General features: G+C 45.0%; 5 protein-coding genes, 2 long non-coding RNA genes and 1 other non-coding gene across 23 annotated transcripts; 2 read left to right on the forward strand and 6 right to left on the reverse strand.

Moving 5' to 3' along the window:
* Nucleotides 1-310: 310 nt before the first annotated feature.
* On the reverse strand, nt 311-43686 carry LOC116976727 (serine/threonine-protein kinase PAK 5-like). The gene is made up of 9 exons (XM_033026599.1): nt 42823-43686; nt 35843-36084; nt 23137-23814; nt 18229-18648; nt 17325-17458; nt 8913-9039; nt 5665-5790; nt 2680-2814; nt 311-1037 (listed from the first exon to the last, which is right to left on the reverse strand). The coding sequence occupies exons 2-9, from the start codon at nt 36047-36049 to the stop codon at nt 882-884; spliced, it is 1983 nt and encodes a 660-aa protein (XP_032882490.1). The 5' UTR covers nt 36050-36084; nt 42823-43686; the 3' UTR covers nt 311-881.
* A 5115-nt stretch (nt 43687-48801) lies between these two features.
* Nucleotides 48802-48883, reverse strand: trnas-gcu. The gene has a single exon. It is a non-coding gene; the product is annotated as a tRNA-Ser (tRNA).
* A 3848-nt stretch (nt 48884-52731) lies between these two features.
* Nucleotides 52732-69071, reverse strand: oip5 (Opa interacting protein 5). Its single transcript, XM_033027786.1, has 6 exons — nt 68820-69071; nt 63923-64070; nt 62446-62512; nt 61447-61569; nt 55394-55475; nt 52732-55150 (listed from the first exon to the last, which is right to left on the reverse strand). Exons 1-6 carry the CDS (start codon nt 69069-69071, stop codon nt 55004-55006), a joined length of 819 nt encoding a protein of 272 aa, XP_032883677.1. The 3' UTR covers nt 52732-55003.
* A 1870-nt stretch (nt 69072-70941) lies between these two features.
* nusap1 (nucleolar and spindle associated protein 1) lies at nt 70942-92585 on the forward strand. Its single transcript, XM_033026600.1, has 11 exons — nt 70942-71145; nt 71850-71918; nt 76313-76486; nt 76581-76767; nt 79467-79592; nt 80580-80692; nt 82157-82311; nt 82583-82770; nt 84955-85059; nt 89563-89677; nt 91485-92585. The coding sequence occupies exons 1-11, from the start codon at nt 71053-71055 to the stop codon at nt 91570-91572; spliced, it is 1413 nt and encodes a 470-aa protein (XP_032882491.1). The 5' UTR covers nt 70942-71052; the 3' UTR covers nt 91573-92585.
* On the reverse strand, nt 71055-72258 carry LOC116976730. Its single transcript, XR_004413030.1, has 3 exons — nt 71848-72258; nt 71171-71175; nt 71055-71138 (listed from the first exon to the last, which is right to left on the reverse strand). It is a non-coding gene; the product is annotated as an uncharacterized LOC116976730 (long non-coding RNA).
* Nucleotides 92586-95239: 2654 nt separating the features above from the next.
* Nucleotides 95240-107278, reverse strand: ndufaf1 (NADH:ubiquinone oxidoreductase complex assembly factor 1). Its single transcript, XM_033026601.1, has 4 exons — nt 106781-107278; nt 105166-105351; nt 102932-103006; nt 95240-95588 (listed from the first exon to the last, which is right to left on the reverse strand). The coding sequence occupies exons 1-4, from the start codon at nt 107258-107260 to the stop codon at nt 95448-95450; spliced, it is 882 nt and encodes a 293-aa protein (XP_032882492.1). The 5' UTR covers nt 107261-107278; the 3' UTR covers nt 95240-95447.
* On the forward strand, nt 101614-115909 carry LOC116976731. The gene is made up of 3 exons (XR_004413031.1): nt 101614-101624; nt 101918-101923; nt 115562-115909. It is a non-coding gene; the product is annotated as an uncharacterized LOC116976731 (long non-coding RNA).
* A 16395-nt stretch (nt 115910-132304) lies between these two features.
* Nucleotides 132305-200149, reverse strand: rbm25 (RNA binding motif protein 25). 16 transcript variants are annotated; one of them, XM_033026605.1, is made up of 23 exons: nt 200010-200143; nt 188531-188566; nt 184390-184634; nt 184082-184199; nt 183322-183384; nt 181853-181902; nt 179287-179316; nt 174658-174705; nt 169746-169928; nt 166416-166473; nt 164334-164494; nt 162416-162592; nt 161246-161329; nt 158448-158776; nt 155005-155146; nt 153574-153663; nt 151365-151438; nt 151119-151269; nt 149033-149351; nt 148241-148515; nt 144331-144429; nt 141723-141770; nt 132305-133713 (listed from the first exon to the last, which is right to left on the reverse strand). In XM_033026605.1, exons 3-23 carry the CDS (start codon nt 184432-184434, stop codon nt 133621-133623), a joined length of 2637 nt encoding a protein of 878 aa, XP_032882496.1. In that variant the 5' UTR covers nt 184435-184634; nt 188531-188566; nt 200010-200143; the 3' UTR covers nt 132305-133620. The 16 variants fall into 16 exon arrangements, with proteins under 16 accessions (XP_032882496.1, XP_032882500.1, XP_032882501.1 ...); XM_033026609.1 differs by having other exon boundaries at nt 169746-169916; nt 188519-188566; XM_033026610.1 differs by having other exon boundaries at nt 155005-155119; nt 188519-188566.
* Between the last annotated feature and the right edge of the window lie 45773 nt (nt 200150-245922).

Below are 245922 nucleotides of genomic sequence, written 5' to 3' on the forward strand. Positions count from 1 at the left end.
GCCGCTAAGGGACGTCCCCGAGCTCCGACGTACCCGCTACGTTCATTCTCCGTGCTTACCGCGAGTTTGATTTTCTTTTAAAACTCGGAAGAGCTCTTGGAATGAACTCGTACCGTGGGACAGGGGTATAACTCAGCGGGTCCAACAGCATTTCTGGAGAAAAGGAATGGGCGACGTTTCAGGTCGAGACCCTTCTTCAGCAGTGAGGCAGCTGACAAACAAGAAACTCATGATAAACCTACATCCACCTCTATGAGATGGCAGCAATCCTACCAACGCCAAAGTAACACCGCAAGGTTTTTTTCAGCAATTTAATTAAATACACAATTTATTATTAGAAAGATGATATTTGGGGCAAAGTGTCCAGAGGTCTGAGCCCCAGTGGTGCTATACACCAGTGACAGTCCCAGAGGTGTTGTACCCGTGACAGTGATAGACACCATCTCCGTGGAAGTCTCCAAGTATTGGCGTCCACCACAAACGAGGCAGTTCCAATATAATCAGTCCTCATAGAGCGTTCACTTCCAGAGCATCTGCATTATTCACTGTAACAGCTTACTGCCAATGCAAATGGCCTCCAGTAAAGGTTGCAACTTTCCAGTCACCTGGTGGTCTCCACTGCCTTGCATCTCCTGGAGTGAGATGGTCTCCCACCGTATTCCACATGGACCAAGCTCAGGAAAGACCAGGAGGTTCACTCTACCTTCCCCCGGCCTGTGGAACACGGTTTCTTGTGCTTGGACTCATCCCAACCCAGACGTGGAGTCCCTGGTCATCTCTCGCAGGGCCGGGAGCTGGGCTGCTCACATCCTCCGTCTCAGGGTCGCGCCCGGGGGCTGTTGGCGGCACCGTGGAGCTCCACCGTGTGCTCCTCCACCACGTCACCACTGATCACACTGCTGGATCAGAGGCATCATGCAGTCAGGAGGCCCAGCCTGCAGCAGGAAGAGGTGGTCCAGGAGATCCACCGACGTCGCTCTTTGCTCCACTTCATGGATCAGCATCCGGCCCAGGAAATCACGAAGGATCGGAGATACCTGCAACAGGACAACCTCCGGTCAAAGTCATTCCCAAATTGCGGGCCGACTGTTACGGCCAACTGTTTGGGACATCGATTACATTTCACAGCCCCTCCCTCTCTGGCACTCTTCAGGCCACCAGCTGAGACCTCTTCTGATCCACAGCCACACTCTCGCACATCACTGCCCACCACCTCAACTGTGCTCTCGAGTTGTTCTTTAAGTGGAAGGTGGTGGACAAATTGCATCTCCCCTCTGTCTGATGATCCCATGACTTTCCTGAGGTTTGTCAAATCCTTCAAGCCTAGTACTAGTTGAGGAAGGACATTCTTGCTATTGAAGGAGTACAGCATAGGTTCACAAGGTTAATTCCCGGGATGGCTGGACTGTCATATGCTGTGAGAATGGAGTGGCTGGGCTTGCACACTCTGGAGTTTAGAAGGATGAGAGGGTATCTTATTGAAACATTGTTAAGGGTTTGGGCATGCTAGAGGCAGGAATCATGTTCCTGATGTTGGGGGAGTTCAGAACCAGGGGCCACAGTTTAAGAATAAGGGTTAAGCCATTTAGAACGGAGACGAGGAAACACTTTTTCACGCAGAAAGTTGTGAATCTGTGGAATTCTCTGACTCAGAGGGCGGTGGAGGCCAGTTCTCTGGATGCTTTCAAGAGAGAGCTCGATAGGGCTCTGAAAGATAGCGGAGTCAGGGGATATGGGGAGAAGGCAGGAACGGGGTACTGATTGTGGATGATCAGCCATGATCACATTGAATGGTGGTGCTGAATGAACGAAGGGCTGAATGGCCTCCTCCTGCACCTATTGTCTATTGTCGATAGTTACTGGGCTCTCAGTACTTCACATAGCTGACAATGGATATCCTCTAGTGTAATAAACCTGTTAAGAGCAGTTAACATGGGAAAGCTTAAGAACCATAATTTACTGACAAAGTAACAGAGGCAGATGGTGCTCCCTGTTATTGTGCTGCAGAGGGCACATAAAACTTCAGGTAAATCCTGGTATCTGAAGAGGGCTAAAGGAATCAAGGGATATGGGGAAAAGGCAGAAACGGGGCACTGATTTTAGATGATCAGCCATGATCATATTGAATGCCGGTGCTGGCTCGAAGGGCTGAAGGGCCTACTCCTGGACCTATTTTTCTATGTTTCTATGGAAAGGCAGAAGTTCATGAATTCATCAATGATAGGAGCAGAATTAGGCCATTCGCCCATCAAGTCTACTCTGCCGTTCAATCATGGCTGATCTACCTTCCACTCCTAACCCCATTCTCCTGCCTTCTCCCCACAATCCCTGACACCCGTACTTATCAAGAACCCATTTATTTCCGCCTTGGTGAAAATACCCATTGACGTGGCCTCCACAGCCTTCAGTGGCAAACAATTCCACAGATTCACCACCCTCTGATTAAAGAAATTCCTTCTCATCATCTTCCTAAAGGAACATCCTTGACTCCTGAGGGCAGCAGCTGTGCACTTGCTAATATTCTGGAGAACATCCAGCCTGCCCTGATGTCCTCAGGGATTGTCCACCTCAGGCCAGAGATCGAGGCCTCGTGTGGACCCAGGTCTGGAGCGTAGGGTTGGATTCTCGGGACTGCTCCATCCACTGCGACAAAGCTGTAACCCCACACAGAGTACTGACCATGTGATCCAGCCTCAGCCTGGGAGCAGGGTAGTCTCGGAGCATTTTCATGGCGTCCACGGGGTTATCGCTGAAGTAGGGAGGTTCTCCGTCGACCATTTCCATCACCATAATCCCCAGTGACCAGATATCCACCTGCAACATGAAGGGACAGTCTCACGCTCCACTCCCGGCCTGAACGCTCGGTGCACTGTTGCTCAACAGGACCATGCTTCCTTCTAACGCTCACCCCCCACACGTCTCCCTGCTGCAAGGGCGCTCGGACTGACTCCACCACAAAGCCCAGAGCCTCTTTGGCTGCCACCTCCCTGCTCCCCACTCGACTCAGCCTCTGTCAGGCCTGTGATGCCCGCAAACCCTCTTTGCACATTAGTTCACATCAGTCTGAAGAAGGGTCCAGTCCCGAAACATCACCTGTCCATTCCCTCTACTGATGCACTAAGTTCAACCGCTAGAATTTGCTGTGGTTCCAAAGATAGTGAATCTATTGGCTCTACTGTGTAGACATTTAGTTTAGTTTAGAGATACAGCGCAGAAACCGAGTCTGCACCAACCTCGATCACTGCACATTAACCCTATCCTACTCAAACTGGGGGCATTTTATACTTATGCCAAGCCAATTAACCTACAAACCTGTATATCTTTGGAGTGTGGGAGGAAACCAAAGATCTCGGAGAAAACCAACGCGGGTCACGGGGAGAACGTACAAACTCCGTACAGACAGTAGCCGCAGTCAGGATCGAACTCTGGGTCTCCGGCGCTGCAAGTGCCGTAAGGAAGCAACTCTACCGCTCTGCAAGCATCAAGCATTTGGTGCCTTGCTCGAGATTCCAGCATCTGCAGCTCCTTGTGTCTCCTGTTTACACCCTGACCCGCTGGAGAGCAGAAACCATTCACTCCACCCCTTGTCCCTGTGGCCTAATGTCTCAGAGCCTCCATCTTCCACCCGCTCACATCATCCTACACTCCAGCTCTGTCCCCCTCCACAGCCCATCATTACCCATCCCAGTTTGAACAGAATGGAGTTTAACCCTTCTGTCTTTTACTTTTTCAGTTCAGTTTATTGTCACGTGTACCGAGATACAGTGAAAAGCTTTTGTTGCGCGCTAACCAGTTAGCAGAAAGACAATACATGATTACAATCGAGCCATTTACAGTGTGCCGACACATGTTAAGGGAATAGCGTTTAGTGCAAGGTAAAGCCAGTAAAGTCCGATCAAGGATTGTCCGAGGGACATCAAAGAGGTAGATAGTAGTTCAGCACTGCACTCTGGTTGTGGTAGGATGATTCATCCGAATACATTATTCTCTTCAACTTTCCCATTTCCCTTCATGCTGCTATCCTCTCCCTCACCTTCCTCCAAGCACACAGACTATAACATCTGATTACTATCTAAATGGCGTCAGGTTGGGAAAAGGGGAAGTACAACGGGATCTAGGGGTCCTTGTTCATCAGTCTATGAAAGTAAGCATGCAGGTACAAAGAAGTGAAGAAAGCGAATGGCATGTTGGCCTTTATAACAAGAGGAATCGAATATAGGAGCAAAGAAGTCCTTCTGCAGTTGTACAGGGCCCTAGTGAGACCACATCTGGAGCATTGTGTGCAGATTTGGTCCCCTAATTTGAGGAAGGACATTCTTGCTATTGAGGGAGTGCAGAGTAGGTTTACAAGGTTAATTCCCGGGATGGCGGGACTGTCATATGCTGAGAGAATGGAGCAACTGGGCTTGTACACTCTGGAGTTTAGAAGGATGAGAGGATATCTCATTGAAACATATAAGATTGTTAAGGGCTTGGACACACTAGAGGCAGGAAACATGTTCCCAATGTTGAGGGAGTCCAGAACCAGGGGCCACAGTTTAAGAATAAGGAGTAAGCCATTTAGAACGGAGATGAGGAAACACTTTTTCACACAGAGAGTGGTGAATCTGTTGAATTCTCTGCCTCAGAGGGCGGTGGAGGCAGGTTCTCTGGATGCTTTCAAGCGAGAGCTAGATAGGGCTCTTAAAAATAGCGGAATCAGGGGATATGGGGAGAAGGCAGGAACGGGGTACTGATTGGGGATGATCAGCCATGATCACATTGAATGGCGGGTGCTGGCTCGAAGGGACAAATGGCCTACTCCTGCACGTATTGTCTATTGTCTATCTATCCACCCAATACCACTCCATTTCGATAAGCAATCTATGAGGTTCTATCTACCTCATTGGCGACCCTCAGACTATCCTTGTTTGGACTTTCCTGGCTTTACCTTGCACTAAACGTTATTCCCTTATAGTGTATCCATAAGCTGTGATCATGTATTGTCTTTCCACTGACTGGATAGCAGGCAACAAAAGCTTTTCACCGTACCTCGGTACACGTGGCAATAAACTAAACCATAATGACTCCTCTCTGACTTTTCATGTAGAGCACACATGAACTGGCAACTCAATAAGGGACAAAAGGACAAAATAAGGGACAAATTCCCGACGGCAATTCGTTGACCGACTGGGCCGTGTCTGAGTGAATGATAGGTTGTCCCGGGTGCTGGACTGCACACAAAGCCCAGCCGGCGGGCCAGCTGAGGAGTTTTGGCCCGGCACCCCGTCCAACTCGTGAACCGATGATCGGCCGTGAGAAGGAGGGGTGGAGGTGTCGGCGGTATGCGAAGGTCCGAAGGTCGGACAGCTGGCCGGGCTGCCGACCGACGGGACAATGGGCGAGGCGCTGCTGCTGCACTCCATGGGCTGCACTACGTCGGGACGGGTGAGGCGGGGCTAGATTCGGCGCTCCGACCTGACAGTCCCCTCGACCTGAGTCGTAGCGTCAAATATGGGACAAGGGCGGTCCCGTATGGGACAAACCAATTTAGCCCAATGTATGGGATGTCCCAGATAATACGGAACAGGTGGCAACCCTATTAGTTACGCTACCCACTTCCGCTAAGGATCGCCAGCCCCTGTAGTACATCACCGCCAACATCTGCAACATAGCGTGGGATACCTCTGGCCCATACGGTAACCGGGCAATCACTTCCGGAGCCATCCAGTACGGTGTTCCAACTAAAGATCTCCGCCTCGGGATCTCCTCGCTTACTTGCGCACAGAATCCAAAATCTGAAAGCTTAACCTGAGAGGGAGAAAAGATAGAATGAGAACAAGCCAAAGAAAATGTCACAGCAGATTTAGATGAAAGGGAAAGGGTACATGGATAGGACAGGCTTGGAGGGACATGGGCCAGACACAGGCAGGTGGGACGAGTGTGGATGGGATATGTTGGCCGGTGTGGGCAAGTTGGGCCGAAGGGACTGTTTCCACACTGTATCACTCTATGACTCTATGATTCTATGAAAGAATGAGGAGAACACGAGCAAGGGAGGGTGAGAGAGCGCTGATATAAGAGCGCGGATATGAGAGCGAGGATATGAGAGTGAGGATATGAGAACACGGATATGAGAGTGAGGATATGAGAACACGGATATGAGAGTGCGGATATGAGAACACGGATATGAGAGTGAGGATATGAGAGTGCGGATATGAGAGTGAGGATATGAGAGTGCGGATATGAGAGTGAGGATATGAGAGTGCGGATATGAGAGTGAGGATATGAGAGTGTGGATATGAGAGTGTGGATATGAGAGTGAGGATATGAGAGTGTGGATTTGAGAGTGTGGATATGAGAGTGTGGATTTGAGAGTGAGGATATGAGTGCGGATATGAGAGTGAGGATATGAGAGTGAGGATATGAGAGTGAGGATATGAGAGTGTGGATATGAGAGTGAGGATATGAGAGTGAGGATATGAGTGTGGATATGAGAGTGAGGATATGAGAGTGAGGATATGAGAGTGTGGATATGAGAGTGAGGATATGAGAGTGAGGATATGAGAGTGAGGATATGAGAGTGTGGATATGAGAGTGTGGATATGAGAGTGAGGATATGAGAGTGTGGATATGAGTGTGGATATGAGAGTGAGGATATGAGAGTGAGGATATGAGAGTGTGGATATGAGAGTGAGGATATGAGAGTGAGGATATGAGAGTGAGGATATGAGTGCGGATATGAGAGTGAGGATATGAGAGTGAGGATATGAGAGTGAGGATATGAGAGTGTGGATATGAGAGTGCGGATATGAGAGTGCGGATATGAGAGTGAGGATATGAGAGTGCGGATATGAGAGTGAGGATATGAGAGTGACAGAGCAAGGGAGCAATACAGAGCGGGTTCTACAAAACAATGGATAAAGCTGCTATCAATGTGTGTGCAGAAATCCATTCCATTTCCCTCACGGGGCCAGTGGAGGGACTGGTGGGGACTTGATTCTCTTCTCCCAATGCCCTCCACCCCAAACCATGGCTGGGTCTTTGCCCAGACTGATGCAGCACTGATGGGCAGATGGCTGCCTGCCTTGCCACTGTTGTAAGTGAACAAAGCTCAAAGCCTCAATGCAAAGCAGGGCGGCGCAGTGGCACAGCGGGAGAGCTACGACTGCCTTACTGCGCCAGAGACCCGGGTTCCATCCTGACCACGAGTGCTGCCTGTGTGGAGTTTGCACGTTCTGCCTGGGTCACTGGGTGGGTTTTCTCTGAGATCTTCGGTTTCCTCCCACACTGCAAAGACGTACAGATGTGTGGGTAAATATGGCTTGGTAGATATGTAAAAATTGTCCCTACTGTGTGTAGGATGGTGTAAATGTGCGGGGATCGCTGGTCGGTGCGGACTCGGTGGGCCGAAGGGCCTGTTTCCGCGCTGTATCTCTAAACTAAACTAAAGTTAAAGTGCCCTCGTCTGCCTGTCACAATCCATATCCCACTACTAGAGTGATAGTCATACAATGTGCAAACAGGCCCTTCGGCCCAGCTTGCCCATGCCCTCCAAGGTGCCCATATATACTCTTCCCCCTGTCTGCATTTGGTCCATACATTTGGTCCTCTAAACCTTTCCTATCCATGTAACTGCTTTTTAAAAGTTGTTATAGTTTCTGCCCCCACTACTTCCTCCGGCAGCTCGTTCTGTACACCTACATATTCTCTGCACTTCCATGTGTCTATCTAAAAGCCTCTTAAATGCCACTATCATATCTGCTTCCACCACCACCCCTGGCAATGTGTTCCAGGCCCCCACCCCTTCTGTGTAAAAAAACTTCCCGGCACATCTCCATTAAACTAACCCCCTCTCATCTTTTAACTATGCCATGTTCTGTTCGATATTTCCACCTTAGGAGAAATGTTCTGATTGTCTACCCTATCTACGCCTCTCATAATTTTATATACTTCTTTCAAGTTTCCCTCAACTTCCGACGTTCCACAGAAAACAATCCAGGTTTTCCCTCTCTTTGTAGCTGAAATCCTGGCAGCATTTTGGTAAACTTCCCTGTCTAAAGCCTCAATATACTTCCTGCAAAGGGGCGACCAGAAATGCAAACAATACTTCAAACGTGGTCTACCAAAGTCCCATGGAGCTGCATCATGACTTCCTGACTTTATAAAGCCCTGAGTAATACAGGCAAGTACACCATTCACTTTCTCTATCTACTTGGGGTTTTTTTTGTTTGGTTTTTTTTTTAGTCTTTTTATTAGAGGCAGGTACATGTCATATTAAAAACATTTCATGTATATCATTCCTACGGCTTCTAGTATTTTTTTTTATATAGATAGAAAATAAGAAAGAGAAATTTAAAAAAAAAGGAAAAAGCATGATAAAGAAGAATGGAATAATTTACTAAAAATACAACATTGGAAATAAGTTCGTAAATTATAAAGTATAACTTTTCATCTAATCCTTAATTCGAGTTTCAGTCAGGTTCACCCTATCTACTTGTGCTGCCACCTTCAACGAGCTATGAATTTGAACACCAAGATCCCTCTGCACATCAATGCTGTTAAGGGTCTTGTTAAGAGTGGGCCGAAGGGTCTGTTCCTATGCTGTTCCATGTTCTATGGAGACTGGAGGCTGGCCTCTTGGTAATCTGTACCTCACCTGACCACTAACACCATTGCACTCTGTGTAGGAAGGAACTGCAGATGCTGGTTTACACCGAAGATAGACACAAAAAGCTGGAGAAATTCAACTGGACAGGCAGCATCTCTGGAGCGAAGGGATGGGCGACGTTTCGGGTCGGGTCTGAGGAAAGGTCGGGACCAGAAACGTCACCCATTCCTTCTCTCCAGCGATGCTGCCTGTCTGTCCCGCTGAGTTACTCCTGCGTTTTGTGTCCGTCCGCTGCCCTTGGCCCAGGGCCGCTGGTCCTTACCCTCCCATCAAGTGTCAGCAGAATGGAGGAGCTCTTGATGTCCCTGTGGATCACACCCTGGGAATGCAGGTAAGCCAACGCCTTCAATACGGACAGGCAAACGGTCGCGATCTGCTGCTCGTTCAACCTGTACCAGTGATTTAATGCAGAAAAATGAGAGGGCAGTGAGTGTGTGTGGCATTATCAGCCGTAGACAGAAAACCACAGTGTGCAGTGTGCCTGCAATAAGAACAGAAAACGCTGCCAACACTCAGCAGGCCGGGCGGTATCTGTGGAGAGAGAAACAATACACAATAGACAATAGGTGCAGGAGGAGGCCATTCAGCCAGGAACGGGGTACTGATTGTGGATGATCACATTGAATGATCACTTTGAATTGCGGTGCTGGCTTGAAGGGCCGAATGGCCTACTCCACGACAGTAGAGGGAGGAGTAATACAGCTTGGCAGCCACAGGGAAGAAGGATCTCCTGTGACGTTCTGTCCTGCATCTTGGTGGAACCAGTAAAACGACAAAACCATCACAAGTCTTTTCTGTGTAGGAAGGAACTGCAGATGCTGGTTTACACCGAAGATAGACACAAAATGTTGGAGTAACTCAGCGGGATAGGCAGCATCTCTAGAGAGAAGGAATCAGGCTGAAGAAGGGTGTCGGCCCGAAACGTCAGACATTCCTTCTCTCCAGAGATGCTGCCTGTCCGATTCTTTCCTTGTCTCTATGTGCATGAACTCATTGCAAAACCACCTCTCTCGGATTGACAATGGTGTTGGTGGTAATGATAGGGTCGGCTCTGTGCTGTTAGAAAGCTGGCGGGCGGGACTGGGTGACAGTCTGTCTGTTCGGGAGCTGATAATCCAGGGACAAGGAGGTGATTATAAGAAATGTCTGGGATGTGGAATAAACGCTGACTGAAGGTCCTGCCTGGCTGCTGAAAGATGCACGATGTCTGGAACACACAAACACCTCAAGCCACAGCAGGCAAATTGTCTGTGAGATTCCTGGCAATCATTCCACTCATTTTACATACTCAACTGAAATTAACATGAAGGGATGTCGGAAGTTTCAGTGCCTGGTTCTCAGTTCCCTGGCATCAAGCTATCTATCTTGCAGTGTGTGCCCTGCTATATTTCAATTGATTTTCAGTTGATAAAGATTACTCATCTGACAACTCTCAATTCAACAGCTAGAATTTGCTATGGTTCCAAAGATGGTGAATCTATCAGCTGTACTGTATCAACATTTAGTTTAGTTTAGAGATACGGCGCGGAAACAGGCCCTTCAGCCCACCGAGTCCGCACCGAGCCCGCGATCCCCGCACACTGACACCATCCCACACACACCAGGGACAATTTTACATTTACACCAAGCCAATTAACCTACAAACCTGTACGTCTTTGGAGTGTGGGAGGAAACCGAAGATCTCAGAGAAAAACCCACGCAGGTCACGGGGAGAACGTACAAACTCCGTACAGACAGCACCCGTGGTCGGGATCAAACCCGGGTCTCCTGTACTGTTAGGCTGTAGCTCTACCTCTATGCTACCGTGCCACCCCAACATATTTTCTATATTGGAATAATCAAACCCATACGGTAGGTATGTTGCAAAACTTACCTTCAGCGGCGCTGCAGTTCTGCAGCTGCCCGTGTGCGCGACTTTGGCGCCTTTGAGAGGGGGGCGGGTTTAAAACGCGATTTTCTCTAGGCTGTTGAAATCGATGTTGTTCAGCCTACTTAATTGCTGACGAAAAATCGCTGCAAAATTCGTTCGCTGAAGGTATTTTTAAACTAAATTGGGTTATTTAATTGTTATAGTAAATTAAAAATCATCCTCTAAAGCCGCGAACCCCGACAACGGGACGGATCTCATGTAGGGGACAACGCATGGTAGGTTGTTTATTTTTACATTAAAAAGGGCTTCTTAAGATCCCTTTATACAACATTTTATGTTGCGAGTAGCTGACTTGGGGGCCCATTTGAACCGGCAGTATCTTTCATGCCGACATGGGGTACAAATTCACCACAATGGCAGCGTTCTAAACCAGCACGTTCCACAGAATCCCATTTAATGGCTGATTTAAATGGCCATTAATTTACAGCAATTGAACACTAAATCCCTTCCATTTGGCCTATAAATTAATGTCAATGAGATTTAAAAATCATGTTTTATTGTGAATTCTTGTGTGAATGTTCTTTGGACACTTAGGCTATTTAAAAATGTTAATATTTCCTTAAGAAATGGATAGATGTTTAGATCTAGTAATTGAATTTTGGAATTAGCTACAATTGGGTAACTAACTAATTATATACTTTAATTTCAGGTCATCCAAGTAAGATTGTTTAATATTTGTTTCAGAATGCTTCAATCTATAATAACTGAACATTTCTTTCAGTTCTCTTAATTTTTAATAAAGTTATGGGCTTTTGACTGTCCTCGATCACAGCTTTTGTGTTAAGTCAATGGAAAAGCAATAGGGAACAAGATGCTAATTTCCGAGTATGAAAATGGTCATAACTGAAGATATGAAAGTGAATTAGGTGTCGAATTAAACTTCTTTTTATGCTTTATCTGATGAGATAAATTGCAGACTTGATTTTTTAAATCTCAAAATTTTGTAACATTGCTACATACAGTACTCCACGATGGTCACTTCCATGTTCATGTTAAACATTATAAAGTTATATATTAAATAATGTTTGCTGCACGGCAGTAAGTAGTGGAACTCAATTATTTCAGGCCCTTTGAGGTCACACAATCCAAGACCCTGAAGCTGCGAATACTCAGTTCAGTTTCAGTTTAGTTTCACAAGTTCACAAGTTATAGGAGTAGAATTGGGCCATTCGACCCATCGAGTCCACTCCGCCATTCAATCATGGCTGATCTCTGCCTTCTAATCCCATTTTCCTGCCTTCTCCCCATAACCCTTGACACCCGTTCTAATCTAGAACTTGTCTATCTCTGCCTTAAAAATATCCACTGTCTTGGACTCCACAGCCCTCTGTGGCAATGTGTTCCAAACAGGTTAACTACCCTCTGACTAAAGAAGTTCTTCCTCACCTCCTTTCTAAAAGAGCGCCCTTTAATTCTGAGGCTGTGGAGGCCAAGTCAGCGAATATTTTTTTCAGGCAGAGATAGACAAGTTCTTGATGAGAATGGGTGTCAAGGGTTATGGGGGAGAAGGCAGGAAAATGGGATTAGGAGGCGGAGACCAGCAATGCTTGAATAGCAGAGTAGACTCGATGGGCCGAATGGCCTAATTTTGAAGCTATGACCCCCCACAGTACTCCAAATGCAGCCAGTGCCTTGAAGACCCTCCGCACTCTTGAGCATTACAATCTCTGTTTTTGATTTCCAGTCCTCTTGATATAAATGCTAGCATTGAATTTGCCTTCCTTACTACCCATTCGATTTACGAATTAACTTTTTGGGAATCCTGTACCAGCATTCCCAAGTCCCTTTACTGTCACGTGTACAGAGGTACTGTGAAAAGCTTTTGTTGTGTGCAAACCAGCCAACGGAAAGACAATACATGATTACAATCGAGCCAGTATACAGATACATGATATGGGAATAACGTTTAGTGCAAGGTAAAGCCAGTAAAATCCGATCAAAGATATTCCGAGGGTCCCCGATGAGGTAGATAGTAGTTCAGGACTGCTCTCTGGTTGTGGTAGGATGATTCAGTTGCCTGATATCAGCTGGGAAAAACTGTCCCTGAAACTGCCCCGGAATCACACTTCTGTACCTTTTCCCTGATGGGAGAGGGGAGACGAGGTAGTGGTCGGGATGTGACGCTTCCTTGATTATGCTGCTGGCCTTGCAAAGGCAGCGTGAGGTATAAATGGAGTCCATGGAAGGGAGGTCGGTTTGTGTGATGGTCTGGGCTCCATCCACAATTTGCTGCAATTTCTTGCGGTCTTGGATGGAGCTGTTCCCAAACCAATGCATCTGCTTTGGTGCCACCTCCTGCACCCACACACAACTGACTGACTTCATCCACTTCACCACCAACTTCCATCCGGCACTCCAATACACCTGGACGATTTCCGACACTTCCCTACCATTCCTTGACCTCACCATCTCCATCGCAGGGGACAGACTCCTGACCGACATACATTACAAACCCACTGACTCACATGGCTATCTGGACTACACGTCTTCCCACCCTGCCCCCTGCAAAGACTCCATCCCCTACTCCCAATTCCTCCGCCTACGCCGCATCTGTTCCCAGGACGAGACATTTCATACCAGGGCATCGGAAATGTCCTCGTTCTTCAGGGAACGGGGATTCCCCTCCGCCACCATAGATGAGGCTCACACCAGGGTCTCATCCATACCCCGCAACACTGCTCTCTCTCCCCATCCCCGCACACGCAACAAGGGCAGAGTCCCTCTGGTCCTCACCTTTCACCCCACCAGCCGGCAAATACAACACATAATCCTCCGCCATTTCCGCCACCTCCAACGTGACCCCACCACTCGCCACATCTTCCCATCTCCCCCAATGTCTGCCTTCCGCAAAGACCGCTCCCTCCGCAACTCCCTCGTCAATTCTTCCCTTCCCTCCCGCACCACCCCCTCCCCGGGCACTTTCCGTTGCAACCGCAAGAAATGCAACACCTGTCCCTTCACCTCCCCCCTCGACTCCATTCAAGGTCCCAAGCAGTCGTTCCAGGTGCGACAAAGGTTCACCTGTATCTCCTCCAACCTCATCTACTGCATCCGCTGCTCTAGATGTCAGCTCATTTACATCGGTGAGACCAAGCGTAGGTTGGGCGATCGTTTCGCCGAACACCTCCGCTCAGTCCGCAATAACCTACCTGACCTCCCGGTGGCTCAGCACTTCAACTCCCCCTCCCAGTCCCAATCCGACCTCTCTGTCCTGGGTCTCCTCCATTGCCAGAGTGAGCAACAGCGGAAATTGGAGGAACAGCACCTCATATTCCGTCTGGGGTCCTTGCGTCCTTATGGCATTAACATTGAATTCTCCCAATTTGGCTAGCCCGTGCTGTCTCCTCCCCTTCCTTAACCCTCTAGCTGTCTCCTCCCACCCTCCCATCCGCCCGCCCTCGGGCTCCTCCTCCTCCTCCCCTTTTCCTTCTTTCTTTCCCCACCCCCCATCAGTCTAAAGAAGGGTTTCGGCCCGAAACGTCGCCTATTTCCTTCGCTCCATAGATGCTGCTGCACCCGCTGAGTTTCCCCAGCAATTGTGTGTACCTTCGATATTCCAGCATCTGCAGTTCCCTTTTGAACACATCTGCATTTCTGCATTGCCCTGAGTCATCCCATTACATTTGTACTTGTAAATGCCACAATGCTGATTATGCAGGGAAACAGATTGTGACTGCTTATCTGATACATCTACCAACAGAGACACAAGAGACTGCCAAGTTCCTCCAGTAATTTGTTTTACAGCATCCATACAGCTATCTGTCCATCTGCAGTCAACAATTGTGAATTTAAACAAGGATTTGGCCACGGAGTCAAATGGGCGTCACGGTGGCGCAGCGGTAGAGTTGCTGCCTTAAAGCACTTGCAGCGCCGGAGACCCGGGTTCGATCCCGACTACGGATGCTGTCTGTACGGAGTTTGTACATTCTCAACCGTAATCTGTGTGGATTTTCTCCGAGATCTTCGGTTTCCTCCCACACTCCCAAGACGTACAGGTTTGTAGGTTAATTGACTATACATATAAATGTAAAAATAGTTCCTAGTGTGTGCAGGATAGTGTTAATGTGCGGGGATCATTGGTCGGCACGGACTCAGTGGGCCGAAGGGCCTGTTTCCGCACTGTATCTCTAATCTAAACATTACAAGCTTGTAAATGGCAAACAGTAATGTTAAACCTACAGCGTGTGGGAAACCTAACGTTGAAGGCCACCTAACCACAAACGCAGAGCAGGACCATTGGCCTTGGTACCTTCTGGACAAATGATAGTGTAATGAAGAAGTGGGCTCCTGCCTTCACTATCACAAAGCTGAGGGAAGGGGTGTTTACAGATCATAAGTGATAGGAGCAGAATTAGGCCATTCGGCCCATCGTCTACTCCGCCAGTCAATCATGGCTGATCTATCTCTCCCTCTCAACCCCATTCTCCTGCCTTCTCCCCATAACCCCGACACCCGTACTAATCAAGAATCTAGAGCAGAGGGGGAAGGCATATATCTTTGTTGCCTCTCACAGCCCTGCTGGTTGTGGGGACTGAGAGGGTGGAAAGCTGCTTTGTTCTGTGCACACACACGCACGCACACACGCACACACGCTCACACGTGAAATTTAAACCTTCACACCACCAAAAATGTGGTGGATGCAAATGTGTTTGTGCTTTCAAAAGGGAACAGGGCAGGACACAAAATGGTGCAGTAACTCAGCGGGACAGGCAGCATTCCCATTCCCACCCTGACCTTTCTGTCCTGGGCCTCCTCCACTGTCAGAGTGAGGCCCAACACAAATTGGAGGAACAGCACCTCATATTTCTCTTGGGCAATTTACAACTCAGTGGTATGAATATTGATTTCTCTAACTTCAAGTAACCCTTCCATCCCCTCACTCTCCATCCCTCCTCCAACTAAGTAATTGGGCTAAGTTCAAAGTTGTCTTGTTGAGTCTCATTGGCTGTAACTCATTTTCATTTAGGCCACAACTAACAATGGCCTGTTTCCTTTATCATCATTACTTTTTGCATATCTTTCATTCATTTGTTCTAAATCTCTCGATATCACCGTCTATATTTCCCGTTTCGATGACAATAGACAATAGGTACAGGAGTAGGCCATTCGGCCCTTCGAGGCAGAGAATTCCCCAGACCCACAACTCTCTGTGAGAAAAAGTGTTTCCTCGTCTCTGTTCTAAATGGCTTACCCCATATTCTTAAACTGTGGCCCCTGGTTCTGGACTCCCCCAACATCGGGAACATGTTTCCTGCGTCTAGCGTGTCCAAACCCTTAATAATCTTACGCGTTTCAATAAGATCCTCTCTCATCCTTCCAAACTCCAGAGTGTACAAGCCCAGCCGCTCCATTCTCTCAGAATATGACAGTCCCGCCATCCCGGGAATTAACCTTGTAAACCTACGCTGCACTCCCTCAATAGTAAGAATGTCCTTCCTCAAATTAGGGGACCAAAACGGCAAACAATACTCCAAGTGTGGTCTCACTAGGGCTCTGTACAACTGCAGAAGGACCTCTTTGCTCCTATACTCAACTCCTCTTGTTATAAAGGCCAACATGCCATTCGCTTTCTTCACTGCCTGCTGCACCAACAGACCCCCAAACCCCCAGATCCCGTTCTACTTCCCCTTTTCCCAACTTGACGCCATTTAGATAGTAATCTGCCTTCCTATTTTTGATATCAGCCTGAAGAAGGGTCTTGACCCGAAACATCACCAATTCCTTCTCTCCAGAGATGCTGCCTGACCTGTTGAGTTACTCCAGCTTTTTATATCTATCTTAGCTCCGTGTTTCGATCCTCACTGCTCATAGTTACCATTCACCCTCCTGCTCAACAATTTTCTAAATCTGAGAAAAGTCCTAAGGATTCACCATTCTCAATGAGAAAAAAATAATCTCAAACCTGCGTTAAATGGACAGCCCATTAGTTTTAAACAGCGATTCTTAATTCCGCAAGAGAGAATCATCTCTCCACAATGGTAGTGGGGAAGGGAAAGCAATGCTGGTATTTATTTCAAGAAGGCTAGAATACAAAAACAGGGATGTAATGCTGGTTCTATAAGGCGCTGGTCAGGCCACATTTGGACTATTTTCAGCAATTATGGGCACCATATCTGAGGAAGGATGTGCTGGCTCTGGAGAGGGTCCAGAGGAGGTTAACAAGAATTATCACAGGAATGAGTGGGTTAACATATAATGAGCATTTGACGGCACTGGGCCTCTACTCACTGGAGATTAGAAGGATGAGGGGGTACATCATTGAAACTTACCGAATAGTGAAAGGCCTGGATAGAGTGGATGTGGAGAAGATGTTTCCACTAGTGGGAGCGTCTAGGACTAGAGGTCATTTAGATATAATTTAGATATAATTTAGATATAATTTTTAGATATAAAAAGAGGTCATAGCCTCAAATTTAAAGGATAGTCCTTTTGGAAGAAGATTAGGAGGAATTTATTTAGTCAGAGGGTGGTGAATCTGTGGAATTCATTGCCACAGAAGGCTGTGGAGGCCAAGTCAATGGATATTTTTAAGGCAGAGATAGATAGATTCTTGATTAGAACAGGTGTCAGTGGTTATGGGGAGAAGGCAGGAGAATGGGGTTAGGAGGGAGAGATAGATCATCATGATTGAATGGTAGAATAGACTTGATGGGCTGAATGGCCTAATTCTGCTCCTATCACTTATGGAAATGCTCAATAAGACGGTTCTCTATTCAGTTTGTATGCTGGGCTGGGCAGGGTTACCTGGTGCGTAGGATGATGTCGGTGAGGTCTCCACCCTGCAGTAGCTCCATCACAACCCATAGCTGGTCGCCCACGAGATGGCTGCTGTACATGTTGACCACATGCTCATGCCGGTAATCTCTCATAATCACCACCTGATGAACCAGGACATACAGCTGCTCAGTGACTACACCCACGGAACATCACTCTACCCCGAAACAGAGGACCCTCACCTCACTTACATACTCCCCTGATACATATCAATCCTCCCTCACCAACCTCTCAACCCACTGATCCCCCCTCATCACTGAATCCCTCCCCCATCATTTACCTGAACCTCACTGTCCTAACTGACCCAAACCAATGACCCCCTACACTGACCCGTGAACCCACTGACATTCCCATCGCTGACCCCCAGACCCACTTGTGCAACCCCTGAACCCACTCATGCTCCACCACTGGCCCAACACGCTGGCCTGTCAGTGACCCCCCTAACACAGTGACCCTCCCATCACTGACCCCTCACCGACCCCTCACTCATTGATTCCTCACTCACCCCCTTATTGACCCCCACTGACTCCTCACTCATTGACCTCTCACTGACCCCTCACTGACCCTCCCATCACCGACCCCTCATTGACCCCTCACCGACCCCCACTGACCCTCACCGACCCCTCATTGACCCTCCCCTCACCCATCCTCCCCTCTTGACCCTCTGAGCCCCCTGCCTCTCCCGCTACTGTATTGGGAGCTGGCTGTCATCCCGACCACCATGATGTGCCGTGTCTCCACTCTCCGGACTCTGTTTCAGCCTCACCCCGTGGTCGATCCCTTGCTCCCCCCCCCCCCCATCCCTCCCACCCCTCATTTAGCCCAGCGGCCCCACTGCCAGGAGGCAGATAGACCCCCCCCCCTCCGCCCTCACCTCGTTGAAAAGCAGCTCCCGCCTCTGCTGTGTGCGCAGGTCCATCATTTTCACAGCCACCCTTCGCCCGGTTAGTCTCTCCGTGGCTGCACACACGATGCCTGTGGAGCCCTCTCCGATTTTACAGAACAACTCCAGCTGGTCGGTGGGATCGGTCTGGTCGACCACCGTTACCATGGCTGCCCTGAACTGCCCGTGGGTGACCCTGCTGGTAGGCCCGGCCTGGCCTTGCTCCAGGGGAGCTGGGTTGTGCTGAAGGGAACTGTATGTGCGCGGAGACTCTTCCCTCAGGCCCGGCAGTTCCCGGCTGAAGCTCTCCCTCGCCGACGCAGTTTCAGGCTTCTCTTTTCTGCTTCCCCTCCTCTTGCTTTGTTCTGGGCTCCATGTTATTCCTCCATTCCTCCTGCACTGGTGGTTTGCCTTGACGGAAGAGACAGAGATGCTCAGATCCCCCTGCAGAGACACCCCAATAAGACAACCAACCCCACCACCCTCTGGAATTTGTGTGATCGTTCGAGGGCACACTGGGGCCTGTCCCACTGTATGAGGTCAATCAAGAGTTCTCCCGAGTTTTCCCATGATTCGAACTCGGAGAATGTCCGTAGCGGGTCTGTATGAGTTTCTGGATGTCTCGTAGAGGCTCGTACTAGTAACGGTAGGTACTCGGGAAATCCGGTAAACTCGTGACTTTTTTTCAACACTGTGAAAAATGTCCGTGAGTAGAAAAATACTTGTGATGAAAAAAATTGTTAATTTTTACTCGAACGAGCCGCTACGAGGCATCCACAAACTCCTACTTTAATTTCATGTTTCATCTACTTTGTTGTGTTTTATGACTGATGACAGACCAACCTCCTTCCTGGGAGAAATCCCATTCCTTCTCTCCAAAGATGCTTCCTGTCCCGCTGAGTTACTCCAGCATTTTGTGTCTTTCTTTGATTTAAACAGCATCTGCAGTTCCCTCCTATCTCCTTTCTATCTCCGTCCTAACTCACATCTTATTTTCCGTCACCTGTTAGGGTTGCTAACTGTCCCGTATTAGCCGGTACATCCCGTATATTGGGCTAAATTGGCGTGTTCCGTACGGAACCGCCCTTGTCCCGTATTTGACTGCTGCTACTCATGTCGAGGGGACTGCCGGGTCAGAGCGCCGCATCTGACCCCGCCTCACCCGTCCCGACGTAGTGCAGCCCATGGAGTGCAGCAGCAGCTCCTCGCCCGTGGCCCCGTCGGTCGGCAGCCCGGCCAGCTGTCCGACCTTCGGACCTTCGCTTACCGCCGACACCACCACCCTTCCTTCTCATGGCCGATCATAGGTTCATGAGTTGGACGGGGCGCCGGGCCAAAACTCATCAGCTGGCCCGCCGGCTGGGCTTTGTGTGCAGTCCAGCACCCGGGACAACTCATCATTCACCCAGCCACGGCCCAGTCGGTCAACGAATTGCCGTCGGGAATCTGGGTGAGAAAGTTGGCAACCCTCCCTGCAGCCCACCAATGGTTTCTGGTCTGCCGAGACCTTTATGCCCCGTGTCCCACTTAGGAAACCTGAATGGAAACCTCTGGGGACTTTGTGCCTCACCCAAGGTTTCCGTGCGGTTCCTGGAGGTTTTTGTCAGTCTCCCTACCTGCTTCCACTACCTGCAACCTCCAGCAACCACCTCAACCTCCGGGAACCGCATGGAAACCTTGGGCGGGGCGCAAAGTCTCCAGAGGTTTCCGTTCAGGTTTCCTAAGTGGGTCAGGGGCATTACAGTACGATTCTCATCCCTCTGCTCTGCAACCTTGCTCTGCAACCACCTCCAGTCCTGCATCCTTCCAACATTACTTGCATCCATTTCATTCTGATCGCTTCTGCAACCTCAAACCCCACCCCAATATCAGACGTCATGGACAAGCACTGGAATAACCTTCCCAAACGTTTGACCTGTGCCTCTCATCCCTTTTACTTAATTTGTAAAAGCCTATCACTACTAATATTTTACAGTAATATTTCATGATATCTTATAGACAATAGACAATAGGTGCAGGAGTAGACCATATGGCCCTTCGAGCCAGCACCGCCATTCAATGTGATCATGGCTGATCATCCACATTCATTATATTAATGTTTTAATTCCCTACCCAATTTGGGTGGCACACTGACACAGATGGTGGAATCGTTACCTCACAGTGCCAGAGACCCGGGTTCAATCTTGATCTCTATGTGGAGTTTGCACGTTCTCCCTGTGACCGCATGCATTTCCCAAGGGTGCACCAGTTTCCTCCCACGTTCTAAAGACGTGCGGGTTTGTAGGTTAATTGGCCTCCATGATTTGCCCCCTAGTGCGCAGAAGTGGGATAGCATAGTGCTATTATGAACGGGTAATCAGTGGTCAATATGGACTCGATGGGCCGAAGGGCCTGTTTCCAAGCTATATCTTTCAATCAATCAAAAGTAAATTTCTTCCGCTTGCTGCCCACGTCTTGAAAGATCTTGGGGGCACTTCCTGTATCAAATGTGCTTCAATATAGCAGTGCAGATTGCTCCCATTAGTTGTCATGTTACGCTGTCTCCTGCGGCATTATATCCTGTCTTTACCCCTATCATTTCATGTTTCAACACTTCCTCTTCATGTATTGTCCCATTTGCTTACATTATCTTCCGTTTATCCGGGCTAAATGAATTGCTTCCTTAGGGTATTTACTTTCCACTCAACGTTTCCATTTTATAATTTACTCATCGTATGTTATGCCAGAGTAACATTCTTCCCTGCATTCAACATCATCTCTCATTGCCCTGACTTTTCTACTAACCTATCCCCTCTGGCAGCGTTCTGCAGGTTGCCACACCTTAATTTGGCAATATTTGCAAACCTGATTCATAATCTTGGGAGGCAGCCAACAGCATCATATATCACATTAGCTGGCTATACCTGGCCCCTCCCAGAAAGGAAAGGTCTCCTGCAAGAATTGGTTACAACTGAGTAGGCCGTTCACCCTACCTCGCAGCATGGGGCTGGGTTTACATGGGGACCTCATTGAACCTTACCGACTAGTGAAAGGCCTGGATAGAGTGGATGTGGAGAGGATGTTTCCACTAGTGGGAGAGTCCAGAACCAGAGGTCACAGCCTCAGAATTTATTTTAGGAAGATGAAGAAGGATTTCTTTGATCAGTTGGTGAATCAGTGGAATTAACTGCCACAGTGGTGGCCAAATCAATGGATATTTTTAAGGCAGAGACGGATAGATTCTTGATTAGTACAGGCGTCAGGAGTTACAGGGAGAAGGAAGGAGAATGGGGTTGAGTGGGAGAGATAGATCAGCCATGACTTGATGGGCCGAATGGCTTCATTCTCCTCCTATCACTTATACACATAAACATATCCGGAGAGACTGGATAGGCTGGGTTTATTCTCACTGGAACATAGGAGGCTGAGTGACCGTATAGATTTATGACATTGTGAGACGTGTAGATATGGTAGCCGGTTAGTATTTTTTTACTAGGGATGAGAAGTCCAAATCAAAAGTGCATAGTTTAGTTCAGAGAAACAGCGCGGAAACAGGCCCTTCGGCCCACCGAGTCCTCACTGACCACCGATCCCCATACATTAACACTATCCTGCACACACTAGGGACATTTTACATTCACACCAAGCCAATAGACCTACAAATCTGCATGCCTTTGGAGTGTGGGAGGAAACCGAGGATTTTGGAGAAAGGCCACACAGGTCACGGGGAGAATGTATTACCTCCATATAGACAAGCACCCGTGGTCAGGATCGAACCCGGGTCTCTGGCGCTGTGAGGCAGTAGCTCTAACGCGACGCCACGGTGCCGCCCTTGAAGGTTTAAGATGAGAGGGGAGAAGTTTGAAGAGATGCGAGGGGCAAGGGTTTAGGTGGTGGGTATATGATGTAGCAGGTGGGTGCAATTAGACCATTGAAAAGACATTTGGACAGGTTCATAGATAGGAACGGGGTAGAGGGGAATGGGCCTAAAGGGCCTGTCCCACTTTCACAACCTAATTCACGACCTTTTTTACTCGTGGACATCAGGCTAGAAAAACGCCCCGACCTACTTGATGCCACGAGTACCTACGACAAGCATCACGACCTGCTACGGCCTACCTACGACCTCCTACGACCATGCTGCGAGTACGAGTCAAGGGCAAACTCGGCAGAGGTCGTGAAAGTGGGACAGGCCCTTAACACAGGCAAATGGGATTAGCTTGGATGACATCACAGTCGGCATGATGTTGAGCTGTGGGGGTTGTTTCCAAATGCAAATCTATGATGATGTTCTTTAGCAAGTGTGTTGATAAACCAGTTAGGAAGAAGAGTCTTGAACCGAAAACGTCACCCTCCTGAGATGCTGCCTGTCCCGCTGAGTTGCTCCAGCATTTTGTGTCTATTTTAGGATTCCATAATGGTTTTGTCCAGATTACCAGACTTTATATATATTCAAATTGCTACAAAAAACCCATCCACTGAGCTCACACAATCTCTTCCAGTGCTAATGACTAAATAGATGGAAGCGGTAGAGTTGCTGCCTTACAGTGCCAGACATTCAGGTTCGATCCCGACTACGGGTGCTGTCTGTACGGAGTTTGTACGTTCTCCCCTTGACCTGCGTGGGTTTTCTCCGGGATCTCTTGTTTCCTCCCACACTCCAAAGACGTACAGGTTTGCAGATTAATTGGCTTGGTACAAATGTAAATTGTCCCCAGTGTGTGTGTGTGTAGGATAGTGTTAGTGTGCGGGGATCGCTGGCCGGCACGGACTCGGTGGGGCGAAGGGCCTGTTTCCGTGCCGTATCTCTAAACTAAACTAAAAATATGGGGGGCTTGCGGACTTTGGCATCTCTATATATGTATCGCCCCAATGTGTGTAAATGGGGCCAGTGATTCAAATCAAGTCCCAGCTACATACCTGATTCTGGCTGGTTGGTGGTACTGGTCCTGAGGTGTCCAGTGAGGGGCTTGTTGTTATAGTGGCATTGTGTTGGTTCCCCTGACTGTCGCATAGCACAGGTGAGTTGCCTAAGCCCGAGTCCTGATCTCTTTGCTGCTTCGAGCTCGACCGAATAAAAAAGCAGGATATGGGTCTCCAGCCCACACTGTTTCGTCTCCCCGATTTCGCCCTGATCACTCCCTGCGGAGAGCCAGGTGCTCCTTTGTCTGGGGATGGAGTGGAGTTCTGTGGTTCAAGTGAATGACCGGTGGACTTTGTCTTCTGCCGCTCATATTCCAGTGAAGGGATGGTCAGGTTCTTGGTCGGCTTGGTCTCGTGAATCCCATTGCCATTTTGCTGCCGATGTGAACTCTTTGGAAGATGCAGCCGAGCAGTGAAACTTCCACTCTCCCCTCTGCACCTCCCTTTCTGGTCCCCGAACAAGAAGTTATTGGTCCAACGCCGCCCGGAATTAGGGCGTAGCATTTCTTGGGTCTTGGCCTCCGCGATTTTCTTCAGAGGCCACTCTTTCCCCTGAGACAAGCAAATGGTGTTTCTCCGTAAAGAGTTGGATCTTGCAACCGATAGCTCCTGCAGATCAGACACCAGCCCCGGGAGATTATTATTCACTCCAGATGAATTTCCGCGAACAATGGGCTGTGCAATAAAAGAAACAAGTGACAAAATGAAAGGAGATAAACGTGCATGGTAATTACAATCAAAGGACAGGATATGGTTGGTGGTTTTTTTTTTTAATGTGTTCTTACCACAGAGGCCATTGAATCTATGTTGCAGAGTTAAGGGCCTTTACAGGCGACTGCCGGCACCCGTGATAGGTCGTCGACATATTGAAACATGTTGAAAATTCAGCGGCGACCAGAAAGACGCTACGACTCTTTGGAGACCTCTCACGACTATATAGGCTGTATGGTCGTGAGAGGTCTCCTACGGTCGTGAGTGGTCACCCGCGACATGTCACCAGGGGTCGCCTGTACGGTCGTGAGAGGTCTCCTATGGTCATGAGAGGTCTCCAAAGAGTCGTAGCGTCTTTCTGGTCGCCGCTGAATTTTCAACATGTTGACAATTTCGACGACCTATCACGGGTGCCAGCAGTCGCCTGTAAAGATCGCGTAAGTGGGACAGGCCCTTTAGAGCCTTCTTACCAGCACATTCCCCTGTTCTCTCTCACCCTTCCATCATCTCCCCCAGTTTTCCAACTAACCACCTACTTAGTTTAGAGGGGCCAATTTACTTGCCAACACGAAGAAGGAATCTTTCTTCAGTCTCGACCCCGAACGTCACCCATTCCTTCTCTCCAGAGGTACTGCCTGTCCCGCTGAGTTACTCCAGCTTTAGCGTCTCTCTTCAGTGTAAAGCAGCATCTGCAGTTCCCTCCTACAACTTACCAAGCCGCCTGGCTTTGGAGCATGACAGGAAATCAGGGCACCAAGCAGTCACAGGGAGAATGCATAAACTCTGCACAAGACAGAAGCAGAGGACAGGTTCGAACCCAGGTCATTGGAACTGCAAGGTGGCAGTACTATGTGCAGTACCATCCTAATTATCAATCCAGTATAGGTCAGGTCGGGGGGAGGTTCTTCGGACCTGACTGAATTGGATTAGACCCTCTCTCCCCACACTGATACACACCAGTTATTTTAACGCTCTAATACCTGATCTGCACACTTACATTTTTTAAACCTACACAAAAACTTTTTTCATCTTTTTTTTTTAGGTGGAAGAGAGTATCAGTGAAAACACTTATTTGGAGGTTGTAGTATTTAATAGCCTGATGGTTGTTGGGAAGAAACTGCTTCTGAACCTGGACGTTACAGTTTTCAGGCTCCCGATGGCAGGAGTGAAATTAGTTTCTCCAATATTTTCTGGTTTTATTACAGAACCTCACAGGAAGTCAGACACAAAGTGCTGGAGTAACTCAGCGGGATAGGCAGCATCTCTGGAGAGAAGGAATGGGTGATGTTCTGGGTCGAGATCCTTCTTCGGACCTGACTGAATTGGATTAGACCCTCTCTCCCCACACTGATACACACCAGTTATTTTAACGCTCTAATACCTGATCTGCACACTTACATTTTTCAAACCTACACAAAGATTTCAAAGGTCTTTTATTGTCACGTGTACCAATTAAGATGCGTATTACCATACAGCCATACTAAAAAAAGCAAGAAGACACACACTACATAAAAGTTAACATAAACATCCACCACAGCCAATTCCCCACGTTCCTGGGGGAATCTCTGTGATGGAAGGCAATAAAGTCTATTCTTCTTCCCTCATTTTATACAATAGACAATAGGTGCAGGAGTAGGCCATTCGGCCCTTCGAGCCAGCACCGCCATTCAATGTGATCATGGCTGATCATCCACAATCAGTACCCCGTTCCTGCCTTCTCCCCCAGCTTCCCTGACTCTGCTTTCTTTAAGAGCCCTATCTAGCTCTCTCTTGAAAACATCCAGAGAACCGGCCTCCACCACCCTCTGAGGGACGATCGAATCTCCCACGTCGGGGCGGTCGAAGCTCCTGTGGCTTGGAGCTCCCGAAGTCGGACCCTAACCTGAGACCACGAGCTCCACGAAGGTAAGTCCTGCAGGCTCCCGCGGTTGGAGCTCCCGAAGTTGGTCTCCAACAGATGTTAGGCTGCAGTGTGGATGGAGATACGATAGGGGGGGGAAAAAAATGCATCTCCATCGAGGTAGGAGATTAGAAAAAGTTTCCTTCAACCTCCACCCCCCTCCCACTCCCTACGTAATAAAACAAGCTAAAGAACACTAAAAACATACATTCAACGCAGACTAAAGAAACAACAGAGAAGGAAAGGGCAGACTGTTGGCGAGGCAGCCAACATACTTTAACATACACATATACGTTATCTCACTCTAGTACTCACTCTCTCCTGAGCCGCACATCAGTCGCGCACTGTGTTCAGAACAGAAATGAGACATTGACCTCAGCAATGCTCCTTAATGAGGGTTTGCTTCCTGGACTAGGTAATGTGGCTCATGACACACTCATGACACAGTCCACACTGAGTAATGAGGTTCACATACCTGTGCGTTAGTTCCTGCAGCCCTTGGCTAATTGTCCCGCCACAGGCATGAAACACGGGGGTGAAAAGACTATGAGTCACAGCAGACACCTGGGATGCTGCTCAATAAAAAACAGCATCCAAATAAGGAAGAAATCCCTTCCAAGGAAGGAGATCTCTCATTGTCTAGTCGAAAAAGTCAAATGTACATGGCAGTGTACTCAAACACCAAACTACAGTGGCGAAACCATCTGGGTCAGACAACACAGAAACAGTCGTTCAGCCTACAGTGTGCTTGCTGATCTATACTAATCCTATTCACCAGCATTTAGTCCTTCTATGCCTTGACATTCACATGCTTCTTTAATGCTGTAAAACTATCTACCTTCATTATCTTTTCAGGCACTACAAATCAGTTTGTAACTACCAATGGCGGAAAACATAATTCCTCAAATCCCCACTAAACCGTTACCACATCTGTAACCGATGCCCTCTGGTCTGAGACAGGTCAGTCATGGCGAAAGGCTTTTTACTATTTATTGCATGTTTAATATTTTATGTGTCATTCCTAACTGTCACTATATGTCATGTTGTCACTTGCGGGCAGAGCACCAAGGCAAATTCCTTGTATGTGAATACTTGGCCAATAAACTTATTCATTTCATTCATTTCATAACCTATCTGTGCTTCTTATACTTCTGCATACCTCCAAGATAGACACAAATGGCTGGAGTAACTCAGCGGGTCAGGCAACATCTCCGGAGAGAAGGATGGATGACATTTCGGGCCGAGACCTTTCTTCAGACTGAAAGTCAAGGGAGAGGGACACATAGAGATGTTGAAGATTAAGGTGTGAAAACGAGAGATCAAAGGGAACGATGATAAAGCAAAATGTAGAATTGTTCATTGTTCAGGGGGCAGTGTTAGCTGTGAGGAGGATGCTAGGAGGCTGCAAGGTGACTTGGATAGGCTGGGTGAGTGACCAAATGCATGGCAGATGCCGTATAATGTGGATAAATGTGAGGTTCTCCACTTTGGTGGCAAAAACAGGAAAGTAGACTTTTATCTGAATGGTGGCCGATTAGGAAAAGGGGAGATGCAACGAGACCTGGGTGTCATGGTACACCAGTCATTAAAAGTAGGCATGCAGGTGCAGCAGGCAGTGAAGAAAGCGAATGGTATGTTAGCATTCATAGCAAAAGGATTTGAGTATAGGAGCAGGGAGGTTCTACTGCAGTTGTACAGGGTCTTGGTGAGACCACACCTAGAGTATTGCGTACAGTTTTGGTCTCCTAATCTGAGGAAAGACATTCTTGCCATAGAGGGAGTGCAGAGAAGGTTCACCAGACTGATTCCTGGGATGTCAGGACTTTCATATGAAGAAAGACTGGATAGACTTTCTAGGTCGCTACCTGGTCGGTGAGGCAGCTTTTTCTCCGGGCTGCCCCGTCGACCCGTCCTCGTGGCCTACCAGCGGGCGTGGAGCGCCGTTTCTGGCGGGGAACGACCAGCACCTCGGCTTCGGTGGCGGCACAGCGCTGGAGCGCTATCGCGGAGCGGGCGATGCTTTGCCTGGGTCGCCGCGCTGGAGCTCTGGTGAGCTGTGACTGCCGAGTTCAACACCTCCGGGCTGCGGGTCTGCGGAGCGGAGCGGCGGCGCCGACTTCAACATCGGGAGCCTGGGAGCTCCAAACCGGCGCGGCCTTGTCGGCTTCGGAAGCCGCGGTCTCCGGTAAGGAAACGGCCGTTCCACGAGGCCCAGCCGCTTAGAGGTCTCTCCCGACGCCGGGGCAACAGCACCCGGCCAGAACGGCCAGGAACATCGGGCCTCCGTAGAGGCAATAGCGGAGGCCTCAATAGGCCTGACTTTGGGAGAACTGGGGATGGGGACTGGACATTGTGCCTTCCCCCACAGTGGTAACCATTGTGGGGGGATGATTTTTGTGTGTAAGTGATTATATTAGTCTGTGTCCAAGATGGCTGCCGGAAGGGAGAGTGGACGCTGGCGCGGTTTAGTTGCCGCTGCTCTCTCTTCACATTGTGTTTTTGATTTTTTTGTCTTTGGATCGAATTCTGTCTTTAATTCGTGTATTGATGTCTTTATTATTTATTTTACTCCGATTATATGTTTTTTAATTTTGTTAAAATCTGTAAGGTGTCCTTGAGACTTTTGAAAGGCGCCCACAAATAAAATGTATTATTATTATTATTATTAGAATCGGCTTGTACTCGATAGAATTTAGAAGATTGAGAAATCTTATAGAAACTTACAAAATTCTTAAGGGGTTGGACAGGCTAGATGCAGGAAGATTGTTCCCGATGTTGGGGAAGTCCATAACAAGGGGTCACAGTTTAAGGATAAGGGGGAAATCTTTTAGAACCGAGATGAGAAAAACATTTTTCACACAGAGAGTGGTGAATCTGTGGAATTCTCTGCCACAGAAGGTAGTTGAGGCCAGTTCATTGGCTATATTTAAGAGGGAGTTAGAACCTTCAAAACCTTCATAACTTTTGTATTATTTCACAGATCGGAATAAAACTTATTTGACTTGCAGCAGAGGAGAATGGTGAGTAAGGTGGCAAAAAATCGTATCGCTACGGCGGATCAATTTTGCACAAATTTAATTATGAACAACTAATGATGAGTAGATACCGGTATACCAGAACTAAACACAGTCAAGCAATGAGGAAAAATATGTAGAAATTTACCCCAGCTTGAGAACCCTTGACCTACTACTGGAAATCAGAGGCACCACTGGAAATCAAACCACAAGCACAAGAGGTTTGCATGAGGCCAAGATCATGCACAAAATATTGGGCATCCCGATCTTCCTGATGCAGCTTAATGTCCGGCAATCAGGACCAACTCCCTTCTGTGGGCCCACGCTGACAAGGTTACCACTGCTCCAAGTCACACGCTGCAGGTTACATGCACTCTCGGCTGCCACAGGATACAGCAATCTGGAGGAAACACAGCAAAGGTGCAGCAGGCCAGGCAGCATCTGCAAGCCTCGACTCAAGACGTCCACTTTTCTCTCTCCACAGGTGCTGCCCAACCGCTGGGTTCCTACAGCAGCTCTCCTTGTGTTTTGCGCTGCACAATTAATTTAATTTAGTTTAGTTTCGTTTAGAGATACAGCGCGGTAACAGTCCCACAGAGTCTGCGCCGACCAGCGATCCCCGCACATTAACACTATCCAACACACACTTTGGACAATTTACACATACACCAAGCCAATTAACCTACAAACCTGTACGCCTTTGGAGTGTGGGAGGAAACCGAAGATCTCTGAGAAAATCCACGCAGGTCACGAGGAGAACGTACAAACTCCGTACAGACAGCACCCGTAGTCAGGATCAAACCCGGGTCTCTGCCGCTGCAAGGCAGCAACTCTACCGCTGCGCCACCATGACCGCATTTGTTCACCATTCCACTTACATGGTTAGATGGCCCTAATTCAGTACATGCATATGACAGGTTTGTGCCCCTCAGCTCAGAGTTCAGCAAGGGTGCTCATCATCATGGACTGAGCTCCATGGAGTCCATGGCTGGTTTAAATCACATCCATTTTCTCCCATTCCACTCCTCGCCCCTCCCTCCACCATCACTGCCCTTGCACTCTCCCCAAGATGGCGCCAAACCCAGGCGACTATTTGCGTGCAGATCTCCAATCACTCATTACAATCGCTCCACACTTTTAAATCTCTCGACACACTGTCAATGGCTTGATTGCAATCTTGTATTGTCTTTCCGCTGACTGGTTAGCATGCAACAAAAGCTTTTCACTGTATCCAACAACGTGACAATAAACTAAACTAAACTTCTTCTTTCCGAGAGCTTTTGTTTCCGTGACCTGAGACAGGCTACGGAGCAAGAAATGTAGAGAGGCAGCTGGAGTGGAACTATACCAGAAGCAAAAAAACACAACGTGCTGGAGTAGCTCAGCGGCTCAGGCAGCTTCTCTGGAGAACATGGATAGGTGACGTTTTGGGTTGGAATCCTTCTTCATACTGACCTGGGGACTTCTGTGCTTGAAGCTCCTTACTCAGTGCACCTATCAGGATGGTCAAGATGATGGATCACAGGACTGGACAGTGGTCCCATGACTGAGGGAAGATCTGGCAGAGGATGCTGCTCTGCTGCCTATTTCCAGAGGTGTAAGGTCGCGCACAGCGTGTTCTGGAGAACTTGGACAAAGGGCTGGTGTAGTGGTCATTTGGCTTCAGTTTAGTTTAGGACCAGCATGGGGAAGGTCTACCCTTTGACCATGCGAAGTGTAACGGAGACACAAGGAGTTTTCTAACGTTTAAAGCAATAAGCTGGAGTTCGATGAAGATTACAGTAACCAGTCGGAAGAAGTTTGGATGGACCTTATTGTTTTGCATCAACAATAAAGAATTTATTTAATCAAAAAACTGTGTTTTGGAAGAATTGTCTGTGAAGAAGCTCTGAAGGTCTCTGATGGAGAGCTTGCATGCATATAAAGACATTCCCCTTAACCTTAGAGGCTAGAGGGAGTAATCTCTTAAACAATGTAAAAATCTGCCGCTACAGCTGGTGGGGCGCTCTGCAGACTGACTACTGGGGTAACAAACAGGTTTCATTTTTACAGAGGTCCACAAGATGATTTTGTTCACTAAGCTAGAAAATACGGAACAACAACAAAAATCACTCAATATGGTAACCATTCCTCCTCTATATTGCAATGAACGACATCAAAAGCACACAAAACAATTGGTAAACGAGGAGAGGAGGAAACTAGAACTGTCGCTGGTACGAACAAATGCATCTCTGTGCACTGGACACTTCACACAGATGATACTTTTGTGTACGAGGTGTTCGGAAGTCACCGTTCCTTATCCAGAGACAATCTGCAATAAAGATGCTCATCCCAATCCCCTGGGCATAAGCAGCCCTAACGGAAAACCTGCATGCCTTGCCTGTAACTTGGAGGGTTTCATGCATGGAAACAGGCCCTTTGACCTATCGATCTATTCCCATGTCCCATGCCCCATGGCCCATAGCCCTCTAAACCCTTCCGATCCATATATCTGTCCAAATGTCTTTTAAAAATCATTATTATCTTTAATCTTAAACACTACCAATACCCCCTCTTTCTTCTTACTTCTTAAGCCCTTTGCTCCTCTAGGGAGCATGGGCCATTGACAAATGTATTCCACCTCACTCGGTTGTTGGCAGTTCTTTCGAGATCTCCCCAGTTGAGCCCACTCCCAGACATTTCTGTCTGGACACCTCTTCTCCAGTTGTTCCTGGGGCAACCTCTTTTCCTTTCTCCTCGGGGGTTCCATTACATGCTGGGTGATGTTTGTGGCAGGTTTCCTGAGGGTGTGTCCAATCCCTGTATCTTTGGTCATTCATATATGATCCTAGACATCACAACTTCTATGCCTCAACTCCTCAGCATCCATGATACCCCTCTCAGTAAAACAGAGGAGGTATTCATGTAATATCTCCCTCATCTTCTGCGGTTTTTAGTTTAGTTTAGATATACAGCGCGGAAACAGGCCCTTCGGCCCATCAAGTCTACACCGACCAGCGATCCCCGCACATTAGCACCACCCTACACACACTAGGGACAATTTACACTTATACCAAGTCAATTAACCTACAAACTTGTACGTCTTTGGAGTGTGGGGGGGGGGGGGGGGGGACCGAAGATCTCTGAGAAAACCCACGTGGTCACAGGGAGAACGTACAAACTCCGTACAGAATCTTTGCTGGAATTCTTTGAAGAAGTAAATAGCAGGACAGACAAAGGAGAGTCAGTAGATGTTGTTTACTTAGGTTTTCAGAAAGCCTTTGATAAGGAGCCACATAAGGCTGCTAAGGAAGGTGAGAGCCCTCGGTATCAAAGAGCAGATACTAGCATGGATAGCAGGTTGGCTGGATGGCAGAAGGCAAAGAGTGGCAATAAAGGGGGCTTTATCTGGTTGGCTGCCAGTGACTAGCGGAGTTCCACAGGGGTCGGTGTTGGGGCCGCTACTCTTCACGTTGTATATTAATGATTTGGACGAGGGGATTGAAGGCTTTGTGGCCAAGTTTGCAGATGATACGAAAATAGGTGGAGGGGCAGGTGGGACTTGGGAGTGCTGGTGCAGGATTCCCAAAAAGTTAATCTGCAAGTCGAATCAGTGGTAAAGAAAGCAAACTCAATGCTAGCATTTATTTCAAGAGGGCTTGTATACAAAAACAGGGAAATAATGTTGAGGCTCTATAAGGCACTGGTAAGGTCACATTTGGAATATTGTGAGCAAATCTGGGCACCATATCTGAGGAAGGATGTGCTGGCTCTGGAGAGGGTCCAGAGGAGGTTTACAAAAATAATCCCAGGAATTAGTAGATTAATCAATGATGAGCGTTTGTTGGCACTGGGCCTGTACTCGCTGGAGCCTAGAAATATAAGGGGGTCCTCGTTGAAACATATAGAATAGTGGAAGGCTTGGATAGAGTGGATGTGGAGAGGATGTTTCCACTAGTGGGAAAGTCTAGGACTAGAGGTCATATCCTCAGAATTAAAGGACGTTCTTTTTGGAAGGGGAAATTTGTTTAGTCAGAGGGTGGTGAATCTGTGGAATTCATTGCCACAGAAGGCTGTGGAGACCAAGTCAGTGAATATTTTTAAGGCAGAGATAGAAAGATAGATTCTTGATTAGTACGGGTGCCAGAGGATATGGGGAGAAGGCAGGAGAATGGAGTTGGGAGGGAGAGATGGATCAACCATGATTGAATGGTGGAGTAAACTTGATGGGCCGAATGGCCTAATTCTACTACTCCTTTATGACCTTATGACCATATGACCTTCTGAAACCTGGTCTCTGGCGCTGCAAGTGCTGCAAGGCAGAAAATCTACCACTGTGCTCAAGACGGCCATGCTGGTCTTCAAGGGGACTTATTCTTCCCCTCAACACCATTTTACCCTTTATACAACTGTAGAATCTCTGGGGATGTTATTTTACCTTGCCTGTAAGCTTCACTTCATGTCCTCGTTCTGCCCACCTGATTTCCTTCTCGTGGAGGTATTCCCTCGATCCTGACCGCCTCAATCTGACGTTTTGCGTGATGTGATTTGGGCCCCATACGAACCGGCAGTGATTCTTTCACTTGACTGGAGTCTCAACATCTTTCATCAAGCAGAGTTCCCTGAACTTGCCAGCGTTGCCCTTCACCCTAACAGGAACATATTTCCTCTGTACTCTTCAAAGGGGTTGTACATGGAGACTGATACCCAACCTTCCCTGTGGTGGTAACTCCACTTGAATGATTACAAACTCCCAAGCAGCGAATGGTCTCAATTTCCACTGCAGCACAAAGTGATAGGCCTACGATTGTCATTAGACAATAGGTGCAGGAGTAGGCCATTCGGCCCTTCGAGCCAGCACCGCCATTCAATGTGATCATGGCTGATCATCCCCAAACAGTATCCCGTTCCTGCCTTCTCCCCATAACCCCTGACTCCACTATTTTTAATAGCGCTATCTAGCTCTCTCTTGAATCCAGAGAACCTGTCTCCTCTGAGGCAGAGACTTCCACAGACTCATCACTCTCTGTGAGAAAAAGTGTTTCCTCGTCTCCGTTCTAAATGGCTTGCTCCTTATTCTTAAACAGTGGCCCCTGGTTCTGGACTCCCCCAACATCGGGAACACATTTCCTGCCTCTAGCGTGTCCAAACCCTTAACAATCTTATATGCTTCAATGAGATTCCCTCTCATCCTTCCAAACTCCAGTGTGTACAAGCCCAGCCGCTCCATTCTCTCAGCATATGACAGTCCCGCCATCCCGGGAATTAACCTTGTAAATCTACGCTGCACTCCCTCAATAGCAATAATGTCTTTCCTCAAATGAGGGGTCCTGGAGACAACCATCATGTCTGGGTACATAAGCTCAACATGTCGGGTGCAAATGCCCAACGCTACACTTCCAACCACTCCACTGCTATCGACAGTATCGTTTATTGACTGATTGAAAGATACAGCATGGAAACAGGCCTTTCAGCCCACCGTGTCCACGCCAACCATTCACACTAAATAGGTATGTTACAAAACTTACCTTCAGCGGCGCTGCAGTTCTGTCACTGGTCGTGTGCGCGACTTTGGCGCCTTTGAGGGGGGCGGGATTGAAATGCCGTTTTCTCCTGCCTGTCCGAGATATATGTTCTCGGGCTTTTACCTGATGCTGAAAAATCATTCCGACTGCCGTACTCGGAATTAAAAAAACAAAACTGCGGGACAATTTCTGCGCTGGAGTAAAATAAAAAGCGACTTCTAACGCCGTCTACGCAGGCAACGGACCGGATCTCACGTATGGGACAAAGCAAGGTAAGTCGTTTATTTTACATATAAACTTGCTTCTTAGGATTACTTTAATCAAAATTTCACGTTGCAAAAATGTGAATTGGGCCCCATACGAACCGGCAGTGATTTTCCTGCCGATATGGAGTTTAAATTCACCGCAAATCGCAACGTTCCAGTTGATCGCGTTCCACAAATACCCACTCGCAAGATGATTAAAATGGCTATTAATTTACAGGAACTAAACACTAAATTCCTTCCATTTGGCCTATAAATTCATGACAATGAGATTTAAAAATCATGTTATATTGTGAATTCTTGTGTGAATGTTATTTGGACACTTAGGCTATTTAAAAATGTTAACCTTTTCTTAAGAAATGGATAGATGTTTAGATCTAGTAATTGAATTTTGTAATTAGCTACAATTAGGTAAATAACTAATTAGATGCTTCAATCTTAAATAACTGAAAATTTCATTCAGTTCTCTTAATTTTTAAGAAAGTTATGACTGTCCTCGATCACTGCTTTTGTGTTAAGTCAATGGAAAAGCAATAGGGAACAAGATGCTAATTTCAGAGTATGAAAATGGCCATAACTTTTTTAATACTGAAGATATGAAAGTGAATTAGGTGTCAAATTAAACTTCTTTTTATGCTTTATCTGATGGGATAAATTGCAGACTTGATTTTTAAAATCTCAAAATTTTGTAACGTAATCCCACGTAGTCCTGTTAGGACTGAGGTGAGGAAAAATCTGTGGGACTCTCTGCCACAGAAGGCAGTGGAGGCCAATTCACTGGATGTTTTCAAGAGAGAGTTAGATTTAGCTCTTACGGCTAAAGGAATTAAGTGATATGGGGGAAAAGCAGAAAGGAAGGATACCGATTTTAGATGATCAGCCATGATCATGTTGAATGGCAGTGCTGGCTCGAAGGGCCGAATGACCTACTCCTGCGCTTACTTTTCTATGTTTTTATGTTTCTATGTTATTAGGGACAGTATCGGGTCGTTATACTATCGGACAGTACGGGCGACGTTTCGGGTCGAGACCCTTCGTCACTGAAGAAGGATCTTGACCCGAGATGTCACCCATTTCTTCTCTCCAGAGATGCTGCCCGGCCTGAACTGTAGTTATGTACTACAGCCCTCGCCATCACCCCCTAAGTTGCTCCATGCTCCACAAAAGGATCTCAATGCTCTAATGCGCTCAGAGTGGGCATCTCCCTCCCTCAGTAGCTCTGGACATTGGCTTCAATACCCTTCACCCTAGATGGCCGCAGCCCCCATCCCAGGCCAGCCTTGACCTTTACCCACACGGTGAGCAAGTTACCTTCAACGGTGTGGTGTCCACGGGCGTGATGGCGGTCCGATCCACCAGGGGCTTTGGGCGTTTCAGGACGTCTGCCACAAGCCCCTGCCACTGCTTGGGCAGGCCCACAAACCGCTGGCCTTGCGGGTCAAAGGAGGTGTGAACCTTGTGTTGGAAGTTGACCGGGGCCGAGATTTCCACCCGATGGCCTTTCCTCTTCTTCCACATCTCGAGCTGAAGCAGCAGAGCTCCGGGAAGCAGACCTGCAGCGAGAGGCGAGAGTTAGCCACGTACGGGGAGGTATCGACAAACTGTGGCTGTGAAAGTCAGTGTGAGGCCTAGCCCAAAGTGGAGGAACACCACCTCATAGTTCACTTGGGCAGCTCACACCCCAGCTGTATGAACATTGACTTCTCTAACTTCAAGTATCCCTTGCTTTCCCTCTCTCTCCATCCCCTCCCCACCCTAGTTCTCTGACTGGTTCTACTGTCCTCCTGATTAATTTTACTGAGTGTAGGCCTCTTTGTCACCTTCCCCTCAGCTAACGATGAACCAATCAACATTTGCTTGATCGTCGTTGGCTTTCATCTGTCGTTTTCACAACTTACACTTCAATATCTCTAGTCTCCCTCTCCTCTGACTCTCACGACTGAAGAAGAGTCTCGATCCGAAGCGTCACCCATTCCTTCCCTCCAGAGATGCTGCCTGTCCCGCCGAGTTACTCCAGCATTTTGTGTCAACCTTCACTGGGAAAGGCATGACAAGGTGCTCAGGCAATTGCATTCCTCACACTGCCGGCACCTGCCTGCAGCCAATGGGTAGCACGAAGGCACAGCACGAGCTGGCAGGGACCTGCACCCTCTCCGTAAAGAAGAGGGGGACTATGTGGGCATCATAGATCCACCATCTCCTGGATGTCAGAACCTCTCTCAAAAATCATGTCAGGGGCTCCAAACCGAAGCACAGCTGGAGATGGAAGTGGCCTAAAAGACTTCCCTCTTATCCTTAAACTTTAACCCCTAGTTCTGGACTTCCCCAACATCGGGAATAATCTTCCTGCATCTAGCCTGTCCAACCCCTTAAGAATTTTGTAAGTTTCTATAAGATCCCCCCTCAATCTTTTAAATTCTAGCGAGTACAAGCCGAGTCTATCCAGTCTTTCTTCATATGAAAGTCCTGCATCCCAGGAAACAGTCTGGTGAACCTTCTCTGTACTCCCTCTATGGCAAGAATGTCTTTCCTCAGATTAGGAGACCAAAACTGTACGCAATACTCCAGGTGTGGTCTCACCAATACCCTGTACAACTGCAGTAGAACCTCCCTGCTCTTATACTCAAATCCTTTTGCTATGAATGCTAACATTTGCTATGAATGCTAACATAAAACAGATACGTTCTCGGGGACCCCCATAAACACTGACACACTCCTGGGGTACCCCACATAAGGGATCTTGGAGGGGAGGATGCTCATCAAACTGCAGAGCATCTTGGACAATACAGCTCGCCCTCCATGACACACTAGTCAACCTGAGGAGCATCTTCAGCAACAGACTGGTTCCACCAAGATGCAGCACAGAATGCCACAGGAGATCCTTCTTCCCCGTCGCTATCAAACTCCACCCCCCTTCTGTCGTGGGGTAGACTGACTTCCCCCCCCCCCCCCCCAAATCTTTGCACATCCCCAATCCTGGACTTTCCACTTTAATGTTTAAGAAGGAACTGCAGATGCTGGGAAATTAAAGGTAGACAAAAATGCTGGAGAAACTCAGCAGGTGAGGCAGCATCTATGGAGGGTCTGAAGAAGGGTTTCGACCCGAAGCGTTGCCTATTTCCTTCGCTCCATAGATGCTGCCTCACCCGCTGAGTTTCTCCAGCATTTTTGCCTACCTTCCACTTTAATGTCATGTTTCATGAATCTTGTTGTGTTTTATGACTGCTGGTAGACCAATTTCCCTCCTGAGACGAATAAAGTTCTATCGTATCGTACATACTGTAAATACAGACACACAGCAATCCCCCACAAGACACATTCCTGGGGACCCTCCCCTGTAAACACAAACACTCCCCTGGAGACTCCCTGTAAACGCTCACCATCTTTTGGGGACAGTTCAAAATGCCAACACATTCACAAGCGACACCCCCACTAAGTACTACTCCAGCCTCTGGGACCCCCCCCAAAAAACAGTGACATTTCACCAAATGATGCCCTCCAAGCACTGATACACCCCCAGGGAATGCCTGTGATTAATGACCATCACACACACTGCCCTCACCAATCCATGCCTCAAAAACATTCAATCCAACCCATCAGACAGGGTCTCTTCTTAACATCATGCTGAGGCTCCATAAGGCACTGGTTTGGCCGCATTTGGAGCATTGTAACCAGTTTTGGGCACCGTATCTGAGGAAGGATGTGCTGGCACTGGAGAAGGTCCAGAGGAAATTTACAATAATTATCCCAGAAATGAGTGGGTTAACATATGATGAGCGTTTGACGGCACTGGGCTTGTACTCGTTGCAGTTTAGAAGGGTGAGGGGAGACCCGATTGAAACTTACAGAATAGTGAAAGGCTTGGATAGAGTGGATGTGGAGAGGATGTTTTCACTAGTGGGAGAGTCTAGGACTAGAGGTCCCAGCCTCAGAATTAACGGATGTTCCTTTAGGAAGGAGATGAGAAGGAATTTCTTTAGTCAGAAGGTGATGAATCTGTGGAATTCTTTGCCACAGAAGGCTGTGGAGGCCACGTCAATGGATATTTTTAAGGCAGAGAAATATAGGTTCTTGATTAGCACGTGTTGTGGGGAGAAGGCAGGAGAATGGGGTTAGGAGGGAAAGATAGATCAGCCATGATTGAATGGCGGAGTAGACTTGATGGGCCGAATGATCTAATTCTAATCCTATCACTTATGACCTGATGATATCTGATGAGACTCAACAAGACGACTTTAAGGTGTACCAGCCTACTCTAGGAGCTTCACTCCTGACACTCCCAGGCCTTTCATCCATCCACTCTCCACTTGTCTGGATGCACGCAACACCAACAACACTCAAGAAGCTCACCAATTTCCAGAACCAAACAGCCTAACTGGCACCTCATCAACCCATTCATTCTCTCCGCCACCATGCACACCTGCCTACAAGACACTAGCCTTACTTGCCCAGGCCGCTGCAATAGCATCTCCCAGATGTACAGGCTCTACCAAAGATCCTATAGCGAAGCATCTTTGGGCTCTACCAACAAGCGGCCAGGAAATAAGGTGCATGGGAACACTACCCCCTGCAGGTTGACTTGAAAATGGCGCCAAACCGGAGACCCTGTATAGGAAAGGAACTGCAGATGCTGGTTGAGTGATTAGCAGAGTGATTTTGGGGGGAGGTTGGAAGAGCACAAATAAATGAAGAGGTGGGAAAGGTTGGGATGGGGAGGGGAGGCACTTATAAAAAGGGGGAAATGGAATACAGCAGTGGAAGAGGTGACACACACACACACCATCCCGGCAATCCCCCCGTGAATAGAGACTGAAGAAGGGTCTCGATCCGAAACATTGCCTATTTCCTTCGCTCCATGGATGCTGCCTCACCCACTGAGTTTCTCCAGCATTTTTGTCTACCCTGTGAATAGACACCCCGGTGACCCCCTGCAAACACAAAGACGCACACAATCTTGGGACCGCTTCTTAAACAGACACAATCCCTTGGAAACATCAACATATTCCTGGGACCGAAGATAGACACAAAAAGCTGGAGTAACTCAGCGGGACAAGCAGCATCTCTGGAGAGAAGGAATGGGTGACGTTTCGGGTTGAGACCCTTCTTCAGACTGAGAGTCAGGGGAAAGGAAAACGAGAGATATAGACAGTGATATAGAGAAATATGGAACAAATGAATGAAAGATATGTCTGACCCATTGGGTTGTGAGATGTCCAAGCGAAATATGAGGTGCTGTTGGAGGAACAGCGGTATGAATATTGATTTCTATAACTTCGTAAACCTTGCATCCCCCTCTCCTCTCTCCAACCCTCCCCCACCCAAATCGAAGGTAGACAAAAGAGCTGGAGAAACTCAGCGGGTGCAGCAGCATCTATGGAGCGAAGGAAATAGGCAACTTTTCGGGCCAAAACCACCCAAATCGTACCCGCTTAAAGTCGTCTTGTTGAGTCTCATTGTCTGTAACTCGTTTTCAACTAGAACACAGCTAACAATGGCCTGTTTCCTTTATCGTCGCTACTTTTTTGCACATCTTTAATTCATTTGTTCTATATCTCTCTGCATCACCGTCTATATCTCTCATTTCCCTTTCCCCTCAGTCTGAAGAAGGGTCTCGACCCGAAACGTCGCCCATTCCTTCTCTCCAGAGATACCGCCTGTCCCGATGAGTTACTCCAGCACTTTGTGTCTGTCTGAGGCATCGGTAAATGTAGAAACAGAGGGTGGGGTTGGGGGGGGGGGTTGGGCACGAGTGAAGAGACAGCCTAAAATTGTTGGACAACTTGTTCTATTTGATCTTCCGTTTGTGCACGTTGAGTTGATTGCATTAGTCAAAACAGGGCGGACCACGTGAAGGTTGCAACCTTCCACCCCACTTGTCGGGTCGAGAGCCATCTTCAACCCGAAACGTCACCTATTCCTTTTCTCCAGAGATGCTGCCCATCCCGCTGGGTTACTCCAGCTTTTTGTGTCTATCTTCAGTTTAAACCAGCATCTGCAGTTCCTTCCTGACAGGGACCTCTGTGTACACCGACACAATCCTGGGACCTCCCCATAAACAGACATATGTCCAGGAACACCTTGTAAACATAGAGATGCTTCTGGAGACGCCCTGTAAAAGCTGACAATACTCCTTGGGACCTCCTGTGACCACATACAGGATCCTGGACTCCCCAGGCAAACACAGACATAGCCACACACGGGCACCCCCTGTAAATACAGACACACACCTGAAGAGCCCCCTCTATACACAGACTCCCCTGCAAACACAGACACACCTCCGGAAGCATCGTGCCCCTGTGGATTCTCTGTAAACAGCAGCGGTAGAGTTGCCAGGTTCATTCTGCCCTACTTTGATAAAAGGAAGCAACTGACAGAAAGGCGTTTTCTTGTAAATGAGGAAAAACGTGTTTTTCTTTCAGCTCTCTGTGATGGAATTTCTTACTCCCCTGGTATAAATATTTTCAAATTGTACTCAGAGAAGGACTTATTTTGTTCACCATTGTGTAAAGCACATCTCAAATACCCTAAAACAAGCAATAACTACATTTTGACAAAATTGTCAGTTGCTTCCTTTTGTCAAAGTAGGGCAGAATTTGGCCTCTGTTAAGGGCCTGTCCCACGAGCATGCGACTCCATGCTTGCATGTAACTCGCATGCTCGTGGGACAGGCCCTTAAAGTTGCCCCGAGCGTGTAGTGTACGGGTGATTATAGGTAGGTTTGCGGACTCGGTGGGCCAAAGGGCCTGTTTCCACGCTGTATCTCGAAACTAAACTAAACCGACACTCTCCAGAGACTGGTGGACACAACATGCAAGAGTAACTCGGCGGGTGAGGAGGCAGCATCTCTGGAGAACATCTCGAGGCCCGAAACGTCGCCCATTCCTTTTCTCCAGAGATGCTGCCTCAACTGCTGAGTTACTCCAGCATTTTTGTGTCTACCTTCGATTTTAAACCAGCATCTGCAGTTCTTTCTTCCACTTTACAGAGAGTCCCATAGCGCAAACACCAACACACTCCCGCACACCTCAGCACAGTAAGCACTGCCTCGCTCTCGGGAACCCCTTGTAAATACCCACACAATCCCGGGACCCCCCCTCAAAAGACCAAAACTATCTGGGGACCCCTTATAATATGGAGACGCTTCCGGGGGACCCCCTGTACACACCAACACATTCCTGGGGACCCCGTGTACACACTGACACATTCCTGCGGACCCCATGTAAACACTGACACATTCCTGGGGACCCCCTGTAAACACTGACACATTCCTGGGGACCCCCTGTACACACTGACACATTCCTGGGGACCCCCTGTACACACTGACACATTTCTGGGGTCCCCCTGTAAACACTGACACATTCCTGGGGATCCCCTGTAAAACGTTATCCCAAGGACCCTTTCATAAACAGAAACCCCTGGGGATCCCCTGGTACGTTACACAAACATACCCCCCCATAGATCCCCTGCAAACACCGACACACTTCCAGGGAATCCCTCTCAGCGCAGACCCCCTCTCAGGGATAGACACAAAACTCAGCGGGTCAGACAGCATCTCTGGGGGGGGAAGTAACGTTTCGGGTCGAGTCCCTTCTGAAACGTCACTTATTATTTTTCTCCAGAGAGGCTTTCTGACCCGCCGAGTTAATCCAGATTTTTGTGCCTATCTTCGGTTTTAAACCAGCACCTGCAATTCCTCCCTATACTTCCCCCCACCCGCGGGACCCCTGTATATACCGATATACTCCCTGCAAACACGAACACACGCCCAGAGACTCCTGTAAACACGGGTGCGTACGCTCCTGGGACATGCTGTAAACACTGACTAATCCGAGGTCGAGGACCCCCTTGTAAATACAAGCACACTCCCGACACTCTCCCACAAAATCCTATGCGATAGCTGGATATAAAACGCATCGGCAGTTGCCTGTCTGGAGATGCAATGTTAGCAAACCTGTTCCTAGCAAACCTCCACTTCCGCACCCCCTCCCACTCCCCACAGCCCATTTCTCTGATGCTTTTCCAAACACAGATCCTAACCCTGCAATCCCATCCCGATGCAACAGCATTGGGAGGGCCCTTCCACGAAATCTATGTCTATACTCTCATATCAAACAAGGTAGGCGGATTCTTGTAACAAAAAACACCCTGCAAACTGCAACACAAGGATTTAATGTGGCCTTGGAACTTTAATCCCATTCCTCCCACACTGCGCTCATGTTACTTTTGGAACCTGTCATTAATATTTTTCCTTTTTCTTGCTTGGAATTTCAGGGGAAAGAAAATGTACTTACCACGAGACACCTGGCTGTAGGAGTGTTTCTGGAGCCGTGTGCAGGCCCAATGTAGTTATCCTGAAGCATGCCTTTGCTTGTTCAGACACTGGGACAAGTAGGAGGCTGTTTCCAGGTGGGACGACTTGGCAACTGATTCACCAATAGACAGTTTATTTGCAAGTCCTGTTTGTCTTTTCTTCAGGCAGGGAGTGAGTCAACTGGCATTCCTGTGGTTTTTAACCTGTTTGAATCTTTCTTCTTCCCGCCTCTTTAGAGCCCCTCAAGCTCAGCACGCCTCAAGTAACATTTCCTACTTGCAAGGAGAATCAACATCGAGGTACATCAACCCGAGCAGTCTTTTATCAACATCAGCACACTGCAGCAGTACAGCGGATCCTGCTGCAACCCTAAACCAGGAGATACCGAGGCCACCGGCTAGTTCCAAGAAAGGAAAAATGGTCAGCTAATAGCTTCAAGCCACAACAAAATGACCAGGAGAATTATGGATTACAAGGGTTTTAACTTTAAAGACTTGCAGGGGGACTTTCCTGCATTGTTTGTTGTTTTCCCTGATGCTCCCCGCCTTTTAACTCTGGGAAACAAGTGATGACCGAGGAGATTATTATCCCAAAAATAGAACGCAGGAAGGAAATGGAGAAAATTACAAATATTTCCTGCATTCAGACAACAAATTGATACCAATTCTTCTCGTTAACTTTCCACGCCAGCTCACACCATTAATATTTTGAGTACACGTGAAAACGGCTCAGTGTGACTTGCAGCCGACAAGGAGGTCCTCCCCCAATGAGTTCAACTTCAATGTATTCTATATGGGTTTATTTTGAACAGAAGGTCGGTGGAATGAGATTACCTGCCCCAGCAGCATGGGGTTCACCCCAACCCATGGTCATCACGGTGTCGCAGCGGTAGAGACCCGGGTTCGATCCTGGCTACGGGTGCTGTCTGCACGGAATTTGTACGTTCTCCCCGTGCAGATTTGTTGGGTAATTGGTCTCTGTATATTGCCCCTGGTGTGTAGGGAGTGGATGAGAAAGTGAAATAATATAGAACTAGTGTGAACAGGTGATTGATGGTCGGTGTGGACTCGGTGGGACGAAAGGCCTGTGTCCATGCTGTAACTTTCAATCAGTTCAAATGCTGCACAACACTAATCCCCAGCTCAACAATACAACATTGTAGCCCAACCCCTCCACCTCCATGGATATCTTTCTTCCCAATTGTATTTTGCACTGTCTTGTTTTTCTCTAGATATGTTATGTGTAATTTATGTATCATTTTATGATTGATTTGTTTTTGTGTGTGTTGTCCGTGTCTCTGCGCCTATGATGCTGCTGCAAGAAAGATTTTTCATTGTGCCTGTACCTCAGCGTACTAGTGAGCATGGCAATAAACTTGACTCGATAAACTCAATTCAATTCAATTTATTGTCATTTCAATTCAATTCAATTTATTGTCATTTGGACCCCTTGAGGTCCAAACGAAATGTCGTTTCTGCAGCCATACATTACAAACAAATAGACCCAAGACACAACATATTTTACATAAACATCCATCACATTGCTGTGATGGAAGGCCAAAAAAACTTTTCTCTCCACTGCACTCTCCCCCCCCCCCATGTCAGAGTCAAAGTCAAAGCCCCCGGCGGGCGATGGCGATTGTCCCGTGGCCATTTAAGCCACGCCGGGTGATGCAAGGTCGCGCACCGGGTCTTGATGTTAGAGCCCCCGGCGTGCGCTCGCAAACTCCCGCGGCCATTCCCAGCCGCGCGGGGCGGTGATGTAAGGCCCCGCTCCAGGTGCTCTTCAACCCCGCATCTCGGGCGGGAGAAGTCGCCGCTGCGGAAGCCCCGAAAAGCGGTCTCCCTCCAAGGACCCGCGGGCTCCCGGTGCCGTCTGCCAAACCCGCAGTTGCAGCCACCGAAACTCCGGGGGTCGGGTCGCAGCAGCGTCCACAACAGCTCCACCCGCTCTGGACTCGGCCAGCTCCGCGACGGTGAGGTGAGTAGTCGGCACCACAGCCCCCGGTCTTCCTGTTGGAGGCCACTCCTCGTTGCAGCCCCAACGACAACGGAGACCCGACAAAGAAAAGGTCGGGTCTCCCGTGCAGGGAGAGATTTAAAAGTTACCCCCAACCCCCCCACACCACCCCCACCCCCCCACACACATACCCCAACAAAAATAACAAAAACTACATTAAAACATAGACATAAAATAATAAAAACGCAGACGGACTGCAGAGGCCGCTGCAGACGAGAGTCGAGTCGAGACTGCAGATGTTGGAATTGTGAGTAAAACATAACTCAGCTGGCCAGGCAGCATCTATGGAGGGAATGAACAGGTACAATTTTGGTTTGGGACCAAGGTTGCCGTATTAGCCGGGACATCCCGTATATATTGGGCTAAATTGGTTTGTCCCGTACGGGACCGCCCTTGTCCCGTATTTGACTGCTACTACTTGGGTCGAAGGGACTGTCGGGTCGCAGCGCCGCGTCCTGCCCCGCCTCACCCGTCCCGACGTAGTGCAGCCCATGGAGTGCAGCAGCAGCGCCTCGCCCGTGGCCCCGTCGGTCGGCAGCCCGGCCAGCTGTCCGACCTTCGGACCTTTGCTTACCGCCGACACCACCACTCCTCCTTCTCACAGCCGATCATCGGTTCATGAGTTGGTGTGGACAACTCATCATTCAACCAGCCACGGCCCAGTTCTGTCAACGAATTGCCGTTGGGAATTTGACCCCTATTTTGACCTTTTGTCCCTTATTTGGAAGTGGGAAAGTTGGTGACCCTATTCGGAACCCTTCTTCAGACTGATTATAGTAGCGGGGAGAAATGGAGAGTTAGGGTCAGCACAAAGCATGTTGACTGATAGATGGGTACAGGTGGCAGGGTGGGGGTGGAGAAGGATGGGATAAAAGGAAATATGGGACTAGGGGATGGGAGAAGAGCATATGGTGGGGGGGGGGGGGGGAAAGGAGCTAGGTGACCGGGGAGGTGGGGGTGAGGGGGCAGTGAATGGGTGGGCACCGGGGGTGGGGGGTGGGGGGTGAGAGGGCAGTGAAAGAAGGCTTGTATGGGGGGGTATTACTTACAATTGGAGCCTTCAATGTTCACACCATTGGGTTGTAAACTACCCAAGTGGAATACGAGGTGCTGTTCCTCCAGTTTGTATGTCTTACTGTGGCAATGCAGGGACAGAAAGGTCAGTATGGGAATGCGAAGGGGTGTTAACATGGTTGGTAACCAGGCATTCCAGCAGGCCTTGGTCGACCGAGCGGGCAAGTGTTCAGCGAAGCGGTCACCTAGTCTGTGCTTGGTCTCACCCATGTAAAGGAAGGCATAGCGGAGGCATCAAATACGGTAGATAAGGTTAGGTGAGGTGCACATGAACCCGACCTGACTTGAGCTGCACATCTATTTCAGGAGGCGAGATGTTGTACAGACTCCCATCTGTATCAATTGCGCTGAAGATGAAATAGAGTCTCAGTCACACAGCACATAGACAGGGCCTGTGTCCCAACTTGGCCTTCATTGATTTAAATGTAAACAACTCCAATCATTTGTCTTTGTCCAAGCACAGTGACACTACAGCCAAGAATGCATAACAACGCCTCTACTTCCTCAGAAGGCTAAGGGAGTTTGGCATATCTCCAATGACTTTAACCAATTTCTACAGATGTATCATAGACGGATGTATCACAGCTTGGTTTAGCAACAACTCTGTACACGACCACAGAAAATGACAGAGAATTGTGAACGCAGCCCAGACATCAGGCAAACCAGCCACCCAACAACTATAATCGACTCCATCTACACTTCACCTTCCAAAAAAAACAAACTCCTTGGGTCAGGCAGCATCTGTGGAAGGAGATTGTCGACAGATGCTGCTTTAGGTCGGGATTGGGTTCAAACTGATGGAACAATGGGGAGAGGATATCTCAAACTGCCTCGGGAAAGTAGCCAACATGATCAAGGGCCGCTCACACTCATGTCATTCCTTCTTCTCGCATCTCCCATCAAGTAGAAGGTACAATGGTTTGAAAGCACGTACCATTAGATTCAGGAACAGCTTCTTCCCAGCTGTTATCAGTCTTTAGTTTTTTCGTTTAGTTTACAGCACGGAAACAGGCCCTTTCAGCCCACCAGGTCCGCGCTGACCAGCGATCCCCGCACACTAACACTATCCTACACCCACTGGGGATAATTTTTACATTTACCAAGCCAATTAACCTACAAACCTGCATGTCTTTGGAGACTGGGAGGAAACCAAAGATCTCGGAGAAAACCCACGCAGGTCACAGGGAGAATGTACAAACCCCGTACAGACAGCACCCGTAGTCGGGATCGAACCCGGGTCTTCGGCGCTGCATTCGCTGCAAGGCAGCAACTCTACTGCTGTGCCACCATGCTGCGCTAACTATTCATATATGTTCAGATTTGCCTGGAAAGGACGCAAAGCAACGTTTTTCACTGTAACTTGGTACACATAATCTAGAACCAATGCCGATGACAATGTGGAACCTCAGGCACATGGCCTCCCGCTGCTGATTATAACGACAGCAATTCCCAGCTGGACTGGCCTCTGTTCCTGGTTATCCATGCAGCAACTCCCTAGGTCAATCTGGACTCAACTCCTAGTCACCTCCCATGACTGGTCCTCACACTGAACCCCGTGATCCTGGGTCTGGTCACCTCATTGACCTCCACAGTAACATTGGGTCTAGTCATCTCACACTGACCCCCACTGTAGTGACCCTGGATCTGGTCTCCTAATTGACCCCATTGACCCGGGATCTGGTCACCTAATTGACCCCATTGACCCGGGATCTGGTCACCTAATTGACCCCATTGACCTTGATCTGGTCACCTAATTGACCCCCAGTAACCCTGGGTCTGGTCACCTCACGCTGACCCCCACTGTGACCTCATTGACCTCAAGTGACCCTGTATAGATACAAAAAGCGGGACAGGCAGCATCTCTGGAGGAAGGAATCAGGCTGAAGAAGGGTCTCTGCCTAAAACATCAGACATTCCTTCTCTCCAGAGATGCTGCCTGTCCAATTCTTCTCTTGTCTTTATGTGCATGGACTCATTACTAACCACCCCTCTCGGATTGACAATGGTGTTAGTGGTAATGATAGGGTCGGCTCTGTGCTGTTAGAAAGCTGGCGGACAGGGTGGGTAACGTCACGGGTCGAGACTCTTATTGGTGTCAATGTCATTTAGATGAGTTAGTGTTATTTATTGGATGGGATACACATCATAAAATAGAATCAGACATGTTCAATAGGGAACAGGGAGAGTCAGTAATGCCACTTTAATTAATTTGTTTCTGTATGTAGATGCTACCTGACCTGCTGGTTTTAGCATTCTTTTATTTCAGATTTCCAGCAAATGCTGTATTCTGTTTCACAGTTCCAGCGTTGTTTTTAATTTCTCTCCTCTCGTTTGGCATATCTCGTGCATACCTCCAGGTAGATCATCTCCAATTTACAAGCTGCTGCCTCCAGCCCATCACAGTCATTCTCTCTGAAGGTAGACACAAAGAGCTGGAGTAACTCAGTGGGACAGGCAGCACCTCTGGAGAGAAGTTTCTGGTCGCGACCCTTCTTCAGACCTTGACCTTGGGTGTAGTCACCCACACTGACCCCCACATTGACCCTGGGTGTGGACACCTCATTGTCCAGTGACCCTGGGCCTGGTCACCCCACACTGACCAAATGACCCTATGCCTGGTCACCCCACATTGACCCCCACACTGACCCTGGGTGTGGACACCTCATTGTCCAGTGACCCTGGGCTTGGTCACCCCTCTCTGACCAAATGACCCTATGCCTGGCCACCTCACACTGACCCCCCTCCCCCAGCGTCAAAAAGAGCATAAAGATTTAAACCAGCATCTGCAGTCCTTTCATAAGTACACATAAAGATGTTGGGCCGCGCTTCCCAGCCAAAAGCGGGCGCCCGCCAGTCCCGCCAGTCCCGACGAGGATGGGATTCGAACCCACGCGTGCAGAGCACAATGGATTAGCAGTCCATCGCCTTAACCACTCGGCCACCTCGTCCGCGGTGCCCAGGCGCCGAGTGCGCGCCTCATCACCGCCGCCCCGGGACTGGGGCCGGGGCCGCGCGTGCGCAGTGGGTGGCGCCATCGCACCTCCACTCGCCCTCCTGCAGCCATGCAGAGTGAGAGAGAGACAGGGAGTTCACTGCTAATGCTCTGTTTCACACACACACACAGCCAATGCACCACGGGCACAAATAAGCAATGCATGCACATTGTGCTGCAGCTGCACGTCCAATAAAACCGGATAAAAATACACAAATGGTGGAAGCACTTAGCAGCTGGGGGGAGGCTGAAGGGTTTAGGAAGGAACTGCAGGTGCTGGTTTACACTGAAGATAGACTCAGAATGCTGGAATAAGTCAGGCAGCACATCTGGAGAGAAGGAATGGGTGACGTTTCAGGTCGAGACCTGGTTCACTGCTGTATCGCTCCTGGAGAGGGAGTGAACTGGGGCCCCATAAGGGGAAAGGTTATGAGCGAACTTTAGAGATACGGCACGTAGACAGGCCCTTCGGCCCACTTAGTGCACGCCTACCGCCACGTCACTGTGGCAGACCTGTCACTGTATAGGGAGGTTTCACGGCACTCGGGTCACGACCCATAACCCGTACTGTTGCTACACTACTCCAAATGGATTACACGCGATTAACTGCAGGTAGGCACTTACCATTGTTTCCATCGTAGCGGGCCCATTAAAACCCGCTGAAATTGTCAATTTTTGCGCTGTAAATAATTATGGAAATCGGGATAAGCGTGTGAGACATTTATCCTACTTCAGAATTCCAAAAGTGAGGAGAAATGACGGTAGATAAAAACAAGAACTGAAGGGACAACAACAGACAGAGTGCTTGGCGAACATTGGCCGTTTGCTCACTGCATTTCATCAACTAAGGCATTATTTGTGTTTTTTCTTGATTCCTTTGGCATCTAAAAAGTTTCAGAAGTGATAAATCTGGCTGTAATTTTTTTTAATCACCCACGGTTCTCGTGGGTTTTTACATACAAAATGAAAACGCATCTGAAGAAAAATTTAGCCAGATTTATCACTTCTGAGAATTTTTAGATACCAAAACGTAAGGTCTCCGGGTGAAAGGGCTTGACGCACAAAGCCGCTCAATCCATCTGGAGGACATCGCAGCCTCCGTTATAGGGGGGTTGCACGAAAGGTCACTGGGTCATAGGGCTCGATGCACTGAGCCGCTAAATCCAATTGGAAGACACCGCCACTTCCGGTATTGGTTATTAATGCTAGAAACACCTACTTTCCTACCTGTTAAAAACCGCCAAAATGTTGAATTTTTGCGCTGAAATAAATTGTGGGAGTCGGGGTAAGTGTGAGCGACATGTACCATATAACCATATAACAATTACAGCATGGAAACAGGCCATCTCGACCCTTCTAGTCCGTGCCGAACACGTATCCTCCCCTAGTCCCATATACCTGCGCTCAGACCATAACCCTCCATTCCTTTCCCGTCCATATAACTATCCAATTTATTTTTAAATTATAAAAACGAACCTGCCTCCACCACCTTCACTGGAAGCTCATTCCACACAGCCACCACTCTGAGTAAAGAAGTTCCCCCTCATGTTACCCCTAAACTTCTGTCCCTTAATTCTCAAGTCATGTCCCCTTGTTTACAATTCCAAACGTGAAGCGAAATGAAGGTAAAGAGAAACGAGAACTGAAGGGACTACAGCAGCTAAAGTGCTTGGTAAACATTGAAAATATTGTGAATTATCGCGTTTGCTCATTGCATTTCATCAAGTAAGGCATTATTTGCGTTTTTTCTTGATTCCTTTGGTATCTAAAAATTCTCAGAATTGATAAATCTGGCTGTAAATTTTTCTTCAGATGCGTTTTCATTTTGTATGTAAAACCCAACGAGATGGGCGATTTAAAATAATTACAGCCAGATTTATCACTTCTGAAACTTTTTAGATGCCAAAGGAATCAAGAAAAAACACAAATAATGCCTTAGTTGATGAAATGTAGTGAGCAAACGGCCAATGTTCGCTAAGCACTTTGGCTGTTGTTGTCCCTTCAGCTCTTGTTTTTATCTACCGTCATTTCTCCTCACTTTTGGAATTCTGAAGTAGGATAAATGTCTCACACGCTTATCCATTTCCATAATTATTTACAGCGCAAAAATTGACAATTTCAGCGGGTGTTAACGGGCCCGCTACGCTGGAAACAATGGTAAGTGCCTACCTGCAGTTCATCGCGTGTAATCCATTTGGAGTAGCGTAGCAACAGTACGGGTCATGGGTCGTGACCCGACTGCCGTGAAACCTCCCTATATGTTGTTAATACACGAAACGCGTACATTCCTACCTGTCAAAATCCGCCAAAATGTTGAATTTTTGCGCTGTAAAAGAATTGTGGAAATCGGGGTAAGCGTGAGAGACATGTACCCAACGTCATAATTCCAAAAGTGAAGCGAAATGAAGGTAAAGAGAAGCAAGAGCTGAAGGGACAACAGCTAAAGTGCTTGGTAAACATTGACCGTGCATCTTTAATAATTGACTCCAGCATCTTTCACACCACCAAAGTCAGGCTAACTGGTCTGTAATTCCCTGTTTTCTCTCACGCTCCTTTCTTGAAAAGTGGGATAGTATTAGCTACCCTCCAATCCACAGGAACTGATCGTAAATCTATTGATCGTTGGAAAATGATCATATGTATAAATATATATGTATGTGTATATATGCATGTATATGTATATATATGCATGTAAATGTATATGTGTGTATATATGTATGTATATATATATATGTATGTATGCATATAAATGTATCCATATGTATGTGTGCATATGTATGTATATACGTGTGTATGTATGTGTATATATGTATGTGTATATATATGTATGTGTATAAATATATATATATATGCATATATTTATTATTACTATATAATTATATATATAATTGCCTTTATGGTTTATGTATATCATCTTACAAGACAAATGAATTAATAATGATTATTTAAATCAAAGTTGCTTCTGATCCATGAGAATAAGCTTTATTATCTCTAACTTGCCTCTCACACACAGACACACATTCATATAAATATATAAAATATAGATACGTTAAATTTAATTTTGTGCAGTGTGTGTTAAAGCAATACAAGGGAAACTGCACAATACAATGCAAGGGAAACTACGCAAAGGAGGGGGCTGTTCCCGCTACAAGATACTCGAGGATCGTTGCTTTGGATCAAAGATTATAGAGGAGCTCCATAATCTTTGCTTTGGATCACAGCGGGTGGCATACCGGAAGTCGCGTGTCGCATTAAGAAATGGCGGCCGTGACGTTCAGTCACGTACTACACGTCAGTCCATTGGATTTCGGAGGAGTGGTCTATCTTGCTCCTCTATGATCTTTGGTTATAGTCAGGAAATTCTTTAGCCAATCCTAATTAAGATAGAAACGAAATTTTGCATACAAATTACAACTTTAACTCAAATGATCCCATTCCAAATATTACTACTGCCTATAGCTACTGGCTTACAGCGCCAAAGACCCGGGTTACGATCCTGGCTACAAGTGCTATCTGTACAGAGTTTGTACGTTCTCACTGTGTCCTGCGTGGGTTTTCTCAGATATCTTTGGTTTCCTCCCACACTGCAAAGACATACAGGTCTGTAGGCTAATTGGGTTGTTTAAATGTAAATTGTCCCTAGTGTGTATAGGACCAATGTTAGTGTGCGGAGATCACTGGTCAGTGCCGATTCGGTGGGCTGAAAGGCCTGTTTCCACGCTGTATCAAACTAAACTAATTACTGGATCATCAGTAGGCTTTTTATGTTAATAATGTAAACAATTAGTTCCAATATTGTAAGAATTTATTTGCAAACATAAATAAAAACAACTTCAATTTGAATTCTTCCATTTAACTTGCTTATTTTGTCTGGTATTCTGTAAATGAATAATCCAGCCAAAAATGATTTTTGCAAAGTAAATACAGAACAAGACAGGTTTAAAAAGGAAAATGCTGTAGATACTGTGAAAAATGTTGCAGAGTCAGGTCAGGCAACACCTAAATGGAGCAAGAAACAGTGAACATTGCTCTTAGGCCATTGACCTGAAACATTATCTGTTGCAAAAGGAGCAGATACTTCTTAAACTAAGGTTTCGGATTATTTTCTGCCCTTACATGGTTTAAGACATTTGTCATTAAGAAATGATGGAATAGGGACAGAAACAGGCAGATAACAAGGTAAACAAAGGTGTGGATTAGAGGTGCAAGAGATTGCAGCTGCTGGAATCGGGACTAAAAGTGCAGTCTAGTTGGGTCCAATGGCTTCTCTGCAAGGCAGAGCTTTGACCCCAGGCAATGCACAAATTAAATTCTAGTCAAATCTTTTCCATTGCAACCACCCCACTGCATCTTCACACTGGATCTTTAAAATCTGAAACTACATCTAACATTAATTTTGCCTGGGAATCATTCCTCCTGGCTTTCTGCGCAATAGGTCTAGAATATGACAAATATCCTGGACAAATATGGAGTTGGAGGCTAGGATTTCCATTAGCACAAAAAATAAAATTCAGAAACTAGACCCCTCAAGTCATCACCAGCAGAGTATTGGAAGAAAAATCGACCTTAGAAATTTACAGACAAGTTGCTGTTAAACTACACCAGCAACATTGCTATCATAGTTAAACCAAACTTTGTGATCTTTCTCAGGAAATAAATATCCAGCAAGAAATGGGTGAAGTTTAATAAATGTTTATTTAGATCAATATACATTATATCATTTAATAAACTCAACATTAGAAAGTGTCATAGTCTGCAGTCACAAGCACAAATAGGTTGGTAGTATTAGACACTTAATTATTTATTATAAATTCAAACCTGTCTAGGAACCAAATGGAAGGACTCATCCAGTTATTCTACAAAATGTCAAAAACATCAATAATGAGACAGAAAATATATAAGATCATTGAATTTGTTCAAAACCACGTCTTGTATGACCTGTTCACAATGCAATTCAAACCAAAACAAAATTCCACAAAGCAGTTCACTAATTTGGACAAAGCACAAAACTCCACATTTGGACTAATCCAAGATAATGGAATTCTGTTTTGTGTCCATTTCAGGCAACTGGTAACCAATTGTTGAAGATATTAAAAGTTAGCACCATCTGTTGTTTATTGCACGAGTAACATTCACCAACACTTCCAACTGTGGCATGAACGATTAACGTTGGAATACATGTAAACAGCACTCGCCTTGTTTTTTGATCAGTATCAAAGCTGATCATTACCTCTCTATTTTAAGTGTTAGAAAGCAGCACGTGGTAAGGCATAGCCTCTCCTCCGACGCTTAAAGCTAGAATCAGTTTGGATAGTTAGCTGTTCGTGAAAGTTAACGACTCAGCCAATGGCCATTCTGCAACGCTAATCGAGCACATTGCCCCGTGACCTATAACCACAACCATGGGTGGAGCTTGGACAAATATTTAAATTATTGTTCATAGTAGAATTGTATGGTGAACTAAGATAATTAGGCACCTAATGTACAATTTAAGTACACAAACATAATTGCTGATCAAGAAACGACTGTGCAGATACATTACAGCTCAATGTCAGAAAGCAGGACTGAGTCAGGACTGGGGTGTACTGTACATCTGTAATATAATCTGAAATAATCTATATCGAATGATGTGGACGATCAAACCAAGTGAACACTGAAAGAAGGTGCTTTTGAATGTTAAATATCAGGTGTCACTGAAGTAGATTTGATCTGGCAAAGCACTTGTGTAAGAGTCCATAATCAAAGAGAAAGTTACACAAACCAAATCTCACAACAACCAACAGCAAAGGCGTTCACATGTAGTAAAGAAATTAGTGCTGCTTCCTCCACTAGACCCTCTTTGATCAAACACGGCCAGAATTCCTTCAGAGAAGGCAAAATGCCCTTTCGAATACCGTTAACAGTTCAGCCGATGAACAGTGGTTCTGATTGTCTAAATTGAAGCAGACGTGAAACCTTGCAGTTCATAAACTCAAATGCTGGAGTAACTCAAGGGGCCAGGCAGCTGCCTGTCTGGCTGAGTTACTCCAGCATTTTGTGTCCATCTTCGATGTATACCAGCAGCCGCAGTTCCTTCCTACACCTTGCGTTTCTTCTCTGGTTTAGACACATGTTGCAGGTCAATGGTGCTTGTCCCAAGCCCATCCTTGACCCCGATAATTTCCTCCAACGCCTTCATTGCTGTCATCAGGCGACAGTGAGCCACCACAATCTGCCTTTTCAACTGCAAGTTAGAGAGAAATCAGTCAGAATGATGTGCAAAATACATATAGCGTGTAAAGTACAAGTACCCGGCAGTCTCACTCACTGGCTGGTGCCAAGCCAGGTGAAGAAAACTCACAATTCTAGACATATCCCAAAAGCTACACAGGATTAACGAGAAAAACAATTCACAGCCAACCCCAGCTCCACCCACCAGTCTTCCCTTCCCAAGATCTAGGGTAGGAGTTATTGAACTCAACATTACCTCTCCTATGTGCTGGGTTAAGCTCTGTGGTTCAAGATTCAGGGATGAGGCTTCCACGACAGAATTGCTTTGCAACTGGTAGCTGAAAGGTAACATATGGATTGATGAATTTGCAGATTTGTTTCTAAGAATAAATATTTGGATTATTATCGGTGTAGTTAAAATATGCATAGGATACAATGTCATAAATCTTTCTCTTTAATAGGATTTCTACAACCAGCCAAATAAGCTGTTAGGCCTTTACTTTTAAATATAATATAATACCTCACTCGGAAGAATGACACCCCAGCACTCAATATCCTATTGAAATGTTAAGAGTCTCAATATGAATCTGGAACACACAAACTACGATACTAAAGTGACTCTCAATCCTTAAAATTGGCCATTGAGACACAAATCCAATCTAAACTAGCTATACCGGTGACACAAGGGACTGCAGAAGATGGAATGTTGATCAAAGTGCTGGAGGATCTCAGTGGGTCAAGGTAGCATCTGTGGTGGAAATGGACAGATGACCCTTCGTCTTTGGCAGAAGAGATAAAGCCGGTAAAAAAATAACTACCAAGTGATAGTTGATACAGATGAGGGGTTTTTGATTGGGAGATGGGTGGTACAAGTGACAAAGGCTGGAAGTGAAAAGGAGATAAGTAAAGAAAAGGAGTGAAATGTGAAGCCAGAGGTAGGGATATAGATGGAAGGGGACAGAAGGAGGGGAAAGAGGAGTATAAAGAGGAAAGGGAGATGAGTGTACGGAGGAGGGGAAGGATCAGGGTAAGTACCAGTATCTACAGATCAACTCTCGCTACATCACATCCCCACCATCAATGTTCACAGCTAAAAAAGTACCAATAGGAAGGAATGGAAAATACATAGACATATGCTCAGCAGAAAGTACAGGAGTCTGCTGAAAGCACCTTGGCTGCTAAATAGGTCCAGTCTAATGAAGGATCCCAGACCAATATGTCACTTGGATTAGCGTCAACTACTTTTTATGGGAGAGTATCCACAATTTTCACCTAAAATATATTGGATACATGAGACACACAAAATGCTGGAGTAACTCAGCAGGACAGGCAGCATCTCTGGGGAGAAGGAATGGGTGACGTTTCGGGTCGAGACCCTTCTTCATTCAAGAGTTTCCTAACATATCTGAATGATTTCCAAATTATTTCCTTGGAACCAGACCCCCACCAGTGGATAACATTTCTCTCTAAACCCTCAGCTTTCAAATTTGTTACAATAATTTCTCTAAAATTGGACATCATGGTCATCTCTTAAATTTTCTCTTTCCTTTATTCTAAGGAATACAATTACATTATATCCAGTTTCACAAAAAAGTTTGCAATAGTACATAGAATGAAACGTCAATAATAGCAGCTGGCTTGCCCTAGAGAGCAGACAAGTCGCAGAAACTCTGAAGAAGGGTCTCGACCCGAAACGTCGCCCATTCCTTCTCTCCAGAGATGCTGCCTCACCCGCTGAATTACTCCAGCATTTTGTGTCTACAAACAATACACTCCCCGACTTGCGTAATAGGCGACTTATCTAAGCTTGCACTAGCATGAACAGTTCTATACTCCATCCCTAGTGCAACCAAGGCAAATTATAATTTCAGGTTGACAGCCGGTAATGGCAGCAGTGCTTTCCCAAAAGGCCTCGCAGCAGAAAGGGCCTCAAGTTGGCGATATGCAGAGTACTGCCCTGCTGACTACAAATTCAGAAGGTTCAATGGCGAGATGGAACTCAAGCCGACAATGCTTACCCAAAAGGGCGCATGCCACAGAAAGTAGCCATTGCATAAGTTGGGGAGTGCCTGCATATTATACAACACACTGCTGTGAGACCACAAAATGATACTCAAATTGTTATTCCAGAAACATCACTTGGTTACAGATCTGATGCATTCAAACACTGAAGCAACTTGGTTGCCTACTTGGTCTTTAGTAAGGTATTTGAAACGTTTGGTCATGGTAGGCTGATCCAGAAGATTAGGACAGATGGGATGCATGGTGAGTTGGTGTATTTGGATTCAAAATAATGATTTGTTTACAGAATACAGAGAGTATTGGAGGCTGTCTCACTGACTGAAGGTATGTAGCCACTGGTGTTCTGTATAAATCAGTGCTGGGATCTCCGTTGCTTGCAATAATTCACTGCCTCGAGTATGAATTTCATTCTTCCGTTTCAGGATATTTGACAATAAAACACTCTTGACATATTTTATTTATATATACTATATACATGTACACACACACACACACACACAATCACAAAATATACATAGAGAAATGGCAGATGGAACTTAATCCAGACAAGTGAGAGAGGTTGTACTGTCAGAGATCAAGTGTAAGGGAAAGGCATACAATAACTGGCAGTACCATGAGGGGCAATGATGTACAAAGGGATCTTGGGGTACAAGTCCACAGCCCCCTGAAAGTGGAAATACAAGGATATAAGATGACAAAGTTGTTCGGCAGGTAGCCTATATTATGGATGTTGAGTGTAAAAGTTGGGAAGTCAAGCTGCAGCTGTGCAAAATCTTGGTTAGGCCACATTTGGAGTAATTGTGTGTAGTTCCGGTTACATTACAGGAAGGATGTGGATTAGCTATCAGAAGAGGTTGGATTTGGTTTCTTTGGAGCATCAGTGATTGAGTTAGACTTGATAACATTAAAAACATTATGAGAATCATTGATCGGATCAATTTATTGTCTCCAAGTCTTTTTCCCAGCAAGGAAATCTCAAATACTAGAAGGTATAGTTGTGGCGTGACAGAGGAAAGTTTAAAGGAAATCTGTGAGGCAAGTTTTTTTTTTTTTTAATACTCAGAGTGTGGTAAGTGCTTGGAACACACTGCCAAGAGAGTATTGGTAGTGGCAGATACAATGGTGACATTTAGAAGGCATTTGTACACGCACGTGAGCATTTAGGGAACGGAGGCATGTGGATCATTTATAGACAGATATTGTAAAGGTTTTTGTCGGAGGCAATGCTCTGTTGTGACCAGCACAAGAAGACACGTCCACCACTGAGTTAGAGTGGAGGCTTTCTGGAGTGCTGGTATGGGTGTTGTTGGCTGCAAGGACTACTGGTCTCCAGAGGGCTAGTATGGACATTGTGGGCCAAATGGATTCTTGGGGTGGCAGCTCAGTCTCTCAAGCCTGATGTGCTGGCAGCTCACTCACGGCTGGTGGGCTGGCAGTTGACTCACGGCTATCTCTTAAAAGTCCATTTCAAGCAGGGTGCAAGGCCACCAAATACATCTAAAATCAATGTAGTGCATACAGGAAGTTGTCAAGTTTAGCCAAACAACCATTTGCACTGCCTTTTTACTTCAAACCAACCATATTTTCATTTTCAAACCACATTAAGGGCACTCACAGTTGAGTAGACGTGTGTTCAGTGTTATTCAGAGCTCAGAGAGACGTTAACCTCTCACTTCCTCCATCTTGCAGAGACTGAGTGAGGCACACCACTTCCGGGTTTTATATTCCCGCCCCCCTCCCACCAGCGGGGGCAGCAGAGAGAATGGCACAATTTTGTAAAACATTAAGATATCTCTGATTTTTCATCGATGGGAAAAATCCTCCAGTCCAGGCAGGTGGAGGGGGCCTCTGAGCGAGGTGGCCAAAAATGACGGCCGTAGGTGGCGGCGTTCTCTCGGAAATCACAGCACAGCGAGCCAAAAGTGGTCAAGATCAGACTTTTAGTAATATAGATATTACATTTCATGCCCAGACATCACATCTCCCTCTTTACCTTACAGACATCACCGGCACTGACATTTACAGTATATACATGTTCCATATTGTACCAAGACATTACATCTTCCTCTTCACTTTAAAGATGTTACATCTTCCCCTTTTTACTTTAATTCTCATCTCCCCTGATATCCACTTTAAATTTAAACTCTAGCAAAGGGCCTCTCTCAATTGCCTTCTGCGGCGACTGACGTCTGGCTCCCACCTCTCGCTTTATCTCGGCTTCTGAGGACTAATTCTGGCTTCTGAGAGACTGGCTCCTCTGTCCATTTCTCACCCCTGGGAGACTGGCTCCTCTGTCTAGGTTTCTCACACTTAAAGACCCTTCTGAGAGACTACTACTGGCTTCTGGGAGACTGGCTCCTCTGTCCAGGTTTCTCCCATCTGGGCGTCTGACTACAGATGGTCCATCCACGGCTATCCAGGAGTTTCTCACACTGCTACACGGGGGTCCACAGGTATACACGCGTCTATCCACGGCTATAGGGCTCTACCCTGGGCCACAGGTCTCTATCCTGGGCTACAGGGCTCTATCCTGGATCAGATGCTTCGATGTATCCTGACCTTACTCCCCCTTTATACGGAAAAAAAAAAGACTCAAAGTTTGGCCTCGATGAGGGAGAAAAGAGAAAACAAACTGCGGCAATCACCTGCAGCTATTGAAGACAAAAAACAGACACAAAAGTATGTTTGGCCTCGATGAGGGAGAAGAGAAGAGATAACAAACAGCCTGTCCAGACAAAACACTGATTACCCCATAATTAGGAAACACAAATCACCTGTGCAGACAGAACACTAATAACCCCAAGATATGGACACCCAGTTCTGTATTACTCTTACATCCATTCCCCCCTTCTAATGGAAGAAATGATCATTTATCATAACAGTACATAGTAGTAGAAAGGACCTAAGGAACAAAATAACATCAGGAGTGCGGCTGCCATTACTCCCTCTGGGAGAAGCCCATTTCTTACAGGTAGCATTTGATCAGCATGTCATCAGCATTTCAATATCAATTCTACAGCATTTCCACACTTGTGTCTGTGTCCTGCTGTTTTGCTCTTCGCTGGCTCTCCTTTGCTGCTGGTCCCGCTGCTCTGCTCACCGTTGGCTCTCCGGCTCACCTGGTTGCTGCCAGGCATCGCTGCTCCTTGAGACCGCACCAGCCGTCGGGGCTTGGTATGTGCGCTGTGCCCCGTTCGCGACCGTCTCTCTTTCCATCTCTCTCTCGCGGGCTCTTTTTTTTTCTCTCGGGGCCGGTCCCGCTGCTCTTTTGGACCGCTCCCCGCCGTCGGGGCTGGGTATATGCGCTGTGCCCCGTTCGCGGCCGTCTTTTTCTCTCTCTCTCTCTTTTTTTTCGCGGCCGGTCCACCTTTTTATCTCGCGGCCGGCTTTTTTCCTCTCGTCAGTTTCCTTCACGGCGGTCCGCCTCTATATCTCGCGGCCGGCTTCCTTTTTTTCCCCTCTCGTGGCCTGTCCACCTCTGTATCTCGTGGCCGTTCCGCCTTCTTATCACGCGGCCGACTTTCTCTTCCGGGCTTTTTTCTCTCTGCCGGTCCGCTTCTCTCACACGGCCGGGCTGACACTTCTTCTGATCGGGCTCGCTCCGTTTCGTCGGTATTGGCTACTGGCCCTGGCACTCACCCGATGCCGGCGGTGGCTCCACAGTCCTGTTGCGACCTTCCTCTACCTTTTCTCTCTCATCCATGGAGGCTTGAGGCTTGATTTCCTCTACTTCTTTCGTTTTTTTTACTTTGACACCATGTAAAGGTTTTTGTCGGAGGCAAGGCTCTGTTGTGACCAGCACAAGAAGACACATCCACCACTGAGTTAGAGTTAAAGAGCATCTTTATTCAGCAATCACTGCTTTTTATAATTAAAGGTCACCTGGTCTCAGTCTTGAGGCTCAGGCACGGGTTTCCACTTTAGATTACACAATCTAATTACTTGGCCTCCATCACGAGGCTCAGGCACGAGTTTCACAAGCTTCTACTTTAGATTACACCTATATTTATATTACATACATTACATTTCGTGCCCAGACATCACATCTCCCTCTTTACCTTACAGATGTCACCGGCACTGACATTTACAGTATATACATGTTCCATATTGTACCAAGACATTACAGATATGATTAGATTAATTTGGCATCATGTTCGGCACAAATATCATGGACTGAAGGGCCTGTTCCCGAGTTCTATGTTCTAATAGAAAGAAAGGGTCAATGACGTGCACGTATTGTTCAAAAATATGCATAGATCTCAAACAATGCTGCTGCTCTCTACTCACCAGTGAAACATTTCCTTGTCCAAACAGTACAGTCCACGCAGGCAAGACAACACATCTGTTGTAGAGAAAGGAACAATGCCCACATTGGTCTTGCAGCATCTGCAGTACAAGCACTTGTAAAGGCTACAAACAAAGAACACATAGTAATGGAAAGTAAGCCATCAAACATATTTCCGATTTTGTTAACATCACAATTGCAAAGTCTCATCCACTGCATTCCAACCACACCCCATCAAAGTTATACATAATTTTATTTCAAATAAATCGCTCAATTCTAACCATATGGACACTTATGTACCGTAGGACTGTGACTATCTGGACCAACCACACGAAAACCATGGCCAAGAAAACACACCAACACCTCTACTTCCTCAGAAGATTGAGACATTTTGGCATGTCTCCAATAACTCTGACCAACTTCTACAGATGCACAATAGAAACAACATTGGGATACATCACAGTTTAGTTTGGAAAGAGCTCTGTCCAAGACCACAAGAAATTACAGAGATTTGTGGATGTAGCTCTGTTCATCACCCAAACCTGTCCCCCCTCCGCCCAAATCAACTCCATCTAAACTTTACCCTGCCTCAGGAAAGAAGGCAATATGATCAAGGACCATTTACATCCCGGTCATTCCATCTGCCCAGGATGTAAATCGGGCCGAAGGGCCTGATTCCATGCTGTATCTCTGAATCAAACTAATATTTAACTGAACTTTTCCTCCTTTCAAATTCTCTCTCTTGGACAGAAGTCCCATTGTAAATTGGGAAATCCTCTGTTCCCTCCTCTTTCACCATAGCTCAGAAAATGATTGAAAATGATATTGGCTCCCTTTTATGCAGAATCCTTGTAGACTCTTGTAATTCCAATAAGGAATAAAACAGGTGAAATTTGACATCACTACTTGAGAACTATCAGACACAGAATTTGGTGCATCACCTCAGTGTCGAAAGCAGTCCTGAAAGTTAATTTTTTTACAGCTCACTCATTCACACTCACCATTCAGACAGCGGCCCTTCACATTCTATTAAAATAGTAGGATCCAGTTCCACATTCTCAGTCACCCCTGAAAGCAAAACAGCAGAAAGTCTTGATTAATATGGGACCTCTGACTGAAACTTTATTTCCACGAGAAAAATTTAAAAAAAATTCAACTGCAACATAATCCTGGGATATTGTGTGTTCACCTGTACTCAGGAATGGCTATCTGGAATTCTGCCACAGTACTTAAGAATTAAGCTCCTGCAATGAGGTAGAGGTTATAATTTGCAGTACACAAAGACGAGGTGCCTAATCCAAATCTTAAATTTAGAGACCATTACAATGGACAATGCCAATATTTAAGCTCGTCATTATTTTTAGGTATCATGTCCTGATGAAGCATCAAGATAAGGAACAGGTTGCAATACACCAATATCATTCAATATAATTGGCATATATGGATATGAATAGCAGATATGAACTGCAGTGTTGTTTGTCACCCAAGATTAGTCCATTCTGCCCCCACAACTGCTCGTTCAATAAGATTTTTGATTCCCTCAGGTCAACTCTGTCGCACTAACCCCCCCCCCCCCCCCCCGATTTCCTTAATACTTAAAAATCTATGCACATGCCGCGAATATGCTTGGTGACTGAACCTTTACAGCTGTCTTTGGAGGGAAATTCCAAAGATTCTAGGTAGATACATTTCTCCTCATCTGTCTTGAATAGCCAGCCCCTCATCTTGAGATTGTGATTGAGGTTCTGCTCAGTCCGGCTGGGGGACACATCATCCTGCATCAATTGCGTTGGCATTAGCTATGTTTCAATTAGATCGCCTCTTGTTCTTCTAAACTTGTGGAAGTTAGAGTGTAGCATCAATATTTGAAAGCCAGATATCCATAGGCCTAGCAGTCACTCAACACCCACCCTACATCAAGTCTGAGATCTACATGCAAGAGTGCACCATCCATAATTGTATCTATGTATGATATATCTCAGATTCTTGGGAGAAAGCATGCAAAACAAAGCTTTTCACAGTACTTTGGTACATGTGACAAGAATAAACCTCTTGTTCTTCTAAACTTGTGAGTATTATCCAAGTCTACATCATCTTGTGTCATGCAACAAATCAACCCTTACCAGACACAAGAATATTTAATGCTCTCAATCTATAAATCACATTTATGCACAGAAAATGCATAAAAGGAAAGATCAGGCATTAAATAAATGTCAACTTGGAACAACTATATTTCTTTATGAATTTCTGCACTAGTGTGTACACACCTTCCCTATATCCTTAAATCTCCAAGAAAGAAGTTGGTGACCACCTACTTTAAATGCCACCAATCCCAGAAACGTGTGGAAGTTAGAGTGTAGCATCAATATTTGAAAGCCAGATATCCATAGGCCTAGCAGTCACTCAACACCCACCCTACATCAAGTCTGAGATCTACATGCAAGAGTGCACCATCCATAATTCAAACCCAAACCTTACTTAAACATATCAGCACATTGAGCGTTGCGTTGGAACCACAGCATTGCAGAGAATCTCCCAGTACAGTGTGGCACTTCTTGCATTGGAATATCACACAATCGTTCACCTTCAGGCATCCAGTCACCATTTTATCCATCTGGAAAGGATACTACATGTAGAAAGATTGGGAGAATGATCAGAACAGTCATTTTAACAAAAATTTGCAAATTGAACAATTTTTAAATGAGTATTCACAACTTCGACAGACTTTTATTGCACAACATGAATGCAAGAGGCCAAATAGTTGCTAGCTATGTTTAAAATGTTGAATTCTATAAGCACAGTAAAGCTTATTAGCGATTACATATTGGGACATAATACCTAGAAAGCGTCAAGTATACACTGAGCTTCAAATAAGATGAGATGACAGCTTGTTTTGACCAATTTGTCAACATTTCACATATCTCTTTCTAGTTTGAATAACATGACTTGGGATCAGGAAACAAAAGTGCTTAGAATCATAGTCATACAGGCCCTTCTGCCGAATTTTCCCATGTTGACCAAGATGCCCCATCCAGCAGAGTCCTATCTGCCTGTCAATATCAAACGTTTCCTATCCACATACCTGTCCAAATGTCTTTTAAAGATTGTTATAGTACCTGCCTCAACTACTTCCTCTGGCAGCTCATTACATATACCCTACCATCCTCTGTTTAAAAAAGTTACCCCTCAAGTTCCTATTAAAATCTTTCTCCTCTCACTTAAAACCCATGTCCTTTGGTTCTTGGTTCCTTAATTCTGGGTAAAAGACCCAGTGCTTCTATTACTCGCTCCCGTGAGGACGGCCCGGCTCGGGGCTGGAACAGGGCTTTCGTGAGGGGCTGTGACGGCCGGCCCGAGGAAGGAACGGTGCTCCCGTCGGAGTAGCCGAGCTCGGGGAGGTACGGCGTTCCCAGCCCGAGGGAGGAGCGGCGCCCGGTCGGGGCGGCCCAGCCCGAGGGAGGAGCGGCGCCCGGTCGGGGCGGCCCAGCCCGAGGGAGGAGCGGCGCCCAGTCGGGGCGGCCCAGCCCGAGGGAGGAGCGGTGCCCGGTCGGGGCGGCCCAGCCCGAGGGAGGAGCGGCGCCCAGTCGGGGCGGCCTGGCGCGAGGGAGGAGCGGCGGCCTGGCGCGAGGCTGAGACGGTGGCAGTACTCACGTGAGGGCGATCCGGCTCGGGGCTGGAACGATGCTCCGGGGGCTGGGACGGCAGTTCTGGTGGCGGTGGCCTGAGACCGGGGGTTCGGCCGCGGGCCAGCGGCTGCGTCAGCAGGTCTGGTGAGCGGCAGCTTCGACTACCCCGGGCCGCGGTGTTTGAGCCGCAGGACAGGTTTTAACATCGCCCGGGGGGTATCGCCTCAGCGCAGAAGGAGAAGAGGAGGGAAGAGACTGCAGCCCTAAGACTTTTGCCTCCATCACAGTGAGGAGATGTTGGGTGGACTCACTGTGGTGGATGTTAATATGTGTTTATTGTTGTTTTTTATTGTATTGTATTGTATGTATGACTGCTTAAATTTCGTTCAGACTTCGGTCTGGATGACAATAAAAGGCTATTCTATTCTATTCTATTCTACTCTCATGATCTTATAAACCTCTATTCTTCTTAAATAGAGGCACAACATTATCCACCCTCTAGTCTTCTAGCACCTCACCCATGTCTAGCGATGATTAGTTTATCAGCCAGGGTGCCTACACTAAATCTTCCCCTTCGCTCTTCTTTTATGCTTGAGTTTGAATGGATTGTATCTATGTATGATATATCTCAGATTCTTGGGAGAAAGCATGCAAAACAAAGCTTTTCACAGTACTTTGGTACATGTGACAAGAATAAACCTCAGACATAGTGCTCTTTGGTATATCCGATCAGGCCCAGGAGATTTATCAACCTTCATGCATCTTAGGATGTCCAGCATCACCTCGACATCAATAAACCATCCGCATGGTAGGCTGCTCTGGAAGGCTAGAGTGCATGGGATCTAGGGAGAACTAGCTGAACTGGCTAGAAAATTGGCTTCATGAAAGGAAGCAGAGGGTGATGGTGGAAGATTATTTACCAGACTGGAGGCTTGTAAATAGTGGTCTGCCTCAGGGGTCAGTGTTGGACCCACTGCTTTTGTGGTTTATATCAATAATTTGTTTGAGAATGTAGAAGGCATGATTAGTAAGTTTACAGGTGACACGAATGTGGATGGTATTGTAAATAGCGAAGATGGTTATCAAAAATTGCAGCAGGATCTCATTCAGTTGCCCAGCCCAGATGGGCTGAGGAATAGTTAATAGAGTTTCATGCAGAGAAGTGCAAGGTTAGGAAGTCAAACCAGGCAGGATCTTTGCAGCAAATGGCAAGATTCTGGGGAGTGTTGTAGAGGGATCTAAGAGTGCAGGTACATAGTTGTGTAGGAAGAAACTGCAGATGCTGGTTTAAACAAAAGATAGACACAAAAAGCTGGAGTAACTCAGTGTGTCAGACAGCATGTCTGGAGAAAAGGAATAGGTGACGTTTCGGGTCGAGACCCTTTTTCAGACTGAGAGTCAGGGGAAAGGGAAACGAGGTACATCATTCCTTGAAAGTGGCATGATAGGTGGATAAGACAGGCAAGAAGGCACATTGGCCATCAGTATTGTATTCAGTCTTGGTCATCCTGTTATGGGAAAGATGATGTTAAGCTGGAAAGGGTGCTGAGAAGATTTACAAGTGTGTTACCATGATTCGAGGGCCTCAGGTGTAGGGAGAGGTTGGGCAGGCTAGGACTTTATTCCTTGGAGTGCAGGAAGATGAGGAGTGACAATAGGTGCAGGAGTAGACCATTCGAGCCAGTGTGCAGTATTCAATGTGATCATTCCCAATCAGTACCCCGTTCCTGCCTTCTCCCCATATCCCCTGACTCCACTATCTTTAAGAGCCCTATCTAGATCTCTTGAAAGTATCCAGAGACTCGACCTCCACCGCCCTCTGAGGCAGCGAATTCCACAGACTCACAACTCTGTGGAAAAGTGTCTTCTCATCTCCGTTCTAAATGGCTTACCTCTTATTCTTAAACAGTGGCCCCTGGTTCTGGACTCCCCCAACATCGGGAACATGTTTCCTGCCTCTAGCGTGTCCAAACCCTTAATAATCTTTTATGTTTCAATAAGATCCCTTCTCATCCTTCTAAACTCCAGAGTGTACAAGCCCAGCCGCTCCATTCTCACAGCATATGACTGTCCAGCCATCCCGGGAATTAACCTTGTAAACCTATGCTGCACTCCCACAATAGCAAGAATGTCCTTCCTTAAATTAGGGGACCAAAACTGCACACAACACTCCAGGTGTGGTCTTACTTTGGCCCTATACAACTGCAGAAGGACCTCTTTGCTCCTATATTCAACTCCTCTTGTTATGAAACTCAACTCCTCTTGTTATGAATCTTTGATCTTATGGAGCTGTACAAGATTAGGAGGGGAATAAATGCAGTATTTTACCCAGAACCAGACAACATAAGTTTAAGGTGAGAGGGGAAAGATTTAATACCAAATTGAAGGGCAACTTTTTCCACACAATGGACGGTGGGTGTATGGAACGAATTGCCAGAGGAGATAGTTGAGGCAGGTAATATCACAAAATTTAAAAAGACATTTGGACAAGTACATGGATAGGAAAGATTAGTAAGATATGGGCCAAAAGCAGGCAGTTGGGATTAGTGTAGATGGGACATGTTGGTTGGCGTGGTCAAGTTGGGCCAAAGGGCCTGTTTCCATGTTCTATAATACTGTCCTCAAGCCATCTTCATTATCTGTCCCCAATTTCCACAGACTTCATTCTTTCTCCACAGCAAAAACAGAGGAGACATACTTGAGAATTTTTCCCCCTTCTTACCTTGTTAACATCTTCTCCTTAATATATATAAAATCTCTTTGGACTTTCCTTACTTATTATCTGCCGGCGCTATCTCCCATCACCTTTTAGCTGAGTTGACATGTGCACTGGAGCAGGATCTATGACATTCTTATTTGCCACAGTTTCACATTAATGCAAAACCAGAAATAATAAATATACAATAAACAATAACAGCCTCTCAAACATTTGATGTGTGCATTGTTCCAAGACAAAACCTGAGTGGCATTGATGCCTTGTACAAGTATGTATTGGAAGCATAATGCATATGCTGGAATGTGGACCAAACTCAAACTGCTAGAGTGTAGGAAGGAACTGCAAATGCTGGTATTAAACTCAAGATAGACACAAAAAGCTGGAGTAACTCAGCACCTCTGGGGAAAACGTTACAGGTCGAGAGCCTTTTTCAGCTCCTAGAGACTCTACAGCACGATTATACACTGATTTGGTTGGCACATGAAACATCAGGGGATTGCATTAGGTGCGCTGCATGTATTACTTTGAGTGAACATATATTGTACACATATTGGAAATATATATATGTATACACAAACACACAACCGTTGGTGCTGGGATACTTTTGTCGTCACCAGACGACCCTAAAAGCAAAGATGTACCTTCTACAGACAGGCACAAGAAGCTGGAGTAACTCAGCGGGACAGGCAGCATCTCTGCAGAGAAGGAATGGCGGACGTTTCGGAACTTCGGGTCCGAAGAAGGGTCTCGACCCGAAACATGAAACATCACCCATTCCATCTCTGTCGCGATGTTTTTGTGTCTGTCTTCGGTTTAAACCAGCATCTGCAGCTCCTTCCTTCTACACGTGTACTTCCTGCACTCAGGTGAAACCTATCGCACCAAGCCCTCGCGTCGCACCAAGCCCCCCTCCCTCCCTCTGAGAGAGTCCACCTTTGGCAGGAGAGCCTCCTGGCCCAGCCGTCCACACCTAGCATTTCCCCCTTTTATTTTTAGACTGAGCACATCAAGAGATGACCGACTAGTTACTTACTCGGCGCCGGCTCTGCCCGCAACACCGGCCGTTACTCAGCTCCCGCCCTCCCGCGCCATTCAAACATAAACAGCCCCGCTCACGTGACCTGCCTCCGCCCGCCCGCCCACTGGCTACCGCGCCTGCGCAGCTTTCACAGCCAACACCAAAGATCATAGAAGATCTATGATCTTTGGCCAACACCTTCAGAGCCCCATCAATGTCCAGCCCGCCCAGACCTTCCTGATCAAACACTTTAACTCCCCCTCCCATTCCCACACTGACTCTTCTGTCCTAGGCCTCATCCACTGTCAGAGTGAGGTCCAGATCTTTGGTCCAGAGCGAATTAGAGGAACAGCGACAAAAGACACAAAAAGCTTCTTCCCTGCGGCTGTCACACTACTCAACAACAATGTACCTCGGTGACTGCCAATCACCCCCCCCCTCCCGAACACTCCTCCCACAGGAAAAACACTATGTCTGTATACATGTAAATAGCTTTATTTATTGAAATCATATTCTATGTCGCTCTTCCAGGGAGATGCTAACTGCATTTCGTTGTCTCTGTACTGTACACTGACAATGACAATTAAAGTTGAATCTGAATCTGAATCATTAGAGGAACAGCGCCTCATATTTCGCTTGGGCAGCTTACACCCCAGCGGTATGAACATTGACTTCTCTAAAGTAGTCCTTGCTCCCCCTCTCTCTCCATCCCCTCCCCCGTCCCAGTTCTCCCACCAGTCTGACTGCCCCCGATTACATTTTATGTTTGTTTTGTTGTTACATTCTCCATAACTATAAATGATCTAATCTATATTTTCCTTGATATCTACCCCCTTATATGTCTCGTTCTCACACCTTCCGCTTCCTAATCTTCATATCCCCCTCACCTGACCCTCAGACTGAAGAAGGGTATCGTCCCGAAAGGTCCCTCATTCATTCTCTCCTGAGATGCTGCCTGTCCTGCTGAATTACTCCAGCACTTTGTGTCTATCTAACTATATTTACAGTCCGGGTATATTTACATATATTTATTTACCATAAACTATATTTACTATGTAAACTACATTTACATATCTGTGTGCAGCTGCAAGTAAGAATTTCACTGTTCGATTTTAGGACATATAGAAATCTCTCTCTTTTCTTCAGGCTGATGTCAGTCCCCAAAAAAATGCCTGTCCTTCCCCTTAACAGATGCTGCCTGTCCCGCTGAGTTACTCCAGTACTTTGTGTCTATCCTCGATGTAACTCTGGAACTCTGCAGTTCCTTCCTACACAAAACATTCTCCCCGTCCAGAGCCTCTCGCACCCCTTAGAATCACGAATGATCTTGGTAAAAGAGGAAAAACAGTTTTTGGTAATGGAAGGGTTGACAACCAGGACATATAAATCGCATGTCAACATAAAGAAAGTTTTGGACAGTGGTTGGGAAAGTGCTGCTTGAAAAGATGGTGTAAGGAGTCAAGAGTGTTTTATTGTCATGTGTTCCAGATAGAACAATGAAATTCTTACTAGCAGCAGCACATCAGAATATGTAATCACAGTACACTGTAAACAATATAAAAAACGAAAGAGAAAACGTTCAGAGTGTGTGTGTGTGTGTGCCTATATACACATACTCACAAATACACATCAACACAAATCAAAAATAACTTGCCAAAGCTCATTGAATAAGTAATGAATGAGCCTGCCCCGCTGTTACCAAAGATCCTTGCTATAGGATCTTTGGCTGTTCCTCCGGCACTTTATAGGAGCACACACTATAGCTCCACTTATAAGCGGAGTTATAGGATCTTAGGTACACAAACATGCTGGAGAAACTCAGCGGGTGCAGCAGCATCTATGGAGCGAAGGAAATAGGCAACGTTTCGGGCCGAAACCCTTCGACCCGCAACGTTTACCCTTCGGTTTCGGCCCGAAACGTTGCCTGTTTCCTTCGCTCCATAGATGCTGCTGCACCCGCTGAGTTTCTCCAGCATTTCTGTGCAGCTTCGATTTTCCAGCATCTGCAGTTCCTTCTTAAACGCTGTAGGATCTTTGCTTTGCTTTGCGTCCTGGAGTTTCCCCCTGCACGTGATCTCGCCCCGCCCCCCCACCTTGTTGGCGATCGGCGGTCACGTGACGGGGGCTGCGCGTCGCCGCTGCAGCCAATGGGCGGCGTGCGGGTGAGAATTCAAACGGGCGCGGGGCGGTTGGTTGGCGGGTGAAAGCAAGAGCGCGAGCTGAGCTGAGACAGGCATCAAAGTTCCTAATGGAGTCGAGCGGAGACAAGGAGCTGCAGCAGCTGAGGTACAGCGACCTGCAGCAGCTCGCCAAGCAGTGTGGCGTGAAGGCCAACTTGAAGGTGAGCCCGGGGAGCGCCAGGTCACCATCACTGTCGTTGCATGTACGGGAAGGAACGGCAGATGCTGGTTTACACCGAACATCGACACAAAATCATGCAGGACAGGCAGCATCTCTCTGCAGAGCAGCAATAATGGCGGGGCCACGTTTCGGGTCGAGACCCTTAGTCTGAAGAAGGGTTTCGGCCCGAAACGTTGCCCGTTTCCTTCGCTCCATAGATCAGCCATGATCGTATTGAATGGCGGTGCAGGGCCGAATGGCCTACTCCTGCACCTATTGTCTATGTTTCTAATCTATAATGCTGCCTCACCCGCTGAGTTTCTCCAGCATTTTTGTCATCCTTCTACATCGGTCCTGGAATACAGACAAAATGGTGGTGTAACTCAGCGGGACAGGCAGCATCCCTGGAGAGAAATAAATGGGGTGAGACCTTAATCTGTCTGAAGCAAAGATCATAGAATCTCCGCTCTATAATCTTTGGTCTGAAGAAAGATCTCGACCCGTAATGTCGCCCATTCATTCTCACCAGAGATGCTGTCTGTCCCGCTGAGATTCTCCAGCATTTTTGTGTCTATTCTCGGTTTAAACCAGCATCTGTAGTTCCTTCCTACACAGCGCGGCATTACTGTTGCTTGAATGTTGTGGGCTACCGTGGGTTGTGGCGAATCTTCCATTAATCTTTTGTATCTTTTTTTTAAAACACAGGCCGATAAGCTGTGTAAGCTCTTGCAAGATTATTACAAAAAACATCCGAAAGACATCGCTGATGTGCAGGTAGAAACTTGGGATATGATAAAGCAAAACGTGTTTTGGTTAATTATAAACAAACATGCTCTTAAAATTGCAAAATGATCCGAGACATTACAAACAGCGTTGTACAGTGTGCGCCAGAAATGGAATTAGAACATAGAACAAAGCTGTAACAAATAAATTGGTGCATTTGACAATTAAACACTACGTCTGTTAAACACTCTATGTTGTTTTCATCAACTTCCTTTAAATTCGTAGTCATTTGGAAGCTTGAGTGATTTAGTACAACTTGTCACTCTGCCGATATTCTAATCTGTTGCTGAGGCCGATGTCAAATGATCCTTCATGAGGGTGTACACGCGGAAAATGTCCAACCCCCATGGTTGTCATTGGCTGCATTCTTAAAATCTACGTAGACTATCTGGCTGGAGATATTGTAGATGTTATAGACATCTTCAAACTCTGTATTAAGGTTCAGACTTGCTTTCAATTATACCAATGTCCAAGAAGGGTACAGTGACATTCCTCAACCACTATAGACTGGTCATTAACATCCATGGTGATAAAGTGCGTTGAGGGGCTAATTATGGTGCAACTCCTGCCTTAGAAAGGACCTGGGCCCACTGGAATTCACCTATTGCCACAATAGATCACCAGGAAATGTAATCTTGTTGGCTCTCCACTCTGTTCTGGACCACTTGGAGAATAAGAACATGGTCAGGTTATTCATCAAGTGTATCATCCCCTCCAAACTTATTGAACTTGAAGAACAGGGTCTCTCCTCGTTCCTGTGTAGTTGTATCCTTGACTTCCTTGTCAGCAGACTGCAATGAGTATGAATTGGCAACACTCCTCTTCCTCTAACCATCAACACAGGAGCATTTCAAGCCTGGGTTCAATCCCCTATTCTGCACTCTATATGTATAACTCTAATCAGATACTGCTCCTATACCATCTTCAAATAGGCTGATGAATTACATTTAATGATGAGTACGAGGGAGATTGAAAATCTGATTGTCTATGCAACAACCCTCCAATAGCAAGACCAAAGAGCTGAGGATTCATGAGCTTGTTCACATTGAGACTGCAATGGTGAGAGTAAACACTTCAAGTTCAAGTGCCTAGCACATCCATACAATCACAAATAAACCTAAATAACACTTCTAAGGAAAAACATCCTCTAAGGAAACATTGATAGTTTGGCATCTTTGGGTAATCTATCTGCACATATGTTCATCTATCTCTTGCTTTTTTGGGGGGGAGGGGGGGCTTATAGTACATTCCTATTAAAATGCTTGCACATTCCTTATTACCAAGCTCTTCCCATCATGCCTCAATGGACGAACCAGTAAGTCTCTGACAGTCTCTCTGATCAGTAGCACAACTCCTCCACCTCTTTGCCTCCCATTGCAACCCTGGACAATTGAGTTGCCAGCCATGTCCCTCTCGCACTTCTGGCAAGGGGCACTGATTTTGGATGATCAGCCAAGATCATATTGAATGGTGGTGGTGGCTTGAAGGGCCAAAGACCTACTCCTACACCTATTTTACTAACCATGGTTCCATAATAACCTCAACATCACAGACCCAAGCATCAATCCAGGCTCTGTGTTCATCTGCATTATTCACAATTCTCCTTGCATTGAAATAAACACATTTCAGCCCAACAGTGTCACCATATTCATTTACCTCTCCTTGCCTGTCCTTCCTTTAACACGTTCTGGTCCTAACCTCTGCCTTCCCATCACTCCTTCCAATTTCTGACGGACTACTCTGGTTCCCCTCCAGTTCAGGTTAACAACCCCTACACAACTGTCAGCTGTTTTGGCTCTACTTCCGCACAGTATATTTGTCAGATTTCCCTTCTATCTGTTTCTCCTGTTCTGCTGAACTTGCAACAGTGGCACTTTTCATGCTGCCTTTTCCTCAGTTGTGGTTCCCTCATTTATCTTAGTTACCTTATTTCTGCTTCAAAAACAATGCTGGGGGAACTCAGCGGGTTAGGCAGCATCTGTGGGGGAATGGACAATTCCCCTTTTCGATTGGGACGTTTCTCCAACAGTTTTTTTTTTTTTTTGCTTGGGATTCCAGTATGTTTAGTTTATTATCAAGTGTACCGAGGTACAGTAAAAACCATATAACCATATAACAATTACAGCACGGAAACAGGCCATCTCGACCCTTCTAGTCCGTGCCGAACACATAGTCTCCCCTAGTCCCATATACCTGCGCTCAGACCATAACCCTCCATTCCTTTCCCATCCATATAACTATCCAATTTATTTTTAAATGATAAAAACGAACCTGCCTCCACCACCTTCACTGGAAGCTCATTCCACACAGCTACCACTCTCTGAGTAAGATGTTGTGTGCTATCCAGTCAGCAGCAAGACAATACATGATTACAATCAAACCATTTACAGTGTATAGATACATAAGGGAATAACGTTTAGTGCAAGGTAAAGCCTGCAAAGTCTGATCCAGGATAGTCCGAAGGTCACCAATGAGATTGATAGTAGTTAGGACTGCTCTCTGGTTGTGGTAGGATGATTCAGTTGCCTGATAACAATTGGGAAGAAACTGTCCTTGAATCTGTAAGTGTGCGTTTTGACACTTCTATACCTTTTGCCTGAGGGGAGAAGAGGGAGTGCCAGGGTGCAACTCATCCTTGATTATGCTGCTGGCCTTGCCGAGGCAACGTGAGGTATAAATGGAGTCAATGGAAGGGAGGTTGGTTTCTGTGATGGTCTGGGCTGCATCTATAATTTGCTGTAATTTCTTGCGGTCTTGGATAGAACTGCTCCCAAACCAAGCTGTGATGCATCCTGATAAAATGCTTTCTATGGTGCATCTGTAGAAGTTGGTGAGAGTTGTAGGAGACATGCCGAACTTTATAAGCATTCTAAGGAAGTAGAGGTGTCGGTCTGTTTTTTTTTGGTTGTTGCAGGAGAAGTTGTAGGTGATATTGACTCCATCTCTGCTTCAGCACCGTCAATGCAAACTGGAGTATGCTTCCTGAAGTCGATCAATATCTCCTTTGTCTTGCTGACATTGAGGGAAAGGTTGTTGTCATGCATTGTATGGCATTTACATTGCTTCTTGTAAATATCAAATTTTAAAACCTGATCAATTGTGTCATGAAACTCCCAGGGATGATTACCTGGACATGTTATACAGCCCGAATGTGACGTGACCTACAGGATTGGGGTAACGTGTCCCAATTATAAATGATGAAGCGCGAGAAGTAGCGGAGTCCCAGAATCTTGTGGCTTAGCTTTAATAGGATACGTCATCTCGTGGAATGGTGCTCATGGGTTTAAATACAAGGAGATAGGTTATGCTAGTTATACAGAGTATTGTTTGGACCAAAGCTGAGCTAATGTGAACCAATCTACAATACACATTTTAGGAATATCTTATTAGCTGTGGAGAAGAAATTACTAAAACTAGGGCTATAGTCCCTGAAATGTAGAAATTATTTTTTATTTTAAGTTATCAGGGAGAAGTGATGGGATCAGCCTTGGGTGGAAACAGAAACCTTCACAAATGGTCAGATGTATATTTTATCAGAGATTCGTGTTTTATTCCCCCCAAAAGTTGCTAAAATGGTTACCGTATATGAAGGTAGCAAGGAGTCTGAAGAAGGGTATCGGCCCGAAACGTTGCCTATTTCCTTCGCTCCATACATGCTGCTGCACCCGCTGAGTTTCTTCAGCACTTTTGTCTACCAAGGAATATATAATTCTGACATAGTAGATAAGTTAATGCATTCGGAATAGAGGCTAGAGTTTTATTGATCTAGAACTAACAGTTTAAGTTCTATCAACTTGAGAAGTTTTAAATCGGTGGTTTTATAGTGTATATCAATCTTGTATACTGTAATTATATTTAACCTTTGTCCCAAATAGGACTTTTGAACTCTCGAGTGTTCTTTGTAACATAGAAGCAAACTGGCCAGTTTAGAGCAATTAAGATTGGACAATGAAACACTGACATTACAGTCATGTTATTATCCCATGAACAAATGTTTTGAAAATGGTGAAAAGCTAGGTGTGTGGACCAAGTCACTAGATCAGTCATGAACATTTGTATAATGCATAGGTGCAGTGAACCAAATGGTCTGTGCTGTCCTTGTATTTATAATAATAAACCTGATTGTAACCAAATTGGTGAACTATTATTTTTTTGACAGTGAGCAGCTTGATTGGTGTGGACATATTTGGGCCGAGGGTCCTGTTACCTTACTGTATAACTGTCTCCCAGGAATGGAACAGCAATTGCACTAAGGAGTGACTACGTAGCTTTGACGAAAATGATGTAAAATCTACATTTGATATTTTTGTGAAACAAGAAACTATTTGCTTTTGTGAACAAGCATGAAGTTTATTTGAACATACAGTATGCCCAATTGTTTCTAGGCTTCAGAAGATGATAAGAGTATTACACCAGTTTTGGAAAAAGGAGAAGACTCTTATGTGACTAAACGACGGGGCAAGGGAAGGCTGTCAAATGAAAGCAAAGAAGGGCAGAAAGAAAATCAGAATGAATCTGGACATCAGCAGGAATGTTCTGCCATTGAGCAGCCTTCACAGGTAACATTTCAGAGCTAGCGTTTAATCTACTACCTAACTTGGAAGTTAACAGTTCAACTGTTTCATATTTTACTTTTATTATTAAATATTTTAGGAGGTTTCTCCTCTTTCTGAAAGTTATCAAAACACAGAGGGGTCAGGCTCCAAAAGGAAACCAAGAAAGCGACATGCAGAATTTGAAGATTTTGTGGAAACTGGAGATGAAAGAAGTAATACTGAGAATGCTGCTGTGACCCAGTGCAAACCTTTACCATCAGAAGAAACAACTGCCACATCCAAAGGTAGTGCTGTACAATTGTTTAACCTTAATCTCACACACTTGAAATGATTCTTTGGGATGGCATTATTTAAATGGGTTTTAGAATATACTTTATGGATAACACACAAATGCTGGAGAAACTCAGCGGGTGCAGCAGCATCTATGGAGCGAAGGAAGTGGGCAACGTTTCGGGCCGAAACCCTTCTTCAGACTGGTGGGGGGGGGGGGGGGGGGGGGGAGGGCGAAGAAAGAAAAAAGGAGGAGGAGCCTGAGGGCTGAGGGAGAGTTAGGAAGGGGAGGAGACAGCAAGGATAGGTTACTAAACCCATATTTGTTATTTTATTTGGAAAAAAGATTTGCAAGTGACTTTAAATCTCATGCAGAAATAAAACTTAATCAACCATCCAGGACTTAATCCTTAACTAAAGCAGAAATGCATTTTCAAGATTCTAATTCAACATTAGCCAAAGTTCAATTTGAACATTGCTGTTCTGTTCGACTCAACACTTCCGTGCTGGTTCCATGTAGTTCTCAATTCTCTGATCTTTCCTTCAAAACTGTATCTGCCTTTCCTTTAAATACTTCCTAGTGATCTAACCACAACCATCTAGAATGGAGAATTCCAGAAATCTGCATCCTTCTGCAAGAATTTTTTTTCTATGCACCAGTGCTTTAAATAACTTGTAACTTGTTGCTTTTATTAGCTCTTTGGAGATTAAAATAGGTCTCGTAGTTTAAAAAAAATCTGAAATACAGAATAACATTTTCGCTGTCAGTATTTATGTGGGAGGAATTTATGCATTTTCCAAATTTTTTTTACGATGCGGCTTTGTGGCAAACTCTGATGCTGACCTTTTGTAGGTATACAGCTACCCCTCTAAGGCGTGGGTCACCGTTGTAGATCTACGGGTTCCAGACAATTGAGTGTTGCATTTCTTGCCTCTTAAACAAGTGTAGCCTGACGTTGAGGAGACTTAGTTATTCAGCACAGGGAACCAGGGCAAACTAGTCAATTGGATATAAAATAGTTTTGAAGTTAGGAGATGGCAGTGATAGAAGGATGTTTCTCAGACTGGAGGCCTCTAATGTGTGGTGCTGAGTCCGTAGTTATTTTAATAGCTATTTGGATGGTTAGTAAGTTTATGGATGGCATTAAATTGGTGATTTAGTGGACAGTGAAGGTTATCTATGATTACAGGATCTTGATCAATGGCCTGAGGAATACAGATTTAGACAAGTATGAGATGTTATATTTTGCTATGGCAAACCAGGGCAGGATTTGCATGGTATTTGGTAGATCCTTGAGCAGTGTTGTAGAACAGACCTAGTGGTGCAGGTACGCACTGGTATACCATGAAGGTGGTAGCTCAGAGTAGTGAATATGTTTGGCAAATATAACTTCATTGACCAGGATATTGGGTACAGGAGTTGGAATGTCAGGTTCCAACTGGACAAGATGCTGTACAACACGTTGGTACGATCACCTTTGGAATTTTTTGTACAGTTTTGATCATCCTGCTATAATTAAACTGGAAAGAGTGAAAACAAAAAATTAACGATGTTGTCATAATCGGGGTTTGAGTTATAAGGAAAGGCTAGAATGGCCAGGATTTTTTTTTCTATTCCTTGAGAATAGGAGGCTGAGATATAGATAAAGTTAAAAGGTACAATCTTTTCTCCATGGTAGGGGAGCCTAAAACCAGAGGGCATAGGTTTAAGTGGAGAGGGGAAGGATTTAAAGGGGATTTGAGGGACAACGAGCTGTCAGAGAAAGTGCTAGAGAAGGTACATTTAAGACTTGAATAGGTATGTGGACAGAAGGTTTGGAGGGATATGGGCAAGGCATAGGCAAGTGGAACTAGCCGTGGGACTGACATTACTTACCATCACCGGGCGGGGTCACAACACCCGAAGCCTGGATCGCCTCGGCGCAGAGGAAGAATAAGAAGGGAAGAGACAAAGACTTAAGACTTTTGCCTTCCATCACAGTGAGGAGGTGCCTGGTGAACTCACTGTGGTGGATGTTAATTTGTGTTTATTGTGTGTTTTTTCATTTTTACTATATGTACGACTGCAAGGCAATTAAATTTCGTTCAGACCGCAAGGTCTGAATGACAATAAAGGATACTTTGACTTTGACTTGGGCTGAAGGGCTCTCTAACACTGGATGGTCTTAATTGTGAGGAGAAAGATGAGTTTAAAAACTTCAAATTAAAACAATAGTTTGAATAATCTGTCCATCTAAACTATTGTGTCCAGGAGCCGCCAGAAATGTGTTTCTTTGACAAATCCGACGTAGGGTTATTTAGTACCAAAACAAGCCCTTCGGCCATGAGAACAATCAAGTGTCCAATTGCATTCATCTACACTAATCCATTTTATTTGCTGTGTAGTCAGATTTGTGTTTCACCTTTTGACATAGTGGTGTGCTTCAATGCTTCTCTCAGTAAGCTTATTTAATAGATAATGGAGCAATGTTTTCAAGATTTTAGAAGGTCTTGAAAGAAGAGGCAGAATGTTTTGAAATCAAAATTGTAGGATTTGGTGCTGTGACAGCTAAATGCTTCGCTCCCCGGAGTGATTTTATTTTTCAAACATTGAGTTTTGGGAGACAAGATTGGATGAGTGCATGTGCAAGTTGTTGCTTTGGGAGATGGGTTGCAGCATGTCCCTGCAGCAAATATTGTTTGGGCTTAGCAGTTGGTTTTGTTTCAACTTCAGGAACTGTTGGTCAATCAAAAACACTTGTGCAGGGTGGCAAAATTCCACGTTACATTGGAGGAGCCAGGAAAACAGGTCCAAAGACACCTGTTGGTGGAAAGACTGGACTAATGCTTGTTACTCCTGGTAAGAAAATATCTGATTCCTCATAGTACTAATGTTCGGATTCACACACTTTGTGTGTCTGATAATAGAAATTGTGAGATTGACAACAATGCAAAGATCTAAATGTTCCTGTACTAGCACCTACGACTTTATCATATAGCCAATTGTCTTAAGGCAAATTTAAGTTCTGTACATGCAACTGTCAACCACTGATAGATGAAATGTATTAAACATTGTTCCTACTATTTTTAGTGAACTGATTACAAATGGGAAATTGCAGAGCAAAGTTAAGGGTCTGTCCCACTTGCCGATTTTCGGCGACTGCCGGCATCATTGACTGACGTATCAGGTCATCGAAAAATTTGCGGCAGTATATGCGCGGTATTTTTTCATGAGTCGCAACATTTTTGTCGCCGCTGGATTTTGAAATGTTCAAAATCTTTTGGCGACACTGATATGTGACTGAAAACATTGCCAAATGGGACAGGCCCTTTAGGAGAAATCTACAACAATTTAGGAAGAAATAAAGGAGATAACTAGCCAAACAATCTGGAAAGGTGCAGTCTAAGAGGATTGCAGAAACAGATCAGCAAAAGTTGTCAGTTGCATTCTTGTGTATAAAAAATCTCTAAAGAAAATGGGGCCAAAAATTGGAAAGCACAAAATATAATTCCTGGCTATTTTTAAAGAGACAGTTGTGGACCAATTAGCTTAAGATCACTGGTAGAATAGGTATGAGTGCCAAAATCTGAGCGTGAGACTTTGAGATAGGGAATATAATACAAAAGTAAGTGTTCTCAAAAGCATGGTTATGTTTACCGAACAGTGAATTATTTTGAAAATAGCAGCAGATATATAATACCGTCCTTAAAATATTTGTAATTCCTGATCTTTATCTTGATAATGAAGTACAATATTTTTGAACTAATATCCATTTAGATTAATACCCACACATTAACGTTATCTGGGAACATTTGACTAATGTGGTATGGTATTTTGAATTTTTAGACTGGAAGAAGATTCATGAAGCAAATTTCAACAAGATGGAATCAATTGACTTGTATGTTGAACGGAAAAAAAAACGCCTTGAAGCTTTTGGTAACTGTGTCAAACCAGTGAAGGTATTGGTTTATTTATTATTGTCACGTGTACCAAGATGCAGTGAAAATTTTGTTTAATGTTCTATCCAGGCAAATCTTGCATTACATGAGCACATCGGCTCTTTCAAAAGAGAAAATAAACAGATGGTAGAATAAAGTGTTACAGCTACAGAGAGAGTGCATATCTAACAAAAGTGTCAGGGCGGCAACAAGGTAGATTGGAAATTATCCCTAGCATATGAGGTCCATTCTAGAGGTAGACACAATGCTGGAGTAACTCGGCGGGTGAGGCAGCATCTCTGGAGAGAAGAATGGGTGACGTTTTGGGTCGAGACCCTTCTTCAGACTGATGTCAGGGGAGGGGGCGGGACAAAGATAGAATGTAGTCGGAGACAGTAAGACTAGTGGGAGAACTGGGAAGGGGATGGAGAGAGAAAGCGAGGGCTATCTGCAGTTAGAGAAGTCAAATGTTCATTCCGCTGGGATGTAAACTACCCAAGCGAAATATGAGGTGCTGTCCCTCCAGGACAGATTAGGAATGGGAATTGATCGCCGAGCCTGAGCTTGTTCTTGCCGATGTAGAGAAGTTGACACCTGGAACAGTAGATGAGGTTGGAGGAGGTGCAAGTGAACCTCTGCCTCACCTGGAAAGTCTGTTTAGGTCCTTGGATGGAGTCGAGGGAGGAGGTAAAGGGACAGGTGTTGCATCTCCTGCAGTTGCAGGGGAAAGTACCTGGGGAGGGGGCGGTTTGGATGGGAAGGGATGAGTTGACCAGGGAGTTTCAGAGGGAATGGTCTATGCGGAAAGCAGAAAGCGGTGGAGATGGGAAGATGTGGCCAGTAGTGGGATCCCGTTGGAGGTGGCGAAAATGTTGGAGGAGTGTATGTGACAGCTGATGGAGTGGAAGTTGAGGACAAGGGGGACTCTGTCCTTGTTACGCATGGGAGGGAAATGGGAATAAGAGTGGAGCTGCGGGATATCGAGGAGATCCTAGTGACGGCCTCATCTATAATGGAAGAGGGGAACCCCCGTTTCCTAAAGAATGAGGACATCTCCGATGCCCTGGTATGGAAAACCTCATCCTGGGCGCAGATGTGGCATAGACTGAGGAATTGGGATAGAGGCGATAGAGTCTTTACAGGAAGCAGGGTGGGAAGAAGTGTAGTCAAGATAGCTATGGGAGTCTAAAGGAGATTATTGTTGGAACTGATTAAATTGAGTCTGGGCAAAGTTCAATTGACAGAGCAATAAAGTGGCGAATGGAAAACAATATTCTTGTCTGCTATCATCATGTTCTATCGTGCTTCCTTTTAATTCTGGAACGTTGTCTCCAAATATTGGTCTTGAGTTTAAAAGATTTTATGCTGTTATAGATAAGATTGAAGCTGTGTTTGATCCAAAATCAAATTGACTGTTAGTTTCTTGAATTTCATATTATATTAGAAACTTGTACTTAACATATCATCTCTCTCTCTTTGCTTTAGAAACCACTAAATGGACCTCAGAGTATGTCTTTACTCAGCCCAGTGCAACAGACAACAAAAAATACTCCATTAACTACACCAGCCAGCCAATTTAAATTGCCACGCACCTCTGTTTTCAAGCCATCTGTGCACTCTGTTACCAAAATGAGTGTTCGGTAATAGCTTTTATCGCTTTTTTAAGCAGCATTCAGATAGTTTCTTTCTGTCAATTCTGTCCTCTTCTGTCTCATTCTATGTGCTATTCCTTGAATATTGCACCAAATTAATATTTAAAATCTAACATTTAAGTAAAAATTATTATTAAAATGTTGTTTAAGAGTAACTTCAGTGTTGTTCTTTCACATTTTTACTCCACTTATTATTCTTAAATATATTTTACCTGTAGTGAACTTATACTTGATGCTGATTATATTTGATGCTGTTCAGGTTTTCAAAGGCTACCAGAGACAATGAGGAAAAGGAAACTGCAGCAAAAACGCCTGCCAAAATGTCACCTTACACAGAAATATCCAGTGATCTTGGGACAGAAGAGGTGAAAATAAACAAGTCGTCACAACCCATGACATCCAAAGACCAAGGAGATACCAGTACTATGGAACGTGCCCAGACCAAAGGTAATGTGTAAATTTAATTGCATGTAACATCTCAGCAGTGTTAAATATCTCAGCACTTGCTATTTAAGACTTATTGACGACGTTAGGTTCCCATATCACTCCCTTTTGGGCAACATTGGACAAAGTCAGCATGGATTTATGAAAGGTAAATCATGTCTGACGAATCTTATAGAATTTTCGAGGATGTAACTAGTAGAGTGGGTAAGGGAGAACCAGTGGATGTGTTATATCTGGACTTTCAGAAGGCTTTCGACAAGGTCCCACATAAGAGATTAGTATGCAAACTTAAAGCACACAGTATTGGGGGTTCAGTATTGATGTGGATAGAGAACTGGCTGGCAGACAGGAAGCAAAGAGTAGGAGTAAACGGGTCCTTTTCACAATGGCAGGCAGCGACTAGTGGGGTACCGCAAGGCTCAGTGCTGGGACCCCAGCTATTTACAATATATATTAATGATCTGGATGAGGGAATTGAAGGCAACATCTCCAAGTTTGCGGATGACACAAAGCTGGGGGGCAGTGTTAGCTGTGAGGAGGATGCTAGGAGGCTGCAAGGTGACTTGGACAGGCTGGGTGAGTGGGCAAATGCATGGCAGATGCAGTATAATGTGGATAAATGTGAGGTTATCCACTTTGGTGGCAAAAACAGGAAAGTAGACTTTTATCTGAATGGTGGCCGATTAGGAAAGGGGGAGATGCAACGAGACCTGGGTGTCATGGTACACCAGTCATTAAAAGTAGGCATGCAGGTGCAGCAGGCAGTGAAGAAGGCGAATGGTATGTTAGCATTCATAGCAAAAGGATTTGAGTATAGGAGCAGGGAGGTTCTACTACAGTTGTACAGGGTCTTGGTGAGACCACACCTGGAGTATTGCGTACAGTTTTGGTCTCCTAATCTGAGGAAATACATTCTTGCCATAGAGAGAGTACAGATAAGGTTCACCAGACTGATTCCTGGGATGTCAGGACTTTCATATGAAGAAAGACTGGATAGACTCGGTTTGTACTCGCTAGAATTTAGAAGATTGAGGGGGGATCTTATAGAAACTTACAAAATTCTTAAGGGGTTGGACAGGCTAGATGCAGGAAGATTGTTTCCGATGTTGGGGAAGTCCAGGATAAGGGGGAAATCTTTTAGGACCAAGATGAGGAAAACATTTTTCACACAGAGTGTTGAATCTCTGGAATTCTCTGCCACAGAAGGTAGTTGAGGCCAGTTCGTTGGCTATATTTAAGAGTGAGTTAGATGTAGCCCTTGTGGCTAAAGGGATCAGGGGGTATGGAGAGAAGGCAGGTACAGGATACTGAGTTGGATGATCAGCCATGATCATATTGAATGGCGGTGCAGGCTCGAAGGGCCGAATGGCCTACTCCTGCACCTATTTTCTATGTTTCTATCTTGAAAAGGGAAATGAGCAGTTGGACCTGCCTTTATCTACGACAGTAATTTCAGCGGAGAGGGTAGACTGGAGTCAAGTCGTCACTTTTATTTCTATAGCACATTTAAAAAAACAACTCTCGTTGACCAAAGTGCTTTACATTGGTGGAGGTACTAACATTATACAACAGTGGTTCATAGATTAAGTACATAAATACATACATATAGCCCTCCCTCAGAGGACGTCAAGAAAGGCTTGAGAGTAAAGATGAGTTTTAAGGCTCGACTTAAAGGAGTCGATGGAGGGGGCAGTTCTGATGGGACGAGGGATGCTGTTCCATAGTCTAGGAGCTGCAACCGCAAAGGCACGGTCGCCCCTGAGCTTATGCCTAGACCGAGGGATATTCAGTAACCCCAAGTCGGCCGATCTGAGGGACCTGGAGGTGGTGTGGTGGCGAAGCAGACTTTTGATGTAGGTCGGGGCAAGCGCGTTAAGGGTTTGTAAACATAAAGAAGGATCTTGAAATTTATTCGGAATGGCACAGGGAGCCAGTAGAGAGAGGCCAGGATCGGGCTGATGTGGTCCCTTTTTCGGGTGCCCGTCAGGAGTCTTGCTGCGGCGTGACTCTCTCCTGTGGAGGATCAGCTGCAGCATTGTGGAATAACCTATTACAGATACTAGGCCTCTTTTAAGTGATTTTAGTCCAGAATTTAGCAATAAAACACTTCTGTTAAAAGAGTAAAAACTTGAAAGATTATGTTGCACTGTGCCATTTAACTTTTTTGTTTTCATGGCTTGTTTTCAGTGGTTACTCCATACAAGTTCTCTGGTAATGCTACTCCTGGATCCAATAAGAGGTTTGACTTGCAAGCCAGCTTGTCTCAGCCACTTCGATACAAGCCACACAAAGGTTGGTATGCATTGCTATAGGTGACCCTTTGGGTGGATTATCTTGAGGTTGGGGAGTAAGTGTATTGCTTAGGTGGGTCTTTATTTAGGATTCTAGAATCCTGCATAGGGCACCACAAACTCAAAATCAATTAATTCAATGTCATTACCACTTTCTAAATTATTCACTTCCTTTAGTTAAAAGGCTATAATGGAATCTGCTTTGAAACAATATTTCTAAGGCATTTGAACGTATTTACCCTTTTCCAGTAATCACTGTTACTTTTGGTGGGGGGGTTAGATTTTGTGTGTTGGCATCGTCCCAGAGGGGACCGAGGGCCAGCAGAGCCTTCTGAAGAGCAGTGTAATCAAGAGGCAGATTCCATCTGCAATAGGTAAGTAAGCTGCCAGAGAATTGTATATGAAAGTGTGGGTGGCAAGCTCCAAGCGCCACCAGCAGGAGGCGCTGGTGCTATTACCACCAGCGCTGGGGTGCTGCAGCACGGCAATGCCGCCAGCAGTGCACGTTCTCGGGAAATGCCTGGGCCGGCTGCCAATAGTCCCCGAGGTGGCCGGCCAGATTCACCGTCTCTTCGCCTGGGATCGGCGCTCCGGGACCCGCTTCCTCGTCGATACCGGAGCTGAGCGTCCTACCCCCTTCGCTGGCCGACATTCGTTCCGGTAAGCGGGGGCCCGTTCTCACCGCGGCGAATGGCAGCCCCATCCACACGTATGGGGTTCGCATGGTTCCAATCGTGTTCGGCTCCTGCCATTTCTTGTGGCGGTTCACCATTGCTGATGTCTCCCAGCTGTTGCTGGGGTCCGACTTCATCCGGGCGCATTCCCTCCTGGTGGACGTCAGGCGTCCGCGCTTGGTCCACGCCACCACGATGGAGCCGATCACGTTGCGATTGGATGAGCCGGTGGGACGCCCCCCCCCCCCCCCGTCGTCTGTGCAATCCCGCTTCGCTCGGATTTTGGCCGCGTTCCCGATATCCTGACCCCACAGTTTCGGTTATCAGCCCCCAGTCACGGGATGGTTCATTTCATACCAACTATCGGCCCACCTCTCCACGCACGAGCACGCCGACTGCCGCCGGATAAACTACGTCTGGCACGGCAGGTGTTCCACACGATGGAGTCCTTGGGGTTCGTCCGCCCTTCAAACAGCCCATGGGCGTCCCCACTCCACATGGTCCCTAAGGCAAGCAGGGGGCTGGCGACCTTGCAGGGATTATCAGCGGCTGAACGCCGCAACAACCACAGACTGATGCCCCGTACCCCACATCCAGGACTTCACCGCCCATTTGGCTGGGGCTACTTTATTCTCCAAAGTGGATCTGGTACGGGGTTATAACCAGATCCCAGTCCACCCGGAGGCAATCATTCAATTCAATTCAATTCAATTCAACTTTAATGTCATTGCACAAATACTGAGTATGGGTACAACGAAATGCAGTTTTGCGTCAGTCCGTAGTAGTGCAATATAGAAATTAAAAAAAAAAAAGAGGATACAGAATAATAAAAAATACAGAATAATTAAACAATGGGGACGGAGGGACCGGAGGAATCTATCGGCGGGACTCCGAGTTCAGCAATGCGACGGTATGATTGTAGAAGCTGTTCCTCATCCTACTGGTACGAGACCTGAGGCTCCTGTACCGCCTCCCTGATGGGAGGAGGGCAAACAGTCCATGGTTGGGGTGGGAGGGGTCTTTAATGATCTTCCCAGCTCGTTTCAGACATCGTTTTCAGTGGAGGGCATCCATGGCAGGGAGCGGGGCACCGATGATGTGCTGCGCGGTTTTCACCACCCGTTGTAGTGCCTTCCTGTCCGCAACAGTGCAGCTGCTGTACCATACCGTGAAGCAGGCGGTCAGGATGCTCTCGATGGTACACCTGTAGAAGTTGGTCAGGATCTGGGGGGACAGGTGGGCTTTCTTGAGCCTCCTCAGGAAGTAAAGGCGCTGCTGTGCCTTTTTGATCAGCTTGGAGGTGTTGAGGGACCAGGACAAATCCTCCGAGATGTGTACCCCGAGGAATTTGTAGCTGGAGACGCGCTCCACCTCAGTCCCGTTTATGTGGATGGGGGTATGTCTGCCCCCTCTGACCTTCCTGAAGTCGACAATAAGTTCCTTCGTCTTCTTGGAGTTGAGGACTGTATCATCATGCCGTTCGGGCTGTATGAATTTGTGCTGATGCCGTTCGGCCTCAAGAACGCTGCGCAGGCCTTCCAACGATTGATGGACGGGGTGTGTCGCGGCCTTGAGTTTGTTTTTGTCTACCTCTACGACATCCTGGTGGCCAGCCGCTCGCAGCAGGAGCACTGCGCCCACCTCCAGCGGCTCATCGAGCATGGCTTGGCTGTCAACCTCGCTAAGTGCTGTTTTGGGGTAACTGAAATCGACTTCCTCGGCCACCGCGTGACTTCGCAAGGCGTGGGTCCCCTGCCGGAAAGGGTCGCCATCCGTCGGTTTCCCCGTCCATACACGCCTGCAGGAGTTTGTCGGGATGGTGACGTTTTATCATCGTTTTGTGCAATCCGTGGCACACATCATGCGGCCGCTGTATCAACTTCTGGCGGGTGGGCGTAAGGACATCGAGTGGACCAACGAGACGGTGGCAGCATTTGACGGCGCGAAAGAGGCCCTTGCTCGGACCGTACTGCTGGTGCACCCACGGGATGATGCCCCGACTGCCCTTCGGTGGACGCCTCTGAGTCGGCGGTTGGTGTCGTGCTAGAACTACTGACGGACGGAGATTGGCAGCCCCTGGCCTTCTTCAGCCGGCACCTCAACCGCGCTCAGACTAAGTACAACGCATTCGATTGCAAGCTCCTGGCTCTGTACCTGGCAGAGCGCCACTTCCACTACTTCCTGGAGGGCCGCCCGTTCACCGCCTACACAGACCACAAGCCGCTCACTTTCGCCCTGGCGAAAGTTTCCGACCCCTGGTACGCACGACAGCAGCGTCAGTTGGCGTACTTCTCCGAATACACCACCTCCATCCGATACGTCGAGGGGAAAGAGAACCGGGTGGCGCTAGTGGCCGCTCGGTTCATGTGGCACGGTCTGCGCAAGCAGGTTGGCCACTGGGCTCGCACCTGCATTTCGTGCCAGACGGGGACAATCCAGCGCCATGTCCGGGCGCCCCTCCAGGAGTTCGGCCTACCTCACCGGCGATTCAACCATCTCCACGTAGACATTGTGGGGCCTCTCCCGCCGTCCCGGGACATCACCCACCTCCTCACGATGGTGGACCGCTTCACGCGGTGGCCGGAGGCCATAGCCTTGGCCGACACGTCAATGGCTACATGCGCTCGTGCATTGTCCGCGCACTGGATTGCTCGCTTTGGGGTGCCGGCGCACATCTCCTCGGACCGGGGGCCACAGTTCACCTCCGAGCTGTGGTCGGCCATGGCTCACTTGCTGGGTGTGCGGCTGCACCACACCACGGCCTATCACCCGCAAGCTAACGGATGGTGGAGAGGTTCCACCGGCAGCTCAGGCGCGACTCTCCGGACTGGATGGACGAGTTGCCGAGGGTCTTGCTGGGCATCCGGACTGCTCCTAAAGAGGACTTGGCCTCATCTTTAGCGGAGCTCGTTTACGGGTCGCCACTCATGGTGCTCGGGTAGTTCGTGCTGTCGGCGCTGGGGCAACAGGGAACTCCCTCATCCACCCTACAGCGACTTCGTGAGCGAGTTGGCAGGCTTGCGCCCGTCCCGCCATGGGACATTTCGCCCGCACGTGCCATCAGCCCTCCGGGACTGGCCCTACGTTTTTTCTGCGCCGGATTGACCAGTTGAAGCCGGCACATCTGGACATTGACCAGCCGGTGCTGGTTGCCCGACATCGGCCTCGAGAGCGCCCCCCTTCACGGCTCCCTCCGCCTGTCACTCAACCTGTCCTCCCGCCGGTCCCTCGACCTGTGCCTCCGCCAGCCCATCGGTCGGCTGATTTCCGCACGCAGTCCAGCCGGGTTGTGCGCCCACCGGTGTGTTTTGTGCCTCCGGTTCGGGGGGGGGGTCCTGTGGTGGCTCCCAAGGGTCGGGCCATCTCAACTATCAAACCCCTCGGCACGGGAATGGGTGAGTCCAGAGGCGGCCCTTAGCAAGAGGGATTAAAGGCAAGGGTTTGGGAGCTATCTTTCTCTCTCGGGACTTCCCTGCTACCTGGAAGGACATAATAAAAGGTACCTCCCAAAACACCTGGCTCCTCGCTTTCATTTCGGGACATTGGCAACATTCCTGAATTCCACTTGTTAGTAAATTCATTTAAATTTATAGACTCGTGATGACACATTTACCAATGGTAAGTTTATCTTGATCTGAATACTTATAATTATGAGCATCAAGTCTCCTTAAAACCTTTTGTTTCTGTTAAGGACGTATTAAAAATCATATGACAGTAATCTGTTAGTACCTGGTATTCACAATTAATGTTTTTAATTTTGATTACAGCTGCATTAGAAAACATTCACGTTGCCTATGCCTCCTTATTAAAGTACTCATTTTGTTTTATAGGAAAATTAAAACCTTGGGAGGAGGAGGAGGAGAAGAAGGAGATTGTGGTGGCTCAAAATCCACAGAATTCAAGGTTCTCTGTGCAGAATTATAAACTGCCCAAATTGCAGACAAGGTAAGATTTACAAATCAGTGGCATTTGACTTGAGGGCATGAATGAACCTTCTGCCCTTGTACTTTACGGTGATGCTATTGAAGCTTCAGTGAGTTGCTGTTGTGAATCTTGGGTTGGACGTCTGGCTGTGACTCTGATACTTTGTGGCTGAACCCTGCTCAATTTGACGTTTGTCAGCCTGTGGAGGTCATCACAAGACCAACACACATACCACCAAGGCCATTTTGTATCACTGGTGATCATCAAAAGCCTTTGATGTTTCTTTTGGGATGGTTAGTGGCTTCATACCATCCCAGCTACAATATGTCACTCTCGTCTCAAATTCACAAAAGTTTAAAACACAAATTTCAGTAGGAATCAAAAATCTGGGTGGTGCTGGAGCACTGAATAGTGGGGTGCAGGGACTCTGCAGAAGGACTTGGATAGGTGGGAGAGTTGGCAGAGAAGTGGCAGATGGAATATAGTGTAGCAAAGTGTGGAGTCATGCATTTTGGTAGTAGGAATAAAGGTGTAGACTGTTTTCTAAATGTGGAGAGAATCCAGAAATCGGATATGCAAAGGGACTCTGTAGTGCTGATGCAGGATTCCCAAAGAGTTAACTTGCAAGTTGAATTGGTAGAAATTAAGGCAAATGCATTGCTAGCATTTATTTCATGAGGGCTAGAATACAAAACCATGAGGCTCGAAGGCCTCGAACAAAATGCTTAGGTTCGAAGGCGCTGGTCAGGCTGCATTTGGAATATTGTGTGCCATTTTGGGCACCATATCTGAGGAAGGATGTGCTGGCTCTGGAGAGGGTCCAGAGAGGTTTACAAGAATGATCCCAGGAATTAGTAGGTTAACATGATGAGCATTTTGCAGCACTAGGCCTGTACTCGCTGGAATTTAGAAGGATGAGGGAGGACCTCATTGAAATATACCGAATAGTGAAAGGCCTGGGTAGAGTGAATGTGGAGAGGATGTTTCCACTGAGGGGAGTCTAGGACTAGAATTCATGGCCTCAGAATTAAAGGACGTTCCTTTAGGAAGGAGATGAGGAGGAATTTCTGCAGTCAGTGTGGTATATCTGTGGAATTCTTTGCCACAGAAGGCTGTGGAGGCCAAGTCAATAGATATTTTTACGGCATAGAGATTCTTGATTAGTACGGGTGTCGGGGTTATGGGGTTAGAAGGGAGAGATAGATCAGCCATGATTGAATGGCGGAGTAGAATTGATGGGCTGAATGGCCTAATTCTGCTTCTATCACTTATGACCTTATAAACACACCTCCCAGCAGCCTGGCAAGACACCTACATCAGCAAGAAGGCAGTCGGAAGGTGACCGGCATGGCGAAGTGAGAGCTTCTGCTGATTCAACCTGTTTCCAAATAGAAATTAATGGAAGTTATTTACTGAAGGAACTCTAGGATAGACAGTCCAGCCCCTTGTGGATTATACAGGCCATCCAGGTGTGAAGAAACGTCACCTATTCTTTTAATCAGCGATGCTGCCTGCATACACCAGCAATACACCAGCAATTTGAGTATGTCTTCAGCTGTAGGTTAACTTGTTATCCATAACGCACTTTTCCCCTGTCAGTGATGGAAAGTGTTTAATGATACTTTGTTCACTTTCTTCTAACCCAGAGGTTCTGAAACATATCTTTTCTGTTCTATGGCCTGAATGATTAATTTTGCTAGAGTATAGATCTGATGTCTGTTGTGAATTGTGCTTATTCTTGCATTGGTGTCAGCTGATGCGGAAATGCCTTGCTGATGCATTCAGACATCTTTATTGCTGCGTGGTTTTACACTCTGTTCTGTTGCAGGAAAAATCGACGGGAGAAGTTTATAGAAAAGAGGAAAGAGATAAAGAACCATGTGATGGGAACAAGGCGAGGCTTGGTCATGCATTGAAATAAACAAACTCACTGTACTGTTCATTCTGATATTTTTATGTTTCGGTCACGTAAGATCTGTTTTGCTTTTTCTTCTGTGTGTAGTACTTCGAGCTTTGTTTGGTTGATGTCATTTGTCTTGAACTTTAATGTATTTTGTTGTTCAACATTTCCCAAAGCAGCATGAGATGAGGCTGCTTTTCAATAATCCCTGTATACAAATAACCCCAATTAGTTGACGGTAGGATGTGCTGGATTCCATTTACTTAAAATTTCTATCATGCTCCACAAAATCCTCAGGTCTAGGCTCTAAACTACAGCCCCCAGCATGGGTATTACTGTGCATATTGTAGCACCTTCCTATAATGGGGATCAAGTAAATGTTGTAATGCTACTTACATGATCTGTTTGGCTTTAGACAGGAACATTTGTTTTTAATGCTGTAATGCCTTTCCTAAAGGAAACTAACTAAACCAAATTATGGTACTTTACCTCAATGCTTCCCTCTTGTGTTTAGACTCCATTCCTACGTAAAATCTACACAGAAGGCCAAACCCGCTGCTGTGGGAATTTTGAACTGCATTTTCTTTTCATTCTGTTGAAAACTGCTCTTTTTTGTGGGGGGAGAGGGGGGGGGGGGGGAGGAGGAGGAAGAAGAAGCGAGTGTTCATTTTCAGTTTTTAACAACAAAACCGCAATCTGAAATGAGAAAAAAATACTGCGCACATTTAAGGTTCAGGCAGCAATTCTCTCAAAGGAGTATCCAGCTATTTAGCGATGCCTAGTTTGCTTAAAAGCTCAGCGTAGACTTAAAATAATAAGATTGTAGAGATAATGCAGCGGACATAGCATCTTCTGGAAGAAAAAAAGAAAGACTAATGGCAGTGGAGACAATACGACTGTTTTGAAGTTCTTTAGAATTGATGCTTTTGATTTTTTTCAAAATCTGTGCCTCTTAATGAATATAGTCTAGTATATTTGTATGAATACAATGAAAATTGATTTAATAAAAATAAAATGTTCTATACTTAATTGTGAAGGTTGGATTTCAATGGTTGCTCCACTCATCCTATAGTCTACAACTTCTGTGTTTGATGTAAAATTTCAGAGGGGTTGTCAAAGGTAATGGTGTGCGCCTAGCAAGACCATGGCCAAAGATTTAGGTTTTAGGTCGCCCTAATCTTTGACTCTTATTTGCGCTTAAATGCTGCAGTGGTTCCATATCCAGGGTTCTCGCTTAACTTTTTTTCCCTGTTGCCAGCCGGGCAACCTTGGCAGCTTTTTAGGTTGCCAAATGACAGTTTAGGTGGTCATTTAAGATGGCTTGCATGACGCGTGCTCGGACGAAGTGCGTAGTTACCCGTCGGAATTATGCTCAATTAAGCATTCACATATTATTTCTGCTTCAAATAAAGTCACAAACTAACAAATTCACCAATCAAGACATGATATATACCACAATTACATGCAGCAAAATTATAATACAGTATCTCAACTCTTTTTACACATTGCAATTAATGCAATTTTTATTATCTTTTCACTTCCAAACAAAAATGTGGTTGGATTATTCATCGTATGATCAACCTGTGTCAATAAATCCTGGACCTTGATAGCATATATGCTTAACCATGCACACTACAGATTGATGCAAGCATGTTTTCTGTGAAGGACCGAAAATTATCATGACATGGCCATATCATAGGTCGTTATTGCTATTGGTACAGAAACACTCTCGCTTCCCACATAATTTATCCATAACAAAATATACAGGTTGCAAGGAATTTTTTAAAGGCATTTTATGGTAATAGCTGTTAAAACTGACTATACCCATCTGACAGGTTAAACATTACACTAACTAACAAGAGATGGCCAAAGGACATAAATGCAGCAAATGTTCTTTTGGTAATATATTTAAAGGTGTCAAGACGCCACATTACTGGACATTCAGATTAGATGTATGTGTTGTGAACAGCAATGAAGATACCCAGTTTGTAAGCACCATTTAAAAAAAATTGTTGATAAATGCTTTTTCCATCATTCCCACTTCAGAATTAACTTTAACATTTCAACTGAAATAACTCCTGACCAAATTTGTGATGTATATGACTGACTGTAGAAGTAAAACCTGGATAAATCCAACATATAGTTGAGAATGTTGTTCAATAAATAACTACAGTACTGACAATCCATATTAAGAGCATTGATTCGCCATCAAAATGAATTCTGTAATAACGTGTCAGTGACAATCGAACACTGCGGTTTTAATGTTTCACGTGTTCACAATTTAATTAATCCATCTTTGTGGATTAAAACAAATAATAACATAGGGAATTAAAACATATTTGATTGCATTCCATTAACAAACATAGTCGATGTTAGCTCTGAAGACATTTCCAGCACAATAGGGTCGGGAGGGGGTGTGTGTGAATCAGTGCAGGAAGGATAGGTGGTGGTGGTGGTGGGGGGGGGGGGGGGGCTTGAGAAGGCAATCGGTGGATTGGATGGATTGAGGCAGGGGAATTAGTGCATGGTGGTTGGAGTAGGTAAAATTGTGAGGGGATGACAGTGGGTTGAATGGGGGGATCTGTGCAGGATGGATGGGGGGAGCAATGCTGGATGCAGTCCTAAAATTCTTAAGGGGTTGGATAGGCTAGATGCAGGAAGATTATTCCCAATGTTGGGGAAGTCCAGACCTAGGGGTCACAATTTAAGGATAAGAGGGAAGTCTTTTGGGACCGAGATGAGAAAATCATTTTTTACACAGGGAGTGGTGAATCTGTGGAATTCTCTGCAACAGAAGGTAGTTGAGGCCAGTTCATTGGCTATATTTAAGAGGGAGTTAGATGTGGCTAAAGGGATCAGGGGCTATGGAGAGAAGGCAGGGATGGGATACTGAGTTGGATGATCAGCCATGATCATATCTAATGGCGGTGCAGGCTCGAAGGGCCGAATGGCCTACTCCTGCACCTATTTTCTATGTTTCTATAAAGGGGAGGAGCAGTGCAGGATGGATGGGAAGGGGGGGGGGTCAGTACAGGATCAATTGGGGGGACCAGTGTAAGATTGATGGGGAGTGGCAGGATAATCAATGTGAGGTGGATAGGGAGATCAGAGCAGGATGAATAGATGGGGTGGGGAGTAGATGAGGAGGGGAGCACAGGGGATGTCAGTGAGGACTGAATAGAGGCAGGAATGGGGATCAGTGCGGGATGGAGAGGAGGTGTCTCAGGATAAGGGGAGTGGAGGGGGGCGTACAAGAGAGAGAGAGAGAGGAAGGGGGCAGAGGATGTGGGAAGGAAGGCCAGCGCTCCTTGGACTGCACCGGCATCATCGCTCCCACCCGCCCCTTCCGCCTCTGACCGACACCTCCCTCCTCCAAGGGTTTGCTTTGGCAGAGTGGCAGCAGCGGCCGTTATCAGGCAGGGCGAGGTGCAGGAGGAGGGGGAGAATCCGCGGCCGCTGCTGCGTGGGGCCCGTCATTCGCTCCGACCCTCCGTCACACCACACTTCGGTCTACGGTATAAACCAAGTTGCCAAGCCGGGCAAAATGACTCGCCGTTTAGGTTGCCCGGCGGCACTTTGAGTGGTCAGTGGCACCCGGGCAACCGTGAATTTCGAGCCCCGATATCCCTACAGCTAATTTTAAGTTAAATTCTCATTGCTACATTAATCAGTTCACTTCAGCATCAAGTTTGAGTTCATTTTAAATGAGACTCTTCTGTAGGACAACGATTAGAAAATATACTATAATTATAAGTTAACTTAATACCTTTTGCTCCTTCAAGGCCAGGTGACATGGTACAGATTTGAGTAATGCTTTCTAGACTCAGCAAAAAGTCAGTTTACCAGAAAGGATTGTTGCTAATCATCTGCACTTTCGTTGATGCACCCTATTTACACCTCAGGGTTCCTCTTGTATTTCTCGTAGGCAAACTCCTCAGTGTGAGCTCGGTCATTGCACACTGCAATGAAATCAATTTCCAGTTGAAACGGTCCATTCACTTTATCGCCCAGGGTGAATCCAATGGTGCTCACCTGTAATCAAAACAATGTCGCTGTTTTCTATGGTGAGCAGACTATATGACTAGTTAATCTAAACATTTCAATTCGGGGACCTCTATAGTCAAATATGATCAGCCCATAGTTTTGTGCCAACAATTAGTGTTACGTTATGATAACCAAGCAGTCAGTCTACAATTCTCACCCCTTATACTAACAAAGTACAGAAAGATGCTTTTCGAGACAACCTTCTCCATGCAATGACAATGCTCTGCAGGTGCCATCAATGTAAGAGACTCAAATAATGGCTATTGACATTGTAAACTATCAGAGGGGCAATGTTGAGAAAGTTTAACAAATGTAAAATTATAAATTGCTGCATCAGCAGAGGTATGTTCCAGATGCTCATGTGCTGGAAACGAGACATAATGGTCACCCCAAACACATTCTTGCTCTACGTAGAGCCTTCAGCCCAACTTGCCCACACCGACTAACATGTCCCAACTACACCAGTCCCACCTGCCTGCGTTTGGTCCATCTCCCTCCAAACCTGTCCTACCCATGTACCTGTCTAACTGTTTCTTAAATGTTGGGATAGTCCCTGCCTCAACTACCTCCTCTACAGCTTAAACACAAAATGCTGGAGTAACTCAGCGGGTCAGGCTGCATCTCTGGAGAGAAGGAATGGGCTTGTTCCATGCACCCACTACCATTTGTGAGAAAAAGTTACCCATCTGATTCCTATTAAATCTTTCCCCTGCACCATACACCTGCCCTCTGGTCCTCGATTTGCCTACACTGGGGAAGAGACTGTGCGTCTACCTGATCTATTCTTCTCATGATTTTACACACCTCAATAAGATCACCCCTCATCCTGTGCTCCAAGGAATAAAGTCCCAGCCTACTCAACCTCTTTCTATAATTCAGACCCTCTCGGCCTGGCAACATCCTTGTAAATCTTCTCTATACCCTTTCCAGCTTGACATCTTTCCTATAACATGGTACCCAGAACTGAACACAATACTCGAAATGCGGCCTCACCAATGTCTTGTACAACTGCAGCATGACCTCCCAACTTCTATACTCAATACTCTGACTGCTGAAGGCCAATGTGCCAAATGCCTTTTTGACTACCCTACTTGCGACTCCACCTTCAAGGAACCATGCACCTGCACTCCTCGGTCCCTCTGTTCCACAATACTCCCCGGAGCACTACCATTTACTGTGTAGGTCCTGCCCATGTTAGACTTTCCAACTTGCAACACCTCACATTTCTCTGTATTAAATTCCATCAACCCTTCCTCAGCGCTCCTGGCCAATCGATCACGATCATGCTACCGTTTTTCACATCTCAGCTTGTTACAGATCCACCACCAATTTTCTGGCATCCTCAATTCTAGAGTCTTTCTGGATTATCCATTTTGTCGGACCAACAGGACGCGGCCTCCGAGAAGAACCATAACAATCCTTGGCAGTCGAGGAGCTGAGATATTGGCCTGTAATGTTGGCCTCAGAAGTCGCCTCTAGAAATGGGACTGCCAGTTCCGGCAGGGCCTGATTTTCTGAGCCTCAGCCGCGGAAGAGGCAACGGGAACGGATCTGCTGAGACTAATCAGAGGCTTCCAGTCCCCCAAAAAATCGACCTACCACCACCACCCTCTGCTTCCGATTATTAAGCCAATTCTGTATCCAATCAGCCACTTCTCCATAGATCCCATGCAATCCCACCTTCCAGAGCAGCAGATCATGTGGAACCTTATCAAAGATCTTACTGCAGTCTATATAGACTGTCTCTGGCCTTGCCCTCTTTTACCTTCTCGGTCACTTCTTCACATACTGTCAAATTTGTGAGACACAAACTCCCCCACACAAAACAATGCTGATTATCTTTAATCAACGTGTCTTTCCAAATGCAATATATGTTTTAGACTTACCAAAATGCATCACCTTGCACTAGCGCCAATCTGATACCATCTGATCTGTAGCCTTAGACAACTTTCCTCTCTGTCCATAACACCAGCAATCTTTACATCATTCACAAAGTTATTAATCGTTCATCTAAGTGATGTTGTATATCATTATAAAGTTTAATGAAAGGTCATCAGCTTGAAGTGTTAATTATTTCTCCTTCTGTGGATGAAACCTGATATATTCTTATTTCACAGTTCCAGCATCAATTATTTCCTTTCGTGGACTCTGGAAGACACTAGGAACTGAATGCATGAGGTTTCCCTGCAATGGATCACATTTTTGTTTGTATTGCTGCCCACAATTCCACTGGCCTGGGTCAGATCTGTCCCTGGGTGCTGTTCATATGGTGTTTGCACACTCTTAGTGGCTGCCTGGGTCTCCCCTGAACTCTACTTTCACTCAAAGACTTCCACATTGGTGGGGTAATTGACCACTGTAATCTGCCCTTGCTTTTTAGTTTAACTGTCTACAGTCAACTGCCTCTGGTGTAAGTGGCTAAGAAACAAAAATAAGTTAACAGGCAAGTGAGAGACGGTATGTAACAAGACAAAGAACAAGGTGGGAATGGGACTGATGGGATATCGCTACTGGGAACTGGCATGGACTGCGTGGGCCAAATGGTCTTGTGTCATCCAAAGTGTGCCTGAATCACCCACTTGCTGCGAACATCATTGGCTGCCTCACCTCAATTGCTGCCAGCCTACTAAGTGATCAGCAGAATGGCGTAGTGGGTAGAGCAGTTGCCTCGCGGTCCAGAGACCTGGGTTTGATCCTGACGTCGGGTTATTCTGTGTAGAGTTTGCATGTTCCCCATGTGGCCACCACACAGGTGCTCTGGTTTCCTCTCACACCCCAACAACATGCTGATTAATTGACCACTAACATGCAGATGAGTGGTGGAACTTGGGTGAGAGCTGACGGGAATGTGGGGAGAATGGTATATTGATGGGTTAGTGTCAATGGGCGATGGTCAGCGCAGACTCGATGGGCCAAAGGACCTGTTATCCATTCATTGCATGACTGCATTGCCCTGAAGGCCCAAACTTTTCAGTATAGAGCTACATTTCACACAAGCCTCCACCTTATCTACTTAAAAATAGAAAATATATGAAATGTCTGACTAATCTAAGCAATGAATCCTGGTTCATCAGTGCTTATGGGCCCAAAAGGGCAGTCCAACCACCATTTCACAAGGCTCAGAACTTGGTCCCTTTTAGTACATGAAAAAGGGACCAAGTCCCTTGGTCCCTAAATTGGCTAAATGATTGAAAATGAAGAGAAAAGACTCCTGGTTTGTTGATTAAAATGAAGACAAATGGCACATAATCCATGTAAGTGTGTGTGACACAATGTAGCTGGAGAGGAGCAGCAATCAGTGGAAGGAAAAAAGGAAATGCCTAGTGATTAAAAATAATTTAAAAATGTATGCAAAATGCTTGCCTTTATCTGTCCTGCTGTAAAGTATAAGACCATGAAAGTTATCCAACAACTAAGGTGGCACGGTGGCGTAGCGGTAGAGCTATTGTCTTACTGCGCCAAAGACCCGGGTTTGATCCCGCGTACAGGTGCTTGTCTGTACGGAGTTTGTATGTTCTCCCTGTGACCTGTGTGGGTTTTCTCCGAGATATTTGGTTTCCTCTCACACTCCAAAGACCTGAAGGTTTGTAGGTTAATTGGTTTTGTATATATGTAAAATTGTCGCTAGTGTGTGTGTAGGGTAGTGTTAATGTGTGGGGATCGCTAGTCGGTGCGGACTTGATGAGCCGAAGGGCCTGTTTCCGCGCTGTATCTCTAAAACAATATCTCTAAAATTATCCCTAGTGTGTGTGTAGGGTAGAATGATGAGGGTCTTAGCTAATGGGAGGCACTATTTATGTTAGCCGAGGGTCAGAATGCAGGGGACTTTCATTTAAAGTGATTGCTAGAAAAATCAGTGAGGAGATGAGGACAAAAGCATCTAAAGTCTAAAGTATGGGTGGCACGTTGGTGCAGCGGTAGAGTTGCTGCCTTGCAGTGCCAGAGATCTGGGTTCCATCCTGACTTATGAGTGCTGTCAGTATAGAGTTTGTACGTTCTCTCTGTGGCCTGCATGGGTTTTCTTCGGGAGCTCCGGTTTCCTCCCTCGCTCCAAAGAGGTACAGGCTTGTAGGCTAATTGGCTTGGTAAAATTGTAAATTGTCCCTCATGCATGTAAGATAGTGTTAATGTGCGGGGATCGCTGGTCGGCGCGGACCCGGTGGGCTGGAGGGCCTGTATCTCTAAACTAAACTGAAGTCTACATGTTATTAATCAGACGGTCTTTGGGATCTGGAACACATATTGGAGACAATCCAAAGGAGATTCACCACGCTAATTCCAGAGAGGAGAGGGTTGTCCTATCAAGAGAGGCTGAACAGTTTGGATCTGTATTTGGACTTTAGATGAACGAGGGAAGATCTTCCTGAAATATGCAAGATCCAAAACGGACAAGAGAGGGTGAATGGGAGATTTCAATATGCAGGTAGACTGGGAAAATCTGATTGGTACTGGACCCCAAGAAAGGGAATTTGTAGAGTGCCCACAAGATGGATTCTTAGAGCCTACCAGGGAAAAGGCAATTCTGGATTTAGTGTTATGTAATGAACCGAATTTGACAAGGGATCTCAAGGTAAAGAAACCATTAGGAGGTAGCGACCACAACATGATAAGTTTTAATCTGTAATTTGAGAGGGAGAAGGTGAAATTGGATCTATCGGTATTGTAGCTGAGCAAAGGGGACTACAGAGGCGTGAGGGAGGAGCTGGCCAAAGTCGACTGGAAAGGGACCCTAGCAGGGGTGATGGTGGAACAGCAAAGGCAGGAATTTCTGGGAATAATCCGGAAGATGCAGGATCTTTTCATTCGTAAAAGGAAGTAAGATTCTAGGGGGAGAAAGAGGCGGCCGTGGCTGACAAGGGGCAAGGGCAGATGGAATATAGTGTAGCAAAGTGTGGAGTCATGCATTTTGGTAGCAGGAATAAAGAGTTCAGTATAAAACTAAAAGAAGATGTACAACATAGCAAAGATTAATGGAAAGCCAGAGAATTGGGAAGCTTTTAAAGAACAACAGAAGGTAACTAAAAATGCAATACCGGGAGAAAAGATGAAATAGGAAGATAAGTTAGCCACTAATATAAAAGAGGAAAGCAAGAGTTTCTTCAGTTATATAAAGAGTAAGAAAGAGGCAAGAGTGGACGTTGGATCACTGGAGAATCATGCAGGAGAAGTGATAATGGGGAATAAAGAAATGGCAGAGGAGTTGAATAACTTTTTTACATCAGTCTTCACAATGGAAGAGACCAGTAACGTGCCTGTAATTCGAGAGGGTCAAGGGGTGGAAGTTAGTGGAGTGGCTATTACCAGGGAGAAGGTGCTTGGGAAGCTGAAAGGGCTGAAGGTGGATAAGTCACCTGGGCTGGATGGATTGCACCCTGGGGTTCTGAAAGAGGTGGCTTTAGAGATTGTGGAGGCATTAATAGTGATATTTCAGGAATCACTAGTCAGGAGATGTCGCAGATGATAGGAAAATTGCCAATATTACCCTGCTGTACAAGAATGGATCAAAGCAGAATAGTGGGAACTATACGCTGGTTAGTCTGACTTCGGTAGTTGGTAAAATTTTAAGAGTCCATTATAAAGGATGAAGTTACAGAGTACTTAGAAGTTCACAATAAAATATGCCGGTCAACATGGCTTTGTGAAGGGGAGGTCTTGCTTGACAAATTTGCTGGAATTCTTTGAAGAAGTAAATAGCAGGACACACAAAGGAGATTCAGTAGATGTTTACTTAGATTTTCAGAAAGCCTTTGATAAGATGCCACATGAGGCTACTAAGGAAGATGAGAGCCCACGGTATCAAAGGGCAGATACTAGCATGGATAGCAGGTTGGCTGGATGGCAGAAGACAAAGAGTGGCAATAAAGGGGGCTTTTCTGGTTGGCTGCCAGTGACTAGCGGAGTTCCACAGGGGTCGGTGTTGGGGCCGCTACTCGTCACGTTGTATATTCATGATTTGGATGAGGGGTTGAAGGCTTTGTGGCCAAATTTATGGATGATACGAAAATAGGTGGAAGGGCAGGTAGTGTAGAGAAAGCAGGGACTCTGCAGAAGGACTTGGACAGGTTGGGAGAGTGGGCAGAGAAGTGGCAGATGGAATATAGTGTAGCAAAGTGTGGAGTCATGCATTTTGGTAGCAGGAATAAAGTCGTAGACACAAGAAATCTGAGGTGCAAAGGGACTTGGGAGTGCTGGTGCACGATTCCCAAAAAGTTAATCTGCAAGTTGAATCGGTAGTAAAGAAAGCAAACTCATTGCTAGCATTTATTTCAAGAGGGCTTGTATACAAAAACAGGGATGTAATGTTGAGGCTCTATAAGGCGCTGGTAAGGCCGCATTTGGAATATTGTGAACAATTTTGGGCACCATATCTGAGGAAGGATGTGCTGGCTCTGGAGAGGGTCAGAGGAGGTTCACAAGATTGATCCCAGGAATGAGTAGGTTAACCTATGATGAGCGATTGTCGGCACTGGGCCTGTACTCGCTGGAGTTTAGAAGAAAGAGAGGGGACCTTATTGAAACATGCAGAATAATGAAAGGCTTGGATAGAGTGGATGTTTGCACTGGTGGGAGAGTCTAGGACTAGAGGTCATAGCCTCAGAATTAAATTACGTTCTTTTAGGAAGGAGATGAGGAGGAATTTCTTTAGTCAGAGGGTGGTGAATCTGTGGAACTCATTGCTACAGAAGCTGTGGAAGCCATCAGTGGATATTTCTAAAGCAGAGATAGTTAGATTCTTGATTAGTACAGGTGTCAGGGGTTATGGGGAGAAGGCTGGAGAATGGAGTTCAGAGGGAGAGATAGATCAGCCATTATTGAATGGCGGAGTAGACTTGATGGGCCGAATGGCCTAATACTACTCCTATCACTTATGACCTCATGGTGTGATGTTTTCACTGCTGCGATCATCTCGAACGAGGGGACAGTGTGACAATGTAAAACTGAAGTGCATGGAAGTTTTTTCTTGCAGAAAGTGGCAAGGTTCTGAAATTCTCGATACCAGTCGTGGAAGCTGGATTATCAGAAGTATTTAATGTAGAGGTCGATCATTTCTTGAGAGTGAAGAATTGAGGGCTTCGGTGAGCTGGTACAGAATGGTGCCAACACCTGCTGTTATTTCCTTGTGCCAGAGGGGTTGGTGGAAGCAGGAACTCCCATCTCACTCAAACATTACGTTGGGAACCCTGACCTGTGGGGCTACAAACCCAGTGATGGGCATTGAAATTAGGCTGGGTGGTTGATAACGGATGCACTGGTCTGAATGGGCTCTCCTGCGCTATAAATCTTCTATTAACTGATGAAAACACTCTGACTAGTGAACGTTGATTTCCTACCTTATCCAGCCATAGTGGATGCTGATTGTCTTGGACACGTCCTTGACTGGACAAAAAGAACTTGGAGAACGGAATCTGAAAAACAGCAAACAGGAGACTTTAAGGATTTTCTTTGGAGCAGTTTTGATTTAGCAGACAGACTCTTGTAACAAGTAGTGTTACAATTCTGCAAAACACTCATTATCACGGCAGTAAAAAAATAATAAAAAGATTTGTTTACTTGCTCCGAATGATCTTAGTCGGCGGGGGAACCAGATTCTTTGTTTTGTCTAATTGCAAATCTTATCAATGTGGTTATTCATGATAACGGATAGTCTATCGTTACCCCCAAGTATTTAAGTGAAGACACCTGCTTGATTTTTTGTTGTTATTGGTGACAAGTGAAACTTTATGAGAGTCAGATGGTGAGCCTAATACAATTTCATCTGTTTTCTTTATGTTAATCTCAAGGGCATTATTTTCAGTCCACTTGACCAATTTGTTCACGCTGAGTTGGTGCAGATGTTAGAAACATAGAAAATAGGTGCAGGAGGAGGCCATTCAGCCCTTCGAGCCAGCACCGCCATTCATTGTGATCATGGCTGCTCGTCCCCAATCAATAACCCGTGCCTGCCTTCTCACCATATCCCTTGATTCCACTAGCCCCTAGAGCTCTATCTAACTCTCTCTTAAATTCATCCAGTGACTTGGCCTCCACTACCCTCTGTGGCAGGGAATTCCACAAATTCACAACTCTCTGGATGAAAAAGTTTTTTCTCACCCAAGTCTTAAATGGCCTCCCGTGTATTCTAAGACTGTGGCCCCTGGTTCTGGACTCGCCCAACATTGGGAACATTTTTCCTGCATCTAGCTTGTCCAGTCCTTTTATAATTTTACATGTTTCTATAAGATCCCCCTCATCCTTCTAAACTCCAGTGAATACAAGCCTAGTCTTTTCAATCTTTCCTCATACGACAGTCCCGCCATCCCAGGGATCAATCTCGTGAACCTAGGCTGCACTGCCTCAATCACAAGGATGTCCTTCCTCAAATTAGGAGACCAAAACTGTACACAATACTCCAGATGTGGTCTTACTAGAGCCCTATACAACTGCAGAAGAACCTCTCTACTCCTATACTGAAATCCTCTTGTTATGAAGGCCAACATTCCATGAGCTTTCTTTACTGCCTGCTGTACCTGTTCGCCAACTTTCAGGTACAAGGACACCCAGGTCTCGCTGTACATCCCCCTTACCTAACCTAACCCAATTGAGATAATAATCTGCCCCCTTGCTTTTGCCACCAAAGTTCCATGAGGATGATTTCTTGGTGTGGGTCGGAAGGGAGCACGGGGGTGAATATATGGAGACATTGGAGAAGCTAGGTTGAAGATTCAGGGAAGAAGATTTGAGATCGCTGGGAGGGGCACCTTCCTGCAAACAATCATAGGTCATGGATTCAACATGACAAGGAAAAGACAAGAACTTCTTCCCTATCCAAAGAAGACTGCACTGATCTGGAACAGATCTGCACAGCACATAATGAAATAGAGCAACGTTAGCATGGTTTTGTTAAGGGGAGATTTTTGCCTGGCGAATCTGTTTGAATTCTTGGAGGAATTAACCAGCAGGATAGACAAGGGAGAGTCAGTGGATGCTAAGCAAGATAGGAGCCCATGGTATTGAAGAGGTTTACGAGAGTGATCCCAGGGATGATTGGGTATGAGGAGCGTTCGAAGACTCTGGGTTTGTACTCACCGGAGTTTAGAAGATTTGGGGCAAAACTCATTGAAACTTAGCGAATAATGAAAGGGCTGGATAGAGTGAATGTGGAGAGGATGTTTCTGGTAGTGGGAGAGTCTAGGGCCAGAGGGCACAGCCTCAGAATTAAAGGACGTTCCTTTAGAATGTAGACGAGGGTGATGAATCTGTAAATTCATTGTCACAGATGACAGTGGAGGCCAAGGTGTTTGATTAGTCAGGGCATTGAAGATCACGGGGAAACGGCAAGGGAATGGGGTTGAGAGAGAAATAGATCAGCCATGGAGCGGACTCAATGGGCCAAATGGCCTAATTCTGCTTCTTTGTCTTGTGGAACTTAGGATTTGGGAGTGTGATAGAATTAAATTCCAGACTTCTAACCCTGTGGCATTCCTGGTAACATTATACCTGCCACATGGATGCATTTCCACTAGGGGTCCTGTACCCTGACTAACACTAGGGTCTTCTGGTGAGAATTCCTGAGAAGACAGCTCACCTTCACATCCTGCCAGTAGGGACCTCCCCTGGTGAACATGAAATAGTTGTAGAGGTCCTTCTTGTGGTGGGTGAAGTACATGACGCTGCTGATGTTCACCATCCAGGGCCGTCCATCACCGCGGATGCGGAGGTACAGTGTGTTAAAGTTCGACAAGTCGTAGAACCTCTTCAAGTCAAAGGGCCCCTGCAACAGAGACAGCACAACAGCAATCAACAGAAGCTGTTGGATAAAAGTGAGGGGATGGCAAGGAGCTGGAAGGGGAGGGGGAGGGGGAGGGGGGGGGGGGGGGGGAAGAAAGGAAGTGGTGGGATCAACACCAAAGTGGGTGATATTGTAGATAGTCAGAATTACAGGACGTTCTTTTAGGAAGGGGATGAGGAATTTCTTTAGTCAGAGGGTGGTGAATCTGTGGAATTCTTTGCCACAGAAGTCAGTGGATATTTTTAAGGCAGATAGATAGATTATTGATTAGTACGGAGGTTATGGGGAGAAGGCAGGAGAATGGGGTTAGGAGGGAGATAGATCAGCCATGATTGAATGGCAAACTTGATGGGCTGAATGGCCTAATTCCTATTCCATTTGAAAGTGAAGATGGTTGTGAAAAATTACAGAGGTTGGGCAGGTCGGCCGAGTTAGATGGAATTGAATAGAGAGAAGTGCGAGGTGTTGCATTTTAGGCAGTCGAACAAGGGTAGGACCAACACAGTGAATGCCAGGGCTCTGGGGAGTGTTGTAGATCAAATGTAGATACATAGTTCCTTGAAAGTGGGATCACAGGTAAAAAGGCTTTTGGCACATTGGCCTTCATCAGTTAAAGTATTGAGTAGAGAAGTTGAGAGATCATGTTACAGTTGTATAAGACATTGATGAAGCCACATTTAGAGTATCGTGTTTGATTTGGTCACCATGTTATAAGAAAGAAGTTGTCCAGCTGGAAAGTGTGCAGAGAGATTTAAGAGAATGTTACCAGGACTCAACTGCGTGAGCTAAAGGGAGAGGTTGAGCAGGCAAATACTTTATTCCTTGGTGTGCAGGAGGATGAGGGGGTGATGTACAAGAGCTTGAGAATAGATTGGGTAAATGCAGAGTTTTTTGCCCAGAGTGGGGGAATTGAGAACCAGTGTTTAAGGTGAGGGAGGAAAGATTTAGTAGAACCTGAGGGGTAACTTTTCACACAAAGTTGGTATATTATACGAGCGACGGTATGAGTGGGAAGGGGACAGGAAGGGGACAGGATGGGGGTGGGGGGGAGTGGGGGGGGGGGGGGGGGGCAAGGAAATGGGGGAGTGGGAAGGGGGTAGAGGGAATGGAAGGTGGTGAGTGTGGGAAAGGGGTGGGGGGGGAATGGGAAGGGGGTTGGGGGGGGAGTAGGAAGGGTGTGTGGGTGGGGGAGGAGTGGGAAGGGGGTGAGGGTGGGGAAAAGGGTGTGGGGGGAATGGGAATGGGGTTGGGAGGAGTAGTAAGGGGGTGAGGGTGGGGGGGGGAGTGGGAAAGGGGTGAGGGTGTGGGAAGTGTGTGGGGGTGGGAATGGGGTGAGTGTGTGGGAATGGGGTGAGGGTGGAGAGAGAGGGGAGGGTATACTATGTGGGCAGGGAGTTGCGTTGTGACTGACCTGGGGCGGCGAGGAGCGCAAGGTACAGTAGCCGCTGTAGCGGGTCAGGCCGTCCCGGGGCGGCTCTGTGTTCAGGCGGCCGCTCAGTAGCGCCGAGCTGCCGTTGTCGGCCACCCCGAGCCGGGCGCTGCTGCGGCCGCCGATGTCGCGGTCGCTGGACACGGCCCATCCCTGCAGACTGTGCGCCCCCTGGAAGTGCCAGAGGACGCGGCTCTCGGCCCGCAGTTCCTGCTCGCCGGGCCCGCGGATCTGCGCCGCCACCTCGGCCCGCAACAGCTGCCAGTGCCGCTGCACCGACTCCACGCCGGCCCGCAAGTCCCAGCGCCTCCGCTGCTCTGCCGGCACCCCCGATGCTGCTGCAGCCTCAGCCCCAGCCCCAGCCTCAGCCTCAGCTCCAGCCCCGGGCCCCCGGTAGCAGCGGCTCCAGCTCCCCGCCCGCAGCGCCCCAGCCCCGGCTCCAACCCGCAGCCACACCGCCATCTGCAGCAAGAAGCTCAGCCTCCCTCCTACAGAGGAGGCGGGCAACAGGCGAATGACACCAAAGATCTTATACTCTAAGATCTTTGAATGACACAACACGCTGCATCTGCTCCAATTAGATGTTTTGCACAAAGTGCATCAAGATTAAAGAGAGTTTATTGTCATGTGTCCCAGATAGGACAATGAAACTCTTGCTTTGCTTCAGCACAACACAATATATTGTAGGCATAAATACAGAACAGATCAGGGAGTCCATATACCATTGTATAAATATATACACACATAAAAAAAATAAGCAGATAACGTGCAAATAAACAGATAATGGTCTATTAATGTTCAGAGATTTGTTTCAGTTGAGTTTAATGTAGCAATGTTACAAAATTTTGACTTTTTAAAAATCAAGTCTGCAATTTATCCCATCAGATAAAGCATAAAAAGAAGTTTAATTTGACACCTAATTCACTTTCATATCTTCAGTATTAAAAAAGTTACGGCCATTTTCATACTCGGACATTAGCATCTTGTTCCCTATTGCTTTTCCATTGATTTAACTCAAAAGCTGTGATCGAGGACAGTCAAAAGCCCATCTTTCTTAAAAATTAAGAGAACTGAATGACATTTTCAGTTATTATAGATTGAAGCATTCTGAAACAAATATGAAACAATCTTACTTGGATGACCTGAAATTAAAGCATATAATTAGTTAGTTACCTAATTGTAGCTAATTACAAAATTCAATTACTAGATCTAAACATCTATCATTTTCTTAAGAAAAGGTTAACATTTTTAAATAGCCCAAGTGTCCAAATAACATTCACACAAGAATTCACAATATAACATGATTTTTAAATCTCATTGTCATGAATTTATAGGCCAAATGGAAGGAATTTAGTGTTTAATTCCCGTAAATTAATGGCCATTTAAATCATCTTGCGAGTGGGATTTTGTGGAACGCGCTGGTTTGGAACGTTGCGGTTGCAGTGAATTTGAACCCCATATCGGCAGGAAAAATACTGCTGGTTCGTATATTTACATAATCACATTTTCGCAACGTGAAATTTTGATTAAAGGCATCCTAAGAAGCACGTTTTTATGTAAAAATAAACGGTGTACCTTGCTTTGTCCCCTACATGTGATCCGTCCCGTTGTCGGCGTTGACGGCTTTCGAAGCTGATTTTAATTTTACTCCTGCTATTAAATTATCCAGCGCTAATTTTAATAAACTTAATAAAACGGCAGTCGGAGCGATTTTTCTTCAGCAACTAAGCAGCCTGACAAAGATCGATTTGAACAGGCTGGAGAAAACGGCATTTTAAACCCGCCCCCCTCTCAAAGGCGCCAAAGTCGCGCACACGGCCTGTGACAGAACTGCAGCGTCGCTGAAGGTAAGTTCTGTAACATATCTATTTAATAGCCTGATGGCTGTGGGGAAGTAGCTATTCCCTGAACCTGGACGTTGCAGATTTCAGGCTCCTGTACCTTTTACCTGAAGGCAGCAGGGAGATGAGTGTGTGGCCAGGATGGTGTGGGTCCTTGATGATGCTGCCAGCCTTTTTGAGGCAGCGACTGCGATAGATCCCCTCGATGGTAGGGAGGTCTTCTTCTTCTTGCGTATGGCATGCACAGCCTAAAGTTGTAGGACAACTTGTTCTATTTGATCTTATTTGATTGTGCGCGCCTGGTAGATTGCATTCGTCGAAACAGGGTGGACCACGTGAAGGTTGCAATCTCCCACCCCAACAAAGTGCATCTAAATTATCTTTGTGCAAATAGGAACTGCAGATGCTGGTTTACACCAAAGGCACACACAATGCTGGAATAACTCAGCGCGACAGGCAGCATCTCTGGAGAGACGGAATGGGTGATGTTTGGGGTCGAGACCCTTCAATAGGTCACACATTCCTTCTCTCCAGAGATGCTGCCTGTCCTGCTGACTTACTCCAGCATGTTGTGTCCATCTTCGGTGTAAACCAGCATCTGCAGTTCGCACATTGGGGCAGGTAGTTCTCAAGGTGAACAGGCCAGAGACAACACCTCCCATAGATGTGTTTCACAACCGACCCCAGCCTCACACTTATGATACTCAAGGCACACACGAGCAGCTACAGATGTTTGAATCTGGTGCAAAAAAAACAAAGTGATGGAAGAGGTTAGTGGGTCTGGCAACATCTCTGCAGGGGAATTGACTGAGGTCTGAAGAAGGGTCGCCCATTTCTATTCTCCAGAGATGCTACCTGTCCCGCTGGGTAACTCCAGCATTTTGTGCCTATCTACAATTTCCCTCCCCCATTGTTGCCTGGCACAAGATCTCGACCCAAAACGTCACCCATTCCTTATCGCCAGAGATGCTGGAGATAAGGCATGGGTGACGTTTAGGGTTGAGATCTTGTGGAGATCCCACTGAGTTACTCCAGCTTTTTGTGTCTACAATGTTTCTCCAGCAGTTTGTTTTTAGCTCAGACTAGATAGGCTAAGTGGGACCCGTTGGGTCCCAGTTTCACACAGGAGGGCTGATCCCCCCAACGCAATTTTCCACCTCTCCACCAATTCCAATATTGCTGGCCAGTGGGGGGGTGGGGGAGGCTTTCTGGAGCGCTAGCATGGGTGTTGTGGGCTGAAGGGACTGGTTTGCAGAGGGTTGGTATGGACATTGTGGGCACACACACGCACGCACACACACACGCATGCTCGCAAACTCACTCACACACACACACACACACACACACATTCACACACACTCGCAGACACATACACTCACACATACACACACTCCCACACATACACAAACACATACACACACACACACACACACTCGCGCGCACACACTCGCGCGCACACACTCGCGCACACACACTCGCGCACACACACTCGCGCACACACTCGCGCACACACACTCGCGCACACACACACACACACATTCAAACATGCACACATACATTCACACACATACACACACACACATACAGGCACACACTCACACACTCACAAACACACACACTCGCACACACACATACACTCACAAACACACACATACACTCACTGACTCACACACCATATATATGACAGTAAACTTTCTTGAATACTCACATGGCTAAACGCGGCCTCTCCACTTTGGGGCTTCCTCAGTCAGCGGCACCTCCGCAATCAGCGTGACCTCTGCACTTACCGGAAATTACGTAATCAGCGCGACCTCTGCACTCACCGGAAATTACGCAATCAGCACGACCTGTCCACTAAGCGGAAGTCACGAAATGAGCGGGACTTTTGAACCAAACAGTCAGACTTAATAAAGCATTTATTCCTTCCAAACACAGTCGGACCAGTTTCAAGCACAGGTAGGGCAGCAGGCCAAACAACTCATTACATTGTCATTAAGGGCTAAGAAATCATTTATTGCAAGTACATTGCAGACTCACAGTTCAGTTGATTCACAGCTTAGAATGAGAGTTGTGGCCTCTCCCTCGCACTTTTGCAGAGTGACTGAGTCACGTCCAGGCATCTGGGGTCTTATAGTCCTGCCCCCCCCCCCCCCCACCCACCCCCCCTGCCCTAGAAGGGGCATTACCTTCATCGCGGTGATTGACAGGTGAGAGGATCTCAAGGTTTTTTAAACACTCATAACTTTTTTATTTTTCATCGATGTGAAAAATCCTCGGGGCCTGCTCAACGATGGCCAAAAATCATAGCGATATATGGTAGCTTTTTTTCTAAAATCAATATACAGCGCAGGCAGGAAGTGGTCAAGATGAAACTTTTAATTATATAGATATTCAAGGACCTCCGGATCCCGTCTTTCACAACCTTGAACTTTCACAACCTTTCCTGCTGTTTCTACCAATAATGTCTTCACTACATAGGCAACGTGAAATACAACTCAACACCTCCCTACCGTTTCTAGATCTCAAAGTTATAGATGAGGCTCTCACTACGGTCTCCTCGATATCATGCAGCTCCGCTCTTGCTCCCCCTCTCCCCATTCATAACAAGGACAGAGACCCCCTTGTCCTCGCCTTCCACCCCATCAGCCGTCGCATACAGCACATAATCCTCCAACATTTTCGCCACCTCCAGCACATCCCATTACTGGCCACATCTTCCCATCTCCACCCCTTTCTGCTTTCCGCAGAGACCGTTGCCTCCGCAACTCCCTGGTCAACTCGTCCATGCCCACCCAAAACAACCCCCTCCCCAAGTACTTTCCCCTTCAACCGCAGGAGATGCAACACCTGTCCCTTTACCTCCCCCCTCGACTCCATCCAAGGACACCGACAGTCTTTCCAGGTGAGACAGAGGTTCACTTGTACCTCATTCAACCTCATCTACTGTATCCGCTGTTCCGGGTGTCAACTTCTGTACATCGGTGAGACCACAGCACAGGCTCGGCGATCGTTTCGCTGAACACCGCTCAGTCCGCCTGAACCTACCTGAGTATGGTGTGCAGTTATGGTCTCCTAATTTGAGGAAGGACATTCTTGCTATTAAGGGAGTGCAGCGTAGGTTCACCAGGTTAATTCCCGGGATGGCAGGACTGGCATATGATAAAAGAATCGATTGACTGGGGTTGCATTCACTAGAATTTAGAAGGATCTTATAGAAACATATAAAATTCTTAAGGGATTAGACAGGCTAAATGCAGGAAAATTTTCCCCGATGTTGGGTGAGTCCAGAACCAGGGTGTGATGTATATGTAATATAAATGCCAGCGTCCCTTGAGGCCAAAAGCTGAAGCTGGCAAAGGTGCCTGTGCCTCGTGACTGAAGTCAAGTGACCTTCAAGAAGTTTCGGTTGGTGGTTCAGATTAAATCTTTCTTACAAGATGGCAGACGTGTATTCATTGTGCAAATCACAACACGGCCTCACAGCAGACATTACATGGTGTCAGAAGAAAAAAACTAAAGAAAAGAATGGCTGGACTCAAGCTATCGGGACCACTCTCCATGCAAGGGAACTTGGCCAAGAAATATAAGGACTGGATAAGGGCATTCCAGCTCTACGAGACGGCAACAGAACTGACGGGTAAGTCAGAAAAGATTTGGTGTGCAACATTTCTCCACGTAGCCGGGCCGGCAGCTCAGGAGCTTTATGGCACCATCCGGTTCACCCTGGAGGAATGTGACAAAATACAACCGCTGAAGAATAAGTTTCAGAAATACTGTGAACCAAAAAAGAACTTAACTGTCACAAGATACATCTTTAATACACGTAATCAGCGGCGAGGGGAGACCTTCTCCAGCTACCTGACTGCAGTGAAGACTTTAGCTAAAGGTTGCGAGTTTGGCATTATCCATGTCTCGTTGCTGCGAGACAGAATCGTCTGCGGCATCACCAGCCAGCCGCTCCGGGAGAAACGTCTACAATGCGATGATTTAACACTGGACAAATGAAGTGACATGTGTCTGATAGCTGAAGCATCAGCTGAGCACGTTAAGCAGAAGCAGATTGCCCCAACCGCCATCAACACCGAAGACACTGTTAATTACGTGAAACGGGACAGCGCCAGTCGCCCATGGGGCCGAGGCAGGGATTCGCGACCCGGACAACCAGACAGAAATCCGTGATTCTGGTAAGGATACCGTCTGCCGGTCATGCACCCGCGGGCATAAAGGCAACTACTGCCCCGCTCAGTACATGAGATGTCACACCTGCGGAGAGATTGGACATCCTTCCAGATCCCCCGACTGCCCGGTAAATAGAGCGCCCAACAGCCGCCCACGTCCCCGACAACATGACCGGCTAATCAGACAAAAGGCCGGGGACTGGAGCCGTGACGTCTGCGACATCGAGTTCCAGATGAACGCTTCACCGCTGCCTGAGCCAGTGGACGACGATGTTGATGTCTTCTACATTGACGCCATGATTAACGCCGTTATTGAGTCAACGCGTGAATGGGGACAGATGTGCAGAATCAACAATGTGGACATTGAGTTCAAACTTGACTCTGGCGCTCAAGTGGACATCCTGCCAGAGCACTTGTTCAGAAAGACTGGTCTTGCCTTACTGAAGACCAACGTGACACTGAGGTCATACTCTGGACACACAATGAAGCCTGTGGGGCAGGCAAAGGGGAACGCCAAAGTAGGTGGTTGTCTTTCAAATAGTGAGGGGGAATGTGAACCCATATTTGGGAAACTAACGTGTGAAAAGTTCGGGCTTCTTGTGCGAAAGGAGGCGGTTGATGGCGTGAGTGCGAGCCCATCATACACTGCGAGGATCGTTGAGGAAAACCGCGAGACTTTCCAAGGGCTGGGAAGGCTAAAAAAACATGAGTACAACATAGTGCTGCAAGAGAACGTGCAACCTAAGCAAAACCCACCACGCACTATCCCCTACAAGATCAGGGATAAGGTCAAAGCCGAATTAGAGCACATGGAAAGCTTGGGAGTCATAAAGCCTGTGAGCGAACCGACGGATTGGGTGAATTCAATGACTGTGGTTAACAAGCCTAATGGTGAAGTCCGCATATGCCTCGACCCACGTGACCTCAATGCGGCCATTCGTAGGAAGCATTTCCCAATGCCGACGTTGGAGAACATTGCAGCCCGCATGCCAAAGGCAGAATGGTTCTCGAAATTTGATGCTACAAGTGGGTACTGGCAGTTCCCACTGAGCGATGGCAGCTCGCGTCTGACCACATTAATACTACCTTTGGGAGATACCGATACCTCGTGCTTCCATTTGGAATCTCATCCGCAAGTGAGATTTGGCAGCGGGCAATGCAGGAAGAGTTCGGTGATTTAGAAGGGGTGGAGATAGTTGTTGACGACATTCTCGTTTGGGATGTGAATGCAGCACAACATGACGCAAGGGTGAAAGCCCTACTCGAACGGGTGAAAGAATCCGGCCTAAAGCTCCATCCCCGAAAGTCGGTAATGCGCTCAAACGAGATTGAATATGTGGGACACGTCATCTCGCAAGCAGGCGTGTCACCAAGCCCATCTCGTGTCAGCAGCATGCTACAAATGCCATACCCGACAAACAAAGCTGAAGTGCAAACGTTCTTGGGGATGGTGAAACACATGGCCAAGTTTATTCCAAACCTCTCGGAGATCACCGCCCCACTTAGACAGCTAACAGAAAAGGGAGTAGCGTGGCATTTTGAGCAGAAGCACAGACATGCAGACCAGCTGAAGTCTCTACTCACATCACCACCCGTACTCAAACTGTGCGATGTGAACGCGCCCGTGTCAATTGCCACAGACGCTTCCAACAGCGTATTTGGAGCGGTCCTGATGCAAGACGATAGACTTGTTGCCTACGCTTCACGACGTGTGAATGTGGCCGAGCGTAACTATGCGACTATAGAGAAGGAGCTGTGCTCCATACTGTACGCATGCAGAAAGTTTCATGACTTCATTGTCTGTCAGCGCACAGTAATCTTTACTGACCACAAGCCGTTAGTCTGCTTGCTCGCCAAGCCACTACACAAACTAAGCCCCAGACTCCAGCGCATGTGAATGCACCCGCTACGATACAACCTGGAAATACGGTGGAAGCCGGGGCGTGAAATATTTGTCCCCGATGCCCTGAGCCGGCTGCCCAGTGCAAACACGCCTGTGGAAGAGCACACCGCCCTGCCCAACGTGATAAATGCTGTAGAAGCCATCCTACATATGTCAGACGCGAGCCTTGCGCAGTCCAAAGCTGAAACAAAAAAAGCTCGAACCCTAACACTGTTGTGCGAGTATATAAGGAAGGGTTGGCCTAGTAACAGGCGTGATCTGTCCTCGGATTTGACTCCAGTTCATACATATCATGACAAGCTGGTTGAAGTTGATGAATTAGTCTTGAGGGAAAACAGAATCGTAGTTCCCCAAAGCATGCGGAGGCAGGTGCTGAACGTGCTACATGAATCACATCTGGCAGTAATGAAACATAAACAACGAGCCCGCTATTTATTTACGTGGCCAGGAATGAACGCACAGATTGACACAGTGGGAAATTGCTCGATATGCCAGGCGACCAGGAAAGCACAAGCAAGCGAGCCGCTCCAACCACACTTCATCCCCAGCAGACCTTGGTCTAAGGTCGGAGCAGACATCTTCCATCTGGATGGAGTTGACCATTTGCTTGTAGTGGACTATTACTCCAAGTACCCAGAAATAGCGCAACTGACAGACATGACGTCACATTCGGTGATACGTGAGATGACGCGCATGTTTGCCCGGAATGGCATTCCTGACTTGGTGATGACTGACAAGGCGAGACAATTTGTCTGTGCTGAGTTTCGTAGGTTCCAGGATGACTGGGAATTTGCCCATGTCACCTCAAGTCCCATATATCCACAGAGCAACGGGCAGATAGTGTGCAAACTATAAAAGGTATCATGAGGAAAGCCAAACGCAGCGGCCGTGATCCGATGTACGCCATCCTCGAATACCGCAACACCCCACTTGACGGGACAGGCGGCTATGCCCCCTCACAGTTACTGAACAGTAGACTGTTAAGAAGCAAATTGCCATCGCCTCTATCACTCTTACTGCCTCATCATGTCCCTCCCATGGGACCACAACTGGCCGTCCGGCAAGAAAAACAGGCAGCATACTTCAATGAGAAGGCAAGCGTCGAGCCACTGCCGCGCCTGGAACAACAACAGGTATGGTTTCATGCCAAACCAACCCATTGGCAACGTGGCCGTATTGCAAGAGGAAACCTGTCCCCTCGGAGCTACGTCATCTCTACACCGAGCGGTACAGAGTTCCGCAGGAACAGGAAGGACATACGACCTGCGCACGAAGCAGCTGAGCCATGCCCTGGCAACACGCAGCAGACAAGTGCGAACACTCTCCCACAAGGAGGAACCCCTCTCCCAGAAGGAGCTAGTCTCCCAGACTCAAGAGAACTATCACAGGCCGCATCACAAGGTTCTGTGGTGGGGGAACCTGCTCGAAGCGAGCCAAGCCATACTCACACACAACAGAAATACCACACAGAACGAGTTGGAAATATGACTTGCACGAGAAGTGGGCGATGGTCAAAACCCCCAACTCGACTTGTTATGTAAAATTGTTGGGCAATTATTTTATAGATCTGTAATATGAAGAGCACTGTGTTATTTGTGGTACTTTATCCACATTAAATTGATTAAAGGTTCAAGTTATTAGTTTTGACCCCAATGTTGATGGGGGAGATGTGATGTAATTAAAGTGAAGGGGGAGATGTGATGTACATGTAATATAAATGCCAGCGCCCCTTGAGGCCAAAAGCAGAAGCTGGCAAATGTGCCTGAGCCTCGTGACTGAGGTCAGGTGACCTTCTAGAAGTTTCGGTTGGTTGTTCAGATTAAATCTTTCTTACAAGAAGGCGGACGTGTATTCATTGTGCTAGTCACACCAGGGCCTTACAGCAGACATTACACAGGGTCACAGTTTAAGAATAATAATGGATGGGATTAGGCCATTTAGGACTGAGATGAGGAAAAACCTTTTCACCCAGAGAGTTGTGAATCTGTGGAATTCTCTGCCACAGAAAGCAGTGGAGGCTGATCATCTGGATGTTTTCAAGAGAGAGTTAGATATAGCTCAGAGCTAACAGAATCAAGGGATATGGGGAGAAGGCAGGAACGGGGGTACTGATTTTCGATGATCAGCCATGATCATATAGAATGGCGGTGCTGGCTAGAAGGGCCGAATGGCCTACTCCTGCACCTATTGTCTATGTTTAAAGGAAACAGAAACCAAAGTGGCCAACGTGCATTGAAATGAAACCTTGGCAGTCAAAACTAATGGATGAACAGGAGATTTTTAAGTGTAGGTAAATTCTCCTGTGGGAGATGGATGGAGAGATTAAAGTCCAGTCTAGATGACCAGAAAGATAGAGAATAAAACACATCAATACCAGGCTAATTACTGAAAGTACACAGGGAATGTAAAAATGTAACGTTAGGTTAGGTTTATTATTATGTTACAGAGGTAACAGTGAATAGCTTCGCTTTGTATGCTATCTATTCAAATCAGACAGTACTATATACATTGATACAATCAAACCAAACTCAAGTAAAATAGGTAGAGCTAAGGAAAAGATACAGAGTGCAGAATATAGTCAAAGAGTAATACAGTGTGGAACCAGGCACTTCAGCCCAACTTGCCCACATTGGCCAACATGTCCCAACTACACTAGGTCCCTCCTGCCTGCGCTTGGTCCATATCCCTCCAAACCTGTCAAATCCATGTACCTGTCTAACTGTTTCTTAATTGATGGGACAGTCCCAGCCTCAACTACCTCCTCAAGTAGCTTGTTCCATACACCCACCACCTTTTGTGTGAAAAAGTTACCCCTCAGATCTTTTCCCCTTCACCTTGAACCTATATCCTCCAGTCCTCGATTCCCCTACTCTGGGCAAAAGACTTTGTGCATCTACCCGATCTATTTATCCCATGATTTTGTACACCTTTACAAGATCTCCCCTCATCCTCCTGCGCTCCATGGAATAGAGACACAGCCTACTCAACTTCTCCCTACAGCTCACACCCTCTAGTCCTGGCAACATGAACCCTTTTCTGAACTTTTCAAGCTTGACAATATCTTTGCTATAACATAGTGCCCAGAACTAAACACAATATTCTAAATGTGGTCTCACCAACGTCTTATACAACTGCAACATGACCTCCCAACTTCTATACTCAATACTCTGACTGATGAAGTCCACAGTGTCAAAAGCCTTTTTGACCACCTTATCTACCTGCGACTCGACCTTCAAGGAACTCCTAGATCCCTCTGCTCTACAACACTACCCAGAGACCTACGAGTTACTGTGTAAGTCCTGCCCTTGTTAGACGTCCCAAAATGCAGCACCTGACACTTCTCTGTATTAAATTCCATCAACCATTCCTCCGCCCACCTGGCCAATCGATCCAACAGGGATCTTTCACAACCATCTTCACTGTCTGCAAAACCACTAACTTTTGTATCATCAGCAAACTTGCTAATCTTGCCCTGTATGTTCTCATCCAAATCATTGATGTAGATGACAAACAGTAACAGGCCCAGCACCGAACCCTGAGGCACACCACTAGTCACAGGCCTCCAGTCTGAAAAGCAACCATCCACCATCACTCTCTGCTTCCTTCCATGGAACCAATTTGCAATCCATTCAGCTATCTCTCCTTGGATCCCATGAAATCTAACCTTCCAGAGCAGCCTACCATGCGGAACCTTGTCAAATGCCTTACTAAAGTATATGTACACAACATCTACAGCTCTGCCCTCATCAACCTTTTTGGTCACGTCTTCAAAAGAATCAATCAGATTTGTAAGACTCGACCTCCCACGTACAAAACAATGCTGACAGTCCCTAATCAGCCCTTGCCCATCCAAATGCCTTTATAACCTATCCCTCAGAATACTCTTGAGTAACTGTAACTTTCCAATTACAGATATTAACCTCACCAGCCTATAATTCCCAGCATTTTCCCTGCAGCCCTTCTTGAAAAGAGGCACAACATTTGCCATCCTCCAGTCTTCCGGCATCTCTCCTGTATTTAAGAACGACTCGTAAATTTCAACCAGGGCTCCCACAATTTCCTCTCTAGTTTCCCGCAATGTAATCGGATACATCTGATATAGTTCTCAGCATTGTAGTGCATCAGTTCCAGAGAAAAAGCCCAATGTCCACAATGAGGTAGAGGTGAATTGGACAATGCCCTAGCTTATGGAAGGGTTCTTCAGAAGCCTGATAACAGAGGGGAAGACATGGACACGAGGAACTGCAGATGCTGGAATCTTGTGTGGAATACTATGTGCTGGAGGAACTGAAGAAGGGTCTCGACCCGAAACATCACCCATTCCCTCAATCCAGAGATGCTGAGTTATTCCAGCGTTTTGTGTTTATCGCTGGAGTAACTCAGCAGGTCAGGCAGCATCTCCGGAGGACATCAATAGGGACCCTTCTTAAGACCTGAAGAAGGATCCTGAACCAAAACATTGCTGATCCTGTCCATAAGAGGTGCTGCCTGACCTGTTGAGTTATTCCAACACTCTGTGTTCTAAACAGAAGGGAAAACAGGGAAGGGACAAGTCTTTGAATCTGTCATAGAAACATTGAAACATAGAAAATAGGTGCAGGAGTAGGTCATTCGGCCCTTCGAGCCTGCACCGCCAATCAATATGATCATGGCTGATCATCCAACTCAGTATCCTGTACCTGCCTTCTCTCCATACCCCCTGATCCCCTTAGCCACAAGGGCCACATCTAACTCCCTCTTAAATATAGCCAATGAACTGGCCCCAACTACCTTCTGTGGCAGAGAATTCCAGAGATTCACCACTCTCTGTGTGAAAAATGTTTTTCTCATCTCGGTCCTAATAGACTTCCCCCTTATCCTTAAACTGTGACCCCTTGTTCTGGACTTCCCCAACATCGGGAACAATCTTCCTGCATCTAGCCTGTCCAACCCCATAAGAATTTTGTAAGTTTTGATAAGATCCCCCCTCAATCTTCTAAATTCTAGCGAGTACAAGCTGAGTCTATCCAGTCTTTCTTCATATGAAAGTCCTGACATCCCAGGAATCAGTCTGGTGAACCTTCTCTGTACTCCCTCTATGGCAAGAATGTCGTTCCTCAGATTAGGAGACCAAAACTGTATGCAATACTCCAGGTGTGGTCTCACCAAGACCCTGTACAACTGCAGTAGAACCTCCCTGCTCCTATACTCAAATCCTTTTGCTATGAATGCTAACATACCATTCACTTTCTTCACTGCCTGCTGCACCTGCATGCCTACTTTCAATGACTGGTGTAGCATGACACCCAGGTCTCGTTGCATCTCCCCTTTTCCTAATTGGCCATCAATTGACTCACCTAACAGTCTGTTAGGGTCAACAACCTCACCTCCTCCACTATAACACTAAACACCGGCGTGCCACAGGGCTGTGTGCTCAGCCCTCTCCTCTACTCCCTCTTCACCCACGACTGCATCCCTAAGTACGGATCCAACGCCATCATTAAGTTTGCTGACGACACCACAGTGGTAGGACTGATCAGTGACAACGATGAGTCAGCCTACAGAGAGGAGGTCCAGCACCTGACAACCTGGTGTGCCAACAATAACCTCGTCCTCAACTCCAAGAAGACGAAGGAAATTATTGTCGACTTCAGGAAGGTCAGAGGAGGCAGTCATACCCCCATCCATATAAACGGGACTGAGGTGGAGCGCGTCTCCAGCTACAAATTCCTCGGGGCACATATCTCGGAGGATTTGTCCTGGTCCCTCAACACCTCCAAGCTGATCAAAAAGGCACAGCAGCGCCTTTACTTCCTGAGGAGGCTCAAGAAAGCCCACCTGTCCCCCCAGATCCTGACCAACTTCTACCGCTGTACCATCGAGAGCATCCTGACCACCTGCTTCACGGTATGGTACAGCAGCTGCACTGTTGCGGACAGGAAGGCACTACAACGGGTGGTGAAAACCGGGCAGCACATCATCGGTGCCCCGCTCCCTGCCATGGATGCCCTCCACCGAAAACGGTGTCTGAGACGGGCTGGGAAGATCATTAAAGACCCCTCCCACCCCAAGCATGGACTGTTTGCCCTCCTCCCATCAGGGAGACGGTACAGGAGCCTCAGGTCTCGTACCAGTAGGATGAGGAACAGCTTCTACAATTATACCATCACATTGCTGAACTCGGAGTCCCGCCGATAGATTTCTCCGGTCCCTCCGTCCCCATTGTTTAATTATTCTGTATTTTTTATTATTCTGTATCTTCTTTTTTTTTAATTTCTATATTGCACTACTACGGACTGACGCAAAACTGCATTTCGTTGTACCCATACTTAGTATTTGTGCAATGACATTAAAGTTGAATTGAATTGAATTCAGATAATAGTCTACTTGCCTGTTTTTGCCACCAAAGTGAATAACCTCACATTTATCCACATTATACTGCATCTGCCATGCATTTGCCCACTCACCCAACCTATCCAAGTCACCTTGCAGTCTCCTAGCATCCTCCTCACAGCTAACACTGCCCCCCAGCTTCGTGTCATCCGCAAACTTGGAGATGTTGCATTCAATTCCCTCGTCCAAATCATTAATATATATTGTAAATAGCTGGGGTCCCAGCACCGAGCCTTGCGGTACCCACTAGTCACTGCCTGCCATTGTGAAAAGGACCCGTTTACTAATACTCTTTGCTTCCTGTCTGCCAGCCAGTTCTCTATCCACATCAATACTGAACCCCCAATACCGTGTGCTTTAAGTTTGCATACTAATCTCTTATGTGGGACCTTGTCGAAAGCCTTCTGAAAGTCCAGATATAACACATCCACTGGTTCTCCCTTATCCACTCTACTAGTTACATCCTCGAAAAATTCTATAGGATTCGTCAGACATGATTTACCTTTCATAAATCCATGCTGACTTTGTCCTATGATTTCACCACTTTCCAAATGTGCTGCTATCCCATCTTTAATAACTGACTCTAGCAGTTTCCCCACTACCGATGTTAGACTAACTGGTCTGTAATTCCCAGTTTTCTCTCCCCCTCCCTTTTTAAAAAGTGGGATTACATTAGCTACCCCCCAATCCTCAGGAACTACTCCAGAATCTAAAGAGTTTTGAAATTTATCACTAATGCATCCACTATTTCTGGGGCTACTTCCTTAAGTACTCTGGGATGCAGCCTATCTGGCCCTGGGGATTTATCAGCCTTTAATCCATTCAATTTACCTAACACCACTTCTCGGCTAACCTGGATTTCACTCAGTTCCTCCATCTCATTTGACCCCCGGTCCCTTGCTATTTCCGGCAGATTATTTATGTCTTCGTTATGTCTTCCAACTGCTAAGCTGCGACAGTGTGAAATGTAGATGGAGTCAATGGTGGGGAGTATGGTCTGTGTGATGAACTGGGTATTTTGACCATCACACGGACTGGGTAACATCCACAACTGTGCATTTCTTGCAGTCTTGGTCAGCGCTGTTCCCAAACCACGCTTTGATGCAACCCGACAGTATGCATCTATAAAAGTTTATAAAAGTAATTGGACATGCAACATTTCCTGAGGAAGTAGAGGAGCTGGTGTGGCCATCTTTTTGGCCATCGCTTCAATGAATTTGGTCCACAGAAGATTGTTGGTAATTTGATACATTGTAAGTTAGTAACTGCTTATTTGACTTCATTATTCAGCTCTGGTTTTCATGTCAAATAGAGGCTACCACAAAAGTATAAAAATAATAGGGCAATGGTACTAGGGGGCTTTCAACATCACCAATATTAACTGGGATTTGTCAGTGTGAAGGGCTGAGAGCAATTGGACTTTTTAAAGTGTATTCTGGGGGACCTTTTGAGCCAATATACAAATAGACCTCCTAGAAAAGGTGTAGCACTAGGCCTAATCTTTGAAAATATGTGGAAATCGGAGTAAATGATTTGGGCGGCACGGTGGCACAGCGGTAGAGCTACTCTCTCACAACGCCAGAGACCCGGGTTCAATCCCGACTACGGGTGCTGTCTGTACGGAGTTTGCACGTTCTCCCCGTGACTTGCGTGGGTTTTCCCCGGGATCTTCGGTTTCCTCCCACACTCCAAAGACGTACAGGTTTGTAGGTTAATCGGTTTGGTATCAATGTAAATTATCCCTAATGTGTATAGGATAGTGTAAATGTGTGGGGATCGCTGGTCAGTGCGGACTCGGTGGGCCGAAGGGTTTGTTTTCGCGCTGTATCTCTAAATTAAACTAAATTATAGGTGGGAGAGCATTTTGGAGATTGTTCTGAGAAGAACAAGGGAAGACTGGAAATCGAAGACCTGAACTGGAAGAAGATGGATTCCAATATTGTCACACAGTAAATGGACAGAAAATGGATGGGGTGTAGGTGACCAGTGGGAGTTCTAAACCAAAGAGGTGAGAGGTCATTGCCAATAAGCTTGTGTAGTGGTTGACATGTCCAAGCAACCCTACATATTGAGATTTGGACAAAGGAAAAGGTAGACGCAAGAGACTGCCGATGCTGGAATTTTGAGCAAAACACAAAGTGCAGGAGGAACTCAATGGATCAGGCAGCTTCTGTGGAATTGGCAGATAACTTTTCGTGTCAGGACATTTCTTCAGATGGAAAAAGGTAGCTTATGACAGATGGAGAGAACTAAACACAAGATAGGCCATACAGGTCTGTGTAGGGTGGAGGAGGGAATAAATCAACACAAATTGAAATTGTGGAATGTCTGTTCATGTCATTATTGTTAGTGTCATAGAGTGATACGGTGTGGAACCAGGCCCTTCGGCCCAACTTGCCCACACTGGCCAACATGTCCCAGCTACACTAGTCCCACCTGCCTGCATGTGGTCCATATCTCTCCAAACATGTCCTATCCATGTACCCATGATGCTTTGGAAGCAGGAAAATTCATTATGAAAATGAATTGGATATTTTACCAGAGAGCTGGTAAAGACATGATGGACTGAATGGTCCATTTCTGCACCAAAACATTCCCTGGTCCCACGACTATAAATGGTGTATTTTCCACAGCTAGCTGGACAATAACCACATTAAAATATCTTTCTTTAAAATATGCATAAATACAGCTGATGGAAATTGTGCGTTAGATATAAATTTATTTTGCATTAAACCAACATTAAAGATTCTGTTGTACGACTACTATTCTGACGTGGGATTGTTAATGGTACACAGTGTATCATCAGTAGATGAGTACAGAGATTATTCAGGCTAGACCCTGGTAAATAAATAAAAGGAATTTCTACTGACTCACCTGAACAAAGAAAACATTAGCATTCGAAACACCAAGAATAACAAATTAATCTACTCTAAGCCTGAAACACAAAATTGTTCACTGAAACTATTAAAAGAGAAAGTGAAATGATAGAGCACTTCCAGGATAAGGCAGTTCACTGCAATCTTTAACCCCTTTTAGCTGATTCCTAACACTGCTATAATAATAATTCATTCAAGTGCCTCCTTCCTTTAAGCAGTGCCAAGTCTGCTAATGCCAATAGATATCGTAGAATCAGCACAGTAACAGCCGTTCAGCCCACTGAGTTCATGTCGACCATCGAGCAGTCATTTACGTAAACTCAACACTAATCCCATTCTACCCCCCCTATTCCCCTTCAGATCCTATTATTCTCTTACAAAGATAGACACAAAATGCTGGAGTAACTCAGCGGGACAGTCAGCATCTCTGGAGAGAAGGAATGAGTGACGTTTCGAGTCGAGACCCTTCTTCAGATTCGACCCATTCCTTCCCATCAGAGATGCTGCCTAATCTGCTGAGTTACTCCAGCATTTTGTGTCCATCTTCGATTTAAACCAGCATCTGCAGTTCCTCCCTACACATTTTCTTACAAAGTATTGGCAATTGACAGTGGCTAGCCCACGTCTTTGCGGTGGGATGAAATGGAAGCACCACCTCAGTCATAAGGAGAACATGCAAACTCCACAGAGACAGTGCTGGAGGTCAGAATTGAGGTCAGGAGATCAGATCTAGTAGCCGCACTGCTGTGTTGTGTTTGTCAATAAATGCTGGCATGGATGTTACGATCAGTGGCAATGACTTTGTTTGCCAATTACCTTGTGCACAAACATTTAGTAAGTTGTATTGTGTAGCTGAACGATCCTCCCCCCATAAGCTAGAGTGAAGTCCCAATCTTCCAACTTCCCTCATTGTGGACCTTGGACTTTATCCCTGCAACTGTAATACTAAAACACTATGTCACTATATTCTGCACTCTGGTATTTTCTCTTTGCACTGCCTGGTGCACCTGTGTGTGGCTTAATTGTACTCATATATAGTAAACATTTAGCCGGATCATATATCATATCAGTAGGCCCGTCTCGGTCATGACTGACCATGGGTGATGCATCCTGGTCGGATGCAAGCCTGGGCGATGTCATATGGAGGCCCCCTCTCAACGTCGCTGATCGATCCAAAGGAACAGCAGGGCCGTTACAGTTTGGCACCAGAGCCGTCGCAGGAGCTGCCAGAATCGAAGTTGTAGACAACGACGAACTGCCTTAGGGGCCCCGACTCCGTATTTTCTTGAGGTTTACTCCTGGAGCTTTTTCATATGACTGGATATGGCCACAAGGCAGTGGAGGTTTTAAATCAGAGTTTTCCCTCACCTAGATGGACTGCCTTCCCAGGCTGACGAGCCCCTTCTGCCCGAGATATCATATGTACTCATTTATAGTAATCATTTAGCGCGCAAACTAAATGTTTCACTATATCTCGGTACATGGGACAATAATAATCCAATATAATATTTAAAGCAGTATCTGGGAGAGTGAAGAGGGGACCTAAAATGTCACCAGTGGACAAGATTATCCTCAATCATAAAGCAGTTTATCTATAGAGCAAGGGCAAGCGGGTAACCAGATAATGAGTGGGGCCCATGAGGAACCAAAGGAGCAACCAGTGCACAGAGCCAAAGGACATGGATAAGATCTTAAATGGATAGTTCTCATCTGCATTCACTAAAGAGGACCTTGTTGGAAGTTCAGGGAGGGGTTTGATGGAATTCTGGCAAAATATTCCCATTTAAAAATGGAAACTACTAGCAGGTACTAGTAGTGGAAAGGGCCTGTTTCCACGCTGTGCGAGTCTATGACTCTATGAATTACTTAACGGCCCAACACACTCATTTCCCAGGGCCCGATGAGATGTATCCATGTGAGGTAAGGGAGGTAATTACTGCAGCACCAATGGAGAAATTTAAATCTGCGCTGTGCTGAGGTGGGCCACTGGATGACTTGGGGCAGCAGGGATAAGCCAGGTAATTCCAGACTGGTGAATCTAATGTCAGCAGTGGGGAAGGTATTGGAAAAGATTCTGAGGAACTTGATTAATTTGCACATGAAGAGGCAAAGATTGATCAGGAATGTTTGTGTAGGAACTGCAGATGCAGGTTTACACCAAAGACAGACACAAAATGCTGGAGTAACTCAGCGGGACAGGCAGCATCTCAGGATAGAAAGAATAGGTGACGTTTTGGGTCAAGACCGTCCTTCAGACTGAGAGTCTGGGGAGAGGGAGACACAAAGATAAGGAAGGGTAAGGCATGAAAACAAGAGATCAAAGGGGACGTAGAACAAGGAAAATGTAGAATAGATCGTTGTTAGCTAGGGGAAAGTGACAATGAAGCATATAATTATGACATTTTATCAGGACAGTCAGACTGGTTGGAGAACTAGGATGGGGGAGGGATGGAGAGAGAAAGGAAAGCAAGGGTTACTTGAAGTTAGAGATATCTATCTATCTATAAAAGTCATCTTGACCACTTCCTGTCTGCGTTGTAATTGCATTTGCATAAAGCGACCCCCCATAGCGCTACAATTTTTTGCCACCTTACTCACCATTCCCCTTTGCTGCAAGTCAAATACGTTTTTTTCCGATCGGTGAAATAGTACAAGTTATGAAGGTTTTGAAGGTTCCCCCTCCCCTGATTGGTGGAATAGTGCTTTGGGGGAACGGGTTGAGTTGGGGGAACAGGTGAGTGGTGGAATATTCCGTTGGGGAATGCGTTGGGGGTGGGGGGGGAACCAGTCCTCCCGTGTGACTGGGACCCAACAGCTCCCACTTAGTCTAGTCTATAATATTACTTCTGGGGTGTAAGCTGCCCAAGCGAAAAATGAGGTGCAGTTCCGCTCCACTGGTGTTACCACTTTCAGGGAGCTATGGACTTGGACCCCATCAACCCTCTGTACATCAGTTGTTAAGGGTCTTGCCATAAACTGCATACTTTCCCATGCATTTGATCTCCCAAACGGCAACACCACACACCGATCGTTTACGAGAATGATCCCGGGGATGATTGGGTTAACGTACGATGAGCGTTTGATGGCTCTGGGCCTGTACTCGCTGGAGCTTAGAAGGATGGGGGGGGGGGGGGGTGGAGATCTCATTGAAACTTACCGAATAGTGAAGGCCCTGAAGAGTGGATGCAGGGAGGATGTTTCCACTTGTGGGAGAGCCTGGTACCAGAGGGCATAGCCTCAGCATAAAAGGCCGAACTTTTAGAAAGGAATTTCTTTTGTCAGAGCGTGGCATGGAGGCCAAGTCATTGGGTATTTTTAAAGCGGAGATTGACAGATTATTGATCAGTAAGGGTGTCAGGGGATAGGGGGAGAAAGCAGAAGAATGAGGTTGAGCAGGATCGAATAGCCATGATTGAATGGGCCAAATGGCATAATTCTTTTTCTATCACTTACGAAGTTATGAATTTATACTCAAATTAAGCCCCATCTGCCATTTCCCCACCCATGAATGATTTAAATCCCACTTTATCCTTTGAATGCTTTTCTCACTGTCTGCAATTGCACCAGTTTTGATGTTGTATGCAATTTATTAACCAACCCATCTACATGTCAGTTGATATATGGGCAGCATGGTGGCGCAGCAGTAAAGTTGCTGCCATACAGCACCAGAGACCCGGGTTCAATCCTGACTACGAGTGCTATCTGTGCGGAGTTAATACGTTCTCCGTGACCTGCGTGGGTTTTCTCCGGGAGCTCCGGTTTCCTCCGACATCCAAAGAGGTACGGATTTGTAGGTTAATTGGCTTGGTACAATTGATTTAGGATAGTGTTAGGGTACGAGGAATTGCTGGTCGGCGCGGACTCAGTGGGCCGAAGGGCCTGTTTCCGTGCTGTATCTCTAAATTTTATATCAAAAGCAAGAGGTCCCAGCACAGATCCGCGTGCAACACCACCAGTCACAGATGTCCAGCCAAAATTACACACTTCCGTCACAACCCTTTGCTTTATGGGAAAGCCAGTTCTGAATCCAAACTACTAACTTACCACAAATCCCATTCTTCTGGATCCATCAATGATGAGGGTCTTTACCAAATGCCATACTAAAATCTTATGTAGACACCATGCATTGCCCTGCCCTCAGCAATATACTTCATCATCTCCTCAAAAAAAAACTGTGACATGACCTGCTCTAGCCAAAACCACACTGACAGTTCCTGATTATCCCATTCCTTTCCAAATGCAAGTACATCCTATCCCAAAGGTTTGTCTTTGGCTGCACAATGGTATTGATGAATTAGTAAAACTCGTAAAGGTGGCAGATAGAATTTATTCCTGGTAAGCATGAGGCCATGCATTTAGGTTTATTTAGTGTAGGATATGAACTATATATATCCTATTTTGAAGAGCATAGCTGAAGTACCAAAGAGTACTGGAAGCTGAAGTACCAAAGAATACTGGAATAGTAGGATCTCGGTGTACATGTTCATAGATAGGTGATCAAGATGATATTCAAGATACCTGCCTTCATTAGCTGAGAGAAAGAATATAAGAGCAGGGAGATCAAGGTACAACTTTATAAAACATCTAATGGACTTTGTGCTGCAGTAACTCAGCGGGCCAAGCAGCATCTCTGGAGAAGATGGATAGGTGACATTTCATGCTGGATAAGTGATGAAAGGTTCCTATTTGAAATGTCACCTATCCGTGTTCAACAGAGATGTTGCCTCACCTGCTGAATTACTCTAGCACTTGGTGTCCTTTTGTCTAAATCCGCACCTGCAGTTTCTTGTTTCGACATTATAAAGTTTCAGTTAGTCCAGGGCTGACGTATTGTGTACCATTCTAGTCACTACACCAAAATAAGGATGTGATTGGACTGGAGCAGGTGGAGATTGACCAGGACATTGTCCGAGATGGGAGTGTCTCAGATATGAAATATTGGATAGTCCAGGTTTATTTTCCTTGGAGCGGAGGCTTGGTGGGGGGGAATAACACAATTAAGATATACAGTACATATAGGATTGGGAGCACAGAAAGAGCCAATGTCAGAAACCTCCTGCTTAATGGAGATGTCTCTGTATAGATGTTTAAAGTTAAGGTGCAGATTTGGTGGGTATTTGACTTTTATTTTGGTGCAAAAGATGGCTGCAGCCTGGAATCCACTGTCCAGATTTAGACAGCACATAACAAGGGTCTCGAACGGAAACGTCAGTCTGAAGGGTCTCAACTGGAAACATCGCCCATTCCTTCTCTCCAGAGATGCTGCCTGTCCCGCTGAGTTACTTCAGCATTTTGTGTCTATCTTCGGTGTAAACCACCATCTGCAGTTCCTTCCTGCACATGACATTGAAGGCTGTGGCTTGAGTATTTGGAAAAAGGGATAGTATAATAAGATGCATGGTGATCAGAGGCAGGCCTGAAGATCTGGTCCAGAGAGAATGCAACCCAGGTTCCTAATGGGACCATAGAACAGTACATCAGAGGAATGGGATATTCGACCCACAATGTTTATGGCAAACATGGTGCCAAGTTAAACTGATCTCATCTGCCTGTACACGATCTATATCCCTCTATTCCCTGCACTTCCTTGTGCCTATCCAAAATACTTTTCACCACCACTATCGTATCTGCTTCCATCACTACCCCAGGCAATGCATTCCAGGCCCCCACCCACCTCTGTAAAAAACTTGTCCTGCACATCTCCATTGAATTCTTCCCCTCACCTTATAGCTATGCCCTCTAGTGCTGGACATTACCACTCTGGGGGAAAAGGTTCTGACTGTCTATCCTATTTATGTCTCTCATAATTTTATATACTTCTATTAAGTCTCCCTTCAACCTCAAGTTCCAGAGAGGGTGCAAATTGCACAGCATGATAGTGACAATTTAGAGCTTGCATCCAACAATAGAAAAACTGGCAAATGTTACACCCTTGTTCAAAACAGTAGTTCAAGCAACAATAATCATGGAGATAATGGGGAAACACTTAGGCATGTGTGGATTGATAAAAGAAAGTCAGAAAATTTGTTAGAGGAAGCTTGTTACTTACCGAAAATCTACTGTTCGAAGAAATGGAGACGATGTTATAGGAATGCATTTCTCGCTGAAGTGCCAGATGAAGGGGTCGTCATTTAAGCTAAATGGGCAGGTGGGAGGCAGATGAAGTTTAATGTTGAGAAATGCAGGAAGATCAAGAGGCATCACAGAGGGCACGATTCTAAAAGGAGTAAAAGAACAGAGAGATCTGGGGTATCTGTCTCGTTCATTGAAACTGGTGAGATAGGTGGAGACAACTCCATTTTACTAAGTGTATGGATCCAGGGCTTTATAGGCAGAGTATAAAGTATAGGACCTTGAAAGTCAAGACAAACCTTTATAAAGCACTTGCATCTTCCACATCTGGAGTTATGTGACCATTCGTGCCAGCGCACTTTTGAGAAAATTGTGAAGGAACTAGAGAACGTGAGGAAGAGATTTACTGAAATGATTGAGATGAGAGACTTTATTTGGATTTGTGTGGCTGGGCGATTCTCCTGAGAACAGGGAGGTTAGGACTGCATCTGATGGGAGTGAATTAAAATCACGAGGATACAGATAGAGTAGATGGAGAGAAACTGCTCCCATTGGTAGAGGGGGGGGGGGGGTGGGTCAAGGATGAAGATGATATAGAATGAAGGTGATGGCTAAAGTACTATAAGCCACATCAGAGAAATTATTATACGGCAGGGTTGAGCCTGGAATGCACTGACAGGGCAGTGGAGTCATCCAACGGAATGTTTAAAAAAAAATGGATAATTATTGGAAACATTTGTGGGAGCTGCAGGAGAAAAAAAAGAGCGGAGATGTGAGATGGGCTGAATGGCTCTAACGTGTTGTATCATTCAGATTCTGGAAGGTGCTCTGGTAATTCTAGTGTATTCTACAGATGGTACAGTCTGCTCTAATGGTGCAGGGATGGGAGTAAATATTTATGGCAATGGTTGGGGTGCCTGCTACCTTCAATCAGAACATAGTTGGAATCAGAACATAATGTGAAGTAGAGATAGATGTTTCAACTGGCAGCACACACTGGGCCATCTCTGGAACAAATCCTCAGTCCTATATCCAATGGTCGAACAGCCTTGATCTTGGCCTACTGAGTCTCTGGTGGTGCTCCCAGGCTACCTGTAAGGATGGATATTTACATCCTCACCCAGAGGGCATTCTGTGCCTTTGCTACATCAAAGTTTCCTCCAGAGGCTGTTCAAGATGGAGTGGCACTGGCTCATCAGCTGAGGGAGGACAGTAAGCAGGAATCAGGTTTCCTAGTCCACGTTTGACCTGATGCTGCAACAGTCGGGTCCTGAAAGATCAAAGACCCCTCCAGCTGTACCCCACTTCTTTGAAGATGCCGTGCCATTGTTCACATGCCTGGCAGTCCTCTTACACTGGTCGTGAACAGGTACGAACACTGTTGTCGAGTCATTGACTGGGAGAAACCAGTGAGATCTTTACAAATACCCACTACCATTTGCATTTGGCTTTGGGCAATGAACCATCCCAACTGTATATTCAGCACACCCTGGATAAAATCGAGGCACCCTGGTGGTAATTGGGCCCAGCGCGCAGTCACCATGCTCCAGTGCCAACGTGGAAATGAACAATAAGTGGACGGTAAAAGTCTGAAGGGTCTCAAACCGAAACGTCACCTATCCCTTTTCTCCAGGGATGCTGTCTGACCCGCTGAGTTACTCTAGTATTTGTGTCTAACATTCCCACAAAACATGTGTCAAGCAATAGCCATCTCTAACATGAATCTAAACAGCTATTGACATTCAATAGTTCTTCCTGTCACTCTTAAGAGGCTGTCCCACTGTACGAGGCAATTCAAGAGCTCTCCCAAGTTTAAAAAAAAATAAATCAAACTCGTGGTAAGCACGTAGAATGTACGTAGCGGCTACGTCGAAGCTCGGGACGTCTCTTAGCAGCTCGTAACGCTAACGGCAGGTACTCGGGAAACGCGGTAAACTCGTGAAGATTTTTCAACATGTTGAAAAATGTCCACGAGAGCCCCAAGTACCTACGAGCGGCTATTACCGTAATTCTCCGAGTTCGAATCAGGGGAAACTCGGGAGAACTCTTGAAATAGTTCCTACAGTGGGACAGCCCCATTACCATTCCCACCACGATCATTAAAATCGGTCAAGAATTAGATTATTTTTCCAATTTGCTGTTCAATAAACCAGGCAGCTGAAATGCCTCAGTTAATATAATTTTTTAAATCCCAGTTCTCCACTGGGATTTAACCCACCCTAAACTTTCACACAGCCAACAACTCCCAAGTAATGGCCGGTCGGAAAAATGGAAACAGATTTATTTGAAGTGAAATGGTATTGTATACAATATTTACAGTTTTAATTCTTGTAATACTCATTTGGCATTAGTGTAAAATTAAAAACTTAACTTTATAGAAAATGCTAGCAGCCATCTATGTATGCAAATAATTGTTTTAAATTCTAGCAATCAGAACTGATCTTTACATCTAATTATGAGATGCAAGTATGTAACTCAAAATAGTTTTTTGTTGAAACCTGAAGTGCAACCAAATGGTTTATAAATGATTCAGTGATAAGCTTCTGGTTTGGTACTAAGTTAAGTCAGGATCTAGAGTCTCATTTTTCATACAGAATGCCCTCAATTATTTTAGAAAGTCTTCAATACGTATTTTAGATTTAGGTGTCTCTGGATAGTGAATGGGCCAACATAGATTGCATTTCCAAACTAACCATCAAGCTTCCGTAACACAGCTTAAAACACACTACATCCTTGACAAAGCTCATTGTAATTTATTAAAACGTCACCCCAAAGAAATTGTACGAGACTGAAACAAAAATGAGCCTGTTCCTTGCACTCGTAATACCTGACAGGAACTTGCTTGTCAAACCTGCATCAAAAATAATTTTGACTATATAAAAAAAATTGATAAATGTAAAATTACAAAGGTTTGATTTCAAACATTAAATTAAACCTATGTTGGCAACTAAAGGGGATGCAGGTCTCTTTTTAAAAAGTCAACTAAGACATTCTCAAACTTTATTTATTTATTTCAAAACATTTAAACCCTATTCTGTCACCTGTTGGAAATGCAAACATTTTAAATGCAACATTTAAAATATTTTCATAATGTTGATGAGAAAACAACTCTGCATTTTTTCAAAGTTTTTCTTCTCAAAATTACTAATTTCAAAACAATAAATGTATAAACATCTTACTTCTAAACCTGCTCCTCCATATCACAGGGACAACCTGGACATTAAGTGCAAATATCTTGCATCGACACTTCCATTAATGTAACACTGAGAGGTTAGGAACAGAAGTCAGTGTGTTGATAATGAAAATACACAGCAGAAGAGTTCAGTTTATAAAAAATAACCCAGTCGTTTATCTCAGTTGTGAAATGAAGAACTGATGTAGGCAGATTTCTATTGACTGTACATCTTTAAGGACATAGCAAACCAAATGACGAGGTGAAGGAGAGAAAAAAAAAATGGACTTCACATTATCTCTACAATAAAAAACACAAGCTTCACAAGTGCCTCTGAGGACAGATGAAAGTTACAGTTTTGAAATATGGAAAAAAAATTCCAAAGACAATTCCTATGGATATGACAATCTATTTAACAAGTCCTATCTTTTTAGCCTCTGTTTCATATATTAATAACCTCCACATCTTCACTATGAAGACTTCGGCTTCTTCATCCAGAACCTGGAAAGACAGAAAATATAGTTTAATACAATCAAAGTTAGTTTGACAGTGGTTCACTCAAATTCTCTGGCTTTCTCTCCACTCTAGGCATGAAAACAGTCACACTGATCTTCCACAGAACTTTCTCTACTGACCTCTTATCACGCAGTGAGGACACAGTGAGTGAATGTTGATGAGCATGAACTCTTGAAAACATTAAACAACTTACTTATTACAGAGTTGTGAGATGCCATCCCGCCCACTGGGTTCCAGTATCTCCCAGCAGAGGAATCCCAAACGTTCGTAACCTCCTATAGCCCTGCAACTTACCCTAACTTGCCCATCAACTCCCCTTTGATTCTTTTAACACTTACCCACATTGCAGCGATCAATTTACCTACCAGCACATCTTTTAGGATGAGAGGAAAACCAGATGGTTTAGTTTAGTTTAGAGATACAGCGCGGAAACAAGCCCTTCGGTCCACCCAGTCCGCGCCGACCAGCGATACCCATATTAACACTATCCTACACACACACTAGGGACAATTTACAATTATACCAAGCCAATTAACCTACAAACCTGTACGTCTTTGAGGTGTGGGGGGCAACCGGAGCGCCCGGGTAAAACCCACGCAGGTCATGGGGAGGACGTACAAACTCCGTCCAGACTGCACCCTAGTCATGATCGAACCCTGGTCTCTGGTGTTATAAGGTAGCAACTCTACCGCTGCGCCACTGTGCCGCCGTGGATAGGGTCCCTACTCCCACTGAGTGGAGAGTACCATTGTGGTAGGAATGACAGTCACTCTCTGTCCACATTGTACCTTTACGGCCGAGTCAACCATCCCAGACTCGGCTACTAAGTCAGCCAACCGGCAGTAAAAATAGGACAATCAGCAAACAGGTGATTGTCAGGAGGACTGACAAGAAGTGAGTGCATGCTCTGCACCTGAGGTCTGGGTCACAGCTGGACCCCTGCAACTGAGGTAGCAGCACTCACTGGGGTGCCACTGTATGCCCCTTGCACCCACAAGCTTGTCATGGAAGAGTCACTAATGTAATTCTCGTGAAGAACCAGATCAAAGGACAAGGATAGTGTCAGACTTGAGTATTCACATAGATGCCTATAACATAAACATCTGTTTTGCGTTAAAAGGGGCAGGATAATGTTCCTTTGTATACTATTTCAATGGTCTTAAAATAATAAGTTTGCACCTAATGCCATTCGAAACTCCAGACAGCAAGATTTTAATCTCTGCCAAATGAGCCGACAACAACACTCTGGCAGCATTTCACTGCTGTATCGAGAGTAATCTAGTACCTGCCCACGCTGCTTTAAGCTCATTGTCGTGCAGTACAAATCCGTCCTTATACCTGCATAGTAACCACTTATTGCCGCCTTCAATAGCTTTTTTTGAGATAGAAAATAAAAATCTCCCACCTTTCCAGGTTAGAAACAGTCCTGATTCACATTACCAATAGTGTCTTTAATAAAGATTATTAATTCAGAGCCATGTGATATGCGTATACATACTAGCCCCTGCTCATGCGCGCTATTACCAGACTGAAAAGATAAGAGCAACAATCTTTAAATCACTTATTCATGCTAAATGGCAGCTCAATGAAACTTAAGGAAAACAAATATTTTGTGACATTTATGAAGATTCACATATGCTGAATATAATATAATAATACTATCATGCACCAAACATTTTAAATGTTTTGTTATTGACATTAGTCCCCGAATCGGTAATTGGTAATTTTTTTTACTGGGATTATCAGGCTGCATGATGAACCTCAGACTGTGAATGAGCTTTTCCTCACATTGCCACCCTGTGTACAGTACAATGCATAGAAGGATCCAAATGCACTATCTATGTACAAGTCACTGCCGCCCACTCGTTCACTTCTTGTGTCATTACCATACATACCTGCCCAAAAGTACACCTCTGCCACTCATCCCAGCCACTCCACAATACAGTTGGATTCATACACTCATTCTGCTGGGCCTTGAGTGACTTACATTTATGCACAGAATATATTGTTTAAAGGAAAAGCCTCTGGTCCTGATAAAAGTGTACAAACCCTCCATCTAGCCAGGTGCAAGGCCCTTGTGGCAGAGTGCCAGGTACAAGGGGGATAGGATGGGGGGGGGGGGGGGGGGGGGGAAGCAGGAGCGTACCACTGTGGGAAGTGACAGTCACTCTCTGTCCACATTCCACCTTAACGGCCGAGCCAACCACCCCACTGACTCAGCCACTGGAAGTCAGCCGACCCGCAGTAAAAATAGGACAATCAGCAAACGGTTGTGAACTGACAAAAGAGCTGCGAGCAATTTTTCAGCGGGGTCCACTGAGACGACAAACATTTGATTATCTGAGACTGTAGTACAGATTCCCTTTACCAAGCAATGACCTTGGATCAATGCTGCCAATAGACGTCACCACTTGTTTACGAGGATGTTGACAGCACTTGAGCTATAGGGAGAGGTTGAGCAGGCCAGGACTTTATTCCTTGGAGCCCAAGAGGCTGAGGAGGGATCTAAAAGAGATGCATAAAATCATGAAGGGAATCGATGGGGTAAATGCAATCATTTACCCAGAGTAGGGGAATCAACAACCAGAGGACACCAGTTTAAGGTGAGAGGGGAAAGATTTAAAAATAACCCGAGGGGCAACTTTTTCCACACGGAGTGATCCTGCCAAGAGGCAGCTGAGGCAGGTACTATAAAAACATTTAAAAGATATTTGGACAGGTACATGGGATAGGAAAGATTTAGAGGGATATGGGCCAAAGATGGGCAGGTCGGAATAGTTTAGATGGGGCATCTCGGTTGGCAAGGACATTGGGCCGAATGGCCAGTTTCCATGGTATTTGACTCCATGACCTATCTTAAACATCCTAATCAATGCGCTCTGGAGGTGACAACACTAAAGATAGGAGAGTGGGGGGGGGGATAACCTTTATTTACTTCAACCTCATTTAGCTGCAATGTGTTTTTCACATTGTTTACTTACTGTTAGAATTAAAGATATGTTTTTGTCACAAAATCCTTGAATTTTACAATTAGTACACTATGTGCTATTTTGAAAGAGTATTTTTATTCCTACATACGCAACTGTATGAGACTTATGGTAACAAGCAGTATAAAATAACATTTCCAGCCAAAAGGCATGTAGAAGTTTGCTCACTGGTCCACAGTAACAATTTGCAAAGAAAAGGGGATGGTGAGGAGAAAGTTAGTGAGGTGATTCCACACATAGGACCAAGGTTGCTGAAGGTAGCTGATGACGACTGCTGAGGCAAGGGATGACGATAGTGGGGAGATGCACCTTATGCCAATATTAGCTGGGAGACAAGGTGCAAAAGGTAGAGGCCTAAAAATTCATAGCTGCACTCAGGAGATTTTTCTCCTTATTAGGCAGCAGGAATAACAAGCGACAACATGCTGACACAGCCAAACATAATGGCATCAAGTAACTTCAAGTAACATCATCTCAAGTAACCCTTGCTTTCCGTCTCTCTCCATCCCTCTTCCTTCCTAGTTCTCCGACCAGTCTGACTGCCCCCCGGATTAAACTTTATTTCTGTATGTTTAGTTGTGCTAACAATGATCTATTTTACATATTCCCTGAACTACATCCCATTTGATGTCTCGTTTCCACACCTTACCCTTCCTTATCGCTGTCTCCCTCTCCCGACTCCCAGTCTGAAAAAGGGTCTCGACCTGAAACGTCACCCATTCCTTCTCTCCAGGGATGCTGCCTGTCCCGCTGAGTTACTCCAGTATTTTGTGTCTATCTTCGGTGAAAGCCAGCATCTGCAGTTCCTTCCTACACAAACATCACGGTATTGGTTTGGAATTTCTTTTGGCTATGCTGCTTGTTAGCATTAGTTTTAGGGAGTGAACCCAGGCCAGCGGAAAAGGGGGTATTGGGGGAGAGGTTTGATGGTCGTGATCACAGAGCAAGCACGGCAATGAAAGAGGACAGAGAGAAAGTTGAGGGAGTGCAGCTTAGGTTTGCAAGGTTAATTCCCGGGATGGCGGGATTGTCATATGCTGAGAGAATGGAGCGGCTGGGCTGGTACACTCTGGAGTTTAGAAGGATGCTCTCATTGAAACATACAAGATTGTTAAGGGTTTGGACACGCTAGAGGCAGGAAACATGTTCCTGATGTTGGGGGAGTTCAGAACCAGGGGCCACAGTTTAAGAATAAGGAGTAAGCCATTTAGAATGGAGACGAGGAAACACTTTTTCTCACAGATAGTGGTGAGTCTGTGGAATTCTCTGCCTCAGAGGGTGGTGGAGGCGGGTTCTCTGGATGCTTTCAAGAGAGAGCTAGATAGGGCTCTTAAAAATAGCAGAGTCAGGGGATATGGGGAGAAGGCAGGAACGGGGTACTGATTGGGGATGATCAGCCATGATCACATTGAATGGTTTATTTTACATATTCCCTGCTGGCTCGAAGGGCCGAATGGCCTACTCCTGCACCTATTGCCTAAAAGAGGGAAGGTTCTAAATTGGATACAGGGGATTTATACTGACATTTTGGAAAAAGTGGACTGGGGAAAGATACACAAAGATAAATCAGAACGATGGGAGTGATTGAAGCCGAAGATTCAAGAGGTTTGACTTAAATGTGCTTTTACAAAGGTGTGGGATTGCCAAATCTGGAACACCCCTCAGAGTGATGAAGTCCACAGAACACAAGACAAAAGACAGAGTAAGTGTAGGAGTCATATTAAAAGAGAAATTATAGTACAGAGAGAGGGGGGAGGATGAAAGAAATACTGGCAAACATATCAAAGAAAATCAAAAGATGTCTAATATAAAAATCATGAGGATAATCAAAGAAAACAGATTATGGACCATGAAGGCAACATGTGTGCAGGCAGAGGATGTGTGGATAAGTTTCACAATGAACACCATGCAGTAATGGGATAAATATCATAAAACAGTGATAGAAACCCCATAAAATAAGCCCACTGTGTCCACATTAGCCAAAAACAATCCCATGGCACATTGGTCTGGAGCCCTGCAGGCGACTGCTTCAAGTACAGTTTAAAGACTTTCAGCCTCCATCACCCTTTCTGGCATTGAGTTCCAAACCACTCTGGGCTCAAAATAATTTCCTCACCTCTCAACTGGTTTCTGACCCCTTATACTAAGGCAAACAGGTATTTCTTATTTACTCTACCTAGTCCTGTGTTAATTTTATGCACCTCCATTAAGCTCTCCACCTTTTTTTTTCTTTATTCCCCCATGAATACAACTCTAGCTGCTATAAATGAAAACAGAATGCTGGATATACTCAGCAGACCAGGCAGCATCTGTGGAGAGAGAAGTTTAATGTTTTGGGCCGACAACTTTTTGTCAGAACAGGATAAGTTAGGAATATCCATATTTGAAGCTGCAAAGAACAGGGAGTGGTTGAGAGAAGAGAGAATAGAATGGCTGTGCAGGAAGGAATAGCAGATGCTGGTATTAACCGTGGACACAAAATGCTGGAGTAACTCAGCGGGACAGGCAGCATCTCTGGAGAGAAGGAATGGGTGACATTTCGGGTCGAGACCCTTCTTCAGGTCTGGAGGGAAGGAGTGGGTGACATTTCGGGCCGAGAAGGGTCTCGGCCAGAAACGTCACCCATTCCTTCTCTCCAGAGATGCTGCTCGCCCCGCAGAGTTACTCCAGCTCTTTGTGTCTACCTTCAGAGAGAATGACTGTGATGAGCTGGAGGCAGCAGCTTGTAAATTGGAGATGATCTACCTGGAGGTATGCACGAGATATGCCAAACGAGAGGAGAGAAATTAAAAACAACGCTGGAACTGTGAAACAGAATACGGAATACAGCATTTGCTGGATATCTGAAATAAAAGAATGCTAAAACCAGCGGGTCAGGTAGCATCTACATACAGAAACAAATTAATTTAAGTGGCATTACTGACTCTCCCTGTTCCCTATTGAACATGTCTGATTCTATTTTATGATGTGTATCCCATCCAATAAATAATACTAATTCATCTAAATAACATTGACATCAACATTTTGTAGCAAAGATGGTTAGAAAATATTAAGACACACACGCCATATTGCTTATACACCTTTGCTTTTCTAATCATACTCTTTATAATCTTCATACGCTCTTGTTGTATTTAGCTTTTGGCTCCTGACACGAGGCACCTTTTTTTAAATCTCACTCTCCATGGACTCTGTTGACTGGAGACTCTGGATTTGGCAACCCATCCCTTTTTCTATGCCAGAACAGGTTTTGTCCACATCCCACGAGTCTCCTTCTACCCTCCGTGATTCATCTTCATGTAGCTGTTTCCTGTACACCTCACCTTAAAATTGGCCCAATTTCAATTTAGAACCTTAATTCCTATTTTATCTTTACCCAAATGAATTACGATCTCTACCACAAAAAAAGGCTCAGAGCCGTCAAATGCTGATCAAATGTTAACCCAGTTATCCCCGAGATCATTCCTGTAAACTTCCTCTGGACCCTCTCCAATGCCAGCACATATGGGGGTTAAAACTGTTCACAATACTCCAAATGCGGTCTGATCAGCACCTCGGCTTATATCCCTGCTTTTATATTCTACTCCTCTTGAAATGAATGCCATCAAAGTATTTGCCTTCCTCACTACCAATTCAAGCTGCAAATTAATCTTTTCGGAATCATGTACCAGCACTCCCAAGTCCCTATGCACCTCTGATTTCTGGATTCTCTCCCCATTCAGAAAATAGTCTACACCTTTAGTCCTACTACCAAAACACAGGACCGCACTCGTTGCTACGCTGTATTCCTTCTTTGCCCACTCTCACAACCTGACCAAGTCCTTCCGCAGTCTCCCTGCCCCTCCACCTATCTTTGTATCATCCACAAATTTGGCCACAAAACCATAAATTCCATCACCCAAATTATTAATATACAATGTGAAGAGTAACGGACCCAACACCGACGACCCCTGCAGAAAACCACTAGTCATCGGCAGCCAACCAGAAAAAAACAAACCTTTATTAAAAAGGCAGAGGATAAATGCCTTTCCTGGCCAAGGTATAAGCAGAGAGACTAAGAAACATGTACACTTCTGATCACAATGGCAATGATAAAGGGATGTAGGACATTTACGAGACTGTTGGCAATAGTAACAGTTTGTTGTTATCAAAGGAATCAATTCAGATCGTCTTTTGAATATTCAGAGACTAAAATTCTCATTGAGGTATAAAATTATCAGGGGGCCTGACTGAGCAAACAGGAAGAACCTATTTCCCTTGGCAGAGGGATCGAAAATCATATGAAAAATACATTAGTAATTGATAGCAGAATGGTGGGCGATGAGGAAAATATTTTTCAATAGTTGGTGGTGGGTGGGGTGTGAAATCATACTGCCTGAAAGAGGCAGAAACACTTGTTATATTTAGGCTGGTTCAAAAATGCTGGACAGACTCAGTGGGTGAGGCAGCATCTATGGAGCGAAGGAAATAGGCAATGTTTCGGGTCGAGACCCTTCTTCAGACTTGAAGGTGGGTTTGGCATTGGTAAGGTGAGAACTGTTGAGGAGATGGCCTGTTGAATATTCTCACTGCAGACAGGTTGACGTGAAATTATGAACTAAGTTGTATTTTGTGACTTGGTGCTTGGCAGCTGGGGAAATCATATTTGAGAGAATTGACTGGACATGTCAGGGCAGGGAGACAAGTGAAGGCGGTGGAGGCAGGTTCGTTTTTATCATTTAAAAATAAATTGGATAGTTATATGGACGGGAAAGGAATGGAGGGTTATGGTCTGAGCGCAGGTATATGGGACTAGGGGAGAATACGTGTTCGGCACTGACTAGAAGGGTCGAGATGGCCTGTTTCCGTGCTGTAATTGTTATATGGTTAATAGGAGATACCCATTTTCGGTCTCAACAGATCAAAAGATGTAAAACAACAGGCTGTGAAGAAAGTTCAACTACCAGATAACGCACAAACCGACTTGAGAGCACTAACAATCTATCTCAGACAAAATAGTAATCAACTTACCATGGCTACATCATCTAAAATGCTCTGTGGTGAACTGTGGGCCATCACCTGTGGAAGAAAAATTGTTCAACCACAAATTTTAACAACTGATTTATAGATATGATATTTAGTTATGACGGTTTTCTAAAACACCTTTAATGCTGTGGCTCTACTGAGTGCACAGCAGAAATCAATGCATAAGCGTAGAATGAATGGAGTAGACACTCAACTACGCCTCCCAACTTATGGCTTTCATTTAGTATATTAACACCAGTTGAAATAAATTTGAGTTCATCGAGCAGTACTGCTAACTTTGAGTTTAACAGACATTTTAAATTACGAGTAGTCTAAGTGTAAGTAATTAGGTGGGCAAATGTAACAGTTTCGTTTGCATTTCGTTGTCTCTGTACTGTACACTGACAATGACAATTAAAATTGAATCTGAATCTGAATCTGAATCTGAAACGAGAACATCAAGCAGATGAACACCTTCTCTCAGTCCGCCTGAACCTACCTGATCTCCCGGTTGCTAAACACTTTAATTCTCCTTCCCATTCCCACAGATCTCTCTGTCCTAGGTCTCCTCCATTGTCAGAGTGAGGCTAAACACAAATTGGAGGAACAGCATCTCATATTTCACTTGGGCAGCTTACAGCCCAGTGGTATGAATGTTTGATTTCTCTAACTTCAAGTAACCCTGGCATTCCCTCTCTCTATCCCTCCCCCACCCAAGTCGCACCACAGCTTCTCATTTTCACATAACAAACAGCTCACAATGGCGTGTTTCCTTTATCAGCGTTATTTTTTTTGCATATCTTTCATTCATTTAAAAAAAAATCTCTCTACATCTTCTATATCTCTCGTTTCCCTTTCCCGTGACTTTCAGTCTGAAGAAGGGTCTGGGCCCGAAACGTCACCCATTCCTTCTCTCCAGAGATGCTGCCTGTCCCGCTGAGTTACTCCAGTATTTTGTGTCTGTCTTTGGTTTAAACCAGCATCTGTAGTTCCTTCCTACACATCAAGTAGTTTAAGACTCCTTCCATTAAAAATGGCTACAGTTTGAATCCAACATGCAAGTCATGCCATTGAAATATCTCAGTTGAAAATAAAGTCCCACACCACCAACAATTGCCCTTTGGTCCAACTTGTCAATGCTAACCAATCCTGGCTAGTCCAATTTGGCCCACATCACTCTGAACCTTTGCCATTATTGTATCTGTCTTTCAAATATCCATGCACCTGCCTCAACTACTTCCTCTGGCAGTTCATTCCATATACTCAGCACCATCTTGTGCTGAAAACGTTGCCCCCCAGCTTTCTACTAAATCTTTCTCCTCTCACCTTAAACCCATGCCCTTGGTTTTTGATTATCCTACCATGGGCAAAAGATGGGCATTCACCCCATCTATTTATGATAGAATATAGAACAGTACAGCACAAGATGAGGCCCTTCAGCCCATAATTTCTGTGCTAATCATGATGCCAAGACCATAACGTGACCTGCCCGTGACCCATATTCCTCCATCCCCAGCGTATCTATATACCTATCCAAACATAGACAACTCTGGAGAGAAGGAATGGGTGACGTTTCAGGTCAAGACTTCTTCTATCCAAAAATCTAACATATCTGTTTCAGCCAGCAGGCCTGACGGCACATTCCAGGCACTCGCCACCCTCTGAGTAAAAGAAAACTTGCCCAGCGCACTTCCTTTAAACTTTGTCCCTCTCATCTTAAAGCTATGCCCTCTCGTATTTGAATTTTACATCCTGGGAAGATGATTCTGACTGCCTACTCTATCCATGCCTCTCATAATTTTATATAATTCCATCAGGTTCCCCCCTCTACCGTTCCAGAGACAACAATCCAATTCTGTCCAACATCTCCCTGTAGGTAATGCCCCATAAGCCAGGCATCATTCTGATAAACCATTTCTGCATTCTTCCTGCAAAGGGGCGACAGACCTGTACCCAATACTCCACATGCTGCCAAGCCAAAGTCCTATATCTGCATCACAACTTCATAAAGCTGCACGATGTTATATTATTTTATAAAATAACCCCTCAGCCTCCTGCACTCCGGGGAATAAAGTCCCTGCCTCCCAAATCTCGGGCCCCTCCCGAGTCTTGCCAACATCAAGACTCAGCAAGTGTCTTTTCAGCTTAATCTTTCCTATAACAGGGTGAGCAAAATTGAACACACTACTCCAGTGCAGTCTCACCAACATCTTGTACAACTATAATGTGATGTCTCAATTTCCATACTCAATACCCTGGCTGATGAACGCCAGCATGCCATGAGCATTCTTCACTATCCTATCTAGCTGCATCACTATTTCAAGGATGTCTTCTTATACTCCTAGATCCCTCTGGTCTCTACCTGCTTTCCTTGTACAGGATTGTACGATTGGAGCTGCATACTAAATCTTGTTGCACTGACGTGCAATGACAATAAAATATATTATTATTATTATTATAAAGTCAAAGATCTGTCAGATTCGACCTGTGAGTTCAAAAATTTAGAGTGCTTAGATACATGCTTGTTGTGGCAGAGGTGAATGTTTTTAACACAGGGGACTGCAGTTTACATAAACAAATTCATTAAAAAAAAAAATGTTTAAAGATAGATTACCTTAGAACAAACAAAGTCCACTAACGTTGCTTCTTCTTCCCCAATGTATTCTATTATTTTTTTATTGATCCATGGTCGAATGCGTCTGTCCATCAAGTTCTATTAAGTCAGAATACACAACGAAAAAAGTTATTCAACTTCAGTTTGAAATATGCTAATCATATTTCAATATCATCAATATTAATATAATTGATTCATACAGCAGTATATGTATCTTGTAGTCATGAAGCCCAAGTTGTGAATCATGTTTAGTTTAGAGATAGAGCATGGAAAAAGGCCCTTCGGCTGCACCGACCTACAATCGCCTGTACACCAGTTCCATTACACAGTAGGGATGATTTACAGAAGCCATCCTGCAAACTTGCATGTCTTTGGAATGTGGGAGGAAACCAGAGCACCAGTAGAAACCCACACTACAGGAAGAACGTACAAACTCTGTACAGCCGTCATCCATAATCAGGATTGAGCCCGGATCTTTGGCGCTGTGAGACAGCAACTGTATCACTACACGACCCCATTATGATAGGGGTTTGAGAAACAAAGGGTATAACCTCACATTTTGGATGATGTAGAGGATTAGTAACAAAGTTCTGACGTTCTTTGCAACAGATCCAATGCACCAGAACATTGCTGCTATCTCAGCAGTCAAATAGATCTAATTCAGAGTTAAAGGTAAAATTGTGTTCAATAAGCAACAGAGAATGTCTTGCAGGATAATCTTAAAGCCAGAAACAAAGGATCAAATTTCCAAGTTGTACGTTTCCAACCGGTCACCCATACCTTGGCGTGAAATAATAATGTAATACGGTTTTCATTTGTTTTCTACTTGTGTTCAAGTACAAGCGCAGAGATATCTTGCTCAAATTAAACAGGGTTGTGGTGAGACTCATTCTGCAGTACTTACAGGTCTGGTCTCCCTACTTAAAGAGTAGAGCAGCATTGTGTCACAGATGGAAGAGCTGCTGCATCTCAGAGCAAGAGATCTGGGTTACAATCCTGACCTCAGGTGCTGTCTGTACTGAGTTTGTACATCTCCCTGTGACCACGTGGGTTTCCGGTGCTCCGGTTTCCTCCCAGATCACAAAGACGTGCGGGTTTGTAGGTTGGTTGGCCTGTGAATAGCTACTCGTGCGAGGGAATGGATGAAAAAGTGGGATAACATAGAAATAGGCTGATCGATGCATGGACTCATGGGGTAAAGTGGGCTAAAGAATCTATTTCCATGCATTATCTTTCAATCAATATGCTTGCAATTTTAAAGAGCACAGCAAAGGATCACCAAGTTTATGCATGGGATAGAAGCAGAGGGAATGTCCGAGGAGAAGGACTCAAACACACTCTCTAGAGTTTTTTCAAAAATGGGAGTTAATCTCACTGAAAATCTTTGGATTGATTGGTCTCCTGCTAAGATGTTCCTGCCTCTTTTTTCTCTAGTAAAACAGCTCATGAAGCTTTGAACATAAAAAGCTTGTTAACAGATCTAATTTCGCAGGAATTTTAGCTTGAAGAGACTGGTGTCATATACCAGTTAGCATATACTTCCAAGGTAGCACATACCTGTGCTGGAAGGAGCTGCAGATGCTGGTTGACACCGAAGATAGACACAAAATGCTGGAGTAACTCAGTGGGACAGGCAGCATCTCTGGATAGAAGGAATGGGTGATGTTTCGGGTCTAGACCGTTCTTCACAGTCTGAGTTACTCCAGGATTTTGCGTCTATCTTCGGTACATAGGTGAAAACATACATACATTTTCTGAACCGTTGATGTTACTGGCAAGACAAACCTCAGGGCATGTCTAGTTACCAAGATGATAGTCAGTAATTTTCTTTGGAATAATTTACTTAGTTCGAGATTGAAAGCTCATGGGACCATACTGACTTCCAGGAACTGCGTCACCAAGATGCCCCTTGGGTAGAACAAAGCCCACTACAGTTTTGAAAGGAAAACATCTATTCTGGCTGCCTGCAATGCCAGGTTGCCAGATCTCAGCTCGTATTCCCATTTTTTTGAGGAAAGGTCCAAACTTAAGGGCCTGTCCCACTTTCACGACCTAATTCACGACCTTTTTTACTCGTGGACATTTTTCATCAAGCTAGAAAAACGCATCGACCTACTTGATGCCACGAGTACCTACGACTAGCATCACGACCTGCTTCGACCTACCTACGATCTCGTGACGACCATGCTGCGAGTATGAGTCAAGGGCAAACACGGCAGAGGTCGTGAAAGTGGGACAGGCCCTTTACAAGCCAAACCACCTCCAAGGGGCAGTTCACAAGAAACAAGAGCTGGACACAATTCCTTCATGACTGCCCATAATAACCATTATGCTTCAATTCCATGCATGTGTCTACCTCAAGAATAAAATCTGGGTAGAAAATCATGGCTGGAACGCACAGAATTTTACAGAGGCAGCTCTTTAAAAGACCTCCACAAAATTGCAGTGTTTCAAGAAGGCAATACCGCCAATATTGCACCCATGTTATGCATCAATGTCCCCCACCAGTACGTTACCAATATTACAGCAAAGAACCCACCTTCTCCCTCCACCAATACTGTATCAGAGTTAATGGCGACAGACCCGTCCCAACCAGTACTCCATCCATGTTATACAGTGACAGACCCTTTCTGACCAGTACCACACCTCAGGGTTATACAGTGACAGGTGCATTCCCATCAGTACTGTACTCCAGTGTTATACAGTGACAAGTTTGTCCCCACCAATACTGTACCCCACTGTTGTAGTGACAGACCCATCCCCACCAGTACTGTCCTTAACTGTTATACAGTGCCAGACCCGTCCCCACCAATACTGTACGCCACTGTTGTACAGTTCCAGACCTGTCCCCACCAGTACTGTGCCCCAGGGGTTGGAATGGACCCTGGCAATCCTGGGTCTGGCATGGGATGTATTGCGAGTATCTTGGGTCTGATGAGGTGTGTTCCTGGATTGGGATGCGATGGGTATTTGCTGGATCTGCTGGGGTGGCAGCCAGAAATCTCAGACTTAACACGGGGCGAGTTTCCTGGCCCCATGCGAGATCAGGTGGGTCCTGGGAACTGTCAGTCTAGTATGGGTGTGTGTACTGGAGGCCCTGAGATTGGTTGGAGTGGTCCCCTGGACACTAAAACCCTGGCGTCCAGTCTGGGGCAATTGCCAGGAATCCTTGGATGTTCTGGGATGGGGTGGGGCCCAGACAAATGGTTGATGGCAAGTCACACCTGCAGCTGAAACCATCACAGTGCTCCTCATGCATCTCCCCAAACAGCCTTCACCCATTAAATAGTTGGGCCGTTCTGGCAATTCCTCCCAATTGCTGGGTACTCCAAGGTCAAGTCAGCTAGGGAAGCAAGTGGCTAGAGAGGATTGAAATGGTCCCTCAGAGGATGGCAAGTGGGAGCAGACCAAGGCTCTACTCAAAAAGCTGGTACATTGCGCACAGCTCCTGGCGGATTGGGATGTCATCGGGTGTTTAAGCACACTTAAGATAATTATTGATGAAGATAATTTATACCGTATTACTCTCTTGCATCAGAACAGGAAAGATGAAATTATGAATTATGAATGGAATAAAGAAACAAAGACTAAAACGAAAGCTGGAGTAAGCCAACATCTCTGGGAAAAGGAATAGGTGACGTTTTGGTTCAAGACTCTCTGAGAGAGTCTGAAGAAGGGTCTCGACACAAACCTTCACCTATTACTTCTCTCCAGAGATGCTGTCTGACTCGCTGAGTTACTCCAGCGTTTTGTGTCTATCTTTGGGCTAAACCAGCAACTGCAGTTCCTACTGACACAAAAAGCAATATACTGTTCACTTCTGTCCACAATTCCAGGATATTGGGAATAGAGATTTGTTGCAGTTATTCTTATTGGTGAAACGTTCACAAATACAAGTAGAGAACCGTACCGTGTCCACAATAGACCAGTCAAGAGGATAGGCAAAAAGTTCTGGTTTAGCTGTAGGAATTTTCTCAATCAAGTTTTTTATGTGTTTCCGTTTTTCTTCTGTATTTACATTTCCCTTGGAGGCACCCTTCTCATCTTCCGAATAATCCAAAGGGACGAGCTTCCGCTTCCGAGGAACTTCGTCACTATCTTCATCTTCAAACTTATTGAAAACGCTATCAACGGGAAGTTTCTTTCTTTTCACCGAAATTGGCTGACTCGGGCTATTGGAGCCACCTAAACAGAGAAAAGATAAATCAGGCCCAGTGATAAATCAGCATGACCACAAAATACAGGGAGTATGTAAAGGTGTATTCTAAATTACATGAACTGAATATAGCAGAGATCAACTTTATTCTGTTATCAATATTAGGAATCATGGCAAAAAGCTTTCCTACAATGAAGTTAGTGTCGGATAAAGTCATAAAAGCAATGCAGGGCTCTTTTTCCTCTGTGACCCTCAGCTCACCCACACCTATATGTTTTAGTTCACCATTACACCCATTCTTGTTTTATCTATAAACATGCAAGCTATTTATAGTTCCAGCTCCCCACCAGTAACTGATCAGATTGCCAGTACTCATATTACAGAACATCTTGCTAGTCTGCAGACTGAGATTTTCATATTATTAGTCTGCATTGTACGTGAATTGAGAAAATAAATCTGTGTTTAAATGCCTTGTGAATGAGAATACAAAAGCACTCGGAGCCACAGAGCAGTGGCAGGTACATACTAAACTCTTTAATCCATTACCTAGTTTCAGGCTGAGCCCAATTTTAGGCCGCTGCTCCTCTTGCTGTTGATCAGGAGAGTTCTCGTGTGGAATGATAATGCCACAAGGAGACTCATCTGCAGGAGTATTCGGTGTAGCATTGCCACTTGCCGATGAAACAGATGGGACAGAACTGATAGGGCGCAATGTGGGTTTAAGACAGGGTTTCTGCTCAGGCTCTTCTTCCTCTTCCATTCGGCGTTCCTCTTTCTCCGGTTTTTCTTCCTCCTCTTCCTCCTCCTCTGATTCTGGCTCTTGTTTGATCGGCGGCTGCCGCCGCCTCTCTGCCTCCTGTTCCATCTGTTGATAGCAAGTAAATAGCATTAGCTCCACTCTAAACAATGTCTAGTCCCCCAGGAAACAAACATTACCTTTGTTTCGAAGATAGACTGCAGTAACTCAGCGGGACAGGCAGCATCTCCGGAGAGAAGGAATGGGGGACGTTTCGGGTCAAGACCCTTCTTCAGACTGGTTAGGGATATGGGAAACGAGAGATATAGACGATGATGTAGAGAGATTAAGAATAATGAATAAAAGATATGCAAAAAAGTAACGATGGTAAAGGAAACAGGTTTGTTGTTTGGAGGGTACAAAAGGAGAAGCTAGTGCGAGTTGGGTGGGGGAGGGATAGAGAGAGAGGGAATGCCGGGGCTACCTGAAGTGAGAGAAATCAATATATTCATACCACTGCCCAAACGAAATATGAGATGCTGTTCCTCCAATTTGCGTTCTGACAATGGAGACCGAGGACAGAAAGGTCTGTGTAGGAATGGGAAGGAGAATTAAAGTGTCCGGCAACCGGGAGATCAGGTAGGTTCAGGCGGGCTGAGTAAAGGTATTCCGTAAAATGATCGCTCAGTCTTCGTTTGGTCTCGCCGACGTACAAGTGTCCACATCTTGAACAACGGATACAGTAGATGAGGTTGGAGGTGCAAGTGAACCTCTGCCTCACCTGAAAGGACTGTCGGAGTCCCTGGACAGAGTCGACGGAGGAGGTATAGGGACAGGTGTTGCATCTTCTGCGTTGCAGGGGAAAGTACCTGTGGAGGGGGTGGTTTGGGTGGGAAGAGATGAGTTAACCAGGGAGTTGCGGAGGGAACGGTCTCTGTGGAAGGGGTGGAGACGGGAGTTGGAGAGAAATTTGTTTCTCTCTCCACACATGATGCCTGACCTGCAGAGTATTTTCAACGCTGTTTTTATTTGAAGAGTTTTATTACTCTTATTACTGCAAAGTCAGACAGTTAGACACCAACCAGGGATTTCCATGTCTGTGTGGCTGTTACTTATTGATGAAATAGCTAAGCCATAATGACCCAAATTCTGTCAAACACCCTGCAATGATGGTGTAAAACTAATCCTTGCCTATGGCAGCCTAGTACGGCAATTAGTATCACGTTCTATCCAGAGATGCTGCAACAATAAACAAATAATGGCTGGGCGTATGAATTATTTGCTTTTACGTGACAATGTTCTTACCAGATATTTGAGGGGACTGACCTTTTATTTTACTCGTTCAAGATTACCATGTGGGAAGAGAAAGTTTCCCCATAGGTTGTTAATATTGCCTTCTCTTTCAAAACCAAGTAGTTTGTCATGGGATTCTGTGTTATATTGGCCATGACCCGACTTTGAATAAAAGACTGTATACTAACAAGTTCATGTATCTGCTGGAAATTCTTACGATAAATCAAATGATTATTGGTTGCATCTATCCACATGTGGGATGAATAGTGGTTGAGCTCCGCCATTCAAATGCATCTTTTTGAGGAAGCTTCAGATCAGTACATGGTAGATTAAAAGAGATTACTTTCTTTAGCTGTGCAATAATTGTTGTCCAGTTGATGTTAACACAGGAATGTAGTATTGATTTTTCTACTTAAAACTATTAGAAAATGACAGTCTTCATCCATATTGTACCTTGTAAAATAAAACTCCTTTCATTATTTATTTAATTAAAATCATGTATTTGAACACAGCTACAACTTTATTGTTTCACACAATTGAAATGTTTGTTGACAATATTCATAGCTCTTAATAAAAAGAGCAGCCTCAATAGCCATAATTTACCCTCTGAAGTTCTGCATCGGGATCAGGGTGCCCTTCAGCCAACAAACGCTGCCGAATCTCCTCGTGTTCCTCTTTCTCTCGCTTGCGATCTCTGTCATCTGCTTCCATTTCTTTTTCTCGATCCCTTAAGCGTTTCTGCAAAGCACTCCCTCTGCAATTAAGCCAGAAATTTGTTTCACATATGTCAGCACAAGATGAGAAAATATAGGCTGGTGATACTGCAGAAGATCTGGAGACCAGGTTCACCTGTAATATTTTGGATCATCTCGATCATCATCATAATCTTCCAAAAACTCCTTCAGTCTTTTTGCCTCTTTTGTCTGTGGACAATAAAGGTGCATTGAAGTGGCAAATTATTTACAGTTGAATGCTTAGAATTAATCAAATCCAACCAGTAGAATGACATGCAGCATAGTTTATGATACAAACACCAATTGCTCAGGCCAAGACCACTGACAGGGAATGACCCACTTTCAACATTTCATTCTCGGTACCACCTATTCAGCCAGCAGCAAAAAGCCACACAAACACACGTGGAGAAGGTCATGTTCATGTTATAGGAGCAGAGTTAGGCTATTCCGCCCATCAAGTTTACTCCGCCATTCAATCACGGCTGATCTATCTTTCCCTCTCAACCCCAGTCTCCTGCCTTCTCCCCATAACTCCCGATACCCATACTAATCAAGAATCTATCAAGACGAGGAAACACTTTTTCTCACAGAGAGTTGAGAGTCTGTGGAATTCTCTGCCTCAGAGGGCGGTGGAGGCAGGTTCACTGGATGCTTTCAAGAGAGAGCTAGATAAGGCTCTTAAAAATAGTGGAGTCGGGGGATATGGGTAGAAGGCAGGAACGGGGTACTGATTCGGGATGATTAGTCATGATCACATTGAATGGCTGTGCTGGGTCGAAAGGGCCTACTCCTGCACCTATTGTCTATCCCCGCCTTAAAAATATTAATTGACAGGCTCCACAGACTTCTGTGGCGATTAATTCCACAGATTCACCGCCCTCTGACTAAACTCATTCCTCCTCCTCTCCTTTCTAAAGGTGTCTTTTTATTCTGAAGCTATGGCCTCTGGTCCTAGACTCTCCCACTAGTGGAAACATCCTCTCCACATCCACTCTATTCAGGCCTTTCACCATTCGGTAAGTTTCATTGAGGTCCCCCCTCATCCTTCTATACCCCAGCGCGTATAGGCCCTGTTCTATCAAACACTCATCATATGTTAGCCTAATCATGCCTGGGATCATTCTGGTAAACCTCCTCTGGACCCTCTCCAGCATCAGCACATACATCCTCAGATATGGGGCCCAAAACTGCTCACAATACTTCAAATACGCAATACTCATAATGCTCCTTAAAAAGCCTCACTCAAAGAAGTGCCATATATGTACATCACACATTAATATGCCATATATGCCAACAGCATATGCCAAATTTAATACACTGCATGAATCATCATGGTGAGATACAATCCACAAATCAAAACAATTTTTATATTTCTATTTCTTCACTTTTCATGACGTTAGCTTTGCTGCTGAGGCCTACCTTGGGAAGGTGGCAGCGGTTGCATCTTGGAACTATTGCCTGTTCTGATATATGTATACAGTATGAAAACAGACCCTTCAGTGTACCATTGACCACGACTTCTATGCTATCTCACTTTCTCATCCACTCCCTACACAATTGGGGCAATTTTACAGAGGACAATGAATCTTTGGGGTGTGGGAGGAAACGAGAGCACCCAGAGGAAATCCAGGCTGTCACGGGAAGAATGTGCAAACTCTGTACAGACAGCACCGGAGGTTAGGATTGAAGCCAGGCCTCTGGCGCTGTGAGGCAGCAGCTTTACCAGCTGCGTCAATATTAGGTAGGAAGTTCCACGATTTAGTCCCAGTGAAAATGAAATGTGAGAAATTAGGACTGAACCTGGATTCTTCCAAGTCAACGTGATGTGCAACTTGGACGGGAACCTATAGATGGTGGTGTTTATCTTTCCGGATGCCCTCATCCTTCTTGGAGGTAGATCTCAGTTTAGAAGATGACGTTGAGTATGATTCAGTGGATAGCACACACCACAATCACAATACGATGAAGAGAATGGGAGTTTAGGTTGAAAGATGGGATGCCAATCACATGCCCTGCTTTATAAAGGACATTATTGAATTTTTGTTTTGACTGTTGATGGCAAATGATCTCTCAAATGAAAATGTTTCCACTTGCACTGGCGATAATTTGGAGGACATGGTAACAGATAACTGGATCCAATTGTCTGCTTGGAACATAGTTTCATATTTGTATCTGAAATTTTAAATATAGAAATAATCTACAATAGGAAAAGGTCCTCAATTATGACAAAGCAGAAACAGAAATGACGGATTGATTGAAAGCAATAGCTTGTCAATGGATAATTCTTGGGCCTTGGTTTAAGTTTCTCAGTAGATCACACTTACCATTTCTCTTCTTCTTTCTTCCTCCCTTTCAGTTTCCTTTTCATAATCTCTGGATTTCTTCCGTTCCCTTATTTCCCAATTTTTAAGACGCTGGATCAAAAGGCCAAACATTAAACAAATCCACCATTCCATATTACACAGCATCTTGAAATCCAATTGAAATAATAAGGAAGACACAAATCCATAACAGCAACCGTTATGAGACATCAATATCATTGTGTCTTTAAAATCTTGAAATTAACTTGAAAAAGTCATTAGGTCTGAAAAATGACTAATTGCAAAAATGCTTTAAAAATAAATTATTTTTAGTGTTAACCAATAGCCTTGTCCCACTGTACGAGTTCATTCATGTTTGCCCTGTTTCACCCCCATGTTTGCCCTGATTCGAACTCGGAGAATTACGGAAAATGCCGCTCGTAGGTACTCGGGGCTCTCGTGGACATTTTTCATCATGTTGAAAAATCTTCACGAGTCTTCCCAAGCTTACCACGTTTCCCGAGTACCTGCCGTTAGCGCTACGAGCCGCTAAGAGGCGTCCCCGAGCTCCGACGTACCCGCTACGTTCATTCTACGTGGTTACCTCAGGTTTGATTATTTTTTTTTTAACTCGGGAGAGCTCTTGAATGAACTCGTACAGTGGGACAGGGCTTTAAAGTTGAAAAGTCAGTCCATTACAGAAGGAAAGGAGTCCTTCCAGGTGCAACAGAAGTTAACATACACCTCTTCAAACCTCATCTTCTGCATTTGGTGCTCCCAATGTAGCCTTCCTTACACCGGCGAGACCAGGCTACCGGTTTGCCGAACACTTATGATGGGTCTGCTGGATCTCCTGGCTGCTGACCATTTTAACTCCCTCCCTTTCCCATTCCCTGGACCGCTTTCATTACCAGAGTGAGGCCACATGCAAAATGGAGAAACAGCACCTCATATTATACTTTGGTAGCTTACAACCCAATTGTATGATCATTAAACTCCAATTTCAAATAAAACTCCCACTACCCTCTCGCTCTTTCCTGTGCTCCCTCTCCCCATCCCGATGTGCACCTTTTTTCTAGTACTGTTCCACTCCTCCTCTGCTTCCTCACCGTCTCCTTCCACCGGCTTTACTTTTCACTCCTCTTCTCTCCTTATTGGACACCCTTTTGTTCCGTTACATCTCTGACCGTTACCACTTACTCCACCCATCTGCCAATCCACCCATCTATTTATCACGTGCCAGGCTTTGTCCTGCCCCTACCTCTCTTTCCCAGTTTTCTCCCCTCCTACCACAAGGAGTCTGAAGAAGAGTCCTAACCCGAAACGTCCCTCTACAGAACATCAAACATTGGCAAGATTACCCGGACAGGTTAAACCTGCCTCTGGCAGTTTATCTCATGTATCTCTAATCATACAATAACTGGCCCTATTTTAGTGCTGATTTCAGCTTCCCACCTCTTGGTATGCATTTTCTTTTTCACGGAGCTTTCTCTCAAGTTTCCGGCGTTCATACATTTCTTCTTCATCTTCTTCCCGATCTCTTTTCTTCTCCTTTTCTCGGCTTTTCTCTCTGCAAATTTCCATTACATCTAAGTAACTGATTCATACACATAAGCAGTGTTAACATGTTCCTGTCCATTGAAAACTGGAGCCATTAAATAAACAGCTAAGTATAAGTAACTGAATCTAGATACACCTCCGGCACCAAGGTAGAATGCACCGCTTATACCAAATAAACTCGAGAAACCATCTTCGCATTCTTCCTACCTGATGACTGTTTGGGAGATGGAGAAAACACTGAGAGGAAATATAATAGAGCGAGAGGAAGACGTTTATGGTTTGAATTTATATAACAGACAAAACTGGTTAAAAAGAAAGCAGGACATTCCTGCTGTGTAGATATGGAACAGGAATATTGGAGTGTGTTTATGAACAGTGTGCTCAAAGGGAAAAACAGTAAAAGGAACAAAATATAAAGATCAGGAGTGAAAAGCTAATAGCATCCAGGTTTCCCCCCCCCCCGTTTACCTCATCATGATTAAGCTGTTATGATGATAGGGACATAGTTGCAGAATAAGGGGGGGGCTCTTTTAAAACTGAGATGAGGAAGAACTTCTTCACCCAGAGGGTGGTTAATTTATGGAATTCACTGCCCCAGGGAGCAGTGGAAGCAGAATATATTAAATGCTAAACAATAATCTTGCACTTCGCTTTGGCAGGGACTTATTATCCCCTATCTTGTTGCAAGCTTGTGTAATTTGCACCAAATATTCATTTTAAAACAATTACCACACCATTATAGGAACCAATTGAAAAAGATCGAGGTGAACTGTTATTTGAAGATGTGACTAAAAAGGTTGATGAGGGTAGAGCTGTAGATGTATATATGGGCTTCAGTAAAGCATTTGACAAGGTTCCACATGTTAGGCTGCAATAAAAGGTTACATCGCATGGGCAGAGCTGTCAAGTTTTGTCAGAGCATTTCAGTATTCTAGTACCTGAAAATCAGTATTTTGCTAAGGAAAGTATTTTTACGCAATGCCATTTTGCTGAAAAAAAATGTTTTTTTTAATGTGCCGTCATACCCATGTAAGAGTACAAGAATGCATAACTTTTCTGCCAATTGACATGTCTTCTATGCACCTTACTTGACAGTGTATTCATTGCCATCTCTTTGTATACTGCTGTTTGAACGGCTGCTTCCTGCTTTTAGCACCAGATGATGATGTAGAAGCCATTTTGGTAGCCACCTTCTCTCCCTCTCTCTCTCCCGCCATCCTCCTCTCCCTCCCTCCCCCCCCCCCATCCCTCCCCCTTTCCCGCTCTCCTTCCTTTTTTCTCCCTCCCTCTCTTATTCCCTCCCCCCTCTCTCCTTCTTCATCTCTCCCTCCCCCCCCCTTCAGCCCACCCACCGTTCTGTAAAATCAAGGCCAATCCCAATGTAACTGCAATCCCACTGGTAACCTTTCACCACTAGGCTTATCCAGAATGCTACCACTGCCTGAAAAACAAGCAAACGCTCAACTTCCACTGAGAAAGAGAATTCCAAAGACTCATTGTTATACAAGATTTTTCCCAAACAGTCTGTGACCCATAGCACTGTGTTTAAAGCCCATAGCGCTATATTTAGAACCCAGAGCGCTGTAGCCAACAGCTCTTTGTTTAAACATGTTAAACTGGCAGCGCTGTGTTTAAACCTGGAACGCGACAGGCAGATCAAAGCTTACAAAAAGAATCATCCAGATCTTGAAATTTAATAGACTAATAGAATCCCACCTGTCTGCACTTGGCCCATATCCCTTTAAGCCTGTCCTTTCCATGCACCTGTCTACTTGTTTAAATGTTGGAATAGTCCCTGCCTCAACTACTTCCTCTGGCAGCTCATTCCATACACCGACCACCCTTTGTGTGAAAATGTTACCCCTCAGATTCCTTTTGTCTTTTCCCCCTTCACCATATTCCCTTACTTTGGGCAAGAGATTTTGCATCTATCCAATCTATTCCTCTCATGATTTTATACACTTCTACAAGATCACCCCCCTTCCTCATGCGCTCCAAGGAATAGTCCCAGCTTTTTCAACTTCTCCTTGTAGCTCAGACCTTCGAGTCCTGGAAACATGCTCGTAAATCTTCTCTGTACCCTTTCCAACTTGACAATATCTTTCCTGTAACTTGGTGCCCAAAACTGAACACAATACTCTAAATGAGGCCTCACTAATGCCTTACATAACTACAACATGACAACCCAACTTCTCTACTCAATACTCTGACTGATGAAGGCCAATGTGCCAAAAGCCTTTTTGACCTCCCTGTCTACCTGCGACTCGACCTTCAAGGAACTATGTACCTGCACTCCTAGATCCCTCTACAGCACTCTCCAGAGCCCTGCCATTCACTGTGTAGGTTCTGCCCATGTTATACTTTCCAAAATTCCATAACATTTCTCTGTATTAAATTCCATCAACCATTCCTCAGCCCACTTGGCCAACCGATCAAGTTCCTGCTACAATTTCTGACATCTTCACTATCTGCAATACCACCCACTTCTGCAAACTTGCTAATTTTGCCATGTACATTCTCAAAAAATCATTGATATAGATGACAAACAGTAATGGGCCCAGCACCGATCACTGAGGCACACCACTAGTCACAGGCCTCCAGCCCGAGAAGCAACCTGCCACCATCACCCTCTGCCTTCCATCCATTAAGACAATTTTCTATCCATTCAGCTATCTCTCCTTTAATTCTATGCAGAGCTGCCAAGTAGTACGGATTTTCCGTATTTTGTACGGAAATGCGATAAGAATACTGATGTACAATTTTGCGTTGTTAAATACGGATTTTAAATAACTCAACCCGACTTCCTGTTTCATTAACATACCCACTCGCCAATAGAAAAGTAATAACCCGGTGAAATTGACTTAAGATCTTGCTGCTTAAAAAAATGCAAGGATATAAAAAGTCATACTGGACCTCTAAAAATGATAGCAGATTAAATCTATTACAGTGGTTCTTAACCTTTTTGGCCCCACACCCCATCAGACATTCTTGGTCAGTATCGTGATCCCCGAAAAAAAATTGAAAAAAAACAGCCCTATTTATTAAAACATGTCTGCCAATGCTTAGTCAATGGGATGGCTGAAATTGCTTCGCAGCCACCAGGCAATCAGAACGAGGACGAATGCTCGACAGGCAGCACCTCGTGTCAGCGTCGATCACAAGCCTATTGCGTACCTTCGTTTTCAGAGTTACCATTATGTGTGGGCAAGATGGCGTGAAGGGCTTGTTTCCACACGGTATGACTCTATAACCAGGGCCTTCAAAAGCATATCAAAGGAAACAATATTTTCATGTAACTAATTTACTGAAATTAGGGATTGCTTCCCTAAAAAGATCACCTTGATCGACTTCGATCCTTGCTTCTCTCCCGGTCCCGGCTTCTTTCTCTCTCTTTATCCCGTTCGCGATCTCTTTCACGGTCTCGCTCCCTTTCCTTATCCTTTGTTCTCTCACGGTCACGGTCCCGGTCGCGATCACGGTCGCGATCCCGTTCTCGCTCCCGTTCTCGTTCACGCTCTCGCTCCCGTTCACGCTCCTTTTCTTTCTCACGTTCCTTCTCTCTTTCTCTCCTTTCTCTTTCTCGTTCGCGCTCCTTTTCTCTATCTCTTCTTTCTTTTTCAACTTCTTGTCTTTCTTTTTCTCTCCTTCCTTTTTCTTCTTCTAGTTTCTAAAAATTAAAAAAAGATTCTTACTCATTAGGGACAATGTTTAGAGCATCAGAATGCTACAGAGAATGCATTAATCACAAGATCATAAAAAGCACGTTGACATAAAATTTGTCAACAATATCAATTATAAGACATAATTTTAGATAATGATTTAAGTACAGATAAAACATTCAAATTTTAATAAAAAAAACATTACTGTCCAGAATTCCTACTAGAAAATGAACAGACTACAATCCATCCTTTGAAGTGAATTGACTTACGGTGGTCTGCTAGGACTTGGATCGTCAAGACTGGATTAACATTGCCTACAAGCTAAGTTTCTGGGAAGAGCAAGTAAATTGTTCACAAGTAATAAAATAACCATATTGTTAGCACCAGCAGATGCCAACACATTAGAAAAAAACAACTTTAACAATATTCAAGGCGTTACATACAATACATCATCCCTAGTTTACAATTAAGCACAGTAAATTAAAAAAACAAACATTATTTAACAATTCAAAAGTATTAAACTGTAAACACAGTTTCTTACCTCAAAAATCTTGTAGTCGCTCGGCAATCAATGACTTTCAAATCAGCAAAAATATAGTGAAAAGGAAGCTTTTACAACACATCAATTTATCCAATCAGCATGAGGCAATAAGAAAACAATATCACCACCACCTACTGATGGATATAATGATGTCACTGCCATAACTGATGGTAAAAGAGATGCAAAATATATTTTAAAACCGACAAATGAATTAGGTGCAGATGCATAATCTGGCTTGAGAAATGCTTCTAGGTATTAAGGTGTACTGAAACAGGGCACATAAGCATGCCGTCATATTCCCCTCCATATATTCTGCTTTGCTACAGCTGCGGGTGCACAAAGTTAAGATTGCCCTCCCTACATACAAGGCACAAAATATTTAAACATTACAGAAAAGGCCATTTCTTCCATGGACAAGAATTCAATGAGGCTTAACAGAATTAGGATTAGTATAAACTTACCTCTTCTAAAACCTAATAACTTGGCAAAAAATAGAAGTAAAAACACTCTTCTACATACTTACAAAACTTTGAAATCCCTTATAGCTAAATATATTTTAGTGGGACAGGTTTGACACAACTCGGGGAGAAATATTGAAAGGTAGGTCAAAACGTGACACCTCACCATACCTTTAATATTTTATTTCCCTGATTTCAAGGCTCCTACTTTCATTTAAGCTATTAAAAAGCACTATTAACTGAAAGGCAAATGATTCAAACTACTTCAATGTTAATGGAGATTTTCAAAACAACTTGTTTTAGTTTTAAAAGAAAAGGGAAATGAATGAGAATAACACTTTTATTTACACAGCAAATGCAAAACGATAGCAAAGGAAAAAGGAGAGGAAAAAGATAAGCTTATTAGGTCTTACCTCACATTCTTCAGACTCATCAGTGCTCTAAATGGACACCCCCTGTTAAACTGAACTTCTGACAGCAACAGTCTGAAAGACTGCAGCAAATACATTACAATATAAGAGTCAAAACATGCAAAGGTTGACTGTGCAAGTATTAAAAGATCCCAATATTAAAAATGATTGCATTCAACCACAAAAGTAGGGAAGTAAACTGTTTATTCGAGATTGTGAGAGCAAACTAGACTTTAAAGAATAACCAGCTGCACCTTTGCATATTTCTCTAAGGGGGCATCCATGAATTTTATAAAAAAGAAACTGAAGCTCATACTTACATCCTATCCATGCATTTTCACAAGTTCTGAGTTCATCTTGCTTTAGTCACCATATGATCTCTATCATAATGGTGGGGGTCAATGAATAGATTAGCTTTAAGGGCATGTACATTATTCCATGCATGTTATATGGTATATGTTGTGGATTTCCCTGCCCCAGTTTCTTTCTCTATGCTCAACTAGATAGGCCTATGATTCAATAGAACCACTTACTCTCCCTTAGGCAATAACTCTAGAGCAGGATTCTAGACTGTGTTCTTCCTTCTCAAATTTCTATTCTTAAAACTTTCCAGCTTTAATTCCTGCACTATTAAATTTGGTTATTAAATGCATAAGCAAAAATAACCTGACAACGCATTAAATCTTAACATCCATTGGTCTATCAATTGATATTCAAAATGGGTTTAGAACTAATACTGAATTCTAATGACTAAATAAATACATGACAATCTTATCCCCCATAAAATTCATTTCTAAGCATACCTGCGAAAAATCAGATTATACGTGCAAATATACAGTATGGATGAATTTATTTTGTCCTCTGCAAATCTCACTTAAAATGGGCCCAAAGTAATATTCATCCATATATTAATGACTGAAAGGGATAGTCACTGACTGCCTCAATTTTACAAATGAAATCTACTGACAGTATTTTTTTTAATGACCTAACAGCTTTCTAAGGAAAGAGCGAGTGTGTGTAGTTCTTGTGCTCATATTTGTAGAAATAAAATAAAAATATTGGTACTACCTTGTGAGTGTCTCTGAATTTGCTAATTTCTCGAGAAATTAGGTCTCGTTTATCCTCTTCCATTTCCATTGCATTTATGTCATCCTGGAGAACAAAACAAGAGTTTCAATCTACACCATTAAATAATTTACCCTTTGATATCACAAATAAAAATGCAACTGGATTAAGCATCAAAACATAGTACATCTTGTGCCAGCAGTGTGCAGTTGCGAAGAAGCTACAACTATTGGAAATATGGCATGCATATCCATCCATGTAGTAAAAACAGAAAATGCTAGGGTTAATATTTAAGGAACTGGCAAGCTCAAACTGGACTAGAACTGCTCAAGTGAATGTGACAACTGCGGTTAACTCCAGCAGTCATATTTTTTAGTTCTCGATTTCTTTGTGATTTTGGGTGTTATTAGATCATAAATGAATAGATCATTACTGTAGTGGTGAACTGGGATCTAAATTATTTCTCTTTATAGAAATTGGGAGAGGTTAAAGAATTGACTGTTGTTATTACTAAAATCTTTAGTTCAGGTTGTGCAACATTTTTAACGGTAGGCCTCAAAGGAGTGTTACATTAAGAAGCTAATGCTCAGAAAAAGATATAATGGAGCCTTGAGGAAAATGTTATGATGTAATCTTCAATCTGGTTTACAACTGTAGAAACCTTGACTTGAGGTTGTTTAGGGGCGGCATGGTGGTGCAGCGCCAGAGACCCGGGTTCAATCCTGCCTACGAGTGTTGTCTGTACAGAGTTTGTACCTTCTTCCCGTGACCGGCGTGGGTTTTCTCCGGATGCACCCACACTCCAAAGATGTACAGGTTTGTAGGTTAATTGGCTGAAGTAAGAAAAATGTAAATTGTCCCTGGTGTGTGTAGGATAGTGTTAAGGGCCTGTCCCACTGTACCAGGTAATTCACGAATTCTCCCGAGTTTTCCCGATTCGAACTCGCAGAATGTCCATAACGAGTCCGTAGGAGGCCGTGGATGTTTCGTAGCAGCTCGTTATGCTAACCGCAGGTACTCGGGGCATCAGGTAAGGCGGGACGTTTTTTCATCCCGATGAAAAATGTCCAGGAGTAAAAAAAGTCGGGATGACTCGTAGTGGGGCAAGTCCTTTAGTATTTTATTATTTGGTACCACAAGTAGTCAGCAATTTGGAAGATAAAAATACCATACCTCCTCTTTCTTTTCCTTTTTCTTCTTTCTAGGATGTGCATCTTGGTCTTGGGAAGGTGCATTTAGTTCACTGGAGTATTCTCTTATTAATCCTTCAATCGCTCCCTTTACAATCTGATCTCTTCTCTTGGTTTCCTCATCCACAACATCATCAGATGAATCCTCTGTTTTTGTATCCTTCACAATGCAGCAAGAATCAAAATAACACATCTATTATTAACGATCAATAAAAATATGCTGGTACATAATTAAGCATTTCCTAGTTCTAAAAAATGTATCTTTTGCATTCTTGTAGAATGTATCAACATACACACAAAGGGCAAGATTTAGCTTTTTATTTTTTTTAATGTTATTTTTAAGCTTGCTGCATTATTGATCATCCAGATTCAAAATCCTTTAGATACTTGATTGCAGAATATTACTCATTTTTGTTCTTAAAGATTCTCAGATTCAGATTCAGATTCAATTTTAATTGTCATTGTCATTGTCAGTGTACAGTACAATTCAAAAGTGAAATGGCTCACTTCTTCAAATACTTTTTCTGCTGTAATACTTCACTATCTTCATTTTGTACACTTGCCTTTCATAAAACGCATCATTATTCACTGGGGCAACATAGCAATTAGTGTCAGCACATTCCTAGTGTGCGGGTGATCAAAGGTCGGTGTGGACTCGTTTGTTTCCAAGAGGTATCACTAAATTTAAACTAAACTGTGAACCCTCAGATGCATGGCCAAACAGCAGTTTGGACTATACATGACACTGATTATGATGGGATACCATATATTGCTGATAGTCCAAAGCACATCACGTAAACAAATATTCAAATCTGTTCTGACTCCATTCTATTGAACACTATTATAATGATGAGTGTGATGAATGTGAAGTCATTACTGGGTCACCATGAGAACTGTGCAATGTGAAGTCCGAGCCGCGCTGTCAGACAGTGTATCTATAACGGACGGCTTGGTGGGAAGATGATGTAGTTTCATCCCTCAAGTTGGTTCACTCACTATGTCACACTCATTACATTGAAGACTCAGTCTGAGAGTGATGTCGGTCTGAACATGGTGGGCCTCCATTCCACACTCTATGATAAACAGTGAGAGTGCGTTCTGTGCCACTGCTACTTTCAGTGCACATACCAAGTGATGACAAGGCCCTGTCAGGTTAAGGATAACAGGCGGCAATAGGTTCCCTTCCCCATGTTTGAAATGATGCATGGAACTTCACAGTGGCTGAGAGATATTAGTTCCCAGATGTTCATGACATGTATTTTGCAGGGTAGACTGTGCAATTGTACCTCATCCAAATCTAGTGCCTAGGTTAATTCTGCGTGCTTTATTACGGTGTCTGAATGCAGCAGAAATAAGTGGATATTTAAGCTATTACAGCAGACAGTTAGGAGTTAATTAACTGATATGCACCTTGATTTACATTTAAGCCAAACCTGATAACAGCCATAGATTTATTTTCCAGAGGGTCAATGAGGTTTTCAATTATCAGTTGGTTGTATAGTGCACAGATGTGGACAAGAAATATATATTTTTTAAATCCACATTTTATTATCCAAATGTAATTTCCACATCTGCCAGGGTGGGATTTACAAATACCTCTGGAAAGTTAAATCCAGCCTCAGGATTCGACATTCAGTGATTTAACCACAGGGCAAAAGGTGGCAACGTTTCTTGTGATGATGCTACACCACCATAATTAATAATTGCACTGAAACCAATCTCATTGCATTTCAGAATTGTGATTGAACATTGACCTGAAACGTTAACTCTGTTTCCCTCTCCACACATGTTGCCTCACTGCTGAGTATCTGCAACATTCACTCTTTTTATTTCAGATATTAAGTGGGCAGAATTGAATATAAATGTCACAAATCTCAGCCATTTCTAGAAATGCAACCTACTCCATTGACTCCTTTCTTTTTGGCCTTCCATTCATCCAGCTGGGCTTTGGTCTTTGCATCAACTTTTACAAGCAACTTTTTGTCTCCAACTTGAAGTTCATGCAATAATCTTAATGCACGCAGTGTAGATTCTGGTTCTTTATACTCACAAAAGCCGAATGCTAGCAAAGAAAAAAAAGATGTGTTTATATTAGCAAGGTATGATGTTTGTATGCAAGTTGATAAAACGGTAATGATTTCATTGCACAATTACATGCAGCGATTCCAATAAATAATTTGTGAAATCATATAGAATTGAAATGGAAAAATGTGATAATTGGGATAAAATGGGCTAATTCTTTCAACAACATATAAATTTTCCCTGTAAATGATTGTCTGGAGCATATCTTCGGTTTTCACAATTTATTTTCACCAGACAAATAACACGTCATTCTCTATACATTGGAATTCACTGGACAATAATATTCATCATGCATTGTGCTCAGCCTTTTTTGACCGACAATACAAAAAAAAATTCAGGAATCAGGGGCCCCAATAAATATTCCATGCTAAATTACGAATACCGATTTCTTCATTTCTACTTTAGGTCAAATAAGGTTCCATCTGCATTTTTAATTTAAACTAGACCAAGGGGGACCCGTTGGGTCCCGTCCCCTCAACGCGCGGTTGTGGGGAGGGGGGGGTGGCTATGGTCCAACTAGTGGGAGGGTTAAAATTTACAGGACATGAGAAAATGAGAACACACAAATCTAACAATGCTATTTAATAATACATCCTTCTTTGGTTTATAAATTCATAGCATTATAGTTTCACAAGTTTCACAAGTAAATTAAGTGCACAAGTATTGATAAGATTTCTGCTCCGTTTGTCATTATTTAAATCTGCCCTCATATGCAAGGTTTTGCGGTGCTGGCTCGAAGGGCCGAATGGCCTCCTCCTGCACCTATTTTCTATGTTTTAAGCTATGGCAAAGAACTATCTATGCAATGGGATTTGACACTGTGAAAGTAAAACTGTGATGACTGAGAAACAGATGAAATTTAAGATGGACGAATTCAGTGTCAAATCTTCAAAGGAAAGAAAAACTAAAATTAAAAGTTATAATTTCAAATCTCTAGGAACTAACGCAAATGTCCACATCTGTAACAGTCAACTTTAAGTGGCAGGTTATTTAACAACACGGTAATATTAATACTCAAGGAATATTTGAAATTTGAAAGAGACAATTCTTTGCTGTGACTTTAGTCGATTATGTCCTGGTGGTTGGAGGAGGATGCGCCGCCAAGAACAAGGGGGCCGCCAAGAACAAAGAGGGATCCGGCATGGGGGGGGGGGGGGGGGGGGGGGGGGGGGGGAGAAGAAGGAAGGTGGACTATATTGAATACTTTTGTAATTCTGTCGACACCCTTTACGTGGCAAATCTTGCATACTTGTACTGTATGCAAACAAAGAATCTCACTGTATCAAGTACACGTGACGATAATATCAATCAATAAGTGCAACACCCTATTTGTGAATCACGTGAAATAGCTGTAACACGTGTAAAGAATAATAATAATAATAATACATTTTATTTATGGGCGCCTTTCAAGAGTCTCAAGGACACCTTACAAAAATTGAGCAGGTAGAGGAAAAACATGTAAGGGGAATGAAATAAATAGTAGAGACATGACTAGTACACAAAGTAAAGACAGAATTCAATACAAAACACAGAATGATGTTAGCCTTAATGTTATCTTGTTCCAAGACAATGACATGATGAATACGAACAATGTTCCTTTCATATTCTCATAAACGCAACAATACAAATGACTTTTTTTTTTTTTTTTTAAAGCATCCAGTGAATTTCTAACAGCTGTCTAAACAGCGAATAGAGATAGCAATGCAGGCAAACTCATCTGAGGATGCACATATCCTGGTATATTTTAGAACATTGAGCATCCACTTCAATAATGTACTCTTTAAAATATAATAGTTTCCTGTAGCAAATGTACAATTACTTACAAACTGATACAAGAAACATTCAAGTTGGTGAAGCCTGGCAAATAATCACGTAACTTCACAATTACAAGATGTATTTACCTTGCAACTTTCCTGAAGCTCCTTGGACTCTCTTCCAGCTTAAAACCAAGCCGCATTTCTATAAATTGAGAGGAATCACTTTAATAATACAACTTTTTATTCATTCAGTATGGCATACTGCAATTTCAAAGTTTACTATCTTTGTAATGCAATTAAAGATGAATGATGAATTGTTGAGCCAATATAAATAATCGGCTGAATATGCATGAGGATTGAAAAAGCTGGGATGGGCATGGGGGGGGGGGGTTGTGGAAGGTTGAAGGAAGGGAGAAGAGCAGGGAGCCAGGGAAGAAAGGAGGGCTGGATTAGACTCATGTCTCTATGAGATGCTACTGAATAATTAAAAATAAAAAAACAGGCATACGTTTGAAAAAACATTCACCACTACTCATCAATCACTGCTTTAATCATTCTATATTGTTTCAATTACTTCAAAAAAAAAATCATCACCAAAATGACTATATGGAAGAATGTAGGTAAAATTCTAGAGCAAAAGACAGAATTCCCAGCCACAAACACTAATGTGAAAATATTGATTTCTTGATTGGAAAACAAGCTGCTGGGGAAACCCTGTGGGTTAGGCAGCATTTGTAGAGGGAAAACAACGGTTGGTGTCTGGGCCAGAACCGTTCATCAAGACTGGAGGTGAGATAGCTGATCTAAAGGGGTGAGGGGAAAGGATGAAGCAAGAGTTAGTATGTGAGAGGAAGATCCAGGTGAGGAAATGAGTCAGTGGGAGGGATGAATAGAGATGGTAACCAACACTGGAGGTGATAAGTGGAGAAGGTAAAAAAGTGCAAATAGTGGAATCTGATAAGATGAGGTGGTTGGGAGTGGAGTGAACTGTGGAGGGAGAGATGGTGGGAAGAAGGGGGAAATGGGGGCGACAAGGGGAGAATAGAAAAATGGGACCAGGAGGGGTGGATGGAGGAGGGGGAAGGAACAAGATGATTGGGCATTGTGGAGTGGAAAGAACGGCATGCACGTGGAAGGAGGGAAAAGCTTGGTAGACAAGGAGGCAGGAGGTATATTTGACATGAAATTGGTGAATTCATTGTTTGTACTTTGTTTTTAAGAAGGAACTGCAGATGCTGGAAAATCGAAGGTACACAAAAATGCTGGAGAAACTCAGCGGGTGCAGCAGCATCTATGGAGCGAAGGAAATAGGCAACGTTTCGGGCCGAAACCCTTCTTCAGACTGAAGAAAGGTTTCAGCAGGAAACGTTGCCTATTTCCTTCGCTCCATAGATGCTGCTGCACCCGCTGAGTTTCTCCAGCATTTTTGTGTACCATCATTGTTTGTACTGTTGGGCTGTAAGCTACCCAAGCAGAATACAAGATACTGGTCTAACAGTTTGTATGTGGAAGAGTTTGAGGACTTAGAATTGGAATAGGTATTGGGATGGGGAATTACACTGCCTGGCAATTGAGAGCTTCAACCCCTGGCAGACGGAGCAAAGTTTTTGGCAGTCACCTACTCTACGTTTGGTCACACCAGTGTAGAAGAGCCTCATTGAGAGCACCAAATGCAATAGCTGAGGCTGGAGAAGGTGTATGTAAACTTCCTGACAAAAGGGACTGAAGAACGGTCCACCCCAAGACATCACCCATCCTTTTTTCTCCAGAAATGCTGTCTGACCCACTGAGTTACTCCAGTACTCTACCTTTGTATAAACCTGCATCTGCAGTTTTGTTTCTACATTTTGCCTGTTCCACTGCGAGTCTGAAGGGCCCCAACCCAAAATGTCACCCATCCTTTTTCTCTAGAGATGCTGCCTGACCCTTCTGAGTTAATCCAGCACTTTGTGTCTATGTTTGGTATAAACCAGCATCTGCAGTTCCTAGTTTCTACTGTAACTTTCCTTCCTGGGTTAACTGTAACCACTGATAGCCACAATAGCTCTTCTCAAGCGCAGTGTATGATAAATGCTCATCACTTCTGCAAATCAGATTCTTGTTGGTCAAGCAAGAATAGCAACAGCTTTCAGCCAAATAACCTTCCACATAACCCTTCCAAAATGACCTTTTTTTTGGTTTAAATATTATACAAAGTTCCAACTATTGGTTAATCAAGAAAGGCCCAGGAGAAGATGCAGCGGGATATAGAAATGTTTCTATAAGGGGAATGAGGCAAGTGGAGGTTAACCCAAGCAAGTGTGAGATGTTGCACTTTGGGAGGTTGAATGTAGGGGTAAGTATACAGTTAATGGCAAGGTGTTTGTTTAACAGCATTGATGTGCAGAGGAATCTTGGAGTCCAAGTTCATAGCTCACTGAAGGTGGCAGCACATAGATAGAGTGGTAAAGGTGGCGTATGGTATGCTTGCCTTCATTAGAAGGGGCATTCAATTTCAGAGTCATGGTGCAGCTCTAGAGAACTTGCTTAGGCTATATTTGGAGCATTGTGTGTAGTTCTGATTGCCCCATTGCAGGAAAGATGTGGAGACTTGAGCTGGTGCAGAGAAGGTTTAATAGAAAGCTGCCTGGATTAGAGTATTTCAACCAGAGCGAGGGGTTGAAGAGATTGGATTGTTTTCTCTGGAGCATCAGAGATTGAGGGGAGACTTGAGAGGTTTATAAAATTATGAGAGGCATAGATGATAGACAGTTATAATCTTTTATTCGTCATCTTTTCTTTTCCTCCAGAGATGCTGCCTGACCTGCTGAGTTACTCCAGCATTTTGTGTCTGTCTTTGGTATAAACCAGCATCTGCAATTCTTACGTAGGAAAGAACTGCAGATGCTGGTTTAAATCGAAGGAAGACATAAAACGCTGCGCTGTGTAGGAAGGAACTACAGATGCTGGTTTAAACTGATAAGACACAAAATGCTGGAGTAACGCAGCAGGTCATGCAGCATCTCTAGAGGGAAGGAATGGGTAACGATTCGAGTCGAGACTCTTCTGCAGTTCTTTGTTTCTACACTGAGACTGAAACAAACAGTTTTAAAATAGGAAACAGTTTAAACATGCAAACACCTACCGAAATATGTCATTCAGTTCTCTAACTATTTGCAGAGTGACAAGAAATCACTGAAATACACTGCCTGGACTGTTTTGTGCACATTTGATTCTCCTGTGATGGACGAATCTTGGATTAATTTGCAATTACACTAAGCACCCATATTAACTATAGTTAATCTATGATTACATAGCTCACCAACAATAAATGCTCAGGCTCATAAGTAATTAATCTTCACCTAGACCAAAGAAACTGTCACTACCGGCATACATTGACTCATACTCCATGACAACCAACCAACTGAGGAAGCAACAGGAAATAATATGAAAATAATGTTACATACATTGCAGAAGGAAGAAACACAAACTTACCGCAAGTAACTGCCTGATTAACATATCAGAAGCTTTCTCAGATATGTTGCCTACAAAAACCGTTGTGGTCGGACCACTATTGTCATCAATCTCACGAATCCTCTGACCAACATGGTCCTTCCTTGGTCCAATATGCTTTCCAATTAGAGGCACAGAGGCTGGCATCAACACCTGTGTAAAACACTGGAACATTTTAATACATTATCCCAAAAAAGATAAGGATTATAGACGATCCTGTTGTATCCTTGCACAAAGCAGTTGTGTTAGTTAAGAGATGTCTTATAAATGAATAAAAGATGCCAGAATCGATATTGCAAGGTCCACGTGAGACAGTTCCTGTTCAGATATCAATTTTAAAATTTATTTCCATTTAAACATTACACTAAACCATACAAATATTGTAAATAGGCAACTTTACAGAAAGTGTGAGACATGTCACTGAGGAATGTCAACGACAGCCGAACATAAGTAAATGTCCGATGTAATCACAGATTCTACGAATCTAACATTCGTAAATTCAAAATGATGTGATGCAATGCTGAAGAAGTTTCCATTTGAGTTGGCTTTTCTCAGCAATAATACCAAACCTCTCTCCTTATTGCACCTATTGCTGCTGTCCCTCACTGTTTGAACACCCCAGTTTGGATACTCCTGTCTTTCCAACCTCGCCAGCCCATAGTTGCAGAGAAGGCATTAAGAAACAAGCATGGAGGAAAAACAGAAGAGAGGACACGAGGAAAGATTCAAAGTGGAGAGAGAGCCACAAGGACAAAGCTCAAAGGGAGAAATGGTAAACTGGGGAGTTAATGGAAAAGAGGATAAGATGAGGACAGATGTACTGAAGAGTAGCATTATCAGAAGAATAACATGCAAAGCAGCGGAGAATTGCTGCAAAAAGAATTGAGGGAAACATATTGGGTTCACAATGAACTGCAGATATTACAATCTGAGTAAAAACCAAAGTGCTAGAGGAACTCAGCCAGTCAGGCAACATCTGTGGAGACAAAGGGGACGATCAGCGTTTCGGGTTGACCACCTGCCTTGGGGTTGAGTGTGGAGAGGAGATAGCTGATGTAAAGAGGTGCTATGGTGGGGTAAGGCAGGTGTTGTGTGGTACCAGGTGGGATGAGAGGCAGATGGAGCCTGGCGAGGTTAAGGACGAGGTTAAGGGGTGGAGTTAGGAGACAGTGGCTTGACAATGATCAGTAGATAAATGACAGATAACAGAGGTAAAAATCAAGCGAGTGCAATTGCTGGGGGTAGAGGGGGGTTGGGGTATGATAAGGCGCTGGAATCTGACAAGTAAGAAAGTTGGCAAGTATGATCGGATAAGGTCAGATGGGGGAGGGGAGCGCACACCCAACAGGAAACGTGTCCTTGATAGGAAGGTGGAACCAGGTTAGAACAAAATTCGGACGGGGGTGGGAGTAGTGGAACCTTTGTGGATCAGGAAAGGGAAAGGAGCACAGGGCTGTGAGTCACTTGAAGTAGGCAAAATTCAATATTCATACTATTGCGTTGTAGACAACAACCGTTGAAATATGAAGTGTAACTATTACTGACACTAAAATAAGTGACATCATATACAATGTAAATAGTTATTAAGAATTATAGAGGGATCTTGATAAACTGAGCAAGTGCGCTTAGAAATTGCAAATGGAGTTTAATTCAGATAAGTTTGAGGTGTTGCATTTAGGGAAGAACAGATCAAGGCAGGACCGTCATAATGAACAGCAGCGATTTGGGGAGTATTGTGGAGCAGAGGGATTTAGGAGTCCCGGAGTACACTGAGAGTGATACTGCAGGGCGATAGGGTGATATTGAAAGTATGGTGAAGTCGCATTTGGAGTATTGTGTTCAGTTTTGGTCACCCTGCAATAGAAAAGAGTGCAGAGAAAAATACAAAGACTCGAGGGCCTGAGCTGCAGGGAAAGACTGGGCACATCGGGACTTGCAGGACGCTGAGGGGTGATCTTATAGAAGTGTATAAAATCACCTCTATGAATTTACAGGGTCTTTTATTCCAGGTCGGGAAATCAAGACCAGCGGGCATAGCTTTAAGATGAGGGGAAAGATTCCATAGGAATCTGAGGGGCAACTTTTTCCAGAGAGGATGTGACAAATGGTTTTCAATCTATGCAAATTTAGACTCAAAATGTACAGAACAGATTATTCCCCAAATTTCAGGGGTCTAAAGAGAATTGAATGTTATTAAAAAGTCAAAGGAACAGTTAAAGGAATAGGAATACTATTTCTTATGTTGAGGGGAGGTAGGTCGCAGATCAGCCATGACCTCAACAAATGGTGAAACAAGTTATAAAGGCGAAACGGTCTCCCCATTGCCTCCATCAAATAACAGCCTGCAGACTCAAATGAATAGCCCACTCATAAGCCAGCAGAATCTGCAAAACATTATCCCCCATCAACACAATCTTCACAAAATAAAATAAAAACTAGGATAACAAAATGTTGAGAAGAGCAACTACCACCATTTATGACCTAATGCCAAATTAGCTATTTGCTGCTGGTCAGATGTCCATATTGCTCAAAACAGGTAACACTCATCCCAGTCTATAGATAAACAGGCAAGTCTCCACTTCTACCCATGGCCCCTGCTAGAGAAGAGAACTGCTATGGACATTTAGGCAAGGGTCGTGATGGATTTAGTGAATAAGCTCCTCACATTCTCCCATTAGGGGACTGTTGGCCCCTGCACAATCACACAAAATGAAGTCAACGGTACTGCTATAAAACACATAAAATTGTACTTGTAATTAAAGATTTGGATTTAGACAACCCAAGTCATTTCAATTGATAAAAATATACTATAATTTTAAAGTGGCAACACCACGGGTTATTTTTTATAGTGTAGTATGTTGGAATTAGAATGGCGCCTTTCTCAAATACAGATTATACTACTACCTACAGTGGCTTGCAAAAGTATTCATACCCCTTGAACTTTTCCACATTTTGTCACGTTACAACCACAAACATAAATGTATTTTATTGGGATTTTATGTGATAGACCAACACAAAGTGGCACATAATTGTGAAGTGGAAGGAAAATGATACACGGTTTTCAAATTTTTTTACAAATAAAAAACTGAAAAGTGTGGCGTGCAAAAGTATTCAGCCCCCCTGAGTCAATACTTTGTAGAACCACCTTTCGCTGCAATTACAGCTGCAAGTCTTTTGGGGTATGTCTCTACCAGCTTTGCACATATAGAGACTGAAATTTTTGCCCATTCTTCTTTGCAAAATAGCCCAAGCTCAGTCAGATTGGATGGAGAGCGTCTGTGAACAGCAATTTTTAAGTCTTGCCAGAGATTCTCAATTGGATTTAGGTCTGGACTTTGACTGGGCCATTCAAACACATGAATATGCTTTGATCTAAACCATTCCATTGTAGCTCTGGCTGTATGTTTAGGGTCGTTGTCCTGCTGGAAGGTGAACCTCCGCCACAGTCTCAAGTCTTTTGCAGACTCTAACAGGTTTTCTTCCAAGATTGCCCTGTATTTGGCTCCATCCAGCTTCCCATCAACTCTGACCAGCTTCCCTGTCCCTGCTGAAGAAAAGCATCCCCACAGCATGATGCTGCCACCACCATGTTTCACAGTTGGGATGGTGTGTTCAGGGTGATGTGCAGTGTTAGTTTTCCGCCACACATAGTGTTTTGTATTTAGGCCAAAAACTTCAATTTTGGTCTCATCTGACCAGAGCACCTTCCTCCACATGTTTGCTGTGTCCCCCACATGGCTTGTGGCAAACTGCAAACGGGACTTCTTATGGCTTTTTTTCAACAATGGCTTTCTTCTTGCCACTCTTCCATAAAGGCCCGATTTGTGGAGTGCACGACTAATAGTTGTCCTGTGGACAGATTCTCCCACCTGAGCTGTGGATCTCTGCAGCTCCTCCAGAGTTACCATGGGCAGAGTTACCTTGGCTGCTTCTCTGATCAATGCTCTCCTTGCCCGGCCTGTCAGTTTATGTGGACGGCCATGTCTTGGTAAGTTTGCAGTTGTGCCATACTCTTTCCATTTTCGGATGATGGATTGAACAGTGCTCCGTGAGATGTTCAAAGCTTGGGATATTTTTTTATAACCTAACCCTGCTTTAAACTTCTCCACAACTTTATCCCTGACCTGTCTGGTGTGTTCCTTGGGCTTCATGATGCTGTTTGTTCACTAATGTTCTCTAACAAACCTCTGAGGCCTTCACAGAACAGCTGTATTTATACTGAGATTAGATTACACACAAGTGGACTCTATTTACTAATTAGGTGACTTCTGAAGGCAATTGGTTGCACTGGATTTTATTTAGGGGTATCAGAGTAAAGGGGGCTGAATACTTTTGCACGCCACACTTTTCAGTTTTTTATTTATAAAAAAATTTGAAAACCATATATCATTTTCCTTCCACTTCACAATTATGCGCCACTTTGTGTTGGTCTATCACATAAAATCCCAATAAAATACATTTACGTTTGTGGTTGTAACGTGACAAAATGTGGAAATGTTCAAGGGGTATGAATACTTTTGCAAGCCACTGTAAATACTAAATCCATTAGCCTCCATTTGCTGTAATGACACAACTCATTCTTACAAGCTGAATTCTTCACTGCTTCACTAATACAGATTTCCACAGTGCATTCCATTCCTAAACTCATGCACTGTTTTTTTGTTTTAAAATATCCTTTTTTTGTTTTTAAATATATTTGCTTCGATGCAAACAGTGCTCATAATCCACCATGCAGTTTCTCCAAATTCAGCAAGAGTGTCTGGGATTGCACTGAAAACAAATGGTAAATCTTTGGGGAGCAGAAGGAGACAAAATACAGGGAAGGAACTTTTTTCATATAATTTTCAATGTTTAGTTATAGACTGCCATTGGCAGTGGCCCCATAACTGGTTACCTGTTTGCCCTCTGTTGGGCAACGGTTCATGGTGTACAGCATGGAGACCTGAAAAGGGGGAGGGAGACAACAACAGTAGTAAATACAACATCTTACAAAAACAAGGGATTAAGATCTTGTCACACATGGAAGACAGTTTGAAAAATTACACTTCCAGCCTGTCATGGTTCCGATATTCATGCACTTACGAATGATGGAACATGCCAAGCACAAGTCCCAGATCACACGCACTGAATTTGGAACTATTTCATGATGGTTATTGGCAAAACAGTGGCTTATTGTAAAGTAAACATTCTTAACTGAGAACATATTTACAACTGTTTTATGTAGGGCCTGGTGGGCCACTTCAATGTCATACCCCATAAAATGACTTTTTTTGGTAGACCATCTTTTTAAAAATTTGGATTTTACTAGAAATTGTGTTTTTTTTTAAATAAATAGGGGTTGGCCACACAGTAGTCATGGCTGAACTTCAAAATAATTAAACATTCTCACCCTCCCCCAACAATTTCCCCAGAGCCTTGACATTTATGATTCTCTGCACTGCATACACTCATCAAATGCACATCCACGCATGCCTCTGGAGCAGAATAGACCAAATATTCACATAACTTTCCCTCCTAAGTGGCTGAGTTCTTCCAAAGACTTCCCAGACAAGACCTTCAATTATTTTATAACCCAGTGTTCCCTTCTCTTTCTTCTAATGCTCAGATTAAATCCAAGTTTTTTTTCCTAACTAGAAGATGCAGACCCCTTCAGAAGGGTGACTCAACACATGGGCAGACTCAGCAGCATTTCCTAATACCTGTTATAACTGCATGTAAGCATCTCATGCTCAAGCTGTGGCACATAGCTCACCAACACATGAATAATGGCGACTGTGGTAGCAAGGAGCAACAATCCAACAAGGATTCAATGCTTTCAGAAGAGACACAAAAATGGTTGCAAAGAGAAAACAATTGTTACCAGCATTCAAAAATAAGAGGTAATGTTATCCTTAGACCATGAATCATTTTCTATGCCTGGATCACAAATTTACCACAAAATAAACACTTGCATTCCCCCGAAAATCTGACATTGTTTCCCCCTTAATTTTTGTGTAACAACGTTATTTGAAATGAAAACCCAAATGTGTCAGGCAAAACAAAGAACACTTCCTAAAAACCACTATTTCATTATGCTATCAAGGTTCAACAAGAATCTTTTTAGGTTCTAGTCCATCACCTTTCATTATCATAAAATATCTATAAATGTGTTCTCTTCCTATAATCTAAACTATGAACAAAGCTATGAATTCATAGCCAGCTAGTTTTTCATTGACAAATTTATTAAAATTGATCTGTGCTGGCCATTATATAGCAAAGCTGGTCAATGTTTTACTTAGAATAACATGGGTTCAAAGGCATGTTGGTGTTCACCTCCACCGAGCTGCAATATAAAGGGCCCTGGCTCGACCCAGCTAGACAACTGCAAGCAACCATAAAATGAAGGGCAGGCTCTAATATCAAGGGTGTTCCTCAAAAACAAATCTTAAATCACTTAAGGGATCGTGAACCTCTTCCTGTGTTAACAAGGTTAGGAAGAAACAGCCCATTGGAAATTAATCTGATATGGTTTATAGTGGATCCAGAAATGTAAATGTTTTGTGTGGATCGATTAGCATTTGGGGCTTACGAGTTGACTAAGTTCAGGACAAGCACACCTAAGCACTGATGTGCCATACTTCGTAAGAGGTACTTACTGGGGCCTTGCTGACTGTAATCTAGTCCGCTTCAATGTCATACCCCATAAAATTAAATTTCTCATGGAATTCAGCAGGATACCAGCTACTTGCAATTCCTCAGCACCTTTGCTGGGGAATCCTGCAGCTGAAGTTGCCCCTGGTTAGACCTGGCTCAGTCATGCCAGCTCCATTAATGGAAAGGAACAACCGTGAGGGAGAATAGTGAGTTTCGGCCAAATTAGAATTAGAATTACTTGAGTTTGCATTCATATATTGACACGATTTCTAAAGTAGTTTAATTGTTTGAAATTTATAAAGAATACTCATTGACAGTTTTTAAACTTTTAATGGTTTTTGATAATTTATAGTAGTCAAAAGAGAAGTATTTAAAACCATGGACACCTCTAGTGGCCGGCTATGCCAGGAGTATAGCTCAGCTGGATGACAAAGCTTTTGAGGTGCAGTCTATTTTGACACCACTATGAAATTGGATTTACATCCGGAAAGCATTACACTTAGGTTGTAGGGCCTCACCGATACTGGCTTAATCCAAGAAGGTGCGGCCTGAACAGATCCTAACAAAAAGGTATGTGCAGATTAAGCAAATGGAGGAGATACAAGTGATTGACGATCAAAGCAGATGGAAAATTTAGGACCGTCAGGTGTTTCGAAATCTTAATTCATAAGGTGAAAGTTGTAGAGAAACTCAACAATTAACTAACCGATGGTCATTGAAGTCTCAAGGGGTCGAATGATGTTCCTGTATGGATGGATGCATTCATGCAGCAGGATTATAGCGAGCTGGGGAGAGTTTAAACTGGACGACCCCACAAGGATATGATTCCATTTACTTCTGGTGTCCCACGCTTGTAAAATATAGATGAAAGAATAGCGCTGATTTACTGAATGACTGCAAGGGGAAGCAGTTCGGCGATGTTTGATTAACTGGGCATTGGCATTGGTCACAGGGGAAGTACAAAGAGCCAAATCTCACCAAAGCCAACATGAACACTCTGACAAGGACTTTTTCTGGTGAAGATTTGATCTACATTGGAAGGAGAATAGGAAATGCAGTCATTTCTGTTTGGGAGAGGGGCTAGCGAAGTAGATGAGGACTTTTTAAGAAGGAACTGCAGATGCTGGAAAATCGAAGGTAGACAAAAATGCTGGAGAAACTCAGCGGGTGCAGCAGCATCTGTGGAGCGAAGGAAATAGGCAACGTTTCGGGCCGAAACCCTTCATCAGAGCTCTAATATCAAGGGTGTTCCTCAAAATCAAATCACAAGGGATCGTGAACCTCTTCCTGTGTTAACAAGGTTAGGAAGAAACAGCCCTTGAAGTAGATGAGGAATCAGCAAGGTTAGGAAACAAGAGGAAACAGGGATTGTTTCAATTGGATTATTAATAGTCCACATTTTAATTTGAAGGGTCAAGGGTAAAAAAGTGAACCGAAGATACAGGTAGACATGACTAATGGCACGATGCCTACCTTCAGACGTGAGGCAGGATGGAAAGGAAAGGAGAGAAAATAGAAGAGATACAGGCTGTCCCTAGGTTATGACAAGGTTCCGTTTCTGAGAGCTTCTGTGAACATTTTTATTGGGACAGTGTAGGGTGTAGATGCTTCCTTCCAGGTAGGAAGCATCAAATCAATGTAAACAAATTTGAGGAGATTAATGAGGACAGAGCGTGTATATACCTCAAATAAAGGGGTCGCTACCAACTTGTGACGCAAAGGCACCTGAAGAAAAAGTAACTTCCAAACTAAAATCTTCCCTCAACAAATGGGTGGGGAAGAGCTCACTGAAGTATTAAAGGCATAAAATTAATACAGAATTATGGAACGCGAGGGAACTGCATGAAAATAGTCGATAAAATGAAGGAAACAAGTTAATTTCTAATTGCACAATGGGAAATAAGCCAAAATGATGATACATTCAAGATAGGAAAGTTGGGTATGATTCTAAACAAGTACTTTGCAAATATCTTCAACAAGGATTAGAATGCATGTGAGTGGGCATGAAGAATATTAAAGAAATCTAACATCTTTACATTGCCACAACCTAAAAAACTGTATCCTAGCCTCTTAACCAAGGGAGTAATTTGTGGAGGCTCTTACCACCATCTTACAATTCCCTTCGGCAACAGGCTTGGTGCCAGAGTACGAAGACAGCTAACGGTCTCCTTGTTCAATAGATACAAAATGATAAACCAATTATAGCCCTGTCAACCCAACATTAAGCTGCAAGTTATTACAAACATTTTTGCAGTGCATTATACATCATTTAGAAAGACAATTGAGGACAATCGGAATTGAATCGGAAAGAATAAAACTTGCTTCCTTTTTTAAAAAATGATTTGAAGTAGAGTTAACGTGGCTGGCTATTTGATGCAGTCTGCCTAGATTTTTATCAAGGTGTGACAGGTGCCCTTTTGATAGACTGATCAGAAAAATACATGGCAACCAAGGGTATTTTAGGACCATGATTAATATTATATCAGTACTGGCAAGTTATTCTTGAATGTGACAGGCCAAGAAGATATGGTTGCAATACATATGGAAACCGTGCCTTCATTTCACAAGGCACAGATTACAAAGGCAGGAATATTATGTACAAACAGTACAGCAATGATAATACATGCAGTCCTGGCCACTATGCTATAAGATAACTATAAGAGAACAACACTATAACTTGTATACAAATTCATGTCATCACATTACAAGAAGAGGCGTAATAATATTAGAAAATATTTACAAGGATAATACCAGACCTTAAGAATAATAACACTGGCACTATTATTTTTTTCCAGAATAGAGATGGCTTAGGAGCGATTTAAATGAAGCATATAAAAATCTATTAGGAAAAAATAATATTTGATTGATATAGATAAAGAAAAAAATCTACCTGAAGTGATGGGTGCCTGTAACTTGCTGCCTAAAAGGGTGGAGACAGAAACCCTCATTATTACTTTTTAAACAGTCTAGATAAAATCTTTATAAACGATGATTCACTGAGCAAAGGACCACAATGTGATAGATTTGCCCAAACAACTTTTTGATTGGAATGAATACAATTAGTCAAATGCCTCCTTGCAATAGAAATGTCTATAGTTCATTAACAACATTAAACATACAAGCTCATAATGAGCGATTGCAGATGTTAATTAAACTGACGCGATAAAAGGTTGTCACTAAGTTCATTAGCAGTTGTACATTGTTGTGTGGTAACGCGAGGCATGAAATGACACTGACCAATTGTACACCACCTCCAATAAGCAATTTAAAGCATTGTACCACTGTCCACAGATACAGGCAGGATAAGTGAACCAATGTTGGAGTCGTTTCCCAGGCCATAATTTCCTGGGCTGAACCTCTATTGTACTCAGTGTTCAAGAAGGAACTGCAGATGCTGGAAGATCGAAGGTACACAAAAATGCTGGAGAAACTCAGCGGGTGCAGCAGCATCTATGGAGCGAAGGAAATGGGCGAAGTTTCGGGCCGAAACCCTTCTTCAGACTGATGGGGGGTGGGGAGAAGGAAGGAAAAAGGGAGGAGGAGGAGCCCGAGGGCGGGGGGATGGGAGGAGACAGCTCGAGGGTTAAGGAAGGGGAGGAGACAGTAAGGGCTAGCAAAACTGGGAGAATTCAACGTTCATGCCATCCGGACGCAAGCAACCCAGGCGGAATATGAGGTGCTGTTCCTCCAATTTCCGGTGTTGCTCACTCTGGCAATGGAGGAGACCCAGGACAAAGAGGTCGGATTGGGAATGTGAGGGGGAGTTGAAGTGCTGAGCCACCGGGAGTTCAGGTAGGTTATTGCGGACTGAGCGGAGGTGTTCGGCAAAACGATCGCCCAACCTCCGCTTAGTCGCCCCGATGTAAATCAGCTGACATCTAGAGCAGCGGATGCAGTAGATGAGGTTGGAGGAGATACAGGTGAACCTTTGTCGCACCTGGAACGACTGCTTGGGTCCTTGAATGGAGTCGAGGGGGGAGATGAAGGGACAGGTGTTGCATTTCTTGCGGTTGCAACGGAAAGTGCCCGGGGAGGGGGTGGTACGGGAGGGAAGGGAAGAATTGACAAGGGAGTTGCGGAGGGAGCGGTCTTTGCGGAAGGCAGACATAGGGGGAGATGGGAAGATGTGGCGAGTGGTGGGGTCACGTTGGAGGTGGCGGAAATGGCGGAGGATTATTTGTTGTATTTGCCGGCTGGTGAGGTGAAAGGTGAGGACTAGGGGGACTCTGCCCTTGTTGCGAGTGCGGGGATGTGGAGAGAGAGCAGTGTTGCGGGGTATGGATGAGACCCTGGTGCGAGCCTCATCTATGGTGGCGGAGGGGAATCCCCGTTCCCTGAAGAACGAGGACATTTCCGATGCCCTGGTGTGGAACGTCTCATCCTGGGAGCAGATGCGGCGTAGGCGGAGGAATTGGGAGTAGGGGATGGAGTCTTTACAGGGGGCAGGGTGGGAAGACGTGTAGTCCAGGTAGCCATGCGAGTCAGTTTGTAGTGTATGTCGGTCAGAAGTCTGTCCCCTGCGATGGAGAGGTCAAGGAATGGTAGGGAAGTGTCGGAAATGGTCCAGGTGTATTGGAGTGCCGGATGGAAGTTGGTGGTGAAGTGGATGAAGTCAGTGAGTTGTGTGTGGGTGCAGGAGGTGGCCCCAAAGCAGTCGTCAATGTAACGGAGGTAGAGGTCGGGGATGGGGCCCTGGTACGTATTGTTCAACGTACCCAACAAAGAGGCAGGCGTAGCTGGGGCCCATGCGTGTGCCCATAGCTACGCCCTGTGTTTGGAGGAAATGGGAGGAGTCAAACGTAAAGTTGTTGAGGGTGAGGACCAACTCCGCTAGGCGGAGGAGGGTGTCAGTGGCTGGGTATAGGTTTCTCCTCTGGTCGAGGAAGAACCGGAGGGCTTTGAGGCCATCCTGGTGGGGGATGGAGGTGTAGAGTGACTGGACATCCATGGTGAAGATGAGGGGGTGAGGGCCTAGAGAGTGGAATGCGCAGAGGCGGCGGAGAGTGTCTGAGGTGTCTAGAACATAGGTGGGAAGGGATTTGACCAGGGGGGATAGTATGGAGTCAAGGTATGTGGAGATGAGTTCGGTGGGGCACGAACAAGCAGAGACAATGGGTCTGCCGGGAGAGCCGGGTTTGTGGATTTTGGGGAGAAGGTAAAAACGGGCCGTGCGGGGCTGGGGAACGATGAGGTTGGAAGCTTGGTCGGGCAGGGCGTGGGAATTGATGAAGTAGGTGATGGTGCTAGATATGGTGGCCTGGTGCTCGTCTTACCCTTGGACCATGACCCCACGGTTTTAATCAGCATCTGCAGTTCATGCCTACAAACGACAGTGCAAGTCACCCTTGACCCAGAGGGACTGCCCAGGAATGTGGTGGTTCTGCTAGCGGCTGCTACAAACATGCATTGAACCGTTAAAATATAATTGAATTATATTAAATATTGGCCATACTTACAGTTGTGGCAGGACTCATTAGTCCCATAGGAACAGGAATCATCGGTGCCCCTAGAAATAAACAGTTTAAAACATGTTAAGTAGACTACTGCTCTAAATTCCAGACTCAATACAGCTACTCGTTTATACTGGTACTAGGCAAACGAGTGGGGATAATGTTTGGTATGACGTCAGGATCTGTATCCTGGCGCCTTTAATGAAGTGGCTGCAGAAATAGTGATTTTTTCCCAAAATGCCATAGACTCTCAAAAGCTCCCAATAAATTGGAAAACTGAAAATGAAATATTCCCATTCAGGAAGAGGGAGACAGAAAGCAGGAAATTATGAGCTAGTTACCCACTTTGTCATTGGGGAAATGGTGGAATCCATTAAGTAGCATAACACTTAAAAAACCATAACACTATAAAGCAGAGCAAATAGTCCTAAATATGAAACTGTGTGTGATCAGGGTGGACAAAGGCGAACTAGTAATTTGCATTTTCAAAAAGCATTCAATATGCCACATAAAAGGTCACCGCACAAGACAAGAGCTCACGACATTCATGGTAATATGTCAGTCCCAGAAATAAGCGGGATAAATCGACAATATTCAGGTTGGCAGGCTGCACAGGGCCTCAACAATTTACAATCTGTGCTATTAGCTCAGATGAGTGGACTGAGTGCACTGCAGCCAAACCTGCAGATGACATAGACAGGTCGGAAGCAAGTTGAGACGATGCAAACAGCGGCTAAGTTAGTGTGGAAACATTTGGCAGGTGGAATATAAAGTGGGGAAATGCAAGGTTATCCACTTTGGTGGAAAGAATAGAAAAGCAAAGTGCTATTTTTCTGGGGACTGCAAAATGTAGGATGTTGTTGTGCATGCAACAAAGAATCAGGCTCAGCAAATGGAATGTTGGTCTTTAATGCAAAGGGGTGGAGCGGAAACACAGATGAAGTCCTGCTGCAACTGCACAGTGTGTTGTTGAGACCACCCCCTGGATTCCTGCACAGCATTGGTCTGCTTATTTAAGGAACAGAAGCGGGCGCAGTTCGGAGGTTCCCGAAGTAGGTTCAAAGGAGGAAAGGATGCATTATGAAGAAAGGCTGAAGGCTTTTCTTTAAAATGTTTTCATTCATGGAACTGCCAGAATGTATTGCCCATTTCCAATTGCCTCTCAGCTGAGAAACAATCAAGTCAAGCACATTGGTGGGTGTAGAATTGCATTTAGGCCAGATTAGATAAAATTGTCAGATTTAGTTCCCTGGTGGAGATTTCTAATGGCAATCTGGTAATTTAAATCAATTTGATTTGTTTTGTTTTCAAATCTATATAATTACACAAATGTAACTCCTGTGCACCATGGTGAGATTCTAATTCATCTCAGGATCAATGGTTCAGAATCATGACTGTTTGCCCAGTAACTTAACAATTACACCGCTGTAGCTCCTACGCTTAAAGTTTAGAAGAATGAGGTATGAGAAACTTACGATTCTGAAGGGGTTTGACACAGTAGATGTTGAGTGGATGTTTATCGTGTGGGAAACGCGAACCTGGGGGGCAGTTTCAGAATAAAAGGTCACTCATTTCAGATCAATATCAGGAGAAATCTCTCTCAGGGAATTAATAATCTCAGGAGGCTGGCTCGATGAATTTATTCAAGAACAAGATAGATAGATCTTTCAAACTATATGTGTCCATGGATTACACAAGAAAGCGATACCAATCCAAAATCTGATCAGCCACAATCTTACTGTCTGTCAGAGCAGGTTTAAGGAACCGCATAGCATAGCCTGGCCCCTATTTTAAGTTCTTATTATATTCGCAACCAGCACTCCAGGATGTAACGAATGTGGACAAATACCCAATTAACCAACAGTATTATGCCCCAATGCCATATTGCTTATTTAGTGGTAACGAGCACTAAAAAGTTATTGGGAGTAGCAATTCACAGCTACTTCCCTCTGAAAACTAAAATTCTGTATTATTTCATAGAATACCCTTCTATCTTGGATGTTTAACTACCCATATTCAATGTTATTTTCCTTAAATATTCCATGCAGTATCAATTCAAGCCACCTCCCAATTTTGGCCCCTTCGATACAAAATCAATGCAGAAACCCTTGCTCTTTCTTCTCTATCCAATCCTTTCACAATATTAATAACATATTGGAAGTAACCAATTTATGGGTGTTAAACTTACACTAATAAGCTTCCTATACAGCTTGCATAATGATCAAATATACATACCGGGTGGCACGGAAGGTGGAAAGCTTGCAAACTGTGGCGGGGGGATACCCGGTGGCAAGGGAGGTATCCCCAAAGGAGGACGATTCATATGCGGTGGAAATGACATGTTTTCAGCAATCTGCAAGAGACGACGCAGATTCAAGTCAAAACTTTCAAACTTTGATATAATGTTATGAGAACAGTGTACATTTTTTATCAGTTATAAAACAATTCATTAATTTTTTTTTAATGATATTCAATTGCCTAGGAACTAGCTTAAGCATATTATGCTCGAGTGTTGGGCACTGACGAGTTGTTAACATTTTCACCTTGAGTCTGAAGAACGGTCCTGACCCCAGATGGCGTCTGTCCATTTCCGTCCACGGACGCAGCCTGACCCGCTGAGTTCCTCCAGCAGTTTGTTTTTTTTACTCAAGATTCCAGCATCTGCAGTCTCTTGTGCTTCCAGGTTATAGGAAGTCCTCGTCTTTACACATTAACACAAAAATCTATACTGCTCCTACAGCTCCTCGGTGCCAAATTTTGTTTTTCACTTCTGTGATGTATCTTGGAACTTCATACCACGATAAAATAAAGGTGTTAATGTTAAACCACACATTCTCTTCACAGATCTGGTCTTCATATCACAAGGTGGGTATGAAAGATCTGGACAAACACTTAATGAATCAGAGAGGTTAGTATCATTAGGAAAGACTGAATAAGCTGGGATCTGGATAAGGACGAGGCAATGACCTGGTGCACTATGAAGATGTAATAACTCAATGACAAATTCAGGCAATCTCCTAAGAACAAATTCCAAATTCTATTGAATTTAGGAGACACTTACAACTAGAACTGCAGGCATACAAAACAGTCAAGTCAACAAATACAGTTGCAATTGAGGGGAAGCTAGGAATAGGGGGAATACAACAAAAGATCCTGCAGTTCTGGTTTCAGTGTCTCCTAAATCCAATGGTACTTAATTGTCACATGTAACCAGGTAGAGTGAAATTTATTTTTTGCATACAGTTCAGTAAAAAAATCTCACTAAGAATCGTCACAAGCATACTTAAGTACAAGTCTGCAAGAATAGTACATAACACTGGGACAGTACACAGGAGTTGCCACGGTTCTGGCGTTGTTGTGTGTGACTCAAGTCCAGCGTTATTAAGAATACAGGGTCCTAACTTTGCCATAAATGCCCTGGCTGTGGGTCAGAGTTCTCCCCATAACCTTCAATCCAGGCAACACCCTGGTGAATCTCCTCTGCACTCTCTCCAGTAGCCCAGTCGCATCCTTCTTATCATGTGGTGACTAGAACTGTACACAATACTCCAGCTGCAGTCTATCCAGTGTTTTGCAAAGTTGCAACATGAAGCCCTGACTCTGATATTCTGCACACAAAAAAAAGACCTTGGGGTGGGGATAGTAGTGTGTAGATAAGCCAGTGGATAAGATTGGGAAGTGAAACAGTTACACCAGAGCCACCCCGATACTCCTGGACTTGATCATAAATGTTATGTAATTCCTCATGAAGTGAATTTAGCTTATCCAGAAAACAAGCCCAAGAGCAACAGTCAAACAATCTCTTATAAAATTGGAGGGCATTATAACACACATTTCCCAGCAAGCTATAGGATCAATACAGCAACATAACAAATTATTAATAAAAGATGTATTCAATATCATTGATTTAATTCACATTCCTTATTTCTACATAATATACAACTTAGAATTTTCTATTAACCCTTTAAAGGACTTACATTTATAAACTAGCTTCGATGTACAAAGATAGCAATGATGAATCAGACTAAAAACCAACACCAAGATCATGTTAGGACAGCTCATGAAAATCAGAGACAGGCATTAAGAATTATTCTTTAAAAATAAGTACATGTTAAGAAAGTCTGGGTTTTCTTTCACACAAGTCAAAGTTAACATGCGGGTTCAGCAAGCAATTAGAGAGGCAAGGGCATGTTGTTTTTTATTGCAAAAGCATTGGAGTATAAGAGTAAAGCATCTTCTTTCAGTTATAGAGCCCTGTTGTGATCACACTTAATCCCACCAGCTCAAGGCAGCAGTGAGACCAGCAGCACCGCAGAACTGTCAAGAGCAATTCAGAATGTATTCTTTGGAGCTTGCCTGAATTTATTAGCGAGTTAATATTTTTTCATAGTGCATCAGATCACCCCCTCATCTTCATCCAGAGACCTGCCTGTTCAGTATTTCCCAGTGATCCTAACTTCTCTGATTCATCAGTCTCTGAACTGCATCACTCTGAGAACAAAGTGGGGGCTTTGGCGCCTGTCAGGCTTCCACGAGTAATGAGCGGGTAAGACTTTGTTTAGGAAGGAACTGCAGATGCTGGTTTAAACCGAAGATAAGTATAAAATGCTAGAGTAACTCAGCAGGACAGGCAGCATCTCTGGAGAGAAGGAATGGGTGACATTTCGGGTCGAGACCCTTCTTCAGGCAGAAATGTCACCCACAGAATGTTGCCTGTCCCGCTGAGTTACTCCAGCGTTTTGCCTCTCTCTTCGGGGTAAGGCTTCGTTGTTTGTTTCTCTCTTAGAAGGGACTGGTGAAAATAGATATGGTTGTGGTGTGGTCCTCGCGCTAGATATGGGACAATTGGGAAATTTTCAGTGTCCTTCATGACTATGCCTGCGGGAAATGTGCGCAGCTGTCAAACTGGAGAACATCTCAGTCGTAAGCAGAGAATACATCCTAGAGGGATCACCAACAGGCATTTGGGGTAGAATTTAGGAATAAGAGAGGGTTATCTCTTTGCTGGGATTGCACTACAGGCATCCCAATAACCAGCATCACTTAAGAGGAACAAATATGTAAGCAAATTGAGGGAGGAAATTGGAAGAGGAGGGAAGGACAATGAGTGGCAGGTAATAGATGAACAGAGGCGAGGGGGGTTTTGATAGCAAGATAAATGGGCAAAGGCCAGCGATAAAAAACCCCGTTGTGAGACAAAAGGATGGAAGAATTGTAAACTATGAAGCCTGGGGAAGGAATATAGGTGGACGGGGACAAGAGGTACAGGTACGAGTCCAGGTGGGGCACAGGAAAGGGGGTTGTTAGACGCTACCTAAAATTGGAGAATTTAATGCTCATACCGTTGGATTGTAAGCTACCCAAGTGGAATAGGTGGTGTTATTCCTCCAGTTTGCGTGTGGCCTCACTCTGGCAATGGAAGCAGCCCAGGACAAAAACGTCAGTATGGAAATGGGTAGGGGCATTAAAATTGTTAACAACCGGGAGATCCAGCAGGCCTTGGTGGACTGGGCATAAATGTTCAGCAAAACTTCCACTTATATCCGTTCTTAGAGTGATACATTGTGGAAACAGGCCCATACACCAGCCAACATGTCCCAGCTACACTAGTCCCACCTGCCCAAGTTTGACCCATATCCCTCCAAACCGGTCCTATCCATGTACCATCCATGTGTATGCCCACTTGACTGATCATAGGTCAGGGTAACCCACTTTCCAATTTTCAGTCCATTGCCCTGCAGGCAATGGTTCATCTGGACAACTTTCTAGGTTTCTGCTTCTACCACCCTTGCCAGCAGCGAGTTCCAGACTCCCACCAAAGGAACATCTGTAAAACTGAGCTCAACAGAATTAAGCCAGGCAAAAAATAATTGGCACTGTTATCTTCTGTTTGCATTCAAAAGTCTGCTAAGTGAGCTTCTGATATAATAAAAGGAGGAATTTTCTCCTCAGTGTAAAGAGAAAATAGCTTTTAACATCACTTTGCATAATGAACAGAGGATTGTGAATTGCTGCTGCAGATGCCATTCAAGAATGCCAAAGGTATGACAGCAGAAAAATGCAAGGAAGCCATTGAAGCCTTTAGATCATGTCTGGTTGCATGACTTGCAAGCAAGATTTTCATTGTACCTATACCTCACTGAACTTGTTCATATGAAAATAACGACTTGATTTGTAATACTACATACACCTATTTTAAGTCATATTTGAATGTGTGATTGTTCCAATAAATGGACATTGACCTAAAACATTGACTCTAATTTTCTCTCTCCCCAGCTTCTGCCCTTTTGACTATTTGCAGTATATTATCTTTACAATGATTCGTCAGTATTAGTTACATTAATAGCTTTGCCAAACAAAATTCTGTATCCGATTCAGTTTCGAAAGTATCGATTGTCTTGTAATTTTTTTGCAGATCAATCAGCTTGGCTACTCACTTCCCAATGAAAGATTCTACTCGTTTTGCCCAAATTGACAAGTGTATGACTATTCTAGACAAGTAATTTACATCTATTACGGTAATAGCAATTTACAGATACAATTATGAACTGTGAAAGACTAATTAAGGGTAAGCAGCCACCACTATATGAATCCAGAAAGCCCCTTGGTTTGTTTTGAACTTCCATTGCCATTAAGAGTTTTTCTGCATCATAAATATTAAATATTACTCACCCGCTAAATTACCTTAAATGGAAATCAAAGCCTTCAGGTGCTGGCAATCTGAAACAAAAATAGAAAATTCTAGAAACACTTGAAGTGTGCACGTGTGGAAAGAGAAACAGATTGAATGGTTCAGGTCAAAGACCCTTCATAAGATCTGGAAAAGAGAAAAACAAGGTAAGGCTGGGGCATACGGGGAAAGTAGCATGGTGATTACATCTCTTTGCTTGTACTTTGTGCTGCTCATAGTAGGCTGTGCTACTGCTGAACATGCCAGGAGGAACTAAGAGAGAAGAAGTTAAAATCACATACATGACTTAAAACAAAAATGCCCAATTCCAATGCAAAGGAAGCAAGTTACCTGCAGCTGGACAATCAATATTGTGTCCAGAATGCTACAAGAGAGGCCGGCAGCAGATGATGTGTTGCCAAATGCCCAAGTTTGCATTGGGCATTGTAACATGAAGGTGCCAAAATACGGTTCAGTCCAAATAGGAAGAGAACGGAAATTTAACTCAGCAGCTCACAGGTCCTCTGCAAGCTGCATACAGGAAATCACATGCGAACAACAAATGTAATACACTAGATTGGAAGAGATGTAAATGATTTGCTACTTCAATAGACAATAGGTGCAGGAGTAAGCCATTCGGCCCTTCGAGCCAGCACCACCATTCAATGTGATCATGGCTGATCATCCTCAATCAGTACCCCGTTCCTGCCTTCCCCCATATCCCTTGACTCCGCTATCTTTAAGAGCTCTGTTGAGCTCTCTCCTGAAAGCATCAAGAGAACCAGCCTCCACCGCGGTGAAAAAGTTTTTCCTCATCTCCGTTCTAAATGGCTCACATTTATTCTTAAACTGTGGCCCCTGGTTCTGAACTCCCCAACATCGGGAACATGTTTCCTGCCTCTATTGTGTCCAAACCCATAATAATCTTATATGTTTCAATAAGATTCACTCTCATCCTTCTAAATTCCAGAGTATACAAGCCCAGCCGCTCCATTCTGGCAACATATGATAAGGCTCCTTTTGTCCCTGGATGGTGAAAAGGGAAAATGTAAAAGGACAGATGCTGCATGGGAAAGTACCAAAAGATGGTGGGAGATTAATAGAGACTGAGGAAAGGACCAGAGTGTCGTAAAGGATACGGCTCCTGCAAATTATGGAACGGGAAAGGAAAGATGCTTCTGATGCCGAAATCTTGCTGGAGCTGATGAAAATTGGGACGCATGGTACATTAAATGTATAAGCTGATGTAGTAGAAGGGAAGGACTAAGGAAACTTTATCTTTGCTGTCGAGATGGAGGTGAGAGCAGAAGTGCAAGAATATCTTGAGATGTGGTCAATAGCTCCATCCACTAAATAAGAGAGAAACCAGAGGATCTAGACTGACCTGAGGAAAAAGGCGTCTGAAGAAGGGTCTCAACCCGAAACGTCACCCATTCCTTCTCTCCAGAGATGCTGCCTGTCCCGCTGAGTAACTCCAACTTTTTGTGTCTATCTTGGGAGAGCGGAATGTCCACTAAAGGTGACAGAGCTGGAGAAAGCAAATATACCTATGGGAATCTGTGGTCTGGGAATAGATGTTTATGAAAGCTGTATTTCAATGTTTCATTTTACCACAAATATGTATTTCTTCTACACTTCACATCAGGATGGTCCTTCTGCATCTTCTAATCCACCAACATACATTTGCTCGGCTGAACTAATTCTCACATTGAACAACCTCTCGTTCAACACTCATTTTCTCCAGCTCCAAAGGTAAATCTAAGGGAAATTGTGCGGGATACATGGAACATTCGTTGTTTCAGTCCTACTTCGCCCCCTCAACTTTTTCCACAGTACTGACAAATGCCTTGGTGTTTAGCTTCCTGCACACAAGAACTTGAACATGTCACTACTTTCACGACCAATATCCACACTAATCTTACTTTAACATGGTGCCATCTTTAATGCTCTCCTATCTTCTGGAAATTATTTTTATTCTGTCTGAAGTTTTTCTGTGTACACTGCACCGGCTACAAGGGTATGTTTTGCACAGGTGTATCTAAAATATCTTTGTGTAGGAAGGTACTGTAGATGCTGGTTTACACCAAAGATAGACACAAAATGCTGGAGTAACTCAGCAGAACAGGCAGCATCTCCGGAGAGAAGGAATGGGCGCGTTTAGATACATAGATACATAGAAAATAGGTGCAGGAGTAGGCCATTCGGCCCTTCGAGCCTGCACCGCCATTCAATATGATCATGGCTGATCATCCAACTCAGTATCCCGTACCTGCCTTCTCTCCATACCCCCTGATCCCTTTAGCCACAAGGGCCACATCTAACTCCCTCTTAAATATAGCAAGAGGGAGTTAGGGTCGAGATTGCGGTCTGAGGAAGCGCCTCGACCTGAAAGGTTACCCATTCCTTCTCTCCAAAGATGTCGTCTGTCCCACTGAGTTACTCCAGCATTTTGTATCTAAAATATCTTTGTTCATCCTAAAACATTTTGAGCCCCTGACCCCATCCCATCTTTTTCCATACCTGCTCTTCCTGAACAAGAGTTCAATCATCACCTTTTACCTGCCAGTCATCACAGTGTGAAGGGTCTCGACCCGAAACGTCACCCAATCCTTCTCTCCAGAGATGCTGCCAGTCCCGCTGAGTTACTCCAACATTGTGTCTACCTTTGGTTTAAACCAGCATCTGCAGTTCCTTCCCCCACAGCCTTCACATTCAACTGATTGTCCTCTGTAATTTACATCAGCTTCCAGCATACACCAACCATTCCCAGTGTTATAACATTTCCTCATGTAGAGACATCTCCTGCCTTTCCCACTATCCAAGGACCCAGTCTTTCCAGGTGAAGCAGCAAATCACTTGCAATCCTTCCAATTTAGTGTACTGCATTTAGTATTCGCATTATTGTCGATATATGGACATATGGAGAAGCACGTTGGCCTTCATTAATCAGAATATTGAGTACAGAAGTAGGGAGGTCATGTTACAATTATACAAGACATTGGTGTGGCGACATTTGTGTTTTGTGTTTAGTTTTCGTCACCCTGTTACAAGAAAGATGTTGACAAGCTGGATATGGACAAGCAGAGACGATTTCTGACGATGTTGCCAGGACTTCAGGCCTGGGTTTTAGGGAGAGGTTGAGCAGGCTAGGACTTTCTGAAAGTCTGAAGAAGCGTCTCGACCCGAAACGTCACCCATTTCTTCTCTCCAGAGATGCTGCCTGTCCTGCTGAGTTACTCCAGGCTCGGACTTTGTTCCCTGGAGTGCAGGGGGACGCGGGGTAATCTTATAGAGGTTTATAAGATCATGATAGGAACAGATAGGCTAAATGCAGAGTAGGAGAATCAAGAACCAGAGTTCAGGTTGAAGGTGAGGGGGGAAAGATTTAATAAGAATCTGAGGGGCAACATTTTATTTTTACACATAGGGCGGTAGGTATATGGAACAAGCTGCCGGAGAAGATAGTTGAGGCAGATACCATCACAATGTTTGAGAAACATTTAGACAGGTACATGGATAGGATAGATTTAGAGGGATATTTGTCAAATGCAGGCAAGTAGGACTAGTGTGGACGGGACATGTTGGTTGGCGTAAGCAAGTTGAGTCAAAGGGTCTCTATGACTAAGCCGTAGATAGATTGAGTGATTGCTTTGTGGAGGCACCTATGTTCTGTCCATAGGGGCTACCCTGAGCTTGCTGCTAATTGCCATTTTAATTCTCCCTCCTACTATGATCTGCCTGTGGCCTCTTGCACTCTTATGACAAGACTCACATGGTCATGAAGACTACCACCATAATTCTCAGGAACGTTGTATAAACCACATATGAATAAATTCCCCAACTTCAGGTAACTTTCCTCTGTGTCAGATTTAGCCATCGTTATGCCAGTTATCTATCTGTGACATGAGGCTCTTCCCACAGCCCTGTTATTAGCAAATATATAATGCAGGCAACAGGAGCATCATCATCCTACTGCCCCTACTGATACATTTGCCTTGCCATTAACTCACAGATTTATGTCAGAAAGGTCTTGACCCGAAACATCACCCATCCCTTCTCTCCAGAGATGCTGCCGCTGAGTTACTCCAGCATTTTGTGTCTACCTTCAATTTACACCAGCATCTGCAGTTCTTTCCTACACTCACAGATATTCCGTTTGCCTTATCCATTCTGCCTCCCACCAAGCTAAGGGTAACTTTGTTTTACTCCTTCCGGGTTATGATATTGGAAGGGGGATGATGCTCTTAGACCTGAAAATGCAACTTCGCTTTCGACAAGTTGGACACATCTGAGAACTTTTCCAGCATTTTCTATTTTTGAATGAAATTACCGTCAGTTATCGGCACGGTTTCATTTCCCTTCATCTAGATCTTTTATTCCAAACCTCATTTGCTTCTCAGTTTGAAGTTTGCGACAAACCAATTCACATTTTCCCTAACTATCAGTCCTTTCGTTCGCACTTTTCTGGAATATATTTGTTATTTCTTTCAGCACCTTTGGTTGAAAGCAGAAGTGATTTTTAGTGCTCGTTTAATACATGCTGAAATTGTACAAAATACTAGTTTGCCACTTCCAAACAACAAGCCTAGCTCTCAATATCTGAGCCCAAGTTGAGACGCAAGCAATTGTGTAACGTGTAAATATTTATCTATACTCAAATTTAAAGTCGAAAAAACATATTAGTTTTCCTTTCAATCCGTAATCTGTATAAATGTCAAGAGAGGACACGAGTGAGATTTGCTTTGGATGCCGAACATACTTCAAGCAAGAAATGAACAGCTTTCTTTGTGCATCCGCTGAGGCCTTCAACATAGATTTCAACTGCACAAGCATTCCAATTTAAGCACTGACAATTGGAGTCAAGACCAGAAATGGTAGTGGTCAGTCCACTGGTTAGTTAATAAATATCAGAATGAGCGACGCAGACACCCTTAGTCTGTCACACCAAAAATATAAACTAAGAGATACCAGTGCCTCAGTCAGGAATATTGACACAAAGTCTATTGCTAACCTGACTGTACTTTAAAGCTGTATTTCAAGTATTTGGCTTTCTCTTCTATTTTCTTGTCAAGTATGTCTTTCCAGAGGATTATGTTCTTTCCAACCCTGGCATTGAAGTCAGAGGATTAGTTTCTTGCCCTCTGGGACACGGGCCAGGGTTTCTCTCAAGGTCAGAGCCAAGCTCTTCCTTGGTCTCATCTGTTGCTGCAAGAGTGGAACCTGCATTGACAATGGTGCTGTGCTAAGTGCATGTTCGTGAGAGATATTGACATATTGCAGGAGTTGCTGAGGCACCAGACTAATTCATTACTGCTGGTGAAGCCCACCCTCTGGGGATGACATCTCTCTTTATGCTTGCTCTTCTGGACAGTGGGACACCACTGCCTTGTGTCGAGTTAGCCAACTCCTGTCCATCAGATCCCACTCAGGACAGCAGTCAATGAAAGTGTCTTGAGCACCCAGGCAATGATTGTAGAACACAGTACAGCACAGGAACAGGCTCTTCCAGCCACAATGTCTGCACAGATCAATGTCAAATTAAATAAATCACACCTGCCTGCTTTTTCTGCAGTTCCTTGTTTCTACCACGTGTCTATTTTACCACGTTATCTATCTGTGTTGACACTGAGAGATATAGACTTGCACCCCTAGATCTCTTTATACAATAAACACTCATTATAACGTAACATAGAGGGGGGGAATGGTGTCCGTTATTGCCGAGTATGGTATTATCATTGTATGAAGATGAAACAAAGAACTGCCGATGATGGTTAATACACAAAAGGATACAAAGTGCTGCTGTAATTTAGCGGGTCAGGCAGCATCGCTGGAGAACATGGATAGGTGATATCGGGACCCTTCTTCAGACTGATTCAGTCTGCTGAGTTACTCCAGCACTTTATGTCGATTCAACTTAAAACTAAGTGCCAATATCACTGGTGTGCACCAGCGAGCCCTTCTTTACTGGTTCACGCAGCTGTTATTGTGGCTCATGTTGTAGCCCCTTGGGACAGCTCATTCTTCAGGCCACAACCCACAGTAAGATGAGTTTCCAACCCGTCTCACCTGCTGATGTTTCCAAGGTTGAGTATGCCAGCGTCTCCAGCGGAGTAGTAGGCGGCGGCAGTGGGGGGGGGGGGGGGGGGGGGGGGAAGAGAGAGAAAAGAGGCTGAGTGGACAGAGCGACGGTTGGAGAGGGCGGTGGTCGAGTGGGCAAAACTACCACCAACAGCAAGAAGCAGCATCAGATGAGGCACACGGTGACCGAGTGCATTCTGTCGTTGGTGGGCACCCGAAGACCCGAAGAAAGCACTGTGCCCAGGGCCACAACGTGAGCTGCAACAGCCGTGTCACTGGACTGTGTGGCAGGTGAAAATGGCTCACTGGTGCACCTTGCACGTCAAGGATGGCGTCCGAAGCCGGGGCAGGAGAGACGGCATGAGGCAGGGAGGCATCTGCAAGTCCATCCACTATATCCAAAAAGCTGGAGTAACTCAGCGGAACAGGCAGCATCTCTGCTTCAGACTTCTGAAGGGTCTCAGCCCTAAACATCACCCATTCCTTCTCTCCAGAGATGCTGCTTGTTCTGCTGAGTTACTCCAGCTTTTTGTGTCTATCATCAGTTTAAACCAGCATCAGCAATTCCTTCTTACACATGCTTTATAAAAGGGTCTGTTAGATTTTGGGTTAACTGTCATCAGTGCTGCTATCGATTCAGTTATTTATTGTACACATGATATCCCTGGGTTACAAATGTCCTGACTTATGAAAATCGTGCTCGATACAAACTCCTAATTATTGTAAATATTTTCCAAGCTAGTAATATATTTCAAAACATTTATTAATGACCGGGTAGAGTAGATATTACATTAATTTAACTCTAAGTAGTGTTAGGGTGGTTATTCAAAGAAATAAAATTGTAGGAAGTTCAAATGTACCACATCATTTCAGGCACCATTTGTTCCAAAGCCATGCCGGATTATCCATTTTTCTGCACCAACAATGGTCACATAATTATAGCTTAATACACCTCTGACCCACTAGTTATACCCGTCCCCTGTCTGTGAAACTTAAATAAAACAAATACTGTACAGTGTAACAAATGTAACTTAAATTTAGTGAAACTGGCAGCCCGGTCCGATGTTCTGAGTTGGATCGGCGGGCGACAGCAGGCTGAGGTGCTGCTTTCCCTTTACGACTACCGGGCCAACCCGAGATTTGCATTTCTCGTCTGGAGTTGGAGGAGTAGGCAGGATGTCTGGAGATTTCAGGTAACACTCTCTCCAGAATCTCTTAAAACGTTGGCGGAGTCTGTAGGGGCCGGGGAATCTGCGATAGGGCAGGTGCTGCTCGAGCATTTCCTGGACCGGGGGTTTAGGGGACTGATTTTTTAATGTGGCACTGACGGTGCTGAAAGAAGCCAGTGCGGAGGCCTGACCTGACCGGGGAAAATGCCAAATTGGCGGCGGTCGGCGGGCTCGCACCCCTCAGAGAGCAGGAACACGTCCAGGTCAAGATCAGGGGCCTCACCCGACCTAGGTCCCCACATTTTTTGAGGGACTTCTGAACACTCTTACCACCGAGTTGGCGGCGCTGTTGGCGATTTGCACCGCGTCCAGCTGCAGAAGTTCCGATGAGGTGGAGATCGGCCGCCTCACCAGAGGACCTCCAGAGGGGATTTCAAGTGTGCTCTCATGATTTGCCTGCATCAAAGGAGGTGCTGGTTCATCAGTTGCAAGAAAATCGATGGTGCACCTGTCCATGTAGAGCGATACAAAATGGATAACTTTTCAATTCGGAGGTTTCTGACGAATGAAGAAATTAGCTTCTGCTCATTTCTCGGGGATAGAACCCTTGCATTATCTGTGGACTACCTAGATTTCCCCCTTGCATTTGAACTCACAAATTGCAATGGTCCAGATTAAACTCCATCTGTCATCTCTCCGTCCAAGGAGGAACTTCACTACCACCTTCAAGTGCAACCAGAGATGGGCAATTAAATGTTAGCTCTGCCTGAAGCCCAGCTTACCTATAGATATAGCCAAGTCCACTAAGACATTCACCAACACATTTTCAATGCAATAAAAACCAATATTTAGACAACTAGCAATACCTTGCATTCGCCATTATCTCACCCAGATCAGATTTCCCATGCTGTCTCCACCTTGCCCTCTTTCCAATCTTTCGGCCGAGGTCTGCTCCAAAAAGGTATCGGTGACTCAAATCTCCCTTTTCATTTTCACCCTGCTGTCTTTGCCTTAACTCTCATGGGATGGTAATTCTTGGAATGAGAGGGCTCCAACTAAAAAAAGAAGCTAGGTCTAAATTCTCTGGATTAAGAGTGAGGGCAAATGTATTGAAGAAGTATGTTCAGAGGTTTCTTCTAGTGAGTCTTGAACAATGTGTCATTCAAAGCTGAAGTAAAAAGGAATTTATTTTAACAAGGGTGGTAAATGTTCTCACAGAGGGGAGATTACTGGGGTATTTAAAGAGGAAGTAGACATAGCTTTGAAAGATCATGGAAATGAGGGGCAAGAAACAGTCACCTGCTTGAACTCAGTATATCAGGCAGCACCTGTGGAGGGAAATATATAGTGGATGTTTCAAGTTAGGACAAAACCCAAACTGTCAACTGTCCACTTTCCTCTGCAGATGCTACATAACTTACGGAATTTCATCCAATAGTTTGATTTATTGTCCAGCATCTGCAGTCTCGTGCCTCTAGGAAACACGGTTATGGGGAACTGGCACAGAAAAGATTTGGGTAAATCAGCCACGCTCATATAGAACCTTTGGGGTAGACCTGAGGTTTTAAGTGACCTACTTCTGCTATTTCCTTCGGTTTAAATTTACTGCATGTATTTAATTACCTACTTGTCAGCCTGATATAGAGCTCCCCCTTCTGAGATACAAGCACCATGAAGTCAAGTTTCATGCTTGAGATGTTAGTTCGAAGCGACCCATGTGTTGGAGACCAAGTCGACTTCACCTTTCTTTTACCTTCAATGTTTTTTCAACCGAGCAATCATATCATCAATCAATCAACACATTTCTGAGCGCAGAGAACAAATCGTGTTCCCATCTCCCTCCAAAAAAAAATCTGCATTTGTCTTTGCATGTGTTTGTTTTGTAGCTTTCGCCATGTCTAGTTTCACGCACCTGTTAGGGGGTCCCAACATCCACAGGAGGAACACACATCATGCAAAGAACCCCGTGTAGGAAGGAACTGCAGATGCTGGTTGAAACCGAAGATAGACACAAAATGCTGGAGTAACTCAGCGGGACAGGCAGCATCTCTGGAGAGAAGGAATGGGTGGCATTTCAGATCGACACCCTTGGTTCAATCAAGAGGAACTGTAGAGAAAACTTCTCAAATTTGCTACTACAGGTATCAGAAATTCATTTCCATCCCAGATCTGTTATATTATAACAGGTAAGCCGTGACTTTAATCAATGAATGTCAATACTGGCTGCTGGCAAGCATGTATAATCACTAAACAACAACATCATTTTTTCCTGTTCCGATACTGCATTTCACTGTTGAATTCCCAAATGCAGTGCAGCAATAGGTCAAATGGGAAACCAATCCGAACACCTCAACTTCAGATGTCAGGCCACTTTCACCTCGGCTGATAGACAGGCATTACTGTTCAGGGGCTGGACACCTATTCACCTCCAGGCAAGAGATTACCACGTGGACAAAGGAAATAATTCAAGAATATACTCAAAGCCACCTTGGAATAAATATATTTAATAAATATAATATCCCCATCTATGTGTATCCTTAACCAATGGAGTGTAAGAGTTCAGGAAGGCATTGACTGAGATTCTGATTCACAAGGTACCCACAGGTAAACAGTTGGAGACGAGGAGGATTTTATTTAGTCTTAGGGTGTTGAATCTCTGGAATTCATTGCCACAGAAGGCTGTGGAGTTCAAGTCAAGGATATTTGTACGGCAGAGATAGATTCTTGATTAGTACGGGTGTCAGGGGTTATGAAAAGGCAGGACAATGGGGTTGAGGGGGAAAGATAGTTCAGCCATGATTGAATGGCGGAATAGACCTGATGGGCCAAATGGCCTAATTTTGCTCCTATCACTTATGAACATGAGCTCACCATCCCATCCCACCTGCCTCAGAGTTTACAATGGTCTATCACTCAACTCTAAACTGAGACCTGGAATGGAAGCATGTTATACTCGATCCCAAGGGATTGTCTCAGATGAATAGATGAAGATCAATTTAATTTAATAGAACTCTATACTTGCCTACTTGTAATTAAAGTTGGCATCTTGAAAGCTGTCGTCCAATGCCATTTTTGAATGGAAGATTTTCTTTTTTTGCATTTTCTTATTATTTTACAGCTCAAACTTTGGTCTTGCACAATTACAAAAGATGTTACAATCACATTACAATCTCATGTTACACTTCTGCTTCCAGGCTTTTCATAACAGAATAGTATATATAAATGTTCATGTTTCCATGGAATCATCCAGAAAAATAACAGCGATTCAAACAGAGATTTCTGCTTATTCACACACACCAATAAATTGCCTCTCGCGTTTCTGGATACACCATTGCCGAGTAAAGCTAACTTGTCATAACTGATCTAGTTTCTTGGTATATAAAATGAAACATCTCACATAGTAATGCATATTACGTTGTGGTAAATGCGTTTCCAATGACTGTACATAAAGTTTTACAGTAATGTATCTTTTGTATGCTTGATACAATGTTTGATAAGTTGGGACTTGGTTCACAAATCACGCTTCACCACCTCACAAAGTCTTCTCCTATATATACTAAATAGGGTGGGGAAGTTTGGGGGTTGAATTGAGTGAGATCGCACCGTGACAGGGTCCAATTTGATTCAGTGATTCCAGAAAGACTGTGCCAGTTATATCAAAATGGCGAAATAGCTCAGCCCCAATGAGGAAAAAAAAAACTTTTCTATCTCTTGAAAGCTCAAGGACTAGAAATTCGAAATAGCTTCTCATTACAATTTAAAAAATATATATATTATTTTTATGCAGATGAACTGGCAGAAAGAAAATGACCAGGTTTTGAGTAGCAGCAGCAGCAGCAGTGACGGCGTTTACGACAAGCGATGCGCCGTCTGCAAGAAGCCGCTTCCCCAAACAAACCGGGGACAAAATCAACCAGACAACCACCTCGCCGCCATCAGGCCCGTCCCTCACCCTCCCTGCCGGCTGCCGAAACGCAATGCCGGCCGGCGGATGGAGGGATGGGAGAGTGGGGACGGTGCCCTGAGGCCTAGTCCCCGCCGCCCGCCTGCAGCAACAGCAGAAGCAGCAGCTCCTACCCTGCGTGCTCCCTGGCGGCAGTGAGAGAGGCCCTTGGCCAGCCTGAGCCCGAGGCCGGGGCCGAGGCCGAGTATGGGCCCAAGCCTGGAGCCGAGGCCCCGGCCTGCACAACCCATCCTCGCACTCGCGGCTCCAACCCAGCGGCCGGCCTCCCGCCGCTAAACTCACCATGCGACCCGATGCGGCGACGGCGAAGGGGGTTTGAGGGGGAAAGAAGGTGTGAGCGATTCAGCGGCGCCACTCCCCGACCCTCGCACTGCCTCGCTCCCGGAACAACAGCGTCCGTCCGTCCGACCCAGCGTCTGTCTGTCCGTCCGCCAGCGCGCGCGCTCACGCACGCACACGTCACGCCGTCCGCACGCACAGCCAAAGATCTTCGAGCAGCTCTAAGATCTTTGCGCACACCCTTGCGTCACACCGCCAGCACGCGCACGCTGCTCCGCGTCACCCGTTCGGCAGCCGGCACGCGCACGCACAGCCGCCGCTACCCCTTGCGTCTCGCCGGCAAGCACGCGCGCGCTGCTCCGCGTCACCCCTTGCGTCTCGCCGCCAGCACGCGCACGCTGCTACGCGTCACCCCGCCTCGCCAGCCAGCCCGCGCACGCTCCTCACCACTCACCACCGCTGCCTCCAGGCCGCGCGTGCACGAGCGCCCATTCCATTCCTCCTCATCCTCTCCATTGACATACTAGTCATGGCATCGCCTCTCGGGTTTGTTTCACGGCCAGTGCTATGTGTCCCCTGCACACAGCTTCCAATTTCCAGACGTTTGCTACACTGTGATTGAGGGCATCCAAAACTTGGCACCCATTACCAACCAACCCAACCAGCCCACGCTGCACAACTCAAGAGAGAGGTCAAGAAATAATATTTAATTGTCAGATGCACCAGGGCCGGGACAATGAAATTTCGACTTTCTGTTATTGTTTGAGATTTTTAAAATCAAGTCTGCAATTTATCCCATCAGATAAAGCACAAGAAGAAGTTTAATTTGACACCTAATTCACTTTCATATCTTCAGTATTAAAAAAGATATGGCCATTTTCATACCCGGAAATTAGCATCATTGACTTAACTCAAAAGCTGTGATCAAGGACAGTCAAAAGCCCATAACTTTCTTAAAAATTAAGAGAACTGAATGACATTTTCAGTTATTATAGATTGAAGCATTCTGAAACAAATATGAAACAATCTTACTTAGATGACCTGAAATTAAAGCATATAATTAGTTAGTTACCTAATTGTAGCTAATTACAAAATGTTATCCATTTCTTAAGAAAAGGTTAACATTTTTAAATAACCTAAGTGTCCAAATAACATTCACACAATAATTCACAATATAACGTGATTTTAAAATCTCATTGTCATGAATTTATAGGCCAAATGGAAGGAATTTAGTGTTTAATTCCCGTAAATTAATGGCCATTTTAATCATCTTGCGAGTAGGATTATGTGGAACGCGATCATTTGGAATGTTGCAGTTGCGGTGAATTTAAACCCCATATCGGCAGGAAAAATACTGCCGGTTAGTATGGGTCCTAAGTCACCTTTTCGCAACGTAAAATTTTGATTAAAGGCATCCTAAGAAGCACGTTTATATGTAAAATAAACGGTTTTCCTTTACCTGTCCCGTATGTGAAATCCGTCCCCGTTGTCGGTGTTGACGGCTTTAGAAGTTGATTTTTAAATTACACCTGCTATTAAAATATCCAATGCAGTTTAAAAAAAACGTAATAAAACTGATGTCGGAGCGATTATTCTTCAGCAGCTAAACAGCCTGACAAAAATCGATGCAACAGGCTGGTGACCCTGTAGAACGATTCATCAGCGACTTGGAGACATGTCAGTTCTCAATGCAGATTTGGTGAGTTGACATATGAGCTGGTTTGTGATAAAATTGTGGGAGGAATCAGCGACCGCAAGCTATGAGCCGAACTGCTGCGGAACGCTGAACTGACTTTGGAGCAAGCGATTCATGCTTGTCGGATGGCTGAGACTGTAGCACCACTTGCTGATAGTGTGAATGCTAATCAACAACTTAATGTGAATTTCTCAATGCGTCCAGCAAAGATCAGAATGTGCCTGTCACGAGGTGCTCTAACTGTAACTATTCCCACCCCAGCGGGCACCAATTTTGCGTAGCCCATGGGAAAGTATGTCATAATTGCAAGAAACTCAACCACTTTGCTAATTGTTGTCGATCCAGTGGGAGTACAGCTTCAAAGACAAAGCTGCACCTGATTCAACACGACCCGTCCGATCCTGATTCCCATGAACAGGACGAATCTTCCCACGGGAACGACTCTGATAACACAGACACTGAGTCTACCGTACTTTCCCTAAACCTGCGCACCCAAGGCAAAGTCACTGGTCCTGCTGTGACCATAATAATCAATAACAAACCACTGATCGCCAAAGTCGATACCTGCGCCAGAGTAAACGTCATGTCACTCAAAGTGTTCAACAAGATAAGAACCACTGAGCTCGTGAAAAAAGACTTCTCCGCTCTACATGCTTACGGAGGGGAAATTCTTCACCCACTGGGTAAAACTGATCTCAAATGTACCATCAATGAACAGACAAAGAACTTAATCTTTTACATTGTCCAACCAAGTTCTGAAACCTTGCTAGGCATCAATGCATGCCATGACTTGGGTCTGGTCTCATTTGGACGGGCTGTCCCCAAACTCTGTTTGACAGAGGAACCAACAAAACAGATGTTATCTATATTACTAAAAGTCTGATCTTGACCGCTTTTGGCTTGCTGTGCTGCGATTTCCGAGAGAACGCCGCCACCTACAGCCGTCATTTCTGGCCACCTCGCTCAGAGCCCCCCTCCGCCTTCCGGGACCGGAGGATTTTTCCCATCGATGACAAATCAGAGAGATATTAATGTTTTTAAAAAATTCACCATTCTCTCTGCTGCCCCTGCTGGAGGGAGGGGGAGGGAGTATAACACCAGGAAATGGTGTGCCTCACTTAGTCTCTGCAAGATGGATGAAGCCAAAGGATCACGTCTCTCTGAATAACACTGAACAAATGTCTACTCAACTGTGAGTCCCCTTAATGTGGTTTGAAAATGAAAATATGGTTTGTTTGAAGTAAAAAGGCACTGCCTGCAAATGGTTGTTTGGGTGCTTTGGCTTGAAGTTAAAAGGAACTACTAACTGCAAATGGTGGCTTGGGTGCTTTGGCTTGAAGTTAAAAGGCACTACTTACTGCAAATGGTTGTTTGGATGCTTTGGCTTGAAGTTAAAAGGCACTACTTACTGCAAATGGTGGCTTGGGTGCTTTGGCTTGAAGTTGAAAGGCACTACTTACTGCAAATGGTGGCGGGTGCTTTGGCTTGAAGTTGAAAGGCACTACGTACTGCAAATGATGGCTTGGGTGCCTTTTGCTTGAAGTTGAAAGGCACTAACTGCAAATTGTGGCTTGGGTGCTTTGGCTTGAAGTTGAAAGGCACTACTTACTGCAAATGGTTGTTTGGATGCTTTGGCTTGAAGTTAAAAGGCACTACTTACTGCAAATGGTGGCTTGGGTGCTTTGGCTTGAAGTTGAAAGGCACTACTTACTGCAAATGGTGGCGGGTGCTTTGGCTTGAAGTTGAAAGGCACTACTTACTGCAAATGATGGCTTGGGTGCCTTTTGCTTGAAGTTGAAAGGCACTACTCACTGCAAATTGTGGCTTGGGTGCTTTGGCTTGAAGTTGAAAGGCACTACTTACTGCAAATGGTGGCTTGGGTGCTTTGGCTTGAAGTTGAAAAGCACTACTTACTGCAAATGGTGGCTTGGGTGCTTTGGCTTGAAGTTGAAAGGCACTACTTACTGCAAATGATGGCTTGGGTGCCTTTTGCTTGAAGTTGAAAGGCACTACTTACTGCAAATGGTGGCTTGGGTGCTTTGGCTTGAAGTTGAAAGGCACTACTCACTGCAAATGGCAGTTTGGGTGCTTTGGCTTGAAGTTAAAAGGCACTACTGCAATTGCACTTACTTCCTGTTTGCACTGCATATTGATTTTAGATAAAACGCTACCACTTACGGCTGTGATTTTTGGCCATCTTACTCAGTCCCCCTCCGCTCAGCAGGTGCAGAGAATTCTTCCCATCAATTAAAAATAAATGTATTATTAGTGTTTAAAAAATGTTGAGAATCTCTCTCCTGTCAATCACGCCATGAAGGCCACACCTTTTCCGGTGGGAGGGGGAGGGGTTATAAAACCCGGAAGTGTGGGTGTGGCTCAGTCTCTGCATGATGGGCGAGGGAGAGGTTACGATTCTGTCTGAGCTGTGAATCAACTGAACACACTGAATGTCTACTGAACTGTAAGTTTGGTGTTTTGTGTGGTTTTATGGTGGTTTCACCCTGCATGAAATGGTAGAAGGAGATTAGCAAGAGATACGACTGATTGGCTCTAGCCCAAGTGGGAGGAGAGAAGTGAGTCAGTGCTGGGAAAACAGCTGAAAACTGAGGAATTTGGTTTGCAAATTGGTAAATCAGGCAATTTATCAGTCAATTTTGTTGGGGAACTGGAGAAGCAAGTGGATGACCTCCGGTTCGTCCGAGAAACGGAGTCGTTCCTCGACAAGTCTTACAGTACGATTGTTACACCTAAGGTACTGGAAGAGAGAAGGTGGGAGACAGTGAGAACGGGAGGGAAGCATGGAATGCCAACATCCCCGGGTGTTGTACCTCTTGTGAACAGGTTCACCCACTTAGAAGCTGTCGGGACAGAAGAGGTGTTTACACTGGGCGGCGGACTGGCTTGTGATGCGAATAGGGCTGTTGAGCCAAAACCAAAAAGGCCTAAGGCAGGCAACGCCATTGTAGTAGGAGACTCCATTGTGAGAGGTACGGACAGGGGTTTCTGCGGCAACAGACGGGATGCGAGGATGGTGTGCTGCCTTCCTGGTGCCAGGATCCAGGATGTCACGGACAGAGTGCAGAAAATCCTCAAGGGCGAAGGTGAACATCCGGAAGTGGTAGTGCATGTCGGCACAAACGATGTTGGAAAGAAGGGGATGAATATTCTGCAGCGTGACTTTGGAGAGCTCGGAAAAATGCTGAAAAGCAGGACCTCCAGGGTTGTTATCTCCGGTTTGCTTCCAGTTCCTCGTGCTGGCGAGAGCAGGAACAGGGAGATACGGGACCTGAACGTGTGGCTGAGGAACTGGTGCACGGGGCAGGGATTTAGATTCTTAGATCACTGGGATCTGTTTTGGGGTAAGGGGGAACTGTACAAAAGGGACGGATTGCATCTTAACAGGTGTGGGACCAGCATTCTGGCAGGCAGGTTTGCCACTGCTACACGGGTGGTTTTAAACTGAATAAGGGGGGTGGGGTGTCGAATGGGATAGTGGAGGATGGAGTTAAAGGGAAAGGGTTTCTTAAATGTGTGAGCGTAGAGACAGAGGGGTGTAAAATGAGGGTAGAAGCAATAGGTAGCAAGGTGAAAAGTAAAAGTGGCAGGCCGGAACATCCAGGGCAAAAATCAAAAAGGGACACTTTTCAACAAAATTGTATAAGGGGTAAGAGTGTTGTAAAAACAAGCCTGAAGGCTTTGTGTCTCAATGCAAGGAGCATTCGTAATAAGGTGGATGAGTTGAATGTGCAGATAGCTATTAATGACTATGATATAGTTGGGATCACGGAGACATGGCTCCAGGGTGACCAAGGCTGGGAGCTGAACATCCAGGGATATTCAATATTCAGGAGGGATAGAGAGAAAGGAAAAGGAGGTGGGGTAGCGTTGCTGATTAGAGAGGAGATTAACGCAATGGAAAGGAAGGACATTAGTTTGCAGGATGTGGAATCGGTATGGGTAGAGCTGCGAAACACTAAGGGGCAGAAAACGCTGGTGGGTGTTGTGTACAGGCCACCTAACAGTAGTAGTGAAGTTGGAGATGGTATCAAACAGGAAATTAGAAATGCGTGCGACAAAGGCAAAACCGTTATAATGGGTGACTTCAATCTACATATAGATTGGGTGAATCAAATTGGCAGGGGTGCTGAGGAAGAGGATTTTTTGGAATGTATGCGGGATAGTTATCTAAATCAACATGTAGAGGAACCAACGAGAGAGCAGGCTATTTTAGACTGGGTATTGAGTAATGAGGAAGGGTTAGTTAGCAGTCTTGTTGTACGTGCCCCCTTGGGCAAGAGTGACCATAATATGGTTGAGTTCTTCATTAGGATGGAGAGTGACATTGTTAATTCAGAAACAATGGTTCTGCACTTAAAGAAAGGTAACTTTGAGGGTATGAGACGTGAATTGGCCAAGATTGACTGGCAATTAATTCTAAAAGGGTTGACGGTGGATATGCAATGGAAGACATTTAAAGACTGCATGGATGAACTACAAAAATTGTTCATCCCAGTTTGGCAAAAGAATAAATCAGGGAAGGTAGTGCATCCGTGGATAACAAGGGAAATCAGGGATAGTATCAAAGCGAAGGATGATGCGTACAAATTAGCCAGAAAAAGCAGCATACCGGAGGACTGGGAGAAATTCAGAGACCAGCAGAGGAGGACAAAGGGCTTAATTAGGAAAGGAAAAATAGATTATGAAAGAAAACTGGCAGGGAACATAAAAACTGACTGCAAAAGTTTTTATAGATATGTGAAAAGAAAGAGATTAGTTAAAACAAATGTAGGTCCCTTGCAGTCAGAAACGGGTGAGTTGATCATGGGGAACAAGGATATGGCGGACCAATTGAATAACTACTTTGGTTCCGTCTTCACTAAGGAAGACATAAATAATCTGCCGGAAATAGCAGGGGACCGCGGGTCAAAGGAGTTGGAGGAATTGAGTGAAATCCGGGTTAGCCGGGAAGTGGTGTTGGGTAAATTAAATGGATTAAAGGCCGATAAATCCCCAGGGCCAGATAGGCTGCATCCCAGAGTACTTAAGGAAGTAGCTCCAGAAATAGTGGATGCATTAGTAATAATCTTTCAAAACTCTTTAGATTCTGGAGTAGTTCCTGAGGATTGGCGGGTAGCAAACGTAACCCCACTTTTTAAGAAGGGAGGGAGAGAGAAAATGGGGAATTACAGACCAGTTAGTCTAACATCGGTAGTGGGGAAACTGCTAGAGTCAGTTATTAAAGATGGGATAGCAGCACATTTGGAAAGTGGTGAAATCATTGGACAAAGTCAGCATGGATTTACAAAAGGTAAATCATGTCTGACGAATCTTATAGAATTTTTCGAGGATGTAACTAGTAGCGTGGATAGGGGAGAACCAGTGGATGTGGTGTATCTGGACTTCCAGAAGGCTTTCGACAAGGTCCCACATAAGAGATTAGTTTACAAACTTAAAGCACACGGCATTGGGGGTTCAGTATTGATGTGGATAGAGAACTGGCTGGCAAACAGGAAGCAAAGAGTAGGAGTAAACGGGTCCTTTTCACAATGGCAGGCAGTGACTAGTGGGGTACCGCAAGGCTCAGTGCTGGGACCCCAGCTATTTACAATATATATTAATGATCTGGATGAGGGAATTGAAGGCAATATCTCCAAGTTTGCGGATGACACGAAGCTGGGGGGCAGTGTTAGCTGTGAGGAGGATGCTAGGAGACTGCAAGGTGACTTGGATAGGCTGGGTGAGTGGGCAAATGTTTGGCAGATGCAGTATAATGTGGATAAATGTGAGGTTATCCATTTTGGTGGCAAAAACAGGAAAGCAGACTATTATCTAAATGGTGGCCGACTAGGAAAAGGGGAGATGCAGCGAGACCTGGGTGTCATGGTACACCAGTCATTGAAAGTGGGCATGCAGGTGCAGCAGGCAGTGAAGAAAGCGAATGGTATGTTAGCTTTCATAGCAAAAGGATTTGAGTATAGGAGCAGGGAGGTTCTACTGCAGTTGTACAGGGTCTTGGTGAGACCACACCTGGAGTATTGCGTACAGTTTTGGTCTCCAAATCTGAGGAAGGACATTATTGCCATAGAGGGAGTGCAGAGAAGGTTCACCAGACTGATTCCTGGGATGTCAGGACTGTCTTATGAAGAAAGACTGGATAGACTTGGTTTATACTCTCTAGAATTTAGGAGATTGAGAGGGGATCTTATAGAAACTTACAAAATTCTTAAGGGGTTGGACAGGCTAGATGCAGGAAGATTGTACCCGATGTTGGGGAAGTCCAGGACAAGGGGTCACAGCTTAAGGATAAGGGGGAAATCCTTTAAAACCGAGATGAGAAGAACTTTTTTCACACAGAGAGTGGTGAATCTCTGGAACTCCCTGCCACAGAGGGTAGTCGAGGCCAGTTCATTGGCTATATTTAAGAGGGAGTTAGATGTGGCCCTTGTGGCTAAGGGGATCAGAGGGTATGGAGAGAAGGCAGGTACGGGATACTGAGTTGGATGATCAGCCATGATCATATTGAATGGCGGTGCAGGCTCGAAGGGCCGAATGGCCTACTCCTGCACCTAATTTCTATGTTTCTATGTTAAGCTGCATTTGAATTTGATGGCCTTGCACCCTGCTTGAAATGAAATGAAACTGCACTTGAATTTGGTGGCCTTGCACCCTTCTTGAAGTGGAATTAAACAGCACTTGAATTTGGCGGCCTTGCATCCTGCGTGAAGTGGTATGAATCTGCACTGAATTTGGTGGCCTTGCACCCCGCTGAAAGTGGTATGAAACTGCACTGTAATTTGGTGGCCTTGCACCCTGCTTGAAGTGGTTGGAAACTGCACTTAAATTCAGTGGCCTTGCACCCTGCTTGAAGTGGTTGGAAACTGCACTTGAAATCGGTGGCCTTGCACCCTGCTTGAAGTGGTTGGAAACTGCACTTGAATTCGGTGGCCTTGCGCCCTGCTTGAAATGGTAGGAAAATGGATTTGAATTTGGTGGCCTTGCACCCTGCTTGAAATGGTAGGAACATGGATTTGAATTTGGTGGCCTTGCACCTGCTTGAAATGGAATTTCATGGAATAGCCATGAGTCAACTGCCAGCCCACCAGCCGTGAGTGAGCTGCCAGCAGATCAGGCTTGAGGGACTGAGCTGCCACCCCAAAAACCCATACCAGCGCTCCTGAAAGCCCCCCCCCCACTGGCCACCAATATTGGAATTGGTAGAGAGGTGGAATATTGCGTCGGGGGACCAGCCCTCGCGTGTGAACATGGGACCCAATGGGTCCCACTTAGTCTAGTCCAACTATAAAAACTTGTTTGACGACAAACTCGGCAAGCTACCGACAATATACAAGATCACTGTTGACCATACGGTCACCCCGATCGTATGAGCTCCTCACCGCGTCCCGCATGGCATGCGTGAGAAAATACACGAAAATACACCTATGGTCTCTATCGCAATCATTGTTAAAGTCAGCGAGCCCTCAGACTGGGTCTCCACTATGGTCGTTACCACAAAGAAGGACAAGAAGGAGTTACGCATCTGCATAAATCCTAAAGATTTGCACACAGCAATCAAACGGCAACACTATCCAATGAGAACTACCGAGGATGTAGCGGCACAAATCGGTAACGCAATGGTGTTCTCAGTCCTGGATGCCAAAAGTTATTTCTGACAAATCCCGTTAGACCGTGCCTCATCGGCGTTAGCAACCTTATCACCCCGTTCGGCCGCTACCGTTTTTTAAGAATGCCCTTATCAACTCTGCCAGCGAAGTCTTCCAGAGTGCAATGGAACAACTGTTCGCAGAATATCCTTGTGCCAACATTGTTGGTGACATCCTAGTTTACGGCCAAGACGCAACCGAGCATGATGCCAACCTACGTAAGGTGTTGTCCGTGCCAGAGATATTAATCTAAAACTGAACCCTCTGAAGTGCAAGTTCAGAGTTCCTGAAGTCACCTACGTAGGTCACGTCTTCACCAGCAACGGGTTAAAACCTGATTCGCTGTAGACTGCAGCAATCAACGAGCTGCCAGTACCAACTGATGTCACCAGCTTACAACGGTTTTTAGGCATGGTCAACTACCTGGTCAAGTTGATCCCTAATCTCAGTGAATTGTCAGCCCCTTTGCGTCAACTGACCCACAGGACAATACATGGTCCTGGTACCCACAACACCAGCGAGCTTTCGAGACTTTAAAACTACAGCTCGCTAGTGCACCTACCCTGGCATACTTCAACATCAACCTGCCAGTCACAATCACCTGCGATGCATCCCAGTATGGACTGGGCACAGCATGCCTGCAGACTTCCTTCAACGGTGACGTGATGCCGGTATCCTACGCTTCGCACACCCTAACGGATACTGAACAACGCTATGCACAGATAGAGAAGGAACTGCTGGCCGTGGTTTTCGCCTGTTCTAAATTTAAAGACTTTATTTTTGGCAAGACCTTCACGGTAGAGACTGATCACCAGCCGCTAGTCACCATCCTGAGCAAACCGATCCATGCTGCCCCAACAAGACTTCAACGCATGATGTTGCAGCTACTACGGTTTGATTTTCGCATCGTCTACAAAAAAGGGAAAGACATGCACATCGCAGACACTCTATCTTGAGCCCCACGCACCACCAGCGAACAACACCGATTCGAACAAGACGAATTCTCCGTCCTGAAAGTCTCGTTTGTTCCAACCGACCACTTGCACCGCCTCGCCGAACACACCGCTGCAGATAAAACCTCCCAGCTGCTAACTTCCATCATCAAAGGCGGGTGGCCAAACAAGCAGTCTAACACTTCTTTTGAACTGCGACCCTATTTCCTGGTACGTGACGAACTAGTACTACAGGATGGAGTGATTGTCAAGGGTCACAAGACGGTCATCCCCTCTTCCCTGCGAAACGAGTACTATGAGGAAATCCACGGTGGCCACCCTGGCGTGGAGGCTACCCTACAGCATGCAAAATAAATGATCTACTGGCCCGGAATGACCAAGTACATCCGGGAGAAAACAGAATCATGCGCGTCTACAACAGACAAGCACCGCACCAGCAAAAACAACCGCTGCCGTCTCACCCTGCTCCCTCTCTACCATGGTCATCCGTAGCTGCCGATATCTTTGATTGGCTCCTCAGAGATGGTCGTCCAAAAGCTCCGACAACACTTCTCTGTACATGGCATTCCAGCTCGTCTTCAGACTGACAACGGGACCCAATTAACCAGCCAAAAGTTTAAAGACTTTGCCAAACGGTGGAACTTTCAACATGTCACCAGCAGCCCAGAATACCCACAGTCCAATGGACTTGCCAAGCGTGCTGTTCGGAGCATTAAACAACTCATGGAGCGCTCCTACCTGGCGAAATCTGATGTCTACCTGGACCTGTTGAACCTGCGAAATATTGCGAGAGACGTTTTTAAGGTTCTCCAGCCCACGCCTGATGTCCCGCCGAACACGACCTCCACTGCCCATCACCCAGGATCATTTAAAGCCTAAAGTTTTCAACCCTGCCATAGTTCAAAAGCGCGTGCAGTCCAATCGCGACGCGCAGAAACGAACTTACGACAAGACCAGCAAACCACTTAAGCCGCTCATCTAAGGCCATGTGGTATGATTACAGACAGACAAAGGACATACCAAACTGGGGTTCTTCCACGGCCCCGCAAAGGAACCACGTTCCTACCTGGTCGATGTCGGTGGTACCATCTATAGACGCAACCGTCAACACCTCCTTCCTGTGAAGGAACGCCCTCCGGCACTCCAGGATCCTGATGCACCTCTGCTCAACTTTAAAGTGATCGCTGTTCCAGCCGTTCCAGTACCTGCCGCCGCTAGTCCCACCCACTCCCCGCATCAGTCTCTTCCCTCTTCCCCTTTTGTAACTGGCTCACCGGTGCCCCCTCGAAGGTCTTCCTTGGGCTCCCCTACGGTGTCTCCTCATAGTCCATCGGGCTCACCAAACCGCGCCCTCAACTTTTCGGAGGAAAAGGTTGATGAGGCAGCTCCTTACCGTACGAGGACCGGGCGGGTTAGCAAGCCACCTGTTAGATATGGCGATTATGTTTAACCCCATTATTATTAGATGTGGCGATTTGCATTTAACATTTTATTTACTCGTTGTTGTTGTAATGCTTTACTTGTTTTTCATTTATACAAGAAGAGATGTAGATTGGCTATAGCATGTTAGATAATTAGAATGCTCAGTAATTATAACATTCATAATGTAAGATCCTACCCACTGCTTACCAGTAGCAGTAGCAGTGTGAACGTGTAATGACCTACTTAGAAGTTAATGACCTGAACAATAAATATGCTTGTGTTTCAACCTGTGTAAGTCTGAGCCCTTTACAAGTAGTGATCTTTCAAGAATCACCAGTCAGGGGTGGTTCCAGAGGACTGGAAAATTCCAAATGTTATACCGCTGTTCAAAAAGGAAGCAAGGAAAAATAGGGGAAACTATAGGCCGGTTAACCTGACTTCAGTGGTTGGTAAGATTATTAAGTCCAATATTAAGGATGCGGTTTCTCAGTACTTAGAAGCATATGATAAAAGTCAGCGTGGTTTTGTAAATGGGAGATCTTGCTTAACAAATCTATTGGAATTCTTTGAGGAAGTAAATAGCAGGATGGACAGAGGAGAGTCAGTGGATGCTGTTTAGTTGGATTTTCAGAAGGCCTGTGATAAAGTGCCACACATGAGGCTAAACAAGGTGAGAGCCATGGTCTTAGTTGGAAGATTGAAGCTTTGATAGAAGGTTGGATGAATGGTAGAAGGCAAAGAGTGTGAATAAAGGGGGCTTTTTTTTTGTTGGCTGTCAGCGACCAGTGGTGTTCTGCAGAGATCAGTGTTGGGCCCACTACTTTTCACGTTGTATATCAATGATTTGGATGATGAAATTAATACTTTGTGGCCAAGTTTGTGGATGCTACAAAGATAGGTGGAGGGGCAGGTAATGTAGAGAAAGCAGGGAGTCTGCAGAAGGACTTGCACAGGTTGGGAGAGCGGGTAAAGAGATGGCAGATGGATGTAGTGTAGCAAAGTGTGCGGTCATGAACTTTGGTAGTAGGAATAAAGGCATACACTATTTTCTAAAGGTGGAGAGGATTCCGAAATCGGAGGTGCAATGGGCTTGGGAGTGCTGATGCAGGATTCCCAAATGGTTAATTTGCAGGTTGAAATGGTAGTAAGGAAGGCAAATGCAATGTTCGCATTCATTTATAGAACTTGTCATTTATAGGACAAGTAGAATATAAAAACAGGGATAAAATGCCGAGGCTTTATAAGGTGCCTGTCTGATGTCATTTGGAATATTGTGAGAGGGTCCAGAGGAGGTTTACGAGAATGAGCCCGGAGATGATTGAGTGAACATATGATGAGGGTTTGACGACCCTGGGCTTGTACTCATTGGAGTTTAGAAGGATGAGGGGATCTCATTGAAATTTCTCGAATAGTGAAAGGCCTGGATAGAGTGGACGTGGAAAGGATATTTCCACTAGTGGAATAGTCTAGGGCCAGAGAGCATAGCCTCAGAATAAAAGGACGCACCTTTAGAACGGAGATGAGGAGGAATTTCTATAGCCAGAGGGTGGTGAATCTGTGGAAATTATTGCCACAGACGACTATGGAGGCCGAATCAATGGGTATTTTTAAAGCGGGGATTGACAGGTACGAGATTAATATGGATGTCAAAGGTTATGGGGAGAAGGCAGGAGAATAGAGTAGAGATCGTTGAGATGGAAAGATAGATCAACCATGGTTTAATGGCAGAGTAGACTCGATGGCCAAATTCTGCTCCTACAACTTATGAATATACAGTATGTTTGATGATATCAGTTGCCTTATTGAAGCAGAGTTTCTGTAGATCCATTCAATGGTGGGGAGACCAGTGACCATGATGGATATCTCACACTCTCCTGACAGCTCCATCATCTCTTCCTTCCCCACCTCTGTTATCGCCTCCCTCTCAACCACCGCCCACCAACCAAGGTCTCTTGTTTAGCAAATACCTTTGTTTATGACATTTTAAATTGAAATGTAGCCAGTGCCATCCTGGACATTCGCACACACAACATGTCCACTGGCTGGAGATATCAGGGCACAGATGATTCCTCAAAGGCGAGGCAAATAGTCAGCTTACATGGACCCGCTGTTGGGCCCAGAAATGGGCAGCCCCAGGAAAGAGATGTTTGCAAGCTTCATTCCTTCAATTAAGGCCTCTTACTTTGCTGAGAATTATTATTCTTTAGACTTTAGAGATACAGCGTGGAAACAGGCCCTTCGACCCACCAAGTCCGCGCCGTACACTGTACACTAGCACTATCCTACACACTAGGGACAATTTACAATTTACAGAAGCCAATTCACCCTACAAACCTGAATTTCTTTGGTATGTGGGAGGAAACCGAAGCACCCGGAGAAAACCCACGTGGTCGCAGGGAGAACGTTCAAACTCCGTACGGGCAGCACCCATGGTCAGGATCGAACCCGGGTCTCTGGCGCTAAGGCAGCAACTCTACCACTGCACCATTGTGCCACCTCCTTATCACTTCAGGAATCATCACCTTCACCCTCCACATATATTTGAATCTGTAGCTCAGGAGATAGCAATTTGGTAGAGTCAAAAGTTTGTCTGACCTCAGAGACTTGAGCAGAAGAACTCTTAAGCCAAGTCGAGTTCATTGTCATACGTATGCACCAGTATAGTGAGGTACACTACAATTGAATGGTCACTTGCAGCAACATCACAGGCACATGGACCCAGATACACAAAACATAAATTACACAAAAATTCTGCAAGACAATAAAAGGAAAACAACGAACATACAATTAATTATAACACAATAAATGATCAGTTATGCAAGGTAAGTTGACCATAATGGTGCAAGCCAAGATACATAGTGCAACCTTATACAAAGACCACAGTAGTGCAGTGCCAAGGTAGGGTTTTGGTTAGGACTGTGCAAAAATAAATTTAAAAAAAAACAGTTTAGAAAAAAAAAAGCCCATGGTAATGCAAGAGTTGATCCATAGTGTTTTGTTGTTGATATTGTTTGAAGCAGCTGATGAACAATGTAGGAAAGCAGCTTTTCCTGAACCTGGTGGTGTGGGACTTCAGGCTTCTGTACCTCCTACCGAATGGTGGCAGTGAGAAGAGGCGTGACCTGGATGGTGGTGATCCTTGATAATGGATGCTGCTTTCATGAAGCAGTGCCGATGCTTTTGATGATGGGGTTAGCTGAGCCCACTCCACGTGTCTGGCCATTCTGTCGATCACCATGATGGCACAGTGGTAGAGTTACTGCCTTACAGTGCTAGAGACCCAGGTTCGATCCTGACTACGAATGCTTGTCTGTATGTTTTCCCTGTGACCATGTGAGTTTTCGCCGAGATCTTCCGTTTCCTCCCTCACTCCAAGGACGTCCAGGTTTGTTGGTTAATTGGCTTGGTATAAATGTAAATTGTCCCTTGTGTGTAGGATAGTGTTAATGTGTGGGGATCGCTGGTCAGTGCGGACACCCTTGGTGGGCTGAAAGGCCTGTTTCCGCGCTGTATCTCGATAAAAACTAAACTAAACCATGATGGTGGTCCATATGGTGCTGTGAAAGCAACAGAGAGTGCCGGGTTCCTGTCAACTAACTACTTCGTAAGTGCCAATTGCTCTGGTCAGGGAGTGTTTGATGGAGTCTTTGGAAATACAGATCTTCCGCAGATTGGGAGCACCCAACCTTCGTTGAGCCCGTACATCTAAATGAGCATTTGGGAGATTGATGAGATGGATTTGCCGACTGCTGTGGAACCTGGTTTGCAGCAACATCTGAATGTTTGAGCAGAATGGCTTGGTTTAACCACAGGTTGTCTTGGTTGGCCAATGATTGAATTGATTGAAAGATACTGTGAGAAAACAGGCCTTTCAGCCCACCAAGCCCACACCAACCACCAATCATCCGTTCACACGAGCTCTATGTTATCCCACATGTGCATCCTCTCCCGCCATATCCGGAGCAATTTACAGGGGCCAATTAACCTGCAAACCCGCATGTCTTTGGGATGTGGGAGGAAACCGGAGCACCCGGTGTCTGAAGAAGGGTCTCGACCCGAAACGCCACCCATTCCTTCTCTCCAGAGATGCTGTTGTCCCGCTGAGTTACTCCAGCTTTTTGTGTCTATCTTTGGTTTAAACCAGTATCTGCGGTTCCTTCTTATGCACCTGGAGTAAACCCACATGGTCAAAGGGAGAATGTGCAAACTCCACGCAAACAGAAACTGCAGTCAGGATCGAACAGTTATGTGTTACGAACAGTTCTCCGGAATGGAACTCTGTTGTAACCTGGGTAGGACCTGTATCCCAGGACAGAAGATAGGTTTCTCCACAGACAGGTATGTGAGGACCATACATATTGAGAAATGAAAGCTCCCAACAGGGTTAAGTAGTCCAGCTCAAAGCTACATCTATATTACTAAAAGTCTGATCTTGACCACTTCCTGTTGTTCTGTATATTGATTTTAGAAAAAACGCAGCCACTTATGGCTGTGATATTTGGCCATCTTAATCGGAATCCCCCTCTGCTAAGCAGGACAAGAGGATTTTTCCCATCGATTAAAAATAAAAGAGTTATTAATGTTTAAAAAATGTTGAGATTCTCTCTCCTGAAGGCCACGCCCCTTCCGGAGGGACTATAAAACCCGAAAGTGTGGAGGTGCCTCAGTTCTCTGCAAGATGGGGGCGTGAGAGGTCGCAATTCTCAGTCTGAGCTGTGAATAACACTGAACACATGTCTACTAAACTGTGAGTGGTTTTACTGACCTGTCAGTGCTCTTAATGTGGTTTGAAAATGTAGTTTGAAAGTGCTGAAGCTGTGCAGCCTTTGGTTTGAAAGTGCTCAAGCTGTGTAGCCTTTGGTTTGAAAGTGCTAAAGCTGCATTGCCTTTGGTTTGAAAGTGCTAAAGCTGCGTTGCCTTTGGTTTGAAAGTGCAAAAGCTGTGTTGCCTTTGGTTTGTAAGTGCAAAAGCTGTGTTGCCATTGGTTTGAAAGTGCTAAAGCTGCCTTGCCTAATTAAAGCTGCCTTGCCTAATTAAAGCTGCCTTGCCTAATTAAAGCTGCCTTGCCTAATTAAAGCTGCCTTGCCTAATTAAAGTTGCCTTGCCTAATTAAAGTTGCCTTGCCTAATTAAAGCTGCCTTGCCTAATTAAAGCTGCCTTGCCTTCTATATATAATTAAAAGTTTAATCTTGACCACTTCCTGTTTGCGCTTTATATTGATTTTAGAAAAAACGCTCTCACGTACGGCTGTGATTTTTGGCCATCTTACTCAGAGTCCCCCTCCGCTCATCAGGTGCCGACGATTTTTCCCATTGACGAAAAATAAAAGAGTTATTAGTGTTTAATAAATGTTGAGATTCTCTCTCCTGTCTATCATGCCATTCAGATTCAGATTCAGATTCAAACTTTATTGTCATTGTGCAGTGTACAATACAGAGACAACGAAATGCAGGTAGCATCTCCCTAGAAGAGCGACATAGAATATGAGCAATAAATAAATATATTTACGTGTATGAAGGCCACGCCCCTTCTGGTGGGAGGAAGGAGGGACTATAAAACCCGGAAGTGTGGGCATGGCTCAGTCTCTGCAAGATGGGGGAGGGAGAGATCACGACTTGCTGTCTTTAGTGGCCTTGCACCCTGCTTGAAATTGTATGAAACTGCACTTGAATTTGGTGGCCTTGCAACCTGCTTGAAGTGGTATGAAACTGCACTTGAATTTGGTGGCCTTGCACCCTGCTTGAAATGGAATTTCAAGGAATAGCCGTGTGTCAACCCACCAGCCATGATTGAGTGAGCTGCCAGCACAACAGGCTTGAGTGACTGAGCCGCCAGCCCAAGAATCCATTTGGCCCACAATGTCCACTAGCCCTCTGGAAACCAATCCCTTCAGCGCACAACACCCATACTAGCGCTCCAGAAAGCCCCCCCCCCCCCACACACTGGCCACCAATATTGGAATTTATGGAGAGGTGGAATATTGCGTTGGGGGACCAGCCTTCCCGTGTGAGGCTGGGACCCAACGGGTCCCACTTAATCTAGTTTTTACTAGGAGTGGGTACAAATTCAGTCTCTGAGGGGGTGGTAGCAACTGGGTCAGTGTCTTCAACAGAGAACTGAATAGGCACTCAGAAAAAAAAATGTACAGGCCTGTGAGGAAAGAGTGGGGCAATGGGATTGCTGGATCCTTGCACAATGACCTGGCACAGATTAGAGTCAAGAGTCAAGAGAGTTTATTGTCATGTGTCCCAGATCAGACAATGAAATTCTTGCATTTCTGCAGCACAACAGGATATTGTAGTCATAAATACAGAGATCAGTGTGTCCATATACCATAGAATATATATACACACACATCAGTAAACAGATAAAGTGCAATAGGTTGTTATAGTTCATAGTTTGTTTGAAGTTGTGTTTAATAGTCTGATGGCTGTGGGGAAGAAGCTGTTCCTGAATCTGGATGTTGCAGTCTTCAGGTTCCTGTACCTTCTACCTGATGGCAGCGGAGAGATGAGTGTGTGGCCAGGATGGTGTGGGTCCTTGTTGATGCTGCCAGCCTTTTTGAGGCAGCGACTGCGATCGATCCCCTCGATGGATGGGAGGTCAGAACCGATGATGGACTGGGCAGTGGTTACGACTTTTTGCAGCCTTTTCTGCTCCTGGACGCTCAGGTTGCCGAACCAAGCCACGATGCAACCGGTCAGCATGCTCTCTACTGTGCACCTGTAGAAGTTCGAGAGAGTCCTCCTTGACATACCGACTCTCCGTAATCTTCTCAGGCAGTAGAGGCGCTGAACGTAGGAATTGCCTCTTTTTGTGTCTTTACTCTTCTATGATTCAGTGATTTAAATGCAAGAATTCAACCTACTGAAACACCTCAGGGCACCTGCAACTAATAGGTCGCAAATGAACATAAGACAGACACAAAAAGCTGGAGTAACTCTGCAGGACAGGCAGCAACTGGAGAGAAGGAATGGGTGACGTTTCGGGTCGAGACCCTTCTTCAGACATGAACAGAACACCTTCTATTAGACAACTCAAGGAAAGTGTAGCACCAAGCCAATTTAGAGTCTCAAATGAATACATTCTGGAAATAGCAAAACACATTCATCTAATGTAACACCTTGGACCAAAATCAGATATGAAAGTATTTGAGTGCATTGTACTGACACAACTCAGTAACCTCTCCCTAATTCTGAAGCTGTCACGGTACCTTAGCCAGGACTTTGTGCCAGTAATACAGGGAGTGCCCCAATGCATTTAACAGGAGCAAGTCTCCATGTTAAGGTGGATAAGCTCAGTCAACCAGCTTAATGGCACGCATTGAAGAAGAACTCAATAAGTTGTGGAAGGAAATTCTCGAGTTGAGCATTTTTCCAGATACAACCCCAGTGGAGCTGTGATTAATTCCTGGGCTAATCAAAAGGCCAGATTTTGAGTCATTGAGAGACATGGCACAGGATATAGACCTTTGAGTCCAATGTGCCCATGTCGACTTCCATATCTATGCTAATTCCATTTTACAAGCATTTGGTCCATAGGCTCCCATGCTTTGGTGGTTCACTGTTTGTCCAGATACTTCTTAAGTGCTATCAGAATTTTTTAGTGGAAAACTATTATATCAGCGAGTTAAAAATTCACACAGAGAGTGGACCCTGTATGGCAATTCCAATGAAATTGGCTGCAGAGTGATCGACCCAGTGGTCCATTAAGGACACAGCCCTCCCCAACATTGAGAACATCTACATGAAATACTGCCTTGAAAAGGTGGTATCTATCATCAAGGATCATGCTGCCTTCTCACTGATATTGTCATGCAAGAGATACAGAAGCCTTACGTCCCACACAACCAGGTTCAGGAACAGATGCTTTCCGACAGCCATCAGGTTAATGCACAACTGATATGCACAACTTTAATCCTTCGACAGTGAACACCTCTTGAACTGTCGTGGACTTAATTTTGTAATTGGGATTTTTTGCCCTTGTGTCGTGTTTGTAGTCTTTTTCCTCTCACTGTCGTGAATAATTGATATATAATTTTATGTTCTGGGTGTTGTCTGAGTCTACATGCCTGTGGTGCTGCTGCCAGCAAGATTTTCATTGTACCTGTACTCATTGTAGTAGTACATCACTCCATTTGATGAAATAGGGAGGGGTGGAGGTGGGCAGAATTGAAATCTAGGTGAGAATTTTCTAATCAAGAATTTGGTGAACCAAGAAAGACCATGGTTCACCAAGACCATGTCATATAATAGCAGAAGGTGAGATGGTTGTTTGAAGCTGCACTGAACTTCCTCAGTGATATTTATCTGATCTCAGTCTGAACTCTGGCTCATAATGGTAATAATATTAATGTACTTTATTTACATAAAATACATTGCCTATAAAAACACCATAAGATACATATAAAATCTCAGTATCTATATTACTAAAACTCTGATCTTGACCGCTTTTGGCCCACTGTGCTGCGATTTCCGACAGAACGTCGCCACCTACGGCCGTCATTTTGGGGCACCTCGCTCAGAGCCCCCCTCCGTTGAAAGGCACCACATGCAAATGGTGGCTTGGGTGCTTTGGCTTGAAGTTGAAAGGCACTAAGTGCAAATGGTTGCATGGAGTTGAAAGGCACTATTTACTGCAAATGGTGGCATGAAGTTGAAAGGCACTACTTACTGCAAATGGTGGCTTGGGTGCTTTGGCTTGAAGTTGAAAGGCACTACTTACTGCAAATGGTGGCTTGGGTGCTTTGGCTTGAAGTTGAAATGCACTACTTACTGCAAATGGTGGCTTGGGTGCTTTGGCTTTAAGTTGAAATGCACTACTTACTGCAAATGGTGGCTTGGGTGCTTTGGCTTGAAGTTGAAAGGCACTACTTACTGCAAATGGTGGCTTGGGTGCTTTGGCTTGAAGTTGAAAGGCACTACTTACTGCAAATCGTGGCTTGGGAGCTTTGGCTTGAAGTTGAAAGGCACTACTTACTGCAAATGGTGACTTGGGTGCTTTGGCTTGAAGTTGAAAGGCACTACTTACTGCAAATGGTGGCTTGGGTGCTTTGGCTTGAAGTTGAAAGGCACTACTTACTGCAAATCGTGGCTTGGGTGCTTCGGCTTTAAGTTGAAATGCACTACTTACTGCAAATGGTGACTTGGGTGCTTTGCCTTGAAGTTAAAAGTCACTACTAATTGCAAATGGTGGCGTGGGTGCATTGGCTTGAAGTTGAAAGGCACTACTTACTGCAAATGGTGGCATGAAGTTGAAAGGCACTACTTACTGCAAATGGTGGCTTGGGAGCTTTGGTTTGAAGTTGAAAGGCACTACTTACTGCAAATGGTGGCTTGGGAGCTTTGGCTTGAAGTTGAAAGGCACTACTTACTGCAAATGGTGGCTTGGGTGCTTTGGCTTGAAGTTGAAAGGCACTACTTACTGCAAATGGTGGCTTTGGGTGCTTTGGCTTGAAGTTGAAAGGCACGACTTACTGCAAATGGTGGCTTGGGTGCTTTGGCTTAAAGTTGAAAGTCACTACTTACTGCAAATGGTGGCTTGGGTGCTTTGGCTTGAAGTTGAAAGGTACTTCTTACGGCAAATGGTGGCTTTGGTGCTTTGGCTTGAAGTTGAAAGGCACTACTTACTGCAAATGGTGGCTTGAGTGCTTTGGCTTGAGGTTGAAAGGCACTACTTACTGCAAATGGCGGCTTGCGTGCTTTGGCTTGAGGTTGAAAGGCACTACTTACTGCAAATGGCGGCTTGCGTGCTTTGGCTTGAAGTTAAAAGGCACTACTGCAAATGCACTTACTTCCTGTTTGCACTGTATATTGATTTTAGATAAAACGCTACTACTTACGGCTGTGATTTTTGGCCATCTTACTCAGTCCCCCTCTGCTGAGCAGGTGCAGAGAATTTTTCCCATCAATGAAAAATAAAAGTGTTATTAGTGTTTAAAAAATGTTGAGAATCTCTCTCCTGTCAATCACGCCATGAAAGCCACACCTTTTCCGGTGGGAGGGGGAGGGGTTATAAAACCCGGAAGTGTGGGTGTGGCTCAGTCTCTGCATGCTGGGGGAGGGAGAGGTCACGACTGTCTGAGCTGTGAATCAACTGAACACACTGAATGTCTACTGAACTGTGAGTTTAGTGTTTTGTGTAGTTTCATGGTGGTTTCACCCTGCATGAAATGGTATGAAGCTGCATTTGAATTCGGTGGCCTTGCACCCTGCTTGAAGTGATAGGAAACTGCACTTGAATTTGGTGGCCTTGCACCCTGCTTGAAATGGAATTTCAAGGAATAGTCACGAGTCAACTGCCAGCCCACCAGCCCGTGAGTGAGCTGCCAGCAGATCAGGCTTGAGGGACTGAGCTGCCACCCCAAGAACCCATACCAGCGCTCCAGAAAGCCCCTCCACTGGCCACCAATATTGGAATTGGTGGAGAGGTGGAATATTGCGTCGGGGGACCAGCCCTCCCGTGTGAACATGGGAATAAATAAACTGATAAAGTGCAAATAACAGATAATGGGCTATTAGTGATCAGATTTTTGTCTGAGCCGAGTTTAATAGCCTGATGGCTGTGGGGAAGTAGCTATTCCTGAACCTGGTTGCTGCAGTCTTCAGGCTCCTGTACCTTCTACCTGAAGGTAGCAGGGAAATGAGTGTGTGGCCAGGATGGTGTGGGTCTTTGATGATACTGCCAGCCTTTTTGAGGCAGCGACTGCAATAAATCCCCTCGATGGAAGGAAGGTCAAAGCCGATGATGGACTGGGCAGTGTTTACTACTTTTTGTAGGCTTTTCCTCTCCACGGCGCTCAAGTTGCCGAACCAAGCCACGATGCAGCCGGTCAGCATGCTCTCTACTGTGCACCTGTAGAAGTTAGAGAGAGTCCTCCTTGACAAACCGACTCTCCGTAATCTTCTCAGGAAGTACACTGCTTCCACTAGTTCTCCTCATCCATTCGTCCAGATAGGTCCTCAATGATTTGCAGAGGATTAGGCGAACAATCTAATCAGCCTGAAGAAGTTGTCTCGACTCGAAATGCTGTCTGCCCATTTTGCTTTGCTGATGATGCCTGACCTAGGGCTTAGGGTGGCATGGTGACGCAGCCTTACAGCCCCTGAGACCCGGGTTTGATCCCGACTACGGGTGCTGTCTGTACGGAGTTTGTATGTTCTCCCCAGGACCAGCATGGGTGTTCTCCTAGATCTTCAGTTTCCCCCCACACTCCAAAGACGTATAGGTTTGTAGGATAATTGGCTTGGCATAAATGAAAAATTTAAATGTTTTCCCAGTGTCTGAAGGGTAGTGTTAATGTGTGGGGATCGCTGGTTGGTGTGGACTCTGTGGGCAAAAGGGCCTGTTTCCGTGCTGTATCTCTAAACTAAACCTGCTAAGTTCCACCAGCAGTTTCTTTTCGCTCAAGATTTCAGCATCTACAGTCTTGTGTCCACAACAGTCAAATATAATTTAATTTCATAACTCTATGCTGAATCTCCTCAACATATACTAGGTTTAGTTTGGGTTTAATATTGTAACGTTGCAGTATGCCTTCTATAATGCATCTCTGTGTATCGAGGTACAGCAAAAAGCATAAAAACAATTAAAGCATACTCAAGTATAATAGCAGTAAGAGTGAAGGGAAAGTTGCAGAATACAGTATATAGTGCTCAGCATCATAGCACAACATTTCTAGAGACAAAGCCCAACTCCTGCAAGAGGTATAGGAGAATTAAACAGACCCAAGCCTAGGTTTATTATTATCACCTGTTCAGTGAAAAGCTTTGTTTTGCATGCTCCTCAAGCAGATCACGTCCCATACATACATACAATCAGTTCAAACTCAAGGACAACAATGGTAATAATGGTAGACACAAAATACTGGAGTAAAGGTCCTGTCCCACTTAGGCAATTTTTTCGGCGACTGCCGGAGACTAGGCTGTCGCCACATGGTCACCGGGGTATCGCCTGTATTGGTCGTGAGTAGTCTCCTCAGTCGCCCAAAGAGTCGTAATGTTTTTCTGGTCGCAGTTGGATTTTGAAATGTTCAAAACTTTTTGTCGACAGTCGGCGACAGTAGGAATGTCGTAGCTTGTCTTCCCCTGACGTAGGTGCTGTCGTAGGTTGTCGCTGGTGCTGACTTCGGTGAATTCCATTGTTGTAGTCACTGGCAGTCGCCTAAAAAATTGCCTAAGTGGGACAGGCCCATTTAGTCCAGTCGCTGGTTTTTCGGCGACCTGCTACGACTGTGACAGTCGCCAGCAGTCGCCTATAAAAATCACTTAGTGGGATGGGGGGGTTGTGGGGGCGGGAGGGGTTGTGGGAGCGGGGGAGGGGTTGGTTGTGGGGGCGGGAGGGGTTGTGGGAGCGGGGGAGGGGTTGGTTGTGCGGGCGGGGGGTGGGTGGTATTGTGGGGGGAGAGGGGTGTGTGGGGGGGAGGGGGGAGTGAGCTCGGAAAAAAGACAGGGGAAGAGCCATGGGTGAGAGAGGGGTATCATGTGGGAGGGGAGGAGGAGCCAGGAAGGGGGACCAGAGGGGTAGTGGCTAGAATTGGCGGTGCAATGGGGACTCACAATGGTCGCTGGTCGTTCTCTTCCGCAGGGATCAGAGTCTCCGCTTTCTGTTTGGCGACATTTGGGCTGCGTCTTCGATGCTGGGCTGGGTCTCCAACGCTGGGCTGCTTGGGGCTGGGCTGCTTCGGGTCCCTCCGAAAATTGTGGCAGGGGAAGAGAATAATCCGCGCGGCGCTGAACGGCAGGAGAAGAGATCGATCTGCGCATGCGCGGTTTTAAAGGGTTTTTTTTAAGCCTCACTAACTTTTACGACATTCAATCGATCGAAACGAAACTTGGTGCAATCGCAGCATGTGAGAGCAGTGAGTGAACAGGCGAAAAATCATAGCGCTATCGTGAACCGTTTTTGCGCAATTAGAAAGACCGCACAAACCGGAAGATAACAAGATCAGAGTTTTAGTTATGTATAGAAGATAATTTCCTTTACCTCCTTATTTGGGCCCTTGTTTCTTCAGCTTTTCTGGGAACATTTTTGTGTTTGGAACTGTGAGGTTCACAAATTCAGTCAGGTCAGGGGGAGTTTCCCCCATCGCGGGTACCATATAATCCCGTACTACCTGCTCCATGGTTGGATAGTCGGCGACTAAACCGTCTCCCCCACCTGGTTTGCCAGGTGAGGAAGGGGCTGTGGACCCCAGCAGGACCAAAAACAAGACCAGTCAAAGGGCGTATGAGCTTCTAGCGAGCCAACAGTCATCCACACTTCAGTAGAAGTTGTGATCACTGTCGTACACAGCTTTGTAAGGCACGGTGCCTGTTGATGTTTTCAACAATGATGATGGTGATGATGAACTGTGAAGACGGCCACAATTGATCCATTTAATTCCTCTGCCAATTCCTTTTTCCACATTATAAATTATTTGCTCTCCCTACAAGATTCCTACCTTTGCCAGTGTTAGTCTTTTTGTTTTTACAAACCCATCAATACTCTCACAGTGTGTTTTGATTCAAAATAAACAATGTACACATATATTCCAAGCCAAAACAGTTCAATATCTAACCTATATTCTTAAATATCTCGTGTAGGAAAGAACTGTAGATGCTGCTTTAAATCGAAGGTAGACACAAAATGCTGGAGTAACTCAGTGGGACAGGCAGCATCTCTGGAGAGAAGGAATGGGTCTCGACACGAAACATCACCAGAAATGCTGCCTGTCCCGCTGAGTAACTCCAGCATTTAGTGTCTACCTTCTTAAATATCGCTCTTTGAATCTTTTTTTTTCTTTGGTTCAATCTAACTTCCTTCCCTTTGAAACATTCTAATTTTCAACTCAACGCGTCTACTTTATATCTTTCATTTCATTATCAATTTCCAACATAAACCTAATAAAGTTATTGTCACTTACTCTCAAGTGGGTGTCCTCCCTTCAGGCCAATTAGGTGCTTCATTTTTAAAAGTTGTCTCTGTAGCCTTCCTCCTTGGACATGGAACATACTGAGCAAGGAAACAAACCTGGAGTGTTCTAAGAACCCCCTCCCATTGTGACCACCTACATTTGTCTTATTGAATCTACCGTCAGATAATTCACGCCACTCAAATCCTTTTGCTACGAATGCTAACATACCAGTGAAGAAAGCAAATGGTATGTTAGCATTCATAGCAAAAGGATTTGAGTATAAGAGCAGGGAGGTTCTACTGCAGTTGTACAGGGTCTTGGTGAGGCCACACCTGGAGTATTGCGTACAGCTTTGGTCTCCTAATCTGAGGAAAGACATTCTTGCCATAGAGGGAGTACAGAGAAGGTTCACCAGACTGATTCCTGGGATGGCAGGACTTTCATATGACGAAAGACTGGATAGACTCGGGTTGTACACGCTAGAATTTAGAAGATTGAGGGGAGATCTTATAGAAACTTACAAAATTCTTAAGGGGTTGGACAGGCTAGATGCAGGAAGATTATTCCCGATTTTGGGGAAGTCCAGAACTAGGGGTCACAGTTTAAGGATAAGAGGGAAGTCTTTTAGGACCGAGATGAGAAAATCATTTTTTACACAGAGAGTGGTGAATCTGTGAAATTCTCTGCCACAGAAGGTAGTTGAGGCCAGTTCATTGGCTATATTTAAGAGGGAGTTAGATGTGGCCCTTGTGGCTAAAGGGATCAGGGGGTATGGAGAGAAGGCAGGGATGGGATACTGAGTTGGATGATCAGCCATGATCATATCGAATGGCGGTGCAGGCTCGAAGGGCCGAATGGCCTACTGCTGCACCTATTTTCTATGTTTCTATTACAATTCTATTACTGAGCCAAGCAGTGACAGACGCCTGCAAATCAAATGTTTGCTTCTTTATATCTGTTCAATACTCATGTCTGCACTTCCAGTCTGTTCCTCATCACTTTGTAAGACAAGTCACCCCAATACTATCAAGAATACAAAAGGCTGGCATGCTTTTTCCCTTTCCATATCTTCCCTGAATGTCATGTAACCGCATTATTTTGTTTCCATTTTTAATTGGCGTCACGATAAATTTCAGTCAAACCTACAAAGGACACAAAGGAAATAATAAAGAAAATAATGTTAATTCATAAGAGGAATAGATCGGGTCGATGCCCAGAGTCTCTTGCCCAGAGTAGGTGAATTGAGGACCAGAGGACACAGGTTTAAGGTGAAATCACTTTTTCGCACAAAAGGTGGTGGTTGTATGGAACAAGCTGTCGGAGGAGGTAGTTGAGGCAGGGACTATCCTAATGTTTAAGAAGCAGTTAGACAGGTACATGGATAGGACAAGTTTGGAGGGATACGGACCAAACGCGGGCAGGTGGGACGAGTGTAGCTGGGACATGTTGTCCAGTGTGGGCAAGTTGGGTCGAAGTCGAAGGGCCTGTTTCCACGCTGTATCACTCCATGACTCTAGCCCCGCAAACCATTTAAATAAATATGTTAAGAGTAATAAAGTGTAACGAAGGGGTGGCTGGGACCTATTAGATGCTGGAAATATTTAAAAGATAATGGTTAATTCATTAAACAAGTGCTTTTAATCCCTGACTAAAGGAGAGCCTAGGATAAAGTATCAAAGATCATAATGTCCCTCTCATAATATTTAATCTATAATTTTAAATATCTCTCCGTGCTTCTATGATTTTTTGTTCTGATAGTTTAAGGTAAATTGATGTCTTCATCTGAAAGTTTGTCTTCAATTCATTCCAATTCCAATTTCACTCGACCTAGGTGGAAGGTCTTGAAGTAAGTCTCATAAATTGATAAGCTGTCATAGAACACAGAGGAATGCAGGATGGGAATAGGCCCTGAAAAACCTGAATTTACTTTTGACATCTTGGGCAGGGCTGTCAACTCTCACGCATTGAGCGTGAGACTCACGCATTTCAACAAATTCTCACACTCTCACGCTGATCACAGATTTCTCACGCTCTGTCGTGAGAAATTCTGTGATTAACGAGAATTTCAAAACTCATATCAACTGCATGGGCCGCGGGTGTTGGAGAGCCGGGGCTGAGGGAGGGATGGAAGCAGAAGCAGCGGCGGGGGCAGATGCGGACGGGGAGCCAGGGCTGGTGAGTGTTTGCCGGGCTGGCGAGCGTTTGCCAGGCTGGCGAGTCGGTTGCTGCAGCTCCGGCTATGGAGCTGCCTCAGTGCAAGAGTCCCGGGCCGTCGGAGGCGTCGGAAGCGTTGCGCCGCTGCTGTTAGAGTCTCTGTGCCGAATTCGGCCAGGTGACCGGCATGGGTCAGGCTGTGGCTCGGTGCATCCTGGAGGACAACCAATGGCTGCTGGAGGTAGGTACCAAGCACTGGGTAGAAACCAAAGATCATAGAGGAGCAAGATAGACCACTCCTCGAAAAACGAGTAGTATGACGTGTGTGACTGTCGACGCCATTTTATTGAGCGTTTTACTGGGCTTCCCCCACACTGTCATGGCGTCCTCATCTAAATCATCATCTCACTGCTCCGCAATAAATTGTTCTAATCGTAAATCTAAACGACCAGACCTGTCATTCTTTAGGTTCCCCGATAAAAAAGAAAGGTAAGAAAATATTATTATTATTTTTTGTCGATATTCTGTCGTGAAAATGTTATTTTCTGTTCTCCCATCAACGGCCATTGGGAAACTAGGTTTGTCGGTACATTACAAAGTTATTAGACTTATTTTTAATAGATCTTTACTTACCATAATAATAAAGACAATTTTAACACTTCTGTACGTTTTTGATTTTGTTCTTGTAAGGGATTGGTCTCCAAAATATGGCCCGCGGGACACATTGGGTGCAATGGTGGGCCGGGGGGTTCGGCGGCGGCCGCAATCAAAGATAGGAGAGGAGATCTGCTCTATAATCTTTGGTCGGAATGGGACGGCTGCGCGTTATAATGTGTTATCGTTCCACTCCCTCTCCCCCTTCTCCCTCTCCACCCTTTTCCCCTTCTCCCTCTCCCCCTTTTCCCCTTCTCCCTCACCCCCTTCTTCCTCTCCCCCCATCTCCCTCTCCCCCTTCTCCCTCTCTTCTCTCGATCTCTCTCTCCCCTCTCTTCTCTCGATCTCTCTCTCTCTCCCTCTCTTCTCTCTCCCTCTCTTCTCCCTCTCTCCCTCTCTCCCTCTCTTCTCCCTCTCTCCCTCCCTTCCCTCTCTCCCTCCCTTTCCTCTTCGTGAGAGTTGGCAGCTCTGCTATGCCTTGGGTCCAAAAGAGGATAGAAAGAAAATACTTAATGGTCTTTGTAAGAAGATTTTAATAAGCTCTTCTACATTTAAGGTAAATTGACATATTAGAGGCAAAAAGCATCTTCAACATACAGGTCTCTCCACACAACTGAAAACAATTGCATTTAAGTGACATATCATCCATTGTTCAGGCATGTAGTTATGATCATCTTTTTTCTTATTAGTTAATCCTAAATGATATCTCCTGTAATTTCAGATGTCAACAGTGGGTCCAGAATATTCGTCGACAAGATCTCCTGCACCGAACTGCAGAGTATTTGTCAAATAACTGCTGTCTTATGTACATTGTGTGAAATTGTGATTTGTTAACTGCACAAAACTAATGCAAATGGCGATATATTTATTATTGTATCTACGTTGGACATTTTGCTCTTTGGTGTCAGAACGCGGGGTGGGAGATTGCAACCTTCACGTGGTCCGCCCTGTTTCGACAAATCCAATCAACCTGGTGTGCACGGTCAAATAAGATCAAATAGACAAGTTGTCCTACAACTTTAGGCTGTGCACGCCATACGCAAGAAGAAGAAGAAGAAGAAGTGTCAGAACGCAGTCTGAAGAAGGCTTCCGACCTGCAACGTCACCTATTCCTTTTCTCCAGAGATGCTGCCTGACCCACTGAGTTACTCCAGCATTTTGTGTCTATCTCTGTTTAGATTGGACTCGTGGGTGGAGATTGCGGCTGGTCTGGTGATCTAGAACGAGGGCCAAAGTCTCAGAATATGGGTAATGATATTTAGTAATGAGACAAGGAGCAGTTTCTTCACTCAAGGGCTGGGAATCTTGGAATTCTTGATCGCGTGAGATGGTGGAAGTCGAGTCCTTGAAAGGAGAGATATTTTTTTTCAAATACGAAAAGGATGAAGGATAATGGAGAGAATGTGGGAATAAGGTGTTGAGTTGCAGGATCAACAATAATCTTACTGATGGTGGTGTGAACTTAGATGGCTTATCCTTGCTTTTATTTCTTACAGAGATACAGCGCGGAAACAGGCCCTTTGGCCCACCGCGTCCGCTTTGACCAGCGATCCCCGCACACTAACACCATTCTACACACACTAGGGACAATTTACACTTATACCAAGCCTACAAACCTGTATGTCTTTGGAGTGTGGGAGGAAACCGAAGATCTCGGAGAACACCCATTCAGTCATGGAGAGAACCTACGATCTCCGTACAGACAGCACCCACTGTAAGGCAGCAACTTTACCGCAGCACCACCATGCCGCCCTTAATCCACTAGGGCACTAGGTTACAATAAACTTCCTACATATTCCAGGAATGCATCTCATAAAAATGGGAGAGGTTTAAATGCATTGTAAAATCTGCTGTCAGTTTCCTAGATCGGTATTGCTCTAATGGCCTCTTTGTATCATTTTCTTTGATTTAAACCATCCATTGTTCTGCATTTAGATTTTTTTTTTCCCCTGTGGATCACAAGGCACTGTTTGTTTCAGGGGTGACTCTAATCTCCAGGGTAATTTGACAAGACAGCCAAGAGGGCAAACACAGGCAGTTCAGATCTGCTGCCTGTATCGCATGAGAGAACAAGAATGAGACCAACTTGTTTTTTGCAGATCATCAACCCCTGACTGATGTTATCAATGCCGATGGTGACTCAAGGAGACTCAACCAGGTGGTGGTTTACAAAGGTCCATGCCCATTGTTCCTCATGGCATACCACCAGCCTCAACAGATCACCTAGTCATAGAGTCTCACAGCTTAGAAGCAGGCCCTTCAGCTCAACTTGCCCACGCTGGCCAACATGTCCCATCTACACTAGTCCCACATGCCTGCATTTGGCCCATACCCCTCTAAACCTGTCCTAACCATCAAATAACCTAACAGAACTGTCATATGAGGAAAGATTTAAAAGACTAGGCTTGTATTCACTGGAGTTTAGAAGGATGAGGGGGTTTCTTATCATATTGTCTACAGTGTACTATGTAAACATAGTACACTGTAGACAATATGATAAGAAATTTAATTGTTCTATCTGGGACAAGCTAGATGCAGGAAATTGTTCTACATGACAATAAAACACTCTTGTTAGATGCAAGGGGATCTTATAGAAACATATAAATGAATAAAAGGACTGAACAAGCTAGATACAGGAAAAATGTTCCCAATGTTGGGCGAGTCCAGAACCAGGGGCCACAGTCTTAGAACAAAGGGGAGGCCATTTAAGACTGAGGTGAGAGAAAAACTTTTTCTCCCAGAGAGTTGTGAATTTGTGGAATTCCCTGCCAGAGAGCAGTGGAGGCCAAATCACTGGCTGGATTTAAGAGAGAGTTAGATAGATCTCTAGGGGCTAGTGGAATCAAGGGATATGGGGAGAAGGCAGGCACGGGTTATCGATTGGGGCTGATCAGCCATGATCACAATGAATGGCGGTGCTGGCTCGAAGGGCCAAATGGCCTCCTCCTGCACCTATTTTCTATGTTTCTAGAACACTCATCCAGCAATCCTCGAGCCCACCAGCTCATCCCGTAGTCAATTCATCAGCTTTTCCATAAGAACTTCCATCAGTTCTTCCAAAAGAATGACAATCAGACAATCTCGATAACCCTCAGCCCATCAAGCAGTCCCTTAATTCACCCAGAAGTCTGAACTATTGAATGCTCACTGCATCTCTTTCCATGTCGGCAAGTTAATATCCAGCTGCATGAACCATGTGAAAAGAGAATAAATAGATGCATGTGGTGCAGTGATTTGTGCAGCACTATAGGCCTGGAGACCAAGAGGAGTTCACCATTGAACGGAGTTTGAACGGGGGGCTTGAGGCCCCCGACCGAGGAAGAACAAAAGGAAGGGACTTGAACTTTATTTCGCCTTCCATCACAGTGAGGAATGTGTAGGAGTCACTGTGGCGAATGTCCGTATTAAAATGTGTTTTTGAGTGCTGTTGCTTTTAATTGTATGACTGACCTGGCCAATGAAATTCCTCGTATGTTGCAAAACATGGCAAATAAAATCTGATTCTGATTCTGAAAAGCCTTTCCCTTCCATACTCTTTCCTCTCTGATCTTTTTGCAGTTGCCTGCCTTTCTGTACTTGTTGCAAGAGATTGTCGTGGCATCCAGCATCCTCGGAGAATGTAGAATTAAAGGCAGGCAATGCCAGTTTTAAAGATGGTTATTTGCCTCAAGATTGGATTATTGTATCTCCAGAACCTCCCCAGAGGCTCTGGGAGACACAAGGTTCAAGAGGGAACACAAAAAGCCTAATTAGGAAGAATATTAAGAGTAAGATTTTCAATTAAAATACTGTAATTGATGGAACCTTGCCTTTAAATTGGTTCTTGGATGAAACCCTGATGGTTCTCACATTGTCTCTTTAAATTTACTCTCCTTTTCACACTTGCATTAAAACACACAGCCACCGCCATTCAGTGATACTGCCCGGCAGTCTCATAATTACAGTCAACACAGCCACCTTGACAGCCACACAAAATGATGTAAATAAAAATTGTTTTCCTTGTTTAAGAAGTTCAATTTACAATTATTTGAAATTGTGGGGGTTGGTACAAAATACTGCTGACCCACAAATGTGTTGCTATGAGACATTCACATTTAAAAAATCCATGTCTCAAAAAAAGCAAGAAGGTGCCCATGTTATTTGACCAACTTATCAGATGAATTTAAATATGTAGGTATGTATGCATTAGTTTTGCTCCTAATTCCCTTTCAAAATCATTAATATATATGGTAAACAGTTGCGGCCCCAACACCAAGCCTTGCGGCAAAAAAATCCAAAAGATTAGTCAAACATGATTTCCCTTTCATAAATCCATGTTGACTTGGACTAATTATTTTACTGCTATCCAAATGCCCCATTATTACATCTTTAATAATTGACTCCAGCATCTTTCACACCACCAAAGTCGGGCTAACTGGTCTGTAATTCCCCGTTTTCTCTCACGCTCCTTTCTTGAAAAGTGGGATAGCATTAGCTACCCTCCAATCCACAGGAACTGATCGTAAATCTATTGATCGTTGGAAAATGATCATATGTATAAATATATATGTATGTGTATATATGCATGTATGTGTATATATGCATGTATATGTGTGTATATATGTATGTTTATAAATGTGTGTATGTATGCATATAAATTTATCCATATGTATGTGTGCATATGTATGTATGTATGTGTATATATGAATGTGTATATATATGTATGTGTATAAATATATATATATATATATATGCATATATTTATTATTACTATATAATTATATATATATAATTGCCTTTATGGTTTATGCACATCATCTTACAAGACAAATGAATTAATAGTGATGATTTAAATCAAAGTTGCTTCTGATCCTTGAGAATAAACTTTATTATCTCTAACTTGCCTCTCACACACAGACACACATTCATATAAATATATAAAATATATATACGTTAAATTTAATTTTGTGCAGTGTGTGTTAAAGGGAAACTGCACAATACAATGCAAGGGAAACTACGCAAAGGAGGGGGCTGTTCCCGCTACAAGATACTCGAGGATCTTTGCTTTGGATCAAAGATTATAGAGGAGCTCCATAATCTTTGCTTTGGATTTCAGCGGGTGGCATACCGGAAGTCGCGTGTCGCTCAAAGAAATGGCGGCCGTGACGTTCCGTCACGTACTACACGTCAGTCCATTGGATTTCGGAGGAGTGGTCTATCTTGCTCCTCTATGATCTTTGGTAGAAACGGTGGAAGATAGTGGCCTTCAAATGGGGGTGGTTGGAGAAAGCATCCTGTTTGCCTACTAGATTTTCACTTACTGTAACTGCAGGAAAAATGTTCCCGATGTTGGGGGAGTTCAGAACTAGGGGTCACAGTTTAAGAATAAAGGGTAGGCCAGTTAGGACTGAGATGAGGACAAACGTTCTTCACCTAGAGAGTTGTGAATCTGTGGAATTCTCTGCGACAGAAGGCAGTAGAAGCCAATACACTGGATGTTTTCAAGAGAGAGTTACATTTAGCTCTTGGGGCTAATGAAATCAAGGGATACGGGGAAAAAATAGGAAAGAGGTACTGATTTTGGATGAACAGCCATGATCATATTGAATGGCAGTGCTGGTTCGAAGGGCCGAATAATAATAATAATAATAATAATAATAATACATTTTATTTATGGGTGCCTTTCAAGAGTCTCAAGGACACCTTACAAAAATTTAGCAGGTAGAGGAAAAACATGTAAGGGGAATGAAATAAATAGTAGAGACATGACTAGTACACAAAGTAAAGACAGAATACAATTCAAAACACAATATGAGGCAATTAATGCACAGATGAAAAGGGAGGGGGACGTGGGGCTAAGGATAGGCAGAGGTGAAGAGATGGGTCTTGAGGCGGGACTGGAAGATGGTGAGGGACACGGAATTGCGGATCAGTTGGGGGAGGGAGTTCCAGAGCCTGGGAGCTGCCCTGGAGAAGGCTCTGTCCCCAAAACTGCGGAGGTTGGACTTGTGGATGGAGAGGAGACTGGCTGAGGAGGATCTGAGGGACCGTGAGGGGTGGTAGGGGGAGAGGAGGTCAGTGAGATATGGGGGGGGGCCAGATGGTGGAGGGCTTTGTAGGTGAGGATCAGGATTTTGTAGGTGATCCAGTGGGAGATGGGAAGCCAGTGAAGTTGTTTGAGGACTGGAGTGATGTGATGCCAGGATTTGGTGTGGGTGATGAGTCGGGCGGCTGCGTTCTGGACCAGTTGGAGTCGGTTGATGTAGGTGGAGCTGATGCCAAGGAGAAGTGAGTTGCAATAGTCCAGTCGGGAGGAGATGAAGGCATGGATGAGTCTTTCAGCAGCGGGAGGTGTGAGAGAGGGTCTGAATTTGGCGATGTTGCGGAGATGAAAGAAGGAGGTTTTAATGACATGGCGGATGTGAGGCTCAAGGGAGAGGGTGGAATCAAAGATCACGCCAAGGTTGCGGGCCTTGGGAGATGGGGAGACAGTGGTGCCGTCGATGGTGAGAGTGGGGTTATTGATTTTGCTGAGTGTGGCTTTTGAGCCTATGAGGAGGAATTCTGTCTTATCGCTGTTGAGTTTGAGGAAGTTATGTTGCATGGCCTATTCCTGCACCTATTTTCTATATTTCTATGCTTGACTATATGGCAATAAAACTCGACCACTTGATTTTGAGGTATTCATGCATGGTGGAGGAAAATGTAGTCATAGAGTGATACAATGTGAAAACAGACCTTTCGGCACAACTTTTCCACACCCGCCAACATGTCCCAGCTACACTACCTGCTTCCTATCCATGTATCAGTCTAATTGTTTCTTAAATGTTGGGATAGTCCCTGCCTCAACTACCTCCTCTGGCAGCTTGTTCCATACACCCATCACCCTTTGTGTGGATAAAGTTACCCCTTAAAAAGTTACCTCTTAAAAATACTTCAAACAAAAAACATTGAAATCATACTTCTACAATGCACTAAAACATGATTTTAATACATCAAATTTCAAAAAGTCCCCACCGTGGGATCAGTGATCGCTCAACCCGCCCACTTTCAAAAATGCTCCATGGCCCCTGATTCAGATAGAAAGCACTACCAGATGTGAGCGGGGAACTGAGGCCAGTTGTTTATGATGTCTGGATCCCAATGCTCAGCGCTTCGTGTTTCGGAGTTCGCTAATGTTATTGATTTGTAATTAGCCTGATTTGTAATTAGTTGACAAAACCTTAATTTATTAATCCGGAATATCCAGGGGGATGGGATGAGTGTAATATTAAAATGATATGCAAGGTGTCAAGCTGTCTGTCACTACATAAAGCCCCGATAACCCATTATTTCCTTCAGTTAAATATTGGGAAGGTAGCACTATTGTCATTTGCCACTCAACTATTATGTTTGTTTACTTCACTGACTATTTCTTCCCCCCCCCCCCCCCCCCCCCAAATTCCTTTGACAGGTTGAATAGAAATGTCCCCAATCTTGTTGTTTTATTAATTGAACACGTAGATGAACATTCTCAAGTAGTGTAATCAGATGGAAACTGATTCAGATGCGATGTTTAAGAGCTTGTTCCAAGAAGGGGCATATTTTGAAGGAGTGACAGAGATACTTACAGGGGAATGTGTGAGGAGGTTATTATTTGTCTTTAGTTTTAGCTTGAACCAGGAAATTTGAAATTCAAAGTTTAATATAGCAATTGTGCTGATACTGACTCCAACCAACTACGTAATGAATATCATCCATTCCGGAGGTTTTATTTTTCTGATGCCATTTAAACTTCACTTGGATTTCAATCACTTCAATGTAAAAGTAATTGGGAATGGAAAGCATTGGAACAAAAATCTACCCTCGGTACATATTAACTGTAATATATGTATGCATGTTGGTAGGTGCAATCAAAACAAAGACATTTTTTTATCATTGTTGTATTATGAATACCATAGAAAATGTCATGTACTCTCAAGATCACATTTAATAGAATAATATTGCTTAAATATATAGTTATTGGACTTTGCATTTCGTAAAGGTCCCAACTGAGAGGAAGACAGCAAAATACTGAAAATATTGGGGGTGAAAATGACTTCAGGACAGTTTGTTAGGAAAATGAAGGAAATGGTAACAGAACACTTATACAGCTGAGTGAGTATAATTTTATGGATGAGAAATTGTGTTCAACCAATTGATGACTTCTTTGACAAAGTAATGTTAGATAACAAGGAAGCCATTGGATGTAGCAAATTTTGTTATACAAAATTTGGTCTGTGAAACGCCCCATAAAAGATTACCGCATTAGATAAGCACCTGTGGACTTGAACGTAATAGGTTAAGTCCAGGGGGTCAGATATGGGGCTTCACGTGTGGGCCAGATATATTGTCCGTGCAGAGGGGCTAGGAGCAAGGCCAAGTGTGCATCCAGAGTCAAGGTCTGGAATAGTACAAGGTGTGCAGTCAAAGCTGGGACAATGGGAGTGTTCGGCACTGGGAACCTAAGCAGGTAAGCAGCGATGATCAGGGTAGAACAGGGAGGCAGGTGTAAGGCTGGACTCAGGGTCAGGAATGAGTGAAGGTATGCAACTGGAGTCAGGGTCAGGAGTAGTACCAGGTGTGCAGTGAGACCCAGGTTGGTCAACATGGGCCAAATGTTTGATTATAATCTGATTTTCAAACATGAATATACTAAGATCATTCATGTGCTGCACCTGTTGATCAGAGCCTGGATCTACTGTGGAATGTAATTAGGAATGCCTAACTTTATTCGTAGCTAATCCAATTTAAAGCATAAATATTGCATTCAAGTGTAAGTTAAAGACTCGTTACAGTATGCACCAGATTGCACAATTTCAAGCTGAAAAATGCAAAAGCTCCGTACCAATGGGAGGGGGGACACCCCTCTCCCACACTCTTCCCCCCCCCCCCCACCTCGGTCGCTACACTCCCTTGGGCTTGGTCTCTCGCAATTTCTCACTCCCCAACTCTCACCCAATGATGGCAGCCCTGTCTTGGGTGGCCCAGTGGCGCAGTGGTAGAGCTGCTGCCTTACAGCACTACGGGTGCTTGTCTGTACGGAATTTGTTCATTCTCCCCGTGACCGGCGTGGATTTTCTCTGAGATCTTCGGTTTCCTCCCTCACTCCAAAGACGAACAGGTTTGTAGGTTAATTGGCTTGGTATAAATGTAAAGTTATCCCTCGTATGTGTAGGATGGTGTTAGTGTGAATTGATAGCTGGTCAGTGCGGACTCGGTGGTCTGAAGGGCCTGTTTCCGTGCTGTATCTCTGAACTAAATCTTCATATTCCTGTCCGGAAGATGGGATTAAGGTTAATTTCTAGTCACCATGCACGCACGGTCAGTCATACACTAAATATTTAACAGAGGGGACAGAACACTCCTGATGGGGAGAAAGAGACAAATCCTCAGATCAAGGTGCAGTAAAAGAAAAAGATCTGATAAACCATAAAAAGAAAATCCATTTTACATGCTGGTGTCCATCTTTCATAATGGGAGCTCAAAAATATCAATCAATGCCCCTGAATTCAATTCACTTTGATCGTTACTGATTATCTTAAATTCATCCATCCACTAGGGGCGTCGCACTGAAGGTCTTTATTTTAGTTTGTCTAAATAGTTTGTTTTGGGGATACTTTCATTTTTCTATGTGGGGGAATGGGGTAGGGTAAGGGGGAAACCGCTTCTCAGTCACTTCCTGGTGAGGATGCGACTATTCTCCGAGTCGCGTCCTCGCCCCCCCCCCCTCCTCGCGGCCTACCAATTGGATCAGAGCGGCCTTTCCTACCGGAGACCGGACCAGAGCTTCGGCAGCAGGATCCACCGCGGAGCGGGCGATACCTACCTGGATCGCCGGTTGGAGCTCCGGAGCGTTGAGCTTGCTGCTCCAACATCGTGGAGCTGTGGTTCGCGGAGCTCCCAGTGCGGGCGGCGCTGAGCAACATCGCGGAGTTCCTGGGGCCCTTTGCCGAGGGCCACCAGTGTGAATATCTGCCCGGCGCGGCCTGTGGATGTCGGGAGCCGCAGACTCCGGTGGGAAGCGGCCGATTCGGAGGTCCAAGCCGCTGAGGTTGGCCTTCCGTTCCGACGTCGGAGTTCCATCATCCCGGCGAGCGGGCCTGAGCGGCAGGCCGCCCGTGGCGGCGACTGCGGAGGGCTCCGGAGGCCCCGTCCACGGGTGAACATCAGGAACATCAGTGGAAGGTGACTGACTTTGGTGCCTTCCCTCACAGTGGGAAACCTTTTGATTCTGCTGTGTGGGGATGTTTTAAGTTGGACTCTATTGTGTGTTATGTTCTTTATTTTATTGTATGGCTGTATGCAAAAACAAATTTTAGACTTGCTCTGACAATAAAGTAATATCGTATCGTATCAATCTGAAGGGGCCTAACCTGAAACATTGCCTGTCTGTTCCCTTCACAATTGCTGCCTGACCTGCTGAGTTCATCTAGTATTTTGCATTTTGCTAAAGATTCCAGCATCTGCAGTTTCTTCTGGCTTTTGATGCAGAAATCATTAATTCTAGAACCTGGATTTTTAAAAACCAAACATATAAATTTGAAATTTTCTATCATCAGCCCTTTAATTTGCAATTCCCCTTGAATATGCCTCCTACTTAAACAAAATGTACTTATTTTCACACTATCAATCAGAGTGTATTAGATTAATTAGATTAAAATGTCATGTCCCTTGAAACTGCTCTCCTAATCCTTTTCATCACAAAAACATTCTGAAAACCTGCACCTTCCAAAGGGTCCCAGAAGCAGGGTCCAATAATGGATTGGATCTGAGCACAACTTGCTCTCATTTCATATTTGAAAAGTCACATGCGTTTATTTTTCAAATGCACCGGATATGAAGAAGAACAACGAAAGAACGGATTCTTTCTTGATGCGGGTTTACAGGAGCATAAGACACAACATGACCATCAATAAATGTACAATACATTATCAGTTATTCCAAGTAAACTAGAGTATGATAGTGCAAGAACCAAAGTGTGTTGAACAATCACGTTGGTGCAAAGTCCATAGTGGTTCGATAGTGTTGAGGTAGTTGAGGGAAACTTGTGGCTCAGGGTGATTCAAGAATGTGATGGTTGATGAGAGGAAACTATTAAACCAGAAGATCACGGTTCCCAGGTTCCTGCCCCTGCTTCCCAATGCTAGCAGAGAGGTGTGGCCAGTGTGATGTGTGTTTTTAATAATATTAGCTACCTTCGTCTCCTGCAGATCCCTTTGATGGTGAGAAGATCAATGCCCATGATGGATTGGGCAACGTATACCACCTACTGCAGCCTCCTTCATTCCTAGGCATTTGTGGTGCAATCAGTCAGTGTGCTCTCCACAGTCTATCTGCAGGGAAGTTCGACAAGAAGTATTTGGTGACATACTCAATCTCATCAAACTTCTTAGGAAGAAGAAGCATAGATGAGCTTTCTTTGTGATTGCATCAATGTACTGAGCTCAGGACAGATCTTTAGCGACATGCAAGCCCAGGAAATTGACCCTGTTGACTTTCTCCACAGCCATCCCACCAACAAAGGCACGTGCATGGTCCCTTTCCCTTCCTTTCCTAGAGTAACCATACTTTACGATGATCACCTCGATGGGCACAAGCAGATCACAGGCTTTGGTATGTGGACCTTTATTGTTTACTGCTGTGATTCAACTTCAATCACGTTTAATGTCAACTTGCAGTCAAAATCAAATTGGAAGATAATTATAATAAATAACACTGTGGTAAAACACATTGCTAATTATCTTGCAGAAAGGATGGATAAATCGCAAATTAATTTTAATTTCAATTTCTGACTGGAAATCTATAACAAGTGGTAATACCTCAGGGATCGGTGACAGGACCTTCGCTTGTAAAGTATGTAAATGGCTTAGATGAGAATGGAGGTGGTCTGATTAGCAAGTTTGTAGATTACACAAATTTTGGAGGTCATAGATAATGAAAAGGGTTGTCTGAGGATACAACACGACATAAATCAGATGAGAAATTGGGCAGAGCAGTGCCAGATGGAATTTAATCCAGACAGGCATGAGATAATGGACTGGGAGATCAAATTCTGGGAGGACATATGGAGGATGTGTAGGAAGCAACTGCAGATGCTGGTTTACACTGATGATAGATGCAAAATGCTGGAGTAACTCAGCGGGACAGGTAGCATCTGTGGAGAGAAGGACTGGGCGACGTTTCAGATCCAGACCTTGCTTCAGAATTAGAGTATGATGGGTTTGTCATAAGAGGAGGGATTGATGCAATTGAGCCTCTTCTGTCTTGAACTTAGAAGAATGAGGAGTGATCTCCTTGAATGGTACAACCTTCTGATAGCATGGACATGGAGCTGATATTTCCCCTGCTTCTCTGCACTGGAGAAACCAACACATTGCTGGATGGTCACTTTGCACAACACACTCAGGTGACAACAAGCTTCTATTTGTTTTATCACTTAATTTAAACACGTGCTTAGGGCATGTGCTGGACAACTATCCCCAGTCTTCACCGACATTTTCAATCTCTCACTGGCCCAGGGTGTTGTCCTCACTTGCCTCAAGACATCAACCATCGTGCCAGTGCCCAAACAGTCAGCCACAGGGAGTCTCAACGATTTCCGCCCAGTGGCACTCACCCCTGTCATTGCTAAGTGCTTTGAGCGGCTGATCTTGGCTCACCTCAAAGCCAGCCTCCCCCCCACACTGGACCCCCATCAGTTTGCCTACCGGGCCAAAAGGTCTACAGAGGACGCCATATCGGCGGCTCTACACTCTGCCCTGACCCACCCGGACAACAACAACTCCTACATCAGGTTGCTGTTCATTGATTTCAGCTCTGCCTTTAACACTGTCATCCCCGCCAGCTTGATCATCAAACTCAGCGGGCTTGGCATCTCCACCTCCCTCTGCAACTGGACACTGGATTTCCTCACCAACAGACCACAGTCTGTTAGGGTCAACAACCTCACCTCCTCCACTATAACACTGAACACCGGCGTGCCACAGGGCTGTGTGCTCAGCCCTCTCCTCTACTCCCTCTTCACCCACGACTGCATCCCTAAGTACGGATCCAACGCCATCATTAAGTTTGCTGACGACACCACGGTGGTAGGACTGATCAGTGACAACGATGAGTCAGCCTACAGAGAGGAGGTCCAGCACCTGACAACCTGGTGTGCCAACAATAACCTCGTCCTCAACTCCAAGAAGACGAAGGAAATTATTGTCGACTTCAGGAAGGTCAGAGGAGGCAGTCATACCCCCATCCATATAAACGGGACTGAGGTGGAGCACGTCTCCAGCTACAAATTCCTCGGGGTACATATCTCGGAGGATTTGTCCTGGTCCCTCAACACCTCCAAGCTGATCAAAAAGGCACAGCAGCGCTTTTACTTCCTGAGGAGGCTCAAGAAAGCCCACCTGTCCCCCCAGATACTGACCAACTTCTACCGCTGTACCATCGAGAGCATCCTGACCACCTGCTTCACGGTATGGTACAGCAGCTGCACTGTTGCGGACAGGAAGGCACTACAACGGGTGGTGAAAACCGCGCAGCACATCATCGGTGCCCCGCTCCCTGCCATGGATGCCCTCCACCGAAAATGGTGTCTGAGATGGGCTGGGAAGATCATTTCTTCCCAGCTGTTATCAGGCAACTGAATCATCCTACCACAACCAGAGAGCAGTGCTGAACTACTATCTACCTCATTGGTTACCCTTGGACTCCATCCTATCCCCCCTGGTAAAATCCCCCCCAACCTATGTCCAAGACACCTCACACGCTCTTCGTCTCCTCCATGACTTCTGCTTTCCAGGCCCCCATTCCCTCATCTTCACCATGGATGTCCAGTCACTCTACACCTCCATCCCCCACCAGGAGGGTCTTAAAGCCCTCCATTTCTTCCTCGACTGCAGAACCAACCAATCCCCGTCTACTAATATTCTCCTCCGCTGGTCCTTACCCACAACAACTTTTCCTTTGACTCCTCCCATTTCCTCCAAATACAAGGCGTAGCTATGGGCACGCTCATGGGCCCCAGCTATGTGCTGTAGGGTACGTCGAACAATCCTTGTTCGAGGCGTACTGTGGCCCGATCCCTGAACTCTACCTCTGTTACATTGACGACTGCATTGGTGCCACCTCCTGCACCCACTGACTTTATCCATTTCACCACTAACTTCCATCCGGCAGTCAAATTCACCTGGACCATTTCCGACATCTCCCTACCAGTTAGAGACCTCACTATCGCCATCAGAGGTAACAAACTACTGACCGACATCTACTACAAACCCACTGACTCCCGTGGCTATCTGGACTACACTTCTTCCCACCCTGCTTCCTGTAAGGACTCTATCCCCTACTCCCAATTCCTCTGTTAACGCCGCATCTGCACCCAGGATGAGGTGTTCCAAACCAGGGCATCAGAGATGTCCTCATCCTTTAGGGAACGGGGTTCCCCTCTTCGACTATAGATGAGGCTCTCACCAGGGACTCCTCTATATCCCGTAGCTCCGCTCTCACTCCCCATCCCCCCACTCGTAACAAGGGCAGAGTCCCCCTTGTCCTCACCTTGCACCCCACCAGCCATCACATACAACAGATAATACTCCAACATTTTCGCCACCTCCAACGAGATCCCACCACTGGCCGCATCTTCCCATCTCCTCCCCTTTTGGCTTTCCGCAGAGACCGCTCCCTCCGTAACTCCTTGGTCAATTCGTCCCTTCCCACCCAAACCACCCCCTCTCCTGGTAATTTCCTTTGCAACCACAGCAAATGTTACACTTGTCGCTTTATCTCCCCGCTTGACTCCATCCAAGGACCCAAGTAGTCTTTCCAGGTAAGGCAGAGGTTCACTTGCACCTCCTCCAACCTCATCTATTGCATCCGCTGTTCTAATTAAACAATCTCCCGGTGGTTCAGCACTTCAACTCCCCTTCCCATTCCGAATCCGACCTTTCTATCCTGGGCCTCTTCCATGGCCCGAGTGAGGCCCACAGTAAATTGGAGGAGCATCACCTCATATTTCGCTTGGGTAGTTTACACCCCAGCGGTATGAACATTGACTTCTCCAATTTCAGATAGTCCTTGGTTTCTCGCACCTTCCCCAGCTCTCCCAGAGCCTACTGAAGAAGGGTCTTGACCCAAAACGTCACCCATTCCTTCGCTCCATAGATGCTGCCTCACCCGCTGAGATTTTCCAGCATTTTGTCTACCTTGGACTTTCCTTGATCGGGCTTTGTTGGATTTACCTTGCACTAAACATTATTCCCTTATCATGTGTCTATACACTTTAAATGGCTCGATTGTTATCATGTATTATCATTTCTACTGACTGGATAGCAAACAACAATAGCTTTTCACTGTACCTCGGTACACGTGACAGTAAACTAAACTGAAACAGCACTAAACTGAATTCTGACCTTGGAGAGGATGCAGAAGAGATTTACTAGATAGCTGTCTGGATTAGGGGGAATCAGCTACGTGGAGAGATTGGACAAACTTGAATTGTTTTCTCTAGAATGCTGTAGGTGGGAGATTGAAAATCTTATGCTGTAGGTGGGAGATTGAAATTCTGATTAAATGGTGCCACTATAACAATCTTGCTCTTAATGTCAGCAAGACCAAGGAACTGATACTCTTTGATACTCTTCTTCAGACTGAGTGTCAGGGAAGAGGAAGACACAGAGATATGCAAGAGTGTGATGTGCAAACGAGACATCAAAGGGGACGCAGATTAAGGATTTTTCCTTGCCCAGATCCTTGAACTTCATCCCCTTTGATGTTTCCCATTCCATCTATCCAGAGATGCTGCCTGTCCCGCTGAGTTGTTCCAGCATTTTGTATCCCTCACCCTTTATTTTGTCCATCCCCTGCAACTTAAAACATTTTTGGAGACACACAAAACAACTTGCAACAAGGGTCTGACCCGCCACGTCATCTGTCCATTTCCCTCCACAGATGCCGCCTGAATCGCTGAGTTCATTCAGCACTTTGTATAAAATATTTCCATTTCTCCTTTTTTTTGCTTCAGTTCCAGCCTCTGCGATCTCTCGTGTAAAACTTTTTTTTAATATTTTTACTTTTTACCAGGGGAAAGGGAGACATAGAGATATGGAAGGTTAAGGTGTGAAAAGGACAGATCAAAAGGGATGGGTAAATCAGCGGGTCAGGCAGTATTGCTGGAGAAGGGCCTCGACCCAAAACATCACCTATTCCATTTATCCAGAGATGCCGTCTGATCTGCTGAGTTACTCCAGCTTTGTGTGTCTATCGCCAATATTTGTTGGGTTTATACTGAAGATAGACACAAAATGCTGGAGTAACTCAGAGGGACAGGCAGCATCTATGGATAGAAGGAATGGGTGAGGTTTTGGGTTGAGACCCTTCTTCAGACGAAGATTCAGGGGAGAGGGAGACACAAAGATATGGAAGGGTAAGGTGTGAAATACGAGCGTATGAAATCCGAGGTGTGTAATAAAGGATTTATTTCAGACTTTCAGCAGATGCAGATTTATTTGTGTAGGAAGGAACTGCAGATGCTGGTTTACACCGAAGAGCCACAAAATGCTCAGCGGGACAGGCAGCATCTCTGGAGAGGAATGGGCGACGTTTCAGGTCGAGAACCTTCTTCAGACACCCATTCCTTCTCTCCAGAGATGCTGCCTGTTGTTCCCCACACATTCAATGGGACAGTTTCCAGAAGACCATGCTCGGCCCATACTCCGTGCTGGGAGTGGGGCTCTCCCTCAGCATACCGCCTGACTGCATACTCATGGGATTTCATGTGCAGGAAGGAACTGCAGATGCTGGTTTAAACCGAAGATAGAAACAAAATGCTGGAGTAACTCAGTGGGACAGGCACCATCTCTGGAGAGAAGGAATATGTAACATTTCGGGTCAAGACCTATCTTCAGACTGAGAGTCAGGGGTATGGGGGAAACAAAGATAAGGAAGCGGAAGGTGTGAGAATGAGTCAATAGACGCAGGAGTAGGCCATTTGAGCCAGCACTATAATAATGGCTGATCATCCCCAATCAGTACCCCGTTCCTGCCTTCTCCCCTTATCCCCATGACTTCGCGAGCCCTATCTAGCTCTCTCTTGAAAGTATCCGGAGAACCGGCCTCCACCGCCCTCTGAGGCAGAGAATTCCACAGATTCACAACTCTGTGTGTGAAAAAGTGTTTCCGCATCTACGTTCTAAATGGCTTACCCCTTATTCTTAAACTGTGGCCCCTGGTTCTGGACTCCCCCAACATTGGGAACATGTTTCCTGCCTCTAGTGTGTCCAAACCCTTAATAATCTTATATGTTTCAATAAGATGACCCCTCATCCTTCTAAATTCCAGAGTATACAAGCCCAGCCGCTCCATTCTCTCAGCATGCGACAGTCCCGCCATCCCGGAAATTAACCTTGTAAACCTACGCTGCACTCCCTCAATAGCAAGAATGTCCTTCCTCAAATTAGGGGACCAAAACTGCACACAGGTGTGGTCTCAC

Source organism: Amblyraja radiata, chromosome 9 (genome assembly GCF_010909765.2).
Source record: "Amblyraja radiata isolate CabotCenter1 chromosome 9, sAmbRad1.1.pri, whole genome shotgun sequence".
In the NCBI taxonomy this organism is placed as follows: Eukaryota; Metazoa; Chordata; class Chondrichthyes; order Rajiformes; family Rajidae; genus Amblyraja; species Amblyraja radiata.

Coding starts and splice junctions, on each gene's coding strand:
- LOC116976727 (XM_033026599.1), bottom strand. CDS start 36,049: ATGTGGAAGAAGAGGAAAGGCCATCGGGTGGAAATCTCGGCCCCGGTC. Junction 9,040..17,324: donor GACATCATCCTACGCACCAG/GTAACCCTGCCC, acceptor TCACTGGTACAG/GTTGAACGAGCAGCAGATCG. Junction 1,038..2,679: donor GGCTGAGGCTGGATCACATG/GTCAGTACTCTG, acceptor GTCCTGTTGCAG/GTATCTCCGATCCTTCGTGA.
- oip5 (XM_033027786.1), bottom strand. CDS start 69,071: ATGGGAGGGGGAGTTAAAGTGTTTGATCAGGAAGGTCTGGGCGGGCTG. Junction 62,513..63,922: donor CAATGTGCTGATATGTTTAA/GTAAGGTTTGGG, acceptor TTTTGCTTTCAG/GGGTGACTGAGAATGTGGAA. Junction 55,476..61,446: donor GACAAGGAAATGTTTCACTG/GTGAGTAGAGAG, acceptor GTTACCTTTCAG/CTACCAGTTGCAAAGCAATT.
- nusap1 (XM_033026600.1), top strand. CDS start 71,053: ATGGAGTCGAGCGGAGACAAGGAGCTGCAGCAGCTGAGGTACAGCGAC. Junction 79,593..80,579: donor ACTAATGCTTGTTACTCCTG/GTAAGAAAATAT, acceptor TTGAATTTTTAG/ACTGGAAGAAGATTCATGAA. Junction 89,678..91,484: donor CTGCCCAAATTGCAGACAAG/GTAAGATTTACA, acceptor GTTCTGTTGCAG/GAAAAATCGACGGGAGAAGT.
- ndufaf1 (XM_033026601.1), bottom strand. CDS start 107,260: ATGGCGGTGTGGCTGCGGGTTGGAGCCGGGGCTGGGGCGCTGCGGGCG. Junction 105,352..106,780: donor TGCGCTCCTCGCCGCCCCAG/GTCAGTCACAAC, acceptor TCTCTGTTGCAG/GGGCCCTTTGACTTGAAGAG. Junction 95,589..102,931: donor ATCCACTATGGCTGGATAAG/GTAGGAAATCAA, acceptor TTTTGATTACAG/GTGAGCACCATTGGATTCAC.
- rbm25 (XM_033026605.1), bottom strand. CDS start 184,434: ATGGACAGACGCCATCTGGGGTCAGGACCGTTCTTCAGACTCAAG. Junction 179,317..181,852: donor TAATGAGTCCTGCCACAACT/GTAAGTATGGCC, acceptor CCACCCTTTTAG/GCAGCAAGTTACAGGCACCC. Junction 133,714..141,722: donor TTTTAGATGATGTAGCCATG/GTAAGTTGATTA, acceptor CTGTCTTTCCAG/GTTCTGGATGAAGAAGCCGA.